General features: G+C 47.1%; 12 protein-coding genes across 32 annotated transcripts in view; 4 read left to right on the top strand and 8 right to left on the bottom strand.

The window, feature by feature from the left end:
- Window positions 1-9,745: 9,745 nt before the first annotated feature.
- Window positions 9,746-13,997, bottom strand: EEF1AKMT4 (EEF1A lysine methyltransferase 4). Its single transcript, XM_057427132.1, has 3 exons — window positions 13,693-13,997; window positions 12,569-12,852; window positions 9,746-10,095 (listed from the first exon to the last, which is right to left on the bottom strand). Exons 1-3 carry the CDS (start codon window positions 13,862-13,864, stop codon window positions 9,796-9,798), a joined length of 756 nt encoding a protein of 251 aa, XP_057283115.1. The 5' UTR covers window positions 13,865-13,997; the 3' UTR covers window positions 9,746-9,795.
- ALG3 (ALG3 alpha-1,3- mannosyltransferase) lies at window positions 13,916-16,955 on the top strand. Its single transcript, XM_057427130.1, has 9 exons — window positions 13,916-14,122; window positions 14,374-14,473; window positions 14,559-14,706; window positions 14,861-15,021; window positions 15,171-15,291; window positions 15,603-15,808; window positions 16,066-16,143; window positions 16,315-16,458; window positions 16,563-16,955. Exons 1-9 carry the CDS (start codon window positions 13,972-13,974, stop codon window positions 16,750-16,752), a joined length of 1,299 nt encoding a protein of 432 aa, XP_057283113.1. The 5' UTR covers window positions 13,916-13,971; the 3' UTR covers window positions 16,753-16,955.
- Window positions 16,956-17,337: 382 nt separating this feature from the next.
- Window positions 17,338-29,250, bottom strand: VWA5B2 (von Willebrand factor A domain containing 5B2). Of its 2 annotated transcripts, none has more exons than XM_057427128.1 (22): window positions 28,972-29,250; window positions 25,356-25,511; window positions 24,820-24,981; window positions 24,288-24,513; window positions 24,028-24,182; window positions 23,452-23,583; window positions 23,206-23,330; window positions 22,914-23,090; window positions 22,721-22,831; window positions 22,405-22,607; window positions 22,018-22,132; window positions 21,750-21,935; window positions 21,498-21,648; window positions 21,145-21,422; window positions 19,807-20,032; window positions 19,389-19,724; window positions 19,175-19,312; window positions 18,978-19,097; window positions 18,662-18,739; window positions 18,465-18,534; window positions 18,186-18,285; window positions 17,338-17,983 (listed from the first exon to the last, which is right to left on the bottom strand). In XM_057427128.1, the coding sequence occupies exons 2-22, from the start codon at window positions 25,492-25,494 to the stop codon at window positions 17,375-17,377; spliced, it is 3,837 nt and encodes a 1,278-aa protein (XP_057283111.1). In that variant the 5' UTR covers window positions 25,495-25,511; window positions 28,972-29,250; the 3' UTR covers window positions 17,338-17,374. The 2 variants fall into 2 exon arrangements, with proteins under 2 accessions (XP_057283111.1, XP_057283112.1); XM_057427129.1 differs by having other exon boundaries at window positions 24,300-24,513.
- Window positions 29,251-35,523: 6,273 nt separating this feature from the next.
- LOC130608830 (PHD finger protein 13-like) lies at window positions 35,524-40,707 on the bottom strand. Of its 2 annotated transcripts, none has more exons than XM_057427171.1 (5): window positions 40,517-40,707; window positions 38,728-38,820; window positions 37,932-38,544; window positions 37,616-37,651; window positions 35,524-37,519 (listed from the first exon to the last, which is right to left on the bottom strand). In XM_057427171.1, the coding sequence occupies exons 1-5, from the start codon at window positions 40,646-40,648 to the stop codon at window positions 37,293-37,295; spliced, it is 1,101 nt and encodes a 366-aa protein (XP_057283154.1). In that variant the 5' UTR covers window positions 40,649-40,707; the 3' UTR covers window positions 35,524-37,292. The 2 variants fall into 2 exon arrangements, with proteins under 2 accessions (XP_057283154.1, XP_057283153.1); XM_057427170.1 differs by having other exon boundaries at window positions 37,616-37,654; window positions 40,517-40,705.
- Window positions 40,708-41,186: 479 nt separating this feature from the next.
- Window positions 41,187-52,104, bottom strand: ABCF3 (ATP binding cassette subfamily F member 3). Of its 3 annotated transcripts, XM_057427136.1 has the most exons (21): window positions 51,973-52,104; window positions 51,614-51,761; window positions 51,444-51,523; window positions 51,015-51,070; window positions 49,191-49,288; window positions 48,962-49,084; window positions 48,429-48,695; window positions 48,142-48,222; window positions 47,519-47,578; window positions 47,153-47,209; window positions 46,919-46,941; window positions 46,282-46,337; window positions 45,958-46,158; window positions 45,712-45,788; window positions 45,434-45,478; window positions 44,974-45,106; window positions 44,325-44,413; window positions 44,042-44,133; window positions 43,333-43,465; window positions 42,880-42,967; window positions 41,187-42,100 (listed from the first exon to the last, which is right to left on the bottom strand). In XM_057427136.1, the coding sequence occupies exons 1-21, from the start codon at window positions 52,043-52,045 to the stop codon at window positions 41,942-41,944; spliced, it is 2,139 nt and encodes a 712-aa protein (XP_057283119.1). In that variant the 5' UTR covers window positions 52,046-52,104; the 3' UTR covers window positions 41,187-41,941. The 3 variants fall into 3 exon arrangements, 2 of the variants coding, with proteins under 2 accessions (XP_057283119.1, XP_057283120.1); XR_008974646.1 differs by lacking the exon at window positions 43,333-43,465 and having other exon boundaries at window positions 41,960-42,100; window positions 51,973-52,062; XM_057427137.1 differs by lacking the exons at window positions 51,015-51,070; window positions 51,614-51,761; window positions 51,973-52,104 and having other exon boundaries at window positions 51,444-51,465.
- A 1,132-nt stretch (window positions 52,105-53,236) lies between these two features.
- Window positions 53,237-213,535, bottom strand: AP2M1 (adaptor related protein complex 2 subunit mu 1). Of its 2 annotated transcripts, none has more exons than XM_057427008.1 (11): window positions 213,526-213,535; window positions 70,525-70,640; window positions 64,725-64,990; window positions 63,206-63,288; window positions 58,751-58,886; window positions 58,512-58,653; window positions 55,753-55,872; window positions 55,116-55,251; window positions 54,289-54,386; window positions 54,031-54,142; window positions 53,237-53,687 (listed from the first exon to the last, which is right to left on the bottom strand). In XM_057427008.1, the coding sequence occupies exons 2-11, from the start codon at window positions 70,596-70,598 to the stop codon at window positions 53,553-53,555; spliced, it is 1,302 nt and encodes a 433-aa protein (XP_057282991.1). In that variant the 5' UTR covers window positions 70,599-70,640; window positions 213,526-213,535; the 3' UTR covers window positions 53,237-53,552. The 2 variants fall into 2 exon arrangements, with proteins under 2 accessions (XP_057282991.1, XP_057282990.1); XM_057427007.1 differs by lacking the exon at window positions 213,526-213,535 and adding an exon at window positions 80,069-80,090 and having other exon boundaries at window positions 70,525-70,637.
- DVL3 (dishevelled segment polarity protein 3) lies at window positions 89,413-123,829 on the bottom strand. Of its 5 annotated transcripts, XM_057427000.1 has the most exons (17): window positions 123,573-123,829; window positions 101,116-101,185; window positions 97,512-97,633; window positions 97,016-97,122; window positions 96,297-96,432; window positions 95,933-96,026; window positions 95,451-95,520; window positions 95,015-95,154; window positions 94,745-94,821; window positions 94,244-94,311; window positions 93,832-93,882; window positions 93,560-93,709; window positions 92,601-92,732; window positions 92,189-92,356; window positions 91,369-91,581; window positions 90,686-91,084; window positions 89,413-90,240 (listed from the first exon to the last, which is right to left on the bottom strand). In XM_057427000.1, the coding sequence occupies exons 1-17, from the start codon at window positions 123,737-123,739 to the stop codon at window positions 90,209-90,211; spliced, it is 2,196 nt and encodes a 731-aa protein (XP_057282983.1). In that variant the 5' UTR covers window positions 123,740-123,829; the 3' UTR covers window positions 89,413-90,208. The 5 variants fall into 5 exon arrangements, with proteins under 5 accessions (XP_057282983.1, XP_057282986.1, XP_057282988.1 ...); XM_057427003.1 differs by lacking the exon at window positions 93,832-93,882; XM_057427005.1 differs by lacking the exons at window positions 101,116-101,185; window positions 123,573-123,829 and adding an exon at window positions 100,705-100,808.
- On the bottom strand, window positions 127,584-146,918 carry EIF2B5 (eukaryotic translation initiation factor 2B subunit epsilon). Its single transcript, XM_057427006.1, has 16 exons — window positions 146,713-146,918; window positions 145,216-145,340; window positions 144,324-144,509; window positions 144,050-144,227; window positions 142,948-143,028; window positions 142,136-142,213; window positions 141,743-142,055; window positions 140,985-141,130; window positions 140,544-140,682; window positions 139,788-139,889; window positions 139,056-139,163; window positions 138,081-138,171; window positions 137,197-137,320; window positions 131,970-132,095; window positions 130,445-130,555; window positions 127,584-129,369 (listed from the first exon to the last, which is right to left on the bottom strand). Exons 1-16 carry the CDS (start codon window positions 146,863-146,865, stop codon window positions 129,304-129,306), a joined length of 2,127 nt encoding a protein of 708 aa, XP_057282989.1. The 5' UTR covers window positions 146,866-146,918; the 3' UTR covers window positions 127,584-129,303.
- Window positions 162,460-231,069, top strand: ABCC5 (ATP binding cassette subfamily C member 5). Of its 6 annotated transcripts, XM_057426999.1 has the most exons (40): window positions 162,460-162,565; window positions 163,925-164,099; window positions 176,932-177,092; window positions 177,330-177,485; window positions 178,198-178,345; window positions 182,985-183,218; window positions 183,331-183,504; window positions 184,846-184,993; window positions 185,500-185,648; window positions 186,284-186,391; window positions 188,143-188,493; window positions 190,026-190,097; window positions 190,219-190,343; window positions 191,300-191,372; window positions 191,923-192,126; window positions 192,771-192,914; window positions 194,650-194,752; window positions 195,437-195,621; window positions 196,246-196,392; window positions 196,750-196,879; window positions 197,411-197,564; window positions 197,708-197,836; window positions 199,579-199,765; window positions 201,060-201,149; window positions 203,252-203,441; window positions 204,178-204,337; window positions 204,759-204,837; window positions 205,438-205,551; window positions 206,608-206,772; window positions 207,474-207,557; window positions 220,245-220,385; window positions 221,039-221,190; window positions 221,611-221,727; window positions 222,724-222,959; window positions 225,271-225,384; window positions 226,444-226,556; window positions 227,630-227,738; window positions 229,172-229,396; window positions 229,636-229,778; window positions 230,449-231,069. In XM_057426999.1, exons 2-40 carry the CDS (start codon window positions 163,971-163,973, stop codon window positions 230,719-230,721), a joined length of 5,916 nt encoding a protein of 1,971 aa, XP_057282982.1. In that variant the 5' UTR covers window positions 162,460-162,565; window positions 163,925-163,970; the 3' UTR covers window positions 230,722-231,069. The 6 variants fall into 6 exon arrangements, with proteins under 6 accessions (XP_057282982.1, XP_057282978.1, XP_057282977.1 ...); XM_057426995.1 differs by lacking the exons at window positions 220,245-220,385; window positions 221,039-221,190; window positions 221,611-221,727; ... (5 more) ...; window positions 229,636-229,778; window positions 230,449-231,069 and adding an exon at window positions 209,855-210,741 and having other exon boundaries at window positions 162,461-162,565; window positions 176,935-177,092; XM_057426994.1 differs by lacking the exons at window positions 220,245-220,385; window positions 221,039-221,190; window positions 221,611-221,727; ... (5 more) ...; window positions 229,636-229,778; window positions 230,449-231,069 and adding an exon at window positions 209,855-210,741 and having other exon boundaries at window positions 162,461-162,565.
- A 7,086-nt stretch (window positions 231,070-238,155) lies between these two features.
- Window positions 238,156-252,517, top strand: CAPN10 (calpain 10). Of its 7 annotated transcripts, none has more exons than XM_057427071.1 (14): window positions 238,156-238,174; window positions 238,531-238,610; window positions 238,694-238,899; window positions 240,209-240,340; window positions 240,686-240,918; window positions 242,159-242,376; window positions 242,924-243,065; window positions 244,476-244,642; window positions 245,176-245,459; window positions 245,950-246,152; window positions 247,795-248,050; window positions 249,108-249,307; window positions 249,885-249,930; window positions 252,136-252,517. In XM_057427071.1, exons 3-14 carry the CDS (start codon window positions 238,756-238,758, stop codon window positions 252,163-252,165), a joined length of 2,055 nt encoding a protein of 684 aa, XP_057283054.1. In that variant the 5' UTR covers window positions 238,156-238,174; window positions 238,531-238,610; window positions 238,694-238,755; the 3' UTR covers window positions 252,166-252,517. The 7 variants fall into 7 exon arrangements, with proteins under 7 accessions (XP_057283054.1, XP_057283055.1, XP_057283052.1 ...); XM_057427072.1 differs by having other exon boundaries at window positions 238,158-238,174; window positions 238,534-238,610; XM_057427069.1 differs by lacking the exon at window positions 238,156-238,174 and adding an exon at window positions 238,190-238,247.
- A 1,439-nt stretch (window positions 252,518-253,956) lies between these two features.
- LOC130608896 (cytochrome P450 2J2-like) lies at window positions 253,957-263,202 on the bottom strand. The gene is made up of 9 exons (XM_057427305.1): window positions 263,023-263,202; window positions 261,828-261,990; window positions 261,168-261,317; window positions 259,626-259,786; window positions 258,195-258,368; window positions 257,828-257,969; window positions 257,039-257,226; window positions 256,078-256,219; window positions 253,957-254,321 (listed from the first exon to the last, which is right to left on the bottom strand). Exons 1-9 carry the CDS (start codon window positions 263,191-263,193, stop codon window positions 254,143-254,145), a joined length of 1,470 nt encoding a protein of 489 aa, XP_057283288.1. The 5' UTR covers window positions 263,194-263,202; the 3' UTR covers window positions 253,957-254,142.
- Window positions 263,203-278,022: 14,820 nt separating this feature from the next.
- The window catches only part of LOC130608893 (cytochrome P450 2J4-like), a 14,997-nt gene continuing 14,323 nt past the window's right edge, over window positions 278,023-278,696 (top strand). Inside the window, exon 1 of the mRNA XM_057427301.1 lies at window positions 278,023-278,304. Within this exon, the coding sequence (XP_057283284.1) occupies window positions 278,134-278,304 (171 nt within the window). The 5' untranslated portion in view covers window positions 278,023-278,133. The remainder of the gene's footprint in view (window positions 278,305-278,696) is intronic.

Below are 278,696 nucleotides of genomic sequence, written 5' to 3'. Positions count from 1 at the left end.
ATGCTCCTCTGGTCTCCATGGCAACTGCTCCCTGGACTGCTCCCCATCACTGCCTGGCTGCAGTTGCCCAGGCAACCCACGGGCTCTCCTGGCTCCTGCGGCTTTGGGGCACCCAGGATTTATTTGGGGGGGGGGGTGGGGAGAGGGGAACAGGCCAGCACTGGCAGCCAGACAGCAGTGTTGGGGTAAGAGGGGATGATGCCCCTTCCCATGGCAGGGGCCCCCATTGCTGCCAGTTTGGGGCAGGGACCATGCTTGGTGCAGAGGTGCCCCTGTGGTGTTGCCCCTATAGCTTGCAGTCAGCAATGATGCCCCGGAAGACCCAGCAAAACCTCCTGGGACCCATGTGCATTTTTGGGGTAGGGGTGTCTGTGTGGCTCCCTTCCTCCACCCCACCCAGTGTCTCAGCTCAACTTCTTCCCCATGCCAGCATGGTGAGTGCCACACTGCAAAGTGAGCAGTGGGGCCTGGGTGTTCCCCCCGCTCCAGAACCGGGCACCCCCCCGCAGCAAGGAGAGATTTCGGGAAGGAGGTAAATACCAGATGGGCGAGGGCCGGGCTGCCAGGAACACACTCCTAGTGTGCCAAGAGCTGCTGGCGTGCGTGGGCCGGGGAGGGCGGCGGGTGCCCGTGCTCCAGAGACTGCTCACCTCGTTCCCCGCAACCACCCAGGGACAGGGACACCCAGAGAGGGACCCGCAGCCACTCGCTGCCCTCTGTCCACAGGGGGGCCACAGTTGACCAGGGAACACATCCCTGCGCACACGGAGGGTACCACCCCACGCTGGGCACAGCCCTACCCCACACCCCTCGGGGGGCCCTACCACCCCGGGGGAGCCACCAGCCCCGCGGTGGCCTGGACCTGGCTGAGGAGCCCTGCCTGGCGCGGAGCCGGGCGGCAGCGTGACTCAACCGCTCAGCTCAGCAACAGCCAAAGACTGGCCGTGCCAAACCGCCCGGTAGAGGGGCTGTCCGGCCTTGCCGCAGCCCGCACCGCCGCCGAGCCTGCTGTCCATCGTCCCTCAGGGTCTTCTGGTCTGGAGCAGGGAGCTCGCAGTCCTGCACTGAGCCCTGCCCAGCCTCCGTCCCCACCATGCAGGGCCCAAGAGGGACCCACGCACCCTGCAGGGTACCCGTGGGTGCCAGCCCATGGCCATGTCCCCATCCACACCCACAGGGCTGCCAGCCCACTCCGGCCTGTCTCTCTGTCTGTCGTCATGGTGACCGTGATGTGGTGACAGACGAGGATGGAGCCTCACGCCCCAGCAGGGCTGTTTGGGTCTGGGCAGGGAACCCTCTACAAAGTCCCTGCCTCAGGCAGAGTGCTGAGAGTGCTCCACCTGCTCAGGTGCAGCCCTGGCACCACCGGGACCGCAGCTGTGCCCGGGGCAGCTTGTGTGAGGGATGGGGACAGTGACATCCCCCTTCCATCTGCCCCGACTTAGCAATTGGATTCCCCTCGGGAGCCCCGCCTTCCCAAAGCCAGCCTGCGCACCAAGGCAGACAAACTCATCTCACTAGTGACAACCTGCTGGCTGGCTGCCCTGCAAAGGCTCTAGCCCTTCTCCCTGGGAAAGGATGGCACTGGCCTTCCAAGGGAGGGCTTTTTAGCCTCATCTTCCCACATCACCAGCTATGGGAAGGGACAGCCCGGGGCGAGGAGCACACCGCTCTTGCATGCTTGCCCTGGGCTGACCCACAGCTACTGAGCAGGATGCCTGTCCCTTGTGCCCCACCACCTCCTCACTATGTTGACTAGGGCCACCACAACCATCAGCAAGCTTGGCCATCCACACCACCTGCACCCATCTAGGCTTTGGCTACTGAGAGCCAGCAGCAGCAGCCAAGGATGGACACAGCCCTGCCCTTGCCGATGACCTTTGCTAGTGTCCCACACCAGGGTGGGGACGGGTGCTCTGGGAGCACAGCAGTGCTGGCAGTGGTGAGCTGGCACTTTGCAAGGCCCCTGGACCATGGCTGCCACTGCTGTGGAGCCGAAGTGCCATTTCACATTTCTTGGCAGGGCTGGAAGCAGCACAGATGGAGGCACCCGAGCCGGCCTCCAGGCACGCCTCTGCAGCCACCAGGCCGGAGGCATTAGAAGTGATGGCACTGGTGAGCTCCCAGACCTGTAGCAGAGAAAGCCCCAGGTCTGGTAGCCGATGCCTCCTACCTCATCTAAGCCCTCTGTGATCCAGCTGCTGCCTGGCAGGTCACTTGACTCCATTCCTGCCAGGCCTCAGGGACCACTCATCGCTCCCATTCAGTCCAGCTCCAGCTGCCTGGGGGTCCCTGCAGAGCCAGGGCAGAACATGCCCCACCACACATTTCTCCACTCTAAAACCACCTGAAGCACCAGTGACTGTAGGGAAACCCCTCACCTCCATCACAGCACCCAGAGCTGTCACCCAAATCCCCACCAATGGTGCAGGGCTCAGGAGCAGCATCCAGCCGTGGGGCTGTGTCACAGCAGGCACCAGTGGGCTCCCAGAGCATCACCTCAGGTCAGGCAATGTAGCACCATCTCTGTCACCAGCCCCACTGTGGCTGGGAGCCTGGCTGCTTGCCCACTGCCTGGCCCCGTACCCACCACACTGGTCATGGCCAGCCCCCAGCCCTTGCATCACCTCAAGGTGTTCCAGCTCCTGGGCTGTGGCCCAGTTTTAAGAAGCCAGGGCAGGAAGAACCACCAGCTTCCCACTCCCACAGCCGCTGGAACTGGCTTTGTGTTGGACAGAAGTCTGCAAAGGAAGCGAGAAAGGAGATTAAGTGGCTGCTAAAAGGCAGATAATGAAGGTGGGATGAGAGCCAGGGGAAGCAGAGCGCCCATGAGGGGCAAGGGTAGGGTCCCTCCTGCACTCCCACCACATTCAGGTCCCTGGTGCCTTTCCCCCTCCCAGGGGTGACCAGCAGCATCCATGGGGAGACAGCGACTGGAGATGTCCCCAGAAGATGCGGTGCCTGGAGGCATAATGCTGCCCAGTCCTACTACATCCCAGCTGTGCTGGCATGAATCCAACCCTCCTCCTGGGTGGAGGTCCCTCCCACCCCCCCACCCCCACCCCCCCAAGCCCCAGCAAGCCCCACAGAGCTCCCCTAGTCCCATAGCCAAGCCAAGGAGCTCCCAGGGGGCAAGGCACTATGCAGGCACAGGTGTGATGGAAGCGGGGCCGTTCCCAGGGTCACCTCTCTCAAGCCTTTCCCAGGAGCCTGCCAGGCTGGAAGCCCTCCCAGTGTGCAGCACCAGCCCTGCTCGCATCCCACACAGCCCATCTGCTCCCGTTCCCGCTCATCCCCAGCCCCGCGCGTGCCACGGCTTGCCTGTCCCTGCCCACAGCAGCAGCACGTGGGCCTGGCAGTGGGGAAAGCAGGGCACATCTCAGCGTGGGCCTCTTGCCTATTTTCCCAGGCGCTTTTTGCGGGAGCAGAAGCCGTTACATGAAAAAGTTCAAGCTGGTTCCCCAGCAAAGGCAGGAATAAAGGCGCTCACTGCCTTGCCAGGAGAACAGGCACTGCTGCCCCATCCCTCCCCATCTCTGCTTTGGGAGGGGATGGTGGGGAGCAGCATTCTGGGTACAAAGGGAAAGACATGGCTGAGCTTTCCCAAAATAGATGTACCTGCCCTTTTGCATGGACCAGCCCAGATGATGCTCTTCTGCAGCATGTTTCAACAGGATCTCAGGCCACGGAAGAGATGGACCACAGGGCTGTCTGTAAAAATCCCACTCTTGCCCCATTGAAACACCCAGAGGCGGATTCTCGTGGGGCTGGTACTTGCCATTCCCACACAAGGCTCTGGCTTTGCCACCACCCAACACACCCAAGTGAGTAGTGGGGCTGGGATGCGAGGGAGCATCAGGAACAGAGCTACCCCATGACAGAATGGCTCTCTCCAACCAGCCACTGCCACTACTCCAAGTACAGGGACCAGCCAGATCCAGACACCAGAGCTGCACCCACAGCTCAGACAGTAAGCAGCAGCCCCAGCCTAAGCTTAAATAGCCCCCTAGCCTCAGGTGACCCTGATGGGGGATACCAGGTGGGGCTGCTCAGGGGTACCAATAGCAATTAGTGTAAGCACTGTCCTGGCAGCAGAAAATGCAGGCAGAAAGGGCCAGTGTGGATCTGGGGTAGGGATGTGCAAAGGGGACACAAATAGGGCTTTGAGGGGACACTGAAGCTACTTGTGCGGCTCTCTCCTTGCTAACCCATGGCAAGTCCCCCATGGGGGATGACCCTTCCCCCTGTCCACAGAGAACCCCCAGGGAAGGGGCAACCCATGGAGCAAGGGGCATCCCAGGGCATGGTCCCCATTTGTGTCACAATCAACAGCACCTGCAGAATCACACCCGTGTGTGCCCTGCAGTCCTGCAAGCACATGCAAAGGGCACGTGTACAAACATGCACATGCATGTGCAGGGGCCTATATGTGGGGGCCAAGGGGACTGGAAAGGGCTGGAGCTGGTGCAGCTCCAAGGAAGGGTCCCAAAACTGGAAAGTCTGTGAGAGGGAATGCTGGCTGGGGCAACAGGCACCAGTGGGGACAACCTGGCTGGGGAGACCCGGGGTAGGAGCTGGCCCGGAGGTTCTGGGTGGCTTGAGCCTGCTGGGCTGCTGGAGGAGGGCTGGGGGTAAAAGGACCGGAGTATGGTGCTGAGGGGTCTGTTTGACATCACCTCGGTGTGCTCGGGTAGGGCCTGGCTGTGCTTGGTGGTCCCCAGCCTGTCTGACCTGGCTGCGCCAAGGGATCCCCGCTCCACAGGGGCACCCCGCGGTCAGGGGCACCCCCGGGTTGGGGCGACTGCCGCGGCAAGGCTGTGCCGGAGGGACCGTCCTGCGCTGGGCACGGGGCAGGGGCTGCGGACAGGGCGGGAAGGGGTGTCCCCATCCCGACCGCGCGGGCACCGGGCACCAGCCGAGGGGGTCCCCGTCCCTGTCCGGCCGGGCCGGACCGCGGCGCTCCGGAGCCGCCCCCCGCCGGGGGGGTCCCCGCTCCCCCCGGATGCATGACTTCATCCTTCCGCCCGGGTTTCCTCCCCGCCGCCGCTGCCGCCGCCGCAGACCGGCTCCCGGCTCGGCGCGGCGCGGCTCGGCCCGCTCGGCCCCGCCATGTCGCAGGTGCTGCCCTACGGCGAGGACAAGGTGGGCCGCTACGGCGCCGAGCCCGAGGCGGGGGAGCTGCCCTTCAGCTGCCGCCTGCAGGACACCAACGCCTTCTTCGCGGGCAACCAGGGCAAGCGGCCCCCCAAGCTGGGACAGATCGGCCGCGCCAAGAGAGGTACCGCCCGACCCCCCGCTTCTGCCCCCCACCGACCCCGCCTCAGCCCCCACGGAAGCCCAGAGCTGCCCCACGGCATCCCCGGGACCCCCCGCGTCTACCCTGCAGCATCTCTGGCACCTCTGACGCTGGCTCTTGCATCTCCAGCGCTGCCCCACAGCATCCCTGCTACTCCCGGATCTGTCCTTGCATCCTCGGCTCTGCCCCGGGACCCCCGGATCTGTACTGTAGCATCCCCGGCGCTGCTCCCCGGCATCCCTGGCACTGGCCTTTGCACCCCCAGCGCCGCCCCAGAGTAGCCCCGGGACCCCCGATTCTGCCCTCGCATCCCCGGCATCCCCAGCACTGTTCAGTGCATCCTTGTCACCCCCGGCATTGCCCCACAGCATCCCCGGGAGACCCGATTCTGCCCTTGTGTTCCCGGCTTTGCCCCACGGCATCCCCCGGATCTGCTCTGCAGCATCCTCGGCACTGCCCCACGGCATTTCCAGTACTAACGGTGCTGACTCTTACATCCCCGGCACTGGCTCTTACATCCCCGGCACTGGCTCTTACATCGCCAGCACTGCCCCACAGCATTCCTGGGACTCCCAGCTCTGCCTTGCATCCCCAGCACTGTCCCCTGGGTACCTCTGACACTGCCCCACAGGATTCCCGGCACTACCCCCCAGTATCTCCAGCACTGCTCCGGCATCCCAGAATCTCCAGCTCTGCCCCACATCATCCCTGGCATTGTCCCCCGGGAGCCCTGGGACCCCCAGCTCTGCAAATGGCACCCGGCATCACCCCAAAACCTCAGCAGCCCCTTTTCCCAGCTTAAGACGGTAGTGCTGTCCCCCCCGTTCTGTTTCACACCCCTGGCAGACTGGGGCTCCCCCCGGGACTACCCTGCAGCATCCCTGGGGCTGTCCCCAAGCATCCCTGGGGCTGCCCCCCCAGCACTTCTGCGAATGCCCCCGGGACCCCCTGGTACTGCTCCTCATCATCCCTGGGATTGTCCCTGCATCCCCCCGGACTGTTCCACCCCCCCCTTCCCTATAAACAAACACCCCCACATCACCAGAACTGCCCCTCCAGCTCCATCACCCTCTCTCCCTCCACATTTCCGCCTGCTGCAGAGACCCCCACCAGCAGCTGCCGGCGATGCTGATCAACAAACAAACCCCCCCTCCCCCCCCGGGTTTACTGTCGCCCCAGGACTCCATGAGCCTGTGTGTGTCCTGCTCTTCCCCCCTTCCACCCGCTTTACTCCCTGCCGCAGAGACCCCCTTCAGCAGCTCCTCTGCTCCTATTAGAACCCAAATAAATGGCCCCACTTCCCCTGCACCATGATCTGCCACCATTGATCCTCCCTGATGCCTTACAGACCCCAAGAATGGCCCCCACATTCCCTGCAGCCCCCACTCCACCTGCTTGGGGGGACATCTATAGGCAAACACCCCCCTCTGAGCTGCAGGGGCAAAAGGGGAGGGCACCAGAGCTCCCCCCCCAGCATAAATATACCTCAGCCCTGTGTGAGGGGAGCCACTGCCTGCTCCACCTGCCCCCCTTTGGGATGGTGGTTCTGGGTCTAGCAACCCCCCGGGGGTGATGGGGGGACAGATCTCCCTTCCTGGTGATGGAGGGCTATGGCTGTTCCCCAGTGATGCTGGTATTGGGGAGGGGGGGTGTCTGGCCAATTCACCCCCAGGGTGGTGATGGAGAGGGTTGCTGACCGCCCTGGTAATGATGGGGGAGGTTCTGTTCTCCACTCCCAAGGGTGATGGTGCTGTGGGAGATCTGCCCAACCAGTGATGTTGATCTGGGGGGAGAGGGGGTGTCTGTGTAGCCCCTTGACAGTGATGCTGATGGGGGTCTGTCCAGCCTCCCACTGGTGATGTTGGTGGAAGGGGGGGAGATGGCCCAGCGAGTGATACTGAGGGGGGTCTGTCTGGAGGGTGATTCTGACAGGGGGCTGTCCAGCCCCTCATGGTGATAGCAATGTTGGGGGTCTGTGCAGACTGCCATGCTGATGAGGGTTGGAGTCCTGTCTGGCTCCCCCAACAGTGATGCCGATGGGGGGGGGGGGTGTCCTGTGTAGTGGGTGATGCTGGCAGGGGTCTGGCTGCTCCCCTCGCCGATCTAGCGGTGCCCCCCCCCCGCTGGGTCATTACCCATTCCAGTCCTGTTGCTCTCATCAGCGCCTGCCGCAGAGAGAGGGGGGGGGGGTCCTTCCTGGTCTGTTCCTGCTCCCCCTTCCCAAACCGCTCATCCAGAGGCGGCCGCCTGGCTGCGGGGGGGGGGGGGAGGGAAGGGGGTGTGCTGCCCTATCCAAACGTGGCAGGAGAGGGGGGGCACTCCCCCCATCCCCACTGCACCCACCTGAACAAGCCGGGACCCGCCGCCAGGACCCGCCGGCCGTGCCCCGCTCCCAGCCCGCCCGGCCCCGCATGCTGGCTGCACCGCCGACGAGGAGGGGGAGGCCGAGCCAGTGCCCCCCCTCCCCCGGCCCGGGAGAGGGGCTCTGCGGCCGACACCACCCCCCCCGGCCATGCACTTTACCCCTCCCCCGGGAGAGGGACGACCCGCCGAGCCCCCCGCCCTGGGCAAAGACATCCCCCCCTCTCCCCGGGGGTGTGGGGGTTCCAGCCTCCCGCTCCGCGGCGCGGCCCCCCCACCCCGGGGCGGACCCGGCCCCACGAGCGGAGGGGGGAGCGCTGCTGTCCAGAGACATTTTTTGCTCCATCGTTTTTTGCATGAGCTTGGTGGCCCGGGCTCCCGGTGCAGGGGCCGAGGGTCAGCCCCACCACTCCGGCACGCTTCTTTTTAAACAGAAACTCCTCATATTTGTATTTTTATATCCGAATATTTGTTAAAAACGATCTGCTGACGTTGAGATGTCGAAGCAACCGCACCGAGAAAACAAACACGCAAACGAGAAAAAAAAAAAACACAAAAAAAAAAAAGGTTCATATTTTTTTCCATAAGAAAAAAAAAGACAAAAAAAGAAGAAAAAACCGAGGGGAGGGAGGAAATGAAGGGGGCGAGAGCGATGGAGGGAGCATGAGGAAAGCCAAAGGTGTGGGGAGGAGCGCGGGGACCCCCGGTCTGAGCCCCAGCAGTGGGACAGCACCACCGGCCGCCGCAGTGCCCTCCCGGAGCACCGGGCAGAGCCCACCGGGGCAGCGGCAGGCACCGGCCCCTTGTCGAGTGCGAGGGTAGCAGGGGGCAGGGACCGGCCCGAGTCGTTGTTTTTAATTTTGTACTTTAATTTAATTTTATTTTTCAAGAGGCTTCTCGGGGGTCTGATGTGCATGAGGAACTCGCCATCTTTTTCAATAACCTGCGAGTGGCATTTATGGAGACTACGACGCAAAAAAGAAAACCAACCCCACAACATGGCGAAAAAATCCCAAACAAAAACCAAAAACGAGAAAAAAACATGAAAAAAAAGAAAAGAAAAAAAAAAGATACTTGTGTCATGATGTTCTACGAATGATCCATTGTAAATTTAAATGCCATTTTTCACTGTACTGGTGAACAAAATGCGATGAATAAAATACATTCATGTACCGAGGCGAGGCCAGCAGCGCCTGCTCCTTCCCGTTGCTGCCATGTGCCAACATGTTTCCAGGGTGCTGGTGGGATGGGGTGGCATGGCGGGGTGGGGGCTGAGCCTGGAGTTCTTCCCCAGCTCCCGGTGCGGAGGGAGCCACCGCTTGACCCACTTATGCCATTTGCCAGGAATAGCAGCCCGGCAGCTTTGCATCTTTGGTGTCATCACTGTCCCCCCAAGGACGGGTCCCCTCTGCACCCCACCATCAGTGTCACCAACCTCGAGGGGGTTTGGTGCCCAAGTGGGGATACCCATGATGCCACTTGCCATGGCAGCACCCACGTGCAGCCAGCCCCACCAGCATGCGGTGGCATGGCTGTCACCAGCCCCAGCACACGCGTGTCACTGTGCTGCTAGCCCCAGGCACGGGCAGACACAGACCAGGCGTGTGGCACACCAGTGCTGTCACTGCATCCAGGAGTGGGAATTGAGGGGGTACACAGGCATATATGGCACAACCCATCCCAGACCCCCTGCCACCCGGCTGGGGGTGACAAGGACATGGTGTCCTTGCACAGCCCCATGGCCAGGGAGGCTGGTCCAGGGGTCCTGGTGCAGGACAGTGGGCACCCTGCAGCCCAGCTGCCCCCACTGGAGTGGGTGGGACACAGGGAGCTGCTCTTTGCAAGATGGATGGGTGGAATTAAACCCGATTTGGTTTCATTACTGTCCGCAAAGCCCAGAGCCCTGGCTGCTCTCCAGCTGGGCGAGGGAAGGGCTGGGAGGGGGCACAGCATCACCCCCTCCCTGGAGCATCCTGCTGCTCCCAGGAGGGGGCCAAGCTCCCCCCCTTCTCCCCATTGCTCACATCACTGGGCAGCTTGTGGGGTGGGGAGGGAGCACTGGTCCCCTGTCCCCCACCCATGAAGGCAGAGCAGCTTAAGGCTTTATTGTGTGTGGGGAGGCCAGGAAAACCCCTGGGTCACAGCTCGATGGCGAGGAGGTAGTCCTCATCATCTGGGGGGGCAGGGGGTGGCGGTGGGTCGGGAGGTGGGGGGGGCTGGTGCAGATAGCGCCCCAGGGCCAGGTCGGGGGGGGCCAGGGGCTGCCCCTTGCGCATGACGTAGAGGAAGAAGTGGAAGGTGCCGGCATCCCCGTCCCCGCAGGTGACATGGCGCAGGGACCAGCCGAAGGCCTCCTGGGCATAGTGGGGCTTGCGGAAGTGGGGCTGTGCGAAGGTGATGGAGATGAAGCAGCCCCCTGGGCGCAGCACCCGGCTCACCTGCAGTGGTAGAATCCCCAGGATGGGGTGGGGGACACAGTGAGGTTCACCCCCCTTGCACAGACAGCCCTGTCCCCAGGGACCCACATCACCATCTGCCAAAGATCCCCCCCCCAGCCTTTCCCATCACACCCCCAGATCTCCTGTCCTAACCTTCATCCCCCCCAGAGACACCCAGCCTGGTTCTGGCATGTCCCCAGACCCCCCGCAGCCCAGTGGTAATGAGGAATGAGGGTCCCCATGCACCATCTCTCACTGCATCCCGAAACTCTTCACCCCTATGCACAGCAGACTGCAGAGACCCAACCCTGGTGTGGAGAAAAGCTTCACCCTCCCAGGCACAGGACCCTCCCAGAGCAGCACGGGACCCCCATCCCATCCACCCCTCCTCAGGGTACCCAGTGCCACCCCCCACCAACACCCAGCATCCAAGGTGGGAGGGAGAAGGTTTGGACAGGAAAGGACTCGACCCTTTTAATCACCATTTTCTCCCTGCTGGAATTAAGCCCCTGCTAACAGGATGGAAAAGAACATCAATTTTCTTGCTTGGCTTTATCCAATGTCAAAAGGCTTTTACGGCCAGCGCTCGCGTGCTCGGCATGCAAAAGCAGTGCCTGGGGCAGGCCGGTGGCCAGCCCCACGTCCACCCCCCTCCCCACCACCCCCCCGGCATTCTCCCCCAGGCAGGGACAGCCCCAGGTTCCCCCCCACAAGGGCAAAGAGCCACTGCAGCAAGGGAGAGGGCTGGGGACCAAGCGGGGTTCCCGAGCTCTGGTTTAATCCTGCTGGGAAGCTCCACAGCTCAGTGGTGGCTGGGGCCAGGAACGGACACAGGGGACAGCCAGCCTCTGTGTGTGTCCCTCCCCCACTTGCTGCGGCAGTGGCTTTCAAACCAAACCTTACTGGTTTTGGTCAGGAAAAGGAAAGCATGTCCCTGCACTCCCACCCCCAGAACCCAGATCAGCATCCCTCCTGCAAAGCCCCGGATGCATGGGGGTCCCTAGGGCTGGGGGCAGGCAGGGATCTCCAGCTGGAGCTGAGCAAGGCATCTTGCATCCCATCCTCATTAATAGAGCACTAATGGCCGTTGCTTAGAGATGGGTGCAGGAAACCTTGCCACCCAACAGCCAGCGCAGGGGGGCTGCTTCCCCCTCTGACATCCCCCCACAGCTCCCTGATGGCTGGGACAGGGGTGTCCCTGAGGCACCCCGCCAGGCAGGGTGGATTTTTGCATCCGTATCACCCATGTATCCTGTGCATTTTGGGACCCTGCCCCTCCCCACCCTTCCCAGGGACAGCAAGACAGAGGCTATGAACCCCCTGCCATGAGAAGAGGGATGGGAGTGAAAATGGGGGTGCCAGCCACTGCTGGACCCCTGCACAGGGCCTGGCAAAGTGGTGAGCAGGTGGGGACAGCCAGTGAATTCCCCTGGGAACAGGGACAGCAGGGACCAGCTGCGGGTGGAGGCCAGTGCCCAGTGATGCTGGGGGAGCACAGGGATTGAGCAGGGGATTAAAGAGAGAAACGGGGAAAAAAAACAGAACTAAATCCTTGCCATTTGGCCAAGTGACAAGGACAGGCAGCACTGTGGGCAGGCCAGGCATGGGTGGTGAGGACAGCCCCACTGCCCACAGGACTGGGGCTCTGCTCCCACCTGGGCTCAGAGGAGCAAGAGAGGATGGGGGGCAAATAGCCCCAAGCACCCAAGCACCTCTTGCTGCTGCCAGGGGTGCCATGGGGCGCAGTGGTCGTTCCTCCCCACAGTTATCCCCGCAGGGCAATGCAGGCTGCCATGGCCCGCACCCTGCACCAGGGTAGGTTCAATCCCCTCCCTGCCTCCCACACCGCCAATTAATCAGGGCCCAGAGGCATCACCCATCCCCGTGGCAACGCCAAGGCCATGTCGATGCTGACGGGGGTTGCCATGGCAACCCCGGACCAGATGAGTGCTGAGGACCCCACTAACGAGATGGAAGCTGGGTTGCGGAGGGGTGAGTGCCTGTCACAGCCCTGCAGTCCTCACCTCACCCTGGGCGGGCATGGCCACATCGGTGTGTCCCCCACGTCCCCTCCAGGCACCCTTGGGTGCCCCTATACCCACCCATGCCAGGATGGAGTCTGTTTTTTCTGCCACCCCTTCATGTTCAGGGTGCAAATAAACAAAGGGGTCACCCAGGTCCCCCCCCAACCCAGCAGGACCCAGGGTCCCCAGGGACACACTTGGCTCTATCCACCTCCCAGGGGAGAAGGTGTGGGGGGGGGGGCTTTAACACCCCAAAGGGTGCTGGAAGCCCCCCAGGTGCCCCATTACAGGGCAGCAGAGGGGACAGCACCAGCTGGGGGGGGGGGGGCAAGGCACTGGCTGGAGCATCCACAGGGAAGCAGGGTGTTGACATATTCTGTACCTTCACCCACCCAAAATGGGAATAGGTCCACCCTTTGTCCCCTCCCTCAGCTCCCTCCACCTTGTACCTCTGCCAGGACCCGGTGCATTGTGGCGGTCGCCTGAGGTGAGACATTCCATGGGTCGGTCTCCTCCACCATAAGCACGTCGAGGGTGCCCTTCTCCAGCACCACGTCGAAGGTGGCGTCAGGGAAGGCAAGGGCACGGATGTCCATGACAGCCCAGTGCAGGCCAGGGCAGGAGGCGTAGCGGGCGCGCATGGCTGCGATGCAGGCAGGCGAGTAGTCGATGCTGGTGACGTCGGTGTAGCCCAGCTCGTACAGGTCATGGCTCAGGGCACTGTTGCCGCAGCCTGCGTGGGGCACTGCTCAGCCAGGGTGTGGGGTGCCCATGGAGGGGCTGCCAGCACCCCAACCCCATGCCCTTAGACCCAGAGAAGGGTGCGGGTGGGCTAGGGCAGCTAGAGAAGGAGCAGGTCATCACCTTGCCATTAATTAGCAAGTGCTAGGCTAGTTCCTAACTACCCTCTTCTTGCAAGGTGGGTGCACTGGGCTCCCAAGTGCTTCCCTCAGTGCCGTGGGGCAGGAGATGACTGTGCCCTCCCCCGAGCCTGCTGTGGGGCTGGCATCAGGGGCAAATTAGGGCAGCGTGCCACATATGGGGGGACTTAACTGGGATGGACAGACAGAAGGACGGAGGAACGGCTGTCCCAGGGAAACAGCATCCCACTCAGCTGGTACCAGCCCGGCTATAGCAGGACACGGGTCCCCAGTGTGACAGGCACGGGGAGAGTCCCTCTGCCCTCCCTTCGCCTCGTCGGAGGAGCCGCTCCGCCGCGGCTCAGCGGCTCCGAGAGGGATCCCGGGGTGGGGGGGAGGGGAGATTTGGGGCCATTAATCGCAGCTGGCTGCGGCTGATCCGCTAACAGGATCGGTGATGACACCGCCTAATCCCGCCCGCCTGGGGCGGCTGAACCTGCCGGGCGGGCGGCGGATCAACCCTGGATCATCCCGAAGGTGGGATTACGGGCTGGTCGTACCGGGCCCCGCAGCGCCGGGCGCTCCCCCAGTACCGGCCCGGCGCCGCAACGCCCCCTCGCGGTCGGCGCCAGCGCATGCGGCGGCAGAACCCTGAGCTCTTCCCGCCCGGCCGGCACCGGGCACCGGGCACAGGGCACGTACCGGGCACGTACCGAGCACGAGGATGCGGTCAGTGGGGCGCAGCTCAGGCCGCAGGTGCGGGAGGAAACGGGACAGCGCCCCCAGCCACTCGCGGGGCTCGGCGCCCTCCTGCCGGTACAGCTCGTCCCAGAAGCGGCGCTTCCGGTACCGGCGGTTGGCGGCGGGCGCGTGCCGCCGCTCCATGCCGGGCGGCGGAGCGCCCCACGTGCGCCTTCCGGCCTCAGCGATTGCACCGCCCTAAGAGCTCCGGCCGGAAACGCGGAACGGAGCGGAACGGAGCGGCATCGGCCATGGCGGCGGGGCGGGGGGCGGCGGTGCTGCGGCGGGCCTGGCGGCAGCGGCGAACGGCACTGCTGGAGCCCAGCTACACTCCGCTGGTGGCCGCCTGCCTCTGCTTGGCGGAGGGCGGTGTCAACCTATGGGTCATCCGCAGGGTCCCCTGTGAGTGCCGAAGCCAGGCCGGGCCCCGCGGGGGGGGGGGGGCGGTGTCGGAGCGGGCCCTGGGCACCGCGGGATGTCAGCGTGACAGCAGCGTCCGGGCAGGGCGGCGGCGGGGCCGGGGACGCACGGGGGGACACACGGAGCTTCGGCTGGGAAAGAGCAGCGGGGCAGGGCCGGGAGCCTGGCGGGGGGAGCCTCCCCGCCGTGTGCCCAGCGCCCCTCTCCTCGCCTGAGCCCCGCCGTGCCCGCAGACACCGAGATCGACTGGAAGGCCTACATGGAGGAGGTGGAGGGGTTTGCCAACGGGACCCTCGACTACACCCGACTGAAGGGCGACACCGGGCCGCTGGTGTAAGTGACGGGGGTGGCCGAGCTCCCCACACCGGGGTCCCAGGGGGGCAGCAGGGCCTGGCCCCTCACTCCCATCTCTCCACAGCTACCCCGCCGGCTTCGTCTACATCTTTCTGGGCCTGTACTATGCCACGGGCCGTGGCACTGACATCCGCCTGGCACAGTACCTCTTCGCCGGCCTCTACCTCCTCAATCTCCTCCTCGTCTTCCGTATCTACTGCCGCACCAACAAGGTAGCCTGGAGCTGGGGGGGCCTGTCCTGCTCTGCTGAGCCCTCACACAGGGCAGAAAGTCAGGGCTGGCTTTGGAGGTGTGGAGAGGCTTGGCAGCAGCCAGGGTTCTGGGACAGGCTGCTGATTGCCCTCGTAACTCTCTGTCCCCTGCAAGGTCCCCCCATATGTTTTCTTCTTCATGTGCTGCGCTTCCTACCGTATCCACTCCATCTTTGTCCTGCGGCTCTTTAACGACCCTGTGGCCGTGGCCATCCTCTTCCTCGCCATCAACCTTTTCCTGGAGGAGCGCTGGTCCTGGGGATGCTTCTTCTTCAGGTGAGGGTCTGGGCTCATGTGGTGGCTGCCCTCCTTGGCGTGCTGTGTGTGTGAACAAGCTCAGCACCAAGGAGGAGGATGCACTTGGTCCAGGGACTTCCTGGGCACCCATGGTGGGGACCACAGCAGTAATGCAGCTTCCCACTCAGCCTGGCTGTGTCCGTGAAGATGAACATCCTGCTTTTCGCACCAGGACTTCTCTTCCTCCTCCTCCAACAGTTTGGTCTCTGGGGCTGTATCCCCAAGCTCTGCATCTGTGCCCTACTCCAGGTGGGTCCCTGCTCGAGACATCACTGCAGGGGCAGGCTGGCAGCCCCATCAGCAAGGGGTAGAGGGCTCTCCTGCCTGCGTCACAACATCCTGTCTGCGTGTCCTGGGGGCTGGAGGCCTCTGGGTGGATGCACAGTGGCACCAGCATCTGAGTCTGCCCCATGCAGCAAGCTGGAGCTTCACAACTAATTTAAATCATGGGGCTTCCATCTTTGGCTGGCTGTCCCTGTTGCTGGGGTTCTCGGGAGGTGGAAAGGGTGATGGAGACCTGGCTTGCAGCTGCTGCGAGGTTGCTGGTGTATCTCTGTCAGGTGGTTCTGGGGCTGCCCTTCCTGGTGGTGAACCCTGTGGGGTACCTGACTCGCTCCTTCGACCTGGGCCGTCAGTTCCAGTTCAAATGGACAGTAAACTGGCGCTTCCTCCCAGAAGAGGTTTTCCAGAATCGGGCTTTCCATGCCATGCTACTCGTGGTTCACCTGGCTGGCCTGGGGCTCTTTGCACTGCACCGGTGGCACAGGTGAGACTCGGTATTCCACATGGGTGCTGGTTCCCCCATGGAACCCCATTTCAGTCAGCCCGCATGGTGCAGGATATGGGTCCATGACTTCCCTGCCCGCACATTGCTGCAGTTCTGGAGTTGCAGGCAGGAGTAGGGGCAAGTTACTGTTGTGTTTTGGGGAGCGCACTGCTCAGGCAGCGTGGCTTACAGGGGAAGGTTCGGGTGGGAAGGGATTTCAGCAGCTGTTGACATCAATGTTTATGCTTTCCCCTCAGGTCCAAAGAGAGCATCCTGGCTCTCCTGAAGGACCCTGCCGAACGGAAACACACATCCCCTCCCTTGACTGTCAACAATATCCTTTAGCAGGGTGGGCAGCAAGAAAGGGGGGGGAAGACAAGGTGAACAGGTCCTGGGGCTGTTAGGACCGTCCTGTCCTGGGGGGAGGAGCTGTGCTGTACAGCTGGGAGCTGTTGCTGCATTGCACCTCCAGCCCCCTGCCTTTGTCCCCTTAACGCCAGTGCACAGATCGTCTTCGTCCTCTTCTCCTCCAACTTTCTGGGTGTTTGCTGCAGCCGCTCCTTGCACTACCAGTTCTACGTCTGGTATTTCCACACACTGCCCTACTTACTGTGGTGCACCCCTACTGCCAAGCTTGCCCACATGCCCAAGTACGTGCTGCCCAGAAGGGGGACTACTCACCTGCTGGTGGGGTCTGGGAGCAAGCAGGCTGCTGTGTCCCCCTGATGATGACCCACAGTTTCCCCCCCTGCAGGGTGCTGCTGCTGGGTGTCATCGAGCTCTGCTGGAACACCTATCCCTCCACAGTCTGCAGCTCCCTCTCCCTCCACATCTGCCACGTACTCGTCCTACTCCAGCTGTGGTACGGCACAGCCCCCTCGCCGGTGACACACACACCCCCACCAAGCAGGAGGCCCACAGCCATCTCCAAGAAGGTCCAGTGAGAGCAGAGCCAGCCGGAGGATGGGAAATGGCCTCTGGGACTGCCTCTTCTCCCTGCTCTTTCCCCACCTGGCTCCCAGGCTGCCTCCAGCCATCCCAGGAGGGACTGCGAGCCCTGGAACTGTGCAAAGGGGGCAGCGTGGGGACCCCTGACAGGCAGGACTTCCCCAATAAAGGGGGCTTTGTGTGCCCTTCTCTGGCTGCAGCATCTTTGTGCCATGATGGTGTCTGGATGGCCATGCCTTGGTCTGCCCCACCTGTGGGAAGGCAGAGCAGCTGCTGAGCCTGTGGGAGATCTCTTCCCAACCCTGGGAGAGTGCTGCCCAGGGCAAGGGAGCAGCCTCTGGGGTAAGGTTGCAAGAGGATCTGCAGAACTGGTTTGCCTCAAGGTTTGATTCACCTTGATGCAGCCCAAAGCTATACTTGATCCCTCCAGTACAGCTTTTCCTAGTCTCCTGCATGCTTCCTTCCATAGGAGATGGCTGGGAAGGGGGTGACCTCTTCCCCAGGGCTGTGGTGAGCCCCAGTGTGACCTGAACAGGGCTGACGCCTCCCTGCCCGTAACAGAGACACTTGTGCATGCAGCGTGAAGCCGGTCACCTTTATTGGCCCCTCTGGCAGCTGTCAGACGTTGTTGGGGTTGTAGCACAGCATGTTCAGCTTGATGTTCTCATCCCAGTGACGCAGCAGCAGGAACAAGTGTCTGGCCGCCCCTTTGAGGCAGGCCACGTCCACCCCCTCAGGCAGCCGCTGCGCCTGCAGCCACGCATCTGCCTTGGCTGCCACCAGCTCCCACTCCTCAAAGAAGCCAGCGCAGCGATGCTCCAGCCATGCCAAGGCCACTGCCGTGGCCCAGCTGGCACTCTCCAGGTCCTCCGGCCCCACGTCCTGCCAGTTGATGCCAGCCTCGGAGGGGGCAGCTGAGTGGGGGCCGGTGTCAGACTCTGAGCCATGCCCGCTGTCTGCCTGTGCCCACACAGCTGCACTGGGCACCTCAGAGCAAGTGCTCTGGGATGGGGGTGAGCTGGGCTGAAGGGCTGCGGCGGGCTCCTCGCCTTCTTCACTGCCAGGCCTTGCCTGGAGGCTGCTCCTGGCCCCTGGGGACACAGGGCTGAGGCTGGCATGGTGGGAGGCATAGGGGGAGGCCCGGCGCAGGCGATCCAGTGGGATCTGCACCACATCAGAGAAGCTTTCGGTGAGCTGGAATGGGCCCCTGGCTTGCTGCAGCTGGACCTGCAATAGCGGGGCAGGTGACTGGGTGGGGGGTGCAGGCAGGGGCACAGACCCACTGCAGCCCCCAGCACCCACTGGTGGGTCTGTAGGGGCGTCCTTGGGGCACAGGCACTGCCCAGTGTACCGTGTGCTGGTGCTGCCAGGCATTGCCTAAGTGGTGCAGCTGCAACCCAGCAGGGTGGGATGGGGATTGGGTCCTTACCAGCGGGAGGTAGTCATGGTTGCTGGAGCGCTCAGTCTCAGGGCTGAGGCCCTGCAGGCGCAGCGCAAGGCTGGGCCCCCTGCGCCTGCTCAGGCTAAACCTGCAGGGATACAGGTGAGTTGGCGGAGAGGACACACAATTCCAGCCTGCTGCAGGGAAGGGGCTGGAGCATTAACCCCTCTTATTCTGCTGGACCTAGCAGGGGACATCAGACAAGCAGCACCGTCCCCCTCTCCCTGCAATGTTTGGGCCCTTGCATCCCTCCACCCAGAGCCTCACCTAGAGCCACTGATACTCTCTGTGGATTTCTGGGAGCCCATGGAGGTGGTGGAGGGGCTGGATGGAGGCCCTGCAATTGGGGAGAACTGAGCATGAGAGGTCATGGTGCACCCAGAGGTGCATCCTGCTCCCTGGAACCCAGGGTGAACCCCCGTTCCCCACCATCCAGCCCTTGGCCCCCTCCACCCTGGACTCACCGTTCAAGAAGTTCTGCTTTTCCCCACCATAGGTAGGGGAGGAGATGCTGGCTGGAGACGCAGGTGTCTCGCCTCGCTCTGAAAAAGAGTGAAGCCTTGATGGTCCCTAGGCTCACAAGACCTTCACAGCCCACAGCTGCTGCCAGGGGCTTCTATGCTGCTCCCCCCCATATCTCCCCAGCATGGGGCAGACCCCTCTTCCTGGGCATCCACAGTGTTCCAGCCAGGACAATGCCCCACTCAGCCATGAGCCAAATGTCCACAGGGGCTCCAGTGCTCAGGCAGCTCCCTGGGGAGCATAAGCTGATACAAGTACCTGCAGTGAGAGGAGCCTCATCCAGCTCTTCCACATCCCGCTGCTGCCCCAGACCTGCTGAAGAGCTCCTGTGGTGCCAGCTCCCTGCTGCAGTGGCTCGTGACTGCCTGATAGAACCGGCTGCAAGGGACGGTGCCACCTCAGCCCTCTGATCCATCGCCATCCCCTCCCCAGCATGTTAGCCCCCCTGGCTGTACCTGTGCCCCACACCTCGGGGGCTGCGGGCAGGGCTGCCTGTGTGGCACCATCCACGGGCACCAGGCGAGTGTAGAGAGAAGGCACATTGCAGGCTTTGCTGGTTTGCACAGCTTTCAGGCGGAACCGGCGGGCAAAACCTGCCCAGAACAAAGCGGATAGAGGTGGGGAGATGCCAGGCTGTGCTGGAGCTGGGGCACACACACCGGCACCCACCCTGCTCCAGCTCTGCTTCCCGCTGCGCCGCGTTCTCATTGTCCCGAATGACGGAGCGTGCTGCCAAGCGGTGCAGCGGCTTGTCCCAGGCCTTGCCCACCCGCTGCGGGCAGTCCTCCCTGCTTGGCCCCTGCATCACTGACTCCAGCGAGGCCGTCACTTCCCAGGACACCGGCTTGCCAGCTCGCAGCGCATGGATCACCACCTGGCAGCGCAAGGGCAGGCTGGCATCGCCCAGGCTGGACTCCCCTGGCTCGGGCACCGGTGAAGCACTGAAGAGGTAGGAGGGCTCCACCAGCATGTCCCAGTCCAGGTGGGTGGGTGAGAGGAGGTTATCTGTGAACAGGAAGACATGGGCTCAGCAAGGCAGGGCCACCAGGCTCCATCCCCTCCACTCTCCCCCAGAGCCAGCACACACTTGACTCCACTGCACTGGGCTGCAGCTGCCGTCCCTGGGGTCCCAGCTCATCCAGCTGCCCTTCCAGGGACTGGTTCCTTTTCTGTGACACCTTCTCCAGGGCCTGGTAGAGCCGGTGCGTGTCCAGCTGCCCATGCGGTGAGGAGAAGCTGCGGCTGGCCAGGGCAGCACGTGCCAGCGCCTTCTTCCGCCGTGCCAGCTCCTCCATGCTCAGGGCCATCATCACCTGTGGTGGGGGCAAGGCTGACGGCCAGCCCGGCAAAGGCACTGGCACAGAGCCCAGACTGCGCCAAGCCGGCTGCTGGCCGGAGCTGCTGGCTGTCGCCCAGCCCCACTGCTCCGCAGGATGGCACCCGGCAGCCTCCCAGGGCGGTGGGTGATGCTCGTCAAGCTCCTCATACATGTGGGAAGGCCCGATGGCACCCAGACAGGAGTTTGCAAACATCCCTGGGGCTGACTCAAGCTGACGCCCAGGCAGGAAGACTTGGCAGGGATTTTTCTGTGTCTGTGTGTGGGGCGTCTTGGCACTGTTGCTCAAGCTGGATGACGCTACAGGGGGATGCAGTCCCCAGCGCAGTGATGTCCCCGCAGTGAGGTGCTTCACCTAAAAGCTATGGCAGGGCAGCAGCACCCATGCCGCCTCTCACCCCATCAGCAGGGAGCTGGGAGAGGATCATTTATGCTGCAAGGAAATCATTTACGCTTGACATTTCAGCAGCAAAGGTGACCAGCTGTGCTGTTGTGCAGCAGGAGACCCGTGTCACCAGGAAGGAGCGTGTCCTGGAGCTGGGTGACAGCTGGCCTCACCTGGCCTCGGGGCCAGCATCACCCAGGGAACTATGTCTCCCCACCACAGCGACCTGGCTGGTTTTTAAACCCAAGTATGAAGCAGCAGGGATGTGACCAGTCACTAACGAAGCATCAGGTGGTGTTGGCAGAGAGCTGAAGGAGCCAGACAGGAGCTTAGCCAGCCCACCCCTCCTCTCCAGCTTGGCAGGCTTGTTACCTGGTGCTGGCCCAGCTATTTTCACTTGATTTCTGCAGCATCGCTGAGGAACTGAGCTGTTCAGGGGGTCTGATAGTCACCCAGCTGACTACTGGCTGGGGAAGCTGAGGGACCACCTCTTTGGTCCCCAGCTGTCCCATTCCAGTAGGGCAGAACCACCTGAGGAGCCTTTTTGTGGCTCTCATGGCTGACCCTTGCTTAAAACCCAGGCTGCAGCACTCTGGTTTCCAGCCTGGCAGCCACATGTCCAGCCACGGCCAGGCAGTGAGACCCTGGGTAAGCTGGCAGCAACCCCCAGTGCATGAGCGGTTGAACCCTGTTGTCATTCTTACCTTGGTGCCAGCCGGGGCAGAGGGCAGTGGGGCAGATTTGGTGGAGGACTCACAGATGGACAGGCTCTTCTGGCCCTGCTGGGAGGTGGCATCAGTGCCCGGGACCTCAGGGGCCACATCCCGGGAGCCGGTGGACTCACTGCTGGTGGAGCTGTGGGAGAGGAGCCCCCGACTGCGGTCGGTGCTGACGGAGCAGTGCGTCAGGACATACTGCTCCTGGATGTAGGACGGCTGGTAAATCCGCTTCCAGATATCTCCCCCTGACGCAGGATCCACACCTGCCCGGCAAACGCACACCCTGTCAGCCCACAGCCCCCATGCCTGACCCCTGCCCCGGCCTCAGCCCCACTCACTCCGGTCCGACGCCTCCATACTCCCAGCAAGGAGATCCAGGGAGATGTCCCCAGATACCAGAGTGCGCCGGGACAGCTGGCAGCTCTCCCTGGGGCTGGGCACATCCTCCTGGGAGGGAAAGGCTGAGCCCCGGCAAGGCCCTTCCCGGCCCTGGCAGAGAGAGGGCACCGCTGTCACCCCCCGGCACAGAGAGAAGCCGGCGGCCCCGGGAACGTACCATCCTCCCCGTGCCAGGGCAGTGCCGATCATACCTGCGAGCGCCTGCTGCGGAAGCGGGCGATGCTGTAGAGGACACAGTAGCTGACGAGGCGGTCGCCAGGGTAGAGGGCTGGGAACTCCGTGGGCGAGAGCAGAGCCTCCATGCTGTCGGGGACGTACCAGTCGATGGTGATGTCGCTGACAGCCGGCTCAATTGCCTTCTTCAGGGACTTGATCAGCTGGGGCAGGGAGAGGAGCCAGTGTCAGGCACCACAGCGTCCCCCATGACCCTCACAACCTCCATCCCTGCCTGAGCATTACCTTGGGCTGCAACCTCTCGGCCGGGCTCAGAAACTCAGCACGGCCCCGGCTCACCTTGGCCATGCCCTTCAGCAGCCGCCGGCACACCCTTGGGCCCATGCCGAAGCTGAAGCATCTGTGGGAGAGAGCCAGGTGATGGGAAGCCCAGGGGTTGGGCAGCCCAGTGGCAAGCCCTGCAGCATGGATGGGTACGGGTGTTTGATAGCCAGAGATGCCACCCCAGCTGCGTGCCAGGTTAGTGCAATCCTGGGGGAAGCTGAGCCTGTGCTGTTGGGAGATGTGATGGGTGAAGGGCTGGTGGAGGTGAGATTTGGGGCTGCAGGATGAGAAATCATTGGGAACAGCCCAGGGGACATGGAGAGGACTGTCATGGTGCCAGTGAGATACCTGACGGTGCTGGCCTGCCTGCGCACCAGCCGGAGGATCCTGCCTGTGTTGCCTGCTGCCGTGTCGGTGAAGAGGAAGAGCTGACGGGGGTAGCCATGGTGGAGGGGCTGTGCCAGCGCCCAGCGCAGGGCTGCCAGCAGGTTGGTGCTGCCCGCGTCTGCCCGCAGCCAGCTGAGGTGCTCACAGGTGCGCTGCAGCGTCTCCTGCCCACAGGGAGAGCCAGGCTCACAGCGGTCCCTGGCTCACCAGCCGTGACCCACACCAGGGAGCAGGGAGCCACAGCCAGGCTGGTGCGGGTTTGCCCGGCAGCACTCACGTTGCTGCAGAGGCGGCTGGACAGGAAGAGTGGCTTCACATCGGCACCAAAGCTGGCCACGTTGAGCAGTGTCCCCGATGGGAGGCTCTTCAGGGCCACCAGCAAAGCCTCCTGAGGTGACAGTGAGGACCAGGGGTGGCTGCTGAGAACTGGCCACCCAGGGAGCATCCCTGACCCCATGGCTGTGCCTCACCTTGACCTTGTCAAGGTCAGGGCTGCTCATGGTGCTGCTGCAGTCGATGAGGAAGAGGACCTCGCGGGTGATGCTCTGCAGGTTCCCAGGGACACCCTCCGCCGCTGGGCAGAAGTTCAGCATCAGCACAGGGTTGGGGAAGATGTCTTTGTGGAAACGCTTCTGCACAAAAGCCACCTGCAAGCCAGGCAGGCCAGGGGCTTTCTCATACCCCCTGGCCTATACCAAGGTCTTCCTCACCCACACCCCACCGTTTCCTGCTCTCCTCCTCCTCTCCACCATGCCATGTCACCTCTCTCTCGCCGCTGCTGTCCTTCCTGGCAATCCGCATGTAATCCCGGCGGCTCCGGATGAGGGCCTCATACTCAGGGTATGTCATGGTGCCATCCTCCATCACCAGGTGGGGGTGATGGGGCTCTGTTGGGCACAAGGGGGTTCAGCGCCACCCTGTGCTGCAGGGGGCTAGGGGATGCTCCAGATGCTTTCAGGGCAGTGCCCCATCTCCCCCAAACCCGCTGAGGGCACCGTCCCCCCTCACCGCAGGGGTAGAGGATGATCTCCACGTCCCTGTCATAGCGGTGGGGCTCAGCCAGGGTGACGCAGGTGGTGGCGGCAGAGCTGGCCCAGGGGTCGGCATCGGCTCGCAGGGCATGGGACGGGCTCTCCAGCCCTGCAGGGAGGAGGTGGCAGCAGGGCAGCCCCTTGGCCCCCCGCCCCCTGGGCTCTGTGCCTGTGCTGGGCCAGACACTGTGGCAGTGGCTGCTCACTGCCAGCTCTAATGGGATTAATTGGGCCAGCAGCCAGGATTGTGTCCCCACTGACCCACATCCCCTCCTTGCTCATCCTCTCCCCCATCCATCAAATCTCCCAGGGAAGGAGGCTGCTGACCCAGAGCTGCCCAAAGCCATCTGTGGGGTGACTCTGGAGGGTTCCAGCCCCATGGGTGGGATGGGAAAAGGGCTTCTTTGCATGTAGGGAATACAAGATGATGCTGATGATGCTGCGGGAAGGGGGCTCACATTCTCTTAGAAGCATGGAGGGACCAGCAGGACAGTGTCCATGTTTTGGAGAGGCTTTGCCCAACCAACTGCCACCACCTGAGCTACCCCCCTACCTGCCAGCAAACAGGGGCCCTTCACCAGCAGCTCGAAGGCAAACTCATAAGGAAAAGGGTTGCAGGTCCGGCCTCGAAAGACATCCACACTCTCCACAGGCACCATGGCGGGGGGCTGGCTCCGGGCACCCGGCCCCCCAAAACAGCTGGTGGGGCTGTGAGGGGAGAGGTGGTGATGGCTCCCGCTCCCCTCCCTACTCACTCAGCATCGGCATCCCCCCCCCCAGGGTGGCGGAGACTGAGGAAGCCATGAAAATCACCATAGGGCCAACCTGTCGTCACACAAGCTTGCCGGCTCGCTCTCGGGGTCGGCAGGGACACGGGGTGTGAGGACGGGTGGCAGGAGGAGGCGCAGGGCCCCATCCGGCAGCGTGGCCAGCTCCTGCGCTGTGCTCAGGGTGATGGACAGGCTCTCCGATGCGCACAGCGTGCCTGTGACGATGATGAAGGTGGAGCGCTCCACATCTTCATCCAGGACAAGGTGGCCTGGGCAGAGGAGGGATGGTTTGGGGTAAGTGGTGTGTGAAATGGGGGGACATTAACTGAAGTAGCTACTCTCAAAGGGGACAAGGGTGCAGGCGTAAGAAGGGCCATGCGAAGGGACAGGTAAAACCCCAGGAGAGGTGGAGGGAGCGGAAAGGCTGAAATCTCCACCCCAAAGACCCCCTCCAAGGCACCAGGGTGGCCTGGCAGGGACTGTCGGCCCCTCATATCCCCCCACACTTCATCCCTGCTCCTTTGAGCCTCCCAGCCAGGAGGGCCCGGCAGGACCACCTGTGCAGCAGCACTTACCGCCGGCACAGTGCCGCGGCTGGCTGGGGTTTGGGATGCACTGGAGGCAGCAGTCCTGCACCCGGTGCCGGTTCTGGACCTGGAATGTCACCCGCCGGCTGCCCGCTGCCGCCTCAAAGCTGGCCACCACCTCTGACTGCTCCAGTGGGTAGATGAAAATACCTGTGGGTAGGAGAGAGCCCCGAGGCAGGTCTGGGTATGGACCCTGCTGTGGCACAGTAGAGCCCATGGCAGCACCACTCTGACTGGCAGGGTGATTTCGGTGCATGGGCAACACACAGGGAGGACACAGAGCCTCACTAGCTGGGAGGGCAGGGAGGATGAAATCCCCCTCTTCCTCAGCAACAGGAACGGGTTTGCTCAGCCTCACTCTTTTCCTGCCCACAGGGCGATGCTGTGTGTTGGTGCCACCACGGCACTGCCTTTACTCTCCAAACTGAGCAAGGTGTGGGGCTGGCATGCTCTCCAGCAAGGGTGATTTTAGGGGGCTGTGCAGGCAGCCCAGGTCCCTGCCAGCCCCCATAGCTCCCCCTTACCTTGCACGGGCTCCTCGTGGGGGTTGGTGTATGTGAGGTGAGCAGTGATGCTCAGGGAGTACCCATTGGCACAAGCCTTCACCTTGGAGCTCTTCAGGGGCAGAGGCTCCCAGGAGGACAGGACGTACAGGCCTGGCATTGTCGCTCAGCGGGCAGCTGCAGGCAGAGGGGAGGCAGGCGCTGGGTATTCAGGAACAGGGTCTGCACAAAAAGGCTTCTGCATGCAAGTTGCTTCCATGTGCCCAGCCCACAAGGAGGGGAGCAGGTCCCCAGCCCTCCCCATTCCAGAGGCATTGCTCTGCAGCATCCACAAAACATATGGGCCTGGACCCAGGTCTCTGCTTGGACCCCGGCCCACCTACAAACCAGGTCTGGAGCCACAGGAGCCCGCAGAAAGCTCTTGCATTGACAGGTAAATAAACCTGGGCAGTGAAATGTCCTCTCCCATGGGTAGCAGCAGTTACATGCAAGCCCCAAGCCCCAGCAGACAAGCAGGGACTCCTAGACAGGATAGATAATGGACAGCCACAGGCAGCCCATCTCTCAGACACCCCACAGCAGCTCAGTGGCTCCAGAGCTTCCCCAGGCCATCTCCTGCACTGGCTGGGAGAGGAGCATCTGCTGCTCCCATCTCCATCCACCCACAGAGGTTACCAGGGTAATTGGTTAAAAAAAAACACAACAAAAACCGAAGGGCGAGGAGCCCACGGTGTATCTGGGACAAAGCCGTGAGCAGTGTTTGCTCGGGTTTAATAATTAACAACAAGGTCAGTGCTGCACAGAAGAGCAGCACAGAGGGGAAAGCACTGCAGGGGGGAGCTTGGCTCAGGGGATGATGCTGTCTGCATCCGTGCGAGTAATGCTTTACCCAGAGATGGATGCATCCAGCATCCCACCCTTCGGCACTGGCTGTCAGAAGAAAGGTGGCGGGGGATGCCTACCAGCCAGGGCACCAACCCACTCCACACCTCTCTTCCCTTTGGGAAAACCACCTGGAAGCAGCATCCCAAATGACTGCCTAGAGCCAAGGCATCTCCAACATTCCCCCAGCCCGTGCCATCAAATATTCACATACAGTGTTTGGGTCAGCCTGAGCCCTGCCTATCCATGGACCGTGTGTGTGGATCCTGCTCTAGGCATGGGTCTGCACTTCCATGCTGCATCCCCTGCCCACCCCAAGTGCCTGCAACCCAACAGCAGCAAGGTCCCACCATCATGCCATGTGCTGGTGCTCCAATGCGCAGCATGGCTGGAGCAAGGACAAGGCCAGGTACAAGTGAACCATCTGGTACCCCCGCTCTGGTGGCCTTCATCCTGGGAACAGCTTGTACTAGCACTGGAAACAGGAGGCTCAGGGCAGTCTCTGCCCACGGTCACAGGATGCACCTCCCAGAGCATCCTTGAAAGCGGAGCAGGGCTACATCCCTGGAGGCAGCATCAGGATGGAGCCCTTGGCTGGTGTGAGGCAGTGAGTCCCTGAGAAGCATGGAAGTACATTAGCAACATGGCTGCATCCCAGGAAAGTAAGTCCATTATGCTGGAGGGGAGCTGTTTACGTGCTCAGTTGGCATCGCAGAGTTAGGCTTGCAGGTCCTGCCCACCCAACCACTCTGTACTATCATCAATCCTCTACTGTGTGTGCAGGATGCTGAGCCCCCCAGTCTGCTCTCCCACCACACAAAGCAGCACAGGGTCCCTACACAGACTGTTTTTTCCCCACACCAGCTGTGCCACTGCTGGGAACATCATCAGTCGGGTTCTGGTCTGACCACAGCACCCAGCTAGGTCCTGGGGACCGTGGCTCCCCCATCTCAGCCACATTGAGCCATTAAAGATGGATTTCACCCCAAAGTCCTTCCATTTGTTCCCAAGGCACCAGCTTAATGCTCAGCAACATGCCTACTATTTGCCATGCTGCCCGTTGGCCGGGGCACTGCCAGCTTGTTTACCAGGGACTTACTGGAGAAGCCGTTCTGGCTGCTTTTTATCACTTCACTTTACATTAATACTCACAGAGTAAACAGGCCCCATCTGTCCCTGCTATGCCTTGTGCTGCCTGCTTTAAGCCCTGTGGTAATGAATAAAACCAGACCTGATGGTCCTCATCCCGGCCTCTTCGTCCTCTTCCTCCAGGGCATCAAATTGTCCCCAGCTGCCAGCATGGCATCACCAACACATCCCCAACCCCCTCCCTGTCCCCAGCATGGTTGCCAGTGCTTTTGCAGCTCCCTCCTCTTCCTCCCTTCCCACCTGCTGCCTACAGGAGCTGGTTTAACCAGCAGCATCCCTGATACAGAGGGGGATTCAGCAGGAGTGGAGCTGGGGGCAGCTTGCCATGCCAGCAGCAGCAAAAGTGAATGCCAGGAGGAGCTAACTCTTCAGTAGGTCAGAATAACTTCACATGTCTCCTCTCACCCGTGGGCAGGCTGGGGTTTGCAGTGAGGCTGCTGCAGCAAGCCAGGCGCCTCAGCCCAGCCAACCCTCCTGAGCTGCCCGAGAAGTTGTCAGATTTTCACCTGCTGCAGCAACAGCCGCCCACAGAACCCCGTGCCTGTGGGTGCCTTGTCCCTCCTCACCCTGGGGAAGGATGAGGCCAGCCCCTGCACAGACAAACCCAATGGAAATTTCCACTGGTGGCAGATGCACAGGCCGGTACAAAAGAAGGATAGAAGGAGAGGAACCCAAACGTCTGCAGTAGCTCCTGGAACAAGGAGACATTGCTGCCCCTCCTGCTGCTCTGAGTTACCTCTGTTTCCCTCGCTCCCTGTGGGACATCCCTGCATCACTCTGCTGGGATGGGTCACAAGGAGAAGAGAGCAGGATCCATCCCAACTCCCGGAGCAGGGGGGAGGCTACAGAAGTAGGAGGTGGCAGCGCTGCTGCCTAGTGCCCGTGGGCCGTGTTTTGCAGAGAGCCCAAAGAAGAGGAGGAGTGGAGGGGAAAAGGATTTCCCTGGCAGCTGCAGACGAAGGGGACAGGGTGAAGGGGGTGCTGTCCTCTGGCTGGCACTGGTGCTTCGTCTGCTGGGAAGTCGAAACAGAGAGTAGAGTCTGCTCCACGCGCACACGTGCATGCATGCACACATACCCTGGCACACACACTGCATGCAGGACCACCATGTCCAGGACCTGTGCTGCTGTTCTCGCCGCTCCCCCCCCCCCAACCCCCGAGCCGCTAAAACCCCCGGAAATCCCAGCCCCGTGCCAGGGAGCAGGAGTTACTCGCCCCCGATGCACCCTAACACAGGCACCCCCAAAACAAATGTCCCAGCCCCACGGATTTCCCCTGACAGAGGCACATCCCGGCAGGACAGCCAAAAAGAGGGGTCCCGTTGCTCCTCCAGCCGTGGGATGTTTGTGGCTTGGGCCAGGGACCAGCTCCTGATACCCTGGGGCACGTTCCCAGCAGTTATAAGACCCAGCCCAGCTGGGTCCGTGCCGGGTGGTGATTTCAGCACTTTTGTGGCCCTGCTGCCTCATCTCCCACCTCTCACCCGCCTGCGATCCGCGGCTGCCCCGACAGCGGGGGTGCGACCTTGGGGCACGCAGGAATTGCAGGACACCCGCAGGGTCCTGGCTCACCGCGGCCCCTGACTCCCTCCCGCCCCGGCCCTTACCTGGAGGAGGAGGAGGAGGATGACACAGGGGCTCCAGGCTCGGCTCAGCACCCCCTGGGTCGTGCCCTCCGCAAAGCTCTCTGCCCTGCCGTGGGTTTCTCTGCCCCTCGGTCTGGGGTCTGCGATACCCAGGGGGGATGAGCGGTCCTTCCCCGCCTCTCCCTGCTGCAGGCTCCCTCTCTGGCACTGGCTCCTTCACCGCCCTCGCTCCATCCCTCGCTCCCTGTGCCAGCAGCAGAGCTGCTCCAAGCCCAGCCTCATTAAAGAGACACACTCCCTGGTACCTCCACCCCCGGGAGGGCCGGGAGATGCTCTCACGGGTGTCGCTGACGGTCTCAGGGGATGGCCAGCATGCCCAGAGGGTGACAGGCACCGGCCAAAAGCAGAGCCCAACCCTGCGGGCTGCTCTGCATCCACAGCATGGCAATGTCCAGCCAAACTTGTGCGCTGGTGAGACCCCAGGGTGATGCTGTGCACCCACAAACACAGAGTTCAGCTGCTCAAGACATGTAGCCATTCCCTGTGTCCCCCCCCCAAACAAAACAGGGCAAAACTCCATCAGTCAGCTGAGCTCTCCAGTACAAATACCATGGGCCACAAATTTCACAACCAGCTTCCCTAGGGAAGGTCTCAGCTGCCCTGAGACTGCCACAATAGGACCAGTTACAGGAGGATGCTGAGCATCCACCCCAAACCCAGATGTCCTGGGGTCCCACCAGGGCTATCCTCATCAGCCATCTTGTGCTGTTGTGAAATCCCAGCCCCAAACAGCAGGAAAGAAGGGGGATCTGGGGCGTCCCTAGCCTTTGGGTGACAAGTGTGACAATAAGCCCCCTCGGGGAGGGTGCAGACAGTCAGGAAAACCCTGCAAAGCCAGGACATGCCGGCTGGCAGGGAGGATCTCACAGCTCGGGGCGTAGTGGGAATCCCTCAGCCGCCACCGCCGGCCCGGCATTCCCAAGCGGGACAGGAGAAAACCGTCAGATTTGGGTCTAATCCCTGCGCTGCCTCTCCAGGCAGCTCCCTCGCTTTGCTATAGATAGGGCTGTGCTGCCGCCGCTCTTTTTATAGAGCATGCAGAGGAGAGCCGCCCCCTCCGCGCACCGCAGGACCCCTGCCGGCGCCTCAGCCGCGCCGAACCTGGAGCCGGCCCAGCCACGCCGGCAGGAACCGGGGCACACAGAGCAGGCAGCCCCGGCAGGGGCTACCCGGTCATTGGCAGGGCATTTCGGAGTGGCACCAGAGCGAGAAGGCCTGGCACATCAGCGGCTCACCACCAGACCTCTCCCCTAAGCTGATCCACACGCTGCTACAGCTTCAGCTCCTCGGTACACGTTTCACTGATGGCAACAGGAGCAAAGGGGGAAAATTTCGGAGGAAGGCACCCCTTGCTGCGCATGGAAGCACAGGGCACACTCCCGACCCCTTACCCTGCGCTCCAGCCAACATAGTTGTCTGGCACAGAGGTACTCTGTGCCCCTGGGGTGCTTGCAAGAGCATGCTGAGCCATTCCCTCTCTCCATGCAAGATGCCCCATGGCACACTGCTTCCCCTCCTTGTGCTGCATGGGGATAGAGAAGCATGCAGCTGCTCTCCTTCCCCATCATTTATGGCTGCAGGAGAAGGATGCTAACCCATATATTATCCCCCCATGACAGATGAAAGCTCTGTGAGCTGCTACAGGTACAGCGTGCACCGCAGCGCATACACACAGCCTGCGGCGTGCACGGGGCTCCCACTCCCATCGTCATGGCAGGCGTCGCAGCTGCTCCAGTCCCAGAGAAAAACCCACGAGCTTTGATTTTTCTCTGAGATATTGTTTCTAGGCCAAGCTGAGGCAAAGAAAAGCATCCAAATGCGAGTGCTGCATTGGTGCCAGCAGCTGGAGTGATGGACTTGGCCAGCCCACGATATCAGACACTGTCTGCAGCCCCAGCATTACAGCAGGTGAATAACCATGGTGTGCACATCACCCGGGACACACCAAGCCTCCCCCACCCCACTGGTGATCCACAGCAGCCCTGGGGAGGTGCAAACAGACTCCATAGAGCTCTCACACCAGCGTCAGAAAACAGGCATGCGTGTCCCTGCTCTGCACCGTCACAGCTTCCCAATAGCAGCTTGTCACAGCCACAAATGGATTCCTGAGAGCTCGGCACTGCCTTTCGGCAGAGCACTGAGCTCAGGTATGCATTAAACACTGTAAAGCAGGCCTGGCTCAGCCCAATAGCTACATTCAGTACCCTCAAACCCCAGCGACCCCACAAGCCCTCACCAGCAGCAGTACCACACAAGGGACCAGTTGTGATCTGGGTATTTATCCCCCAGTCACCTGTACCCTGTTCTGGGTTTATTGAGCTGAATTATCACACAGAGATAGGGCTGGCTGGAGGGAAGCACGGACCACAACGCTCTTACAGATGCTCTCAGGTCCTGAGTCACTGATAGTTTAGTGCTATGGGAGGAAATAACCTGAAGCCCAAGGAGATAACAGCCGGTGTCAGGCTGGGAGCAACTGTGCTCCCAGGCAGAGTCTCTGCCTGCCGGGAGAGGGAGGGGCGGGGGTGTCCTGTTCAGCTCTCTGCTGCTCATTAATCAGAACAAATTAAAGGGGATCCTGAGGATGGATAGCCATAGAGGATGAGGAGAATGCTGGCGGTGTTTCTGGTTGAAATCAGGCACGCCTTGGTTTAACTTGTGTAATATTGGCCTGCCCAGCTGCAGGGATTTACAGGGGGGCTGCAGGGAGAAGGCAGCAGGAAATGAAACATAAGCAGAGAGAGATACGGAGACGTCAGGGACTCCTGGGGAAAAGAGCTGGGAAAGCTGCCAGTGCTCCTGCCCAGACATAATGGAAGCCCTCCCAGGATGCTGGAGCAGGCATAGCTCTGACACAGGCCCAGGACACGCACTGGTGGCTGCTGGATTTTCTTTCCACAGCCAAAAATAGCGGGGCTTGCAGCTGTGGGTTGGGCACAGGGATCTCACAGCATCCACCCCATGGGGCTGCTGTGCTCACTCTGCAACCTAACCTTGGCTCACCGCAGATCTTGCTGAGGCACCAGGCTCGCTGCTGAAAGTGAAACTCTTTGGGTTTTGGGAACCAGAAACACGACGTACTGCTGACGCTTGCCTCCGCTTCCTGTACAGAGGCTGAAGTGTTTGCCCAGGCTCTGAGGTGGGTTCCACGGAGAGCCTCCTTTCACAGCAGCAGCACTGGCGGCAGCAGCAGCACTGGCGGCGGCAGCAGCGGCGGCAGCAGCAGCAGCAGCGTGCCCAAGGGTGTGCATTATCGCTCCAGCTCCTCACTACTAACCATCTTCCGAGGGTCGGGTGGTAGTGGACTGTGGTGTTTCAGACCAGCTCAGGCCAACACAGTGTCAGCAGCAACTGGGGCTCAGCAACGCAGTGGGGCCCATCAGGTCAGCCTGCCCCTCTGCATGGGAGCCCGAGGGTAAATCTGGGGGGCTGCATGCCAGGCTCGGAGACAGAGATGGGGTGCAGGGGGCTGGGAACCCCTCCTACGAGCGGCGGCTGAGGAATTGGGCTGGAGAGGTTGGGTGGGGAGAAGGGAGAGGGGCAGGGGGAAGAGAACCGGGAAGAGAAACCACCCCAAAAGGCTCGCGGCTGGGGAGAAGGGGAGGAGGGAGCAGGGCGCGGGCGAAGCTGCAGGGGGTCGTCCCCAGTCCGGAGCACCCTGGTGTTCCCAGGGCTCGGGGCACCCACGGCGAGGAAAAGGAACCGGATACGGGCATGCCCGGGCAGATTCCCGCGGGCAGGGATGGCCGAACGCCTGCTTCCCTCTAGCGGGGAGCGACGGCGGAAGGAAAGGGGCGGTTCGGCCGGGCCGGCTGCACCCAGCCCCGGCTCCCCGCCCCATCCCGCTCCTACGGGCACGTGGTGCGGGCGGGGCAGGCTTCCGGAGCGGCGGCGGAGCGGTGAGGGCGGGCAGCGCTGGCAGCGGGGGGCAGCCGCCGGGGGTCTGCGGGCCCGGCCCAGGGCATGGGCTGGGGCTCCCGGGGCGGTGCTGGGTTCGCCTCCCCACGCGTGTCCCGCGATGGGCCCTCGGGGATTCCGCCAGGTCCCGGTGCAGCAGCGGTACCCAAGGGCACCGTTCCCTCGACGCTGCGGACGTGGCCTCGGGAACATGTCCCTGTACCCCCGCACTGGACAGGAGCACAGCCTGCGTGGGCTGCCCCAGTCCCTCGCAGGGGTGGGTTTTGGAGTGGTGGCAGCATACCCCTGGGCTGTGTCACCCGGGAGAAGGCGTGGGGACAGACAGTGCTGGCAGCCTGTGTAGACAGGTGATGTCGGCATCCAGGGGCAGGCGCAGGGAGGATCAGAGGAAGGGAAAGGGGGGGGTGTGTTCAACTTCATTCTGTACCCACAGCACCACATCCTCTGACACACAGCGATGGGGAGACCCCAGAAGAATGCCACCAGCGGGTCATCCCCTAGGCCGGCCACCACCGCCTCCAAAACTGCCCCCTCCACACCACCGCCTTCCGCCTCGGCTACCCAGGCCCGGACTGCAGCTGCCAGGGCTACTGGCCCCAGCCGGGGGCAGGGAGCAAAGCCAGACTCCTCTCAGCAGAGACCCACAGCATCCCGCGGAGCCCAAGGAGGTGCTGGGGACCAGCACAGAGCATCCACCGGAAGTTATTCTGCAACCCAGAAGGCACCAGATGCCAAAGCAGCTGCCAGTTCAGTCAGACCCAACACCAAAGCAGCTGCCAGTCCAGCCAGACCCAATACCAAAGCAGCTGCCAGTTCAGCCAGACCCAATACCAAAGCAGCTGCCAGTTCAGCCAGACCCAACACCAAAGCAGCTGCCAGTCCAGCCAGACCCAACACCAAAGCAGCTGCCAGTCCAGCCAGACCCAACACCAAAGCAGCTGCCAGTCCAGCCAGACCTAACCCATGTCCGCAGAAGCAGCAGCCTGGGGATGCCCTGAGCAGGGCCTATGGCTGGTTCCTGCCCCCGCTGGAGAGCCAGGACATTCCACGTGTGGAGAAGGAGACCCGTGGCCAGCGGAGCAACCCTAAGTGGTATGAGTGGCGGGCAAACCGCATCACTGCCTCCATGGCCCCCAGGATCGCCAACAGCAATTTTGCCAATGGCAAGACTGACAAGGTGCCACAGTCCTACCTCAAAGCAGTAGTGGACTCCAGCCCCAGTGTGCAGACACGAGCCATGGCCTGGGGGATCGACAATGAGAAGGTGGCTGTGCAGGCTTATGAGCAGCTGAAGTCGCAGGCAGTGGGCAAGCCAGTGCGGGTGGAGGACTGTGGCCTCTTCATTGACCCGGATAAGAAGTGGATTGCCGCCAGCCCAGATGGCATCATCAGGGAGGCGGCCACAGGGAAGGCCCTAGGGCTGTTGGAAGTGAAGTGTCCCTACAAGCACAGGAACAATACGGTACGTGATGCCTGCAGTGACAAGGATTTCTGCCTGAAGATGGATGGGGACTGCTATGCCCTGAAGAAGGATCATGCCTACTTCACCCAGGTCCAGTGCCAGCTGGCAGCCACCGGCTTCCAACAAGCCGACTTCGTGGTGCACACCAACAAGGAGACAGCCGTGGTCCCTGTGAAGTTCGACTCTGAGTTCTGGGGACAGACAGTGCCCAAGCTGGAGAAGTTTTACACTGAGGCAGTGATTCCCCACCTGCAGAAGGCAGGCAGCTCCGCCCTGGCCAAGGAGGAGTAGACCCCCCTGCCCCATCTTGCTCATCTGCCCCAGAAACCCACCTTTGGTCCCTAGCATAGAAAATGCACCTGGGTCTGCTGCTGTTCTTGGACTTCTCTGCCTCAGGACTGAAACACTGCCAGCAGGACCATGCTTTGGTAGGGATCTCCATGAACAGTAACCTCTAGTGCCTTCTTGTCCTGTCATCCTCACTGTATCCCCCATTTGACCAAATAACACTCCCTGATGGAAGCTGGTACACCTCTGGATCTGCAGGGGAAGCCAGTGATACTTCCATGCTGGAGTAACAGGCTTATTTTGTGGAGAAAACTGGATCCTTTGGCATCTCGACTGCTGTCAGAACTAAACTGTAGCTCTGATTCGGAGACAGGGAAGTTTTGTCAAAACCCAAGAGTGAAACAGCTTTTCAGCTAAATAGTGATGTACTGTAAGAATGACAGCAAGGGCATGTGGACGCACCTCTCCTTGAGCCATTGGACCGGCTTCTTCTTTGGAGTAACCCATGATGTTCACAATGAGTTGGCTGCAGCCTTGGGAAGATGGCATCCGTTGAAGAGGTTACCCCCCAGCCCATCTGCTTCCAGAGGACCTTCCTGTGAAGCATCACTGTGCACTGCAGTGGGGTGGGGAGGTGGTCATCGCTCTATTAAACACAAGATGCACTGGCCTGCTCGTTCCCTGTTGTTTATGCACCCTGGTGTTTACCTGGGGTGGGGGTGGGTTATCAGGGCTGAGTGGGATCCCCACACCAGGTCCCCTCCCAGCCACAGCAGAAGGGGAGCACTTGCGTCACAGAGGGACATGAGACCCAAGGCCACCAAACTATGCCAAAGCCACCACCGTTATGGCAAAAGTACTTTATTATATACATAAGACTCTAGCCACACTCCACAGGGCAAGGACCAGAATTCACTATTTTACATATCAATACAAAGAAACTATAAAAACATAAAGCACTTTTGGGGCCCAGGCTTTCCATAGGAGGAGAGGCACAAGGATGAGCCTGGGGGCTGAGTGACAGGGGCTGCCCCACACTCTCCCCCGAGCTGTGGTCCCACTGTAACCAGATGTGCAAGTAGAAAAGAACCCAGTTAAGAAATACAGTCATGGGGGCCGTCCCACTCCTGCTTCAGTCAGCAGCGCACAGGGGGCCAAGCTGAGCATCACCAGGCCAGGAGCAGAGGCTGTGTCCCCCAGGGAAAGTGCAGAAGGCACGTGGGCCAGGCTTTTTGGAGGGGCTGTGAGGAGGAGGTGGGATCCAAGTGCACATGGGGCCCCACTAGATCACACACAGACACCGTGCACAGGGAACACAGAGGGGGTAAAGCCTTCCACTGCTGAACTTCACCAGGGGGCTGGACAGGGCACTTCCCATGTCTCTGGAGCAGCAGTTGCATAGCAGAAGGGGCTCAGGGCCCACTCTTGACAAGTCATTAAGTTTAAATCTACATGTTCAGGACAAAAAAAAAAAACAAAAACCCAACAACCTTAGTGATGGAGTGAGTGCTGGGAAGCAAAGGCATCCCAGCTCCTGGCTCCATCCAAGCTCAGGTCTCAGCATCCAGCTGGTGTTGAAGCACATGCTCCACCAGGCAGCCCTGCAGGTAGGAGACGGCCTCAGGGTACGAGCTCCAGTTGTTTTAAACTGGGTGTGGAAAACATGGAAAGCTAACCAGAGCATTCTTCTGATCCCTTTCTGAAGGGCTGCCAGCCCTGCCACAGCCAGCTCTGAGGATAACTTCAATCTCCTACAACGAATCTCACCCCTCTTCACACAGGAGACCTCAGTGAAGCTGGAGAACATGAACCAAGGAGGGCTGCTCAGCAAGAACAGCCTTTGCAGTCATCTACTAGAGGATGCCTTTGCTAATCCTGACCCATCAGGGCTATCCTGGGGCTACTGGGACAGCAAACAAAACCAGGAGCGCCACAGGATGGACCTCCCCTGTGCAGCCTACAGCGCGGATGAGCCAGAGATAGATGGCTCCACCAATGCCCCTAAAATGCAAGAGCCCCAGTCTGCTTCAGGCATCAACAAGACCAATGTCCCTTCCCTGCCTAGCCTGGAGAGCAGCACACTACATCCCTTAATGCAGTGTAGCCCTTGATGTAGTGTAGCAAGAAGCTGTAGCCCTGCCTGGGCTGCACCTACTTGCTGGAGAACTTGGGTCACTGGGGCTTTGCCATTGCAGCCCACCTGAAGGTTCAAGGGAAACGGTGATGAAAAAGGAGGAAGGGGCGTCACATCTTAGGCTAAGTGTAAGCTTCCACCACACCACAGAAAAACTACTTGGACTAGGTTCTCCTTGGCTGTCCTGGGGTAAAGGCACTGGGACAGCCTCGTGCAAAGACAGAGATGTTTCTGAATGACCTAGTGCGTGGCTGGGCTACCCTGCTCTCCCCCCAACACCTCTGGGGTAATCGACCTCTGCGGCCAACACAATCCTCAGGGAGGACATGCATGGCAGCTTCCAGGAAGTGCAAGGGGGACAGTCCAGCCCCCGGCCCAGCCCCTCCACTGCCATTACTGTGCATTGATTGTCTAGCCAAACCAGGCTACAGTCTGCAGTTGAGAAAAGGGGACCCCCACCTTCCCTGCTGTGGAGGAGCTTCAGTCACAGAAGCGCTTGCGGGGCACTGTCCGAGCTCGGTTAGAGCGGCGAATCTCCTGCTTGGCATCGCGGCACCGCTGGCAGATGAAAACCTCAGGCACGTTGGACTTGCGGATCTTGGCACAGGAGAGGTGGATCCAGGTCGCACACTCATTACATTCAATCATGGGCCTCCCTGCGAAGGGCTTCAGGCAGAAGCAGGTGATCAGATCCCAGGCATCATCATCTGGTCAGGGAGAGAGACACTGGTCAGAAACCACCTTACCAGCTGCAGCCAGACTAGCCAGTTCTGCTGGTGATAAATGGGATAGCCCTCACTCACCTTCTGCTTTGGTGTTGGGTGCTGCTGTGAATTCAACTGCTGGAATCGCAAAGGGGAGAAAAGAAAAAAAGGAAGACCAGATGAGCAGAGAGCCCTGCACCCCACTTTGGACACTCCACAGAACAGAGCTGCCAAACAGAATTGCTCTGCTCTTCAGGCCCCTCCAGGTCCCAGTGGTATTCCCCTTGCTGGGAGAGGCTTGGGCCATCCACAAGGCCTCCCTGCAGCCAGCATAGGTAGCTCCAGCTAAGGGAGGGACCATCTTCATCACTGGCTGCAGCATAACAGAGCCCTCTGCACTGCCTCAGGTACTCACCACTAAGCTGGGAACTCCCTCTGCTTGCGTCTTCTCCTTCGCTTTGGTCCAAGGTACTACAAGAACTGGGGCTTTTCCTCCCTCTAGAGCAGGGGTTGTGCTCCTTTAGCTGAGGATCATCTCCTGCTAGCTTCTTGGTCCCCTGCTCTCTATGCATCCAGTCCTTCTCCTCCTTCATCAGTTCCTCCAGGAGGGAGTTGGGCTGGGGGTCCCCAGCTGGGTTGAGGGAAGGCTCCTGGAGCTGCTCTTTCACAGGAAGCACCTGTCCCTCTGGCGCAGCCAGCTCCTTCACCCCGTCCTGCTCTGACCCAAAGCCCTTCCCAGTGCTCAGCAGCACGCTCTTCACCTCTGGCTCCAAAATGAGTTTCTTTGCTGGTGGCTTCTTCCGTTTGGTTTGCTGGGGCCGGACGTCATAGAAGCTGGTGGGAAAGGCTGGGCAGCTCATGAGCAAGCTGCTCTCCACAGCCCCCCTGGCCATGCTGTTCCTGCTCCTCCCATCATCCGTCAGGACATGGCAGTCAGAGGAGTGGGATGAGGCCCAGCTATCACTGTCCTGAGTGCTCCCTGTGCTGTTCTGGGGACTCATGCTGCCTCCATGGGTCCAAGGTTCATTCTGCAAGAGGGGAAGATGCAGGACTAACATGGGAGACTGCAAAGCAGACACTCAAGGGTAAGGAGGAAGGAACTGGGGATGGAGAACAATTCTTGAGGAGAAATTAGAAGCTGGGTTTGCACAAAGTGGAGAGCCCAGAGAAACCAGTCTTTTCGTAGAGGAGCACCCTGTAAACCTGCTTACCTCTTCAGGGTAGGGGATGTAGCCTGCATAGGCCAAAACGAAGGTGCAGAACTGGTTGAAATCCTCCACGGTTCTCTGTCGTTTCTGCAATGGCTGCAACAAACACCACGTGTCAGCTAAACTGCTCCATACCCGTACCTGAGCTGAGCATCCCAGCCAATCCTGACAGGCAGCGCTGGACCACCAGGCAATTATACAAGCACGTAATTTTTAGGTAATCCATCCGTCCGTCCGTCCATCCATCCATCCATCCATCCATCCCCTGACCCATCTGCATCATCTGGCTCGACAGACGCAGCCTTTCCCTTCAGAGCCCGTACCGCGGGGGGACACATGGCGCACACGGTGAGGACACGGTGGGACACTTGGAGCGCCAGCAGCCGCCCGGCACAGCGGAGTCAGAGGCTCGGGAGCTCCGAGCCAGGGATGTCCGCCCACAGCGGCTGACTCAGGGCTAGAGGGAGAAGGTGCCGGGGGCCTGGGGCTTCCCCGGCTCAGCCGGAAGAGGCTGGCGCCGCTCAGGACCAAGTCCCGCACTCGGAGCTCCGGGATCCCGCGGCAGAGCCATCCCCGCGCCGAGGCCCCCAGAGCCATGGGCGGAGTAGCAGACGCCCCCCACCCGTCCCCGCCGGCACCGGGGGGAGCCCCTGAAGCCAGGCCGGGCCGGGCCGCGCCGCTCCCCCTCGGCCGGAACCGCCGGTGAGGGGCGGGAAGCGGGCGGCCACCGCCTGTCCCCGCGCCGGGCACCTGATGGCTCCCCCAAGATGGCGCCGCGTTCCCGGTCCTGCCCCGACCAACAGCGGGGAGGGGGGGTGGGGTGTGTGGAAGAGGAGAAAGGTGGGGGTGAGACCCCGCTCCCGCACACGGGCATCCCCCTCCCCCCACGAGGAACACCCGCCCCGGACCTCCGGAACCGGCACACAACAGCGCGCGCACACCGCTCACACACGCACCCCGGCAGCCCCCGCCCGCCCGCCCCGGTACAAGCACGCCGCGAAACACACACACACACACACACACACACACACACACACACACATACATGCACACACACGCATCCTGGCCACACAGGTCCCCGGCCGCACCGCCAGCATCCCCCAGACCCGGTGTGCCTCCTCCCGCCCGCCAGCCCGCTACCCCCGTCCCGTTCCCCCGGCACCATCGCCCGCCCCTGCCCACAGCCGCCCCTCGGGGCTCTTCACACAGGTACAGGCCCCCCCGCGGGCGCACACACACACAGAGCCGCTCCCTCCGTCCCGTTCTCACGGGGGACACACAGCGACACCCCTCAGCACACACACAGACCCGCTCCCCCCCCCCCGTTCATATAGGGAACACAGACACCCCTCCCGCGTGCACACACAGAGCCATTCCCCCCCCGTTCTCATAGGGAACACAGAGACCCCCCCCCCTCCGCGCACACACACAGAGCCGCTCGCTCCCCTCCTCCCCGTTCATATGGGGAACACAGAGGCCTCCAGCACACACACAGATCCCCCCCCGTTCACACGGGGCACACAAACACCCGCCTCCCCCTCCCCCCGCACACACACAGCGCTCCCCCGCTCGCACATACACCACGCACAGCCCCCCCCAACCAAGCCTCCCTCAGTCACAACCCCCCCCCAGAGCGCAGCTCCAAGCACCCCTCGGTATGAGGGCAACCCCCCCCCAGCACACACGGTCCCCCGTGCACACAGAGGATTTCCTCCCCCCCCCCCATCCCATGGCGGGCCCTCACCCCGGACACACAAACAGCGTCCCCAGGGTCCCCCCCAGCCCCGCTCACCTCCTCGGACACCGGGGATCCGGGGCTGGGCACGGGGCTGCTCCCCGCCGAGCGCGGCCCGCCGCTGGGGAACGGTGCTCCGGGAGCAGCGGCCCCGCGCCCCTCACCTGCCGCCTCCCCGCCAGCGCTCATGCCGCCCGCCGGGCCCTCCCTGCCCTGCCCTGCCGTGCCCGGTGCGGTGGGTGCCCACCGCCGGTCGTACCGAGGCTCGAGCACCGCCCCGGCCGCAGGGGCGGGACCACCTGGTGGCGGGGAAGGCGGGGGCGGAGCCTCGCGCCAGCCGCCCCGGGAGGACCGGCGCGGGGCGGGAGCCGCGGATCGGGCCCGCCCCACACAGCCCCGGGACGCCGGCACCCCCCGCTCCGGGTGCCCGCCCTGCCCCCTCCTCTCACCGCCCCCTAACAGCAACCGGATCCAGCACCCGACCGGGCTGACACCCAAAGCCCGCCTCCCCTACCGCCAGAGCGGGGCACCGGAGCGGCTCCGCTCACCCCGGCACGGGCACCCGCCTCCCGCACACCACGGAGGAGCCATTTAATTTGGCGAGACCCACCCAGAAAGCATTTCCCCCCCCACCCCTGCTGCCTTGTGGCCAGGGCAGCAGAAACACCCCTCCCACCTCCTCCCGCATTCAAGCCCCGCAGCCCCCCCAAGGACAGAGAGCACTGCACCCACTGCATCCTGGGTTTATTTACACGGCAACCTCTGTGCAGGGGGGCAGGAGGGACCCCGGGGCAGCTCACCCCAGGGCCGGTTTGCAAGCAGAGGCAGGCGCTGAGGCGCCGGTAGCAGCCCAGGGAAAGGAGCGGGGAGCGGGGCCCAGGAAGAGCCGGGCGCTTGCTCCCTCGGCACTATAAACACAAACCCCTGGGGAGGACGGACCAAGCAAGCCCCAGCTTCCAGGGACTGGGGGAAGAGGCCGGGGTCATATTTAGCAGCAGAAGCCTCATTTCCCTCCAGGGTGGCAGGAGGATGGTGGCATGAGATGGAGCCGGACAAAAAAAAAAAAAAACAACTAAAAAAGGCATAGGGAGAAGCCAAGAAACACGGAGAACAGCTCCTCTCCTGCCCTCCAGAGCACGCAGTGACACCGGGGTTGTCGGGATGTGACACCTCTTTCCCTCCTCTCAGCAGAGCAGCAGCTCCAGGCACAGCCTTTCCCGTGTGCCCAGCACCAGGCACAGCCCAGACCAGCAGCAGTCTCCAGTGTGCCCACAGCCACGCACAGCACCAGGCTCCTGCTCCCTCGCTGTCCTTCCAGCTGGCCCCTGGAGGGGAGAGCAGTTCAGGTGGCAGTTCGACGGCATGGCTGACGGTCCATGTGGGCAGCAGCGTCCTTGGCGCTCTGCCAGGCACAGTTGGGATGGATGCCAAGGCAGTTGAGCTTTGCCCTCCAGCCCCAGCACAGTCCGGCTCCTGCCTCCCTTATAGGAAACCCTCCTTCCGGAACTGCTCCTTCAGGATGTCTCTGTACTGCTCGAAGCCACCCTCGATGCGGGTCACGGTGGTGTTCTCACAGACCCATAGCTCCTTGCACACCAGGTGGATGAAGCGCTCGTTGTGGGACACCAGAATTACACCACCCTGCCGACACACAAGGTGGGGAAAAAGGGAACTTAGTGGAGCACAACCCAGGGCCCAGCACTGGTGGCAGGGAGATCCTGAGCCCCTGCCCAGGACTTCGGGTTTCCTTTTGCATCAGAGAAAATAGAATGGTATTTCACTGGCAGGGACCTAATCCCAGCCTTTCCTTCCTTCAGGGGGAGAGACAGATCACACATGGAGGAGGCAAGTGGAGCAGAAACATATTTAGCCTCCACTCTTGGAAGGTGACCACAGGGTTTGTTACTGGCTCTCCAGGTCTCTGACAACTTTAGGGATGGAGATTCCAGACGGAGCCAATGACAGCTGAAATGTGGCTGAGCAAGGCCCCCGCAATCTCAGTTAAGCTTTTACTTTGCAAGAAAACTGCCCCAACCTGAGCAACTATTGAACAGTGAGAACCAGAGTGATCACAGAGGTACCTGGAGATCATTGAAGATCAGCCATAAAACATGCCTAAGGAAGATCCAAGTGGCCCCAAGGCAGGGCTGAGTGCCACATACAGCACGCAAGAAGTCACAGCAAAATGGGGGCAAGGTGCTCTCTGGTCTGCTGCTGCCTGCCTCAGCAACTCCCAGCCAAAGCAGGCAGGTGAAACAAACCACCAGGGTGGATGATTAAGGCTGAAACGTGACCAACTTCCCAAATTCTGTCCTGGGCTTGAAGCCACTACTGGTATTTGACCACCACCTCTAGGCTGAGATACCCAGGAACTTGAGCTGGAGGCTGCAGGAAGCTTTACAGAAATGCGAGATCCTTACCCGGAATTTATTCAGTGCCTTTGCCAATGCTTCGATAGTCTCCATGTCCAGGTGATTTGTCGGCTCATCTAGGATGTAGAAGTTTGGACTGGAAAAGAAGACAGCTCTGAGCACACATGGGAACAGGCCCCCGCTGGGTCTGCACCCATTGCACTGCTGCGACCTGCACCAGGCTGCTGCTTTAGCTGCTTGGAGCCACAGCCACCAGCACAAGCCTGGCTCAAGATCCACACTGCCCAGCTCCAGGGATACCTCTTATCCCAAGAGAGGAGAAAACCACCTGCCTCCTTCTACACAGTTCTCCCAAGGTGACAACCTCCCTCCCCCACAAAGTGCCAAGGAGAAGGCTTCCACAAGGTGTTGGAAAGTCCCTGGATGTCTGCCTTCCTCCTGGAGAAGCAGGCTCCAGGGATGAAGCCATGCCAAAATTAACAGCATCCGGGAGAAAATTACCAGGACATAGTCATCTGGGCAAAGGCCACGCGACTCTTCTGACCTCCAGACAGGCTGGCCACAGGGCGCACGGCCAGCTCCCCTGAGATGCCGTAACTCCCCAGCTGATGCCGGTACTCCTCCTCCGTCTTCCCTGCAGGAATGTGTCATAACACAGCTATGGCACACCCGATGTGACACAGGGTGTCCAGTGCCATGTGCTTGGGCAGCGTGTGCCAAACCAGCATGGCGGTGGAGGAATTCAGTATCTGCTTCCAGGCAATTCCCTCCCAAGCAGGGGGTTTGCAGGGAAAACCTGACTGGCACAATCAGAACAGGGGCTGCAGGGCTGGTGACCAACTCCGAGTGATGGTGCACCCAGTCCCCTTGTCACCATGTTATAACAGAGGAGGGAGCCAGAGGTTTTGGGAGCTGGGGAAGGGGGAGCCAGTGCTCACTTTGCGCCCAGGAGGAAAGCGGGTCATCTGTCCCCAAAACCTGGCCACGGTGGAGCACCAGCCTGAGGTCTGCAGGCTGCCAGCTACCCACTTCTCATGGCTGGTGTCCTGAACTTGGCTAGACGTGGGGAGATAACCCAGAGCAGGTGGTGTCCCTCAGGCACTGATGTGACACAGCCTTCTGCCCAGGGCCATGGAACAAATCGATGCCACTCCATATACAGCAGAGGAGACCTCAATGTCCCAGATCTTTTGGGATCTCGCAGACTCACCTGGGAACTTTCTTGCCAGTAACTCTACAGCACTGATGTTTAAATCCAGTTGATCCACATGGTGCTGGCTAAAATAACCGATCTTTAGGTTTCTGCAGAGTAAGAGAGATTGGGAGCTGGTACTAGGCCCTGCAAAGCCAGCACTCGTAGCTGCAGCTACAGTAAAGGGAGCACACGCATGGGTGTGCAGGACCAACCCCCATCACCCCAAAGCATAGCCCAGAAGCCCTCCAGCTGCACCATTCTTCCCAGTCCCAGTCCCCCAGCCCTTCCTACCAGGTACCTGTGAGCATGTCGTATCCCTCTGACTGGTGCCAGCTCCCCCATTAAGATCTTTAGCATGGTCGACTTGCCAGCTCCGTTTTCCCCAACCTAGAGAAGCAGCAGCAGCAGCATTGGAGACCATGAAACCCATCAAGGTACTTTGAAGAGGGAGGCAGTGATCAGGGAATCTCAGCTCTCTTGGATGATCACGCAGCAGAGGGGGGCAGGTTGAGACTCTAACCAGTGACTCCAGCTACCCGGCAGCTGCATTTCTATCACTGATGAACAGCACAGGCAGCAGTGCTAGATGATGTTCCTTCCCCAACCCTTGAGCCTAAGGACTACCTGGTCCCAGTCTCACTTCCAAACCATAGTGTCTCTCTGCTGCCCCATCCAAGGTAGCAGGAGCCCCCACTGTTGTCAGCTAACACGGAGTTACAGAGAAGATGGAGCCAGTCTCGTCTTAGATGCACCCGGTAACAGAATCAAGGGCGATCAAATGCTGCAATGGGACCCAGAGGAATGGGAGAAACAGTCCTCCCTAGAAACATCCAGAAGTCAACTGAACAAGGACCTGAGCAACCTGACCTAACATCAAAGCTGGCCCTGCTTTGGGCAGGGACCTCCAAGGTCCCTTGCAGCCACCATTACTCTGCAACCCCACATACCACACAGATGCGGGACTCCAGGTCAGCAGAGACGGAGAGGGAATGAAAGATGTAGCGACTTGGGTCGTAACAGAAGTCTACTTCATCCAGCTGCAGGATTGGCGGGGAGAACTTCTCAAAGCCATCAGGGAACCTGGGAAGACAGGAAGAGAGATGGTGAGGAACTTCAGCGATCCTGCTCCCAGCCCCCTGGGACAACCTCTACTACCCCCCATGTGGCAAGAGATGCTCCTTGACATGCAGGGCCTCTGGGAAGGATGGTCACAAGAAAAGGACACAGATCTGAGGCCTTGGTCCCAAGAAGGAACCCAGCCTGAATGCAGGGGTCTGTCTGGGCTCCCTGTCACAGTAAGTAAGGCTGGCCCGCAGGAAGGGGTGGTTACTCCAGCCAGGACAGGACTCAGGAGGAGCTCACATCAGAAACAGGCATTCTCCAAGAAAGGGGTCAGGAGACACTTACTTCATGATCACCTCAGACTCCTTGTCCACAGGTTTCAGCTCTGGTCTGCAAGAAGAGGAGACAGATAACTGAGGTGCCTTGCACTGGGGGTCTGTTCCCACATCAGAAGCCCAGATAAGAGCGTTGCAACACCTCAGCCTAGCCAAAGCCTCTGTAGCAGAGACAGAGCATCCAAAAGCCCAAACCACCGCTGTATCCCCCAGGCACCCTGGGAACCTCTGTTTCTTCCCATGAGCACTGCCCCTTCCCCACTTCCTGAAAGTAGAAGATGCACTCACAGCTTCTCCAACAGCTTGAGCTTGCTCTGCACTTGGGATGCCCGGTTGGCATTGTAGCGAAAGCGGTCAATGAACACCTACAAGAGAGAAAATCATCAGAGAACTCTATGTCCCCTTCAGCCTCAACCACCCTGCTCTGCTGCCAGACCTCCTGCAGCAATACAGGCACATCACGGGTCTAGAAGCATGGAGGAAGGGACAAGGCTAGGAGAAAAGCACCCCAGCACTACTGGCTTCTCCCGGTACCTGGATGTGCTCACGGTACTGCTGCTGGGCTTCGTACTCTCGCTGCTGGTTCTTCAGCCGCTCCTCCTTGATCTTCATGAAGTTCTCAAAGTCCCCACGGTACATGTCCAGCCGCTGCGAGTGCAGGTGAATGATGTCTGTGGCTACTGCGTTCAGGAAGTTCCTGTCATGGGACACCACGAGGATGGTCGACTGCCAGGTCTGGAGGAGACAGTGAGAGGGAGGCCTGAGCACCACAAAGCACATGGCTTAGTCCCACCACCCAGTGAGGCGAGACACCAGCCTGACCCTTGCTCTGTCTTAGGGCCTCCCACCACTCCCTACCTGCAGGTAGGTCTCCAGCCACAAAATGGCCCTCACGTCCAGCATGTTTGTTGGCTCTGAGGGAAGGGAGAGAGTCACTGAGATCAGATGGGATGAGGATGGCTGGATTATGTTTTTTTACACAGGAAAGACTAACACTTGGCATTACGGAGGAAGAGACCCTGCGTAGGGACCTTTCCCCCCAAGCTCAAGGGGACTCACACATGTAGGATTTAATGGAGTGTAGGCACACGGGAAGGGATGCTCTCCCCACACCATACCTGCACCCAGACCCTGATGCCCAGCAGCTGCAGCAGCATCTTGCCCAGAACCTCCTCCCAAGGTGGGCGCCTGCTGGCCCCAGGGTCACCCACTGCAGTGAAGGGACACTCCCCAGTGTGGGCTGGCTGCCAGGGCACATCACAGGGACCACTTGGGGCAGGGTGACAGGCAGCTCTGCTGGGCGCAGTGAAAGCAGCTGCCCAAGCAGAACTCCCTGCACCGCTGCCATGCCAGGGGAGCACCAGCAGCCCTGCCAGTCAGCCCTGTCACACAGGACTATTTTGAGCAGGCAGCTAAAGGCCACAGTGTGTTCCTAACCCCAGCAAGGGCATAGGCCCAGCAGCAGTGTCGGAGGGGACTCGCAGTATCGACTTACCATCCAGGAGAAGGAGATCTGGCCTACAAGAAACAAGACACGGGTATCAGAAACAAAAAGAGCACAGGGTCAGTAATGAAAAGCACATTTCATCACACACACAGAGCTGCGATGCCTCCAGTGTTCCCCACTCCAAGAGCCTGAACCGAGGGGAACCCCAGGCAGCATCCCTGCAACTCACAGCACAGATAGCAAGGAGCATTAACCCCAGAGCACAAAGGCCTGGACACCAACCTGGCAAACAGGGCTCTGGCTAAGGCCAGTCTCATTCTCCAGCCTCCGGAAAACTCTCTGAGGAGAGAAGAGGTTGCAGAGGGGTTACTGTTTAATGCAGGACCCTTCTAAGTTTACCTGCCTGCCAGGATCCCCGCTCCCCAGCAGCCCTTTGGCTCTGCTGCCACCCAGAGGCACGTTGTCTCTGCAGAGATCTTGGGCCCAGCAGGAACCCAGGGCAGGAGGCCACATCGGATGGGCAGGAATAGACCCTTGCTCTCCACAGGAGGCTTCCCTCCCCTACAGCCACAGCAGTGCCTGGGAACTCACCAGGAGCATCTCCCCAGACCCATTTCTGTCTCAATGCCCGGGGCTTTGGAGACTTACTTGGTTGTCTGTTGTTGCATCTTTGCATTAAAACCCAGCCCAGCAAGAATGACGGATGCCCTGGGGAAAAGGGGAGAGAACAGGAATCCAGCTACAGCATCAGACAGCAGAGCACAGTCCAAGGTCTCAGACCTATGGCCACCACTCTACTGCCTGGTTTAAAGCCATTCTGGTGCAGGAAAACTTCCCTGCACACCCAAGAGCAGCGTTCGGCTGGCATATGCAGCCCAGCAGGGAACAGCATCGACATGAAGTCCCAGATGATTTGCAAGGAGTTCTCAGCTCTTTGACCAGGAAGAGAGTCACTACCACCAACATCCCAGAAATGTTCCCCAGACAGCAGGAACCTGGGGAAGTTGCGAGGAGCAGCAGCAACAATGCAAGCCATTTGGGGCAAAAAAAAATATCCCTGCAGCATAGGGAGGAAGCTCGACTACTCCTAACCCAGCAGAGCTGTGATAGAAGCTGACAAGATAGAAGAGACAAGAAGAGCAAGAAGTCTGGAGAGCCCCCTGTCCCCACGTGCCAGATCCCAGGGCCACAGCATCACCCTTCCATGCCCTGTACCACTCCCCAGCTCTGCCCATGCCAACAGACAGCGGTGCCCTCAGAGCCCGTCTTACCTTGCTGGGGCCTTGTCCGCCTCAATCTCCTCTAGCTTTGCATAGATCTCCGATAGCCTGGCACCTTCTGTTCCTTCTCCCCTGTGGCAGGACAAAGAGGAGTGTGTGGAACTGACCAGGATCAGAGTCTGAGTGCTGGGGGAGCCTGATCTCCACAGGCAGGACCAAGGTGGGCAAGACATAGCCCAGCTCTACCGAAGCCCTTCATTTGAAGGAAGAGACCTCAGAATGAGACCTCATGGTCAAGAGGCCACAGACAGGCTGGAAACGCTGCAGCAACATCTCACCTGCCAGCATTAACTTTAGCTGTCAGGTCTTTCTCCTCCCGCAGTAGGCTCTCACGAGTGGTGTCGCACTCCAGCACGCTCTGTAGCGCCGGTGTGTCATCCCCTGCCACCTCCTGCTCCACGTGGAGGATGCTGATGTGTGAGGGGATGTGCAGGCTCCGGCTGGCAATCATCTTCAGCAGTGTGGTCTTCCCCAGCCCATTCCTGCCCACCAGCCCATAGCGCCGTCCGAATGCCAGGTTCAGATCTGCCCCTGCCAGCAGGACACTATAGCAAGAGAGGAGGCATGCAGGGATCAGAATGCCCCACAGAGAAGGAGATAACCAGCAGCCACCTGTACCCAGCATATTTCAGGCTGTGCTGGAGGCAAGCAACTGTCACAGAGTTCTCCTGACCAAAGGCAAGAGGGTAGGTGCCCTCTCTGATCTTTTCCATACCCTCTGCTATTTCTCAACCACTCTTCAATCCATTTTCAATCCCCCACAGTCTGAAGCCCCAGCCAGGATCTTTCCCACCTCCCCACCTGCACTCACCGCTCACCGAAGGACACATCGAAGTTCTCAATGCGCACATCATATGACTTGTTCTTGCCTGATGACTCCATGCGAGTCTCCTTCTTGCTGGCAGCTTGGCTGGCAGACGCCTCCTCAAGGACCCTGTGAGCAGGCAGAAGACAGAGAAAGGGGCTCAACTGGAAAGCTCTGGTACAGTCAGATCCCAGCAGAATGGAATGGGAATGTTCGAGGCATCCTCCATACTCACAGAGGGCCGGATGACTTCAAGGAATCCCGTTCCATCCTTTTGTCTTGCTTGGCTTTCAGCCTGGCTTCTGCCTTCTCCAGTTTCTTGGCATTCACCATCTGGGGCACAAAACAGAGTTTAAAGATGAGAGAGTGTCTTCAGCAAAAGCCCAACTCCAGGAGAAGAGATCAGTCAACCCCTCAAGCCTGAAAGGAAAGGGAGAGCAGGAGACAGGTAGGACAGGCGAACTGTGACATATTCAACTGCATTTTGAGGAAGCTAATCAGGCCAGGAAGTCACTTCAGGAATGAAGTCCTAAATCAATGGCTCACAGACAACAGTTCTGCCATAGCAAGGCAAAGGGCTTGGCTGACCCTAAGGTACAGCCACTTTCTGTAGTTCCAGGGAGATGGGTCAGCCAAGTCACTTCAATAGCAGCAACCTGCGATCCCTACACCCAGCCTTTCCCTAGATCCTGAGGTGTTCCCCTTCCTGACACATTAAACTTTAGCCAGCTTAGAAAAAACTCTGTTTATGCAACAGATCGATCACAACGGAGACAAAAAGCATTTAATTAAACCTGGAGACAAGAAGGAGCCAAGTGTTTTAACCTGCCTTGGGTCTTGGCCAGGCTCTCAGCCCACTCCAGCTTGTTCCTGTGTCAAGTCAAATACTTGTGGCTGACCAAGAATACTCCTAGATATTTCTAGGCAACTCTTCAGCTACCAGAGCACATTACAGACCTACACGCTAGACTGAAGAGCGTCTTGTTACTGGAGCTGTGACCCCATACCTACAGACAGATTGAGTCACTCTGTAAACTGTACCGACCTCCCTGGATCTCCCAGTAAGACGTCCTCCACAGCCTGAGAGGCCTCCCGAGACCTCCAATTTTTCTGAAGATCCTTTCGAGCTGTGGACACAAGAGCCAGCAAGCGAACCAGCAGCAACAGCTCCAGTGCCAAACCCAGCAACAGCTGCCAGCTTTCACCTAGGGCTCTGTTCAGACACGTGGGGATCACGTTCAGCCTCAGTCTCCAAGCAAGGAGTTCTCATCCTCAGCCCATTACCCCAGGAAGGGAGAGCTCCAGGAGAGACCGGCCTGGTGGAGGGACTGCCCACCCTGTACAGCTATAGCTGCCCTTGCTTTTCAGATACACCACCACATCTCACCTGTACTCAAACTTTGGCACATCCAGTGCAGAGGGGAAGCCAGGGCACTCCTGAGTGAGCAGCTACACATTTTGTAAGTAAAGACATTACTATTTCCTCCAGGTCGTGGAGCATAACTGCCTCTAAACTTTTCTGCTCTTACTCTGATTTCTCAAACCATGACAACCCACAGCCATTGGTAAAGTTGGGCGTACAACCTAACCACAGGAGCTCTCTGGAAATCAGCTGCTCCCTGCTAACTCCCCACCAGTAACATCCCAACATCTGGGATTTTATCTCATTGACTATGGCAAAACGTCATCCCAGTACATCCTGTTTTCTCAACCAAAGGCCCTGCTGTAAAAGCCAAATGTCTTCATGAGAGAGAAGCTGCACTCTGAGCATCACCACTGCATCAACCACCTTTTGAAATTCATTAAGAAAGCACAGCAAAATAGGTTCTGTCAAATTAATATACCAGTATCTCCTGTTGAGGCTCTTTATCAGACCAAGGTCAAGAGTTTCCCAGCTCACAGCAAACCTGACAAGGAGGAGCAGTACTGCCTGCAGCTGTGTCCCGAACCAGGGTGGCTGCCTTTCCAAGCTGACTGGAGCAGGGCACCTGTAGCCTCACATGTCAGTTGCTACTACCAGCTCTGCTGCCCTACAGACAAGGGTATGGTCCCCACTTACCGAGGTCTGGCCTCTCTTCAGCAGCAGCCCCGGCAGCATGTCCGCACTGGCATCAGCTGCAACAAGATGGTTGGGCTGGTGAGCGTGTGCTCCAGAGAGGCTCCACAAAGTGCTGCCTGAACGTCTGCCTGTGAGCAGACATGCCTGTTCCTTCTCCCCATGGGACGGGGATATCAAAGGGTGGCTTCTCCCCCAGCACCCAGCAGGCAGCTGGGTGCCACTGGCCACAGCTCAGCAGTGGGAAGAGCAAAAGGGCCAGCACCTCTGAGGGGCGGCCCAAGGCATACAGTGGTGCGGCGAGCTGCTCCCTGAGGTCCAGCACATGTACACTCAGTGCCCCAAGCCCATCCCTGCTGCTGGCACCTTGGATGGGCATGGGAGCTGGGGGAGTGATATGCATGACCAGGGGTCCTTGGAGGCAGCACTCACCACATCCATCAGTGATCTGGGAGAGCTGGATAGGGGAGTCCAGCAGCACCTGGCTGCAGCGCTGAGCTTGGGCCTCATCCCTGCGAGAGAGGAGGAGGAGGAGGAGGAGGAAGAGGCGGCGGGGTTCAGGACGGTGTGAGGGCGCTGGGGGCCGGGGCGGTGACCCTTACAGCTGCAGGGTGTTGAAGAGGCGCTGGCAGATCTCCCGGATGGCGCCGTCGTCCTTGGTGTCCTGCGACACCTCCCGCAGGAGCTCGCCCACCGCCTCCACCAGGTCGTCCACCGACTCGAAGTCGGCCCCGCCGCCGTGCAGGATCCCTGCGGGCACACCGCGCCGCCGATGCACACCCCTCCGCTCGCTCGAGCGCTGTCGCGACGGACGGCCGCGTGTCGCGATGCGGCCGGCAGGTGTCACCCACCCGCTCCCACCACCCCTTTTCCTCCCCGGCAGCCTGTCGCGACAGCGGGGAGGTGTCGCGACACGCGGCGGGGCGGGAGGCCGAGCCGCGAGAAGGCGGCCGCCGCTCACCCGTCACGTAAGCGAAGACCTCGCCGTCCAGGTCTGGGAACTCGCTGCGGAGGATGTCGGCGCAGGACGCCATGGCGGAGCCGGAGCGGGCCCCCCAACCGGTGCCGCCGCCGCCGCACGGAGCCCGGCGCCGCGGCCGAGGCGGAAGGGACGGCGCGCCCGGGGGCTGCCGGGAAGTGGAGTCTGGGGCGTGGCGCGCGTGCGCGGGGCTCCGCTCGGGCCAGGGTCGTTCCGCACCGTTTGGAACGGGAAAGAAGAGGTCCGGCGCTCGGGGCGCGGCGGAGGCGCCTCCAGGCGCGCGAGGCAGCAGCCAGGGCCGAGGCCCTGTGACAGGGACAGTGTCTGTGCTCGGCCGCCCCCCATCTACTCGCACCTGTGCCGGAACGGGGCAGCAAGGACCAGTTCATCCCAGCCAGCGGTTTCGGTGAGCCCGCCCTGGAGGGAAAGCCCAGAGCACCCTCCTTGCCCTGGCGGGTTGCGGCAGCAGCTGGAAGCCAAAGCATCACTTGCTCGTTTCACGCACTAACCCAGAGGCAGCCCAGGGCTGGGGAAGCCACAGGCACAAGTCAGGCTCTCACACCACAAATCCCAGACAGCAGCACATGTAGCCTTCTCCATTCTACATACTTTATTAGAGTCAGAGCTGGACAAATCACAAATTGTACAAAATGGAGACCACACTACCAGAAGCAGGACTGTGGGTAGCAGCAGCATTCCTATGGCCCAGAAGCATTTGGTAGAAGTGTGGAGAGGGTGGGCTGGGGCACCTAACTATATGTTAGATTCCCCGAGGCCAGACCATGTTCACATCATAACAGAGCTCAGCTGGCTCACCATCCCTGGGACAGAGGGGCCACATTTCTGATTGGCTTGGAAAGGACAGACTGGCTCCAGCCAGCAGCAGGTGGGGTAAGTGCTCCAAGGGCCTGAAATGCCATGCAACCCACATACACATCAGCAAGAGCCTAAACCCTCATCCTTTTTGTTCACAAACCTTCCCACGGCAGGACTCTATACTGACGACTTTGCAAGAACTAGAAGGTGGTGAAAAGATCTGGCGAGCCCCACCATCTCCTCTGGTCGAGGCCCGACAAACTCACCACCCCAGGCATCTTGGACTGGCCAGCAACATCTACCACAACAGCAATAGCTAGTACAGAAGCCAGGGTAACTTCAACTCAGATTTGTCCAGTCTATGTTTAGGTCTATTCTACGGGTACATATGCACAAGAACTTCAAAAATACTAGGATATGATGCAAGTAGTGAGACACCAACAGAAGAGGAGTTTAATGGTGGATGTTCCCTAGAAAGATCACGAGGATGGGAGTTAGACTAGCCCTTCCTCACCCTGGGATGGGGAGCATGAGGCTGGCTCCACCCCTGCACATGACTAGGTTCTGAACTTCAGCTGCAGCAAGGGTGGTAACAGCACAGGCAGGCGAGTCCACACCCAAGGTGAGCCACAGGGTCTTTCAATCTGCGTAGAGGGGCCAGGCAGATGCTTTCTCTGAATCTAGTTGATGACCGAGGAGAGGCGGAGGATGGCTTGGAGAAGAGGGAGCCCGCCAGCCCGCTGGGGCTAGCATCTGGTCTCATAGATCCCACTCCTGCCGATGTACCTCACCCATTTTATCACATCATGGTCACTGTAGTTCAGCTTTGGCTCAAAGACTTTCAGGTAGCGCACCTTCAGCCCAGAGGGTGCAAATGGGACCTGTTGAGAAAGGAAAAGGCAACAGAGCATTGGAACTGAGGGGTAATATGTTCTCCATACACGAATGCCCTAGAACCTCTGGGTTATGCATCTAGAAATGGACACCAAGAGCCACAGTTCCTTTCCCTGTCCCCTGCATGAATGCTGACAGACTCCAGTGGCTTCAAGGGCCATTTTTATCCATTAGCTTTGCCACCACGCTGGCCTCATGTTAAGAGGAGTCACATGCCAGCCTGGGGCAGGGAGCACTCAAGTGCATGCAATTCCCATGAGGGCAGAAGGGACTGGACTGACAAAGCTTCTCCAAAGTTAGTTGCTCCCTGGAAGGCAGACAGGGACTCACCTCAAAGTTCATAGAAATTGGGGGCCGAGCCCATTTCTTCTTGTCATTAGTGGGCAGCAGTTCAATCTCCGCACTGATCTGGGATTCCTTCATTCCAGCCATTCTTTTTATCCTACCAGGGAAAGCCCAGAAGTGAGAAGGTGCCAGAATTTATTCTCCCCTCCACTACATGTGCTCAGGGCAGACAGAACCACTAAACAGACTCTGCCTCCCCATGCCCTTCCCCTGCAGCACGCCAGATCCAACACAATCACTTACTTCCAGACAATGGCATTCTCACTGGCCTTGTACTTTGCCTTCCCTTTCATACAGATGACTTGCACTCCACTGGTATTGAGGGGTGTTGGGATCCGGACCTGGAAGGCAGAGCCTGGTGAGCAGGGGCATGAAGACTGCAGCCTGGGCACTCTGTGCAGTCTCAGCAGCAGACCGCCTGTCCTGGACCCCTCTGCTTTCTCTCTCCCATCTCAAGAGAACATCAGCTACCACTGATGTTCCAGGGCATCCTAGGCTAGCTCTCTGGTTTCTTGCTTTGAAGTTCAACCATGTTTTCAGAATCCAAACAGTCAATGAGGAACCCACCAGGTTTTCCAGCAGCCTGAACTACCTAGCGTCAGGCAGATGAGCTCAGAAGGCTGGCCTAGCTGCACCAGGCTCTAGACAGCCTAGCTTTGCAGCAGCAAGCCTCTCCCAGGAGCGGCTAAGCTGCAAAGCCACCATTAGCTTGTCTTAACCAACTTATAGCCTGCTGCCTATCTGACACACCATCAGATCACACAGAAGTAAGAACATGAACTTTTCACAGTGCCCAAGACATTACGTGAATTGGGGGGGAAATCAGGCTGCAGGGAATAAGGCCTCTGCCAGTGTGGCTGTGCAATTGAAAACAACTTCTGCCTTCCTGCTTCACAGCAGTTCCCTTCCACAGCACAGCAGCACCACACATCTGTGGGGCTTCCAGTTCATTTTTTTAGATCTGTACAAGCTTGAGGACTCACTGAATCACCTATAAGGACTCTGCAGCAGGGGACAAAGCAGAGGTACAATTCTCAAGTACAAGAGACCATTGTATTTTATTCTCTTACCTCTATCTTCTGGGCCAGCAAGGAAGGTTTGAAATTTGATTTGATCACCACCTTCACTTCCAGCTTGGTCCGACCCACCTCCCGCACCAATGGGATCACACGGAAGGGAAGGATAATGTCCTTAGTGGTTCGGTATCTGCAGGGATGGAAGCAACAGTGAACTCTAAGGAGGAGTTAACTCCATTACAAACTGTAGTACAGCCTCTGCATATGGGAAAGGGCTTAGAAACATCAGCCAGAAAGGGAACCATCCCAGGAAGAAGCAGCAGCGAGATCTAATGCTGCTGTAGGGCATTGATGGTTTCTTGAGTCCCAAGTTTTATATCTGGTTCCTGCCAATGGCTCTGTTCAAGGACACCAGTTTTAAGCACTAAAAAAAAACAACACAGCAAGCTAAAGTGTAAGGAAACCCATGTCAAACACTATGGCTGTGGCAAAGAAGACCACGCAGCTGGGCTGCTACTACACTTTTAACAGAAGGATTTGTGGGACACCCTACAGATTCCAATCTGAAAACAAGAAGGCAAGGACATGCTTGTTAGGTGCTCAAGGGCTGCAAGCCTGCTTGAGAGCAGCAACATTACCATAGCAGCAAGTAAATGCCAACGCCGAACTGTTCATCCCCCCACCACAGTACCTCATGAGCTCAAACTCTCCATCTGGTGGAATGAAACTGATGCTCCTCTCAGAATCAAACTTGCTGAGCCTCACGCACTGGTGGAAAGTGCAGTCATCGATGGCGATTGACTGTTTGCCACTAAAAAACATAAGACACAGTTAAACAAGTGCAAGCTGCAGCCCTGGTATCTTGATGCAAAGTCTGCCCAGGCAGTAGCTACTCTACAGAGCATATTGCCATCACAGGTATCCAGGAAATGGGGAGGCAGGGAGATTTAGGGGACAGCAGCCTCTTGGCTCAGACTTCTATTGTTTCACCACCATAAAAATCATATTCCAGGAAGCTTGTTTGAATGAATTCTCCTCCTTCTCTCTGAGGAGAGGATGGAGATTAAAGGAGCACCTTCTGTCACAGCCAGCAACACAATGCTTAGGTCTACCTGTCAGCAGCACCTCAGAACTGCAGAGGCAACTCTGCTAGCCCAAGTCTTCTCACAGCACAGTTCAAAGGAGAGAAAAAAAAACAAAACAAACACAACACTTTCCTGTCCACAAAGCTATCCCACTGCCACACAGCCAGGACACGCCATGTTCAGTGTCTTCTGCTCAGAAACATCTTCACAGCTGTTGGGTTCATAATCAAACCACCTGCTAGCAGTGTGGAACTCATTTGCCAAAGATAATATTATGCCATAAAACTTTGCATCTCTCATTTCTAAAAATCTACAGAGCAACTATCTGTCCCCCCAGGTGCACTAGCCTAACCTGCCAGCAAAGAACTTGTGCTAGGTTCTGGTCTCTGAGAACACATTTCTTGCTACAGTTCCTGAGATCAGCTGAGAACTCTCAGATATGAGAGTGACCAGAAAACAAGGCAGCAGTAGTGGTGTAGTACTGTGACATAGAATCATAGAATATTTAGGGTTGGAAAGGACCTTAAGATCATTTAGTTCCAACCCCCCTGCCATGGGCAGGGACACCACACACTAAACCATATCACCCAAGGCCTCGTCCAACCTGGTCTTGAACACTGCCAGGCATGGAGCATTCACAACCTCCCTGGGCAACCTATTCCACTGCCTCACCACCCTAACAGGAAAGAATTTCCTCCTTATATCCAATCTAAACTTCCCCTGTTTAAGTTTTAACCCATTACCCCTTGTCCTATCACTACATATCTAGGCTGCCTGAACTGCTGGGAGGAACAGGACAACCATGCAAGTGTGCTGAGATAGTATAAGCACCACAGGCAGGTTCAGCTGCCCTAGGGGCCACCATTACCCACACAAACAGGAAGCAGAGTGACCCCAGGCTGACTGGCTGTTTAGTTACACAACCCAGTGGTATAGTCTGTGCTTTGTAAGCAGGAGTTATTTTTCCCTAATCTGTTATCCAGATGACAGTCAGTGTTAGCTCAGAAGCTCCTGTTTCTTCTAAAAACTGCTGGGAAATCCCTGCAGCCTAGCACTGCTCCAGGTCTCAGGCAGCACTGTTCAGGGCTTGGGGCTGTCACATGCTAGATGCCAAACACACAAAAAAAAAAAACAAACAAAAAAAGAGCAGCAGCTGTCCCTTTTGGTCACCTCATGACTAAATACTTCTGGAGAGTAACATCTCCAAGCTCTTGCCAACTAGAGAACCACAGCTAGGGAGAACCACCTAGCAAGAGTCTGTGTCCATCTTGCTTCTGTAACTCAATAGCACATTTAAAGGCAAAGGCAGTCATAGCACAGAAGCTCTGGAACAGTGTTACTGACTCTTCAGAGGCCTATGCAGGTGACATTTTCACTAGAGTATATATCTCCCCTAGGCAGCGACCTGAGGCTCATCCATTTTACTATGCAGATTCAGGTGTAAGAAAGATGGCTTAAAGGTGACAGTGAAGTGATAGCTCTTGGCTTGGTTCTGAGAGAAAAGGCAAATAGCAGCTCAGCTCCATTTATGGGAACCATCATGGAAAGTGTCTAAGATCCAAGTCACATGCACAAGTCAACATGAAGCAAGAGACAGGGGGAGAGCAGAGTGCACACACAGCTCAAGCAGATTATCTACCTTCCCAATTCACTGGGGGTCAGCAAAAAAAACCAAACAAAAAAAACAAACCAACAAAACACAACCAAGAGAAACACAGTTGAGTTGAAAATGGTTAGTGAGAGAACAGTGGCTGTCCCTTTGCTTTTATCTCTTCACCCCAAGCAGGAAGGCTGGAAAAAGCACAAGACCCAGTTTTCAGCTTCAGTGTGGGCACTGACTGAGGTACAAGTGGGAAGGAAGGCACCTGAGCTCCCAGAAGGGATAAGCCTCCCTCCAATCCACACAGCCACTGACTGCCTGTGTGTCAGCAGGAGGGGCTTACCCAGAGTTTGTCAGCTGTTCTAGTTTGGGCACAGTCCAGGTAGAGTAGGCTATGGTCAGAGGGGTTCCCTTACAGCTCCTTATGCGCACTACTACTGCATCCTATGAATAAGAGTCTCTGTGCTGATTAGAACTGCTAGGGACACAAATTCCAGGGAAAAATACATCTTGTGGAAGTGTTTCCAGCTGCAAGAACTCCACACTACATTTGAATCTTAATACTTGGAGTGCTGGACAGAAGCCCTCTGTACTGAGGCCTTCAGGCTGGTAGCTTGCAGACAACTGCTCTACCCAGAGAAAAAGTAGCAGTAACATCTGAAGGAAGAAGATACCAGCTTTGTCTATGAGATCAGATAAGCTATTAACTGCTGCCCTTCCCTGAGAGTCCCTAGTGGCAGTGGCTTTTAGCCCAGTGTCTCTTACCTTTTCCCTGTTTCATCTGCAGTCCCTTTGCCCTGTTTTTCAATTACAATCTTGTCATTCATGCCAAACTTGCACTCTGGCATTCCACTCAGATAACTCTTCATCACCACTCTGCCAGAGACGTGAGCACTCAAAACCTGACCTGGCGTAGAGAAAAGTACAGTTAAGAACACTTCCACAAGTGCTCACTTACAAAGCCTGAAGGGGAGAAGGATGCCAGCCCAACACCTCCTACTTACCCTGGGGGGACATCAAAAGATTCACACTCTCCAGCACATCAAGAAAGAGCTCATTGCGACGATATTTGATCCCTTCACGTCTCCATCCAATCTGCCCAGTCACCTGGCTGGTGATCTGGGACTGCTCTTCCTTAGTCTGAAGGGAAAAAAAAAAGCCACCTTAAACCTCTACATAAATTCAAAGGTGAAGAAACCTTGCACTAAATCCAAGAACAACTGTTTGTCATTTATTACACAGAGCTGCTTTTGACAGGTAGATATGGGTGCTGTCACATCCCCCCCAGTTTGATCATTCTCTCCTCAATACAGCAAATTCTACGCCTAACTAAAAACTGGTCATAATGACACCAAGAAAGGTTCTTCCATTTTGTTAGCTAGTCCATTAAGCTACATCCAGGTGCAGGGAGGCACGGACTGCACCAGTAACACCCAAATTATGTCTCAGACTGTTGCATCAATCCATGTTAAGCAGAGAAGCAGCTGACAGACCAGTTCGCACCCTTATCCAACATGAAACCATAGGGCCACAAGACAGCTAGTCTCCAAGGACTGCTTCTTAATGACTGCAGTCAGAGTTACATATCAACACTAACCTAGCAAGCATCTAACAGTATCCAGGCTCCAAGCCTCCTAAAAGCACTAAGAGGCTTGAGAGGCACAGGGAGGTTTCCTACCTGATGCTACAGGCAGGGTCCAGTCACACGCAGAAAGTCAAGAAGATGTATAGCAGCAAGTGTGGTGCACACAGGGTTAACAGGCAAGCAGGTCAGTTGCAAGAAAAGGGAGGAAGAGGAGAAAGAGGCAGGTTAGGCTTAAGGCTTCCTCAGGACAAGAACAAAGCAGGTCAGCTTATCAGTAATTAAGTAGCTAATTACCACAAACAAGATGAGGGGCTTTGTCCTTCAGCTCCCCTCAGGAAAGCCAGCACTACTAACAATGAAATGGCTTTTCAGACTTTCATCATAGGTTGGAAGGACCTCAAGGATCATCACATCCAACCTTTGCTGGCAAAGCATGACCTAGACTAGATGGCCCAGCACCCTGTCCAGCCAAATCTTTAGTGTCCAACCTTGGGGAATTTATCACTTGCCTGGGAAGATTATTCTAATGGCTGACAGTTCCCATTGTGAAAACTTTCCCTCTAGTGTCCAACTGGAATCTCCCTGGGAGTAACTTGTACCCAAGTTACCTGACCCATTATGCACCACCCAAATATAAGACAGAGCAGAGGGAGTGATACACAAGCCAATACCACTCCCAGTAATATTCCCACACAGATCGAACTCCTGATGTTGCCATTCCTAAAGCAAGCCTTGACTATTTACTATGGCAGAGACGCCCAGACTACGGGAAACACCAGGCCCCCAGGACTGCCAGCATCTTAAGCCTGGGTCCTGTATGAAGTTATATCCTGGTTAACTCTACCTCTTCCACCACGACTGCACAACACAGACTGTTCAAAGTGGGTCCTGCTGCAGCAGCCTTGCACTGCGTCCACAGGGTGGCAGTACAGGATCTCAGCTTTAAATCAGTGGCTTGGTTTCACACATGTTCTTGCCACAGATGTGGTAAATCCTTGAGCAAGCAGAGCCTTCATTGTAACACCTAAGAGACAGAGCTTTATACTCCCTTGGGAACTGCCTAGGTGAGTGTTCAATGGAGCACAAAGCACCTCCCTTGTCTGACCCACAAAAAAAAGCACCTCCTTATCTGCCTTGTTCAGGCTCAAGGGGAACAAAAGACACACAGATATAACACCCAGTTCTCTGGTTTCCAAAAGGACACTGCTCATGCACTGACTTTCCCATCTCCTGCAATAGCATCAGTGCCATGAACCTCTGCTGGCTGCTACAGAAAGTGACTTGATAGATCTGGAAGCAGATTCCTGGAGCATACTGAGGCTAAGAGCACCCAGCTGCATGAATGTTCCCCAAAGGAGCAAAGGACTGAAGGCAGCTGGGTCCAAAATTCCTCAGAACTGGGAGCTTCTCTTAACTGGACAAATAAGGCAGCTTTAACTTAGGATGAGAAATATCCAGTTGTACATAGTTGCCAGCATGTTGATGAGACAGCTACCAGCAGGTTACCAGTCTCCTGCAGCTGGTGGCAGCCTGCTCCTCACTTTCAAAAAGTAACAACAGCATTTTAGCACTAAAGTATACCTAAGGTTTGGGGAAATGCTGTAACTAAAGAGTTGACCAACTCACACTCCTAAAAAGCATTTAAGAGGGGAAGAAAGTTACAGCATTCATCTAGTTCATGACGTTCGGACAGATGCAGACTGGATCCAAAGAGTGATGAGTACACAGAGCACACCTTGAACTGTAAGAGCAGGTTTAGCCTCTACTGGAGGAACATCAGTTCTGATACATGACATTGGTATGGCCTACAGTTCTGCTATTGAAGTAGGGAGGAACCTCATGGGTAAAGATAAGAAGTGAAACCACATTGCACACCAGCACATTTTAAAACCTGCATGCCACATCACCCCATTCCCAGAGCACAGGCGCACTTCCCTTGGCAAGCAATGCAGCAATATCAGACACTCTAAAAAAAGGGCAGATCTTTCATTCCACAATCACCAGGCCTGAAAAGGCCACTGCAGCCATATAGGGAGGGCATTCAGAGAACAGCAGCTCAGTATGCCTAAAATCTTTCATTAGGAACAAAGTTAAAAAGTTGAGTTTGGAAATTCTGCCACAACTGTGGATTTTGCCCCTTAAATTCATAAGGGCACAAGCCCAAGAAAGCATCATCAGGAACTAAGCAGGCATGAAGGAGCATGGAAGACAGGCCACTCAGATGTACCAGAGTAGAGAACAGAAGATTGCAAGTACTGTTTCAGTTGTTGCTGTTTGCCATACTGTGCCTGGAAAGGATTACTTCTGCTTTTTAAACTGGGCTGCCCAAAATTCCAACAAGTAAGCAGTCATTCTGCTCTGTATGTCAAGCTGAAGTCCAAACTCCTCTTTGTAAGGAAAGGATTAAACCTGCCGTTGCATAAAGCAAGATGCTGTGACAGTGGTTTGCAGGCAAACAGCATAACAGATTGTTAAAACAGACAAAAGCAAAAAAAAAGAGCTAGGGAAGGAAATGAGGGTGGTGGTTAGTTTACAGCTTTTCTAGGAACAGGAGCTGACTCAGCTAGCTTGAATGCTGACTGCCCAAAATGTCACACTGCAGAAGGCAAGAGTGATTTACACGAGGGCTTGGGATGGAGCACTGAGACTGGATGCACTCACATCTGGCCACTGATACGTGTGCCCTCTTGCAAAACACTGTTTGCTGTTCTGGCAGGAAATACACTGCTTAGGGGCAGCTTCTCTCTTACCTCCTTCTCAAGATGCAGCTAGCCTTCCTATTAGTAGGTTAAAAATTTACAAAGAAGCTCTTCAGAAGTCAGTGCTCATGAACAGAGTTGAAACAGAACCTTCAGAGACTTTGACCTCTGCTTATCCTAAACACAGTTGTCAGGTAGGCAGGCTCTCGCTTGGCACTTTGCTTCTGTTTGTACCCTGAAGCTTCACCCAGGTCTCTGCTGTACAGCTCCGGTACAAACTGACTCCCAGCTTTTTTCTTGACTCACCTGCTACACTGGGGAGAGGACCAGGTTTTAGGCTAAGTCCTCATTATGAGTTCCACAGTTGTGTGAAATGGACAAGCTGAGTAACACTCCTTGGGGAAATGAGAAACAGTGACTGTAACAGTCTTTTGGTTTCTGAGGTTGAGAATGAGCTGTTTAAAATGGGAAGCCTAGTTTTGAGGGCTGTTGCCCAAAGCAGGATTAGAGCTAGTTTAATACACATTTTCAAGAACAGACCAATTTAAATCTCTTTTCCCCAAGCGCACTTCCATGTGAAATTTGTTGCAAGAGTTAATACTCTGCCAAATGCACAGCAGAGGTTCTAATCCCTAAACATGAGAAAGCTCAGACTGTACTGATGCTGATCTGCAGTGTTGTTACAGGCAGTGACAGAATAACATCAGCTTCCTGACTGACAGGAAGATTTACAAGTCTGAACAATACTTCATTACAAGGCCTGACAGCTAAAAACACTGAAGGCTGGTGAAGAACAGACCTACTTGGTGAGATACACACACACAGGAGCTATTTCTGGTTCAGCAGGTAGATTTGTTTACCCTCTGTCAGAAGCTGACACAGAACAGGGCCTGAAGCCAGCCATCATCTACATGCAAGGGACTGTCATTCTAACTCAGGGCCCTTCCTCACACATTGCACCATATGCCAGGGAACATGAGGTCACGCAAGCACAGAGACACCTAGAACAAGATGCTACTGAGCTACATCCCTGCTGGGGTGTTCTTAATCTACTCAGGCACCTCCAAGCAGCATAGGTCAAATGGTTAGCTGGTAATTAAGACTGTACTTTCTTGAAGAGGCTTACAGATAATTTACCAGCAGAGAAGTGCTGTACCCCAAATTCCTCTGGTTACCTGACTCTTGATGCCTTGTTGGGTGATGAAGGTCTTCAGAGCCCCCGTTTCAGAGTTCTGAGGATAGCCAAAGTCGAGGATTTCTAAAGAAAAGTAAAAGAAAGTTAGTCCAGAGCTGCAAGGTATAAAAGTGCCAGCCATGCTAACCATTCCTATAAGGACAGGGCCAACAGTGCACAGACACTGCTTACACACTAGATCTCTGGATAAATTGATGGAGCACTCCTTACCAGAAAAAAAGGAACAGCCTTGCTAAATTGACTGCCCAATGCAGTATTTTGAAGAGGAGGGGCAATGAAAAGCTGTCCAACTGACAAATTTGCTGGGTTTTGAATATAACTGCTCTTTAGAACTAAGTAGCAACTAGCCTAGCTATGTGCACAGAGGACACCAAGTAGTTTTTCCAAAAAAATCCAAGGGACAATAGTAAGGGTTTATCCAACAGCAGAACAATCTATCTTCACTGCATGTTCATTAGATTCGTATTTTCTTATGAAGCTGCAATAAGAAACGAACCCTAAAAAAAAAATAATAGCAGAGTAGTGGCACTCCAGGATGATCACTGTGGGAAAGAACAGATGTTTCTTACAGATGGTGCACTTAGTACCCAGTCCCCTCAAAGAGAAAGGGAACAACCCACAAGAGAGACAACCCACAGGGGAGAAAAGAGCCCTTCATATTACACATGAATACTGTGTAATACCACACTGGCAGGGTTTGATCTCACTTCACCTACTAGGAGACAGCTGTAACTGACCAAAGCAGAGAAACATTAGCCTCTTGATCTGCCTAGAAGGAACAGATTAAACATCAGTCACTGTGACCCTTGGCTAAGAATCCCAGGATACATGCACATGATGCCTTGTCTGGAAAAGAAACTGAACCATAGCTAAAACAAAATACTCATGTTATGCTGAACAGGGACAGCTCAAGGGCAATCTCCACAAGCAGGCTGATACCACAGGCAACTGAAGGGACACTTATATTTCTTTGGCAAAATTTGGACCTGCATCACTGGGAGAGGTACGGCTTAGACAAATCAAGTTGGGTTTTATTGATCTTCTTCTGTCTCAGAACTGCCCCCAGGAGGCAACCTAAGAGTGGCAACCAACTGCAGCCTGGGTGACTGCTGCCATATGGTGCTAGAGCCACCTGGGCGCTAGCTGGGATGCCTGGCCTTAGAGGTGCTAATGATAACCCTTTTTATATACCTTGGTATAACAACAGCCCTACAACTACACAGGATGTACTCAGAAGCTGGGGTCCAGTACCAGCTGCCTCATTTATGCACATGCACAGCTCCCTGCCCTTCAGCAAAGCGAGTGACAACCAACACAAGGCTATAGGCTTAGGATGTTATACACATGTACAGCACAGGTGGCATCAGAAAGCAGAGCAAGTAATTCTGAACTTGCCACACATTAAAAATAGTTCAAGGATTATTATGACATCAAACTAAGCTAAGACTTTTAGAATGACCAAGCGCAATATCACATAGCAGATAAAGGACACATCTCACCATCCAGTAGCTCATAGATCAGCACAAAGTTGTTCTTTATGTTCTCCTCACTGATCTTCCCAAAGTAGGCAGTCATCACGTCGCACATCTTGTAGAGAAACTCAAATACCATAGCAGCATTGACATTCTGCTTGGTGACAGCAGCCAGCCAGATGTTGGAACGCTTGACATGGAAGAAACTGGTGCGGGCGATGTTGGTGACAGGCGAGCGCACCTGCTGCCGTGCATGGATGACATTGACGCGGAAGGCGTCGACAGCATTCCGCCTACAAGATCAGCACCAAAGAGGAGTTAGCACTGGGGATGTGACAACAAGCTGCTGCATAGTTCTGCTTATGCATTTACAGTCAGACACTGAACTGCATACACCCAGCTTGCTTAGGAAGGGTGCCTGGGGATGTCTCCAAGAGGGACGACTGAAAGCTCTGATAAGACTTAGACATTAAATTCTGCATGAACTAAAGGAGACAGAGTGCTACTTGTCTCCAAGGAGCTTTGGACCACAGTGTAACTGTAGTCAGAAGGAGAAGCTAACCTCCATCTGGAGTCAGACAGCAAAGGAATCATCCCTTCAATTAATTTTGCTAGAACTCTTGACTGATTGCCATAGCCGGAAGCAGAGTAGCAGCTTATGGCTCCAAGAGCAGATCAGTTCTGACTAAACACCTAGTTATTGTCTGTTCTTCATGCTCAGGACTTCTTACTCTCTTCCCAAGGCAAGCTATAGTCTCTCAAGATAGTATCAATGGCAGTTCCTCCCAGGTGTACCTCTGAGGAAAAAAAAAACAGCAAAACTTGACACACTGTCAGTGCCTGGGTACACCACAAAAGGAAGCCTTAGCTCTCAGATGCACCTCAGCTCCATACCCCCACACACCATGGAGGGTGGGCTCAAAGCAGCAAGCAGGATGAGGAACACTGACTTTCCAGTTACACAGCCTCTCAAGCCTACCAGGCTTCAGAAAAGGTCTCCTGCACACAGACTTAGGGTTCCCACAGTGCAATGTTCTAGTAGCACTGCATTACATGCACTGGATGGTGCAGTACCATTTACAGTAAGGAGGCTCTGCACAGTGCTGAAAAGGTGCTGTGCAAGGTTCCCAGCTGCTGTCATCTTCAGTCCACACTGTCTATACATTAGTGACAGAGAATAAATCCCTCCTGGGTAAATTGGGATGTCCAAGGGGTATTCTGGATGCCAGCTCTTTCACATGAGTTTATCCCACAGGAAAGGACCCTTATCCAGGCCAGGTTAAACACCCCAGATTAAAGTCTGCCAAATCCTAAGAACACAGGAAGGAAGCCTAAGTGCTTTACATGACAAGACAAAGACTTAAAGCTATAGTCTACACACTGAGCCAAGACTCATTCAGTTGTGCTTTACTGCCCATACTCTCACACACTGACTAGAATACGGGGGCTCCTGACTGCAGCATCAAGGCCACAGTACTTACTATGCAGAACCATGTTTGAGAGCAGACAGTAATATCACCCTTGCAAGCAAGGATACAGGCATACAAATGCTTGTAAGCATTGAGAGCTGTCAACAATCCAGCATAAAGTTCCAAGTTTGAAAATAAAGAATATTCAAGGAACATACGCTATCACAGCAGGTGCTTGCTTGTTGAAGGTCTGGATATGTATGTAGAAGCTTCACCAGTAAACATGCTCTCCCATATGCAAAAATCTGACCTTCAAATAAGTCAAGTTTTACTGCTCTAGAAGGTTTGCAAGTTTGAGTTACATTAATATTTGTTATGGAAAAACGAAGGTAGAAAGGAGTGTATTTTAATCTATTATAAAATAACAGTATCTAAAAGCCCCATTCCTCCCCTCCAGAAAGCTTTGCAAGGAAAGTTCAGCTTGTTCTGGAGCATTAGCCCTCCCAGCCTCAAGTTCTAACCCACTAGAACTAGTATCAGAACCAGCAATCACACTAGTGCACACTAGAGGAGAAGCCTCAGGTTGATGAAGCTTTTCTAGCACACCAGTTGCCCACTATGAAGTGCCAGTCATGGCCTAACCACGCGTCTCTTACCTATTGCTACAGCAGCCAATGAGATGGGATGGACAGAAATGGCGCCAGCGGAGAAAGGAGGAGTGACAGCAACAAGAGAAAGGGTTAGAAACACACACACAAGGCACAATGAATCTAAAGAGATAAGAGACTAAACAGCACCCCCTCCCCCTGCTCCTGGGCACAAAAGGCCAAGGTGGTATTGGATGGACAGTAAATAAGCTGTGGCAGCAATGAAGCCCTCACAAGGCACAACGCTGACATGCCATGGTCAGGTTGCCATGTGGACAGACTTGTGTTTGGCTGAATTTTAGGGCTATGTGGGAGTTGAAACCAGATGAGCTGCATCCTTATCACATCAGTGATACCCAGTCTGCTCTGCTAACATATGTAGCAGGGCTCGAAGGGGAAAAGCTCCGAGGCCTCAGTCTGAGGCATCACCTGGGGACCATGGAGTATCAGGTGTCTTCTTCCCAGTCTGCCTCAGAACAGGGCTGCAAGTCTGAGTGGGCATTTCTATGACCATACTTCTCATTTGAAGCTGTTTGGGTTGATGCCTTCTGGCTTGGTGCAGCCAACAGGAAATACAGCAAGTTTGATAGAGCTGGAGCACATCTGGAGAGACAGGGCACATCCTGCAGATTCAGACACTGCTCTATCCACCTTGCACTTTTTCCTTAAGGATCAAGAGCCACAAAGCCGAAGTGATGTAGTAGAAGCTCAGAAAACAAATGCCTATTACACTTAAAATGCATGCAGTTTGTCATGTAAGCTGCTCAATTTCAAATAGCTTTTTTTTTGTTAGATAGCTACATCCTTAAATGCACGTAGGTTCTCCCAATGATCGTATCACTGAAGAACAAGCCACTTGTCAATCTCAGTAGAGCCCTGCACAGTATCCTAAATTAAATGCATAGTGATTTGCATTTTTTTTTTTTAAGAGGCTGCTTTACATGCAGCTAGCTGCTGTATGGACAGATGCACTACATGCACTGAAGCCATTCTAAGTTGCAAGCAAAGAAAGGTCAAGTTTTGCGGTACCCCTGCGTTTAACAATGTCAATGGAAGGGCTTCTTCACTGATTATCACTTTGCTCATTAACATTTGAGGTAGTATGTGTTTATTTAGATCCTTACACTATGCAAGGCGAGGGGTTCTCATAACCACAGTTAACCTTTAATCTCTCCCATTGCATCAGCTGAGGTTTCAGGATGCCAAAAAATGCCAAGGCCAAGGAAGGAGTCTTAAGAGTCAATTACTCAAAGACAGACACCTATGCTCATTTCCAATTCAACCTACCACGCAGTTAAGATGGATGGGCTCAGGCCTCAGCACTTCAGATCTGTCACATGTAGAATACTATACAGTTCTTGATTCCTAAGTCTATTACCTGGTTGTTTGGTTGGAAACAGACTCCTACAGACTACAAGCTACAGTATCATAGCTGTTCCTTTCCCTACTTCCTTATGAAGGTCAGGATACTAAAAGTTTTTGTTAAGTAGACCTGGTATTGACGCTAATGTTCACACTAGGAAATAACAAGATCCTCACTTACTTGCGGTATAGATTACACCACAAGATGAGACATAGCCATTTTAAGACAGCTTGTTTTACAAGGTTACATGTCTAAAAAGATTCCAAACAAAGTGTGAAGGCCTGTTTCAGAAGGAATCCAACACTGGGGAAGAAGCTTAGTTAGGTGGAGCTGGTGCTGGCTATTAAGTCACAAGACTGACACTTTCACAGGAACTGAATGGAGGGTTTCACTCAAGGGAACACTGACTTCTGAAGTCCTAGAGAAAACACTTGACTCTTTCTGGCACCTTTTGCCAAATGAAAAAGGAACAGGCAGGAAATCCTTTTTTCTAGTTTCATTTTTCCAGCCAGCGGGAAGTACTTTATCAGGTATGGAACACAAGTCACTCACTTTGCAAGAGCAGTGAGCCAAGATAAAAAGCAATAGAAAAATCAGTGCATTAAAAATAACTACATTAAAAATAGCTATCTCACTCACCAATTTACATCTCCACAGCTAGAATGCCCTTTAAATTAAAAGGGCTTTTTGAATAAATATCAGTTTGAGCCCAATCCTATCTTTAAGTGCTTTAAGTTTGCAAGCCACTAAAAAACAACACACCACCCAAAAAAACACAAAGCAAACATACCCCCAACCAAAAAAGCCACCCAACTAAGCAAACAAAAAACACCTCAAATTTTTGCCAGTAATGGCAGTAACAGTATCCCTAATCCCATCCCTGTCCTCCCCCAACATATTCTCAAAATTCAAAAATTATCTATAATTCAGACTGGCTTGGCTTGATCACTGTGATAACTGTTCATTAGGTGAACTTTACAAAGTCAGATCTAGCACACAAATCACTTTGAAGATCTTCAGCTAACAAGTAACCAAAAATGAAATGAATTAGTACATCAGAGGATGAGGCAAAACTTTGTAGCCAGTAGTTTTCTGCTTCAGAAATACAATGGTTTCTTGGTTCAGATCTGTGTGGAAGTACTGGAATAATTTAGGCAACCTTAGAGCAGCTACTTTACCTTAGTGGACTTGGAACAAGCAGAGAGATTTAAAGCTTATTAGGTGAAGCCTTATTACAAGTATTGTGTTGACTGCTACTCCATCAATGATCAGTGCAAGTCCTGAGTAACTACTAGTTCTACCTCAACTTCGAATCTCCACTAGACAATTAGTAACAAGAAGGGACACACTCTTCAGACTAGAGCAGTCTGAAGGCAGACCAGCTTGACAGTTTGTTATCATTCATGGCAACAAGCTATTTCACAGCACATCATACTATTCATTCTGGAGACCTGATACAAACTATTTTTAACTAAACTGTCGAGAAGGATCTCTCTCACAGGCCTTTGAATTAGCACCTACCACAGCCTTGCTTCCATTACCTATGTTTTAACTCCATTAACTAATTACTAACTTCCACCTAATGTCTAACACTACTGAAAAGCCACTAGGAAGAGCAGCATTCTGCAAGAAGTCCACTTCATGGCTTTAGTCCAAGAAGCAGCATCACTTAATTCTGGGTTCCTTATAACACTATCCACTCCCTTAAGACACCGAATTTTTAGTCAGGTGCCTTCTGGGAACTAACAGCCTAAGGACTGCACAGATCCACTCTAAGTACGCATTGTAACACTTTTGGGAAATGCAATGACACCCCTACAATCTACTAAAGGCTTTCAGTGCTTCTCACAACTTTAACTACCCAGGAATGTAAGCTTTTCACATACAAGGCTGCCATACAAAGTTGGGGGACAGAATGCCAGCTTTAAGTGTACAGCCATGGTTACGATACAACTGCTTGCAGACAACTTCCCCAGGCCATAGGCAGTCTTCTGCATGCCTGTACTTGATGCCAGACATCAGTGTCTGAAACTAATTCAGAGCCCTGGTTACAGTGTGTGGCAGACAGACCCCACATTACTGCTTCCATAAAGCTTTAACAACTACAGTGGAGCTGGTAGACTCCCACAGTGGCAGTCCATGTTGCTGAAGCCTTTGGAGTAACAGCCAGATCTCTAATATCTAAAAGAAAGCCCCATGTTTGCCTGCAGGCCATCCTTTACTACCTACCATCTGTAGGTAACCAGAGCTTAAACTGGTTTTTGCCTCTGCACTAAGCCTAGAGCAGCAAGTTGAGTTGCAGTCTTACATGCATGCACAGCTAATGCATAATAAAGCAGCTCCAGGTTGCTGTCCACACCAAAATGAGACAGAAATGCAAAGACCAGGGATGCAACAGAAGCACTTACCCAATGTCATCCCGGTAGACTCGAGAGATTAAAACCTCTCCTTTGTGATTATAGATGAATAAGCCGCCGATCATGATGGAACTTCAGTCTTCTCTTCCCATGTTGCTTAAGACCTGAAGCAAGAGACAGCATATATAAGAAGCTGCACGGCAAACAAACAGTGCAGCAGGCACAGACTCTGACACCTGCTGGCTACCAGCCAGGGCACAGACACCTTTTGTCACACACGTGCTCAACCAGATGATTCTTACAGTACCTGTGGTACTGACCTCATAGCACACACCCTATAGGTAAGGCCCAGTAGAGCAGCCAGAGACTCAGGAGCAGCTCAGATGCTGGAAATGCCTGCCTGCCTCGTGCTTACATCCTGGAGAGAAGAATACAGGGCTCCTTATAGAGGACTATTAGAAACAGTGTTTTACTCTGGAGAGGAGAAAAGCAGCCTTATCACTGCAGTTACAGATTATACTTTTTGATCTGCTGGGGTCTGATATGGAAAAGTGTGTGTTCCCAGTCCCAGTACAGACTGTAAATACGACAACAGATCTAACTGCAAGCCAGGCTCTCTGATCAGCATTCTCTCATGTTTGCTGCAGAACTGCTTTTCAGGGGCACACCAAAGGACTCAATGAAGAAACCTACTGGGAACCAACTGCCTTGTTCAAGACCTAAGGAGCCACGACAGGAATCCCGACAGAGACCCACCTGAGTGACTTCCCGAGCATATTTGAAGCAACCCAAGAGCTGAGGTCTAGGCAAGGACCTACTTCTACTGTACATCCTGTAACACATGAGACTCTGAATGTGACAGCAATTTGTATCCAGGACTGAAACTTAAAATTAGCACCCAAATATATGCAGGCTTACATATCATTCCACTCCTCAGCACAGATGAATCAAGCCTCAAGTATTAGTAGTACCTGGTCTATTCCCCTGAATGCAAGGAAAAAAGCAAGCCTGGAATGACAAGCAAATCAAAGACCCTTTATTTCTGTGATAGAGCCTCTATCTCCCCAGTGACTGAGACACAGATCAGATGCAATTCATAGTAAATCTTCTCATAGAGAGTTCACACAAGTGTTTGACGTGTCACTAAACCTACCACTGTAGGGCAGGGCAGGGTGTCCTTTGCAGCAAATACACCTTGGTTTATTATTGCTTTTACATAGTTTTTAGAGAGCAACATTGCAGCCTTTGCTGATCCCTAGCACCAGAACTGAGAAACACTTCAGAGTCCAAACTGAGTGCAGTTTGGCCACAAGGAGCCATTGGAGAGGAAGATCTCAACCATGACCCGCTTCAACTGGGGGCTAATGCTTCAGAGGTTACCTTCTTAGACTGCTAATCTTCTTTTTCTTCAAAAGAAGATTGTTTTGAAGACAGCTATAAAGCTGGTAGGCATTATTGATGCAGAAGATTATTTTAATACACAGCTACTTCAGATCCTATTCCTGTAGTCATATGCAATCCTATTCACTTAAGGTCCAAGTTGTAATACCCACTCTAGCAACCACTTGGTTGGCTCAGTCCAGAGAACAGCACTACAGATGTGACAGGGCAAGCCTCCTGACTAGGTCTTGTGTGAGTGATCACATAGGTATTTCTCAGCTTTGGCACTGCAGAGCATTAGATAACCAACCATCTCTTCACTGCTGTTAGGGTGGGTTAGCCTACACCCACTTGTCCGGGGTGGGTGGAAAGGATAGGGAGAGGCCAGCCTACAAACACATGCTGACAGCGACCTGATATGTGTTTGCTCAGGAACACTGCAAAATGAAGTCAAAGTGACCCAGCCCCAGACCATCTCAAAGGTCAGGGGGGATAAAAAAAGGAGGAGAAAAAACAAAACAGCAAAAGCAATACACATCAAGGGACAAAAGAACTTCCAGGGTGGAAGCCTGGCACATTAAGAGTGATATACTCTCTAGAAGTTATGGTCAAGAAACTAAATTAGCTGCCCTTTTGAAAGAACTACTGCAGACATGAGCTCTGCACTAAAACAAGATTTACAGTGCAGCCTCTACTTTGAATTGCAGAACAACAAAGGAACTTTAAATTTCATAAGCCTTTACACCAACAATTTTAGCTACACATAGCGAGTCCTCAAACTAACATTACACATACTTCTCTGCTACAGGCCCTCAGCTACCAGAGGTCTGCTTCTGCTCATTAAAAGGGAAAAAAAAAAAGGTATCAAAAAGTCAGTTGTTATGTCCAAATAGCAAGAAACAGACAAACAGGCAGTTTTCCCAGAGCTCAGTAGTGAGCTTCCTGGCTTTTCCTCCCACACTCTGTTGACCAAGTGTCTGTGGCTATCAACAGGCTGCCTCCTGCCACTGTCAGCAGCTTCATGTGGCACTGTCATTAACATTTTTTGATGTCTGAGACTCTATCTAGCACAGAAGAGGCTTTCAAATGTGTTTTTCCTCCATTCCCATTAGTGACACTTTATAACTTCAGGATACAAGCATTTCATTTCCTTCCAGAATAAGACTGTGTAGCCAAACCTATTAAGACAAAGGCATCACACAATTTGAGGTTCCCATGTAGTTACAGACTGGGAAAAGCTTCCTGTAGCTGCCCACTGCCCCACACAGAGGGACTGAGGTTACACAGTGTAGCTGGCAGCAAAGCCAGCATCCCCATGCCAGAAGATGGAGACAATCCAGCTCGTCAACAGAACAAGCCAGGTTCTCAAATGTAAGGAAGTGGCTGGTACCACACACTCATGACTATGGATATGAAATATACAGAGCGCTAACAGGCATGCAGGAGACAACTGAAAGGTTAACATGGAGGGCTAAAACCCAAAACACAGGGAATATCTGTTCAAATGTAGCTGCCCAACAAGTCTGGCAGATGCAGAAGCTGTAATTCAGCAAATGTTTGTTAGGTCATTCACACAGGCCAAACGATAAAAAGAATTAGAACCATTATGATGACAAAAGCGACTTGTTGCCCGCTCTAGGAAATACTTCCCTAATTAGTATTTTTTCATTCCACATAAGAGATGTCTTTTCAGACTGCTACACTGCTGGCTTCCACGTTCAGATAGGGCCTGTTGTAACCAAGTTAAGACTTACATTGTATTGAATAGTTCCATGGAAGCTTACGTGACTGGTCAAAGCTGGATCATAAATTCAACAAACCTGTTCCAGAAGATTCCTAGAAAGCATATCCTAGTCTTAAAAGGAAAAAAAAAAAAAAAAGAAAAGAAAATTATCCCTCTTGGGTTTTAATACTGCTTATTTGTTTCACTATTTTTTGCATAAAGGAAATGTCTGCTTTGATGAGCAACACGATCAGACACACAGCATATACAAGACAAAGCCTCTTGCTGGCATGACAAGTCAATTGCTTGTTGAAAAAGTGTTGAATATTTGCTACATTACTACAAAACATGTAGAAGACTGCTGATCAAGCTTAGCGTTAAACATTGAAAAACTTCTCTGGGGAAGATGTACAAACTTTAAAGGCTGATTGAGATAATGAGGCTACACTTTCTCATTGTTAGGTTAGAACGTACTCTAACAACTTAAGTTACAGGTGAAAACACCAGCATTTTTAACTGCATCACACTACTAGGCAGCAGAGTCAACTGCTTGCTTATCTTGTACATTAATAAAAATGTATTAGATGGAGAGTGATTCAAGCACTTTCAGTCTTTAAAAAATTATTTGTCAATGTAAATAAGATGCTAGGCTGCTTCCTTATACAAACACACTGAGAGCTAAGTTCAGGCTTCAAACTTTCCACACAGAGTTAGCCCCTAACCTAGCCAGCTTAATTTGCACATTTAAGAGCCACATGGGCTCATACTGCAGATCTGTTAGCTCAGTGTCTTGTCTTCAACATCAGCAATGAAAGGACAGTCAGATTAACAATAAGAAAAGGTCAAAAAACCCCAAACAACAAACCACTCTCCAGGAGATCCCCCTCTACCGACTTGTTTATTTTAGAACTCTCAGCAGATCTCTACAAGTATTTGCTCAGTTTCCTCTCAAATCTATGCATCAGCAGCATCTCATGGAAAAAAGAAAACCAAAATCCACAGTCTAAAGTTTTATAACCACTGTATAAAACATCTTATTTGTTTTAAGCCTGATTTTTCTTTCTTCCTCCAGCTTTGTTTATGTCTTCCAGTTCAGTGCAGAAAGAAGCAATTACAAATGAGCCCCCACCCTATATCTCCAGGCCACTGAGGATTTTGTAGATCTTCTCCAATGCCTCGACTACCCTCCTTCCCAGAATGGAATGTTCCCAACTTAGTTGTTCTTCACAGGGAAATTGCTTTATGCTTTGGTTTTTCTCAGTGCCTTCCTCTAAAATTTTTCCTTCTGAAAGTGAGGATACAGCTGCACAAGTTATTCAAGATGCCAGCAAGCCACGATACAGACAATATGACAATCATACACAACTTGCTTTGATCCTTTCCTAGCGATTTTTTGTACTTGACTTACATTTTTAAAATACCACTCAGCAAGAAGCTGACCATTTCATCACCTATCATAACTCTAAGATCACACTGAATTCTGTCTTCAAGGTGATTAACCACATTACAGGTAAAGCAAGAATTTGCTCCCTAATCCATCCACCTGCTATATGCACCACTGTTCATTTACACACCTTGAATTTAGTGTCCCAAGTTACAGTCCCATCACTGCACCTCAGTGTTAACTTTGACCTATTTTGCCCTTACTACTGTGAATACCCTCTTATCTACACATACACCCCATGCCACACCTACTGACCAGGTAGGACTGCTCTTAATGCATACCATTCTCTACAAAACAGGAGCACAGAGAGACACTTGCCACCAGCCAGTTGATGCATAGTACCTGTGCTACACCAGTAATGCAACCCTGTATTGAGCAACTTGCTCCAAGTCAGAAAGGGACTCTCTCCATGCTGTGCAACTCCCTGGCTAACACCTGAGGTAGCAGTTTCACATAGTTCAGATTTAGCCACAGGATCAGGACCATTCTGCCAGTTTGTTTTAGAATAGCAGCCTACCAGCTTAAATATGCCTGAGAGAGACGCACTAGCATTGTTCCACATGTAGTAGGAGATTGCCTCCATACCAGTTATGATTCTCCTCAAGCCTGGGAAAACTGCAGAGTTCTACAACTCTGCAGATTAAACCTGAATTCATATTTAAGTGCAAGTTACCTAACTTGATTTGCATCAGACAACTGATAAAAGTGCTTCCTCAGGTACCAAGCAAAGTCACATGGGCTAGGGACAGTAGAGACAAGGAAATGGTTTTAGATGACTAAACCAACTCCACCAGTGACTTGTCAGGTCTCTGCAGCAATTGAAGGACACATGCAGTATAAACCTCTTGCTGCATTCCCACTAATGACATTGGGGGCCAAAGCAGCCTCAAGTGCACAAAATATTGAACTGAATTATAAACACATTTGCCTTGCTCTGCCCAGTGTCTGCAGTCCAGCATCCTGAGAGTTCCAAGCTTTGCAAGCACAGCCAGCACAACAGCAGCCAGTGAGTGGTATTCTCTCAGCCAGCCTTCACCAAGTTTGCCCACAATGGAAGTTCAGGGAACACTGACAACAGCCCAGTCTTCTGCTCTAGCCTTGCATTACACACCTCCCAGATACAAGATCCACAAGATGAAAGTGACCACGCTCCCTCCCCACTACAGAGTTACTTCCATCAGCCAACATGTCCACACAGATGGACACTCAAGAGGTGGAATGACTAGCCCAGAGATATATGAACAGATGAGAGAAAATCTATACAAAGGGCAGCATGCAAAAGAAAGTTGCTTAAAGCTTAGCAAGAAGAATGGCTCTTTAAGATGACAATGGCTTTCCTTGAAGTGACTGCAGTGAAAACAAGCCTGCTTTGTTTTGATCCTCATTTGTGTTTCTGTACAAGTTTCAGACTCATTTCAAATATTTCAAGCTTACATTACAACTAGAATGAGGTTTTTAGTGGTAGAGTTGGTATGATCTTTCACAGATTTTAAACAATGCATAATTCTGCTTTCAGATGTTTAAATCTCCTCTAATTTTCTTTTTGCAAAAGAAAGACCCTAGTGTTTGCAATGGTTAAGAACTGCAGAGAACAGGGCTCAAATTAATTTGAGGCTGACATTCAGTGACTCATGGCTGCTGGAATCAGAAGGCCCCGGAATATGAAATCCACCACAGGAGATGGGTTCATCTGCTTTCTGTGCATAAGCAACATGACTCACAAAGCTCGCAGCATTGCTCAGTTTTCAATGACTCATTCTGCTCCTCTCCACAGTCAGCCTTTTCTGAGGAGCCTGCCCTACACTGGTTTTGAGTTTCCTCAAGCTAACAGCTGACTGCCAGACATAGTTTAAGAGCAAAGCCCATTGCTTCTTCAACTGTTGATCACTAAGTGTCTGGAAAACAAGATGACTCTAGTTGAAGCCTTTGAGTTAATGGTCCATCAACTGCATTACTAGAGCTTTCCAGTTCTCCTCCTTCTGTTTCACTAGCTTGAACATATGGCAACCCACCCCACACTGCTACCTACAGCCCTGTTTCTTAGTTATAGTATGGGCGAATTTATTCCAATTAAGGTACAGAGAAGACCCCCCCATGTATATTGAATTCACACAATGTTGTGACTAATCACCTTAACTTAGGAACAGGCCTCTCCCCCAACACACTCAGCATTCTCCAAGCAGCTAGCTACTGGGATAGGGATAAGCTCTAACATCTGAATGCTGCTCATACAAATACCTAAGGCTTCCTACTCTGCTGCCATAATGCATTCCCATAGCTTCTACTGCAACCCATAAATAGAAAGAATCATGAAGAGCATCACATACAGACCACATACTTAGGCATTCTTATAAACCCACTAAGAGTTAAGGCTAGATTGAAATGCCTTCCCAGCCAAGTGAAAGTCAGAGCATTAAGATATACCTTTATAGCAACTGTGACAAAGTAACATTAAAATACCCAGCTACAAAAAAGAACATGGATAAAATGCAAATACTGGGATGTGGATTTGAATGCATTCCAGTAGTTACACCACTTAAAAGCAGCAGGATTAGCTAGACTTACAATGATGGACATGGCACCATGTATCCTCTTAAAAGAATCAAGCATACTCAAATCATGTCCTTGCTCATGCTGTGCAGGTGATGTGTATTACGGAGTATCCCTCTCTCAAACCATAACACGTTAGACAAAGCCCCAGAAGCCAGTCTGCAGCAGGTTAGCTGAGACCATAACCAAGAGAGTCCAGGGAAAGATAAAGATGCCTCCAAATCAGCCACTGACAGAGCAACCCACTGAGACTTGATCAGCAGAGCTGAGGGGATTAATCCTCACCTGTGAAGCCATTCTGGCTATAGCCCCACTGTGAGACAAGCTGTTAGCATCATCAAATTCCCTGTGTCATCAAGTACAGAATACAAATAAACACAAGATGATCAGTAGTGAGTCCAAGACCCAGCTATTTGGGCTTTGTCACTCCCGTTAGGAGCAGGGGCCAGGAGCTTTCCACAGTACAGACATCACTTTGATTAAAACCAGGAATGCTTATTTCTCCATTCTACACAGCACACCTAGGAAACAGCAATCACAAGTCAGCTAATAAGCTAGTGTAAAGCAACCAACCCATTTAGTAGTCTATTAAAAGAAAGTTTGAGTTCTGACTTAACAGTAAGACTTCTGTGCATTAATGAGCTTAGTTAACTAAGCAGTTCAGGGTACATTAGCTGCTAGAGCTCTCTCCAGGAAGAAGAGAGTGGTACTGCAGCTCTTGCACAGAGCTGAGGGTAAGCTACCAATTATAACAGTTTCTGCATTCCAGAAATCAGTATGATCTTGGACAAGTGACAAAAACTGAAACAGGAGGGGGATTAGTCAGGCTGCTCTGGCAAACTGGAGTTATTCAGAAAACCAGTCCTTTCAGGCTAGCCATTATCAAACCAGAAGGCTTAGAGCTTACAACAATGTCATCACCCCACCAGCTAATCCAAGCATCTAAGCTTTGCTTAGAGGGCTGCATTAGCCACCTTCCATGAGGCCATGGGCTGCACTTGCTTTTCAACAAGAGTAGCTGCAATCACTTCATCCTGTGAAAGACAGGCTGCATAATTTAATTAAGAGGCATACCGTGAGCTAAAGAACTACCGAGATAAACCCATCAGTTGCAAAGAAACTGTTCCTATTTTAAACCCAGTCCCATAAATCTCCACAGCCAGTGGGCAGGAAGAGAAGCATGTTCAGCTCTTACCAGGCTCTCCTCCTACAGTCTACTTCTGAATGCCATACTGCATACAGCCAGTCTGTAGAGTAGCAAGAGACAAATACTGACACAGGAAAACATGAAAAGCTCCCTTATTCTGGTAAAGCATCACAGGAACAACACTTGACACACCTTCCCACCTTGAGTCAAACCTTTTCTGAACAGCCCCAATGCCTTCTTTCATTTCTACCAGTTCTTCCAAAGCACTTTTAAAGTCAGTCTGAAGCATCTTCAACTTGCTTTTCACTCTTGAGCTAGAAACCTGAACACTAACTTGCATTCCATTCGTTTTCTAACAGAGATTGAGCACTGAGTAAGAGCTTATATTCTAAGGATCAGTAGTGGTCTAGGTGCCCTAATGTTTCTCTCTCCTGCTACTGTAGAGCAGATAACTACATTTCACATCCTGTGCCTCAACCTGCAAGCTTCTAGCTAAGCTGCCAACCTCCTGCTGAGATCAAAATAATATATATGGCTTGCTGACAACTTTTGACTCTGTAGGTCATGTAAAGGAGAGAAGCTGATTCTGCCATACAGACCAACTATATTCTGGCACTCCAGGCTATACTTCTGTGCATCTTCCAGGTGACCCTAAGAAGAGCCTTTAAATACTCTAATAGCCTTCAGTAGTATAAGCTTAAAAAATCAGTACAAGACACTGTGCTGCAAACAAGAGTCTTGGGTTTATTTCTTCTTGATGCAGGGATAGGACAGGAAGATTTTAACTAGGGTCACAGGAAGTTTCTTTACAAAGCCCATTTTGTTTAGTGATTGTTCCCATTCCATGAAAAGAGATACCATGAAACTGGAGTTCCAGTCATCTGTGTTCCAAAGAACTCAAGATATAACCCTTCACAGCCTCAGGACTCAACTCTTCAAAGGCCATAGTTGTGCTGTCACAGGAGGAGGAAGCAGCAGCTAGCCATAATGCCCTTCAAGAAATATCTCAAATGCTCTCCCTGAAACAAAGCCAGTTTGCAGCCCAAAGAAGGCCAGGTATCTTTGCCACTAGATGTCAATAGCATGGCACTTCCTACAGAAGAGTGATGCCTCCCTTCTGACAGGGAAAATATGTAAGCAGACAGTTTGGCAGCATTTCTTCAGATTAGATTGCCCCTCCAAGCAAAACTCACAGGGACAAGTACAGCTTCTACAACAGCAAAAAAAACAGTAGCTACAGCTCTGGCAGCATTCAAGCAAACGCTGCCCAACAAGACACCACATGAGCATGAATGCAGTCAGAAACCTGTAATACCTAGGCTTCCAAGCCCTAGAAGCCACCCAGACTCACCTATCTGGGAAAGTTCCAGACCCAGATTTTGGCAGCCTGGGGCTAAAGCTTGATAGCAGCTTTGTCATACTAAAGCAAGCTGAAAACAGATCATGGAATCACACAGCTTATGGGTAGAATGCTAGATCATAAGCAAGTCATTTCCCAGTGGGGAAATAAGTCAACTGCACCGGATTGATAAACACAGGCTTGTGTTTCCTGCAGCTTTACTGAATCCACAAACCTAGCCCAGGGAAAAATGGAAGTGGAAATGCATCTAGAAGAGCCATTGGACAAGAACCCGTTTTAAGCCTCAGAACAAACAGTTTACCATCAGCAGCACCACATTCTGCCTCAGCAGGTTTTCCAGGGAGGAAGCTAGAGGGTGCAAGCCATGACCTAGCTAATTCACGTTTATATCCGTAGCACAGGCAAATCATTTTCGGGGAAGATCCTGCCCGACGCAATGACAAGACCTTTGCTCGGGCTGACCTAGCACATCAGTGCAGGCCTTCCCTCGGCGTTCTGTGCCACACAGAGCCTGACTCCGTCCCCACCAGCACCCGGTTCAGCACCGCAGGGCTGCCATCCCAGGTATTCTAGACAGCTAGCTGATCAACTGCATGCTGGGAGCTGTGGTTCGGGGCGGTGGGAGGACGCGGCCTGGCTGCCGTGTGCAGGGAGCGAGTGCCGGTAACGAACTGCTGGGCGTCGAGCTTCCATTCTCGCCGGCCTGGGGGGGCACCGCCCGTAGGGTGCAGCGGGGCGCCGGGGCAGGGACTGCTGTTCCCCCTTCAGTGAACGACTGAAGCCGCTGTGCGCTCCCACGGCGCTGCTGGCTCCCGCGACCTGCACCGCCGCCGGGGCGGCTGCACCAGGCGCTGCCGTGCTTGCCCCTGGTTCTCTCCGCAGTGCGGAGCGGGAGACGGGAGAGCCGAAAGCCCGCAACGCCCGCAACGCCCGCAACGCCCGCGGCCGGGCCCTCACCGGCCGCAGGAGGTAGAGCCCGGCCCACGTTCAAGCTGCAGCTGCCCACGGCACCTCAGGAAGAGGAAACTGGAAAACAGACACAGGGTGCCCTTCCCTTGTGCTGGGATCTCGCTGCAGAGTGAAGGGTTGGAGGACAGGAAAGAGGCTGGGGGAAACGGCAAACAAAACAGCACCACAACGCTGGAGTCCAGTAAACGTGTGTTTATAAATAAAAACAAGGAGATTGGGTTTGTCTATAAAACTCAGCCGGTAGGGGAGGGCAAGGGCCACCAGGCAGCAGGCTGCTGGGATCGGGAGATGGGGGGGCAGGCGGGAGCTCTCAAGTGCTGAGATCAGGGGATGGGTGGGTAGGTAGTAGGCAGAGCTCTGCTCCAGGCAGCATGATGGGAAGGAGAGGCTTTAGGAGTCACGGAAAGATCAACTGATGGCACGCGAGAGTTGGCAGACGTGTTACAGGCGTAACAGAGACCCCCGAGGAGTAAAATACATTTAATCTCCAGCATCTAAAAACTGCAAACACAGGAAGGACAAACGGAGGCAACACTTGCAGAGAAAGCCACAGCATGGCAGCAGGAGAGGGTGGAGGGTGTCTGTACTGTACCATGCTTGACCCTGGGAACATATGCAAGCCCTGAGCTTAGAGGCCTCAGTCCAGGATGCGGCCCCCCTCCTTGAAGAGGTTCTGTTGCCACCAGGTTCAGTTCAGAGCCCTGAGGGAGTGGGGTCATCTTCTACATCCATGCTGGCCCCTAAAGATGTCACACTGCTCAACAGCAGGAAGGAGAAGGCCATAGCTGTAACTGCCAGCCCCAGGCATTGGACAGCCCCTACAAATGGGACAGGCAGCAACATGTCACAGTCAGGAGGGCAAAGAGCGGCTGGAGGGAGCAGAACTCTGCCCCAAACCACTCAAAGTAGCCAAGGGCAAGTGTAGGGCCCTGAGCTGTGCAGGACTGTACACAGGCACCAACCACAGCGCCAGGATGAATGCAGAGCTACAGCCTCAAGACAGGGGCAAGGTGAAAGAGGGTCCTGCGATGAGGCTGGGCCAGGCTTGGACCTGCCTCAATGTGTGGGCAAGAGAAAGAAGGCAAGAGGGAAGCGGCAGCATCTCTCCACTGCCCGGAGGCACTGAAGCCCTGCAACATTCATGCATTAGCCGAAAGGCAACTACAAGGGGATCTGACACGCATATGGAAAGCTGGTCCCTGCTCCCCTCACAGGGCTGCAGGAAGGGCAGGGTGTCTTCGCAAGGGGGAGGAAAGAAGCCATCTTCAGCGCCACGCGTGCCCAGCGCCCCTGGAGCTCTGTGTCCTCCTGTCGGGCCACGCCACGCTCCAGCTCTCCCCCCCACGGGCGGCAGGCTCAGAGAAAGTCAAACACCCCGTAATTCTTTGCTGCTTGACAGAAGAAACACAAGAGGGTGAAAAGAAAGGAGAGATGTTTAGGGTGGGAAGACTGAGGCAGCAGTGACACACGGGCAAGCAGCACAGGGCGCTGGGATGGATGCAGATTAATGGCGTTAGAGAGGACAGCAGGAGGGAATTACCATCGGCAATACACAAGTCTGGTGGCAGGAGGGGCTGTGGCACCCAGCAGGCCTGTCAGGCCCATCCACCCCGCTCAAGGTGGGATTAGAATCAAGGTTTAGTTCGTTTATTTCTTTTCTTGTCTTGGTAACGAAATGGAATAAAGGGAAAAACAAAACAAAACCAAACCAAAAAACCAAGGGGTGAAGCCAGGGCTGGTCCTAGGAGACAAACAACGGGGATGGAGGGAGGAAAGGAGAGCAGCAGACAGACAAGGGACGGGTGCTTCACATTACATCCACAAAGAACTCACTGGGGTTGCCCATAGCCATTCGGAAGGACTGTCTACTGGCTGTCAGTTCAGGGGGCACAGAGGCCAGGCCCCATGGCTGAAGGTGGTGGAGGCATCAGCAACATGGGGGGGCTGAAGAGAGGGGGGAGGCCGGGCAGCCCATACAACAGATGTGATACTGAATTAGACAAGTATTCCACTGTGTATAGAGACATAATCATGGACAAGGCTACAGGGACTCTCAAGATAAGGAAGCAACAAGAGGACCAGATGTCTTCCTTTAAATGGATGTGGGCCTTTCTCCTTTCAATAAGGCCTAGAAATAGGTAAACAGCTGCAAGAGAAAACAGCTAAAGAAACCTCTCAAGGTCATGAATTTGCCCAAACAAGAACTTACAGTTAACTGGTGAGACTAAACAAGTAATTCCAATGTCCTTCACTAAGGGATTTCCACAAAAGTGTAAAATGAGTGAGAGTATTTCTCTCAAAATCACCACCACGACCCCCAAAGACCATTCCTTGAATTCACAGTGCCTGTGCTGCAGCCTTCTCTGCCCAGATTACCACATGCAATGAGTAATGGTATTTGGATGGGCACTTTGTGGAATGACAGTGATTATGTATATAATAGATTTGTATAACCTGTAAACTGTCCATTCTTGGTGTGAACAATAGATAGAGCAATCCCCCGCACCTGATACCATAATAAAGCAATGTTAGTTTTCTAACCTATCCTTCTGGATAGAGAGATTATTCCCCAGATTTTGGTGACAGTTTTTGGTGATGCAGATGGGAACCTGTGTCAGTATTCCAGCAGATCAGAGGAACTGCCAGAGCTCCAGCACACACCAAAGTTTTTTTTTGGAGATTTTCCTGTTCTGTTGTCTGGGGAATACTCTGCACATTTCCTTCTGGGAGACAGGTAAAGACGGTACTTTAAGGTTTTACCTGTGCATAAGTTGCTCTTGGTGATAATACACATTGATGGGCTAGAAGGGTTTTTTACAGGTTTGCTGCCAGCATTGGGTAAAGCCATACGCTCCTACAGGGGTGCCCAAAGTATAGATCTGTTTCTAGAATTTTGGGCATCATAATAGTTGCATGACAATCTTCACAATCCTTGGGAGAAGGGGTCCGGAATTGCTCATTGAATATTGTAATCCCTGGTGGCCACTGTCTATGTTAGAAGGTCAGGAGAAATGGCCTGTTAATGGGACTGTTGATTGTGATAGGATTTTGCAATTGCTGTTTTGCCGAAGGAAGGGAAAATGGGATGAATTTATTCTTTGATTTGCAGAACAGTTCAGATTTGTGAAAGGAATGTATGCGTATATGTAAAGACACAACGTTATTAGCATTGGGAAAGGATAAGAAGAAACCACTCGAGATGTTCTGCATGTAGTATTGGTCGGCGGTGTGTTAAATATAAGCAGGAAGAAGAGGATGTGAAATTATTGGTTGGGCAAGGAGGCAGAACAGGGCAAAGGGAACAAGGGTCGGGGGCAGATTCAGGCTCAGAGGGGGAAGGAAGCCACTATGCTGGAAATGAAAGCTTTAGCCCCATCGCGAGGCAAACAAGGAGAGGTGCTCCCTAAACATTCAAGCTCCCTTACACCAGGGAGTAGGAGTGAAGGGACTGCTGACTATCAAGGTGCCGTTTTCTATGTCAGATTTAAGAGCCTGGAAAACGTTAACCAGGACCTACAGGGAAGATCCTGAGAAAGTCTCTAAAGTAATGGAGAGGATTATTAGAACAAAAGATCCAGATTGGAATAATTTACAGGTAATACTGGATACTTTAGTGACGTACGATGACGGAAGTGCGGTGCTGGCAAAAGCAAGAGGCAGAAAGATTCCTTGTGCAGGCGGCCCAGCAGGGGTCAGTGGACGACCACTTTCCTTGCCTGACCCTAAGCGGAATCCAGATATTCAGACCCAGAGGTATTTATTAACCTGGTACCAACAGCTGAGTTTGTCTGGAATGAAACGTGATTCCTAACGCAAAGAATTGGTCAACATTGTATCAAATAGTACAGGGGAAAGGGGATAGACTGAGTTTCAGTCTGCTTTTTACTAAAGACATATGGCAACAGCTAGGAAGTATACTGCTTTGGGGCCTGAAAAAGAAGATGATGCAGCACAGGTATCTTGTATTTTTATTGGATGATCAGATCCAGACATTAAATGCCAGCTGCAAAAGCTGGAAGGTCTGTCAATGAACTGTTGGAGGCCACCTGGAAAGCGTACAATAACAGAGAGGTTGTTGAAAGGAAGAGGGAAAGGAAGGAAACCTGTTGGGAAGGAAAATTGTTGGCTGTAGCTATCACACAGGAAACCAGGAAAGGGGGGAGCAGCCCAGGAGGGAAGGGCTGGAGGGAAAGATTACACGAAATGTTTGTGAACAGACTGCATGGGTTCACTTAGAGGAGGATCAGTGTGCCATTTGTAAACAGCGGGAATGCCCTCACAGTAAAAATAGACACCGAGGATTCAGTGAAATGTCCACACAGGTGGCAAACCGATGATTTTAGATGAAGACTAAAGAGGAGTGGGGGAAGATTCAAAACCCTTCCCAACAGAGCCCTCAGTTAATTAGGCTGGGAAATGATAAGGTAAAATTCCTTGTAGATACAGGAGCTACCTATTCCATTATGAATACTTGGCAAAGGACAATGAAGCAAACAAACAGCTTCAGTCATTGGCGCCATAGGGCAGAAAGAAAACCGGCCTTTCTTTCAACCTCTGAAATAGGCAAACGGATGTTGACCTATTAATTTCCTTACATGAGTGAATGCCCTCTGCCATTATTGGATAGGGATATACTGAGTAAATTACACTCACAAATTATGTTTAAGGAAATTAAAATCCAGATACATATCCCTGAGGAAGAGGTTGTGGAGGCCTAAGTTTGTACATTACAGAAACCAGCCACTGAGCTGGATATACCAGAAGCAGCAGAGAACGCAGTCACTCCATGGGTATTGGCTACTGGAATCCTGGGCTGATCACAAAATGTGGAACCAGTAACTGTTCATCTGAAACCAAACGCCAGGCTGGTAAGACAGAAACAATATCCTATAAAACTGAAAGCAAGGAAAGGACTAGAGCCTTTAATAGAAAATTTTATTGAATACTTTGGGACAAAAATTGACTGTATTTGTACCTCACATGGTAACAACCGTCCTGGAACAGAAAAGCAGACATTGGCTTTCCCCAAGCAGGTCGTGCTTTTGGAACAGAAGGATGCAGAATTGAAAGTAACTAACCTTTTGAACCCAGCAGTGTTTTTGACAACCGATCCAGAAGCAGGAGAGCTCACAACGGTTTACAGACTATTGAGTGCAGGTATATTCCACTAATACCAACCTACAAGATCCCCCCCCCCCGAGGACATGGACTGGGAGCTGTTTACGGGTAGTAGCAGCTTCATGAAAAATGGAAATCAGAAAGCAGGATAAGCTTGGTAACCCAACATGAGGTAATAGAGGGCAAAGCCCTGGCCCCAATGCATCAGTGCAGAAAGCCAAGCTGATCACGCTACTGAGAGCTCTGGCACTGTCAGAAGGTAAAACCATTCACATGTAGACAGAGTCAAAATCTGCTCTTTATTCATGCCCATTGGGCCATATGGAAGGAAAGGGGATTGTTAATTTCTCAGTGGTTCCCTATAATATGGACAAATAATACAGGAATTGCTAAAAGGAGTCCAGCTACCCCAGAAAGGAGCAATCATGCATTGCAAGGCGTATCAATTAGGTAATACTCCAGTGAATAATGGCAACTGCCTTGCTGACAAAACAGGCAAAGAAGCTGCTGGCAGGGACCATTCATTAATATTGCCTCATAAGTGCTTGCATAATGAAGTTCCAAGATATCAGAGAATGAGAAACCGGCAAGTCTATTAGGAGCCAAGAAGAACAATGAAGGATGGTGGGTTATACCAAACAGGCTACTAATAATTCCTCAGCCTCATACAAGAAAAATAGCTGAGGAAAAAAAACAGGCAACTCACTGGGGAACAGAATCAATGACTGAGGCTTTAAACTCCAAGTTGTGTGTGAATGGTGAGAATTAGAAAAAGTCTTGTAAAGAAGTGTGAACTTTTGTTTGCGAAACAATTCTTACCTTGCTAAAAGACAGCCACCTGGAATAACAAAGAAAGGCAATTGTCCAGGACACTACAGGCAAGCAGATTTTACAGAGTTGCTGTGGCAAAACAGGCTCAGGTATATACTGGAACTAGTAGATGTGTTTTCTGGTTGCCTGGAGGCTTTCCCTTGTCACACCAATAAGGCCAGAGAAGTAATAAAAATGTTATTAAAATAAATAATTCCAAGGTTTGGGGTACCTATAGCAATGTCATCTGACTGGGGTTCACATTTCATTGCCGAAGTTGTAAAAAATCTGTGCAAGGTAACAGGGATAAAGTGAGATTTGCATACCCCTTGGAAAGCCCAGTCTAGTGGGAAAGTAGAAAGAATCAACTGGAGTTTAAAGAAACAAATTAGTAAGATTTGTCAGGAATCATATCTGAAATGGCCAGATATGTTACCTCTGGCCTTGTTAAAGAGTTAGACTGGTGTCAAAAGAAAAATTAAGCCCATATGAAATATTATATAGGCAACCACATCAAATCACAGAAAGTAAAGGAACAGATTATTGGAGATCAGTATCTAACGGAATATGTTATGTCCCCATAGAAGGTGTTAGTCCTCTCTCCACAGGTACATTGTATTGGTGGCACTCATGATTCTGGACATTACTGCTCATAAATAGCAGCCCGGAGACTGCATTTACGTCAAAACTTGGACCGAAGAACCCCTTCAAGAAATTAGAAGGGACCATACCTGGTATTGCTCACAACAAACACTGCCATCAAAGTGCAGTAGACACGTGAGTTCATTACAGTTGGGTCAAACCCTCACTGACACCAGAATGGGCCGCCAAAGCCACAGGACCAACACGCCTAAAGCAGACTGGGATCACTTAACTTCTATTTGCAGAAGACTGTTCAGTGAGCCAACCAAGAGAGAACTTGATCCTGAAATTGGTACAGGGGGGTGGAAAAATGCATTATTTAACTAGAGAGACTGTTTACCTATCCTTCATGCTACAGGAGAACCTATCCCATGGGTTATCATTCCCTTAAATCTCTCATAGATTTAAGTCATAGATCTCAAGTCTTAGAGCATTTTGAATATTTGACTAAAGCAACAAATGCATCCTACTTCTGGACAAAGAACAAGGCTGTAGACAAACAGGCAGTGACACATTCTACCGAAAATACCGGTTAAAAAAATTTTGCAATCCTTTGGAGCGTGGTCCCTAAAGGAATGGTTTGCTATCCTACTATGATAATAGTCACAATTTTAATAGTCAGTGTTTGTACAGGATGTGCAAAGAGAGGAACAGAAAAACAGTTGTGGAAGTAATTTGAGACATAGCTAATACTTCCAAATGGGGGAATTCATACCTAATTAAACAAGTGTTCCATTGTGTATAGAGACATAATCATGGACAAGGCTGCAGGGACTCTCAAGATAAGGAAGCAAGAAGAGGACCAGATGTCTTCCTTTAAATGGATGTTAGCCCTCCTCCTCTCAATAAGGTCTGAGAAATAGGTAAACAGCTGCAAGAGAAAAGAGCTAAAGAAACCTCTCAAGGTCACGAATTTGCTCAAACAAGAACACACAGTTAATTGGCAAGACTAAACAGTAATTCCAATGTCCTTCACTAATGGATTTCCACAAAGGAGTAAAATGAGTGAGAGTATTTCTCTTGAAACAGCACCCAAAGACCACTCCTAGAATTCACAGCGCCTGTGCCACAGCCTTATCTAACCAGATTATCATATGCAATGAGTAATGGGAATTGGGTGGGCACTCTGAAGAATGATGATGAATAAATATACATATAATAATTTATGTAAGCTGTAAACTGTCCCTTCTCAGTGTGAACGATAGGCGGAGGGATCCTCTCTGTACCATAATGTCAGCTTTCTAACCTGCCCTCCTAGATGGAGAGGTTATTTTCGCGGATTTCAGCAACAGATGGATGGCAGAGCACAGCTATGGGCAGGATTACAGGAAGGAGAGGCTTTAGGGGTCATGGAAAGATCAACTGATGGGACGCGAAAGTTGGCAGACGTGTTACAGGCATAACAGAGACCCCCGAGGAGTAAAATACATTTAATCTCCAGCATCTAAAAACTGCAAACACAGGAAGGACAAACGGAGGCAACACCTGCAGAGAAAGCCACGGCGCGGCAGCAGGAGAGGGTGATGGGCACCAGCACCAGCAGGGTGGAGTGGGTCTGTACTGTACCGTGCTTGGCCCTGGACATGGGAAGGGGGCTACCCCCAACCCAAGGCATATCTCTTGAGTACCCAGAAGAGGAAGAAAAGGGTAGGGAGTACTGGAGCAAATTGGTTCAAGTGTCCCAGCATATCTGAAGGGCCTGAGGTCAGAGGTACAGCCCAAGCTGCTGCCTCCCTCCCTGGAGAGCTCGTACTGCCACCAGGAACAGTTCGCACTCTGGAACGACCTGGGCCATCCCAGCTCAGTCCCAGAGCCTTGTCCCTCCCGACAGCCAGGCCAACAGCACACGTGGTATGGAGAAACAGGGGAGGCAGACTCATATACTTCATAGGGTACATACAGGAAACATCCACTTTTCCCCAAAGCATGACAGCAAAACAGCTGTGCCCCTCTCATCTTCTATATCCATGCTGGCCCCTGAAGATGTCACACTGCTCAACAGCAGGAAGGAGAAGGCCATAGCTGTAACTGCCAGCCCCAGGCATTGGACAGCCCCTACAAATGGGACAGGCAGCAACATGTCACAGTCAGGAGGGCAAAGAGCGGCTGGAGGGAGCAGAACTCTGCCCCGAACCACTTAAAGTAGCCAAGGGCAAGTGTAGGGCCCTGAGCTGTGCAGGACTGTGCACAGGCACCAACCACAGCGCCAGGATGAATGCAGAGCTTCAGCCTCAAGACAGGGGCAAGGTGAAAGAGGGTCCTGCGATGAGGCTGGGCCAGGCTTGGACCTGCCTCAATGTGTGGGCAAGAGAAAGAAGGCAAGAGGGAAGCGGCAGCATCTCTCCACTGCCCGGAGGCACTGAAGCCCTGCAACATTCATGCATTAGCCGAAAGGCAACTACAAGGGGATCTGACACGCATATGGAAAGCTGGTCCCTGCTCCCCTCACAGGGCTGCAGGAAGGGCAGGGTGTCTTCGCAAGGGGGAGGAAAGAAGCCATCTTCAGCGCCACGCGTGCCCAGCGCCCCTGGAGCTCTGTGTCCTCCTGTCGGGCCACGCCACGCTCCAGCTCTCCCCCCACGGGCGGCAGGCTCAGAGAAAGTCAAACACCCCGTAATTCTTTGCTGCTTGACAGAAGAAACACAAGAGGGTGAAAAGAAAGGAGAGATGTTTAGGGTGGGAAGACTGAGGCAGCAGTGACACACGGGCAAGCAGCACAGGGCGCTGGGATGGATGCAGATTAATGGCGTTAGAGAGGACAGCAGGAGGGAATTACCATCGGCAATACACAAGTCTGGTGGCAGGAGGGGCTGTGGCACCCAGCAGGCCTGTCAGGCCCATCCACCCCGCTCAAGGTGGGATTAGAATCAAGGTTTAGTTCGTTTATTTCTTTTCTTGTCTTGGTAACGAAAAGGAATAAAGGGAAAAACAAAACAAAACCAAACCAAAAAACCAAGGGGTGAAGCCAGGGCTGGTCCTAGGAGACAAACAACGGGGATGGAGGGAGGAAAGGAGAGCAGCAGACAGACAAGGGACGGGTGCTTCACATTACATCCACAAAGAACTCACTGGGGTTGCCCATAGCCATTCGGAAGGACTGTCTACTGGCTGTCAGTTCAGGGGGCACAGAGGCCAGGTCACGGCCTGGCGGTGCCCCAGGGGGCCCCATGGCTGAAGGTGGTGGAGGCATCAGCAACATGGGGGGGCTGAAGAGAGGGGGGAGGCCGGGCGGCCCATACGACTGCTGGCTGTGGTGGCTGCGGATGCTGTGCGCCAGCGAGTGCTGGCTGCGCTGGCTGTGCTGGCTGGCTGGCACCGAGCGCTCGCTCGCCGCGCGCTCACGCCGCATGCTGCTCCTTGTGGTGTGGTCTGACTCACTCCCGCTGCCGCCTGACTTGGATTCCCCAGTCTTCTCTCTCTCCTTCCTTCTCTCACTGCCACTGCGATTGGAACCGCTGCTCCGGCTCCCTGCAATGAGCACAAGGCAAGGTTAGGTGACAGCTCAGATAAGTCAGGAAAAAAGGATGCTCCTCTAGCCAAGAGAGGACTAGAGCATGCTGCAGCACAGCTATCCACCAGCACAGTCCATGCTCTCAGTTTCTTTTCAGCTCCAAGTTCTATGACCATTTTTGCCCTGGCTCCCCACACATCTATGGCCTTGCCTAAGCAAGTTCTTGCCTTTTCCTGCTGCTTCCCTGTACTGAATAGGGCATCTGCCCACCTGCAGGCATATTTTAGCTCTTTTCACTCACCTTCACTGTGCTGGCTGCCTGCGCTGCCCCCTCCGTAGCTGTATCCTGGATCAGGGAAGCCAGGGTGGGGGTTGTATGGATGAGGAGGTGGATACTGATATGGGAAAGCCATAGGCCAGGGTGCAGCTCCTGGGTGGGGGAGTGGAGCCAAAGTGTCCTGATCAGAGGCACCGCTGGAACCATCATGATTGTGAAGAGACAGATTAGCCATATCTGCAAGAAAGCAGAGAAAAGTGGTTAATCCAAGCAGAAAGACAACCACATGTAATCAAGAAATTCCCTGTCCATTCTTGCTGGTGGACATGGAGGGGGTCCACAAGGAGACACTAAAAGCTGGCACTCTCCCTGCTTGTCAGTGTATCCATTTGTGCTTCCTGGTTGAACAACAACCAGGCTGTGCAAGTCCAAGCTGCCAGTCTAACACAGAGACCAGCTTGGTGGTAAAGGACCACATAACAGCTACAGCTCACCCTGTCAGTTACTTCCTCCATCCCTCTTATTTAAGCAGAACTCAGTTGTCTGAACACCACCCCCTTGCCACCACTGGAAGTTCAGAGCCTGAAGACAGTCGGTACAGACTAAGACTCCACTAGGGCTGCCTGGGAGAAAAGATCACACTGTCAAAGCTGCATCCAACTTCACCACCGCAGCAGCATGACAAAGAAGCTGGAATATTCTTTATCACTCTCTAACAGTGTCTGTAGAACAAGGGGCCCAGCCTGATGGCAACAGCTGTAGCTATGTCCTCATTGTTTCAGCAGGGCTCTGTAGGACCTCTACCCCCCCATCCTCTCCCTCCCACCCATGCCAAGTGTCATACTTCCACAGAGGTCCCCGAAGATGTAATAGCATTGCTCTGAGAAGGTGATCTTGTTGACGGTATGTCGGATATAGCCAGCCTTCAGCAGATAGCTGGCATATTTGCGGGATTCACGACGGTCTGTAAAGCCCTCCACATGGTGATAGAGCCAATCCACCACATCCGAACCTGCCACCAAACACTGAGTTAAATACAGCAAGAGAAAGACAGCGGCCCTTGAGGCAGCAGGCCCCACTGGAACCAAGGCAAAGCGGGCCAGAAGTTGAAAAGGGACTGCACAGCCGAAGGTTCAATTTGTGACTGGCTGGGCCAACAGTTTATAGTGACAGAGATGCTCCCTTGGCATCTACTTGGAAAACAGGCCACCCATTTCTCAGTCCCAGCCTTGGCTGTAGGCAGCACAGTCTCTTACCAATGAAGGCATTGGGGATGGTGATCTTCAGCCACATGCGGTCACGCACCTCCAGGCCTGACTCTGGTGAGGCCATGGCTTTGACAATGGTGGCCATGTCACTGTGGATGGACAGGTGAAAGTCATCGAGGCCTGTGGTGTGGATGAAGGAAGGGAGGCAGAGATGAGAGAGGACAGAAAAGACAACAGGGCTGCATGGAAGCATCACACAAAGGAGGAATGACTAGGGAACAATACATTGCAAACAGCCTTGAGGCACATGCTGTGTAACTCCCCTTCCAGTCTTCCACTGTTATCCTTCACATTAACCATTTCCTTTTGTGCAAAACCCAGGCCAGAGTCTCCTTCCTTCCAGACAGTCCCAAGCAGCTGAGATCCAAAGACTGACAGCTGAGCCCATGCCACACAGCAAGAGAATTCTCTGCTCCTCACAAACAAACAATGAACTCCTGGCTTTTTGCCCCATTTGAGCTTCCCAGACCCTTACTTCAGGGCTCTCTATACCAGAATTGCCAGAGATCTTCAGAAAAGAACCAGAAGAGACCTGTGTTCAGGAGGACCCTGCCACACTGCAAATCTCTGCCCCTCCATCTTGCCCTATCTGCAGTCTGGAAGGGCAACTGCTCCAGCAACAAGCTGAATCCCTCTGGGCTCACAATCATAGCTGCTAACCCCTGACTGCTTTGAGCCTTTCTTCTGCACCTGCCACAGCTCCCGGACTATACCCAAGCTCTTCTACTCTCCTTACATAGAAGGCTGAAAAATGTGGTATTAATTCACCCAGGCAGAATCCACTGATCCAGGCGCCTGCCTGGTGAGAGCTGCCTCCCTCCTAGTCCCTTGGCAGGGCGTATCTTGCCCGACCCAGCTGTGCCCAAGCAGATGTATTGCTCCCTTTACAGCACAGTGGAGGCGAGGAAGCTGTGCAGTGGGTGGAGCACGGAGGCACAAGGACTTACGTTCAGTCTCTGGTATGGAGCTGGTGATGGAGGAGCTGGTGGAAGTGATTGTGCTCATGGATGGACTCATACCGTACGCTGGGTAGGTGCCGGTCATCGCTGCTGTGTGAGACACCCAGGCTGCCGGGTCAATGGGCCGAATGGGCTCACCTGCATTGAAGAAAGAGTCAGTCAGCAGCTATAAGAAATTATCCCTTTATCAAACCAGCCTCTGGGGAGGGACAGGGACTCAAGCACAGCCCATTCTATTCCCAGCATCTGCCGGGACTCACCCGGATCGGAGCATGGAGAGTCTGGCCCAGCCCAGATCCGCTGGGGAGCAACTGGGAGAGAAAGAAGAGAGGGAGGGTCAGCAGGACAGGTGCAGAGGGAGAGATCCCCCTATGGCTCAAGGCAGGGGTTTCTCTTTCCTCTGACGCCCCGAGCAAGTGACCCCCCTGCCCCAGTGAAACGCGTCCCCAGCGTGATGTGGGAAGGAGGGCTGGGCTTATGGGCATTTTGGCCTGAGAACAGGACATAGCAGTCTCCTAATAGGAGAGCTGAAAACCCACCAAACCCCAATTCAGTGCCACATGGCGTCACACACACAGGGGAGGAACAAGACAACAACCAATCAAGTGCTTAAGGCAGGGCTCTCACATGAGCTGGGCACCAGCATTAAGGGTGAGTCAGCTATCCACTTACTCCTGGGTAACGAGAAGCAGCCACGGGGGCTGGGGTCCCAGCACTTGGCCACCGTCAAGGTGATGGGCCTGCAACACAAAGGTGAGAATTAGAACAAGAGCCCAGTGGCACAAACCTCTGTGTGATGGGTGGATGCTGTGTGCTGGCTCTCTCCTGCAAGACAGGGAGAAGCTGCCAGAAAAGTGCCCTTGTCCCCCCCTCCAGCTCTGGATCTCTTAGCAGTATGGACAAAATGATGCAACACTGCTGAGGGCTGCTGATGCCCCTAGTGACACGGTATCCCCACAAAAAAGAGGGGCACAGACCACAATTCACCACCATTCTGTTGGCTGCAATTCTCGCTCTGGGCATGAAAACCCAGAAATCAAAGCAACACCAAGAATGTTAAGTTCTGAGCTTCTGCAGAGCTGCTGGCAGAGGTGACTGGAAGACATAACTTGCACACCCCATGCACACACTATATAGCTGCCCATGGAAGTAAGAAACACCCCATATACTTACCCTGGCTTGTGCACAATCTCCCTCAGCACCCGCACAGCATCATCGTTGCTCATGTTCTCAAAGTTGATGTCATTTACCTGCAAACAATGAAAAGAGGTGAGTCCCTGAGATGTGATCAGAGGTTGAGCTCCCCACTCAACTCAGCAGTGACTCAGCTTCCCCTTCCAAGAACAGCTTCCTGGGTTTAGCCTGCCGAAGTGCGCAGGGAGACTTCTGGGTCTTTTCTTATCGTTTTCCCAGGCCCAAAGATGGTATTGTGGGTGTGAGTACCTGCAAGAGCATGTCTCCTGGCTCAATCCTGCCATCAGCTGCCACAGCACCGCCCTTCATGATAGAGCCAATATAAATGCCTCCATCTCCATGCACATTGCTCTGTCCCACAATAGAAATGCCCAGGAAGTTGTATTTCTCTGCAGGGATGGAAAGAGAAAGAAGTAAGACACCATCAAGCAGAAGGCGCAAGCAGCCCCAACCTCAGACAACCCACATGCTAATGACGGTCATTTGCACCCCTGTCCCAGAGAAATGTCCCGGGACACAGAGAAACTCTTGAGAGAACAGTGCTTCAAGACAAGCCACTTTCCTACAGAATCCATCTCCTCACCCCTCCCTGCATGCGCTCTCTTTTGAGTCCTCCCGACTTCCCTCTTCACCACCCAGCCTTGCTCTGTAAGGATCGCAGGGTCCACGCACACCCCCCACTCACCCATGTTCAGTGTGACTGTGATGATGTTCAGGGACATGGTGGAGTCTGTGATGCTGCTGAAGGACGATGACTGCAAAACATAGGTGAAACACGAGATGACCTCCTGTGCCTCAGTAACATTCCCAGTGCCCCAGCTCCCTCCACTTTGTGCTCTAACACTCCCTGTGGCACCACAGCCACCACCCACAATTCCAGCCTTATGCTGGGAGCTTTACAGAGCCACAGGGCATCACCACTGTCCTTATGACCTCTGCAAAGCCAGGACAAGATTTGCAGTCCCAGATTTCAAGGCTACATTGCCCTGGGAAAGGTTTACAGCACTTCATCAGGTCTCAGCACTTGGGCACCACCTGTCCCCATCTGTGCCTACAGCAAACACAATGGAATCCCTGACCATCCCTGAAGCACTGAGTGGAGAGATCCACCAGCTAGCCCACCTTGCCCTGCACTGCCCTTCCCCAGGATACCCAGCCCCTCAGTACCCGCTCAATGCGTGGAGCCTTCTGTTTCCGCCGGCGTCGCTTGTGTCTCCTCATTAGACGAGAAGCACTGCTTTGCTCTGTCGAACTGCTAAACCTAGAGGCAAAAGCAAGAGTCAGATCTGCTGCTGCCAGGGTGGTGGCTCTGGCAGCAAGAGAGCCACAAAAATGGCACAGGGAACAGAGGACTGCAGGGGGAGAACATGTCTGTAGAGGACAGACAATAGCAGAGGGGGCTGCTGGGTGAGACTTTAGCAAGGACTCTGGAGCCCAGGATTACTGTGCTCTACAAGGACACGTCTCTCTGCGCTTCTGTGCTGGGAGGCAGGGGGAAGATAGTGTTCCTCTAGGACTCAAGCTCTCCTACCTGCTGGTGGAGTCATCTTCATCTGAATCGAAGAAGCTGGTGGTCTCCAGCTCACTGCTCATGAGCGTGGAGGAGCTCTCGTACCCGCCCAGGTCTCGGCGCCGCTCTCCCTTTACAGTCCCATTTACCCTGGGTGCTATGAAAAGACAAGACAGTGTGTGTTTGAGACAGGCCACAGGGAAACCACTTCTCCTACACAAGACTCACAGCAACCTTCTCAACGTGAATATGTCCATCAGAAAATTCCATCTAGTGTCAGCCAGATCTGAGCCTTCTGAGTCCACCCTGGGATCAGATCCATCTTCTGTGGAATACCTCTTCTATCACTACAGAATGGGCAAGGGGCTGATGGGCCACTTAGGAACAATGCTGCTAAACTCATGGAAGACTTGCATCTGGTTCCTTGCAGAGCAAGTTGTAGCATGGAGTGGCAAAGCTACAGCACATTCCGCTTTTCAGCCAAGAAGTACTGAGGCACTGCTGCCTGCTGCTCTTGAGGTTTGTACAGGACACATCTCCTTTGCCCCCAGAGGTGTCAATATGAAGCTCTGACACAAGATATGTGTTAGTTTCTGCCTCCAGTGTGAGGCTATGGCCTCAGATCACTGAACAGTCCTTCTAAGCCGGGATGGTTCTGCAGAGCAGAGAGCACTGTCCCATGGCTGGAGCCATGACCTAGCCATGCCCTGCAGAGCTCTTGCTGTGTTACCAACACTCACCGTGCTCAGGCCCATCTGTCCGACGGGGTCGTTCCCTTTGGGATGACACCACTGAGTCCGTCTCTGTCTCATTGTCCAAATTTTCTCGACTCCCCCCAGTGTTAGGGCTGTAACGAGATAAAAGGAACAAATATGTCCATCAGGAACAACTTAAAAAGACTCTCTACCTTTGTGCTGGCCAGCACTATCCTCCAGCCATCAGCCAACTGCTTCTTGAGGGACAGGAGCGGAAGTGGGGGGAAACAACCACAGCACATCTATGAGTGCAGGGCAAGGGACGGGAGGAAGCTGTGCCAGCTCTTTGCCAACTTCCCTGCACTACTTTCAGCATGTCCTTACTCGTTGAATAACAAAGCTCTACTTCAAATCTGCTCCCAGCCCCATCCTCCTCCCCTCTAGCTGCCAATTTGGGTAGGAGTGTCCCAGACTCTGGTCTGGATTTACAGCAGTCACTTTGAGTCCCTCAGAAACCAGGATAGGTGTCCAGGTAACTTACTGGAAAGAGGGAGGCCTGGAGTCTCCAATTCCTCCTGTGCGCTCCATAGAAGGTGGCAGCTCTGTCTGGTTATCAGCACAGACTGAGCCAGCATCTGAATGGGAACCCTCTGCAGACACCAGCTGGAAGAATGAGAGACAGACAATGAAATGGCTGAAGCACTGGGAAAACGTTTATAAGAGTGGCCAAACGAGCTGGCCAAAAGCCTGCCTGGCTCAAGATCTCCTCTCTGACAGCAGACAACAGCAGATGCCCAGGAGCAGGTACGGAACAGGCCAAGCATGTAGCAACATTCCCCCTCAACGCCTTCCCAGACACCGGCTATTTGTGGCTCAGGAATTCCTGACCCAGCAGTGAATCTGGGTGGCTGACAACCCTGCTTGGAGACTCTGACATCATCTGCACACTTATACCACACAAATTTTCCCACTCAGGTAACCTTTAGCACACGTCCTGTATGAAGGAATGGATTTCCCTAGTTGTTCTTACACCAAAAGAGGCAGCTACCAGTCATTCCTTTTCTCAATTTTACTAGCTCAGGACTGAGACCAGCTTTGAAATAGACTCCCAACATTTTCAGGCTTCCACATATACTTCACAAACATTCAGGTTGTGCCCAGTTAATCGTCTTGGGCACAACCTCCAGCCAATCTCTGGGAGACTCAACAGCTTCCCCAGTGCAGAAATTCAAGGGTCAAAACCCAGGAACTCTTTATATCAGCCATGTATTGGTACAGCCCAGGCACACCTACATCTGTGCCTCTGGATCCAAGATAAGCCACCAACTTCAGGGCTCAAGGAATGAGGTGGAGCCTCTTCTGGGAAGAATGGGCTCACCAGTGGTATGAAACAGAGGACAGCTCAAAGGAGCCCAATGGAAAGTGGTTTCACCAACATCGCTCCCTATCCAGGTCTGCTTTCTCCCCACTTCCAACATGTTTCCACATCTGCCCCACGCCTGTCCCCTGCATAGCATGGACAAGTAGGATGGTTGATTCTCTCCCAGTGTCAGGGAGGGACCACAGGGCCCAGTGCCGCACACAAAAGAGGCCGTGGGTCAGCCTGCGGGTCAGCCTGCAGCCAGTCCAGGGAGGGGGGGACACCAGGACAGAGGTGAAGTTTCAGCCTGTGCACCCGAACAAACTGCCAAGCCATTAGCCATCACAGGAGAGGTGGGGGTTGCCCCACTGTGGATCAGGACAGAAGAATCATGAAACACAGGCTGGAAAGCAGCTGAATGCTGCACAAACCATAACACCCAGTACAAATGCAGAGGCAGCTCTACTGCTTGCTAGTGAGGTGACCACATCTGCATGGGGACAGAAGCAGATGCCAAGCCAGGTGCTGGAGACACAGCCCACTTACACAGGTCTTGAGTGCTTCCCAGGATCATTGGGATGAACCCACCTTCAAGAACTGAGGAAACCATGATAAAGGGAGGGGTGTGTGTGTACCTCACAGGCCATCATTAGGGCAGGGGGAGAGAGGTCTGCTGCCAGGGGGTACTGGGAACAGAGATGTAGCTGGGGCAAGGAAGACAGAGCAGTCCTGAAAACCCACAGCCAATGCAGCAGACAGGGCAGAGGGCACCCTAGGGTGTCAAAAGCTGCAGAGCCCGTCCCACAAGCCCCAGGACAAGCCCAACAGCTCCTGCTCTCACAACTGTCTAAGCAGCTCCTGTTTCACACTTGCTGGGCTTCTCTCTCTCCAGAAAGCCCCAGGCACATGCCCAGCTCTGCTTTCAGCACCTTCCTGGTGAGTTATCTTCCCAAGACACATCCCACTCCCTGAGGGCGACATCCTGCTCTGGCAGCCACTGCCTGGGAGAACAGGGGAGAAGAGATGCTGGCCAGCACTGTCCAGGGAAAAGACATATAATGCTCTATGCTCTAAGAATTCAACGCAAAACCATGAAAATAGATCTGGACAGAGCAAACTAGCCATAGGCAGCTGTCAAATAGCAGTGAGGAGGAAAGGAGAGGGGGATTCTTGAGCAGGGGGACTAATGTTGCCTTCCTCTAAGACTCCTGAGGCTGAGATTTCCTCCAGGGAAGGTTTTGATAAGCACCCTGCTCTTTTCCTGCTTCTTGCACTATCAGGAAATAGTCATTTGCATCCAAGCTCCTGTCTTTCCCTGTAGCTAAAATTAGTACCAAGTCCCTAAAATAGCCTCATCCCAGCCTGTCTGGCAGAAGCAGCAAAGCAAGTGTCCCCCTTTACCCCTCAGCCCCCAAACCACCCATGGACAAGGAGACTATCAGCAAAGATAGAAAAAGGGATCATTTGCTGTACGTAAAGGTCCCTGAGACTGCTGTCACCCTTCATGCATAAGAGCCAGTACCGATCAGTGCTCAAGGCATAAGCTCCCCACAAGGAGCTGGCACACCAGAGCAGCAGCATGGTACCTTGGTCACACCAGACAGCTGAAATGGAACAACCAGAGAGCCACTACAAGGAAAGCCAGCAGCTACATGGACGCATGGACCACAAGGAAAAGCATGCCAGGTGAAAAAAGAGCAATGGAAAGGGCTCAGAGACTTTGGGACTCCCCATAAGGCAGGTGGGGAAAAAAAGGCAAAGGAAAGGGAAAGGTGGGGAGATGCATCAGGGCAGATGGAGCAGCAGTGGGGATGGAGGCTGTTTTCAGAAGGACCTGATAACCACTAGAAGGAGGGTAGCAGGCATCCACTTGCCAGGGCTATGGCTCTTTGTGCAGAGATACGGCACCCTCTCCTGCCGGGCACCCAGGCATGACACCACCCTGCGTGCTGCCAGCACCCCATCAGGAGCCTGAGCAGCAGCAGGGCGCCCAGACACTTGGTCCCACCAACCCTGCCCTCCCTCCTGAAACACAGTCGCTTCATGGCCTCCAATCTGGGGCCTAGCTTTTTGATGCAGTGCTAGAAGAAGCATTAGGTCTGACTCAGTCTGATTTGCTGAGGATTTTCACCGTTCAGGGGATTATTTGGCAGCCTCTTGTTTCTTCTGGTGTAGATACACGCTTCCCCATCAGCACAAACTGCAGCTCCGCAGAAGGGGAAAAGGGATAATGGACTATGGAGACTGAATACCCTCTCCCCCCGCAAACAGAGGATCCCCTTGGGGGCAGAGGGAGGCATGCAGGCAGGGGACAGAGCATGTGCATAGCATGGCACAGAGGGAGAAGCTTGTCCTGCAGCTGCCCAGGCAGTACCTTTAGTCTTCAGGTCAGTCAAATCCAGTCCGCTTCACCAGCACTAAAGTCACTTAAGCCCTTTGCGCCAGTCACCGGAGCAGAACTTTTCTTGGAAAGCTGACCCTGCCATAGGGGCACATGGGTTATGCTGCAGACAGGCTGGGACCACCACCTCTGCCAACCATCGGTTACCACGAGCTCTCCAAAGAGGCATCCTGCATCTCCCCTGGCACGGGGGACCCAGCACCATGCAGCCCCTCTCCAGATGAGGGACTGGAGCGTGGTAATCCAGCTCATCAGCTTCATTAGCACTCAGCACACCGACAGTATGTAGCAGTCCCCGTGCCTCACTTGGCACTGTGCAACCAAACAGTGGTTTTCAGAGAGGAGAAACAGGCAGTGAGATACTGAAGCAATGGGCTTGCTTACCCAAGACACCACCCGGCCGTTGAAGCAGGGAAGCTTGGCATTGTCATCAGAGATCTCTTCTTTCACCACCCTGTAGAGGGGAGAGGAAGCAGTCAGAGCTGGGTCCAGGACTTAAGAAAAGGAGACTTTCCCAGGCAGGTGTTTGCACCCAACAACAGGCAGCCCAGGCTTGGAGACTGGGTAGGGGAAGAAATAGCAGCTCCCTCCTGCTGCTGGGCTACAGCTTTCTATGCCCACAGCTATGACTGGCAGGCTGGAGAGAAGATGAGGGAGAAACGGGCTTTCCTGTTTGCATCCAGCCGTTTAATCCCCCAATTCACATTTTAATCAATAAAGAAAAAAAAAATCAGAGCATATCACAGAATCATAGCATCATTTAGGTTGGAAAATATCTTTAAGACCACCACCAAGTCCAACCATTAACCCAGCACTGCCAAGTCCACCACTAAACCATGTCCCTTGGTGCCATACCTATATGTCTTTTAAATACCTCCAGGGGTGGTGACTCCACCACACCCCTGCACAGCCTGTTCCAGTGCTAGACAACCATTTCAACAAAGGAATTTTTCCTAATATCCAATCTAAACCTTCCCTGGTGTAACTTGTGTTCATTTCTCTTGTCCTATTGCTTGGGAGAAGAGAGTGACACCCACTTTGTTACAACCTCCTGTCAGGTAGCTGTAGAGAGCAATAAGGTTCCCCCTGAGCCTCCCTTTTCTCCAGGCTGAACACCCCCAGTTCCCTCAGCTGCTCTTCATCACACTTGTTCTCCAGACCCTTCACCAGCTTTGTTGCCCTTTCTGTGGGCCCGCCTCCAACACTTCAATGTCCCTCTTGTAGTGAGGGGCCCAGAACTGAGTACAGGATTTGAGGTGCAACCTCACCAATGCCAAGTACAAGGGATGATCACTGTCCTGGCCCTGCTGCTGGCCACACTGTTTCTGATACAGGCCAGGGTGACATTGGCCTTCTTGGCTGCCTGGGCACAAGCTGGCTCATGTTCAGTTGTCAGGCAGCACCCCCAGGTCCTTTTCCACTCAGCAGCTTTCCAGCCACTCTTACCCAAGCCTGCAGTGTTACATGGGGTTGAGCCCCCGTTGTTATGACCCAGGGGCAGGACCCAGCACTTTGCCTTGTTGAACCTCATACCACTGGCCACAGCCCACTGATCCAGCCTGCCCAGATCCCTCTGCAGAGCCTTCCTACCCTCCAGCAAATCAACACTCCCACCCAGCTTGGTGTCATCTGCAGATTTACTGAGGGTGCACTCAATTCCCTCATCCAAATCAATACAGATATTAAACAGAACTGGCCCAAGTGCTGAGTGGTGAGAACACCACTTGTGACTGGCCACCAAGTGGATTTAACTCCATTCACCACCACTCTTTGGGCTCTACCCAGCTGGTTTTACCCAGAGAACAGTACACCCACCCAAGCCATCAGCAGCCAGTTTCTTCAGGAGAGTGCTAAAGGAAATTATGTCAAAGGCTTTACTAAAGTGCAGGTAGACAACATCCACAGCCTTTCCCTCACCTACTAAGCAGGTCAACGTGTCATAGAAGGAGATCAGGTTAGTCAAGCAGGACCTTTCATAAACCTATGCTGACTGGGCCTCATCATCTGGCTGTCCTGCACATACCCCATGAAGGCTATCAAGATGATCTGTGCCATAACCCTCCCCAGCACTGAGGTCAGATTGACAGGCCTGCAGTTCCCTGGATCCTCCTTCCAGCCCTTCTTGTAGCCAGGCATCACATCTGCTAACTTCCAGTCAGCTGTGACCTCCCCACGGTGCCAGGACTGCTGATAAATGATGGGAAGTGCTTGGTGAGCACTTCTGCCAACCTCCTTAGTACCCTTGGCTGGATCCCATCTAGCCCCATAGACTTGTGTGTATCTAAGTGGTATAGCAGTTCACTCACTGCATTTCCCCTTGGATTACAGGGGCTTCATTCTGTTCCTGTCCCTGTCCCCATCTCCCAGCTCAGGAGAATCTAAAACTCTCATTTTGTCATTGCTGTGCCCAAGATGGCCTCCAACCACCACATCACTCACAACTCCTTCTCTGCTCAAAAACCGGTCCAGTTGGCATCTTCCCTAGTTGATGCCCTTGCCAGCTGTATCAGGAAGTTATCTTCCACAAGCTCCAGGCACCTCCTAGACTGTTTTCTCTCTGCTGTATTGCATTTCCAGTAGACATATTTCCACCACTTTGCTTCTCTCTAAATAAATACATAATTTAAACCTCTCTATAACGATCTGAAAGAATCACAATCTATGCCAGAGATTTCTAATAGATGAAAGTGCAATACATTAAACATACTGCTTCCCAAATGTTACTGTTGCTTTTTAATCACCTACATAATATTTCAACATCACTTCAAGCTTTACAGTTGTACCAGAATGTCATGTTCCTTCATTACACAAACAGCTACATTATTATCAGTCTTCATAATGGAGGGACTACTGATAATTTTCCCTCCCAACAGTAAAAACATAATTTTTCTTTAGAGAGAAGTTTTATTCTATTTTACATATCACTGGCACCATATCACTTCCACACTGAGTATGCAATCAAAACAAGTTGTTAATTCACTGGATTCATTTAATACAACCTTTGATAAATCAAATTTAATGGTAAAATGGCTTTAAGAAGCTCATTTTCTTTTCTACTCAATGACATTTTAAGTACTCTTCTTTAACGCAAAAATATCTTACAAGTAATTTGTGATATTAATTTCCCCTTCCAAGCTATACCTAAGACAGCTTGACATCTACTGCACTTTAAAAAAACAATGTAGTAATGAAAAAGTGAATAATTTTTTTTTTTTTTTTTTTTTTTTGGGGGGGGGGGGGGGGGGAGAGAATCCAACAGACAAAGAACAAATGTGAAACCAAGGGAGGTAATATATTAAGAAGTAGCAGCTTATAAGTAATTAACAGAGTACACAGAGGTGGGATCCCATCAACAGCTCTGAAGGGTCCCCAGGCCAGTCCCCAACTCACGAAGAATCAGAGGATGCAAGCGTGGGATGCGGAGCTGTGACCCATTGCCCCAGACTGCTGGGCTGTCCAGGCACTGCCATCGAGTCCCAGCACACTGGGGCTTGGAGAAACAGGTACTCTGTACTACCTGCTGCGCCAATAGCTGCCCAAACTGCCACCAAGAACCGGGTAGCAAGGCTTGCCAACACTTGCAAGGCATCAGCAAAAGGCAAATGAACAGGGCCCAGAGACCAAAGCCCAGGAAGCAGGCTCCATCCACCCTGCCAGCCACACTGGTTGCTCCAGTGTCACACACGCTCAGCAAAGGGCTGTCCCATGGGGTGAAAGGCAGCATGTTGCCATGTCTTTGCTGGCAGCTGGCATTCACAATCCCTGCCCAGACTAGAGAGCCAGTAAAGAGACTGGACAAATGCTGTCCTTCCCTGGCAGGCACAGATGAGGAGGTCACAGTCCAAGCAGTCTAATCCACTCCCAAGATGTGCGTTAATTCCTCCTGCACAGATGGAGAAGCAGGAAAAAGCAGGAAAAGAGCAGTGAGGATGGATCAAAACCATGCTGGCTTAATGCTTCTTCAGCATGCCTTATGCCAGCCTCTGCCCAAAGCCCCTGCAGCCTGGGCTGAGTGTCAAACACAGGCAGTCCCCCCAGGACCTGTCCTCTTTGATGCCCATCTCAACCCTTTCCAATGCAGGCAAGTTGCCGTCTCCTCACTTCCAAGTGCTTGCACACCCCCTGGCCTGGCTGCACTAGCATCCATTCATGCTGTCGCCAGCAGCCTGGACTTCATCCAATTCCTAGAGAGAACTTCAGGCAGAGCCAATTTTCAGTGCTGCACACTGCCTGCTCAGGGTCACAGAGACCTGCCTGTGGGTGAGGGGACAGGGCGATATATTTGCAGGGTCAGGGGGGCCAACCACTAAGCACAAATGAACTATTCCACTCTCAGTGGGGATAGAGGAAACCAACCCCCAAGACCCCCCACCCACCCTCAACTGCAATACCTGGTGCAGAACAAGCTCTCTCTGTGCTGAGAGCAGGTCCCTCGTCACTCCTATCACCCCATTGCTGTCCCAGACATCCCAGGGGTCAGCTCCACCCCAGAGCAGTTCACTCCCTCCTTCCCCAGCCACTACACTATTTACCAGTATTTATCACCCAGATGCCAAAGCACAATGGGTTATATATTTAGACTCTACAGTCTGATAGTGCTGGAGTCAGGCACATGCTGAGCAGGAATACCTGCAGTCCTGCTCATGTCCGCCACCCCTCACCCTATTCATGCCCTGCATTCCGCTCCAGTCTCAGCCTCAACCCTGAGCTGCAGCCTCACTCCCCCACCTCTCACCACTCTCTTCAAGTCACACTTCTGACACGAACGAGACTGCAGGTTCACGTCAGAAGCTGCCAACCGAGCAGCCTCTGGGGGAGCTGTGAGCAGTGCCACGTTTCTCCTCCGCGGATGCATGGGGAGGCAGCCATGAGAGGGAACTGCCCCATGGATGTACTGGCAGGAAAAACCATCCTGCGAATGTGCTGGGAAGAGCCCCAGCTGATGGGGTTTGAACCCAGGAATCCCAAAAGAGCAGACGCAGAAGGAGCTCGCGCTCTCTCGATTCTCTAAACGCCATTCCTTTCGGTAGGAGCCACCACAGCCCAGGGAAAACATCTGCCCAGTGCTGATTTCAAAAGGGACTGCTTTTAGTTTACCCTTCACCAGGGCAGCCCAGTTTCAGATTTCCCCATGTCCTGCTGGGGGCTGGGCACAACACGACCAAGAACGGGGCCAAGAAAAACCCTTCTATGGAGAGGCAGCCCATACCTTGCCCAGGCGAGCCTGGGTCCAGCTCTCTCGGCACTGCCACCCTTACATGCAGAATCTCTCAGCAGACCAGGTGCTGGCAGACCCCTGTCCCATCCCCGGGGCAGGCAGACATGCTGAGACCAAGCTGCAGGCTCAGCGCCTGGCCCGCAGGCCCAGCACTCCCCAGCATTCATCTGCCTTGAATTTTCCAACAAAGAGACCTGCGGGAGGGAGGAAGCAGGGAGGAGGAAGGAGGGAGGGTTACAGGGGAGGCAGGCCGAGAGGCTGGATGATTCAACCACTATCCCCAGCGACTGGCCGAGCTGGGGGGAGGAGGAGGGTGGGGGCGAGGCTTTGGCTGCCGCAGGAGCCCAGCTGGGGTGTGCAGAGGGGGCTGCCAGGGCTGACACAAGCAGCACATCTACTCCCATGCAACTGGGGGAGGGGAAGGGGCAGCAGGGAGGAAAGCGGGAGGAAACCCAGCTCACACCCTGGCTCAATCCCTACCCTCCCACCAGCTTCTCTGGAAGAGCCAGCAGACCCTCTCCGCACGGCCTGGGAAGATGCCATGCTCCCAGCTTCCCTTCCCTCCTGCTCCGTCCCAGCTGGAGCAGCTGGCAGCCTGGAACAAGGATGCAGAGGCAGCCGAGAGACAGGCAGGCAGACGCTGCCTTCTCCAGGGAGCTCCAACCCTGCTTCAGGAAATTAGAGGGTATTTTATATCACAGAGTCATGTCCTAGGAATGAGGGAAGGTGGGGAAACAAGACAGTGTGCAGAGGACAGAAAAGAGGCCATAAACCCCAAGTCTTGGAGACGGCTGCGCTGTGTCAGAGACCTCAGGCTGCACAGACGCTACCAGCGCAGCTGCTGTGCTCCCAACCTCCCCGTTTCCCCTCGGTGGCCTCCAGCCGGGTGAGGCTGCAGATACAAGGGAGTTTCTAGCTTCAGACAGCTCTGGTCTCTCCCGAGTGGGACCTGCTCACTAGTGAGGTCTCAGCAAAGAACATGGATGGAGTAACAAGCCCAGTGAAAGAAGAAATGCAAGAGGCACAGACAAACGCCCCGGCGGGAGGATTTGAACCTCAGCTCTGGATGCAGGCTGGAGCTCCGCAGCGATTGCTGCCCATCTCCGTCGGTCCCGCCCCCAACTTTATCTATCTAAGGGCTTACAATGGGGAGGATACTCGGAGAGAAGCATTCGTGTGATGTGGCAGGAATGAGAAAAGCTGGATCTGACACTGGGAGATCAGTACCCAGCAAGAAGGTGAGGGAAGGGGACCCATCAAGGATATTAATTAGCTCGATAGCCAGGATGAAAAGTAGTCTGTTACTAGAGGAGATGCAAAGACTGAGAAGACAACTAAGCAGTGACAATTTCATGCTAAGAAGATATAAAGCTAGTAGAGAGCAGATGAATAAATGGTCTTTTCCTTCATTTAGTTCAATTATTAAGAAGAAATCTTTACAGAACAACAACAACTTTTTCCAACACTGCAAAACCCAGAAATTCAATATTAAACTTAATCTTCTATTATAACCTCTCAAAAGTGCACAGATTAGGTAGGTCATTCTTCTGACCTTAACAGCCTCTTATCTCTTACAGCCCGCAAAAGAAGAAAACAAGCAAACAAAAACCATCAGGAGACTTTTTACCCAATGACACAAGCTTCAGGGATTTTTCACACCAGAAATGTGATCTCATTTTCATGACCTGTAGTACACACCCCTTAGGGCAGGGATGTTTTGTCTCCAAATTATCGTATAGATTAATAATGCTGCATAGCAAAAGGAAGCACCTTCATGTGTTACTATCCCAACGTGAGCATCTCTTAGTTCTAGAGCAAAATCTTCCTCCCTTCTGCAAAATAAAATGCTGAGGCCACAGGGATGAACTCTGCAGCCATTTCACCAGAAGAGAAAATTGGACAAGACAATTCCCTGACATAGCCGGGATTTCAGATGGGAATTACTTGCCTGTTAAGCCCAGATATGACACGTGTGCATAATCCCCCAAAGGGCTACAGGCCCAACCAAAGAACACACACACCAGCAATCATACATGTATCGGTGAGACCATGGCCTTTGCACGTGAACAGCATGCATCAAGCAGGATTAGAGGATTTGAGCTGTCTTGTCTCAGTAAGCCAAGGCATTCTTTGGGTCTTCTTCACTGTATTTTTACCTTCTGTGCGAGGAGAAGAAATACATAGGGTACAAATAGCACGGTGCTCTAGGGTGAGAAGGGCTGTTGGAGTGTCAACAGAGACCATCACTCTCCCATTTAATTTCACTTCCAAGTTCCCAGGTGGGGTATTCTCCACTGCTCCTCTATGCTACAGCACAGCATACAAAGGGAAACACAGATTTGTAGGCGGTTTAGCTCTGTCAGACCCTGCTCCCAGAGGAGCTGTTGTCCTCCCATCTGTCCCTGCACCCCATGTGAACATGAGCTCCCTCGCAGCACTGTCTTCACCTGCAGTGTAAGTACAAACCAGCTGTTCTGATAACACAGTAACACAGCTCTGCATTTGAGTGAAAGAGGCCACCTATGTTCTCCTAACAGATCAAGGGAGCTTTACAAGGTCTGCTTGGTGAGCAGGTCACCCCATTTCAAGCTACTAACAGCTCTCCTCAGGAGTAGGGAAATAGTGCCCATGAATGAAAGCACAGGAACATCTTTCATTTTCAGGCTGCAATCTCTACAGCCTCCCTCAACAGTGCTCGCCACTGCTGCCCCACAGCCTCCCCATGCACCCCACAGTGTGCTGTGCTTTCCTCTCCAGGATCGCTCAACCAGCAGCTAACATCTAAAATGGCTGCTGTTTTCCTCAAGAACCCCTCATCAGCACATCTGCAATCACTTCACTGGATATACACCAGGACAACCACAGCCCCCCCTGCCCAGATGCTTGGCTCTGTGGACCTGTGCTCAATCCTACAGGTATCCCTGGGTGGGAAATACCAAAGGACAAACTTCCAACCCTTCTAGTTCAAAAGAATGGCATTTAGAAATGAGCCATTCGACATCACAGGCCTGCCCGGGAGCAGCACTTATCAAAGCAAGGCTGCAGATTTTGATTTCAAAGCCAACCCAAGAGCTGTGGCAGCCCCTCCCATCTTGATCACTGAGTGACCATCTGGCTGAAGCACTGCTCTGCAAACAAGCCCAACAGGCCTGTCCTCCGACCCATGGGAGGAAGAAGCTGCACCTGGACTGCAGGCACCTCCACACTAATTAATCCTGCCCTGCTCAAGCGATGCTTCCAACCACCAGAGGACATTTAGAGACATCATCAAAGGAAGCATTCTCTAGGCCCCCAAAGGTTCAATGACACTTTAAGTCTCTTTGAATTGAAAATCAGGACAAACAGGAACTCCCAGTAGAAGCCCAGCCAGGCTCTTCACCCTGGTAGCTAACTCTAAGAGCTTGCACAGCCCAACCCAAGGACACAAGACAAGTGCAAGGACTCATTGTGAGAAAGACAGATCTGAGGTTAAACATCTGCAGAAATGACCTTCAGGGAACAAAGTAAAATCCACAGATGTGACCAAAACTTGGGCTTGTATTTAAGGTGGAATAGGAAACAGGCCCAAATTTCTCCCTAGCCAGAGACACACATACGAAAGGGTAAATCAGTGTTGAGAGAAGGCAAGCAAACTGGAACAGGCTTAGGTCTGCTCTGATACTCAGCTCCGACTGGACATGGACAACAGGAAGAGCCCGCAACACAGAGCTGCAACATAGCAGCTACCAGAGGGAAAGGGACTGTGCAGAGGTGGAAAATGGGTTTACCCCACTACTGCTGGTAGCAAAACACAAAGGCCAAAACACTACCTTACTAAGAAGCTTATGGATGAAGAGTCTGTGACCCACAGGGCATTCCCTGCAACTCTCCACAGAAGTCAATTGCCCCTTTCTAGGCTGGCTAGAAAAGGAACAGCCCTTGCAATGCCCAGGGACCTCATACAAGTAGTTGCAGTAGTTCAGACAACAGCATGAAGCTGTAAAGGGCTCCAAGGTCTGCTGGGGGTACAGCGTGATGTTGATGCATACACAACAGCCAAGGGAGAGAGAGGGCCATGATGTCCATGGAGGCTCTGTATTTACCATGAGGAGGGTAGGACCAGGCCTTCCTTTTCTGGCCCTCAGCTGAGGGACGCCAAGTCTGTCCTGCTTTTCCTTAACAGCGAGACTCCTGCCAAAAAAGCGCTGCTGCTGTGGAATGTGCTGGGCCAGCAGTACTGCTCATTCCTGGAAAAGCATCAACTCAGCAGGAGAGCAAGGAGAGGAGAAGAGGGGGAAAATGGGAAGAGGGGGAGGGTGGGAAACAAAGTCGGAAAGCCTGAACTTCCACACCTGGGGAAGCAGGGAGCTGCCGCAGAGCAGTCTGCTCGCCAGCACCCCCTTGTCCCCAGCTGCCAGCACAGCAGCGCTGCCCTGCACCAGCCCTCTGCTTTCGGTGCACCTTTCTGCTGGGCAGCCTCCTCCAGAGGTCTGGGAAGGCACCTACCAAGGTGATGTCTGCGGGGAGGAGGAACAAGGTTTGTTTCCTCAACCATGTTAACAGTTAATTTGTATTTAATGACATATCTCCATCAGGAAATGACAATGCAGCCTCCACACGTGTCCTACCCTCAAGACACTGACCAGCTCATATTACTCTCTCATAGCACACACAACATTGCTAGAGTCTCCCAAGGAAACCATTCCAACCTCCTAACTGGTGGGAAGGGGCCTTGAAGAATAACATTGCTAGAGTCTCCCAAGGAAACCATTCCAACCTCCTAGCTGGTGGGAATGGGCCTTGAAGAATAACACGCTCTAGATGACTGCACCTACTCTTCACATCCAGCTGGGCTACCATCAGCAACATCTCTGCTAACTCAGTCTGTAAACATACAGAGAACCTATAAAGCCAACAGGGAGTTAACATAGCTCAAAACTAAGTTCCACCACAAAACATTTGCCAAAGACAATGAAAAGGACTCACGCAAAGAAGAGCATTTCAGAGTCACAACAGTTGCATGGTGGCGAAGAAAGAACTTTGCCCCTAATCCCAGCCTATAGCAGCACTCTGAAAAAGGGGCAAACAGTGATACTATGTCCCTCTGGTCCTAAAACTCAGGATGCAGCAGACAGCCCAAGGGGCCTGAACACTGACAAGAACAATTTCTGACCACTGCAAGGACAGCACTTTGGGCTCTGGATAAATTTTGGCGCAAACAGAAATATTCACTCTCAGAAAACAGGTGGCAAGCCAGGAAGAACTTAACAGCTCCTACACAGGTCTACTAGTAGACAAAACCAAACAAAGGCAGAGGAAAGACCATTTCACCTGGTCTCCTGCTTTGGATGGTGTCAGGGAATGGCACAAGACAGCTCTGTACAGAGAGCAAATAGAGTACATTTTAGTAGCCTTTTATATACTTCATTTATTTCAACTAATACCAGCCATCTTTAACAAACTCCTTTCAAAAGGCAGGGCTAAGCCATTAAACAATACAAGGAGCAACCTCCTGCCAAGCACCCTTTGCCAGGCCAGCTAAGCCGCCTGCCAGCCAGCAGCACCCAGCAAACAAATACTGTTGAACTGCTGGAAGAAGGAGACAAAAAGATGCTCCAGTCCTAACCAAACCAAACATGTGCTGGCACACAACTTACTCAACTAGAGGTCCAGAAAGCAGATGAGAGTCATAAAGCAGGAGCCAATCAATTACTGTAAATTAAGAGGAATCAGATTAGCCAAGAAACAGGGAAAATGTGAGCTGTCTCCACCCCACTGCTGGTTTACTCTCAGCAATGAAAAGTCACTGCTTTTTCCTTCCCTTATGAAAGCCCTGATCCATGAGACTCCTGACATCTGATGGATGTTCCACTGGACAAAACAATATCTAGGCAGTCAGGAGACCATCACCTGCCTAGGACTCCTCCAAAGGAATGTCAGAAATTTACCAAAATGGGGCACAGGCCATGGTCTCAATCTGAAAGGAAGGCATCTTCTGCAAGCACACAGACTTTTCTGTTTCACCAGCCCAGCTATAAGTGATAGCTAGAATTAGTCCAGAGTCTACAGGAGGTGCCATGTACAGAACTCAGTTCAGATACTACCAGAACTCACCTCTGCACCAGTGATCAGCAGCCTTGCCAACAAGAGGGTGTTTTCCCACATTTCAGAAGAGGTTCTCCTCTGCAGGATCAAGTCCAACTCAGAGCTGCAATTTTTCCTTGGCACTGTGAACTCCCAGGCCTAACTCTATCACATGTTATTCAAAACTTTCCCACCTGCTATCTCTGACAACTGCTCCAAAGACTGGATAACGGCCAGTGACCTGCAGAAGTCACCATCACACGTAACATGAAGCGTTCCTCTTGTGGAGGGACCCAAAAGCCACAGCTGCCAAGGACGGAGAAGTGCAGTGGAAGGAAGCACAACCTGTCTGCAGTCAGTGAATATCCCATGAGCTCAGTAACTGTGTTGTACTGGTCACTCTACACATAAACTATTCCCAACAGCAGCCCAGAAAGACTTGTCACATATTATTACTGCAACAGGGCTATTTCTTGTGCCTGTGGATCTGCTGGTAAGTTACAAGACCCTGACTTTGATACTGACATCAAATTCCTATTAAGCAACTCTCCTTTAGTCACATGTAAAGTCACCACAAACAGTGCTAGCACCATGTGCTGACTGCCCAGGAGCTCACCTGGTCCCTACAGATATCATGGCCAGACACAGCCTCCACCTCAAGTCTACACACCTCACTACAGGGGAAAGCACGCGTGCCATGCAGCCTCCTACCACAGCGCAGACACCAACTGCACCAAAAGTCATGTAATATGAAGGCACTGAAAAAAGCCACATTGGCAATAACAGCACATCAAGAAAGACTGCTGCAGTAGGCTCCCGTGTTTGTGTGGGGGTTTCAGAAGCACAGACACATGCTGCGTGAGTCTTACCCAGCTCAAACACATCAGACTCAACATGCACACTCTGTGTAGATGTTTCTACCTCTGCATCAAGTCAGAGCTGCCCAAAGGAAACCCAAAGAGAGGGTACCCTAAGCAGAAGCAGATGTTGCCACCCTGAAAGTCCCGTGCTTCCTCCAGGATGACAGGGCAAGGAATAATCTTAAGAGTTTTCCCAAACTAACCCAGCTTTTGGCCCCAGCTGAAACAAAACATTTTCATTCTGGAAGGAAAATGCATCTCACAGAAGCCCCTTCAGGGCCTAAAGGTGCATTTATCAGCTCCAGGTCTAAGGCAGCTGGGAGGTCTGCCACAAGGGACTCAGCTATACAGCTAGATCCAAAAAAAGTCCCCCATTCTCAGAACTACAAAAGCCAGTAAGAAAAAATTCAAATGAACACAGTGCAATGCCAAGACTTTCTGCATTAAGGCCCTATACAGGCTTCCAGTATAGCACAGCATCTGCTGGGCCCACAGGCAAGTCTCTCTGAGAATGGCACTAAAATACTGGTTGGGCTAGGCAGGGCTGAGCGAATTGGGACAGCTCATTAGCCACATGCAAACAGTGGTACAGAGTTTGCATATCCATCACAGCTTCTGAAAAAAGCTGCAGTTTGAGAAGCTGCTATGCCACGGGCTGACCAGCTAACAGCCATCAGCACAGCAGCAGCCTTCTCTCTGCCCTGCTGATCCCGTCAGGCCACAAAGCCAGGTTTGTCCCCACACTCCCTACACTGCTCTGGCTGTCAACAGTGGTGGCACGGCACAGTGTACAGAGCACAACCTATTTGCTCGCAGATGGTGAGACACAAAAGGACCATGGATCCCAAGCAGGGCAGAGCAATGCTGAGGGAAAAAGTTGAAACCCAGCGAGTGGACAGGCTAACGTGCCAGCACCAGCTTCCCCACTATGATAATCAGTAGAGCCACAGCTCCCAAAACACAGACCGCTTTGGCAAACCCTCAATGTCCTCAGAACCGGCCTGTACACGGCAGGAACTGCCAGCCCTCAGAAAACAAGGAAAAGCCCACAGTCTCTGTTATCCAGATCCGGAATTCCAAGCCTATCACAGAGACAGCTCCCAGCTACGGCAGGGGGCACAAAGCAAATAAATTCCCCTCCAAACCCTAAGGGCAGGTCAAAAAACAGCAGAGGAAAGACCTTCCCACACAATGGCTGGTGCCAGCTCTCCCAGAAACAGATCTCTGCTCCTAGTCACGCAAGGAAGCCTTCTCCCCTTCAGCATGTCTTCAACCAGGACCAGAGGACGGACTCCCTCTACACTGCTTCAGTCCCCACTCCCTGTATCTTCTTGTCCTCCAGCTCTTGCAAGATAGCAAATTTTACCCAACAGATGCCCCAGTGAGGGGACAACCAACACAGAGGACTTGGTGGAGCAGGCTACTCAAATGCTGCTTCTGCTACCTCCAACAGCTAGTTGTGACTGGAAAAACAATGCCTCTGGCGCATCTCCTTTAACAAGTAACTGATACAACCACCACAATGGTCCCAACCCTCCACTGCAACACAGAATCCCACAGCACAGGAAGGTCAGCAGCAGGCATTTCTCCCTGACAAGGCCTCCAGAGAATTGCAGCCCATTCCTGGACAGGATCAATATTAGTGCTATAACAGTAACAACACATTGATGGAAAGAAGTGAAACCAAGAGCTACAGCGCAGTGACTCAGGAAGATACTAATACTTCTACAGTCCTAATACAGCTAATACAGTCCTTGGAGACAGTGATATTCACAGCCCAAGAGCTCACATACTCTTTTAAGGCCACCATGGCATTACACAGATAAGCACATGGACAAAGCAGACAAAGTCACAGAGATTAGACTAATTCCCAGATTTGTACCTTACTTCAACGCCTTCCAAAAAGGCTTAACAAAAGGATTTTGTCCAAAAATTTCCAACAGGAGCCACTGGCAAGATTAAGTTTTACTTAACTTGCCAACTGCTGCCTAACAAGCCAGCACCACCAGTACAAACAGTAACACAGCCAGGTGGTGCCACATCCCCCTTCTGGAAGACCATCGTCCATCTAGCACAGGTCAGAAGGGCAGACTCTGAATAACAAACAGGGAATGGAGAGAAGAGGAAATCAATAGGAAACACCAAAAAACAGACAGCCCTGACTGCTGCCTCATCAGATGTGCAGTGTGTTGCAAAGCTGGTGTGACAACACGAAGGCAGCTTCCTGTAGGCACAGTCGCTGCTGTGTTCTGCAAGCCCAGCGCTCCTTTATGGGCCTTTAAACAGATCAAGTATCCTAAACCACAACATTGTTATATCTATTTTGATGCAGACAATGGTGGAGGAGTAGCATTCATTACAGCAGATGCCCTCAGCTTAGAACAGTTCAGCAACTGCAAGAGGCTTCCCACAACTTTAAGTATCATGAGCTCAAAAACAACTTGAGGAATTTTAACTATGCTCCCCACACCTCTAAGATATACAGCCTTCAAGTCTAAATGGAGAGCCTGATGCCCACCCTGAGAGAGGACCAAAGCCAAACACATCTGTGCAGCAGAAAAGCTGTAGGGAAAACCAGACTTGTTTATGACCTGGGGAATTACAGACCAGTCAGTCTCACCTCTGTGCCTAGCAAAATCTTGGAGCAGATTCTCCTGGAAGGCATGCTAAGGCACATGAAAAACAACAAGGTGCCAGGTGACAGCCAGCATGGCTTCACTAAGGGGAAATCCTGCCTGACCAATTTGGTGGCCTTCTATGATGGGGCTACAGAACTGATGGACAGGGGTAGAGCAGTTGATGTCATCTACCTGGACTTGTGTAAAGTGTTCGACACTGTCCCACACGACACCCTTGTCTCTAAATTGGAGAGACATCAATTTGATGGATGGACCACTTGGTGGATAAAGAACTGGCTGGAAGGATGCACACAAAGAGTTGTGGTCAATGGCTCAATGTCCAGCTGGAGACCAGTAACGAGTGGTGTCCCTCAGGGATCGGTGTTGGGACCGGTCTTGTTCAACATCTTCATCGCTGACATGGACAGTGGGATTGAGTGCACCCTCAGCAAGTTTGCTGATGACACCAAGCTGCGTAGTTTGGTTGATACTCTGGAGGGAAGGAATGCCATCCAGAGGGACCTCTACACGCTTGTGAGGTGGGCTGATGCCAACCTCATGAAGTTTAACCATGACAAGTGCAAGGTCCTACACCTGGGTCGGAGCAATCCCAGGTGCAGCTACAGGTTGGGCAAACAAGAGATTCAGAGCAGCCCTGTGGAGAAGGACTTGGGGGTGCTGGTCATGAGAAAATTAACATGAGCTGGCAGTGTGCGCTCACAGCCCAGAAAGCCAACTGTATCCTGGGCTGCATCAAAAGGAGCGTGACCAGCAGGTTGAAGGAGGTGATCCTGCCCCTCTACTCTGCTCTTGTGAGACCTCACCTGGAGTATTGTGTGCAGTTCTGGTGTCCTCAACATAAAAAGGACATGAAACTGTTGGAACAAGTCCAGAGGAGGGCCACAAGGATAATCTGGGGACTGGAGCACCTCCCATATGAAGACAGGCAGAGAAAGTTGGGGCTGTTCAGCCTGGAGAAGAGAAGGCTGCGTGGAGACCTCATAGCAGCCTTCCAGTATCTGAAGGGGGCCTATAGGGATGCTGGGGAGGGACTCTTCATTAGGGACTGTAGTGATAGGACAAGGGGTAACGGGTTAAAACTTAAACAGGGGAAGTTTAGATTGGATATAAGGAGGAAATTCTTTCCTGTTAGGGTGGTGAGGCAGTGGAATAGGTTGCCCAGGGAGGTTGTGAATGCTCCATCCCTGGTAGCGTTCAAGACCAGGCTGGACGAGGCCTCGGGTGATATGGTTTAGTGTGTGGTGTCCCTGCCCATGGCAGGGGGGTTGGAACTTGATGATCTTAAGGTCCTTTCCAACCCTAACTATTCTATGATTCTATGATGCTATATGCACAGCAGTCTTCTTTCCTGAGCATCCACAAGTGCATGGTGGTGAATAACAACCTCCACCTTCAAGAGTTCAGGCCACAAGGCTGCAGACCTGTACATCCCTGACTGCTGGGAGACCAGGTGGGGAAATTACAGGTGAAGGAGACCAGGAGCATGCTGGAGAAGAGGGAGTTACTGAAGGCTCAGTGCTCCAAGCACATGGGCCTTGGGCCTCGGGCCTCCATCCCTACAAGCCAGAACATTCCTTCTCAGAGTCCATTACGAAACACTGCCTGCCCAGCTGCCCATCTTGCTTTCACCATAGCTACATAAGGAATGTCACTCCTTATGGCACTACCCAGAAGATCCAATACTCACTCTGCAGGTGAGCCTATGTCTGGGATTTGGGAAGGGCGAAGTTCTAGATGAAACTCTCATAAGTTGTATTTCAGCAAGGATCAGAAGACTGAGCAGTGGGGCCACCACTATCATCCCATAACAATGAACAATGTTCAGGTCATGACCCAGATTATGGTGGTTTATGAGCTACTTTTAACAGTGTTTGGCCTTGACCTCAGAGACTGAGCCATGTTGAGCACAGCTGTACCACAGTCAGGGTACACACATTTACTTCATGGCAATTCCCGAGATATTGAGGTAGGTTTTTGCTCTGCGCAGGAATTTGGAAGACCAGAGTACTCCAAATGATTTAAAAACACAGAATTGCATCAAAACAGCTGCATTCTCATGGATGAGAGAAGGTTTCTTGACCTTTCTTTCTCTTTATTAAGAAACATTCCCATCAAAAGCACAACTGAAAACAATACCTCTCCAGAAAAAATGCTGGCTTCAACATAACACCATATTTTGGGAGAAAATGCATTCAATAAAAAAAAGAAATTCGGACCAGCTATAGCTGCAAACAAGTTCAATAGCTGCTGTAAAGCTTCATTGTTTGCATAGTACAGACAAGGCCTTAGGGAAATTGGTCTGCAGCCCGATTTGGCTAACTTAGCTTTCCGAACGCCACCCCTGGGCAAAGAAGCTAGGCTACGACTGCCATCCAATGTGGCCTTCAGAGCACAGCTCCAACCACAACAGAGAAAGCCAGACACCTACAGAGTGAGTTATAGCTGGGTCTGAACAGCAGGACACACACTGCCAGGCGCAGACAATACAACCCAGTAAAGAAGCAAATAACATCAACTAACCCTCTCCATCTGCACCCCAGCCATGGCACTGGTGCAGCCTCTCACCACCACAACACTTGGAAACAGCCTCCAGCAGCAGCTACAAGCCGGGATCATCAGCTCCAGTGTCGATGGACCACCCCCCAGCACAGGCAGCATCACAGGAACTTCCCACCAGCGCAGACAGTGGTTATCAGCTCTCTGCCAAATCCTCTGCAGCCCAGGAGACAGACGCGCAAGCTGCAGTAACCTACATGCAAAATGTCAAAAAAATAACCTCTGGTGGACCCTAGCTAGCAAGGGCAGCACATCTCACATGAGCAGGTGGGGAACCTGCATCCTCCAGAGCGGGTAGCACAACAGATTGGGTGCTGTGGTCTCTCACATGGCAAAGTGCTACCCTCTGCACAGAAAAGACAGGGACTGGCCAGAAACTGGAGAAAAGTGATGGGCACCTTACAGCAGGACCAGGGCTGTCACTGGGACAGAAGCACCACAGAGGCGAGCACGCAATAGAGTTTTGAAGGCCCTTTCCATCACAGACCTCTTGCTATCCTCTCCCTACATGAAATACATGCTGACATGGAAGCTCTCTCCACGAGGGGCAAGGGGTAAGCAGAGGTCTTCTGCAGACAGCGAAGTTTCAAATTAAAAATGAAATAAATATAAAAAGCTCCAAAAATCAAAACAAAACAACTCCCCCAACTCACGCTACAAAGAGCTGGCAGGAAAGGCTGTGGCACCATGCCAGGGGCTCACCACTGCTTAGGGACTAACACTGCTTATTAAGTTTAGGATCCCTTCCCCAGCTCCAAACTTCCAGCCAGAATGACAGTCACTGCTGGCATCAATTTCAAAAAGACCCTGCAATAAAAATAAATCACTCAGACTTTCAGTGAACATCAACGCATTTCCCCATGCACATGTGCAGGAGATGAGGTCGCCAAATACCAATGGCATCTGACCCCTGCAGTGGGAATTTCACCAGGGCCCGCTTTGTTCTGCCTCCAGAGCATTGCCCTAATCACTGCCTCATATCCAGCTTTGGAGAGCAGGTGATAATTAAGCAGGTCTGGATTAGATACTGGACTAGTGATTAGCTGGATACCAATTTTCACTTAACAGCTGAGACCTACGAATCACCACAACTCTGAAGTTAAAATTGGAATAGAGATCTGCAAGAGGGAGAAACCAGCAGCGGTGTGAGGAGCAATGCCATCCCACCAGTGTACTTCAAATCACTGGTGTCTTCCCGGCAACGCTGAACAAGTAGGTGACATGCGGAGGAAGAGATAGTCCCCTTGCAGGAAAAGTAGGTCTTTCTGCTCTCCAGCCTAGAAGATGAGAGGTGGCCCAGTGGAGAAGGACAGAAATTAAAGTCTGTTAAAAAAACCCATGAAAAACCTTGATGAAGAACATAGATCTCATGAGCGGTCATAGCACTACACTGATCTAAAGTACTCTCCTGCTGAGCAGCACACAGATCTTGCCTGTAAAATGTTGAATAAAAAGAGGAAAAAAACCCAAACCTCCTTCTCTAATGAGGGCAAGGTTAGCAGGCTAAGGATAGTTCCACGCTTCACAGAAAGGCATATCCACACAAAGTATCTGAAGTCCAAGAAGAGTATAGTACATCTACGCACTGCCATACTTCCACCATCAGATTCCTTAGCACCTCCACGTCTCCAGCTCTGGAATCAGCGATACAAGAAGCCAACAAAGGCACAAAATCTCTGCACCTTGTGTCACTGCTCTGTAGCACTGGGCACAAGCTGGATTCTCTGTGGCTGTAGCCCACTACATGGTGGGTACATGAGGCAATGAAATTTGCAGCCTTCCTGCTGCTCAAAGCTCCTCTCCCAAAGACTGAGTGCATGAAATCTCATTTCTCCTCCTTCCCATCTAGAGGTGACACCATTCTGGGGTCTTCTTAATTTGGGGTTGAGTGCTTTCACTAGGATTAGCTCCTGGCATAGCCCAACAACTCCACAGCCACCCAGGGGAGCCTCAGTTCACATTTCCAAGGAGATGTAAACACTGAAGCTGCTCCACCACTGCCCTGATTCTCAGAGCAAGCAAATATTAACAAGATAAACAAAAGAATGAAAAATCCCACACACCAAGACTGCAGCTGTAATACTGCCTTGGGGATAGGAATGCCAGGCTGGAGATTTACAGCCTGGAAAGAGGGAGAAACAGATTCTGTCTATGCAACAGAGGTGAGAGGAAACATTGGATCACATCTTACTCCAGCTGACCCTGGAAGGTGAGATGCCTCTCTTCCCAACAAGACGTAAGAACTTAGTCTTATGCCACAGGGATCCTGCAAAAGGCCCAATCACTGATGAAAACAACAAGCCATCAGATCTGCAGGTTGTCTCCTGGTTGATCAGCTGCCATAAGGCCATCCACCGTTAAACAGCTCACGTCTTTCACAAAGGGGCTTTACCCTGGCTGCTACTTCTGGGCACTGCCCAACTGACAAAATGCAGTCCAGCTCAGAAACTGTCAGCACAAGCCAGACCCATCCCCCATGCTGGGCAGAGAGCATCGTGAGGAAAGGAATGAAGATACTTGTGTGAGAATGCAATGCCCTTCTTTAGCATACAGCTTTTGAATACAGCCATCATTAATCTCCTCCTGATTTTCACTAATTACCCGGGCATTTACAGTCAAGCAGCTTAGGTGCCTCCTGCCCATCCATTCCTGTCTCTCCATGTATTGGTCCCTGCAGACCAATGGCTTGCTGTCTTGGACACCAGTTACCGGGGATCACAAAACATTTCAGTTTTACTCGATGTTCTTAAAGGTCTTTTACAACCTAAATGATTCTATGATTCTATTTCAAGTGGTGCCTGGGGCTCCAGGGCTTCTCAGAGACAAGGCTGCAGATGGACTGTTCTAGTCCAGCTTCCCCATGCTCCAGCCAACCACCAGCATGCTCTTCAGCTCTGGAAAGGAGCAAAGTCAGCTCTCCTGAAGGGGCATCCATGGTGGCACCATGAGAGGCTTTCTCTCCTCTATCCCACACAATGCTCTGCTACTTGCTGCTCCAACTGCACAATTCATCACAGAGAACTTCCCTGAGGAACAGACTGCCCACATGCAGCCTCCAACCCCTCTCAGCTGTGCCTTCCCTTTCAGAGAGGTTCACACTTCCCATAAGAATTATCTGAATGAGTCCCAACAAAAACCTCATCCCATGCATTTCTGACGCAACTAAAGCTTCTTCCTGAGTGATTTTCCCATCTCCCTGCTAGCATCCACAATAACTCCCTATGCTGCTTTATCACTGAGTTTCATTAATCTACCATCTGCCTCCTCTTGTGGAGCCTTAAAGAAACAGAGGAGGATTAAAAGGCACAGCACAGAACTTTGCTGCCACCAGACCCCTATTCCCAATGTGAGACACTTCTATTTATTACTAAACTTTGTTTATAGTTACGCAGACACTCTCCCACCCACATGGCAATGTTTCATTCAAGACAAGTTTGAATTCACTTCAAGAACAACATTTCAAAGGATTCCAAAGCATTTGTTTACAAACAGCATGCACAGAGAAGTCGCTTCTCCCACCAATGAACACAGTCCCCTTCAAGATGGGGAGAGGCAGCTGTTTCATAGCACCCAACAGTACTCAACAGCTGAGGGACAGGAAATGATCCACAGACAACTGATATTGCTGAGGAAATGTATGGAAAATGAGGGCTGGAGGCTTCTATTTGCCTGGAGAGAACAGGGAAGCTTCTAAGGACTAAAGCTCTCCATTGGCTCATGAGGAATTCAGGGAGGCAAATCATCCCAGACTGTGGTCAAAGGAGTGACTCCAAATTTCAAGCCTCATGTGAAAGCTGGCACCTCCCAAGCTAACGGGAACCTGGGCACTGGGATAATTTGGCTGCAGAGGGGAGAGCACCCCCTGCAAAGGCAGCCACATCGATCTCCATCCCAAGCCCTGAACAGGCCCAGCCCTGTTCAACATAGGGTATGAGCCAAAATCACAGCCTAGGGAGGCATCTGGCGCAATAAGACGACACTAGGAAGACTATAAAACTGAAAGCTTTTTGTAATCCCAGCCTCCATACACAAGACCTACTGTAAACACTGAATCTTCAGGGGGGTGTAATCCAGAGGAAGGAGGATCATGCAACTCTTTGAAATAGCAAAGCCAGGGATGGAAAAGGGTCACATGCTGTAAAAGCCAAGAGAGGCTATGTTCACAGGATAGAAACAGAGGTCCCCAAAACGCTAGAAGAGAGTCAGATGTAGGAAGATTCCAGTCAAAACAGTGGGGACAAAGTCTAACAGAGTTGGCCGCACACGGTACTTGCTCCCCAGCACAGTCACTGACTTTAGGAAGGCAGCAGACAGTAGGGGCTCCGCAGAAGATAAGTCAGTATAGCCGTCCAAACAAGAGACAGAACACACCTCTTCACCTCCAACCAGCCATATGTGACAGAAGGAATCAAAGGGTATCAAAAAAGAAGTGATGAAAACATCAATGCTGGAAGAAGCCTGCCGTGCAGCAGATGGGATGTGAGGCTGTACCCCTCTTCTATAAAGACCCATCCCAGAGATGAAGCCCAGGACATCTTACTTTGAGGATGGGACACATACATGGGTACAGTAGGTCTTGTAATACACCTCTTACTCAGAGATGAGCAGCATGTGGAGACCTCTTGCTCCTTCTCCATGAAGGGAGGGGAGGAGAAAGTTAGTCCCCTTTCCCCATTGCTCCTAAAGATGAGATGCAGAGCACAAAGCTGCCAAAATGGATGGCCCTCCCCAGAATGGATGGTAGGAGAACAAAACTGTCCCCAGACCCACTCCCTGGGAAGGGCTGATGGAGCATTGCCCCTGCATGCTCTTGGCGGAGGGAATACGGGGCACCCTCTCCAGGCAGGCACAGCAAGAGATACCCAGGTCCTTTATATGGAAAATGACAATCCCAGTGGGGATATGCAGGGGGATGCCTTTCCTATACACCCCACAGTGGAGAAACCCTTTCAGGCAATGTGCTGCTCAAGCATCATAAGCAGGGGTGATCCTCTGGTAGGGCAATGGTCTCCAAGGTGCCTCTGGCAGACCTGGGGTGCAGCCCAAGAGAAAGTGCATGGAGGCCACCACCAGTTCCCCCACAGAGCAGCTCACAAGGGGCAGCTTCCCCCAGAGCCATCAGGGAAGGGCAGGATGGGGAGGCTGTCCCCAGAGGCAGCACACAGGAACCACCAGCCCCAGAGAAGGTGCGGGGGGGGGGGGCAGCTAAGGTAACAGAGGGTGCACACACCGCTGGATAGGGTGCATACACCGCTGGATAGGGTGCACACAAGGGTCGGGTATCCCGAGACAGAGCCCCAGGCCAGGCTCGAGAGGGGCCGCCAGTCCCGAAGGGCATCCCCCACCCCGGGGGTCCGAGCCCCTCTGCACCGGGGGGGCTCCCCCAGCCAGGCACACGCAGCCCGCTACGCCACGGAGGACCCCCCACAGGCCCCGCGGTAGCCCGCCCTGCAGGCGCGGACACGGGGGACTCCCCCCGCGGGCCGGGCCCAGGTCCGCGCTCACCCGAAGTCGTCGTCCATGGACTTGAAGTAGAACTTGTAGTTGGGGCGGTTGAGGAGGCCCTTGAAGTCGCCGAGGGTGACGCGTTCGGCCGGGATCGGCAGCTTCACCAGGTACGGCGTCTCCTGCTCGTCCAGGTGGTAGATGATCTTCGTCTCGGCCGCCGCCATGGCGCCCCTGCCCGGCTACCAGGCCTCCGCCTCTGCGCCTCCGCCCCCGGCCCGCCGCGGCCCGCGACCCCCGGCCGCCGCCTCGGCCCTCACGCGGCTCGCACCGACCCCCGCCCGCGTCCCGTCCCGGCTGCGGCCTCCGTGCACCCGGTCCTCCCGCGCCCCTTGTTCTCCAAGTCCCAGCGCCGCCCGGCTCCAGAGCGCAAGCTCGGGCTTCGGCGGCTCCTCCCCCGCCCAGCAGCCCGCCCGCCGCCCCGGCTCAGGCTCCACCGGAACCGGAACCGGCGCCCCACGGGGCCGTGCCGCGCACGGAGCACCGAGGGATGTCCCAACACGGACCGGGGATTAGCGGGCACGCTGCGCGCTGCACGGACCCGCACATCCGCAACTTAGAGCCATGCGGGGCTACAGGCCCGCACCTTGCCCCCAATCTGGATCCCGCACTGATACGAGATCCCCCCGGCCTAGAACTGACCTCCATCAGTCCCTGGCCCCCACCCGCACCCCTCCTCCCCTCTCCTCAGGGCTATACAGCCACTGCTGCTCCTTCCGCACCACATCTCTTCTGGGAGCATTCTCCCTGGGACTGCACCCCACAGCACCTTCCCAGCCATGCACAGCCCCACTTGCTGTGGATAGGTTTATATTTTTACTTTATACCCATATCCCTTTACATACTGCCTTATATAGCTCACACACCTGCATTCCCAGCCCTAGCCGGCAAGCACCCATATACCCCTCCCAGGCTTCCCATCCCCACTCAGCTTTCAACCCCTTGCATCCACTGACGCTGCTTCACACACATGATCCTTCCTGTGCCCCATGTGCTTCTTCTTCCTGCAACCTTCACTGCGTCTCATGGAGACACCCCAGCCTCCCCGTCCAACTTGGCAGCCCTGGTCCTTTTCCACATACCTCCCAGCCTTCTCTACTCTCCTCATACAACTACATGCCCCTCAAGTACAGATGACAGAACATGAGGTGTATCCTGTCCTCCCATGTCCAGGCCCCTTTGAACTCCCCATAATCTCCAATGGCCACCCCACACAGGGACTCTGCTGCACAAGAGAGTGCAGTACTTCTCCCCCATCTTCTGCTGTGGCTTCCCTCCAGCCCTTTGTCACCATCCCACATCCATCTCTGATACTCTGGTACTGAGCACTGCAATGACCCTTCAAGTTCCCCAGCCTCATTTCCTCACCAAGCAGACTCCATCCTCCGCTCTTCACAAGCATCCTCCTTTCTACATACTATACCTCTTCAACTGCACACGTCTGCTCCAACAGCCCCTTGGCTCTGTGGTTTATCCCCTATCCTCTCTCTCCCTGGACCCCATCGCTCTTCCCTACAGTCATCAACACTGTGACCCCAGCCCCTAGGACTTGCCTTTGTGTTGCAGCAGTCTTCCCCTCTGGAAACCCCAGCAGCGCCCAAGGGGTGGCAAGGAACTGATTCCATTGGCAGTTTCCTGGAGCTGTGGCTGAGAGCAAAGCTGGGGTGGACAGAGCTTGGGGAACACCCACCACCAGGAAGGTCAATAACCGCTTTGCAACATCCTGGATTAGAAGGAACAAATGCAAAGGAAGAATCACACCATGGGCCTGCACGGGGTATGAGACTAGATCACCAGCCCTCAGCGACAGACTCACCTGCTTCAGGAAGAGGAGCCAGAGAGATCTTATAGGGCACAGAGTCAAGCTCCTCAGGCTGGCAGGGTGGTGTGAGCCAAATAGCCTTCTCATGCATGAAAGAGTCCTGTAGGCGTTGCTAGCAATTACTTGGGCAGCACTGCCTGGCTGGGTGAAGACTCTGACATGAAATTAAAGAAAAAAGGTAATCAAGGGAAGACCTCAGGTAAGCACAAGTTGTAAGAGGCATGAGGCTCTCCCATGTTTCTGCATCAGCTCTTGGAAGATTGTCACTTCCTCATGCTCAGAACTCTGAGGCAAAAGCTGGCGTACCTGGAAAGAAGAATCCAGGTCAGGAATGGAAAAGTTTAATTTAAGCTGCTTCTTATTGTGTCAGCCCTGACAGAGATAACCTGGAAGTCTTTTTGTAACACCTCCCTGCCCAAAAAGCTGGGCCTCTGTGGAAGAATTATAGTTTTTCCTTGTCAGGCCACTTTCTTGCCAGTCTCCCAACACAGCTGTGGATGCACCTTGGAGCCTGTACATACTTGTTAAGACACCTTTGTTACCAAAAGGGCAATTTTCTGAAGTGCTGAGCTCCTGAGGCAGCACATGTAGCCTGGAGGAGGGGTGCCACACACCCTCAGTGTGGTAGTGGGAGAAATCTCATTGCTACAGCTGCCTTTTCTTTCAGAACAGGCCAAGTGATTGAATAGACTCAATCGACAGATTGGTTTAACTGCTCACAGAGGTCTTGTGAAGTATGACTCACTCCTAATGAACGGAGGTTAAAAACACAGCCAAAGAAATTAGTAGTAGGGGATCGTGCTGAGCACTACAGGTCCACAAGAGTTTCTGAACAGCCTGCTGGCCTATGCCTATGTTTAAATATTGCAGCACTGGTAGCATTACTTCTCCTGACAAAATAAACAGGCTCCAGGCATTTTAGTGCATCTCAGAACAGCACAAAGCAGAGGTGGACGTACTCATGTTCCATCATTTACACCTTTAAGCAACACAAAATTATTATCTTTTTCTAAAAAGGACATTCCTTAACTGAAGTTATGGGCTTGATACGGGAACACAAAGTGACATCCATCCATCCATCCATCCATCCATCCATCCATCCATCCATCCATCCATCCATCCATCCATCCATCCTCTTCAGATGGGAAGTCAAGACACTTGACTACTATCGCCTCAGAAAAAATAAGAATACTTTATGCTTACCTTGCTCAAAAAAGTGGGTTGCACAATCAAGGTTGCTCTCAAAGGCATTTCAAGCCAAACATAAATCTTGATTGAAAGCAACAGAAAGCATCAAGTCCACCCTATACTTAAGCAGTACAATTTATGCTCCTTTAAAAAGTCTACACTTACCTGCCCATAAGGATGCTGCACCACACCAGAATTCCATCTTGGAGAATATTAAGAGTCCTACTTTGTCTCCTTTTTGTTACTCTATCCCAGAAAAGTAGCAAAACCGCACCCCATCCCACCAAGGCCTGAAGGGTAAGGATATCTGCCTGCAGAACATTATCCCCTCGATAAAAAAGCAGCTCACACCATGAAGAAGCTGGCTACTATGGAGCAAAGGAGGAGGGAATGTGGAAAAACCAAAAGTGGAATTGTTATTTGGCACAAAGAATCAAGAGCCTCTGGCAAAATCCAGACATTTACAGAACTACACATTAAATGCATTTTTAAGCCATCTGTACACTGTAGAAGGAAAAAAAAAAAAATTGTCCAAGGGGATTTTAAAATTACCACGTCTTGCAGCTGGTTTGTAGATGGTTTTACAAAGCGCCCTGTAGCTGTCCTTTCCCTGTCTGCCAGTTCTTACTCCCCAACATGAGGAGAGCACAACACAGTACTTAACAGCCAACATTCCCACTGATGCTAATCATGGTGAAGGATAACAGGTTTCACAGGATTTTAAGTTCATCTTTGCAACATAATCCTGCACAAAACCAAACCTCACTCTTTCTAGGATTCTATGTTTAGAAGTTTTAACAAAGTGTTCTCTGCTTGTAAACTGAGCTCAGGAGTGATCACTGAATACTTACACCAGTGCAGTGGTGTGCTGATTCCCCACCTGCCTGTTTTGTGCTTAAAATCTCCTGAGGTAGTGATGAGTTATTTTGCTTACCCCTTAAGCCCTGGTCAGGCACATGCCACAGCTGGAAACAAACAATTCAAAGTCAAACAAAGCAAACAAGCTGGTAACACCAGGATAGTTTTTATTTGCTCCCTGAATTAAATATTGGCAGATACAGAAAATTCAGATACCAACTATTTCCCCAACATTTACAAGACTGAGTTTGCAATGTCAGAAAACAAGCACATTTATGCACAATCCTGGTGACTGATAGTGTGAGTGCACAAGATCGTCCTGCCTGACCATTAGTTTTTAAGAGGCAGTATCCCTGGTCTCCAGCATTCAATGCTGTCCCCTCACTGACAATTGTGGCACCACAGAACAGCCAAGTAGAATATCCTGAGTGGGCAGCTCCAGTGCATTTCCCCCTGCAAAGGATTTATTCCATGCTCCTCCTGAAGGGGCAGAGGCAAGGCCAGCACATCCAACAAATAACCCACCTGTGAGCACAAGCCAATTCTCACTGTGCCTTTTTACCCCCACTCTGTTCTTGGAGAGCAGGGAAGAACACAGCATAGTGACACTTCCAAGAAGCTGTTCTTAAAGGCCTCATTGCTGCCACACATTGTCTGTGCTGGCAACAAAGTGCCAGAGGCACACTTGTTCCCTGCTGTATGCTGAGCTGCTCTGGGGCTGCAGAACTTTGCAGTGGGTTTGCAGCACTTTCCCTGCTGTCTGAGGGAAGTTTTCAAATAAATAGAAGGACATGAAGTAAGCAACTGAATAAACATGATTGTATAACTGAAATCACATGGAAACACGAAGCACATGCTGTTGAAGGAAATACCATTTGCTCCTTTTCACATAGGAGCAGAATTTAGCAACTTGCGTCCTCCTCAAAGCAGCTGGTGCAGTCAGTGCCCCAGAGCAGAACACAAGTGTAGCTGGTACAGCAGGAGGAGCCAGACATCTCTGCTTCCTTTTCACTAAAGAAAAACAAACACTTTCCTAAAACATGTCTGCTAAGCTGGGGATGCACAGAAGACAGATCATGTCTAAGATCTGGTGATCCACACAGCATTTCACTGACCAGTGCACAGCAACTATTAGCAAACCCCTGCAGGGGAACTGAGCACATACTATCCCATTCTGCAGAAGGGGGAAACACAGTTTTATCAGCTCTACTGTGCAACCCTGTGTTAAATTCTAGCATGGCAGATGGCAAGATTTTCCCTTCTGGAAAGATCACAGAAGTGCCTTCCAGGCTGCAAAATGCCTTGGGCATCCTCAGACAACTGCATCTTCTCCTGGCACAGGAACTCCTGAATCCCAGTCCTGCACTCCAGATCCAAATCCACATGCTCCTACTCACCAACCTTGCCAGTGTCTCTTCAGCAGGAGTTCTCCTAGCTCCAGAAGCAACAATGACTCCAAACAGCTTAGCTGTATGACCATTCTTCCACAACCCCAAAGGTTATAGATTTATAAGGGCATTGTATGCATTTGCATCTATTTGCTCCCTTTGTATTAGTAACAAGGACCTCCCAAAGGATAGTTTATAGTGTACCATATCCAGACTCCAAAGGGATTCTAGGTATTACCACCTTCTGCTTTTCCCTATGGTTTTTATTCTGGGTTGCAACCACCCAACGTAAGGTGCCACTGGGCAAGTGAGGGAGGGAAGTGGCAAAGTTGGGAAAACACAATTAACAATGGGATTGTCAGTCTCTTCAATGTCAGTCCCCACATCTACACACCGTGCACTGGCATTGATCTTGCCCTGCCCACTTGGCCCAGAAAGGCAGTGAGAGTGCCTCTTCTCATGCTAAGTCACCATGTCAGTCTTGGTCGCCATCAGACGACTCTTCTTCTGCCTCCTCCAGCCACTGGATAAACTTCTGGAGCTGCAGAGACAATGAAATGGAATTGGGTGACAAGTGACACCAAACAGATGCTGGGGAGCACTCAACAACTACACCATGTCAGTGAGCACCGGTATCACACACAAAAAAAGAGAATGTTTCTAGAAGACACGGAAACAGAGGCAGATTGAGGGAGAGACAAAAGTTTAGACGAAAACCAACTGAGATGCCATGGACAAACCCAAACTGGTTAGATTCCTGAGGGAGATTTCTCCAGTTAGACAATCCCACAACAAAAAGGCAAAAGTTTAAGAGTTTTCAGAACTTGAGGGAGAAGAGATGACAGCTGCAACTTAAATGAGACATGCTTGGAAAACTCTGCTGGGAAAAACCTACTCCTTGAAAAATGGCTATAAAGAAGGCAGCTCATTTTACCTTTTAGCTGAGCTCAAATAAGCAGCTGAAAGCACTGCTGACCTATACTAAGAGCTGACTATGCAAAGGTTTTAAACAAAGTTGGAGTTCTTCAGAGATGGCTTTTTTCCTCTGCTCCTCTTCCAAATCCAGGGAGGAGGACTGGGACAAGGCTTAGCCAAACTGCAGCACAAAGTTCTGCCTGATGGAGTGGGGAAGTTTATATGCTCCTTGCAACACAATCCAAATGAAAACACTCAGTACAGCAAACGCTTAGAAATATATGCGAAGGGACTGGTGAGCCAGGAATGAAAGCTTCAAAAGAATTGTATGGGGCCAGCACACAGGGCACTGGCCTAATGCCCAATTCCAATGGGTGTTGGCTTCCACAAGCAATGCTGCTGCTCCAGAAAGTGCTGGCCTCGTGCTACAGAGACCTCACTAAAAACAATCTCCTCCTCCTCCTAACTCCATTCCTCATCCAAACAGGATGATTATGGCAGAAGGCACAGAAGCGTCTGTTCTGGAAAACAAAGTTGTGTTGCTTAGTGTTTAATGCACTGGTGCATTAGTGTCCTACCATGCACTGGCAGCTGCTCCACAGAAGGTGACAGTGGCACCAAACTCCACTCAAAGTTTCTTTTAGCAGCTGTTATCTCCCCCTCCTCCCCATCCTGCCTCTTTAAACACCTTTGGGACTTACCCGCTGATTTTTACGAAGCTGCTTTCCCTTGTCAGATGTATCCCGCATGGAGAACCAATTGAGAATTACATCTTCTTCCAGAATTTCCAGCTGGTAAAATGTCATCAACACCTGCATCGATGAGGGAAGAAAAACAGGGCTCTCTATAAACTCTTTTGGGGCTAGATCATGTCCAAGTACGATGTTTGCACATAACCTGTGTCTCCCACCTCTATCTTCAACAGAAAGCACTCAGTCTGCTTAATTTTGCTTTCATTGTTAAACATAACTGTGCTTCTCCTACCAAGCCTTATGTTCCTGACAGATGCTGTGACACATTATGAGTCAAAGTTCAAGCCTCATCAGCTTCAGCTCTATGGATACAGGGTATGATTGAGAGCTGTGGGCAATAAACGACCACAGAGGACTTCAGTTCAAGATGTAACTTAAGTTCTCTTTTAAACCATCCAAAACCCATTCCCAAAGCAGACCTAACAAGCAACTCTTAAGCAGGCCTACATATGCATAACGGTGACATGTGCAGAGAAGAGCATCAAGCTCTCCAGCCCTGCCCCAAGCTCGCTCCTTCTGCCAGCTCCCTTAGAAGTGCCTTATGGCAGGTGTCAAAGCAATTGGTCATTCATCAGATCAAACTCCTGCCCAGCACAGCAAGGCTAAGATACAATCATGCTTTCTCAGGGTGCCTTTATGCTGAGGCAGAGCAGGCACCTTGCAGTTGGTCTCCTTGTGGCACAGCACTGACAAAGCTGGCTGCCAATGCCAAATATAAAGTGTCACTTCAATTCCCAGCCTCTAGGGAAACCCAGGCCCCTAGAACAATGGACACATGCCAAACAATTGCCATAATTCAAGGACATTCTGGCTCACCAAACTGAAGACTTTTGGCTCCAGTCCTAAGTGCTTTGCCATAAACCAGAAGCACTGCAGAAGTTAGGATTACTCTTTCTTAAGGAACCAAGAGTTAAGCAGGCTCTAGGAGAGCTCTTCCAAAAGCGATAGGAGCTTACTGAGACACTGCTGGTGCAGTCAGTGCCCCAGAGCAGCCTTCCAGTACCCGAAGGGGGCCTATAGGGATGCTGGGGAGGGACTCTTCATTAGGGACTGTAGTGATAGGACAAGGGGTAACGGGTTAAAACTTAAACAGGGGAAGTTTAGATTGGATATAAGAAGGAAATTCTTTCCTGTTAGGGCGGTGAGGCACTGGAATAGGTTGCCCAGGGAGGTTGTGAATGCTCCATCCCTGGCAGTGTTCAAGACCAGGCTGGACGAGGCCTTGGGTGATATGGTTTAGTGTGTGGTGTCCCTGCCCATGGCAGGGGGGTTGGAACTAGTTGATCTTAAGGTCCTTTCCAACTCTAACTATTCTATGATTCTATAATTGTTATAGATAGATTTTCTATATACCCTCTTCGCTGAGACCCCAAAATTCTCTCCTCTAAAGCAGACAGGCTAACTACGCAGCCACCACGAATTTCACTGCAAATCTAGCAAAACCAGATCCTTGGAGCTGGGAGCAGGTACTCACTTTAGCTATTGATGTGCAGAGACTGTCATGTTCCAGGAAGAATTCCTCAATGGCAAATAAGGCAGTCAAGTGATCCGATGCCCGCTTTATGTAGTTCTTAAACAATGGGGTCCAGTTCTTCAACAGCTGCAGGGGAAAAATACGGAAAAGTTCCTGAGCTACGAGATGGATGTGTGCACTCAGCGCTGTTTCTCAGCTGTGTTGCACTAAGAAACTGACCCAGGGAAGCATTTTAAGAAACCATTCAGCTCACCACTTCATATATTTGCCCCACTCAGTCCATAAAACAGATGCTGTCTCACATGTGCAGACAGGACCTAGTTTTGTTAAGAAGCTCTGAGGATAGCAGCCTTCCAGTATCAGAAGGGGGCCTATAAGGATGCTGGAGAGGGACTCTTCATTAGGGACTGTAGTGATAGGACAAGGAGTAATGGGTTAAAACGTAAACAGGGAAGTTTAGATTGGATATAAGGACGAAATTCTTTCCTGTTAGGGTGGTGAGACACTGGAATAGGTTGCCCAAAGAAGTTGTGAATGCTTCATCCCTGGTGGTGTTCAAGGCCAGGTTGGATGGAGTCTTCGGTGACACAGAATCATAAAATAGTTAGGGTTAGAAAGGACCTTAAGATCATCTAGTTCCAATGCTCCTGCCATGGTTTAGTGTGTGGTGTCACTGCCCATGGCAGGGGGGTTGGAACTAGATGATCTTAAGGTGCTTTCCAACCCTAACTATTCTATGATTCTATATCCATTAGCTTTCTTGGTTCTGCTTCTCTGGATGGAATACCTGATTATCACAATAAATGTGTTAATGGAGCCTGGTACTCAAACAAAATCACTTTATAGCAGACCAGTAAGGAGAGGTACATCGATGCTACTCAAACCTTCCCCCTCCACCGAGCAGCTGACATTTCAGTGGAACTTTCCTTCAAAGCAGATGAGCAAATAAGAAAAAAGACAGTGCCAGGATAATTACCAGCTGAGTAGAAATGGACAGTGCAAAATAGCCACTTCTAAAACAGGAATACAGTGGAGCAGCCCCTAAGTGCAAGTCACACACTCATTGTATGCCTACAGCCTTGTTTGGATCCTGGAGTCTGCTGCAGGGAACGGGTGGGAAGGATGAAGGGCAAGAAGTTGTTATACTACTAGCTGATTGTAGTTCTCTCCTCCGAGGCTTGTATTTTATCAAGTCTTTAGTTCAATGATTTTTGGTGCTGCCTCATCAAACTGTATTTATGTCTGAATCCTCCCCCAGCTCTTTCACTTGTTATACATATCTGGAAAGCAAGCAGCAGGGAAAGCTCTGCAAATCATCACAGACTTGCCTGAATCTGGGATAGGAGGCAGTAAAGATAGTTAGACCCCTGCCCGTAACAACTTTAAAAGGCATCAGAAGTAGGATACAAAAATTCCTCATTGGCCACATCATGACCAGACCATCCTACATAAACAATGTAGGAAATTAAATCAGAGTTCCCTATCTTTTTTAATTGATTAATTCAACAGCAAGCATTCCTGCAACTACATCCCTGCAACTACATCCCATACACATACACCGTTTTGCTGTGCCTTCAACAGTGGCTCCTTACAGAACACATCTGGTCTGTTTTGAAGGGAAACAGGTAATTGAAAAAGCTCAGAGTCACCTACATCCAGGTTAATCAGCATTATTCTGCTCAGGACAACAGTTAACAGGCAAGTAGCCCTATCAGAGGGATTGCTCCAGAACACATAGCGGAGCTAGAACCCAGGCTAGTGTGGACTACCAAAGGCAGCCTGTATTAGGAAACAGTACTCAACTATTCCATAGTACTACACTCCGTCACCTCTTCAGACACATTTGCTATGCAACCATGCTGGAATTTGCATACCTTAAGCAGAAACAAAGAACGGGATTAATACAAACAAACTGATCTGTATAGTAGTGCATCAACTGGCTCAAGGAACAACAGAAAGAGCACAGAATGATCCTAATGGTGTCACAACAAAAGACTGAGGGTTGCATGGTGTATTTCCAGAAAGTATTTTAGCCTTCAGCAAAATGCTTAATCCTAAACACTCATCCCTTCTCTGCAACCACCTCCTGCATTTTTCATTATCCTTTGGAATTCTTCACCTCAAATGTAGTAAAGCTACTGGCAAGTTAGCTCTAAGCTAAGAAATACTTTGTAACACCTTTCTGTTAAAGCCTTTAAATCATGAAGGGACACAATTCTAACAAGAAGCTATTGAGTTTGCATGACATTACAAAGGAGTAAGGCTCCCTAACAAAAACCTGAAGAGGTGCACAACACATGCTAGCTGCCAGGCAGCAGTGCAGACAGTGGCCAGCTCCGCAAACTGAACTGCTACATTGCTTCCCCCAGGTCCCTTTAGACATCCTCACCTACGTAAGTAGTTTGACGCTACTTCAGTGACAACAGAAGCAGAGCTTTCAATTTATCAGCAGATTCAGCCATATTTGCTTAAACTACGTCTACAGTTCTAGGAGAGGTCTGTTTTTCTGTACCATCTCTGCTTTATAACTTGTACAAGAGCTGAACAAGATGCCTGACATAACTATTTCTAAAGCCTCCATGTTTCATCTGAAAAATACCCATGGGCATATTCTTTACCGGATACTTCTTTTCTAAAATTGCTGCAACACTTAAGAGCTTCATGCTCAGGGGCCAGCACCTCAGAGCACATACTGTGGTTTCAAGTCAAACTATACATCATAACTATGGCATTTCCACAATTTTCCCTCCTGTGCTTCCTGGGACCACTCTACCATCACTCTTACACAAGCAACCCATCTTCCTTCAGCATCTCTTAGAATTGAGCTACAGACAGTGAGAAACATAGAACAGTTCTGTAAAATTCAGTGGGCTTCTGGTGTTCATGACTCTCAGAATGCAAATATTCCCATCTTGTCCAAAATAACACTTTGCCATACATAAACAGTCATAAGCCGATCTGCACCTAATACCAGTGCTGACTGAGGCATTTTTACCTTCATAGCTACCCACTTCAGCTGCATGCCTTCATGATATACCAACATATACCAAGTTAGTATTTGGGATTCTCAGGGTGTAAGTAAGTAAATGCTTGTAAATTAATGGAGTGTACTTTCTACTAACTACAGAATGACAAGTTGCAGAAAAGCCACTGTTTCAGGTGCTGTACAAACATGCACATTCTGCCTGAAGAACTGGTCTCTTTAGAGCACTCTTGGGAAACACACGAAGTTGCTGCCCAGGAAGACCATCGATACCTGTTTTATAAGCCTTTGAGGGCTGATTCACTACCTCTATTAGAGGCACATCAACTCAGATGTATTGGGTTATTGTAACGGTGACTAAAGTCATGGGTGCAGTTGAACATTACCAGTATATTCCACCATAATACTGCCTTCCTGCTAGTTTTAGTACAGAAAGCTAGCACAGTTCTGCACACAGTAAAAACACGACGGCACAAAACTGTCCCAGGGACGGATTCTCAAACTTTTTGATTGTTCTTTACAAAGGAGAATCTGAAGAAACTGGCTGCCACAATGGTCAACAGGTTTAACAAACAATAAATCTAAGGATAAGTTGTGTTTCATAAATGCACATGGCACACAATTCTCTGCTTAGAGAAATTCCATTTGATCATGACATGGGGCCTGGTCACCCTCAATATTACAGATTATTAACATTATTCATATTATTGAATTTTAGATTATTGCTTTGCACTAAAGGCGAGTTGATTTGCTGTCTCTGCTGTTAAATATGAGCATCAACTTTTCTTTGGTGAAATATATATGGGCAAAGTTACCCTGGGGTAAGCCCTTGTTCAGTACTTCCATTGTCTTCAGCTTCTAATGGGCTTTGGGCAATTATGCAAGTCATTATGCATTTATGCAGTATCCTTTATCCCAGACTAGAACCTCTTCTGACTGGGTGCTGAAGTGAAGTTCTCCTGTCCTATTCATGCTGGATTAGAAGCCCTACCTAGGAGACAGAGATGCCATATCCTAGCTGGTAAACAACCAACCAACAATAACAACAAAACCCAAAGAAAAAACACCACAACACCATCCTATACAGCTACCAACTCCGTACAACCTGTTGTACTGCTTTCCACTTCAGACTCTAACACCTGCTCTACACATTCGCTTAAGTCCTCCTCCTTCAATCCTCTTCCCAGGACAGGACATGCTATTCAAGAAAACAGACTGAAAAATGAACAAAACCGAGCAGAATTTCGACAGAGCAAACAGCAAAATCTCACTAAACCATCTGATTAACAGATTAGTTCACATGGATGTTTTCTACAGAAGGCATTTCTACATGTCCAGGAGATGAATTAAGTGCCATACTTACACCTACATAATGAAGAATTCGTTTTCCACCACTCCCCATCAATAGAAAGCACATACTTCCTCAGAGGAAGTATTATGAGGATGTCTAATGTTCCTCTTTAGCTCATCTCCTAACAAAATTAACTTAGTCCTGCTCAAACAAGTGTCAGATCCACTCATTCTGAAAAGGCACCTCTGCAATCTTTAGTTTGAAAATCCAAATATATAAATGGGCTACAGCAAAGAGACAAAAATACTACGATGGCTTCAGCTTGGATGAACAAAACCATTACGATAAGACTGCCTGCTTTTTAAAGCAGACCCTACCCTATTTTGTCTCCCTTAAGTCAGGAAATAGAAATTGCTCTCACCCAATTATACAACCCCTTTAGAGACACAACAGAATTGTGTATCTTCAAAGGCGACAATATCATGCCTTTGCATTTGGCTGGGAAAAAACTGGCACCAGTTTCAGTGTGCAGATTAGCAAGACCTTGGAAAGGATCCCATTGGGAGAGGAGCACTCCCTGCTGCCCCAGGGACAGGGCTTATGATGGATTTGAGCCAGGTTCCTGGAATGCAAGCCTGTAAAGGCATCTCTGACAATCCCCCTTCTTTTATTTCTGCAAGTTATGTGCTTGTACTATCACACACAGGAAATAAACAACCATGGGTAGTGAAGAAGAGCTCCCCACACCTACAGTCTCAGGTGAGTTCTGAGCAAGTACAATAGTTTCAGTTCACTTTTACTTCTATAGATGACAAAGAGACTCATGAACTCAAAGAGTTCGAGTGGCTTCAGGCTTAACCAAAAAGAATTCTCAGCCAGGAAACACCTGAAGCATCCAGACAGACTCCTACATACTGGAAGTCAAGAGAAAAGTCAGATGGAGCGGAACTCACAGGAAGTAATGCTGAGAAATAGTTCTGGGAGTCCAGGTTTGCATCCAGCTGCTGTAGTGGGAACTCCAGGATCACTTTACTGAGCACCTGCATCATCTCCTTCAGGCCAATGTTATATGCATACCTGCAATGAAAAAGGCAAACCCCCCCCAACACTTCACACTATCTGATCTCTGCAGACCATGTCTCTTCACAGAGATACAGGTTTAATTTTCATCTTCCAGACTTGTTTTTTGTTTGTGTTTCCAACTATTCAGGCAATAAAACCACGCTGGACTGCATCAGGCCCTGCAGAAGGCAAAAAAATCCTGAAAATCTGCTATCACAGTGGAACAAGCTGCTGCAGGGAAAGCACCCTCACATTTACGAGAGTGCTGTATGAATATTGTTGCACAAGAGAGGAGAAACAGGTTTGTATTTGAGAAATAGTAGGTAAAACGCACTCTGATTACGTGTTCTACACTTGCTGCTGTAAAAACAGTGGACAAGCCACACCACAGCAGAGCCCCAGCTGCAGGCAGCTGGTTGAATGTTGCAATGCACAAAGCAGGAGCCCCTGCATGAACTTACAGGCAGCCTGTGCCAAGAACTGGCTTGCTCTTTTCAGTCCACAGTTACTTAATAGCAATTCAATCTCTCATTACAGAATTCAGGCAGGAAAAGCCTAACCACTAAGGATGCTATAGATGCAGCTGGCACTTTCCGTCAGCTCCTGCTGCCATTCAGTCATGATCTCTAATCTGCATTTCCCATGCTCTATACTGATGAAACTTACGTTTAACAATCATATATGTGTATTCGCATGGTTTCTCCTCTTTCTTCTAGATCCACTGTCAAACCCAACTGTTCAGCATAAGGGACAGCATCCCTAAGGAAATACTCACTTGAGGGAGTTGATTTCCAGGACCAGGTTGTCACAGGAAATGTTTTCTTCTTCACCCCTCTGTAATGTACCCAGAACCTCATTCTGGAAAACTAATGAAAGAATGAACAGGCAGTTAGACATGAGAGGGAAAAGAACAGATTCTTCAAACTGTTCATCACTGAAGAAACTATGCTGTTAAAGGAAGCATTCTGACACAAATGTCTATTTGTTCTCTGTAACCTGGCACAAACCCACATCAACTATAAATAGTCGAATATAATTCACATAGAGAAAACCTACTATATATCATTGATCTATCCACACTAACCATTGCAAAGCCATCTACCTCTGCAACTTTTTAGAGCATACTTTCTATTGCACTTTCACAATCTAGCCTTACCTATTCAGAAAAACTTCATCTTCCCCTAAAGATGTGAATTCAAACCTAACATTTATTTGTTTAATTTCCTTTGGGGAGATACTTTAACGTGAAGAGGTCTTTTATTCCCAGTTTGGCTTGAGCCCCTCTCAAATCCAGAGTAACCTTAACAAAACAGAAAACCAAAACATATCTGCCAAAAGAGGCAGCTCCTACAAGGACATTTAACTCTCCAGCATGATTACAGCACTGAGCTGTCCACACAGGGCAACTCTGCTGGACCTTCACACAATTTCTGAGTTTAGGCAATGATGGTGCTATTTAAACAGATAACTCAGGGAGGTCGCTTTTGTGAAGGCCCAGTGATGAGGAGTGAGAAAGATGAAGGCTCTTTGTCTAGCTTCTCATCTATGCCTACCTTGGGTTAACACACAGCAATACAGGGAAAATTAAAAAAAAAAAAAAAAAAATTATGTAGAAAATGCAGGAAGTGAGATCAGAAAAACTATTATAGATATCCACAAGTTTTCCCATATACCTAAGAAAGCATCACAAATCTCACTGTCACTGCATTATCTGCAAGCTCACCATACTTCTTAAGAGGCCATCTCTCACCTTTGATGTCATCTAGTTGAGGGGACGCTGCCCGACTATCCAGCTCCTCAGAGCCCATGCTCAGGTCACTGTCTGATTCGCTCTCTTCCTCTGAATGCAGAGCTGGGCCTGATGAAGGAGAGAAGATGCAGCATTCAACACTCAAAAGCTGCAGCTGTCATATGCATAACAAACTAGGTGTTTTAGGGACATCCCAACCAAGTCAGCAACTATCTGTCCTTGCAAGGAAGCTTCTACTTACAGGTCCACGTGATTAGATTTGCTGCAGAGGGAATACTACGGCTGCCACCAAGATAATGGGACTTTTAAGAGCATGCAGGCACACAACAAAGCACAGGGACAGGAGCAAACGCATTCTGAGCAGGCTGCTGACTCACGATGGAGCAATGTCAGCAGATGCTGTCACTAGCAAGAAGAAAGCCAGCAGTACCCAGAATAGCCAAAGCATATTCCCCTCTAAGGGAGGGTATCACGTAGTGCACCACTCACTGCACAGACAGCTCTGCATGTTAGCATATAATAAAAACATCCACAGCACAGGAAGAGAGAGAATCTGGTCCACCATCTGCTTTCACCTCTCAACTTGCCTCCATGCACATATATCTGAAGCCAGACCACTTCACAAAGCCCAGGTCTTACTCTAGACAAAGTTATCAGCATCCCACTCAGCCAGTTTCCCTGACACAGGTTTGTCTGTCCATCCTCAGGTGACCATACTACACTTTTCCTCACCCCACAGGCTTTGCCTCTGCTCTTCTTCATCGTCTTCATTCTTGTCATCCGCTTTCCAGAGATAGCCTCTGCCCTCTGAGCCTACATCCTTTTTATTGTAACCTGAAAAAGAAACAGATTAGGAGGTAGATGTATCAGATCTGCTTACAAGCAAACCTGAAATAGACTGGTATAACTTGCACATTACTGCCCCTTACATATCCTTCATCAGGAAGGAGCTGGGATCCCTGCAGATGCATATGGATTTCAGCTTCTATATTCTCACTTGCCTTGACAAGTGACTGACTTACTCCTCCCTACAGCAGCAACATTGAGCTGACCATGTTTAGATCCCTTGACAAATCCAGACTGGTAGAAACAATATTTCACAAGGACAAAGTCCTTGGACACAGTCCAGGTACAACGACATACATCTTGCAACCTGCCTTGAACTGAACATCCCTTCCAGCTTCAGCTTTTATTTCCTACAAAGCTTCTCCTCTTGGGGTAAAAAGAAAAAAAAAAAAAAAAAAGGAGAACAGTTGAGTCTCCAAAGATTTTAATACTGCTGCGGTATTGAGGTACATCTCATTGTCCAACTTCAGCTGAACATCTTTGCTTGCCCTACTGAAAACACACATTGTCCAAGCTGTATGCAGCACAAATCTCCAGCCTGGCACTGCAGAATCCAGAATGGGGGAGGGAAAGACCACAAATGATCATTGAAGGCAAAGCCCTCTGCATAGCCTGACTGCATGGAACTAGAGTTTCTCATACCTTTCAGTTTCACCTTGCTTTCCTCCTTGTTAACACCAGAATCATCACTGAACTGGTCATCATCCTCTTCCTCCTCATCTGGTGGGTGCAGAGAGATCACTGTGCCCTCAGAAAGAGTGATGCCAGGACCTACTACTACCTGCAAATACACGTAACATATTTTACTGAAATATGCTGATTGCCCCCTCATAGCTCCACCAGCAGGGACAACAGCTGCTCCAGACAAGCTGTATACAAACAAGTATAACTGAAGACATCAGTAATGCTAAATCACATACCATACTACCCTAGCCAAACAAAAGGAAGAAAAAGGTGGGAGCAGTATCTATCCTCCACCTCTGCAAAAAGGCCTGTAGCAGCCCTGTATTCTAGTATGGACTAGTGTAAGTCTAGTAACTGCCAAGAAAGGCAGAAAGCAGAACAAACATAATTAGAGCTCACCTGAGAAGAGAGGACACAGTGAGGCTTTAGCTTTACTTTCTCCTTCACTTCAGCTTCATCACAGATAACAGAATGGCAGATCTCCACGTTATCTGCTATGTGTACTTTGTCCCAGAGAAAAGCTCCATCCAAAGTGACTTTATCACCTGTTATACATCACCAAGCACAAATATAGTGAGGAAGGAGGTTGCTGCTCTCCCAACTGCTGAGTCCACTAGAAAGTATCTTACTGAAAACCTATGCCCTTGATGCACAACAGATGTCAGATGAAAAGTGAAAATTTGTCTTAGGGGCTTATGGCCACTATGTATTCAAAGCTAAGATTTGTTAGTTCTCTACAAAGACCGCAGTTTACAATAACAACTCACATGTTGGTTTTGCCCAAATACATCTAAATCACAAAAAAAGTCCAGCCAAAACTAGGAAGGAGTACCAGGCAGCTCACAAAACCAGGGAAAGGTATCACTCATTTGTAGGATATTGGTGGGCAATAACCTCAGATCAGTAAAGGCTGCCCATTCTCTTCTACTGAAACAACTTGTCTGCATGAAGTGCCTTCCACTTTTCAGCATTGTTATGGTACCTGAGAACTTTAACCTATTTTCTCCGCTGCAAAACCAAGCTCTCCTTTCTCACCATAAGAACTTGATCGGTACCCACCTATCACCCTCTCTGAGACAAATGCACTTTAAAAAACAAATCCCAACAAACCGTGCCCTTTCCTGGCAAGGCTTCATGTTCCCCATTGTTGTACTCACCTATTCTACAGTTTTGTCCAATAACACTGTTTGTTATGGAGCAGTTGCTGCCAATGACTGTTCCCTGCCCAATGAGTACATTCTCTTTCAACACGCTGCCTTGGCCCAGGCTAACATCGACTCCTCGGTAAATGTTGTGTTTAGAATGGGTATAACTCTGATTCTTGTCATCAGTGAAGTTCATCTCTGGAGTCAAAGGATAAACCCAGCGCCGGATGATGTCAGAGCATACAGCTTCGTACATTAGTAAGTTGCATATATGGGCACCATACTGTTCTGTTGTTACATGCATATGGATCTGGTTCCCCAGGACCTGGGAGACAGGCAGGAGCACATCAGAAGATTCTCTAACATGAGGTAATGGGATCTGCCTGGTAACAACCCTCTCCTTACCTCTTCATTCACCAACAGACCACGCACAAAGTCATCCCGTGTCTGGTAGTCAAAATTGTCTGTGAACAGCTCAGCTACCTGCCAGGAATGAAATATAAGGAAATAATATACTTAGCAGAAAACATTGCCGGGAAAGCCAGATAATTAATGGCTATCCAGTGGTTCTCAGAGAGACGAGTTATACGGTATAGGAAAGTGATGCTCTTGCCTTGAATAAAGCTTTGATTCCTTCTGCTAGGAGTGTTGACCTTCCCATCTCCTCCTCCTAATGGAGACTACGGACAGACTCTGGTTTACAGAAGGGGCAAAACACTGCATTTTCAAGCAATCTGCCCAGCCTCACTTTGCAGTTTCACTCCCAAAGGAAGCCTGCAGATCAACTTTTTCAGACGTGCAAGAGACATTAGCAAGCCTAGGCTGGAATACCCCTGAACGTTACCAGCTTGCAAGTAGTGACACTCTTCCACCGTGCAGCCATCACCTCTGCTCCACAGATATTACTATACTCAAAGTGAATTCATGTATTTTCCAGAATAGCTTCATCCTATGCCAGATCAGCCAGTGTACTGATGCGTTTACTGCCTAGTTCTGCTTGAGCTCGAGCTGTGGATGCCAGATACAGACTGAGCATCCAGACAACCTGCAGAGCAGTGCTACATGATCACTCAGGCTCTCTGTTCAGTCACTGAGCACAGCTAGGAGTTCTGATTTCCAAACCTATTACCCTCATACCACATGCACCCCCTGCACACCAGTTGGACAAAGAGAACAATTCAGACTGAATTTTGGACCCCCAGATAGGTAGAGCTCACCTGTGGAGAGCAGATGCTGATATGACAATCTAGCAAGTCATGGCGCACCTCAACATTCTCAATAGAGTTCTGGAACAGACTCTGAAAGAGGAAAAAATTCAGATGATCTGAGTGCCTCATGCAGTACTGAACCCCAAAAGCCTTCTATAAGCCAGGGCAGTACTGACTGAATTTGGAACTAGCTGGAGTTCTGAAGATCACAAAAATCTGTACTGAGACCTTAGCTTAGCAGGCACAGCATGGTCATACACAGAGCTGTGTGTCAGCCAGCAGAGACTGCCCTTGTCCTTACATAGCGCAGCATTCCAATAAACAGCTTGTACTTCAAACAATCATTTTCCTCCAGGAGGCTCCTGGCAATATTCACAGCTTCCATACCCACTGTGGATTTTTACAGCTGTGGGTTGCTTTTCTGTTGTGGATGGTTTTTATTTGTCTTGGGTTTCTTTCCTTTTTGGTTTCCTACAGTGATTCCTGCTTTCATATAAAGGTAAGAAATAACCTACTGATTACTGATTTGGGAATGAAAATCCCATATAATCACCGTCTTAGTTTTGAGCTGAGAAAAAGGTCCACCCATCTCACTGGAGAAAAGTGCCTCCACAGACACCTACAGAGCATTTACTATATGATTAGGGGAACAGTAGAGGCAGAAGTAAGAGGAGGTACTACCCCTTGCACATGCTGCTATTCAACTGCCTGTATCAGGTTCAGTGTTGCTTCAGAATGCTTTGTGTATGATAATGGTATAAGCATCCCAATTTCGGAACCCCTGCAAAAGCACAAATCATTCACCTCCCTTGTTTCACATAGAGAAAAGGAATGAAATAAATGCAAGAACTGAACTGTAAGAAATATATCTGCCCCATCTTCAAACTCTGAAATGAGCCCCAAATATGTCCCCCGCACAATTTCATCAAGCCTCAAATAATGGTTAAAAGAAAAAAAAAAGCCAGTTTACCAAGAGTTACTTCCTATCACCTGCTCCTCCAAAAGAAGCAGCAAGCACAGTTCCCCAGCCCTCACTCAAGTAGCACCTCCTCCCTGGAGCAGGCCTCTTCACTGAAACAGCCCTTTTCCACCCATCCGGTTCCAGACATACCATAGGAAAGCGGAATCGTTTAAGCCCCTGGGTCCTCTGGTAGTGAAGGACACGGTTTGTTGCACTGTCCATAGCAATAATAATGTCATCCTCTTTGCACCTGGCATGGTGACCAGGTGAAGACTCCTTGAATATCATTGTCATCACAGAAATGTTCTTTTCCATCTTACGACGCAACCTGAAACAGAAGGGCAGAACTTTAAAATCACCCTTCAGAATGTTATAGCCCAGAGCCTCAGTAGACCAGACACGCATACATGCTTTCTACACCTACTTGTGCTCTTCCAGGGCTTTGGATATATTGAAATTGGACACCACATCTCCAGTGACGAGAATGAAGTCAGAACGAACAAGGGATTTGGCATCAACATCTCGCAGCACATCACCAAGGGAGCGGTACAGGTCAGAAGTGACAAAGCGCACCGTGTTGGGAGAGGTGTGGCGGCACCACTTGGATTTTCTGGAAGAGGAAAACACATTAAGGAAGTGTAAAAAGGATATTCCTGTAGAGAACACACTAGGATACAGTGCCCCAGTGTACACGACACCTGTAAGTGAATGCCAGGAGAATCCTATTACAATGACCCCCCTATTGACAGGTTTGGGTATGCTCGTTTGCACACAGCAGGTAACTGAAGGGGGTTAGACCTCAAGACTGTAGCTTATGAAAACTCAGGAAACCCAACTCCACTTTGAGCTACATTTTGACAACGGATAAGGAAAAGGTACACACAACCCAAACTCTTTTTCTTGGAAAGCAGTACCTCAGGCAGGGAAAAGATCACATGCTGCAGGTTTCTCTTTAGCCTGCAAACCTGCAGCATACAGACACAAAGGTGCTGAGAGAGCTGTCTGCATATGCTGCATAGCATACCAAGACAGGGCATAACACAAAGGGTGATACTCTGATTTAAACGGCTTCTCACAGCAAACTCCTGCTTTTAGAAGAGTTAAATGCAGTCCCAAATCACTCAACCCTTTTAATACACTGCACAACCACACTCCTTCACAAGATGAATGGTCTTTTTTGAGGTATGCTAGGAGACAGCTGGTGAAAGGGAATCTTTTACACACAGTTTTCATCAGAAGAACCAGCAAGACCTTCGAGTCTTTTGGAGGACAGAAGAATCCTTTCTATAATGAAGCTAAAAAGAAGAGATTCTTACTGTAAATGCTCTTTTATCTCAGCTGATTTCCAACAGCAGAAAACAAAGGTTTCTTCCACTCCAGTTGCTGTTAGGAACTCCAAGGTATAGTCAATCATGGCCACATTTGCCATAGGTAAAAGTGCCTAAAATAAACCAAACCAAAACCAAAGATATAGAAAACTGAACAAACACTCTTATACCTCAACATCAGCACTGCTGTGGGGGAGAAGAAATAAATCCCAGAGTGCTGATTCCCTGACTCAGGCTTTAACTGCTTCAAGAAAAACCTGTCAGACATGAAAGAAGAAACCACAGGAACGCGAGTGTCCAAAATTAAACAAGAGGAAAAAAAAAAATCCAACCTACAGTGAAGTGAGTTTTCTCTTGACTCAAGATTCAAGCCACGCTTTTAAACTGAGTTACTGATTCACAGCTGAGTGATCTCATATTATTCTTTAATTCATATTTGGTGCTGTTGTGTTTCAAGCCTGAGCACGCATGTATAATTATGACTACCACAAACACTAAATCAGCAAACAAGGTAAGATGATTGTTCAGACCGAAGTGCTGTTTCTTTTAACATATGGCCTTCTGATCTGGACAATTAAAGTGCTTTCTCCCTCATTTTTCCCAGCCATGTTCTTTTACCCATTACTGCTTGCAAGGGCAGGGATTTTGTTTATTTCCCCTGTCCAAATAAGCCTGTCCAAAACCACTGCCACTCCTGCATCTGCAACAGATGAAAAGCAAACAGTAGTTTGCCCTGCTATATGGAAAAGCAAACAGCACCAATGCAGCGATTAGATCCTCTAATGCCTCTCCAGCAGGGAATATAAACTCTCACAAGTGAGAAGAACTGGCCAAAGGCTTTCACAGCATAGGGAAAGGCAGGAAAAGCTGTGGCAATGGGGACAGCCTGAGCCTCGGGCAGATGCTGGCACCCAGGAGCACTCCAAAACCTACCAAGAGCGGTTGGAGGTACCTCACCTTCTCCCAACCCAGCCCAGGTCTCTCACAGCAGGGAACACCACAGCCGTGGGCCTGACCATGACCACCAGCCAGCACTCTGCATTTTATTGGATCACAGAATGGTTTAGGTTGGAAAGGACCTTAAAGCTCACCGAGTTTCAACCTCCTGCCATGTGCAGGGACACCTTCCACTAGAACAGACTGCTCAAAGCCCTGTCCAATCTGGCCTTGAACACTGAGAGGGACAGGGCAGCCATAGCTTGTAGGGGCAACCTGTGCCAATGTCTCATCGCCCTCAAAGGGAAGAATTTCTTCCTAATATCTAATCTAAATCTCCCCTCTTTCAGTTTAAAGCCATTCCCCCTTCTCCTATCCCCGAATGCCCTGATAAAAAGCCCCATCCCAGATTTCCTGTAGGCCCCCTTGAGGTACTGGAAGCTGCTCCAAGGTCTCCCGGAGCTTTCTGTTCTGCCGGGTAGACCAGGACAAGCGGCCCCAGGGTACCCGGACCAGAGGAGGCAGCGGCAGGCAGGGGAGATTTCTCACCCGCGGCCGGTCTTTGGAGATGGGGAAGAAGCGGCGGTTGAAGCTGTCGGCGACCAGCACTGCCTGAAGCGGCGGCGGCGGTTCCTCCTGCGGGTCGGGCCCGCGGGATCCCCCGGCGCCAGCCACACGCCTCGCCGTGCCGCGAGCCGCCATCTCCTCACGCTGCCTCAGCTCCCACCTTCCGCTTCCGGTGCTGCGCCGGAAGCCCCGACGGGAGCTCGGCTGGGACAGAAGAGGGTGGTGCAGCGGCGTGTGTTCGCCTTGCCCGGCCCCGCGGAGGAGGGCAGGATCTGCCGGGGCTCCGCTGCGTTGCATGGGGCAGCCTAGGAGAGCGCGGGGCCCGGGGACAGCTCCAGCAGCTCCTCGGTGCTTCCCCGGCATCTCAGCCCATCCGTCAGTACTGGCGTGAAGATCCGCCATTGCCAAGTGGAGCCAGCAGCTGACCGCCCTGCCTGCACCTCAGGAGCGGCGGTTTCATCCCCATGCCCCGAGGAGGTGAGGGTGGAGGGCAGAGCAGCTCTCCCTGCCATTACAGGGCACGGCCGGTCCCAGCTGAGGCGAGGGCCTGAATTTCCCCCACACAGGCATTTCCCAGAGGAGCTCTGGGTGTGTGTAGTACTTTGGTGCAGTCCCGGCCATTTCCAGTTTTGGAAACAGTAACATTTTTTTTATACGTTTCCTAGCCCTGATGTGACTTGGTGCTGCATTTCCAGATGTCTAGCTGCTGTTCCTGCAAAGGGCAGCCTTGCTGTGAACCAGCCCTTCAGTACTCACACCTTCTGTCAAGGAGTGATCCCTTAAACCCACAGTCCCTGAAGGACCTCTCAGAGACCCTTCCAGTGAGGAGGGGAGGAAAGAAGATGGGTTTTCCGGGTTAGGATGGCATTTGTCTTCCCCCCAGCTTAGTGAAGTGGCTCCTGCTTGGGTGCTGCAGGTGGTGGTGTCTCTACTCAGCTGCTGTCAGCTTAGTGGATCCTGGGCCCCTCAGCCACCCCTGCCTCAGCCCAGGCTCTGCCCTCAAGCGGGTCTGGGTGTCCGTCCTGACGCGCTTCAGTATTGGCCTGGCCCTCAGAAGCGGACTGACACAAAAAGCTTGCCCTCGGCTGAATCCCTCCTCTTCCTGCTGCCAGTCACGGTGCTGTGGTCCCTCTTACCTGGCACAGCTCACACAGCACTGCTGCCTGCTCATTTTTCATCAAGAGAAAACTGTGACAGCCCCTGCATTCAAATCTGGAAAACAGGCTGAGAGACTTCCCCAGGGAGCTCCTAAGGGGCTGGCAGTGGGAGGGGTATGGAGAGCCCCAGGCCAGGTGGCTGGAGGGCCCTTACCAGCACTGGGGGCTGCAGGACCTGGTGCTCACTGCCATGCTCCATCTTTATGCTTCTGCCCCTCTCCACGTGGACAGGGATTCAGAGCCCCTGCTTTGTCACCGCACCACCCTCTTTTGGATTCTTGTCCCTTACTCCCTATAAACTGCCCCCCTGTGTCACCCTGCCCTGGTCCTTGCTGCTCTCATCTGTAGCAACTCTGCACCAACCCACTGGCTGACCAAGTAACTGCTGGCTGATTCAAGTAACTCATACACAGTTCAACTGCAGTCCAAGAAAGAAACACAGGGCACTTGTACCCCTGCCTCTGAGGCAGGGCCCTTCCCCAGGATGAAAAGTGGTATGCATTTATCAACCCAAGGCACGTATTATGGCATTTCCATCCTGGTGAGGGGGGAAGTTAAGGGAGGCACTATTCAATCACAGACCTACAGTACTGTCCCAGTGTCATGGGCAGCCTGTACAGCCTCTGTGGAAGTGCTGAGGGGTCTTTGGTGAGGGGGAGAAGGGTATAATTTGCAACATGCAGCATTCCTTTCCACTGTTTGAATTGCAGGTTCAGGACTGACACAGTAGAGAACAAAGTCTCCTCTGTCTCCTGAAGGACTCTGCAGCATCGGGTATTCCCTGAAATTTCCCTTGCCAGTTAAAATGTTCAGGCATTACTTATGTGGTGCCATCTGCACCAATAGCTTGTGACTGAGCCCTTGCTGTGCTGTACCTTACAGCTGAGTTGCTTGACCTTAGCTAGTGGTTTGGAATAAGGCAGCAAGGATGGACACAGTGAGAAAATAGAAATGAGCTGCCCTAGGGGAATAAATCATCCTCATCCTTTTCAAAAATAGGTATCCGCATACCCTTGGGAATCTTCTTGCCTTGTCAAAGAAGCTAACCCCAGAACAAAAGCTCCCAGATGGATTCAGCCCAGGGGTTACAGATTGAGGAATGATCCAAGAAGTGGATTCGTCATTGCCTGAGGGCAGGACAGCATCTTCCTTCCTGCCTACATAGCACTAAGTGCATAAACAGCATCAGAAATCAGGTCTGATCCAGCCTGCACAGCCACTGCCCATGTCAGGACCAGCAGTGGCACACAGAGCTCAACAGGAGAATCAGCAGATTATCTGGCTAATTACATCCTGTTCTCGCCAAATGAAGCGAGTTTCCAAGATGTTGCCCTGGTAAATTGGCAAGAGCAGGAGAAGACAAATAAAGGTAACTGATAATGAACTGAACTCAAAATCAGTCTGATAAATATTCCTTGGGCTTCAGACACACACTTGTCTTTGGTTGCACAGGGGACTTGCCGGCGAGTAGCATCCAGCCCAAAAATTTTTTGAAAGCAATGTAATTCCAGGGGAGCTTTTAAAATTTGTATCAGCTCAAGAAAATTGAAATTAGGCTGGACTGGGTTAGACTGGAGGTACATTAATCCCACTATCCCACAGTGGCTGAGCAAGGGGGTGGGAAGACCAATACACTGTGGCTTTTCCTTACTTCTTCATCCTTGGATATCCCTGAACAGAGAATCATGTAGCAGCATCCACCAGCTCTGGGAACAATGAGTGTGGTGGGGATGCTCTGCTTTCTAGGGCATCCTCCTGGTCCCTGTTCCTACATTTTTAACACTTCTCTCCTGTTTGTTGTCCTCTGTGAGCATTTGGTTGCTCCCTGACTTTCCTACCTGTGTAGACAATGGCTCATGAGGGATTACTAAGCCTTGGCAGGCATCTCCAGATTTGGTCCAATTTTAGACAGCTTTGGGGCATCCCATTCATCAGGGCTGAATGGGCCTTGTGTCAGGGGGCTCCCAGGGTGGTGAGACTTGCCATGAGGAGGTCTGCATGGAGGAACCATGTATCTATCACAGGGTTGATTTCCCCTCACATGTTCTGCCTGGCGACCAGCAGATCTGATTGCCCTTGGAGCACCCTTGGTGCCTCGGCAGAACTATGGGATGTATATCATCTGAACTCCAGGTCAGGGGTGTGATTCGTGCCTAAATTAACTCAGCTCTTCCTGGCCCATACTGTGCTGGCAGGATTTGGTTGAGGGTATCCCTACACAGTGTCAGAGGTGACAGGGGTAGGCCATGAACCCCAGTGCAGGGTGTCTGGGCTCAGGGGGCTGTCCTGAACTACCCAGCACAGCTGATGTGCACTTGTCAGGGGCAGAGAAGGGTCTGCCCGCCCCTGGTAGAAAAGGTAGGCAACAGCCAGGATGTGCTTACCTTGTCCAGCCCTACTACATGCCTGAATGGCTCTGTGCCTGACACAAGATTTACCTGAGCACTGAACTCCCTTTATCCTGCAGATAAAAAGAAAACTGCAGACCACACGTCAGCAAACGTGAAAGCCAGACAGGCTCTTCATCCTGACCATTCCATATCACTCCCTCCCACACCCTGGGCTTTGGTCAAGCTGAAAGCAGGGACACTGACTCATAGGCTACTCCTCCACTCTGCTCATTTGAACCTCTCCTGTCCTCCTCAGGAGAGGGTTTCTGCCAGATGAACTGCTGGGCTTCCTTTGCTTTGGCATCCTGCTGCTTCTGGGTTGGCAGCCTTGAGAAGGGGACCCAAAAACAATAAGCCACCCTGTCTGCATACCCCTGGGTTTCCACTTGCCCTGGGGTGCCACTTGCAGGACCCTCTGGTGGCCTTTTCCACCAGTGTGATGCTGGGCACAGCATCATTCACCTGCTGTCAGGGAGGATGCACTGCTGCTGCCTGAGCTCTGGGCTGCCCTGTAGCACAGCTGCCCTGGGTTTCATGTTGCCCCTGTGTTAGATGGGAATTGCAGTGAGACAGGTGGCTGCTCCCCCATCACTTCCTCAGATATCAAAATAGGGAGACGGGGCAGGAAGGGAGTGTGTGTGTCCCAGTACAAGGAGCAGAGCATTCATAGAATAGAGTGCAGCAGCAGGCTGTGCTGGAGGATGCTTATTCCATGCTGCTGGGTACCACGTAGGTATGCCAAGTTGAGCAGGTTCTTGTGGGTGGTCTTCTGGAGCGACAGCCCCACTGCTTAGAGAAAGGTCATCTATGTGACTGCCACTGACCACCCCTGCCTGGAGCTTAGGCACCTGAAATGAGAGGAGAGGCAGGGAAAGCACAGCTAAGCCTACAGTAAACCTCTCTCTAATTTACTTCTTCCTCAGGGCTTTTCCTGACCCAAGCTCTCTCCTCACAGACACAGACTGGACTGTAGGCTATATTGCCCTGGATATTTTAGCTGAGTTTGTGGTCCTTGGTAAGCCTTGCTCCAGTTTCTCCCCCTTGTGATGGTTTTATTCTCTTCCTATGACCTCAGCAAGCAACAGCTACTTCCAGACTCCTCAAGTAGCTCTTGGATAAAGTCTGTGTGATGGGATGCACCTTTCAGGACACTGCTTTCATCATCCCTCACCAGCTGCTTTCCCAAGGAGAAACACCAGGCCTAGAGCAATGGTGATCACGTCCAGGTAACAGACATGGTCTTGCCCAGGTAACCACCATTCAGATTCAAGGGCATGATTGTGCTGCTCTTCTGCTATTGCTGCTAATGCTCTGGCTCCATCCTTTGCTGATTCATCTCTCTGGTCACTTTCAGAGACTGATGAGGCTTTTGGCATGGCAGGTGCAGGCTCCTCAGTCAGCTCAGTTAGCTCTGTGCTGAGAGGTGGAAATGAGTCAGTGGTCATCTGGGCTTGACATGTGCTCCAGCCCCTGGGGAGGGCAGCCCCTGGAGGCAGCCACCCTGCGTGACCCCAGAAGCTGCTCAAGGCTGAAGAGCAAAACACATTTCTCATCAGGGACAGTGCTGGAGCAGGGATCCAGCACTCGAGTCATGTGGTGACTGCGTGAGCATAAGCATGCAGGAGAGAATTTTCTCCCTGAGTAAGGCTCATGAGTCTGATACTTCCCTTGCCCTTTCTATGTTCCTTATTCACATACAACTTTTTGCAACACTGCTACACTGGTAACACCTCCCTCTCTGGGACTCCTCACCTTCAAAGCTGACAGTCCAGGATCTAACCTCAGTTTTGCACTCCCATTTGGCCCAGCACTGAGCCATAAGATGGCAACCTACAAGCAGATTTTTTTCCCAGGTGTCCAAGGGAGGAGGTAGCTCCTGTTTTCCCAGCTGTTTCAGCTTTGATCCATGTAGATTCCTGTAGCAGAAGATGCTGGGAATGACCCTTCTCAAGCAGGTATAAGGGTTGCCCAGAGCAGTTTACATTTCAGTAAAAATGTTTTCTGCAGGAAGGGATGAGTGGACTGAGACAGAGACAAAAAGACATCTCCTTTGGCAAGAAAACGGGCTGAGCAAGACATGGGGCTGCATAACCGCAGCCTTGGGACTGTGTGGATGGGCAGGAAAATGCCATGATGCAGAGGGTTACAGGGACAGCACCTGGTGTCACTTGCATCGTGAGAAGTGAACTCAGGGCTGCCAGGGGCAAGGAGGGAATTCCCAGGCCCTGGACAGCCAGCAAAAATACCCAGGAGAAGAATGGCTGGCCACTCTAACCCAGAGCCTCATTTCCAGCTCCCTGGCTGTCTCCGGCCTATCCCTCCACTCCCTCCCACCTAGGGATCTTATGCCACCAACACAGAGCAGCCGCCAGCAGGTATTGTTGCTCTGTTCCTGCTCCCTTGCTCCAAGATGGGGCTGCTCCTCTCTCCTGTGTGAGGGCAGAGGGCAGGATTATTCCTCATCCCTCATTTTGGCCACGGGAGGTAAAAGGGCTCTTGCAGCATCCCCTCCCGGAGCAGTCCCAACTCTGCCTGGAGGAGAGGCTGAAGGAGGAGTTGTCCATCTGCTGCAGGAACCAGGTGCATCATTTCAGGAAGGAGGCAGCCCTGCTTCCCACTGCCTGATCTGCCAGAAGCAAGAGGGAGCTTTGATCAAGACACAGCTATCTGTGCTCTGATCACTGCCTTTCCTGCAAGGGCCCTGTTCAGAGAAGAGGGCACATTTCCTTTAACCGTTCATTTCCTGTGAGCCTGGAGATCCACAAGAAAGGCACATTTATCAGAGCTCTCAGCCCAAAGTGCCCCACATTCCAGGGATGGCTGGGAACTGAGTGATACTCAGTAGCTGTGCCATTTCAAGGATCCTTTCAGTTGCTCATGCATCCAGAGTTTCATTTTAGAAAAGCTTTGTCTTGGGGCTGCCTTCAGATCTAATTAATAAAGAGAGAAGGGGAACTTTCTCAGGGGAACATCAAAGCTGGTGGGATATCACATTATCTTGACAGATGTTGTACACTACAGATCTGATTGCTGAACTTATGTTTCCCATGGACTCATTCCAACACTTCAATTTGTCAGGGATATATTTCAAACTTTATATGCACATGGTTGCAGAAAAGTAGAAGGAAGTAATTGATCAATGACCTTTTTCCTGATAGTGAGATATGCTGGTTCCAGCTGTAATAAATACAAAACAAAAGCTAGTATACTGGAAACCAGAAAAAAATGAAGTCTCTTGGATTACAGGCTCATTTTCCTGTTTCTTCCAAGTCACAGTAAGTCATAATGTTATAATGCAATGTGCTAAGTCATGTGATGAGGGTCTATACCTAAGATATGCTGAGGAATTCATCATAGTGCTCCCACCACTTTACTGTCACATCAGTGGGAGTCTTAGGTGCAGGCAGTTGAGATACCTTGTCCCTGGGAACAGCTTCCCACACTCCACTTGTTTGCATCACTCTTCTTGGGGTGCTGGCTTGGGTCCCCGATGTATTATTTCTACTTCTTTTCATCTTCTTGCAATCAACCACACTCTGAAGCACTGGTGACACCACCACTGGTGACACCACCAAGCCACCTTCTAGTTATCAAGCTTGTTCCTTGCTTGATGCAGCCACCTGAACTGGAATGAAATTACTAGCTCCACGAGGCTAATATTGGCCTCCTCAGCACTCAGGCAGCTCCTGACCTAACCAAGAGATGCATGCTGCCAGAGACCCACTGGAGTTCTCTGGAGCTCTGTCCCCATCACAGGTCCACTACTTCCAAAGAGGCACTCCAGGCATGGCTGCAGTGCCAATACTATATATGGGAATAAACACTCTTAGCAGGATTGTAATACTCAGCTTGGATCCTTGACCTTAGAGGTAACTTGACCACTCTGATCCCTGCAGTGCAGATAATCAAACAACCTCTTGGGCAGAGGCATGTGTCATAGACCTGGACTGGACATCGAAGGGCTGTCCACAGTGATGTGAAGCACAAAATAGGACAAAGGTAAGCCCAAAGATACCGTGACAGGAGTAACTCAGCACTGATGCAAGAAGAGAGTTCAGAGCACACAGCTCTAAACGCACAGGCAGGGCTCAACTCTCCTCCCAGCAGCTGGACGGCAGAGGGATAATACCTGCACAGACATCACCAGACCTACTCTTACCTGTAGGTGATGCAGGTGTTCAGCTAGAAACTTGACCTAAATTGTATCTCTGCCTGCAGTCACAGGACATCAGTGTGAGCTGATAAATGCCTGCAGTAAAATGTATTTTAAACCATCTCTGTGCAAAACACTGTAAACGCACACGGGAAATAGAAAAGCAACAAACTAACACCACAAGTTGGACTTAATTCATATCATACTGTAGCCATATTAAGTGCACTGCAGAGGGCAGGCCCCAGTTTCTTTAAAGACAGAGGGGGCAGCAACAGGATTCACAAAGACTGTGCAATGCTTGAGCTCATTTTTCCCACCCACATGAAGAGCTGCTGTACTTTCAAAGCAGGAGCAGCTATTGATTGATACACGTGCCTCATTCCAACAGTGGGCTGGGTCTGAACGGGGCATTTTCCATTAGTTCAAACTGGTGTAATCTTCGGGCTTTAAGAGGAAGGCAGATGCTGCTCAGTGATAGGGAGGAACTTTTGTATAGTAATGGATTGAGAGCTTGCTCTGGTTTTTATACAATGTCTCTCCTTTGCCTCTGTCGCATGGTTTCCAGCAGTCACACATTTTTAAGGAGGAGGAACTGAGCCACAAATTGGAGATGGGATACAGTTGTGGTTACAGAACAAGTTGGAACCACCTCAGGAACTAAGAACCATCACCCTGCCCCCATCCTGTTCCCATAGTCGCACCAGTTGCAATGAGAAGATGTGAGTGTGCTGTGGCCACCTGGACTGAGATCCATCCTCCTAACACTGTGGCTCTAGTCCATCACTCAGGGGCCAAGAATTCCTGAGGGCACATGTGTTCACCCACCATTCACTGTGCCAGTTTCACACAGAGCCCTGGGAGGGCTGGGGTTAGCAGTATTAATGGAGGGGAGAGTGGGGCTCCCAAGGACACGGGGACCTGGGTATTGTGGTGGCATTGAAGCATAGCTGCTGGTGCTCAGGCAGAGCTTCCCAAGGAACCAAAAGCAATTAGCTCAGCAAAACAAGATGCACACAGAGGGGCTGTCTCAGGAGCACCCGGGAAACCAGTCCTGCTCTTCCTGAGGGGAGAAAACAGGAGACAATTGTATCTGCTGCTTTCTCCCCCAGCAACAGAGCAAAGCAAGTCTCCCAAGCCCTGATAATTACTCACCACGGCCTGGAGTTTCCATCCCCTCACTGTCTGGACCCAAAGCTGCTTGCCTTCCCCTGCAAGCCCAAGCAGGAGTCTCCAGAAAACATCTGCTTGCCCCCATCACCCCTGTGTGCAGCAGAGCCAGCCCTGTCACCTGGCCACCCTGGGAGAGCCCCAGCACCAGCTGCAGCAGCAAAGGCTCCCCCTTTTTCCCAGTTTTCAGCTGCACAGCGACAGCCCCAGAGTCCCAAAGCTCTCTGACCTTGGTTGTCCTCATTTGCTTCTAAAACTGGCTGTACACACTGGTGAACTCCAAAATCGGAATCCCGGTTGGCCTTTTTTTCTGTCACATGGGATTCCAGCCACCTCCAGGGGCTCCCAGAAGTTTTAATTATTTTTCTCCCTTTTTTTTGAAGCCCTTTTTGTTCATGCTGCATGTGGTGTTTCCAATGGGACAGAAAGCTCCTCTTTCTGCAGGCTGCTCGCTGAGGCTGGCTCATCCTTCCCATGCACCTTGGAGGGACACCTGGGAGCACAGGGTCAAATGCAGGCTGGTGGTTCCCTGGTAGCATGTGATGAGGGCAGAGGATGCACTATGGAGGAGCCCAAGAGCTTGAAAACACACAAGGAAACAAAGACCTTGACTCCAACGGTAGTAGCAGTCCCTGCAGTGCTGCCTTCCTTATGGACTGATTGCCAGGCATCAGGGAAACATCCTGTGTTCCCAGGAGCATGGCTGGTGCAGATGTGAGGTATGTAATGACCAGCTGAGCTACATCAACAAGCATCTCAGCAGAGGATGGGAGCAGGTGGTGAGAGAGCTAATGGCACCCACAAACCATGTCCTGGGGGAGTACAGAGCAGCAGGAGAAGGTTGGATGTCATCATAGCATCACCAAGACCTTGGATGGATGCTGACGTGGTCACTTCGCAATGGAAATGGGGAGGGTTTGGGGGATGGGAGGGAAGACACTGTTACTGGCAAGCTCATCATCTGCCAGAAGATCAAAGACGTGGTTCTTGTCCATGCCTGATGTGCACCTCATGAACCAGTAGCTTCTCAGAGGAGCTGCAGCATTATGGGTGCTGGCAGGGAGAGCAGCAGGAGGGAGCACATTGCATATGTATATGGGGCTGTCACAGCTGCATCCACACATCGTTTTTCCACTGTACATCCTGATGGTGACTATCAAGCTGGTCCTGCACAGCCACATAAGCAGCCAGCTGTAAGAAAACCACATCCCAATACAGGCAACCAAGTGACCTTGCTGCCCCTCTGCTCTTTCCACATGGCTGGACACAGTGACACCTTCACCTGCATAAGCCCACAGCTCTGTTTTCACAGAGGCAGGACAGAACAGAGTGGGCCCTGACCTCAGTGGGCTGTGACCATGTCCCTGGGAGCTGATAGGAAGGTCATCCCGCCTCATGCCCAGCCTCCACCTCTGGGTTTTGTAAGGTTTAAACCAGTTCCCCTGCCACAGCCTGCAGCCGGCATGGGTCCAGCCATGCCTGCTTTGCCAACCCAAAGCCAGCTCCAGAGCCTGAACTGAACACACTACTCTGACGTAGCTGTTGTCCTCTCCTTTTGATGTGGCTTGGGGACAGTCCTGAGCTGTTCTCAGGAAGGGGTTAGAGGAGTTTCTCCCCACGTGCTTAGTGCTGCAGACTAACCAAAGCCACTGCTAAGCATCTGAAGACCATAGGTAATGGACAGCTGAAAGGAAGTAACTACCACAGCCAGAGTGGTATAGCTAGGATGAATCCCAGTCTGTTCATGCTCATCCAGACACATCTCCAGCCTTTTTATTGTAACATTGTTTGGCCTTTTCACTAACGTCATTTAATAACCAGCTGTACAACACAGCCAAGGCTTGAGTTTGCTGTGCCTGTGAGAGCAGGCATGTTCCAGGACCTGTGCTGCCAATTTCTATCTATTACTCATTAACTGCGGGCGTGGTGCAAGCTGTAGGATCCACACAACTTGTTACCATGCATAGGTCTGCACTGGCTTCTGGTCTCTGGGCAGTGCTTTGCCCTTGAATCAGATGATCTTGTTCCCTGAATCATTAGGTTTATAGAAAAAGATTGATCAATCACTCTAGAAATGAGCTGCTTTGAACTGGTTTTCTGTGCTGGATTACACTTTAAAAGTTGCAACAGCTTTGAGAGCTGCTGATTTCACCCTGTAAAAACTAGTTTTGAATTAGTTGCTGCTAATTGTGTTGGGAGGGTGTTATTTGTACCCCACCCTCCCAAAGCACAGAGAAAGTAGCATATCAGGTAAGATGGTACACTTTTTCCATGCTGTCTTCTCCCAGCCTGAATGATGAATTACAAACCAAATTTAACCTGTGTGATACAGCACAGTATCGCACCTTTTCCTTCTGCACTCCGACAAGCATAGATGCTGCAGACATAGAGCAGGATGTTAAAAAAAAACAACCCAGAACAACCCAAAACAACACTGAAAGGCATTTATTTCAAAAGCACAGCTATTTGTAGGAGCTTTTGAGAACAAAACACCATTAGCTTTGTTAGGAAGGTTCACCCTCCCACATGAGCTGAAGGGAAGGCAGTAGGCTGGTACCACTGTAGCCCAGAGTGGTATCTCTGCCTGGATCAGCCTAGAAGCCTTATCCTCTGAAACACAGTCACAGTGTGAACGCCCACACTGCTAACAGTTTTGCACAAACATCAAGCAAGTACATCTCGTTTCCAGGAAAGCTGAATGCACAGGTGTGTTAAGATATTAATGAACTCCTCCCTAAAACAGGTCAGGAGGAAACAGAAAGATTCATCTTTTCTCTAGGTTCAAAGCATCATATCCCTCTTCTGTATTATTTTGGGGGAAGGGTGGTGAATTCACATCTCCCTGCTGCAGAGGGTGATCTGGCCTCCACTCTCTCCAGTTGTTGATCAGCAACACAGCTTGTTCAACACTGAAGCAATATAAAGCACGAAGACATGAATGTCTGATGAGTCATTTGTGGAACTGCAAGCATAATGAGACTGGAAATTAGACTTTTCATTACCGGAGTAATGAAAAGGTGGAAGCTTTGAGATTGTCTGCGCTACAAAGAGAGGGGCCCCTGGGGTGTTGATTAGGTCTTGAGTATCCCACAAGGTCCTGTGTCCCACATGCCCTGAAAATCAGCGCAGCCACATGGAAAATGCTGAGTTCCAGGAAACTGCTTGTTCATGGCAATGGTCTTCCATGCTACAACCCTGCTAACCTATTTGTGTGCAGCTATGACTGAGATAGGGGAGAGGTGTTTGGTACCAGGTTTATAAGGGGATGTTATTAGCTCCATGCTCTGGGTTTGGATGGAGCCAGGTAGGCATGGACCACCTATGGTGGTGTGTGCATTGTCTTGTGGACAAGCATCTGTGGTCCAGCTGGCAGGGAGATGCCCAGCACAGCATAAGCAGGCATGTCTAACCAGATGTTGCTGCAGGCAGCCCTGAGGGCAGCAGTCACAAGCCTCCCTTGACCCTGTGCACAGCAGCAGTTTTTAGAACAGCTCAGGTGCTAGCAGCACTAAATATGTGCAGGGTATATTTGTGACTCTTCTTTCATTGCAAGCCATGACCAAATCCATTAGATACCATAACTTCTCATGAATTAAGCTATTTATTCCTAACATCTCATTGCAATTTTTTGCCAGCAGCACAACAGTGACTACACCATCCCCTTGCTTCTCCACCCGGGCTGTAGAGCCAGTCTTCTGGGCTTGCTGGGCATTTGGATTCCATCAGCACACAAGTAAATCTGTGCTTCACAGTCATGTGTGTAATGGGGTTTTGTGTGGCTAAGATTTTGGTCTTAACTGCAGTACTGCAAATCCAGGTGCTGCAATGCTCCTCAAGCTTGGAAGATTTCCTGAATGGATATCTGTTTTTTTCCATGCAAGGTTCAGCTCAGTTAAGTTGCCTGGGCAGCACTTGCTCCACATTCCCTGTAAAGGCAGAAGCCAGTCCTCAGATCCTATAGGGAAAGAGGTAGTAGGAGAGTTGGATAAATAAAGACAATCACTCACACAAACTAAGCTTTGGTTTTCCTGGTCAACTCCGTTATAGGCTCAAATAACTCAAGTCATTTTTTTTTCCAAGCACTGCTTTAAATTTGTTGCTGATGTTTGTTTTAGGGTGAAGGAGAACATATTCTGGACACCTCTAAGAAAACTTGTTGTCAGGTGTTGCTTCTTGCACACACGGTCTGCAGACCTTGACTTTGAAGCTGCCGCTAGCTCCTTGGTTTGGCTGTGCTTTTCTTGCTGCAGTCCAGGCTGATTATAGCAAATCCCAGTTCTTGAATAAAGATTTAATACTGTACAGGCCTTGTTTATGTAACAGCTGCCATCCCGCAGGGATGAATCCAGGACTTGCAGCACTAAAAGCATTAACTGCTGCCACTGGAGCTAAAGATGTAACTCCTCTTCTTGGTAGCACCAGTATTTATACCCTCTAGAACAAATGCTGCAGGAGACTCATGACACACTTAAAAGTGGGTTATGCCTACATAAGCATTTTCCTCCCATCATCCTACTCAGAGAGTATGTACACTCACAAGACTACAGGTGTGAAAATATTGCTGATGCTCATGCCAGCCCATCACCCAGAGCTAGTCTGAGTGGAGTGTACACATCATTATTTACCAGGACAGTTTTCTGCTAGCACTCATGCCTTTCCTTTTACTCTCAGATCTGCTCTCTTGGAGAAATTGAGGACAGAACAAGTGCAGGCAGGGCTCTGGCTCCCTCAGATTAAACAATAGTCTGCTCGTCTTTCCCCTAACACATTTTGCAGCCATTTTGGCATAATGGAGGTTCATGTTCTTCTTTCCCTCTAGGTACGTGATGCAGAGCCTTTGGGCTTTGGCATGTCATCAAGAATAGTCAGTCACCTCTGAAGAGCAGCTTCCACAGCCCAGGGGCCAAAGGCACGCTCATGCTCAGTTTCAGGTCAACACCCTAAAATACAGTGCAAATGATTCATTCACCTTGAAGCTTTAACACAGTTTAATTCTCTCTGTCACGCATAGTTCGTCCTTTCTGTTTATGCTGTTAAATGACATTGCTAAGTAACTGAACATGTGTTTACCCCTACATTCCAGTGTGTTTGGTGCAAACATAGGTCTATTTAGTGACTGTTTAGAGACTTGACTCCTGGCTTTTGTCTCAAAATCCACCCTTTGCTGGGACATAATATTCATAAAGCATGAAGTGCACCTTGCAACTTCCTCCCCAATAAAATCTCAGCCAAACCAATCTGAAATTGCATGAATGTGAGTCTTGGGGAACAGACTGCAGGAAAATGCTTTGCTTCTGTGCATCTGCCTGTCAGTTCTCTTGTTCCAAAATTTCAGAGCACCTGCAATGGAGCTGATTCTCACTTTTGCCAAAACTGGAGGTGGATAACTGCAGGATGTGTCTGGGAGCTCTGAAGGGAGTCTCTGGTACCTTAAAAGTGTCCTTGAGTCATTTCTTGTATGGTGACACCTGTACTGCTGGCTGTGGGCTTGGAAGGAATATTCTGGATCCAGCTTTGCTTCCAGATTCCCATCTCCCATCTTCACCTATTTCAGCTTTTCTGTCAAACTGACTCTCACAGGCATTCCTGACAGGACAGCAAGGACTGCGGTGCAAACAGGCACTTGTTATGTAAACCACTTAAAAGAGACATCAGCCAAATTTGGCTCGTGGAAGGAAGATGTCAGATGAGGACAGGGTATTTAAACACAGCAGGGAAGAAGCTACAGCTCAGGATTTGTTAAGGATATTTACAGCCCTTTGTGAGAGGAAATGCAGCTGCGTCCATCTCCACCGACTTCCCCCTCCCTGGATGCCGTATCAGGCTCTACTGGGGGAGCGGCGGCCCTTGCTGCACCCCAGCCACCGCCACACAGGGGTGTGCAGGCGCAGCTTCCGTCCCCTGCTCCATCCCTTTCAGTGGGCTGAGCCTGACTGGGAAAGCGCTGGGACAAGTTCCCGGTCCCCTTATCTGGGTCTGAATCCCTTCAGGGGGGCACCGCGGGGGAGTCCTTTGCCTCTTGCATGTCCTGCCCCAAGGCCAGCTTGCTGCAGAACGTTGCAGGCCTGCGGCCACGGCTAACAGGAGGCACAACGGCTGTGCAGAGAAAGCAGCACTCCATTCCCAGCTGCGGTGAAGGTTGAGGCCCAGGTAAGGACACAGTAGCACTTTCCGCAACCGAAAGGCTGTAAATAAGCGGCAGCAAGGGACAGGCTGGTGCAAACCACGGGCCGGCAGAGAGACGGGTGGAAGCCGGGCCGAAGAGGGAGGCGCCCCTCCTGCTCTTGTGGCCACCGGCCCCACTGCTGCCGCTCCGCCTTTGCAACCCGGGCAGCGCCCTGTGGCAGGGCCTTGAGCAGGGAGCCGCCTGCGGCGGCACGGGCATACAGAGAACCAAGATCACTCTCGTCTTCCCCACAGCTCGCCGCCGGGTCCCCCCGCTTCGCATGCGGCGTTCTGACCAGCGCTGGGCCCTTCTCCCGCCCCACCTTCGCTCGGGGCGGGTGGCTCACCCCGTCCTTCCCGCGCTGCGCGGTGTGCACGGTACTGAACTGAGCTGGGCTGGGCTGCAAGTGCCTTGTGTTGCACTGCGCTGTACTGCTGCCATGCCGTGCTGCGCCGGGGCGCTCGCGCCGGCCGGCGGCGAACGTTCCAGACCCCCCATGCTGCGGCAGGAGCAGCGAAAAGCAGCTAGGCGGGGTCCGGCGGGAAGGGAGGTGGTGGCTGCACGGAGGTGGCCCGCGCGGTCCCTTCTGGGAAACGTAGTTCTGACGGGGAAACCGGTGGGCGGAGGATACCGAGGCACGGACTACATTTCCCGTGGGGCGCCAGGAGGGAACGGCCGCTGCAGCCCTGGCTCTCCTATCCGCGCAGGCGCAGTGGGGACGCCGGAGCCGCTATAAGGGATGTTGTTTGGCTCTGTGACCGCTGAGTGGAGAAGCCGCAGCGGGGGTAGTCGCCGGGCGGAGGTGAGCGGGGCCTCCCCGCCAGTTACCCGGGGCGGGTGCTTAGGTGGGGTTGGGCAGCGACCCTTTGTGTGGGTTGAGGGGGCCGCCGGGGAGGCAGCTCGCCTCGTCTGTGGGGAGGCCGGTCGGGCAGCTCCCCCCTATCCAGACTCCCCAGTGTAGGGATGCGCTGTGCCTCCTCCCGCCAGGAGCTCGGGGCCATCGCTGTCCGTCCCACCCGGCTGCAGCGGGGAGGGCCTCTCTTGTTTACGCCGGTGAGGCGGGGAGGGAGACAGCTCTCCTCCTTCTTATTTCCCTCTCTGAGTTTCTTGAGGTGTCAGGTCGGGGGAGGCTGGCTCGCACCCCTTCTGCAAGAGGAGGGGGGATGGAGGGCCAGGAGGCTGCAGCAGCCCCGGGACCTGCAACTCTGCAGCATCCTCCCTGGCGCTGACACGCAGGGCGCTGGGGGTGGGGGAACCGTGCGGCGCGGGGGACGGCGGGGGGCTGGGGCTGCGAGGACTGCCCTATAGGTAACTTGTGTCAGCAGTGGGGGAAGGAGGCTCGCTCTTCCTCTTCTGCAGAGAGGTGGCAGCCCAGTGCGCCCAGCCAAGCCTGCTGATGCAGGTTCTGACTAACGTAACTGCATCAGGCTTCTTCCGTCCTTTTAGTTTAAGGCAAGTGGTGGAATGCAAGAACGCAGAGTTAGGAAACAAAGTTGCAGTGTGAAGTGTTTTTCTTTTCGGGACTCCGATTCTCCTTCTGACCTTACAGTGTAACTTGATAGGTTGAGGGAAAACCTGCAGCACTGAGGATGTGACTCCTTCTTGTGTATGTTAGTACTCAGTGATGGCTAAAGCCTATGTAGTAAGTGAATAATGCTAAAAAGAAGGCATATATTTCTCTTTAATGCCCAATTTTATCATGTGATATCTCTAGAAAAATCAGTTTTACTGAACTTTCTACTTGTAAGTTGTTGCGTATGTGCAACTTTAGACACTAACAAAAGATTTCAGTGATTTCATCTTCCAAGTCAAGTTTCGCAAGGTTTCAAGTAAATACTGTAGTTGCTGCTTTAAATACATCAGATTGCATAATTGTGTTTCAGAGTTCTGAAGGAGGAAGTACGACAGTACTCTAGTGCACTGAGAATCATTGTACTTATTTGGTTGCCTCAGGGTATGTTTAAACTATTTCAGGAGAAGTTAGTCTTCTGTGGGTTTCCAAAGTGACATTATTACAGTCCTGTTGTAATGACACTCTTTTACAATTGCTTTCTGATTTTTATAAAAAAAAAAAATTAAAAATTACTAAGAGTAATTGATGTGTCTGACATAGCATATAATAAGTGGAATTCAATTTCTTGGATTTTTTTTTTTCCCCCAGATATTTGAGGTGAAAATACACGTGTAAAGCCTGGCGTTTACAGAAGATGAAAGACATCGACATAGGAAAAGAGTACATTATACCCAGTCCTGGGTACAGAAGTGTGAGGGAGAGAGCCAACTCAGTGCAGCATGAAGAGCAGGAAGGGTCAAAATTTCAGCATGCTAAACATCAGGTCAGTTTTTTTTTCCGTTGTTTGTTTTGCAGTCTCATTATTAAATTACATGCAGCAGCAGCCTTTTTGCTGTGCCAGCTCTATACAGATTCACTGCATTGAAGGTCAATAATGAATATTCCCTTTTCTGTGAAAGAGGTCATTCCAAAGGATATTGTAGCTATCTTAGTAACAAGTCTCAGCACTTATTAAACATTTTTCACTTTTAAATGTGACTTTGTAATAAAATTTAAACAGAATGAACTTTTATAGTAATCAGATCTTCGTTTGCATCCAGGCATTATTTTAAGCTTTTATACTTAATAAAATCATTTCAACCAAGTAAGAACAGTGAAGAGCTCAGCACAAATCATGTACCATTCAGTGTTGGCAGCTGAAAAAGTCTTAATCATGCCATGGTTTTCTCAAGGATTAATTTTCTAAAGCAGATGTCTGCCTTGCTCTGGTGGCAATACTTTACTTTTTCCCTCAGATGGAAGTAATTTGTATTGAATCCTGTTTTGTGTGCAGTTGTGAGTTTAATGTGGTGAGGTGCTGTCATAATTAATTCTAGCTTAATTTGAGAGCTGGGTCTTGAAATAACCACTGGCTTAAAGCTTGCATGTCCTTGTTCTGAGCTTCTAATTTTTAGGGCTTGTTCTCACTGAAGGTGGTGCATATGCAAATGCTCTAGGGCAGAAAAAAGATAAATGCTCAGGTAAATGGAAACACCCACACTGGTGAAAGATCTGGTCTGAAACCAATAACCTGTGCCAGATGAATATAAAATAATATTAGCAGTTCTGAATGCTAGCACAGGAAGATTTTCTTACATGTCCTGTTCTTAACCTTTCCTAAAATACTAATACAGAAGTTTCTGAAGTTAATACTGCCTATGTCTGATTTTTTGCAATGACCAGGTGCTTGCGGATGTGTTGCCGAGCGTTCCGTGTAGATTGCCTATGACAGCTCTGGTGTGAGAGGGTTGGAAATGGGTGAACTTGCTGTATTTGTATGGAAGTATTGTGAAGACTTTTTAAAAGGATTAACTTTTAATGCGTTATGTTAGACTCTGAGATAGGATGTACTTCAGATAAGGTTTACCATGTTTCGCTGGGGCTTAAATGGTGTTGCCAGGTGTTTTTATGTGGGCTAACAGTGCTGCACTGCTGGTTTTTGAGATTGGAGCGGTGTGTGTTGCAGCAGGCTGAGTGCAGTTTGCAGTTGCAGGCCCTGCAGCTTCTTGTGTCCCCACAGGCTCTATGACTCAGCAGACTATTGCTGATGGTATTCAGAGGAAGGTAGAGTGATTGCATTAGACCAGGCACTGATGCAGAACTAAGAGCCCTCTGGAGTCACAGTGCAGCTTCTTAATGGCATTTATTATGTTGATGTCATAGGCTTGCTGTTCACTGTGTCATCATTGTACACTGCCCAGTAGCTAATCTGATCTGTCAGATTACTGGTGACAACAGTGATGCTATTGGTGGACAGCTTTATTTCCTGACCAGTGGCAGTGGAGTTAAGCAGTAATCAAAGCATGTTATCTCTGCTTGTAGGTCTGCATCTTCTAATCATGTTGATGCCTGGCTTAACTTATGAGTCAGAAATCCTTATTTTGCCTCTAGGACTTTTAAATGAGTGAAATCAGTCAAACCAGTGTATTTTTATTTTCCTGAAGGCTGAAAGTAAGCCAAGTCCTACATGCCTCTACAGCATGACATTAAAGTCTAACTTTGAGGTAGCTTCAGGTTAGCTTGACTCTTGCTGTAGTCTTGTTTACCTTTCTACCTCTACTGTTTGGTTTGCTGCCTATGACTACAGGGTAGTAGACCCAGGTGTCTGTTTGCGAAACAGGGGTTCTGTAAAACTTGTGATTACTGATGCAAGAAAATGGCTCACCCTAGTTCTTACCTAGAACTTTATCTGATTTGATTTCTTTCCTTAAAGGAATGAACTTAATTTGTCTTACTAATGGAATTGGCTAGTTCTGACAGGTTACCCATTTTACTTCCTAGGTCTGTTCAATATGCCAGGGTTAATTTCTTGCTGTAACATTGGTTGGTACCTTCTTTGTTCTGCTAGCATTATAGCTTGGATGAATCCATAAATACAAGTAGTTCTGAATTCATTGCTGCATGTCAGTAAGACTATATCCTGCTTACTTGCAAAATACTGAGGTCAAGTAAAAGGAGCTGTGTTCATAATCTTACCTAAGTTACATGTTCATGTTTGTGTGTACCAGGATTCTTTCTAGTTGAAATAAGCTCTAGTTTTGGCAGCATTCTTGGCCTTATCACTTGTTGGTGCTTTCTGTGTACCAAACTTCTTTCTAGTTGAAACAAGCTCTGGTTTCAGCAGCATTCTTGGCCTTATCACTTGTTGGTGCTTTCTTTTTTGTAACAGGGATAAGGAGAGACTTTGCTTTCATAAGGCAGAGATTTACCTGTCTGGTCAAGCATTTCCCCTCTGCCTGTAAGAGAAGTGTAGAAGCTGTAGCTCAGCTGTTGGGGGAAAATGGGTTTCAAGGAAACACAAGGGACTGTGGCCTTCACTACTTCATCCTTTATGAAACCTGATATTAGGTCAGATGCCTTAGCTGGATTATTTGGCACATGTTGGCATGGCTGGTGGCAGAACACAGCGGTTCCAGTAAAGGGGTTAAGCTGTAGTAGACCTGTCATTTGGACAAAGGAGCCCAGTGTGCCATCAGTAGAGATTCTGGGACTCTCAAATTTCTTGTAGAAAACCTAGCTCAGGAGTTGAACTAGCTTGACCAGAGAATAAAGCTGCAAGCATGATCTATTTAGCAAATAAGATGCAAGCAGATTAAGGCTGTTATTCCGCTACAGTCTTAAGATCTCTGTAGAAGAGCTTGTGCAGTTTTGTGACTGTTTTGCAACAGACACTGCATGAGGTAGACTCTTTGCTAACATGTTACATAGATGTCTCATACCTTGTAGTGTGAGGTAGAACTGCATAGTTCGTGGAGGCGGATACGGAAGCATGCTGCCTCTGGTAGTCACGGGCTTCTGGTTAATGGCCTGTGGCAGTGATGTACCTGTAGCCCTGCCAGAACTGGTGAGTGATCAGTAAAATGACTCACTGGTTTTTCTGTTGCCTGTATTGCTGCATCTTTATACACCCTTCTTAACTTGAAGTGGACAAGACTAATTGGTTGCCTGATAAAGATCTTTATAGGTGAAAGACCTATTTTACTACTAAGCCAGGGTCCCTGAGCCTTTTTATATGTCTGTGTTGCATAAAGGTTGTATTCAAATTTGCTCTTTCTGTTCTGAAACTTTCATATTGGTGTTCAGGTTTCCTGCTGAAAGAATGCTGTAATCAGTGTTCATGAAAATAATGAAAAAATCTTGTAATTCTTTCCTTAGAAGCTTAAATGGTGTTTGGTCACAGTCTGGTAGATCACTTATTTGAGAGACAGGAGCTTTTTAAATAGGCTTCCTGGAATCATGATTGAAATCATGCTGCAATCTAAGTGGGTCTAATCCAGCATTTCCTGGTGCTTAATGGGAATGTTGCTATAGAAATTTGGACCTGTGAAATAGGCACTCAAGGACTGAAAAATCAAGAAACATTTTTTGTTCAGCTTGTGAATACATACAGTCAACTCATGAATAAGTTTCTGCAGTGTGCTCTTGTAACAATTGATTTTTAAGGCTTTGGAGACCTTAATGTCACTTACAAAATAGGGTGCTAACTACATGTTCCCAAGGTATAATACCATGCTAATTGGGCTTATTGTATGTGGGGGCATGGCTCTTCTGAATAAAGATAACTTCTAGGTGCCCTTGCTGCCAGCACTGTAGTCGGCAGCCTTCAACTGTAAGAAGTTGCTACATTACCAGTGAATAAAAATTAAGGGATGTTTTGAAATATTGATTCATACCTTTAGAACTTTTTGTTCTCAGAATGCTTGTATGCCCTTTGTGTTGTATCTGAAGTAACTGTATTTAGTTTTTCTCATGGAAGCAGTGTGCCCTATGGAGGAAGGCAGATCCCAGCAGTGTGTCCTGAGGAGGAGGGCAGATCCCATTGTGTCCATGAAATGCACTATAAAATGACAAATGAGTAAGAAATAATTTGTTCTCAAAGTGGCTTTGGAATAGGTTCTTAAATGTAGACTTAATGTTTATTTAATGGAACAGTGGGCGAGTGAGCGTTTTGCTCCCCTACCCCATTATGCTCACGACAACAGAAGAGGATGTAGAAGCAGCTTGTTCTCATGGTACACAATGCTTATGAGAACTCAATTCTTGAAGTTAGAGTCCCTAAGTTAACAGTGCCAGGGCACTAATTTACAACTTGTACTCCAAGCTGTAATTGGTTCTGACTGCAATGTCTGCAGCATCAGTGATGAGCCTCAAGTGTGGATTGTTGCATTTCAAGACACTGGACAGTGTGGAACTGTAGAGAGTACTTTAAATATGCAGAGAGAATGTGTTGCTGACTTTAGCTATCAGAACCCTTTCTAACACTCCTGTCCTCATGTTGATCTCTTATCTTTCAGGTTTGTCTCTCACAGCTTTTGGCAAAGACAGCAGAGAATGTGATCAGAACTTGTTGGAGTTGATGTAAATCCTTCAAGCACTGGTAGCTTTGAAGTAATTTATCACAATCTTACTGTTCAATACTCAGGTCAGCTCTGCCTCTCAACTTCTCTGGAGCATCTGAAGTGTCTGAACCAACTGTGCTGAACAGCATGTTCAAAAATAGGAATGTGAATGTAGCCTGTGTACTGATGCCTTGGTACTCTGCTTGGATCAGGCCTTCTAGATGGTTTAACTATAAGCTTTTAATTGTAGCTGAAGCTGCTGGATATCTGCATTTTTCCAGAAGATTTCGTACTTTCATAATCAGGTAACCACATAACTTTAGGAATTACAGCCCAAGCAGGCTCTTAAAGCCTGTAGGTGTTCTGAATATTACTCTAAGCAGAAAGATATTGCTATATGGCTGGCTCTGATTACAGCTAGAAGCTGTAGCAGTTTGAGCTGATGACAGTGCTTACTGCACATGAGAGTGAAACTGCAATTGACTACTTGTTCAAGGTAATGGGTGAAGTGCTTGCTTCTGAGGAAAAAGCAGCAACCATAATCTCATATTGAGAGGAGGGAGATGACGGGAAGAAGTCAAGGCCTTAAATATAAAAGAAGTTTTGAAATTGGAACACATAAGCTCCCATGATGGAGACTAAGGTGAATAATGCATGAAATTGAGGGATAGCATCCCTCAAACCCAGTTTCAGTCACTGAACTGCTCTGATAGTGTCTAGAATATCTGTGACTGTATCCTTTGTCAGTAGTTCTGTTATCTTTAAGAACTTTGAACACAGTTAATGTGCAGAAGCAAATACTCATGTTAATTTCTAAAAATGCATCAATTCCATGATATCCCAAAGGACCGAATGTATCTTGGTCACAATAACTTCTGCCACGTTGTTGTGCCATTGAACTTCTGTTACTAAAGTACTTGCCAACTTGACATGAAATTATTGACTTAATTGTTGATGAATGTTTTAAGATGGTTCGCCAACCACTCTGAAGAAGTGTTATCTCTACCTTGCCTTCTGTGTATATAAGCACATACTACCAGCTGAGAAAGGCCTTATCCATCAGCCAGTTATGTATTACCTGAAACTTGGAGTGGGGGTTAACTGTGTCTGAGAAACCTTATACTTAGTAATAGGAGGAGGAACAAAAAGGCAAAATCCTTCTCCGTGCAGAGACGTTCTATAGAGGAACACTGGTGTTCTGGCAAATTAATGTCTTGCATTAAAAGTCAGCTACCTTCTTTAGTACATTAAGCATCTTTTTGTCCAAGTTTTAGCTACATGATAACACCTCAGATCTTGTCACTTGCCATCATTCCTTGACTACTGCTAGTTGCATTCCTTTTGTCCAAAGGAGATGTGTAAACTGGCCTGCTCATGACTGAAAGTGTGTAAGCAGCAGACTGACCTTCAGTGAAGTAAAGCTTGGGGTATTTTTTTAATTGTAGTCAGTGTTAGTGCTGGGGCCATTCTTCCCTATGGCTGTCTCAGAAACTCTGTGTACAGTTGCAAGGGTTGACAGAAGATTGATGGATATATACCAAACTACTGGAGAACTTAACTTGAAATAAAACTAAACTCAAAACTAAATTTGCCGCTTGAGTGGGGTGTCCTTTGCTTTTGGAAGTATGTGTTGGTACAGGAAGGAGAGTTGAATAAAAGGCTCTTGTATTAGGCTTGGCAAATGCTGTGGTGTTAAGTCTTCTGACATCATTCACTGGTGGTTGCACTCCATAGAAGCTTGAGTTTAAAGACTCCCTGGATACTCCTGGTGTTGTACGAACTTGATCTGTGTAGCTTCTATTGTGACCTAGCTTAGGCATGGCCCAAAGGTATTACTGGAAAAACACTTGCTGCATGTGGCAGGCTGTCTGCATGTGGTTCAGGATAGTAGAGCCTATCTGAGCAAGTCAGGATTCAAATCCTCAGCCTTTCCTGTACTAGTTTTAACTGCTTAGTGGGGAGTTAGCTTCCCAGCCTTGTGGTCCAAACTCGTATAAGATGCTAATTCTGTAGAGAAACTTGTAGTTAAGGGTGATCATTTTTTCCAATTCAGTCAGTCTGTGGTTACTGTACTGTTAGTGTGCATGTACTATGTAGCTTCAGTGCTGGATGATCAGTGTACAACCTCAGCTCTGAATAAATCCTATATCCTTTGATTTATATTATCAGTAATATTTGTGAATACTAGTTTTCATGCAAAACAGTGCATGGATTCATGTATACCAGAAGCCTAAGTGTGTGCATGGCTGTTATCGGATGTATAGATAGCAGCTGCTGTTACAAAATCCCCAAATGAATGCTACATGCCAAACTATGCATTTCCTGGATTACAAGAAAAAGTGGATTTGCCAGGAAAATTTAGAACATCTCACCTCAGTGCTAATGTTTGCCGCAGTTCAAGGGCAAGGTCAAATAAGCAATGTTTGTGGAAGAAACTGGTACATCTGTCCTCAGCAAGAACTCTGTACATCAGTACAGTAAAAGTGCTTAAAGTATGTGACTAAAATATTCAGGCTCATCACAAACATGCATACCCTGATCTTGTTTGGCTGCAAAGCCCTCATATTAGTTGCTGGCACTACTGCGAGACTTCCGTTTCACCTTTAGGATGCCTACACTCTGCTAGCTTTGAAACAATGATTTAACTACTAATTCAACTTCTGCTAATCATAGCCCAGAAGAGTAACTGCAGAGGTCTTGTGTAAGAAGGACACATACAGAAGTGTGTTAGAACAAATGACTGGACTTCAAGCTGTTGAGTCTCTGAACTGTTGTGGCAAGTCAGAGCACACTCTGAACAGCTAGTTTTCTCTTCACATTTGAGAGATATGGCAGAGCTGCACTTATTTGTTCATTTAGATACATAGTTGGTGCTCTGATGAGCTATTCTTCCCTGTGGGAAGGCAGCAGAGACATAAGCTTTCATTTATACTCCGCTTATCAGGAGGTGGAAGAAAAGGGAGGTCTGAACTCCTTTACTTGGTTCATTGCAACAGTCCTGGAAGCTGTAACAGTAATTTCTAGGCTTCTAAAGCTATCTGGTGGTCTCATCCCTGCGCTGTGTGAATTCAGCTGTGCTGCCTGTACTTTGTAGTCTGTATATGCAGATGTCTAAACGATTGGTGCCTCCTTCCTCTCACCCATTGTCTGTGATTTAGCCCAGTGCTTGTTTCTTGCTGCCTTTCCTTCAGGGAGACAGCTGGTATGGGTGGATGATACACCAAGCTAGTCCTAAATAGGCTCATGTTCTAATTGGGCACAGTATTATAAAGCATTCTCGCTATAGAGTAGGCTGGGAATCTAATGCTGCAAATCATGCTATTAATACTTTTGTAGATTGTGTACTGCATCAAATCCAGTGAAAGGAGAAGAAAATTGCCTTGGTGGAATATAAAGTTCATTGAGTTCAGTGTTACTTCATCAAGCAACCGCAGATTGGACAGTGTTTGAACCTGCAAACCTACCTAGTTCTTAGATGCTCCTGGATTTCATGGCTTATGAAAGTCTGGACAACAGGGCTTTAGGGGTTGCCTGTGCTACCTGCAAAAGCCTAATTATGATTACTACCCCCTAACTGCTTTCAAGTGGGGTTATTCTTGGAAAGACTTGAAGGAATTTTTGGGAAGGATGTAATAACAACTTTCAAGTAATCTTTACCTAGACTCTTGTTTTATTTTGGCTTAATTATGCTTAAGCTAACTGGAACAGTTGATCCTATTCTTCCCCAGCCCATACCAGCTAGCTAATAACTAATCTTGTTTTGAAACACCAGTCCTTTAATGAAGACTCTTAAATACTTTACAATTGCTGTTCATCCCAGAGTTGTAATATGAGAATGCTTTAAGCACTGATCAGAACTGGTGATCGTGTAATTCTTCTCCCATGCGCTTGTGTAGTCCTAAGCTCTGTCGTGCTGGTTTGTTTCCCATTTGCCTCTTCTTACTGGGGACTTGAACAAAAGAGTGAGGAAGCCTGCTGAGCTCTGCCTTCTAACTGCAAGAGGTGGGAGTTCCTCTTCAGCAATGGTGCTAAGTCAGAGTTCTTTACTACTCAAATAGAGCAATCTTGTTGTTACATAATAATAGATCAACCACAGTAGCTTTTGTATTCTGTATCAGCTGCAAGAATTAGTGAAAGATGACTTCATGTCTGCTCTGGTCTAGTTTCCTGTCAGGTAGCAGTAGGACTAGAAGAGATGCACTTTCTTCCTTGTGGTGATCTGAGCCCTGGAAGATATTCTGTTTTATGGAAGAGGAAGACAGTACTTGTTTGATGGGTGGAGTTTGGGTTATATGTTGGCAGCATATACATTCTTTTTCTTTAAGATAAGAGATGTAAAAAAAAGTCTGTTTTGCTTTGCCTCCAGGCTTGTCTGGTTTTGCTGTTATTATCTGATGTTAACAATTGTCAAGCCAATATGTTGGTACCTTCTCTGTGAATATGAGATTGCCTAGGATCTCACTTTTTAATATATTTTTAATTTCTTCCTATGTACAACACAGCTGCCTCCTTTCCCTTCACCTGTTCCTCATCCTCAGAGATAAATGCCTATATTGGCTGCTTAGCAGGTTTTCAGAAGCGCCCTTTTATTTCACATATGTGAGTTTGCTTGACTTTCTGCAGAATGTTCCTGATGCTTGCTTCCTACTTTTGTCTTGCTAATTTCTGACACTGTGTGTATTTGGTAACGTTGTGACTTGGCTTCTAAATTTTCAGTATTTTCATGGCCTTGTCACCTGACCTTGGTATGCAGATTGTGAATTTGGTATTGCTGTCTCAAATTTAATGAGCAAGTCTTTTTCCTTGCCCTTAAATTACTTATTTTCCTTACCTCCCCAGACCTTCCATCATGAGCCAATCATGTTGTCTTTCTGGCTCTTGCATGATCTTATGCGCTCACTATTGCTATGAACAGTTTGTTAGACAAAACATCATAACGGGTGCTGGTAGGGTTTTGTTGCTCTCTGAAGCTGCACAAAGTCAGAGGGGGCAGGCATGCTCTACGATAGCACCAGCCATGCTTCTCTTTCTCTGCCTGCCTGTGAATTAGCTGTGGAGGTAAAAGAAGACAGTATCATCTGTAGTGGTACTTCCTCAGTACTCTTCATACTCTCAGGGACTGCCCTCAGGATTAAGAGTTCTTTTTCATCTGTTAATTTTCCCAGTGATCTCTTGAATCACATCATCTGTACCCAGGTGTGTCATAGTATCATGAAATGGGGTGCAAAACCATTACCCTCTGTTAGGCTGCCCAGGGCTTCAGATTTTTTTTTCTTTTTTTTTAAAAAAAAAATCCATTAGCTATTAGTAAGATGCTGTGTAAGTGGTTGCTGTTGCCCTCTCTCATGCATTTAATAATAAGCTATGATATACTTACCCTATGTGAGCTTAATCCTGCTGTTTTTAGTCCATTTATATATTTGCACTTTACAGCATCCTGTGATGGAGAATTTTAGATTTCAAGTGTGCTTTATAGAAAAAACATTAATTTCACCGACTGTCACCGGTTCTTTTGTTGTAAGAACAGTTGGTGATCATTCCCTAATTCTCCTCTTCATGTCTTTCATGACTTTATGGACATATGAAATACCTGTACCTGATTGTTATTCTTCTCTTCTGTTCAGCTGAAAAGTCTTAAATTTATGTTTGTGTGGAAGCTGTTCCAATTCCAACTGTTCTCATTGCTTGCAGAAAGTAATTTTAAGTATAATGCCCTTATTGAACTGAAGTAACAGGGGACTGATTGGTGTTCAAAAAGGAGGCAACCCTGAAATTTTAAGTGGTATGTTAATATGTCCTGCTTTATTTTTTGTGCCATTTGTAACAATTCTTTGTCATCTCTTGGCCTTTTTGATGATATTGAGTAGTGAGCTGCTGTTTTCCAAGGAATACCTGTATCCCCCCTGTGCCATTAGTGATCTCTGATTTAGACTTGCTTTTTTTTGTGGGCATGTCTTTAGAGTTACCAGCGCTGTGTTGTATCACTTGGTTCGTTGCTTGTGTTGGTGTATAAATACATTGCTAAATTATAAAAAGTGCTGTCTGATTTGTTTGGTAGTGCTTGCTCTTTTAGACATTTATTCCAAGAGCAGTGCTGGAGGCAGTTATACCGGATTGCTAATGACTTCTTCAAGGTTTTAGTTTCCAAGAAAACTGTACATGCATGCAGGCAGTCAGGCTGTTGCCAGTTGATGAGCACGTGAAAAAAGCAACAGGGATTCAGAAACCTAAATGAACAATGGTGGGGTTGTTGCTGAATTTTGTACTTCAGTCTTTTGCTCTAGAAGTGCATTGTGAAACTGCTTAGGAGTCTCATTCCTGCCTAATACAACTGTGCTTTGAAGGTTTTCTAACATGACACACAACTGTATGGTCTTTCTTAGAATCTTAATTGCCCAGTAGTGTGATGCACTTGTTTCTTGATAGTTGTACATGTGGGATTTTGACAACCTTTCCGAGCTGGAGATGAGCAATGTTCTTAACCATGGGTTTGTGCTAATACTTACCTATATAGCAAGACTTCAAAGGCAGTGCCCTAGCCTTTTATCAGTGCATCTTTTCCACCTTCTCTGAGAGAATTCTATTGCCTGGAGAGTTTAATTATTTTTCACAATGAGTGCTTAAGAATTTTATCTTTGGACTGCCTAAAAATCCAGGATCTTGCAATTGTGCTTTCCTATTAGAAAGCTATTCTTGTTTGTAAGTGGTGAAAAACTTTTTTTATGCTGACAAATACAGTGGGTTTGGAAGACTTTAAAAATTAATTTACAGGCACTTTTTGTGAACGCTGGAAAACAGTGATTTCTGCAAATAACCTGTGGCATCACTTACAAACAAGCATCTTAGCAGCAGCAGGGTGTTTGATTGGATTTGCCTGGGGGTCTTGCAGAGGGTAACATAGCAAACTGGCTATGAATTCGTCTGTAAGCAGAAAATCAGTGGTGCAGAACTTTTCCCCACTACTGAGTCCTTTGAGACATCTTTGGCAGGTCACTTATTAATGCTGATTTGGGTAGATTTAGTAAGGCAGTATTGCCCTTAGTGAGTCACTAATTTAAAAAAATTAAGTGAGAAGTCTCTGAATTCAGATTTCAAGTGTGGCATATTTTTGAGTCACTTCATGTATCATAATGTTGTAATATTCTTTTGCTTTCTTAGTACTTCTCTCATTTTGTAATCATAGCTTTAGGTTTAGTGAGTATGTTTAGTCATAGTGGTCAGGACCAGTTGCTGTTTTCAAAGAAACAAAATAACTTGTTCTGGTAAGAACTAAGAAGGGTAAAACCCATCTCTGATTGTGAGACTGCCAGGAAGCTTTTTCCTTCAGAACTCGGGATTTGTTTTTTTTTCCCCACGAAGTAGCTCCATTTCAAAAAAACTAGACTACAAACAGTTAACATGGGACTGCAGTAAATGGTCTAAGTTAGCAGAGCCAATAGTGAGCCCTCTGTGAGTATAGATAACAAGCTTATTTCTTCAAGTAGTTTTGCCACATCTAGCTTCTGATCAACAGGTTTATTTTAACTTTGCAACATTTTAACTAATCCATATAATTGCTGTTTCCTCCATCCTCTTAGATAAGCATTTAGGTCTGCCTTTCACCAGGACCATGGAAAAACGACCCTGATGTAAGAACTCCCTTTTGAATGGTTTTTAATAAAGTTGCTGAGTTGTTTAAAAATGTGGCAGGGAGCAGAGAAAATTGTCATCTCTGTCCCCTTTAGGAAAAAAGGGAAAAGTAGGAACATGATAAAAGAAAGTACAGCTCTGCTTCACGTGTATTTTTGATCTAATCCAAGATATTTTTGGAGAAGGAACTTTAGAAGTATTTTGAAAACAATTTGAAATTTCTGTGAATAAGAATTTCTAAATTACACTATGAGCATGTAAAAAATATGTCTTAATGCTATGTCATAAGCCAGTCATTGATTTCCTGAACTGATGTTATAGGTAGCTGATTTTGTAATTTTTCTCTACTGTATTTTTTGTGGCAGAATGCAAGGTTAGTCTGGTCTATCCATTTATCCTTTCAATGCACAGGCACAGTACTAGTGTTAATGAATGTTTTACAAATGCAGCAATCTAATGCAGATCTAGAATGTGTGCCTTCTATCTCTTTACTGCCAGGCTGAAGCCTGTCTTCTAGGACATTTAAATGATACTGATTGCTGTTGTGCAGTACTTTACAGAATAAAGAGGAGCAGATTTGCTGGAGTTGGGAGTCATGGACTTTAAACATAGTTTTGAAGTCTGACTCCTCTGTCTGTCTTGTAAAAGCAGGTTGAATGCCAGGATGCCTTGGAAGCAGCTGCTCGGGCAGAGGGCCTGCCACTGGACACCTCTGTGCATTCCCAGCTGAGAATGCTGGATGAAGAGCATCACAAGAGCAAATACCACCATGGCTTGAATGTGCTGAAACCCATACGGACTACTTCCAAGTAAGTCTTCAGGCTACAAAAGAACTGATACACAGAATTTGCTTTTCAAACCAGTCACAAAGCAGGATTGCAGCTGTAGGTCTGCTGACTGATATGGGGAACATCAGATTTGTTTAGCAAGTATGACTGGTATGGGCTATTTGGTACTCTGAGTACTTTCAATGAGAGGAGGCTTTGTAAGGGATTTACAGTTCTGTTTTTTCATTTGTGATTTTTCTTTTTTTTTTTCTCTTTTAGACACGAGCACCCTGTTGATAATGCTGGGCTGTTCTCCTGCATGACCTTCTCCTGGCTCACTCCTTTGGCCCACAGAGCATACAAGAAAGGGGAATTGTTTATGAATGATGTATGGTCTTTATCAAGTCATGAGTCTTCAGATGTCAATTGTAGAAGGTAGAGACATCCTTATTTCCTTGGTTTTGTGGTTGTTTTTTTTTTTCCCATGTGTTAGTGCACAGGCAATGATAATGATAGAAAAGCACCAGTGATATTTTGTTCTGTCTTTCTCAGGATAGTGGAATTTAGTTTTATCATTCAAATACCACTTCTTCCTGCTGTACTGTTGCTTATATCAGTGAACTTGGAGGATTCTGTCTCCAGGAATGTTTAGCAGTTGTTTTTCTGATTTTGCATGTCTATTTTTTATCAAAACAAAGTTCTTAAGGCTGCACTGAAAAAATCTTGTGCTAAAATAATGAAAATTAATACTGACAATAGCAAGGTGATTTGAATATGGTCAGATCTTGCGATCAAGCTAACCTTTCATGACCAGTGAAAATTTTTGTCAGGTTTTGACTCTGCAACTCTTCTGTCAAGCAAGGAAAGCAGCAAGGAAAGGCTGTGACAAGTCAGTATATTGAGATTGTCAAAGATACTTTAGGGAAAGCACCTTTTTTCTGTAGAAGTAACACAACATAGATATTTCAAGATGCAGATATTTCTCTTTACCTTACAGAATGTACCATGTATGTATTTCACTTGATGTCTAGTAATTTTTGTTGCTCTGAGCTAGAAAGTGATTGGAATTTTCACAAAAAAGTACTTAGGAGATTGTACCTTCTCTCATGATGAAAAATTTATAACATGAGGCTTCTGTTTTTATTAGGCTGGAGAGATTGTGGCAGGAAGAACTGAAAGAAAGTGGGCCTGATGATGCTTCTCTCCGGAGGGTTGTGTGGATTTTCTGCCGTACCAGGCTCATCATTTCCATAGTGTGTCTGATGATCACTCAACTCGCGGGTTTTAGTGGACCAGTAAGTAATATCCATCCTTTTTTTAACAACCCCAGAGGGCTCCATCTCATGGCCAACTGTAAAATCTTAAAGTTTCGTTGCAGTTACTTAAAAGTTTTGACTAGCTAGAAATTTTGGGGCAAAATTCCAGAGTGATTCAATAATCCAAGATAGGTTTCCTACAGCTGGTGGATCAGTTGCTGAATACCGAGGCAAGTTCTTGGAGAAGGGTGGGGGAATTTAGATATCTTGGAGGAAATGCACACTTGTTTTTCTCTTTGCTTTTGAGTATAGTTTAAAGTTGTTCCTTGACTGTGGTCTTTTTTTGCATAGAATTTTTATGTGCAGGTCTTCTAATTGTTTTCTTATTCTTTTTGCTATTCTGTAAATGTATCTTGGAATAAAATTCAGTCTGATAAAATACTAATTTTAGATTATTGGCTTTAATAACACAGTCTTTGAGGAGTGGAATGAAACTGTTTTATATTAGAGCACTATTTAAAACTAATATGAGCAGTTCTTAAGAAGTCTAAGGGTATAGTCTTTACTGATCCTGCAGAGAATGGTCAGACAGAAGAAGTGTTAGAGCATGTTACTGCCTCTAGGAACTGCTGCTGTTTGCTGTGAGTCGTACTGAAGATAACAACATACGGGATTTGACATTCACACCATTTTTTGTCACCTGTTTGTTGCACGTGCTGTGCAGATTTACAGTTGAAATCTTAACTAAATTTATTCTCTACACATTTCCCTTGAGGAGTAGGAGCAGTATTACTGCTAGTAGTACATGTTTCAGTGTGCTGGTAAGCTGAAGGTTCATTTCTTAGGTAAGTACACTTGGGTGCACTGTTAGGTGAAATGTATTTTTAAAATGTTTCTCTGCCTTTAAATGTCTTATCAGAATGTTCTGCTTTTTAAGACTTTTTAAAGTTTGTCTTGTTTCATGTAACGTGAATAACAATAAATGTTTCTGTGGTACCGTTTCATTGGTAATAACTTGTAGTACCTTGGATTATGAGATATATATATGAATGTACTTTGATAATTAACACAAATTGCGATTAAGGTTTTAACAGCACTAGATTTCCCCAAGAAGAGCTTCTGTCATTGTTTCACTACAGGGCTTTAGTAGCTGCTTTTATCTTTAGAGAAGAACTTGCAGCAGGGTTGCCCCTAATTTCTGTAGTGTAATTTTCTCAATTTGTCTCAGCCGATTGCTGAATGAGAGAGAGCAGGAGGGGAAGGAGCAAAACAACCTGCTTGGTTAGGCTGGGGGCTGCTGCTGCAATTGATGCTTGATTTTGGGTAGTTTAAAATTATCTATAGACATTTGCCCATTTACAGGGAACCTTATTAATTTCTCTGAATGAAGAACAATTCCCTTTTTGGTTCCATCATTTGGCATGAAAATAAAGTCTTTACCATCCCTCCTCCCTGTTTTTAAAAATGACATGCCTCATAGGTATGCCTATGCTGTCTCCTCAGAAGTATCAGTGCTTCTTATATTGTTGCACCCTTTCAGTCACCTGAAAAGGGAGATCAGGGAAAAGCACTTGACTTGCTTCCGTATTGGTGAAAACTATAAAAATGGAGTTAAACACTATTGAACTTCAAAAATTTTAATTGAAAGTCTGTGACCTTGAAGTACCAGCCAACAGCTGTGGCTTTGCTGCTTTGCTAATGAGCATTGTGATGGTTATAAGTGGAAAGGAGTTGTGACAGACTTCCTGTGTGTTTGGGGTTTTTTGGTGTTTCTTTTTGTAATGGATAGATCCTTCAAGGGTCCTTTTTTTATTTTTATTTTTTATTTATTTTGGTAGATTCTGCATCTGGCACAATATCCAAACCTGTAACCTGGTGAGACAGTTGCATGTGTCAGAATGCCTTGTAATAACCATCAGAATGTGCTGGAATAGGTGAGATACTATTTATCTCCAGTGAATATTTGCTGTCATTTGATCAGCTACCTAAACTTTTGAGTTTGGGTTGAGGAGTAAAGAAGTTTTTTGATTACTAAACATAATCAGTTTAACTTCAGGTCTGAACAATGTCCCCGTTCAGAGCTATTCTTCCTGTTTGGGAGATGGGGAAACTTGCTATCTTAGTGGAGTACAGCTTGACCGTTTGGTCAGTTATTGGAGGGGGGAGTGGTAAGCTATTGGAGGTAAGTTTCCCAATTTCCCAGTTGGCTCCAGTTGCAGCCTGCCCCATGCTGTCGCATGCTGGCTGCAGCAGGGATGCCGGCACTGCAGTGGGACCAGTGACAGAAGCTGTTCTTCAGAATTTTCAGGATGGCTGTTTTCTGCGTCAGAATGAGACAGTCCTGCTGGGCAGAGCCAACGCCAAGAGCAAAGGTAAGGTAATGTTTATTCAATGGGAATGCTTAAGACAGCCAAGCAGCTAGTACCAACTACAGTAATAGTCACAGGAGTTCCTTTTTTCCCATTAGCTTGAGTTTTAGTTTTGTACTGTAACTTTGTTTTGTAAAGAACTTTATGCTGGATTCTTGTCGTTAAATGAGTTTGATTTCAAATAATATGTGTTCGGATGCAAATGTTAATTATGTGTGACTTTTTCCCCCTCCCTTTTCGAGATTCTTTAATCTGCTGTTTCCTCTTTTCTTCTAAAAAAAAAAAAATGGGGGTATAATGTAAACTGGTCTCTATTTCATCACGGGAGATGCTGAATCTATAATATAGTGCTGAAAGATTGCACTAAAAAGTTTTGGGAGGAATGAGACCCCAGGAAACATCTGCTATCTGTATACGTCCTCTCTTGGAGACTTTCAGCAATGCTGTGGTGTGCGAGAAAATGCTCTGTGACCATGCTGGGTTACAGCTCGTGACGAAAAAGGGGGATTTTTACCCCAGTTGCTCAGTGACTCGGTTGCATATGTTGGATTGAATACTGGAAAAAGAAGTCAGTAATCTCCTTAGTAACTACAAACCAACTGTATGCAGTTGTGGTCCAAACACATGATGTAAAACTAAATCCAATTAAGGAGAAAGTTGAAATGCAATAGATCTGTGAATGTGAGCTCCTCACATTTGTTCAGGGATTGGTATGTAAATTTTCTCTGGCCATTCTAGAACCTGGTGGACATCTGGCTTTAATTCACAGCTGTGAAAAAGAAAGAGCAAAATTATTTACAGCATGTTTCCTTGGTTCTGATGTGCAGAATTACTTTCCTCAGAACAGATGAATTTGATCTCCATTTTTTTTCTGTTATTTGGTGCTGGGCTATAGCTAATCAATAACTTTGCTTGAAATAGTGGGGTTTTGTTTTTTTTCCTCTCTCTTCAACCTATACAGAACTCTTCTTTGCAAAACCTGGTTTAGCCAAGAGGACTCCATATGGACTATTATGTGAAAGGCTTCTCAAATATTTTCTTTGGTTTCAGATTTTTTTTGTTACTTTTTATTGAAGGCAAAGGTAACTCTCTGCTTTGTACTCGCTTATCAAAAGCACCAGTATTTTAAAGCATCATTTGTTGAAAAGCTCTCTAGGAAATATTTTGCTGTCTGTGGAGCCTTATTGTAGGATACTTTTTAAACCAGATTTCAGAATTTGTGCAGCCTCAGAAGCCTCCTCTGGCACCTGCAAGTTTGACTTCTTTTGGACTTCATGAACAAATACTGTTCTGTTTTTGTATCTTTACAATTTGTGTGTAGTTTTAAATCTAGCTTATGTTAGAGGCTAAGACTGTTAGATGTTAGTCCTTTATAATTATCCTGTATGTGCAGATTGTATGTTTATACAATGCTCTACCTGTTGTACAGTGTTTTTGAGATGTTGCCATTTAAGATGACACTTTATTTCAAATAAAAGCCTATTGTTTCGCAGTCAATAGTATTTAATTAGTATTGCTGGTGATTGAGTTGTATGATGTTTTGTTGTGCTGTTGGACCACAAAGAGCTGGAGGTGGGAATCGGTGATTCTGGGGGCTGTCTTCTTTCTGCAGGTGATGTTTGAAATGTGATTCCTGAGGTAAAGTGTTTGTTTTCGGGGGGAGAGGGTATGGGGAGGGATCAAATGGTTAAGTTTTCTTCCTTTTTTTTTTTTCCTCCCCATCCCTAATGATTTGTGGCATTGCGTACCTTGTGCTTTCTGCTTGTTTTTTTCTTTACTATTAAACTGCTGATGTTTATTTCCAGGAATGTTTTGCAAATGTCCTTCTCACTCTTCCCCTCTACAACTGTAGGTACATTGTTCCTTTTTATCAAATAAGCACGTTTGAAGCAAGCCAAAGATAAAATAAGAAAGGTCTTAATGTCACGTAAAGGAATGTTTCTTAATGTGCGCAGATGTATAAGTAGTGACTATATTTTAAAATTCTTCTATATGATAATGCATTGCTTTCAGCTGACAGACAGATTTATGTTAAGTTAGAAGACGCGGAGGATTAGAAGCGTGCTGCGAGGAATATGATTTCAAATTAAACTCTACTTACTAAATTTGACTCAGTGCTTGGCTCTCAGCAGGGCTTTGTATTACAGTACTTGTATTGACACCATTTACTTCTAGAAAGAAGAAGCCTTCTATTTCAAACGGCTCTTTTAAAAGCAAAGTAGCCTACTTATTTCTAACTTAACATAAAGTTGTTGCATGGTCATCTGGGATGATGGGGTGTTCATGCAAGCTTGCATTTCTTCCTGTAGGCGTTCGTTGTGAAACATCTTCTGGAGTATACCCAAGAGAATGAGTCCAACCTGCAGTACAGCTTGTTCTTAGTTTTTGGCATCTTTATGACGGAAGTGGTGCGATCTTGGTCCCTTGCACTAACCTGGGCTTTGAATTACCGCACGGGGGTTAGGCTGCGTGGAGCTGTCTTGACAATGGCATTTAAGAAAATTCTTAAGCTGAAGAACATCAAGGAGAAGTCTCTTGGAGAGGTAAGCTGTAGTGTCATTTTGGAAACTGCAGTGTGAAAAGGGATATGTGATACATTCTTTTGAGAATGAGCTGTGCCTTAAATCTAAATGGTCTGTTATGTGTATTTTTCAGCTCATAAATGTGTGTTCCAATGATGGTCAAAGGATGTTTGAAGCTGCAGCAGTTGGCAGTTTGTTGGCTGGGGGCCCTATTGTGGCCATCTTAGGAATGGTTTATAATGTGATTATTCTGGGTCCAACAGGCTTCTTGGGCTCTGCTGTCTTCATCCTTTTCTACCCAGCAATGGTGAGTTGTAAAGAATTAAGACTTACTTCGTTTTTATTAGGTCAGACATATCTATAGTTCTGAATAGGAGGTGTTGAAATGTACTAGATTTAGCCCATTTATGGTGCTGCATGTCAACAAAGGTATTATTGAAGGTGTTTCTAAAGATGATACGTGAAGCAGAAATTTGGGAACAGGAAGCCCAAAATTAATTAAAAAATGGAGATAGGAAACCTCATAGATCTGACTGAGATGTATAGATGCACAGCTAGACCAAATTGCAAAATGCTGAGGTGCTTGTGGTAAAGGTTGGAAAGACACAAGGCCTCCAGCTTGTGTACAGGAGCTTAGTGTTGCGTGAGCTCATCGCTCTTCAACAAATGGCATTGAAAAGCACTGTATCTAGAGGAGTACGTTCTGGATTAATCCTGCCTCTACTTCTGATGAGCACTGGAATAGTCTAGTTCAAGCCAAAATCTTCTTGCCTCTAAGATGTTGTGTAAGGCTGCTCAAGATGTATCAATGTATTAATTATTAACATTATACAGTTTTATAAAGTGTGGAGGCTGAATGTTGTGAGGTCTACTTTGGTCCATTTTATCTGGCCAGCAGTGAGAATTAAAATAATGGGAATAATATTTTATAAGAGGGGAATGAAGAGCAGAGTTTGGTCGTCTTTCCCAGTTCTTTTCAGCAGTCCTTCTGTATTGATGGGGACTCAAAGAGATTACAGGGGTATGAAGAAGGGCAGGGAGCTGAAAACTTCCAAAATTAGTTTGTTGGCTTTGAATTTCAGACCAGGAATGTAAGAGTAGCAAAACCTTAGAAACATGTGAATGGCTGCTTATTTTTAGATTGGTTTAGTAAAAATGCTAAAAGTGTTTTACCACCTTCATAGCATTGGCATATGGTAGAAGTTGATCTGACTGGCAAAGTCCGGCTTGCTCTTTTGCCTTAAGGGACCAGATTAAAAGGTTGGGTAAATTAGGTTCTACTGTTCATTTGCTGTGAGGGTCAACATGGTGTGTCTTTAGGTTAATGTTTTTATAGTCTTTGTGCTTCAGAAACTTTAACATATCTGGTAGTATTCAATGTTGGTAAAAGCACACACTCTTTATTTTCACAAATTTTGTTTTTGTTTAAACTTGTTATCATGAATCCAGTGCTCAGTGCAGATGGGGTGGGAGAATATGAATAGTATTTCCAGCCTGACTTCTATGTTAGAGCAACAGTTCCTTTGCCCCATCCCTGAATCCCTTTTTCACATTCAGAATTGGCCTTCTCTGGTAATTAGGATGAGTTGAGCATACTTGCTCTTTCTGAGTTGCCATTAATGTTGCATGGTGTTGCTTTTTGTTTCAGATGTTTGTTTCACGCCTCACAGCTTATTTCAGACGAAAATGTGTATCAACAACAGATGAGCGTGTGCAGAAGATGAATGAAGTCCTTAATTACATTAAGTTCATTAAAATGTATGCCTGGGTCAAACCGTTTTCTCAGAATGTTCAAAGTGAGTTCATACAATCTGTAAATATTTCTTTTTGGGCAGGCACCCCATTGCTTAATAGCCTGGTGTCTCCTTGCTTAGTACCATAGATGTTGATGTATATACAATGTAATAACAACACTTTCATCCTTGAGGCTTCCTATTTTTTATGTATGATGGTTTGGACAAACAGACGTGCTTCTAAAGTTTCACTTTCTAGCATAAATATGATTGCTGCTTGGCACTAATCTTAATTTTTCAATTTTAGTTTGGTTTTTTAATAATTTCATTAATGTGCTGGCTGCTTCATTTTTAAATTTAAAATGAGGTATCTATCCTCATGGAGATTTACAGACTGTTATAGTTTGCTCCTTTGTAACTGTGGGCTTTAGATGAGATGGTATATAATGTGATATGTAAGTGCTAAAGCATAGATTTAGGCCTCTTACTCAGTGTTTATAGTGCTATGGTAGAGTCTGTTGTGTATGTACCCCCCAAATCGTACTTCAAATGTAAATATATATTTCTAGAAATTCGTGAGGAAGAACGTAAAATCTTGGAGCGTGCGGGCTACTTCCAGAGCATCACTGTGGGTGTGGCTCCTATAGTTGTAGTCATTGCCAGTGTGGTGACTTTTTCTGTCCACATGATCCTTGGCTACGATCTTACAGCAGCTCAGGTAACTTGCTGCAGTGTTGAAAATGTTCTTTACAATATTGCTACAAACCATTTCTCTTCATCATGTTCTTTGCTTTGTGGCTGTGCTTGTGTGGCCAGACTGTAGCCTTTCTCACAAAAATGAACAGCTGATGGGTGTGACAGCAGCAAATGCAGTCTGATACTTTGCACAAAAATTTCTCAGTGCTGTTTCAGTCCTGGCTTCCTGGAACAGGTTTGGAACTGAAGGCAAATGAGCACTCATGTTTGCTATTCATGGCATATGGGTTACTGGATGTTTCTGATTTACAGTGTGCTTGGATGCAAACAGCACAAATTTCTTGCAACAAGATTTGAACTTGGGTCTTCTCAAATAATATGCTAATGCAGAATTTGCTAGCTGCTGCTCTCAAAAGACTTCCAAACCCAAATATGGAAGATGTCTCTCTTGGTCTGTTACAAAGCACAGGAGAAAGAGTTGGGTAGATCTGCTGTTCTCTGCCATTTGAGAATATGTTGGAAATTTAAATGGTTATTCTTGGACTGTGGTCCTTTTCCATGGGTTTGGATTGCTGCTGTGACACTTCACCTTTTAGAAGGTTAGAGTTGTTAGTATATTGCATCCAAATGTGATTCTCTTTCTTGTTTCATTTTTAGGCATTCACAGTGGTCACTGTCTTCAATTCAATGACTTTTGCACTAAAAGTAACACCTTTCTCAGTGAAGTCTCTGTCTGAGGCATCTGTTTCTGTTGACAGATTTAAGGTAAGCAGTCATTTTGGCTTGCGGTTTTAACTGTAAGTGTGGAGTGTTCTATGTGTATAATAGAAGTTAAGGGGAGACTTGGAAGGCTATGTTCATTTTCTCTACACTTGGTACTCCACATTATTGGATTCTGCAAAACAGATACAAATCTAGTGAAGAAATATTAGAAATTTAAGATGATGCCAGTGAGAGAAGGAAAATATTTAATGATTTTAGGATTTTTGTGTTAGCCCCTGTAGGAGATAGAATACAAGACCAAATGGCTCTCAGTATAATAATTCTTAAACTCCCTTTTGAGACCATCTGCACGAAAAGACAGTGCAACATGTCTCCAGTGAAATTTTGTGTTATGCTAATGAAATTCCTTTTGGAAATGCCAAGTATTATGTAGGGAGCTTTGCACAAACTAGTAAAGTTTTATTTGTTGTCATGAAAAACTGAGGTTTTATGTTTCCAGGCCAGATCAAAGTGACTGAAACTCCATTCTTTGAATAGAATGCAGTTGCTATCTGACAAAACAGAATCTACGGCAGAAAATTAAAACCCGTATATAAGCAGTCTTATCCTTCAGTCCCTGTGGAGTGAATATGTTGTGTATACTTCAATATGAATTCAAAGGACAGGCCTTTATTTTGGCTTCTCCCTTGAAGACATTGCAGAAATTTCCGAACAGGATTCCACAAGCATTGACAGATAGGTGGATCCTCTAATGCATTCATGAAACATGTATGGGTGTGAGGAGATTGGGATCTGCATAAAGGTTTTGAAATACCATTGCTTTTGAACATTTTTGTTTCATCATCTGAGTTATGCCAAATCGGGCTTTTTAAAATCCTATGCATTGAAGGGAGTTCGGGGGGAGGAGAAGAGAAGAAAGGAAATTGTAATATTTCCCAGTTTGACTGTAAAAAGTGTAATCTTTGCAGGGTGTATAACAAAGGGTGGGGGTACTCTTAACATCACAGTAAGAATGTAATTAACTTCTTGGCTCTGTACATGAGTATAAGCTTTTTTGCGAATGTATGATTTAGGCATAACAATTGCAAGAATAAGGCTGAGAATTGAGAAGTCTTCACAAAAGGCTTCTTAGTTCAAAACATAAATTATGTAAGTGGGAAACACTTTTTTTATCTTGTTCTTAAACTGTGTAAAAATATCTTCCTAATCTGTGTTGATTGTAAATACTGATGGATGTGGTGGAAAATGTGATACAATGAACTTAATGGCTTACTACTTACTGTCAAGCAGCCTACAATAGATAGGTCAGCTAAATTTGTGTGGGATGACTTTTTCCCAGCAGAAAAGTTGAAGGGTAAAGGCTGAAGTGAAAAGTCATTCTATCTCCATCATTCTGTCTCTTTCTGTAATGAGTTGGTGTGTAGGACGAGTCAGTCACTTTCCCCCAAAGTGACCTCTCCTTACCAACTGATGTATTCTACTCATGGCTTTAATCTGGAAGTTACAGAGCTGCAGTTGCAAACAGTGTTAAAAGAATAAGCTCCTCTCGTACCACATCAAGAGTATTGCAGTTCTGTAAAAAATCTGTGCTTCAAAGTGTTTCCACCACATCCAGGAATGCCCCGGCCACTTAGCAGGCCTGGAGTTAGTTTACACTAATGAGCTACCTTTTGCTCTTCAGCTTCCTCCTACTGTATAGCCTGATGTGTTTTGCTGCGTGAGTGTGCCATAGGCTTGTCTCCCAGTCTTGATCAGGTGTCTCATCTTTACACCTCTCTCACAACTCCTATCAGAGTTTATTTCTAATGGAAGAGGTTCATATGATAAAGAAAAAACCAGCCAATCCTCACACCGCGATAGAGGTGAAAAATGCTACCTTGGCTTGGGAATTCTCCCACGCCAGCGTCCAGAGCTCACCAAAGTTGACCCCCAAAGTGAAAAAAGACAAGAAAGTCACCAAGGGCAAGAAAGAGAAAATGAAGCTACAGAATGAGGGACAGCAAGCTGTGCTGGCAGAGCAGAAGGGCCATCTTCTAGTGGACAGTGATGACCATCGTAGCCCCGAAGAGGAGAACAAAATTATCCACCTAACTAACTTTCGGCTTCAGAGGACTCTGTACAACATTGACTTAGAGATAGAAAAGGTAAGAGAAGAAAGGAGGAAATCTGAGCTTTCAAAAGGCCTCATTTTTAGCAGTCCCTTGGAATAGAGAGCTGTGTATTTTTGCATGAAATGGAGCACATTACTTTTGTGCACTCCTGTAATATCCATGGCAACTGCAGTATCCAGGATGCAGGGTCTGATCTTGCTGTAAACAGCTGTGCCATTTTAGCAAATTAGATCTTTACCAGCAGCCTACAAAACAAGTGCAGGTTGTATAGCTTTCAGATCTGATGGGTTTGTTCTTTGTAATTCTTTTTACAGTACATGAGCCATTTAGTTTAAAGAATCAGCAGGGCAACAGGCTTATCAGTGAGGTTTTGGTAGGTGGTGTGTTCCTGCAGCCATTCGATAATTTGGCAGGGTTTCAGCTATGTTCTGGGTGAACATTTTAGGTGATTAGGTGTTCTAATGGAGCCTAAGAGCGCTTTTCATTGAAGAGCATACAGTTTTTTTTCCTAGAGAATGTTTGTATGGTAGAAGTACACAGATTTTTAAGAATTTAAAAGTGGTTGCAGTCCTTATTCGAAGATGGGTAAAAGCATGTAAAATGTCAAAGAAAAAGCCTTGAATATACTACATGACATCTACAAATACAAAAGTTTTGCAGTTTGGCAGTTGGATGTTGTAGTAATAGGTTCCATGCATTTATCAGGGTATTTATGGTTAAATTGTGTTCCGTAGTCATATGAATAGAGAGATTAAACTATTTTAAGCTATTAAAACCCCTATATTTTAAATTTTGAGGAGGATGCTATAGTTTAAAAAATAGCCATGAAAAAGGAGTATGCAGTTACATGAAAATGTAAAGGCTATATTTTTCTGTCAGAAGCTTGTAAATGAGAGGAGGCAAAGAGAGAATACAGCAATGTATTCTGTGGCTACATACCTTTTTTTTATATACAAGTGACTATATACCCTTTTTGTCTGCTTTATATTTTTTACACAAAAGGAACAAAAATAGTTCTGATTAATTCATTGTTTAATGTGGGTATCAACCCATCCATTTTATTTCAGAGAAATGCTTCAACGTGACTTGTCTCTAGCCTTTTCTTGACATGTGTTCCTTGGTAAACTGTATCTCATAGGCAAGGAGCTTTAATGGACCCAAATATCCTAAGTTCTGCTTTTCTTTCGGTCTTTCTCCTCTTTATATTTTCCCTTACCACTCTCAAAAGCATCTTGGTGTGTTCTGTTCAGGCAGGCCTTAGTGCTTTTGACTGAGTGCAGCATTTTCTGGGCCTGTATCAGGCTCAGTCAAAGGGAAGCTGATCTTAAAATACATTAATTTTTACCTGTAGCATTGATGTGATTTTAGTCCATTGTGGGATCTTATTTACCCTTTATTGTTTGAGAGTTAAAATACTGTCTTGTTTTTTTTTTTGTCTGTTATGTCCCTTTTTAGCTGTCGTTAATGTCCAGCTGACACTTCGGAGGTACAAAAGGTAGTCCAAATTCTGAAAGGGGTGGAGTATGTAAGGAATGGATACCATAAATTATTTTTTCTCTGTCTAGGGAAAACTTGTTGGAATTTGTGGCAGTGTGGGGAGTGGAAAAACTTCACTTATCTCGGCCATTTTAGGACAGGTGAGAATTCCTGTTTTGACTACTTCTGTTCTTCTCTCTCCTCTTGTTTCACTTGTCTGTAGAAGAGAGCCTATTCTAAACATGGAATAGTGTAATTTCACAGTTTTATCTTTAATTTCAGATGACCCTGTTGGAGGGTAGCATTGCAGTAAGTGGAATGTTTGCATATGTGGCCCAGCAGGCCTGGATTCTCAATGCTACACTTCGAGACAACATTCTTTTTGGCAAGGAATATGATGAAGAAAGGTTTGTCAGAACTGTTTGCTGATTTTCATGAAAGCTTAGTAATTCTTGGCTCGAATGTGAGAAAATTTAATGCAGACTATACTGCAGTTAAAGCCTATGTATCCTTTTAGAGTCTGTCTTTAAGTCTCATTTAAGAACCTGTCTCTCTTGCATGTGGTCTCTATGGTTGTCAGCATGTCTGTCATTGCTCATTTGCAATGAAGGCTGTACCTCATGCTGGAGTATTGTCTGACCCCTGTTTTTAGCAGCTGCTGTGGAGCAGCACTGCAGTGTCTTTTCTGTCCTGGTCTTTCTTTAAACACAGCTGCTGCTTGCAGTGTATTAGCATCTTCCATGGTTCTTCCCCTGCCAGGCCTTTCCTGTAGCCTGTGCTAGCTATCCCTGTAAAGAAATTGCATCCTTACCTTCACAATACTTCATAGAATCATTTAGGTTGGAAAAGATCTTTAACATCAAGTCCAACCATTAACGAAGCACTGCCAAGTCTACCACTAAACTGTGTCCCTCAGTGCCACATCCGCATGTCTTTTAAATACTTTCAGGGATGGTGACTTAACCACTTCCCTGGGCAGCCTGTACCAATGCTTGACAATCCTTTTGATGAAGAAATTTTTCCTAATGCCCAATCTAAACCTTCCCTGGGGCAACTTTGGGTTAATTCCTCTTGCCCTGTTGCTTGTATCTGGGAGAATAGACTGACACCTATGTTGCCACAACCTCCTTTCAGGTAGTTGGAGAGTGAGAAGGTACCCCCTGAGCCTCCTTTTCTCCAGGCTGAAAGCCCTCAGCTCCTACTGGGTAGTTGATTAATTATTATCTGCAATTCCCCCCAGGAATCCAAGGCAGATCATTTGTTTTAAGCTGCTGGTGTGTTTGCTGTCAGTATAGAAAGTGAGATAGTGCTGTACTAGCTAGTGAAAACTAGTGTTCTTACTATTTATCTCTTTGTTCTTTAGATACAATACTGTGTTGAATGGTTGCTGTCTAAGGCCTGACCTAGCCATACTTCCAAATGGGGACCTGACAGAGGTAAAAATTTTGCTTATAGTCAAGTAATTAGTAGATGGAGAAAGCAGTTTTGGTTTTGCAGACTAGACTGGAGTGAGAGGAACATCGGTCTGGTATGCATGTAAGCTGAATGTACTTTTTTGAGCTCAATTTATCAGTGCAGGCCATTGGTTATTGAGAGTTGTGCCATATTTTTGCCTTGGATGTTGATGTTTGAGAGTTTTTGTGTTGTAGATTTACATGCCTTAACAGGGACCTATTTAAACTTGATTTAAAATAGCTAAGGAAAAAAAGCATGGATTTTTTAATACAAAAAAAAGTTAAATAAGCAAAATACTGCCACATCTCAAGCAAACTAACTGAGTTTAAATGTATAACACATTTCACAAAGAAGTGGACACCTAAAGTGGAATATATATAGTATTAAACCAATATATAGTATTATGGGTGTGTGTGCATGTATACATAAATAACAATCTTATGGACTACTTTATCTCTGTCACCTCTTGAACTCTGAGTATCTGTGTTGCATGGTGCTGTAGAAATAAATAACAGGTGTGTGTCTGTACAGATTGGTGAACGAGGGGCTAACCTGAGTGGAGGACAGCGTCAGAGGATCAGTCTGGCTCGAGCCCTGTACAGTGACAGGGACATTTACATCCTTGATGACCCCCTTAGTGCCTTAGATGCTCATGTTGGAAATCACATTTTCAACAGTGCAATAAAGAAGCACCTGAAGTCAAAGACTGTCCTTTTCATCACTCATCAGCTTCAGGTATTTTATCTCTCACTTTTTTTCTGACTTTCTTAATGTTGTTTAGTCAGTTGTCTTCATACTAGAAATTTCTATGCCTTGAACTGTTACAGCACAATCCTGTCTGCCTATAGAATGCATTGTTTACAAACTAGGTTTGCAAATATGCCTGGAGCACAATCTAATTCTTTGATACCAGTGCTGCTTGGTGTCTGACTGGGACTGTTAGCATTTGGCTAAAGAAAACCCCACTTTTACTAACTTGCTTCAAAGCTTCGTTACATCAGAAAACACTTAGATTTGGTGTCAGTAAATTGGAATTGATGTAATCTGAGTGTCGTGTCCCCCATCTCCCCCGTCCCCCCCCCCATCTTCTGTGCATAGAAATATTGATACTTGGTTATATCAGTATTTGCAATGTTTAAGTATCCTGAATTGTGTCATCCATAACAGATTGGCTTTGATAGAACATAAAAACTTTATTTGTGTAGGGCGAGAGTAATCTCGGTGCTCTAGTTGACGTAGGACCTTTGAATATTAGAATTCTGTTACAGAAGAAGAGCTGTGTTGTATGCAGATGACTGTAAATTACTGAAAAGTATTGTGTGGGAGTGTGATGGTCACACGTAGTGATAGAGGCTTGTTCTTACTGCCATTTTCTCCAGTATCTTGTTGACTGTGATGAAGTGATCTTCATGAAAGAAGGCTGCATTACTGAGCGAGGAAGCCATGAAGAACTGATGAATTTAAATGGGGACTATGCAACTATTTTTAATAACCTACAGCTGGGAGAAACACCCCATATTGAGGTACTTCTTTATTTTGAGGTGCTCTGAATGTTGACTTATGAGATGAACCAAATGATGTAGTTGGAAGATGGGAAAATGGCTTCACACATTCATGTGTTGATCTGACCAATAGATTTCCTGTAGAACAATCTGTGCTTCATTAGCACTTTGTATTTGCAGTCATGGTTCATGTTTAGGGAATTCATAGTAGAAGGACTCTGCTGATGAACTCATGAGTTGAACATGAAAGTAATGTATTATCTCCGCTGGTGATGTTCAAAGCAGGAAGCCTGTCTCTTTTATCTTACACCTCACTTCTTAATTTATCTCCAAATTAGCACAGACCTGAAAAAACCTTTGTGTGAAAAAATTCTTTTGTTACTTCTTTTTCACATGGGTGTGTCTGAGGCACAGCAAAAGTGACGCAGTTTGTCAAAAGTTAGGTGTGATGGCATTTTGGAAATGTAATGAAAAATGCTTTGCTGGGAGCGAGGGGGAGTTGACTGTTGCTTGACATTGTGTTATGAAACTGACTGTAAATTCAGACTTGTGCTCCAGTATTATAGTTCGTGGAAAAAATGTAAATCTAGACAATAACAAGAGCCATTCAGTAGGACATGCATTGAAATTACCAGATATCTATTTTTTCCACCTTTCTCCTGCTTATTTCCTGAAGTTATTCTTTGGAGTAAGCAACTTTGCTGCTTTATATTTGATGATGATTTACTTCTTTAAGTCTTGTGTGCATTTTCTCTTAGTAAGGAGAGATTAAGAAGCACATCAGTAGTTTATTTCTGAAGAGATGAGAGGCTCCTTATTTATAAGTTGCAGACATTTAAAAAAATAAAATTACTGAAAAGGTGGCATTGTGATAAATACACAGATATAGAAGGTGCTTGGTGAAATTTTTTCCTGGGAGATGCCAGTAAAAGAAGTAATAGAATATAATGCATTACTCTGCATATCTTGAGGCATGAAGATGATACTTCTGCCATTTTAAGATTAATGTAGTGGTAGTTAACATGAGCTTCTCCAGTCTGCATCCTTGTCTGACCTTTGCTGTCTCTCTGTAAAGACTAGCTCATGGAAAGAGCATTCATTTGCCTTCCCTATGAGATAAGAAGAAATGGATGATAAAGTTAGATTCTCTGTGGTTTGACGTATGTAAGATGTTTCTTCTCACGTCAAGTGTGGGAAGATGATGCTGAGGATGGTATGTAGGTGTTTTCAATTAATGTAGACTGTTCTGAACACGTCATAACTTTCATTTGTGGGGAAAATGGCTGGGTTTAGAACAGTAAGTGCAGTTTAGTGTTTGGACGTTTGACTTCTGAAAGACCAAGTTGACCTGACTTCATCCTTACAGATGTTTCATGAGAGCTTTCCTGAATGAAGCACTAGAGTGTTTGGGGCAAAAAAGCCTTTTAATAAAATTGAGTTATTTTTAAAAGGGACAGGGAATTGTATCTTTCATTCTTCTCTGTTGTATGCTCATAGTGTCACTGATTCTGGAAATTAACCTTGCATGTTACTAATACAGACTGGTAGCAGTTCAGATTAAGAGAGGAGGAGAATTTAATACACTAGAATTGGCAATCATCTGTAATAACAGCAAAGTTAATATCCTCTGTGATATGAATGCTAAACTATTGAAAGCTTTTGTCTTTAGCCAGCAGCATGTAAGAAGTTTGGGTTCAGATATGAAAATGTCAAAGCAAAGTACTTTGGTGTGTTTAATGTCATTGTTTTTCTGCAGATTAATATAAAGAAGAATGCAAACAGTTCACTGAAAAGACCCCAGGATAAAAGTACCAAAACAGGGTCTGTGAAGAAGGAGAAAGTTGTAAAGAAGGAAGAGGGTAACTGTGTAATCAGATTTCTCGGTGTAATTATTTTATACACCCAATATGCTTAAAATACTTGCTTTCAAAGTATTTTATGAAAATACCTCTGGTTTTGAAAGCTTTCTCAAGTCATGGTCACTCAACATGGATGATAGGGTATGGGCAGCAGCCAAAGAACATTCATTAAATATGTGTCAGTGTTTAAGTTGAGTCAGGCTGCTGCTGGTCAGAACATCAGCACAAAGGAGCTGTAATACCCTGTCTCTTGGACCACCTCTCCCTTTTGTCCTAGAGGGCAATGCGTATAGCCTGGAACTCACGGAGTCTTAGCCAGGACATGGCATTTATGTATGAAGAATTAGAAGGTCTGACGTTTATTCTGTGGCTCCCTGTTAATTTTGAACTTTAAGCAGTGCTTAAAAAGCATTAGAGAGTCTGATACTAGCCTAGTGCTTAAGTCTGTGCTGAGGAAGCTTTTTCAAACATACCATGATGTGAATAATTCTGCAGGTGAAATGTGATTTTTTTTTTTAATAACAGTTTGAATTATTGAGTTCTATGTATTATGTCTGTGTTTCTGAAAGTACTCTGCAGTCTGAAAATTACTGTAGTTTTGCACATGTTCACAAACTTACAGAAGTTTCACGGAACAGCTTGCTTTTTCTCACTCCCTTTTCTTCCTCCTCTTTTGTTTCACAGGCCAGTTGGTCCAGTTGGAAGAGAAAGGCAAAGGCTCTGTCCCCTGGTCTGTTTATGGCGTCTACATTCAGGCAGCTGGAGGTCCTTTTGCTTTCCTTGTCATCATGGCGCTGTTTGTGCTGAATGTGGGCAGTACAGCTTTTAGCAATTGGTGGCTGAGTTTCTGGATCAAGCAAGGCAGTGGAGTAAGATAAATCGCTTTTCTACTCTCTTTGTGTATTTGGGGCTTTTCCCACTCTAGGGGCTTTGATTGCAAGTCTTGTTGCTTTTAAAGATTCAAAGATAACTGCAAGATTTTTCTGGGGGAGGAGAAGGGGAAACAAGCTACTAATCTCAGAAAAAATAATGAATTGCAGATGGCCAGCAATATTAAAATAAGCAATGAGGTCCTTAAACATAAATAATAATAAAAAAAAGGTGTGTGACAGTAAAGAAGTTACTGCATACTGGCAGAAAATAACAACTGTGTTGGATAAGACTATGCAACGTATTCAAGGAGTGGTGGTATGAAAGTATCCAACATTGTTCAGAAGAACACAAGAAAGAAGCGTGAAATGAGGGATTAGGAATCGGGTGAAGTAGGTATAGTGGTAGCTTTTTCAAATATGTTGCAGGAAAAAGGCCAAGGGCTACAAAGCTGCAAGTCAGCAATCTCTAAGGGAATCTTTCTGAAGTGTTCAAAGTACTTCATTTAAAGAAATATCAAATATAGTGTGAGGGGACACAAGACTCTAAAGTTCTAGCATGTGTAATGTGTACATGCTTGATCCTTATCTTAGCTGTTCACTGAAACCTTGAATTTTCTGCAGAACACTACTGTGACTTTGGGAAATGATACTGTTGTAAGCAACAGTATGAAAGATAACCCTCATATGCATTACTATGCTGGCATCTATGCACTGTCTATGGCAGTTATGTTGATCCTGAAGGCTGTTCGTGGTGTTGTCTTTGTAAAGGTATGTGCCAATGCTCTTATTTTTCTTATCTTTGCCACATCCCTTCCCCCTCCTTCCACATATTGCTGTCACCGTGATTCTTTTGGTCACCTCCCAAGATTGACTTTTGAATCGGAGGAAGTCAGATCAGATTGTGAGGGTTCCGTAAGCCAACTCTTGGGACTGCACCATGATTTCTGTTAATCTTCTGCCCAAATTAATAGCTTCCTCCCACTATTTGGAAGCACAGAATGTAAGGGAAAAAAAACCCTTAGGGTTGAAGAAAGAAAATGAGCAGAGTGTTTTGGTGCCTGGGGAGGTCCAGTGATGGAAAGGCAAATGTCTTTCGTAATGCTGCAATGTTTTCTGCATTGTCAGGGAACTCTCAGAGCATCCTCAAGGCTCCATGATGAGCTCTTCCGACGGATTCTGCGTAGCCCCATGAAATTCTTTGACACTACACCCACTGGACGTATTCTCAACAGGTTTTCCAAAGACATGGATGAAGGTATCTCCCACTGTATGCACTGTAAATCCCACATTCAGACCTCAGTTAACGCCTTTATATTCTCTGGTCTCTTTTTATTGGGGGGATCATATCCTGTATCTGTTGCCAAATGTGCACTTGGAATAGATGAAGCCAGAATTGGGACATACTTAGGTTATGATTCTAGAAGGCAGCTGATCTCAAGTCTGTCTGTTAACTTATAAAGAAGAAAATGTGCAGCTGCTTTTGTACCTATAGACTGCACATGGGCTCTTAGCAGTTAATGGTATCAGGGTGAAGCTGATGTTCAGCAAAGTAGTAATTACATCAGAATTGTATCCATGGTATTTCTGCAAATGGGAATACTTGGAAAGACTACTAGTGCCTCAGAAGACAAAAGCACCCTTGATGAAAATGTACCTTTTTAATCTCAGTAAACCATGAGAAATCACCATCCTTAATGATGATGATCAGCTGTACTGAATTGCTTTAAATAGGTTGTTTGAGCTTTCTGTACTCAAGATCTTCCTCTTTTCCCTCCATTTTTTTCAGTTGATGTTCGTTTGCCATTTCAAGCAGAAATGTTCATTCAGAATGTCATCCTTGTGTTCTTCTGTGTGGGGATGATTTCTGGGGTTTTCCCCTGGTTCCTGGTGGCTGTGGGACCCCTCATTGTCCTGTTCACAGTCCTACATGTTGTGTCTAGGTAAGTGCAGCTTCTTTGACTAAAAGTAAAGATGCTTTAACCTATTAGTAAGAGCATAGGTTTCTTCGAGCATATATGCATTTATGTAGTGGTTGGCATATGGTGCTTGTATTTGTCACTTAAAAATGGTTGTGTCCTTTCAGAGTTTTTATTCGAGAGCTCAAGCGTCTGGACAACATCACACAGTCTCCATTCCTGTCTCATATTACATCTAGCATCCAGGGTCTATCCACAATCCATGCCTACCACAAAGGACAGGAATTTCTGCACAGGTCAGTCTGGATATTCATCTGAAAGTCGTGGAGCACAAAGCAGGGTGCAACAGGTTACATTCAGAATGATTAATTAATGGGTTCTGTAGCTGATGGCATGCAGATTTGCCCTAGAAGGTGAAAGTTACTTTTCTGGGCCAAAAATAAAAGAGAACAATTAGAAAGGGTGAGGGAAAACTCCCCAGTAGCCAAGTAGAACAGTGGTGGAGTCCTGTGTGAATGCCCTTCTATGGAGTTCTCCGCAGCAGAGCAGGCGGCAGTGATGATGGTGAGGACAACTTTTTGGCCATACTTTTTCTCTGGTAGTGTATACTTCCCATCAGGTCCTGCTCATACTTCCTACTGGTTGTTTCTCCTTTGGTATTAGCATTAGCTTAGAGCATGCTAACAAAAACTCAGTGTGCATGTTGATGATCTGTTAGTTTCTGTGTGCATATATGTAGTTGGATAGTACTTATCAAGTATTTAAGTGATTGTTAGCTGCCTTGTGCACTATGCTTGTTTTCTCCTAGCATAAACTAAAATCTGCAAAACAGATGTTAGTGAGGGAAAGTGAAACATTTCTCAAGTGAGTGGTAGCTGCTCATGAGAACCCGCCATAACAATTACCAGGGTTTTGCAGGTGCAAGGTCATGAGACCAACAGTGTTGGGGTACAGGGATAATTGCCACAGAAGCTCTGGAAAAACACTGCTACACCAGTTTAGATAAGAAGCTGTGAAGGTGCAAATAGTCTCTTAGCATTGCTGGTGCTAGAGTGCTAGGCACTGCACACACTGTGCAACAGCGATTAGTGTAAAACTGAGTTGAATGATCAGAAAATCTAGTTATTGGCTTTGTGAATGTCTCAAGTGTCTCCCCTTAAATACACTTTCTCAGCTCTGCAGTGTCAGGATTGTAAATAAAGTGGTTATTTATGAGTTTTAATTAGTGTCACTAATCCTGTCAAAACTTGCTGTAACTTTTATATGCTTATGTATAAAATAACATGTTCTATGCATATTCTGAAGCTCTGCTGCTGTTGCCTGTGGAGTAATTTGTAGCCATTGAACATCCTCTGGAAGGTCTTGCATAGGTGAAGTTGTGAAAATATGTGTACTATCCCTGAGTTTTGGTTCATCCCAGTGTAGTTAGTTCATTGTTGTACACAGCGTTGGGGAGAAGCTGCTGCCTGAGTGTTCATACACCACTCAAGGAATCGCAGACACATAACCCAAGAGTTTAATTGCTATGACTGAAGTCTCCTCACAGAGGGTGGCTCCAGTGAGCCAATGGATATCCCTTTTGACTTCCTTGCATGTGTGCGCACCTGTGCCTTTCTAGTCCAATGATGATTTTTTGGTCTGGGGTCTTCTAATACCTTATTGGATTCACAGCCCAAGGCTTCAGCAAGTCTAGCTACTCATGCTAAGCAAGTAAAGCTAAGCCAATAGCATGCTAAACCACACAATATTATAACTCTCACTTAAACTATTTAAAACTTACTTATTTAAGCTAAATAACTCGTATCTCTGAACACACAGAAACTTGGTAATTTGACTTCCAAAAGTTTGAGCTAAATATCTAATGTGATTTGTGAAAGTTTGTAAACCCTGCTCTCATGGCCTAGTTAGAGATTTTGTCAGAGATGGGCTAGTCTTCTCACCCTAAATTCTGGTGCTGGAACAGGGGTTTAAGCGGCTCTGCTATTTGTAGAACATCAGGCTTGTGAAAGTTGACTAACCTTTCCTGTATTTGTTTCAGGTATCAGGAGCTCCTAGATGACAATCAGGCACCATTTTACCTGTTCAGCTGTGCAATGCGCTGGCTAGCTGTACGGCTGGACATTATCAGCATTGCTCTCATCACAACCACTGGCCTTATGATTGTCTTAATGCATGGCCAGATTCCTCCTGCCTATGCTGGGCTGGCAATCTCATATGCTGTCCAGGTGAGTATGTCCACATATGTAGTTACTGCTAATAATTAAAGGTAATACACCATTGAAAGCTTTCCTTAATGCGCTAGAATAGAAGACAATACTGCTCCCATTTTGGTAATGGAAGGAAAAGTAATTCAGAGTTGGGACCTTCTGCTAGTAGCCAAATTACAAATTATGAGGAGCTGTATGGTTAAGACTATTTTTTGGGAGTTGCCTTTCTTTAAATGGTGAAGTGGAAACCATTTGAGGCTCTTTATATGCTGCAAATTGCAATTTTTCTGGATATTTCCAGAAATTGGATTGGTAGTATGAAAGACATGTGCCATACTGATGTCTGAATATATTTTCTGCTGTATGTTTTCACAGCAAACAGTATCCAGAATTGCAGCTGTGCGGGTTTGTTAGACTTCAGGGCCCAGAATACTTGCAAAGCTGTTGTTTGGTCTTTTCTGCCTCCTGGTGGTTTTAAAGTGAAACTACAAAGCAGATGACTGATACCCAAAACTGTTGCTTGCAGGATATTTTTCTAAACTTTTGACTTTACAAGTGATTAATAAATTACAGTTATTCTTAAATTAACTATGAAGTAAAATTAACTTGCCTTGGGCACCTTAGCTGTGTGGTGCCCAATGCCAAGAGTACTTTTGTCAGATATCATAAAATCATAGAATCATTTAGGTTGGAAAAGACCTTCAAGACCATTGAGTCCAACCATTAACCCAGCGCTGCCATGTCCACCACTAAACCATGTCCCTTAGTGCCACGTCCACATGCCTTTTTAATACCTTCAGGGATGATTACTCCATCATCTCCCTGGGCAGCCTGTTCCAGTGCTTGACAACTATTTTGGTGAAGAAATTTTCCTCATACCCAATCTAAACTTCCCTGGTGCAGCTCGAGGCCATTTCCTCTTGTCCTATTGCTTGTTACTTGGGCGAAGACACCAACCCCCACCTCACTGCCCCCTTCTTTCAGGTAGTTGTAGAGATCAATAAGTTCCCCCCTGAGCCTTCTCCACACTGAACAGCCTCAGTTTCCTCAGCCACTCCTTGTAAGACTTGTACTCAGACTCTTCACCAGCTCTGTTGCCCTTCTTTGGACATGCTCCAGCACCTAAATGTTTGTCTTGTAGTGAGGGACTCAGAGCTGAATACAGGATTTGAGGTGCAGCCTCAGCAGTGCTGAGTATGGGGGGGATGATCACTTCCCTAGTCCTGCTTCAGCACCATCCATTAGGTTAATCTCTTAATTCAATAATAAATCACAGCTCTCTAAATTTCTTTGTTTTCTCCCATCACTACAGTTAACAGGGTTATTCCAGTTTACAGTCAGACTTGCTTCAGAGACAGAAGCTCGCTTTACCTCAGTTGAGAGAATTGATCACTATATCAAGGTAGGATAATAATACGTTTCAGTTGCCTGTTGTAAAATTTCTTGTTGCTGGCGTAAGAGGAAAGAAAGTTGGCCATAGTCTGCCTCAGTGCAGAATGTATGTTTCTGATCTTGTATACACATTAACACACATGTTGTAATACTGCAGAGTGCATTTTTCTTGTGAGGCATGTATATAAGCATTGGCAAGATGAATGGCACAAGAGCTAGTAGGTAATAAGCTTAAAGGTGTTACTTGGCTGACATTGTCATCACTGAAGTTACATAAGGATGTTGAAAGTTTGCCTTCAGTAAGGCATGGAGTATGTGGAAGGGGTAGCTAGGAATTCAGTATGATGTTTTACAGTAAAATGATGGTCTTCTGGCATCCTTCATTCCAAACATAATGGAGCTCCTTCATTTAAGCATAGTAACTGTTTGTTACTTTATCTATATGTAATTCTGCTTCATCCTCATAAGTCTGCTGCTTTTTCCACAACTGTCTTATGTAACATTTCTATATGCTTAAAAAGTCAAGGAATTGCTCTCATTGCAGAACTGAGTATAGGTCAATGGGGAGAGTGTAGCCAGGAGAAAGCCTACTGGGTCTGGTCTCTGAGGTGAAAGGTTTTTTACTTCACATATTACACATTCCCTCTAAACTCTGGAGGGAGATACATATCTATTTCATTAATCTGGACTATGTAGTAGTTGATATTCTTAGAACACTTTTTTAATCTGTGGATTTAATACTGAAGAGAAAATAATTAAGCTGCCCAGTTCCCCAGCTGAAGAAATAAATCCTCTAAGTAGAAAATTTCTATGTGGAAGGCTTGGTGACTGCACAAGCTCACAACTGTGTGCCAAATACTGCCTGGTATCTTTCACTGGGCTGAGATGGGTTTATCGCTGTCAGTGGCAAGGCCTGTAGTTGTAGGCTGTTGGTTTGGTTGATTAAGTTATTGTCTATCATTATATATTGCTGTTAAGCAACATTTTCTCTGGTGTTTATTATTTGGATCTCTAGACGGCCATTTTATTATGAAACTATAAAACAAGCTTGAATCTAAAGTGAAGGGGTGGATGAGCAGTGAAACACTGTACAGGTTCTGTGTCTTACAAGTCCCAGTCTTGGCTTCTTTCAGTGAAGGCTCAGAGGCTGCTCTTCTGAGCATCAAGCTCAAAGAATTGTAGTACTATTGTTGCAGGTAGCTGTTTTCTCAAACTTTTGGAGTCCAGTTAATGTCTTAGAGTAGGTATTGCAGATGGTCCACAACTGACTTTTCAATAGTCAGTGTAGGAAATTAGCATCTCCAGAGGGCAGTTTGTTACCTGTTCTAAGTGCTTATATTAGAATGAGAAAAATCAGTAACGCTGGCTGCTTTGCAGTGACTATGAAGGAGTTGATGCACCTGGTTTATTTGGAGATAGATTGTTACTTTGTATGTGTTTAAAGTTACATGAGGTGAATCTGACAGTGGGATTTCTGCGTTCTGTGGGGCTGCTTGAAGCAAATACGGGAAGTGACCTTGGCTTCATCCTGAACATATATAACATGTGCTATAAAGGAAGTGGCAGAGTAAAATTGCAGAAGTGAGCAAGCTGGAAGGGCCCCAGCTGACTCAGTGATTTAATAGAACAGGGGCAAATGAGGAAAAAAAAGAAGAGCATTCGTCCAATGTGTTATTTGAGTGTTCTTTCCTGTGTCAGGATCCACAGAGGTGACCCTAGCATGACATAGCAAATGAGACATAGAAATACAGTAGATCTTTTGTCCAGAAGCATTCAGGCTTTGGAGTGCCACAGAACTCAATAGGGTTTTACCCATAAATAATAGGCCTAAAATACATTTTTGAATTCCATTGATCAAAACCATTGGTGCATTAGAAGGACCAGTGTCATTATTAAGGCAAGGAAAGGGTAATAATAGTGTAGTCAGTAACACAGTAGACTTCTGAACCACTGGGCCCACATCCAGTTATACAACTCATCATAAAACTGGTGTGGGCCAAGTCTGCAGGGAAGAACTCCTGCTGAAAGCTGCAACTGATAATTTTCCTTTCTGTTGTTTTGTTTACTGGAAGCTGAACTTCTGGGTTTTGGGTTTTGTTTTTATTTTTAAAGACACTTTCCCTGGAAGCTCCTGCTCGAATTAAAAACAAGACTCCTCCTCTGGACTGGCCACAGGAAGGTGAAGTTGTTTTTGAAAACGCAGAGATGCGGTACCGAGAGAACCTTCCTCTAGTACTTAAAAAAGTGTCCTTTACCATCAAACCGAAGGAAAAGATTGGCATTGTGGGAAGGACAGGCTCAGGTAAGGAAACACCAAGCAGTTACATTACTGCTTTTGCAGAATGGGAATGTAATAGAGTGGGACAGTCCTATTGGTTCTCCTCTGGTCTTCTCTGTGGTTGAGTAAATTGTTAATTGTACAGGAATTATCTGTCACTCTGGTGGTTATTTCATGGGCATACATAAACAGGATCCTGTAAACAATAATGAAGGCAAGCTTCAATTTAATGTAGAGGGATATCTTATTATACCTAAGCCGGTGTGCTCATAATGTTTAACACCCAAGCTGCTTATTGGCACAGAATGCTCATTGCAGCTTATTTGACTCTGTTGAAAGTTTTATTTACTGATGCTGCAGCCAGGTTTGACTCTAAGCTATCTGAGAAGTCTGTACCATGAATAATCAAAAGCCCAATCAAAATCTCAATGTCTGTGAAATGACTTAAATCAACTCCAAAATGTCATTTTTAGATAAGCAATTAATATTGCTGTATTGGGCTTATGTGGCATGGTTTTGGTACTGGGGTGGGGCAGCATAGCATGGGTGGTTTCTGGGAGAAGAGATTAGGAGCTGCCCCTACAACTGCTTAGAAGTTTAAATGCTGAACCCCAGCATTTACCAGCATTGTTTGCCAGGACTTTATGGTATTTAAAACACTTTTTGTACACGTGGACAGCTTTTAAAATGCTTTCTCATCTCAAAGCTGCTATGACTCTACAGAGTCACACTAATACTGGCTTTCCTGGCTCATTTTTAGGGAAGTCTTCTCTTGGAATGGCACTCTTTCGTCTTGTTGAACTATCTGGAGGCTGTATTAAAATTGATGGAGTGAAAATAAATGATATTGGTTTGGCAGATCTTCGCAGCAAACTCTCAATAATTCCTCAGGAACCTGTGCTATTCAGTGGCACTGTGAGGTTAGTGAGACCATAAAAAGTCAGAAGGACTAAGCAGGCTACCAGTTCATACTCGAACTCAGGTGCTTGGTGAGATGTTAGCTCTCAGGCATCCTACCTTCTGTTCTCTGTTTTTGAAACAAACAAAAAAGCACGGCTAAATTATTTCAGCTGACGCAGTGCAGAACTGGATGTGATCATCCTCTATGGAAGCTTTGCTTTTGCTTTAGATTTAATTGAAACTTTTGTATCTTTGTCTTCCATCTCTTTTGTTCTTTGGCTACTCTAACCCTAGAGTGCAGGGAGCATCTGATTTCCTTGGCAAGGAAATTCTGTCAGTGGAAGGCTGGATGGAATCATTTGTCTGGATAGATTAGCACACTGCTGTTTTGTCATTCATTGCTGAATAAATTCTGGTTATGTTTTCTATTTCCCCCTTCAGATCAAATTTGGATCCTTTCAATCAGTACAGTGAGGAACAAATCTGGGATGCTTTGGAAAGGACTCACATGAAGGAGTGTGTAAGTATTATGTGCCCTATGAGTTAACTGTGTTTTGGCTTCCAAACCAACAAATTCTATTAGTAGCTACTTCAGAGACCTTTAGGTAATGCTTTTTCTTTGCAACTTTTCCCCCTTGTTTATGCTTATTTTACACCGCCACACCCTGACTTTCAGACTGGTTTTGGTTTTTTTTAGTGTGCTGTATTTTGGATGTGTATTTTTTGTAGTATATACTATAGCAGAGTGGTGCTTTATCACATGGACTCCTAGGATGTCGTAATGTTTCAAGTGATATTTTTCTGTACGTGCCTTATGTGCACATTCTGCATTTACATTTGTGAATGTTAATGTCACCATTGCACATTTATACAGAACTTAACATCTGCTGCTTGTGAGGTGCCCTGCAGCAAGTCTCACTGCCATGATTTTTCCAATCAAATTCTTTTCTTGTAAGTCAGGTGGCATGTATGGCTATGGTACATAAGTTGCAGTAACTCCTGCAGGGACTAGATCGACTCTTTTCTTTCGGTGAGAAAGATTGTCAGGAGATCTCTATTCATGTTGATGTGATTTTGTGCAATGCTCTTAAGTTTTTTTTGCCTCTTCTTTGTGACATAGGTTGCCCAGCTGCCTATGAAACTTGATTCAGAAGTGATGGAAAATGGAGAAAACTTCTCAGTTGGAGAGAGACAGTTACTGTGCATAGCTAGAGCTCTACTGCGTCGTTGCAAAGTGAGCATAGCAGTGAAAGAAATAGATGGAAATAGAGAACTGATAAGATTGAGTAAACCTTTTCTTTTGTGCCCAATTCCATCTATCTGTCAGAGAAATCACACCAGCAATATTGCAACCTAGAGAGGCATAGGGTTAGAACAACTAGGAAGGCATCTGTAGCCAGCTGCTAACTCCTGTAATGTCAGACTGTAACTCCTGCCATCAGAAAGGTATTGCTCATTAGCGTTATTAATAGAGTGTCAGACTGGCCTAATAATTTATTCAGTGTGTCCTGTTACTGGTGAGCATCAGATTCTTTCCTTCTTTTCACCTTTTTGTGAATGTTGGCCAAGTTTTCTCTTCTAGATGATGCTCCACTAAAATGTAGACTCTAAGTGGAGTTTGGGACCATGCTATGCCAGCAAAGTTAAAGGTTTTGCAGGAATGGAAGACAGACAATTATAGTGAGAAAGTGCTTTTGGATTGAGTTTGATGAGGATTTTAACATCCTTTTTTGTTAAATATGACACACCAAAAAAAAAAAAAAGGTGTGATGGGTAATAACTCTGCTTCTGTTTTAAAGCCAGACTACTCAGCAGAAGTTACTGCTCTCTCTGCAGTACCTGCACAAAACAAGTCTAGTTTAGTTTTGACAGGACACCTCCCCAAATCAGTTTGTGTCTGAGAGGAAGGGTAATTCTTTCCAGCATAAGAAAGCTAGTAAGCCTACTTAGTATTGACTCACTCCAGAAGGAATGTCACTACCAAGGATGTGTCAGTATTTGTATTTGAGATTTAGCTGCTGAATGTAAAACTGAAAGTGGTGGAAACTTGAGGGCCAGGTCAGAACCCAACCATCTTGTGGCTCTAGGATGTGACCATAAAATGCAAGTGTGATTCATAGGGCAACTTTATTGAAGGTAATTACATAAAACTGAAAGGGTGCTTGTAAAAACTACCTTCGTGACCGCAGCTCTGTAAGAAACTTACAGAGTTGGTCATGATAATATTTTTTATGTTCAGGAAAGAAAAGCATTATTATGGGTAACAGCTAGGATTATGTGCTGCTTTCAGATTTTGATACTGGATGAAGCAACAGCTGCTATGGACACTGAGACAGACTTACTGATTCAGGAGACTATCAGAGAGGCATTTGCAGACTGCACTATGTTAACAATTGCTCATCGCCTGCACACGGTACTGGGCTCTGATCGGATCATGGTGCTAACACAAGGACAGGTAAGGAGAAAGACTTGTGGCTGCAGTTCCTGTTGTAGTCTGGTGATGCCATATGTGTAGGCTGAACTGAAAGAGCACCTAGCATTTCACTGTAGAGAGAAAATCCTTTGTGTTCATTCACATCCTTAGTAATAATACTCCAGTAGAATCAGCTGTTGCAAAATTTCTTTTACACTTCAAGAAAGTACCATAGAGCAACAGTCTCTTTTAAAAGTGTTTTTAATTTTCCCTTTGTAGATTAATTCTGAGATGGGTAATAAGGTAAGCATCTCTGCTGAGGCTCAGTTGCAGTTTCCCATTACTTTCATGAAGGCCTGTGCTATCAAACAGGCATATGACGGGTCCTTTACCCACTTCTCAGGCTTCTATGTGGAAGCCATAAACAGTTAAATTGAATGTAAGAGCATTTGACAAAGCTTTTAAAGGCAGAGAGGACAAAACCACATAGCACCTGCCTCTGTTTGCCAGAGCCACCAGATATTGTTTCCTGCTGGGTAGTTCTAGTGTTTGAGCAAGTTTGAAGCATCCCAGGTTATAGTATGTATGCATAAATGTGTGCACTTCCACCCCCTGTTGTCTCATCTAAAGACAAATGCCATGTTTTTTGGCTTCTTCAGTACAGTTGTGAGTCCAAGGCAGGGTGGGAATCCATTTTCCACTGTGTTTTACTGACATACTTTTCCTGCCTTGTTTGCTTTTAGGTAGTGGAGTTTGACATGCCGTCTGCCCTTCTGGCCAACGAGAACTCGCGCTTCTATGCTATGTTTGCTGCTGCGGAGAACAAGGTTGCTGTCAAGGGCTAAAATTCAGGGCAAAGTCACTTTAATTTTGGAGAGCTACACTCTCTGCCTGTGGCAGGCTAGCTCTTCTTCCTCCTCCTCCTTCAAGCAGATTATTGCCTTTTCATCTTTTAATTTTTAGCAGAATATGTCAAGCCAGAGAGTTTTTAAAACCATGTCAGAAGACTTCTTCATGTTTTTATTATTGTATTTATTCCATAATCATATTACTAATTTTTTGTTATTAAATGCACTCTACAAATGGCTCAGGGAGCCATAGTCACAAATGTATCAGAGGCCTATAATGAAGCTTTATACATGTAGCTATATCTATACATAATTCTGTATATAGCCTATATTTACAGTGGAAATGTAAGCTGTTTATTTTATATTAAAATAAGCACTGTATTAATAACAGTGCATATTCTTTTCTATCATTTTTGTACAGTTTACGGTACAAGAGATCTGGCTTTGTAATTGGACTGTATCAGACACCATTGTCTTTTACAGTTGGTCTTTTCCTAGTGCCAGATTTTCTGCGTGTCTGAGTGGAAGTGAAGCTTTGCAATAGTGTCCTTTATTGTCACATCTTTGTTGTCTAGCACAGGGGAGAAGAGCTCTGTGGTGTAACTATTGCATTGTAATTTATCAAAGCTATTTGGAGCATCACTAATGTTCACCATGGCAGCGGCTGCTGCTTCCCATAATGCTTTGTCAAAGCAGGGTTTTTAGTGACCTCCTGAGTGGAGAACCACTTCTGGGTCACATTAAGGCCTCATATTTTCTCAGTGTCCTGATACAGTATTTCTTACTGTGTCAGCAGGGTTTATTTTAATGCAGGCAAGCCCAAGCTCTTCCTGCTTCGCTGATCTAACAAAACCTAAATCTAACTGTTCATGGAATGATCTGTAACAAATTAATCATAAGGTTCAAGTTACACCCTGTATGCTAGCAGGAAAGCCTTTTCAGAGTTGCTTCAGCTGACTGACTCCTTTATCTTGAAGCTGCGAACACTCCTCAGAGGTGTAGGTGGGCTTTCACTGGCATGGGTAGCACTCTTTATTCTGCTCACTTATACTAAGGTTAAACAGTATCAATATTTCCTGTTTCTTTATTGCACACTTGTTAAGGAAACAGTCCCCCACCCCATGTCTTCTGGAACTTGGAACAGGTTCCTGTTGATCAGGATGTAACACTGGTGTAGGACATTGTTTTCTTACTGTAAAGAGACCTACCTCAGGTTACTAGGTCCTGCATAGTATGTTGCCATGATCACTGTACACCATCCCTGTTTTGTGGGACCTGTGGCCCAGAGGGGCACGGTTGCTCCAATGATAGCCGTGACTTACTGAATGGTCAGCGTTGCATGTCTTTGTCAACTTGGACATTTTGTAGCCTTAGCATGTTTGCAAAATGTTTCACCAAGGCAGAAATCTGAAAAGTAAATAAAACTATTTTGGGTTTTGTAAATTTGATTGACTTAAGTGGTTTGTTTTGGGCAATAAATCACTTTGCAGCTTTTTGAGCCCTGGAAGACAGTTTTTGCAGGCACGTGTTTTTTTTTTTTTGTCTCCTGTCTATGTACCACAGCCTGGTCTTTCTTCCTTCAGAGTGGAAGTGTTTCTTTAAAAATGTAGTGGGTAATTTTTATTTTATGCCCTCCAACATGGGGGTGGCTTACAATATATGTATGTTTGTGTTGAGTACTACAGGGAATAATAATTTATTGTGCAAGTATTCGATCCAAGCAGCAAGGGGGGAGTTCAGATGGAATACAGAAGATCTTTCTTAAGCTCAGATTTTTCCACTTTCTTTACCTGCAAGCATTACTGTTTATAATGTGGCATGACTGCAAAGTCATAGCAACAAGCCTTTCTACCTACGAATACCACAAGCAAAAATGGCATTAACGGCTTAGACTGTAGCTTGATGTTTGTTTTTAATCAGAAGCTTGAGGACAAAAAAGAAACTGGGAAGAGGCATGAGGCAGCAGAGGTGATAGGGCAAAGATAATGCATGTCCTGCTTCTTCCTTAGAATTAGAGCTGGGTAGAATGTGAAGGTGAAGGCTGAAAACAGGAGAGGAAGAGCATGAAATGCATCTGCCTAAGGCTGTGGTTAAAACAGATCAGTTAGTTGGCATGTGCAACTCTGTTAAGGACAGGATTGTTTTGGACCCTGCAGAACTGAGTTCTCAAGTCTTGCTGGGGTCAGAGCATGGCTTCATTTTGCAGCTAAAGCTGAGCTAATGGCAGTCTGTGGAAAAGGGAAGCCATCCTGATCTTGTCCTCCTTCTTCTTCCAGGCTGGGAGTTCCTTCCACTTTCCTGAGGTCAGCACTGGCTCTTGCCTGGTCCAGCAGTGACCCAGTTCAGAAAGCTAACTTGCAGAAAGTTCACCCTCCAAAAGCTGTACAAAGAAGGAGACAGGAAGGCACACCTGGAAGGGAGGTGAAGTGGGGCTGCTATTTTCAGTAGGTGCTAACTGCAACACTGGTATAGGTATGAGGAGAAACTGTGCTCAGGATTCATTGCACCAAACTGCTGCTTCCCAGTTATGCTGCTAAAAAGGTCAATATTTTACTCCTGCTTTGGGGAGCTGAAATAGCTGAAGGTGTTAGACAAGGGCATATGAGAGAGCAGGTGAACAGTCACCTGCAGATAGCAGGGATTATCTCAACAGTTTTGTTAAACCTTAGCTCCAGCATTGTTACTTTGGAATTAAGGAGAGAGACTGCCAGAGGGAGATGTTCTTTCTGCTGTAATCACTTATCTGCTTCATTTGGCACTTGTCTCACAGACCAATACACAAGTATTGCTTCTCGCATGGGTAGCAGTAATTTTTTTATTGGCTTTTGTCCTGAACCACAGGAGCAAGCGGAGGCCTGGCCCAGGGCCCTGTCAGTGAAGTGAAAGGAAGAAACATCAACATTTATAAACGAGACTGAAATACCTGTATCTTTGAAGGATTCTACAAGAGGTTGAGGATGATGGGAATTTTCAAGAGTTGGATCCTGCTTTAGAATTTATAGTGTGGTATCCCAGAGAACAGTTCATCCTGCAAGGATTAGAATAAGGTTGTGGGCTTGGGACAGAGGTTTTCCTTAAAGAGATCCTACCCAAAATAGCATGGAGATCGCACATCATTATGGCATGGTTAAACCCCAGCTGACAACTAAGCACCACACAGCTTGTTCCCCCCCCCCCCCGTGGGATGACGAAGAGAACTGAAACGATAAAAGTAAGAAAGCTGAGATAAGGACAGTTATAGGCATAATAGGTAAAGCGAAACCCACACATGCAAGCAAAACAGCCCATGGAATTCATTCACCACTTCCCAGCTGCAGGCAGGTGTTCAGCCACCTGCAGGAAAGCAGGGCTCCATTGTGTGATATGAAATATCCCTTGAATCAGTTGGGGTCAACTGTCCTGGCTATGTCCCCTCCCAGCTTCAGCCTACTCACAGGTGGAGAAGCAGAAAAGGCCTTGACTCTGCGTAAGCACTGCTCAGCAGTAACTGATACTACATCCCTGTGTAATCAGCAGTATTTCAGCACATATCCAAAACATAGCCCCATACCAGCTACTTTGAAGAAAGTGAACTGTAATGCGGCCAAAACCAGCACACTTTCCTAGTATGTAGCAAAGGCTGAAACCCAAGACCAACAGGTGTGCAACTTGAGAGAGATTTGTCTGGGATATTATCCTCCAGAATTTCGATTGCATCAGTTTTGCTTATTCTGTCCAAATTCAGCCAGTGCAGCTGATCTTTAAGTGCAACTTCTTATCATAAGCTTAGAGGCCCCGAGAAAATGTTTTCCAGTTCATCTCATCTATCTGATGAGTGGAAATGTTGCGCTTGCCCAGGACTTCAATCAAAATGCAGGTAGGATTCTTCTAAAATGGCCCAGTGGGGTCGGTGTGCTGTTAAATTGGTGCAATTAAGTCCCAGGTCCTGAACCTGGGCTAGCTTGAACACATGAAGAGACTTCATTACCTGTGGTGAAGATCATACCGGGTCATATTCCGGTATGTTATCCCTACATGAAAGCTAGAGGGAGATCGAGCAGTCTCAGTACATTGCTTGGAACAAAGTTTGAGAAAGCACTATTGTTGTTTCAAAAGGCAAATGGGGCGAGTGAGAAAAAGTGTCAGAAGGGAAGGCTAAATGCAGAATATGCCATTTATGAATGGAGGATGTGGAGAGAAAAGGTGGCAGGAAAAAAAGTTTCTCTTAATTAGGAGGGGATTGGGCAAAGACAAAAGTGCTTCTTGAAGGTGCTTCAAAGGAATGTACTGAGAAGGTGCAGGGAGGCTGTAATGCCCTCATCAACCAAAGAGCTTTCCTGAAGGCTGCCTTGTTCCTTTTTGTTGCAACTGTAGTGTGTGTTTTACTATATATAAGCAATCACACAAGATTTCTTTGTAGACCCAGCTTCAGGTCAGTCTAGGATAATACGTGATTTGGTTTACACTTGGTTCAGCTGTTAACTGCAGCTATGTTGTGCTGGGGCCACAGTTTCTGCCTCAAATATGATGATACGGTGGAAACTCCACTGGAACTTGGTGCATATGCTGCTGTTAGTAGTGTAAGGCATGGGAGGCTTTTACAATGTGCCACTATGGGTTTGTTAAACCCACAATCATGTAATAACTGTTCCTGTGTCATCCACAAGATGTGCCTTGCAGGCTCAGTAGGTGGCTGAGGTAGACTGAAAATAGTTCACACAAGTGTCACTACATGGGGCAGAGATTTCCTTGGACAGCATGGAGTTCACATCACAGTGCTTTCAGCACACCTTCCTTCCTTCCTTCCTTCCAGTCTACTGTCTCCTACCCTTGTCATACAGAGAAACAAGTGGTTGCGTAAAGACGATAATTTTGTGGTTTCTGTCCTTCGCGATTTAGGAAGGCAGTAGTGGATGGTGTGCGATTGATTGCCTCGAGGGGTGGGGAAAAGTTACGTACACTGTGTCTGAGCTGGGATCGTTTAGGGTGGCAGTTTAGGGTGAGTGTAGGAGGAAGGCAGCCAAAGTAGGAGGGAGGAGATTAAAACAGGGGGTCTCTGGAGTGTTCTGGTAAAGGGGGGGCTGTTAGGGATAAATCGTGAGCTGGGTGTGAGGAGCATAACCAGGAGCAGGTTGGAGGAAGCCAAAGAGGTAGCAGTGGGATTAGGGTAAATTAGGGTATATGCGTCGGCCCCGCTGGGAGCCGTGGGGTGGGGAGTTACGGGGTTTGTTTGTCTTGGAGCTGGGTAAGGGGGTGAAAATGAAGCGTTCCGGCTGTGCGGAGGAGGCAGAGCTGAGGGGGGAGGCTGCACCCCCGAGGGCAGGAGGGAACGGAGCGGGGCCGGCCGCAAAGCGGGGGCTTTGTGGGCCCGGGGTCAGGCAGCACGGCTGAGGGGCGCAGCCGCCGCTCCATGGCGGCTCCGGCTCCGGCTCCGCGGCCACCCGGCCTGTGTTGCTGCCGCAAGGGGTCCGCGGCCGGGCCGGAGGCGCCCCCGGCCCCGCCGCCGCCTCCCGAGCCGCCGCCGGACGTGGCGTCGGCCTCCAGCTCTCAGCTCTTCAGCCTCCGCCACCTGCACCTGGGGCTGGAGCTGCGGCCCGAGGCGCGGGCGCTGGCGGGCTGCCTGGTGCTGGAGCTCTGCGCCCTGCGGCCGCAGCCCCGCACCCTGGTGCTGGACGTCCACCCGGCCCTGCGCGTCCTCTCGACTGCCTACCGCCGCGCCACGGTGGGGGAAGCGCCCTGCTCCTTCGCCTTCTCGCCCGCCGAGGCCGCCACCGCCGCCACCCCGCTGCCCCCACCGCCCTGCCCGCCGCCGCCACCGCCGCCCTGCGCGCCGCCCTGCGCCGCCAGCCCGCCCTCCACCGCCACCTTTCTCTCGGCGCCCTGCATCGCCGCCAGCCCGCTGCCTGCCGCCACCGGCCCCCAGGTGGAGCCGCCCGCCAGCCCCTCGTCTGCCGCCGAGCCTCCGCCGCCGCTGCCCGTCTTCGCCCAGCCGCCCTGCGCCGCCTGCCCGCTCGGCTTCAGGGTGGACCCCTTCACCGACTACGGCTCGTCCCTCACCATCTCCCTGCCCGCCGCCCTGCAGCCGCACCAGCCCTTCCAGATCATCGTCCGCTACACCACGGCCGATGGCCCCGCCGTGAGTACTGGGCTGCGGGGGGCGGGGGGGCCCAGATGGGAGGGTGGGGGAGTGGGAAGCCGAGTCCCTGGACGGCTGGTGGGCTCTCCCGTGTCATCCGCGCCTTCCACACATCTTCCTTCTGACCGTAGGGGAAGTGCCCTGTCCCCGCAGCAAAGGCGGTGGAAGATACTTCACTCTCAGCTCCTCCTTTTATGTCCCCGTCTCTCCGCTGCCCCTTTACTCCTCGCTTGGCAGCCGCCTGCCTGCCTGGCAGCAGCATTTGTTCCGTGTCCGGTGCCCGCAGGAGCACCCGGCGGTGCCAGTCGCTGTCTGCTGCCACTGTCGGTGCCGTGCTCAGCAGTGATGCTCGCACCTTTCCAGGCCACTCAGCTTCCCTCGCTTCCCTCGCTTCCCTCGCTTCCCTCGCTTCCCTCGCTTCCCTCGCTTCCCTCGCTTCCCTCGCTTCCCTCGCTTCCCTCGCTTCCCTCGCTTCCCTCGCTTCCCTCGCTTCCCTCGCTTCCCTCGCTCGCTCCCTCGCTTCCCTCGCTTCCCTCGCTTCCCTCGCTCGCTCCCTCGCTTCCCTCGCTTCCCTCGCTTCCCTCGCTTCCCTCGCTTCCCTCCCCCTCGCTTCCCTCGCTCGCTCCCTCGCTTCCCTCGCTTCCCTCGCTTCCCTCGCTTCCCTCGCTTCCCTCGCTTCCCTCGCTTCCCTCGCTTCCCTCGCTTCCCTCGCTTCCCTCGCTTCCCTCGCTTCCCTCGCTTCCCTCGCTTCCCTCGCTTCCCTCGCTTCCCTCGCTTCCGCTATTCATCTCCCATCACGATAGTAATTTCAAAGTTTTTCATCCTTTAAGGGTATTGCAGTTGCTGGGGAGGAGTGTGAAAAACTGAGAACTCCTGCCTGCCTGAATTCTTCAGGACAATTTACATAATCCCCAAATATGGGAGTTTCCCCATGGATTTTGCCAGGTGCTTACAAAACCAGGCCTTGCACACCTTGGGGGCAGTTCATGAGTCTTGAGAGGAGCAGAGGGAGATTCTATGTATTCCTAAAAGTTACCTGCTTGAAAAAAGAAAGAGAAATGACCCCGAAGCACCCATTTTGACATGGCCACGAGAGGTGCTTCTCTGTCTGCATGGCTTAATCTTCTTCAGTAGTGAGATGCTTTGTAAATTCTGTCACTTCTTTTAACCCCCTGGTATTTAGAAGCACTTTCTTTTTGCTGCCCTCTTAGGTGCTTTCTAGCAGATCTTGTGCTTTAAAGAAGTTCTGATAGTAAAAATATAAATTGATCACTTGAGCATCAGTTCTTTTTGTTACTGTACAGCTTGCTCAGGCTGGGAATTAAACTAACGTGATTTTCATCACGTGGTTCATGAGTCTTTTTGCCAAAGATGTTTTTTGAGAGTCTTGCAACTTTGATGACTCTGTCTTGCCTAATGGAATTGATTCTCGGCCTGCTGGTCTGGCATTGCTGTTGCATCGGTCAGAAATGTGTGGATCTATTTGATTATTACAGTGTGTTTAGCAAGAATTGAATATTAACAGTTTCAAATAACCCAATAGCATGTGCATACCAGGCCTTTCCTTACGAGACTGTTGCTGAATAGAATGGGTTTGCTGGATATTTTTCTGTCTGATTTTAATGGTACAGTGAAGCTCACAAAAGTGACTTCATTCTCAGAATGATCTGGATAGTCTTACTACATTGGCTCACTTGGAATAGTGAGTTCTATAAAGAATTTTATTGACAGAAGTTTCCTTTTCATATATGGTTATCTTTTAACATGCTGGTCTTTCCCTAAAAGCACAAAAATGAGATGAAATTCTGGCACTTTTAAATTCACAGCCACTTGTGAGGATACTGTTCCTTTTCAGCTCTGACACTCCTGGATTAAATATTTCTTTGTACAATACTCTGCTGTGGTTTTCTGCCCAGAAAATAGGTATGTGAGAGATGTCTTTCAGGGCCTGCAGTGTGTTCAGAAGATTCTGTTCTTTTTTTCCTTCAAGATTCAATGAAGAAATCTGTTTCCTTTGCCCACTCTCTGCCTTTTTTATGGTGAGAAGGCTTTACAGCCAATTTGGTGGTGTTGCGTGCTTCATAATCATTCTCAGTATGGCTGAGCCATACCTCCCGAAGTACATGATAACATACTTTCCTTCTCTTGAGCGAATTGTTTTATTTTAGGCTAGCCTGTGCTTTCTCCTGGGTTTTGCCAGCCCTTTTGCCAGAGGGGCAGACTGTCCCGCTGTGTCTGTGGAGATTATCTCAGACGTAACAAAATAACTGCTGTGACACTCAACTTTAGAAATGATCTGACAACCGCTGGAAGGTGCAGGGCGCTGACTGATGTGATGTTCATTTAGTTTCTCCTTGGCCCTACACACAGTACAGCATGAATGCTACACATTTGAGGATGCAGAGAGTAGTGCATTTTTTTCATTCCCTCTGTTGTTTGTCTTGCGTCCCCTGGGTCAGATGTGAACCAGCTATTTTTCTTCCTGTCTTTTGAAGCCTATTGTACCTTTAATGGTGTGTATTGCTTCAGTTGAAATGAAGCTGCAAGGACTCATGTCAAAAGATTATTGATGGTTACACTGTCAGGGGCATGCATTGCCCTTTTCAGGTGATACTGAAAAGTAGAAGCAGGCATGCTCACTCCCATAAATTGTACCCGGTTTCCTTGCTCACTGTTGTAGGTTTTGGCTGGCAGAATATTTGTCCTTGAGTAGCACCTTTGCGTTCAAGCATGCTGAACTATTTGGTTTTGGATCTCAAGTCAGTCTGTGCCATTGTAGTGCTCTCTGTCATGGTTGTTGTTCAGCCCAGTGTTGCATTTTAGTAGGGATGAGTAACACGTATGTGCATGAGGGTGACCTGATTTATACTCATGTCTAGTATAATTTCTCCCAGTCCTTTTTTCTCTGTGTTATTGAAGTGACTTCACAGTGTTAGATGTCTCTCTCCTAAAAGTTCTGTTTTCTTTGGCCTTCCTGTGATCATAATCTGTTTGGGTCAGGGTTTATTTTCTGTGGGACCCTTAGCATACTTGTGGGACCTATAAAACAGTGAATTCATGTTACATTACACTGCAGCATGGGTGTGTTGGCAGTAAGATCAGCAGCGGAGACAGTAGTCTGTTTAAAATTAGAAACCTGTTGCCTTGATATACTTGGTTTGAGCCATCTGGATATGTTATTTGACTGTCCCATTATTTCTTGTGTGGAGGAAGGAGCCAAGATCTTTGGTTGTTTGATGGACATTGAGAGACAGCTGAGAGATTAATTCTGCCTTTCACAGAGCATTCCAGCTCCCTGTGCTGTTAGGAAACCATATGCTTGGTACATCACCAGTTTACATCTGAAGTGAGGCCGTCATAAACATTTTGTATCTCACATAGTGTGGGCTGAAGGCACACATTAATCAGGTGTGTCAGTGACAGTAGCCTGGCTCTTTCTCCTTTTCTTTTCCCTCGCCCCCTTACTTCTTGGTTCTATACTCTTTTAGAAGCTTTTTTTTTTTATTTTTCCTTCCCTAGGGAGAAAAATCTACATCCAGCTCTTGCCCACTGTGTCACACCTGATTTGGCAGTGTATGTGTTAACACCAGTGCTATTTTCTTTCCATGACAACCTTCAGTGCAAACCCTGTTCTGTGTTCTGGTTTAAAAAATTGGTAACATTTCCTCATCTTCAGGATTTAGCACTAAGGACAGCCCTTTTTGCAGTGTGTAAGCTTCCCTGTTGTTCCATTAGATTCGTCCTGATTCTTCACAGTGGCTTGCTGTCCAGGTGTGTGCATTGTTGCTCCTGTCACTTCCTCCGTATCTCGGAAGTGTATTTTACTTTGTTGTCAGGTGAAGAGGCTTGTTGTTGGTCTAGAACAGAAGCTGTGGCATTACAACTCTGAAACGGTCCCGAGTACTGCTCTGCCCCTGAGTAGTGCTCCGCCCCCAGCAGCACCCTGCTTCATGCACTCCTTTCTGGGATGCTGTTTGTGCTCATTTTCCCAAGTCCAGAGCCCTGCCTCTGTCTGGCAGCATAGCCTGATCTATTTATATTACAGATCTATTTATATTGTTTCAGGATAACTTTCATCATTGTTCCAAGTGCATCTGGAAGGAGAGACGGAGGCTTGCCATGTAGCTGCAGACATTAGGAAACGGGGAAAAAGTGCTTCATCCTCTGCAAATGTTTTCCCTCTTGGCCTGTGGGGCTGGTGCTTCATTTAACTTCAACCAAATGTCAAATAAAGGGGGACGAGTTGAAAAGAAATAGTCCTTAATTTTTGTAAACGAGAATTGGCTTCTCCATTCCCCTTTGCTTCCTGCTTAAGTTTTTTTCCTGTGCTGGTCATGGAGAACTTCCGCTTATCTCTCTGCTCTAAACACACTGTCTGTCAGCCCCTTTTTCCTTCCTACTCTAGTGTTGCAACTTAGGTCCAGTGGTGTCTTATCTCTCTGTTTTCTTTGTTAGCCTTTTCTGTCTCAAAAAAGCAAGGGAAGCAGGACCTTTTGAAGGTGAGTCTCTTTAGCAGGGCCAATGATACAGTTTGTAAGTCAGACTTGTTGTAATATGAGCACAAAGCCAGTGGTAAAGGAGTGTTTTTAAAAGTTGGCATTGGGGCAGATATTTAAAAACTTAATTTCTGAGGCTCCTTCCTAGATCATTAGAAAGCCACTACCATGCATTAAAACATAGCACTTGAATTTTTATGTGAATATGTGTTCTGGGTGGAAGCTATTAGTTTCAAACTGAAGGTTTTAATGAGATGTGTGTTCTCAAATGTTTTCTGGAATAGTTGTCTCCAGTTCCATAACATCACATCACAGAGATTATATTCATTGCTATGAAATGCAGGTATCCACGGTGTGGAAATCCATAGTGATGCAGTGCACCTCAACTGTAACCTACGGATTTGGCCATTGAGAGGCTGAAATGCAGCATGTGGAATTTGAATAGTCACATAGCCTTAGCCCCTGCAGTGTACATGAGACAGGGTTCATCAGAAGTCATGCTTTTAAGCATGTTTCTGGCACAACAGGCTTGAAGCGGAAGAAGGCAATCTTAAAAACAAATTTCAAGGAAAGAATGCTGCTCTGAGATTAATTTTACTTCTAGGTAAAAGTTTTTAATTTTGTAACACCTTCCACCTAAAAACCCCCAAAATAACCCACATTTGCCAGTGGAAGCGTGAACCTCTATGAATAACTGAAAGCTGCTGACAGTGCTCCCCGTATCCTTCACTGATCCCTGGGAGTGCTACTGAAGTGGATGATTTGGGAGAGGGGCATGCAGGCATCTGAGGAGAAGGGTCTAAAAGCAAGGGAGGAGGTTAACAAAGAGTAACTTTATAGGACAGAGGAAAAGAGAGAAAGCTTTTGACTTCCAGAACCCAGAGAGGTTAACTATGAGACAGAATTGTAATACGTTGTTAAAACGAGCACAGACATAGTACCCAGGCTTTTCTTCTATAAGTACTTCATTGCTTTCTTTTGAGGCCCAGAACTGAACTAGTGTGTGTGCTAACTGCTGTTCCCTGAATTCAGATTTATTGGTTGCTTTGATCTAGGAATTCAGCAGACTCAGAGGTTTTATTCCTGGTGCTTGACTGTTCCCAAGACTTCCAGTGGTTACAACTTTATTGCAAGTTTCACAATATTTGATATTTTCTGTAGAATTATAGCTCCAGGGTTCTAGGATTACAAGAAAATCCTTGTTTAAAATTGTTCCTACACTTCAAAGTTTGAGGCAGGGAGCATGTGAAAGCATAAACATTACATTTGAAACAGAAAAACCAAAAAGGCAAATAACTGCACTTTTTCACATTTTTCTTAGTCTAATTGTTTGCCAGGGGTCTGACTCTTGATTTATTTGCTGTTTGATACTGCAAATTGACATGCTCAGGGGTGGGTTTTTTTGCTTTGCTTTTAGTGACCACCCAGAATCTCCTTATCCATTCTGTAAAAAAAGGCCTCCAGTGTCATTGACCAGATGTTTCTTACCTATACTGACTTTTTTTACATAGTGTCAAAATGTTGGATGCTTCAGCCGGCCGGGCAGTGTCAGGGTCACAGATAATGTTGTGTACACTGCTCAGCCTCACGTTTTTGGTTGGTGGGTTTGTGTTACTCTTTTTTTCTTTTTTTTCCAGCTTGCATTACCTGACCCCTACTGCTCCTGTTCATGTCAAATTAAAAACATGAAGATATTCAGAGTTCTCCCTCTGAGAAGAAAGTCATGTGGATGTTTGATTAGGGGCCTGTTATAACCAAGAAAATCGATATAACAGAAGTAGCGAGGGGCTGGAAGACATTGTGTTGTGTGGCACCACTCAGTGTTGAGACAGCAGGAAATCACTCTGAGTAGTCACAGCAAATAAACAGGAGTAGAAAGACGTATTGTTGGAAATGGAAATGTGCCCTGTGCCAAGTATTCGTATGGGGAGCCAAACAACTGAGGTGTTTCTTTTCCGCCCACAATCCTCTTGATTTCAGGTTTTGGTTTTTGGCAGTTTGTCCTTGTGATTTTGTCATTTTCCCTCACCTCTTCTTTACATCATGTTTCAACAGATCTGGTGGCTGGATCCAGAACTGACGTATGGCAATGCCAAGCCATTTGTCTTCACACAGGGCCACTCAGTGTGTAACCGGTCTTTCTTCCCCTGCTTTGATACACCAGCAGTGAAATGCACCTACTCAGCTACTGTCAAGGTAAGAGACCAGAGGGGTGTAAATGGTTCATGGAGTGCTAAGCTGCTGTTAATTTGTGACAGTATAGTTACATGGTATATGTACATATATAAAATATTAATCATGACAGTGTTAGGAGTTTTTTTAGATCCCGTTCTGGTTGTTGGGCCAGAAACAGGTTACTGCCACAAAGGTAACTCTGTTGCCTGTCATGCTTGGGTCTTGCCTTCCCTGTACTCAGTGCTGAAAGAGTAACCATGAAATGGATAATATGATAGAGGGAATTTGGCTAGTCATTTTCAGTAGTGGTTATTGGTGGTAATATTCAGCTGTATTTTATCAGTTCTTGAAAGGAAAAACCTCAAAGTTTTATGAAAGCAGCATCAAATAATTTTGCATTTTGTGTAGATGAAATAATTTGGTATCTGGGCACTTCTGGGGCAGCTGGCATAAGACCTATGCAATATGTGAGGAGTAATATTTTTAGTTGGTATGTTTTCCTGGGCTGGGCTGATGTGGTCTAAAAAACTTGCAGAAATCTTGCATTTTGTGTTATTTAAATGATTGATTTTAATATACATCCTCAGACATAGATGAAAAACCCCAGAGATATCTGTGGTGTAGTCATTCAGCTGTGATCAAGTGAGTTGATGTGTATGATGTTGGTGTTCCAGGCTCCAGCAGGCATACAGGTGTTGATGAGTACCACCCAAAGTACCTACTTAGAAGAGGAAGGTGTATACCAGTTTTACATGGAATATCCAGTTCCTGCCTACCTTGTGGCCCTGGTAGCAGGAGACCTAATACATGCAGACATAGGTCCTAGGTAAGATTTGCATTGAGTTGGTTCTGCTTTTTATGTCTCTCTACAGTGCTTCATGTTATAAGTAGTAAATATATTGAGTCATATGTTGATAAGGGAACAGTTGGGACTGTGAGGTGTTAGTGTTCAGAGAGTTCGTGGGTTTTTTGGATGTAAATAAATTCATGGCACTGCACTGGCAAGATATTGTCCTCTTGACCGCGTAGTTATTACAGCTATTTATCTCATTGCCTTATTTAAGAGATCTTTGGTTCTCTCCTGCCATGTATGCATAGAGTGTTAGCCTAAAGAAAGCCCAAGTCTGATGTGGGACTTCTCAGCACTATTACCATACATAGAAATGTGGTGAGAAGTCAGGCTATTTTTTCTGAGAGATAATTCAGTTTGCTGAAGCATCACCTGATGTTTTCTGTTTTGTGACAGGAGCAGAGTGTGGGCTGAGCCTTGCCTGCTGCCAACAGCCATCAGCAAGCTTTCTGGCATTGTTGAGCGCTGGTTGACGGCTGCAGAGAGTCTGTATGGCCCATATATATGGGGACGGTGAGTTTAATAAGTTTCTCAGGAATGTGTAATGGGAAAAAAATAGAAAGAAATGATCATGTTTTCTTCCTGTGCTAGCAATAGTAGGACAAACAAGCTTCTCAACTGGAAGCACTGTAGTAGGTGGAAACAAACTGGAGTTCTGTCTCTGCACATGGCAGAGAGGATTATGGAAGCATGTGGTGCTTTTGGACTGGTGGGCAGAATTGGAGGTCTCTAAACAGTGGAACTTGCCTGAGGAATGAAGGTTTTTTCATACTGTAGTGTTTTGTGATGCAAGTCCAGTGTTGGGCTGGACACCATTTAAAATACATGGCAGTTTTATTTATCTTATTTACTTTTACATATGGTACTTGACATATATTTGTTGTGCTATGCCTGAGCATGTTGAAAACCTGACTCAGGACAGACTTGCTGAGAGTCCTAGTCCCTAAACCCAACATTAATAGTATCTGACTCTGTATTAAAAGAGAATATTTTTGAGAGAATGCTTGCTTTCTTTGGATAGGAGAAAATGTTTACAAAGGCTTCCTATATTTCTTTGCTAAAGGTAAGCAGGAAGAACGTAGTGATGTTATCTTACAAAATGTTGCTTGAAATAATCTGAGAACATGGCTGAGTGTGCCAGTGCTGATCATAGGTAATAGGGAAATGTGGAAAGCAAAACAAATAGTATTGTTACATTCTGAAGCAGAGAAACCAGAGTTGTTTTGCTGACACTGCAGGTATACCACATCAATTAATTCTATAGCTTCCTGACCTCTTTCTTTCCTGGGAGCCTGTGGGGGCTCAACACTGTGTGTGTAGTAGTTTATGTAGTGTAAGCAGAAGAATTAGGCATTGCTGCCCTAGAAATCTTGCTCCTGAAGTCACAAAAGAGTCTCAGAAGTGCCTTCCCTAAAGGAAGAAAATAAAAAAAGTTACTGTGAGTGTGTTTTGAAATAGCTGCAATTTACCTCTCTCCTTTCTCCCCTCTTCCTCTCTCCCTACTTTTAGATATGACATTGTTTTTCTTCCACCATCCTTCCCTATTGTTGCCATGGAAAACCCATGCCTGACCTTCATCATCTCTTCTATTTTGGAGAGTGATGAGTTTTTGATCATTGATGTCATTCATGAAGTTGCCCACAGCTGGTTTGGAAATGCAGTCACCAACGCTACATGGGAGGAGATGTGGCTGAGCGAGGGGCTGGCCACATATGCACAACGCCGGATCACCACAGAGACCTATGGTACAGATGCAGAAATGTTTCTCCTTATGCTATATCTAACCAGTTGTTAAGAGTTGGCTGCATAGAATATTTGTCTTGGGGGCTCAAAAGTCCGTAGGGAGCTGTTTTTTTTGTTTGGTTGTTTTTTCCTATTTCTGGAACACACGTGGCCCCAGACTTTGCATTTAGCATCTTAGATGCTTAGAGTCTGATGTTATCTTGGCTTTGAGTGGAATCAATAGCTGATAAGGTAATAGGGGCTTGGGCGAGGTTTGTTAGCACAGCATTGTAAAGATGCTTGTGGGAACTTTGGAATTATGGTACCAGGCAGACATTTGTATGTCAGAGCAAGGTAAGCAGAAGATGCTTCAGAGAGATATAAGATGTTTACATTGTGGACTAACTATCCTCAAGTGTCTGTCTAATCCTGCTCAGCTGGTAGCTACCCACTATAGGAAAGAATGATAGCAATAGCACTTAAAAAGAAAAAAAGGACACATCTGTGTAGCTGTCCGTTTATCTGTTTGAGGCTTCCTCTAGAATTGTACGGCCCTGCCTTTGCTTGTATCAGTGAATTTCACAGGTCAGACATGGTACTGTCTTTAGAATATCTTAGTAGTAAATAATTCCTACTGGTTTTCAGTTTATTGGGATTTTTTGTTGAAGTGAATAATGGGAACATACACTTCTCTAGTTTGTGGCATTATGTTCTTAAAAGCCTATATCATGTGTAGTCTCACATGTCTGCTGTAAACAATCTTGGAAAAAATCCTGGAAACCTTGGCAGAGAGTGTTTAGAAAGATGCCTTTGTTTTTATTAATTTATATTGCGTCTGGAGATGAGCTGATGATAATGAAGTTTAGGGAAGGAAGTGCTCTGAGCATATATGGAGAGGTTACAATGTATATTATATATTTTTGAAAGGTCTTTTATGTTAAGCAATTCTCAGTGGTTAGGTCTGTTCTTATAATGTTATATTATTCATGGCAGTGATGTGAGCAAGTCAGAAGATGCTGGCTGTTCTCTATCACTTTGTAGTTTGTCTCTCTGACATAGGACAAGATCCTTGCTGATTTTGGTCTATTCTCTTGAAATTTAGAACTGCTTGTTTCAAGCAACAGTTTTTCGGGAAACTAAGAAATGCTTTTCCCTGTGCCATTCTTTTGTAAGCCCTTTTTGCATTCTGTTTTGTTTCCAAGACAAACCTCTGATCTAAATCCTGCCATTTCTGACATAATGTCTGGAGTATCTTCTGTTGTCAATAAAAAAGGCATCTTTGTAATGACATTGTTTACAGAAATTGGAGTCCACTAACTATTACCACACCTCTTAGATCTTGCTTAATCCTCCTTCCTGTAGCTTAAAGTAATTGCTGTTAATGGTAGCTATCCTAGTTCTTGATTTCCCCTATTAAGCACATCCACTCCTTTCTCTGCCAGTACAGATTCTTCTATCTTCCACATATATCCTGGTTCTTAATTCTTATTTTGCTTATATCAGTTTCCTGTGTATGTACATTGAGACCCTGAGACTTGCATCTCTGTAGTAAGTCCTGTTTTTGAAGTTGAAGACTTCACAAAGAAACCTAAAGTGTTAATAGTGATGGATGTTAAGTATCTTCTGAACCTGAGAATCCATTTTCCACATCTTTTTACATCTCCAGTGGCATAGGAAAGATCTCTTGACTTGCCAGTGTAATACAGCTAGTTTGGCTTGAAAGCTTGGAATGCTTTACAATGCAGTAAGAGCGAAGAGCAGCCTACCCAGTCACAGCTGTAAAAAAAAAAAGAAGTCCTAATCAGTGTCAGGTGTATGATACAGTATGGGTAGGATTCTAGATAAAGCTTTAAAAATAGATCCACAGGATCTGTAATATACCAACTAAATGTAACCCTTTTCTGTTTTCACCCAAGAGGTGACATTTGCTTAGTACTGTCCTTGGCACCGAATATGGAATCGTGTGTCTACTACCAGTGACATTACTTTTTTGTAGCACTTGATTGCTCCTTGAAAGTTACCTGTGTAGTACTCATTCCAATGATTGCAAGAACTGATAAGGTGATGTCAAGGATATAACTTTAGCATAGCTTTCATGCTGCTTCAGTTCAGCCTGCTGTATAATCAGAACAAGTAAATGCACTGGTTTAGGTTCTGACTTTCATTACAGACTGCGAGTATTTTTTGCGCTCAAGTTTCTCTGCTGTTACATACTGTGATTCTGTTCTGTTGTCTTTGACGTCTTCATTAGCTTTTATTTTGTACATGTGCTACCTCTGCACAGATTAGGTTTTGCTAGTCATTTTTCCCACTAATAAGTTTCTTTCTCTGTAGGAGCTGCCTTCACATGTTTGGAGACTGCATTCCGCCTTGATGCTCTCCACAGACAGATGAAACTCCTTGGAGAAGACAACCCAGTCAGCAAGCTTCAGGTTAAACTAGAGCCAGGTATTACTTTTGGCTGAAGCTGCTGTACACAAAATTTCTGTGTATTGATGCTGGAATATAGACCAAAAAAGACTATTTTTTCCGTATCCCTTATAAAAGAAAGAAAAAAGAAATACTTGTTTGTAAACCAGTCTAAAAGTAAATAAGGAAACGTGCCTTCAAGTTTTCTTCAAAGTTGGGTAACTCATTTTTATAAATATTGTTCTGCTTAAGAACAGAACAGACTCACTGAGTAGAGGCAGCATGAAAAACTGCCTTGAAAGCTGTGTGGTTTGAGCTTCTGAATATGTAAAATAAAGTAGTTTGAAAATGAAAATGTTTGGAAACACCATATAAAATCCTGTGCTATTAAATGTTCCTTTTTTATGTGTTCATGTAAGAACTATGTATGTATGCATAAGCATATAGATAAGCATATGTACTTGCTTTCCTGTTGAGTGAGCTGTGCAGAGGTGCAGAGGCTCTTTGGTTATCCCCTGAGCTACCTGCACATCTGCACTCCAGCATCATGTATCTTCTTCACTGATAGTTCTCTACTTCTGTGGTCACTATTGAAACTGTAAAGCAGTCTTCAATCTAGGTGGTATTTAAAATGACCTAAAATGCAGCTGGAGGTGATACTGGAACTAAGTGGAATGGAAAAGCATGTGTTAGAAGTCTCAAAAAAGGAACAAGTAGTGATTAATTTATACGAGTATCTTTAAAAACTTGTGGTATGGTGGCTCTCTGAATTTGGCACTTAGGGGGAAAAAAAGGGATTTGTCTTTATATGCCAGTTTTCAGTGATTTCTAATTTGAAGTGACTTATTCCTTTGGGAATTAATACTGAGCTTACAATGGTTGATTTTTTTTCTTTATTTTTATTATTTTTATTATTTTAATTTTTAACTCAGCCTATGGGTTTACTGCAGTAAATTAAATGTACTGGCACAGGCTTGTTTCATTCTTAAGTCACTACATCTTGACTTGGTGATCTCTAAGGGGTCTGTATACTTGGAAGGGTTGGAAATTATTGGCCTCATTAGAGTTTCTTATAAAGTGGTTGTCATCTCTTTTCAGGTGTAAATCCTAGTAATTTAATGAACCTCTTCACCTATGAGAAAGGCTACTGCTTTGTTTACTACCTGTCCCAGCTCTGTGGTGACCCAAGACACTTTGACTCCTTCCTAAGAGTGAGTGTAAATAAGCATGAGTTTCTCTTAAGATTCAGAACTATTCTCCCCCTCCCCTCACCTAGTTTTGTCCCTGTGGCTAATTGATAGGGCTAAAGTCAAATACCAGTGTGTCTGAGAAGGGAGAGTGGTTTTTGCCTGGCTGCCAACTGAGATGATTGTTTCTACAAGATTTCTCTTCAGTGAATGTACTCATGCTCCTGTCATCTCAGATTCTGAATTTAAGGGGTACTAAATACAGAGTAGTAGTATATTTTTGTTGCCTCTTGTTCTGTGTTTAAATAATAGAAAGCTGTTCCAGCATAGATTGTCTGTAACTGGAACGATGTGACTTTATTCACTACTAAAAAGTAGTAGCTTGTGGGTTTTAAGCCAGGGTGACAAAGAACATGATTTCCTGTATTGAGGCAGGTTTCGTGCCTTGAAGTACATTTGCAAAACATATAGAAAATTATGTCAGCTATTGACTTGTTTTTTGAAGTGAAACAATTCATGCAGCTTTTTCTTTTTGCTGCATGCATGCTTTTCATCTCCTCTTCCCATCCATCTTTCTCTTATCTTTAATTTTGTAAGGGTGTCTTTAGTCCGTAATTTATTAGTGAATAATACAGTGGCCAGCTGTGTTCTGACTTTCCACTAGTGTCAAGTATGAGGAGACCTTCCTGCCCTTGATATGTTGATGTATCTGTGATCTGTATCAGAAGAAAAGCTGTACTGAGCTGTCAGTGTATTTGCAGCTACCCAGTTTTTTTCTTATTATGGTGCTTTCCTCAGCTGGGGGAAGGAGGGAGAATATTTTTCTTGATTTTTTTTTTTTATTTTATTTTATTTTATTTTTTAAACCTTCCAAATGCTTGCTTTATGTTTCCATCTCTATTTTGTTTGTTGTTGTTTTTTAACTATTTTTTTTAATTTTTATTTTATTTTTATTCTATATAGAAAATATATTTTATTTTATATAGGTTTATTTTTATTTTATTATTATTATTATTATTGTTGTTGCATGTAGTGGCTCTACATTGAAAGGAAGCTGTCTTTCTCCTATCCATAATTTATCCCTTTTACTGTTTCAGGCCTACATTGAGAAGTACAAATTTACCAGTGTTGTTGCTCAAGATCTTCTGGATTCCTTCCTGAATTTTTTTCCAGAGCTGAAAGAGCAATGTGTTGAGAGCAAAGCAGGTAGGAAGTTTACTTAGTTAACTGTAAACACTGTAGAAAATCTGGATGGTAAATTTTGTGCTTGGTTTTGAGGATGTATAAGAAAATTCTAAGGTAAACAGACCCCTTTGGCAACAGCCACATGTTTGTGACAGAAATGGTTGTAATTTATTGTTACTCCCTTCAGTTGGGGAATGAGAACATCTTAAATTGCTGACAATTTTGGCATTGATTAGCTGAGTGGCCCTCAGTTAACTTTCTCAGGAACTCATCTTTCATGCTGCAGACATCGTGATTACTGCATGTGAGATTTACACATGCTCAAATGCAGGGAAAAGGTGAATGCACTTTGAAATTTCATCTACTTGAATTACAGACAACTTGCTTTGAGAACTGTAACTTTTCCCAAGGTCCCACCCATGCAGATAAAATCTCTTCCATAATGTTTCACACTCTCTTACATCCCCTATTTATAGCTGTGTGTGGATTTATGGAAGGTCAGGAAACTACTAGGTGCTTATTAGCCCACTTGTTTAAAGAAATGAGACTAATGTTATCCTGCCATGTGTCCATCCTGGTAAGTAATCACTGAACCTGTTGGTTAGTTTAAACCAGACTGGCAGTGGAGTACAGCTATTAAGAACACTAGGTTCCTACAAGCTTTGTGGAGAGATGCAGATAAGCAGGCCTACTGAAGGAAAAGCTGCAGTGTGAGCTCAGCAGTTTTATTTGGCCCACTGATTGGCTAATGAATTAACCACAGCCCATGCTAACTTTTGCCTGGCTAATATTCAGGGGATGCAGGAGAGAGGAGTTTTAGGGTGGATGGTGTGGAACAGGAAGTATTGCCAAGGGTTAGGAAAGTGCTGAGGTGGTAAAGGGTTAAGGGGAGGAGCTCTGTTGGAAACCAGGCTCTGCTAGTTCTGCTGCTTTTGGAGAAACTTTTGTTTTTTTTTTTTTTTTAGTTATTGATTTTAAAAATACATTTACAATTGCTTGGTTTTGCTTCTGGGCAGGAGTTCAGTCAGCACCCTCATTTTTTTTTTTTTTTTTTTAATGAAGCAGGTTTTCCCCTTATTCTTCAATCTTCCTAAAAAAGTCAGAGGAAGAGAAACGCATGCACAAAAAAATCTTATATTAGAAGATTGTTTGATCACAGACACTTGTTGGCCTGGCTGTCTTAAAAGCGTGTGCATTTCTTGTACTTACCCACTGTAAGGGTGAACTCTAGAGAACTCATGGTTAAATTCGGAGAGTGTTGCTGGCATTTTTCCTGGTGTAGCATAAGCTAGCCTGCTGGGGCTGCTAAGACATTAATGTTGCTGTAACTATGGGTCAGTCTGATTTGCTATTGTTAGAACCTCTCTTAACTGTACTGACCGATACTGAGCCTTGAGGCAGCCAAGCCACCTGCAGAGCTTCCTGCTCCACATTTTTGGTGCTCCTTGTTCCAGGACTGGAGTTTGAACGTTGGCTCAATGCTACAGGACCTCCATTAGCTGAGCCAGACTTATCTCAGGGATCCAGTCTGACCAGACCGGTGGAGACGCTCTTCAAACTCTGGACCACAGAGCCTCTGGACTCTGCTGCTGCCAGCAGGGTTGACCTCACTAAATGGAGAACGTTCCAAACCGTACTTTTCTTGGACAGATTGCTGGATGGGTCACCACTGCCACGTGGTGAGTACTCTATCAGGATAGCAGAAAAGTGTTCCTGTAATAATTAATTCTAAAAAGCCCTATCCCTCATTGACCTTATCATTAACATGAAGCCAGGTTGGATGCAGCTTTGAGCAAAAAAGTCCTTTCTAACCCAAACCATTCTATGATTCTGAGATTTAATGATTCGTTATTCTCTGACACCCTCAAACTCAACAAAATAGGTCATAGTTCTTTCTCTGTGTATGTACTCTCTTCAGAGGTGATAAAAAAGCTTTCGGAATGTTACTCCTCTCAGCTGGACTCCATGAATGCAGAAATCCGTATCCGCTGGTTGCAGATTGTAGTCCGAAATGACTATTATCCAGACCTTTACAAAGTCCGTCGCTTCTTGGAAAACCAGGTACTAACTGCTGGATTAAAATCACTGCACCTCTCAGTGCATGAGACATGTGCATGAGAAATGCGACGTGAAAGACCTTGGAACTTCTGCTTCCTGGCCAAGTGTAGACCAGGTGTGTTGCTAAGGGGCTGAGCGTGGCTCACCTGCTAGCGGGCGGGGAGGAATGGGCAGATGTCATTTGAAATGCCTACAGATAATCTCTGCTTTTCTAGCCTAACTCGATACCTTTGTCCCAGCTCTGCCCAGTGCATTTTTTGTGTTGCTTTGTAGCAGCTCTGCCTTTTCGAGACCGGATATTTTCGCACTACTAAATAATGTGATTGAATATTTATACTTCAGGCAAGACTAGGGCTCATCAAATTCCTTACACTAGTTTTTATTGTGCAGGAGCAAAAGGTTAATGCATGTGTTCTCTGTGGCCTCTTCTCAATCTTTTAAAAATAGTTCTGTTATTTGTGGAAGTAGCTTAGTCTTAGAGAACAAATGTTTTTTTTATTATCGTTCATAAAAATCTTTACATTAAACTTCTCTAGAATAGACTTGGCTGTCTTTTGAAGGAATGTATTGTTTCCAGTCTGAAGTCATTCAGGGCTGTTGGAGTGTAGCTGTAGGAGAGCTGAACCTCTTGACTTTGATTGAAGTGACATTATCTAGTTTTCCTTTTTTGCAGATGTCTCGGATGTATACAATTCCACTTTACGAGGACCTTTGCACTGGCACCCTCAAGTCTTTTGCCTTAGAAATTTTTTACCAGACCCAAAACCAGCTGCACCCCAATCTTCGGAAAACCATCCAACAGATCTTATCACAGGGCTTGAATCCATTTCCTGCCATTGACACTACAGCAGTCACTACAGACACACCAGCAATGGTGCTTGAGGACAAAGCCTCAGAGGCCACAAATGGTGCCATTTCACTCAGGGATGTTAATGTGTCTGCCTAGAACACCAGTTTATGCCAGCCATGAAGCTTGAAAGTGGGGACAGAAACAGGAAAGATACCAAGCATCACCTCCTTTCCTTCAGCCCTGCAGCTGCAGTGTGTTGTTGTAACTGGATTTGTCTCCCAAAACACAAAGCAAATGTGCCTTCAAGTATCCAGCGTGTGACACTGCCAGATTTCAGAGACCTCCTTCAGCTGTGGGGTGGATATTTTTATTCAGTTTATACTGGGCAGAGATTCCTGGGCAGTTGCTTCTCAATGGAAAGTGGATAGTTCCCTTTCCTGAGGCTCTTCTGGATGGTTTCTCCAAGTCTGTGGGTTGGTGGTTATGGGGTTTTCAGTTGATTGCTTGCTTTCCCTTTTTTTTTTTTTTTTGTTTGTTTGTTTGTTTTGGTTTTTTTGTGTTTTTTTTTTTTTGTGTCTGAGGCCACTGAGGCATGTCCTGCTTGCCATGTGTATGGTGCTGGAGAGTGTGTATGTGTCAAGCTGTCATTACCCTGATATTTGGACTGAAGTTCTGCAAAGGAGAGACTGAGGAATTGTTGGTGGGAGCAAACAAGTTTTCATGTTATGCTCCTTACTGTGATGGAGGTGTTGTGATTGGGAGGTAGGGGACTAATGCTTAAGTAATTAAGAAACTAATTTTAAATAGCTCCTGTTCCCCCTTGCCCCTAGGTGGCTAAATAATAATAATGGGAAACCTTATGATGTATTTGAAATCCTTCTGTAGTTAACCCTTCCTTCAGTTTTCCCTTTACACTCAATGAGAAGGGCAGTAAAGAAATGTGTAGGCTTGAATTTTCAAAAAAGTTAAAATCAGGTCAAAGCCATCAATTCTGGTACTAGCTGGATGCCTAAATCTTTTTAACTTTTGACAAGTCTAGCTGCAACCTTTGTGTGTTAGGATGTGTAGCACATGTGTTTGTCCCATGCACTCTATCTTCTATTCTGTCCTTTTGGAAGAATTAACAGGACCTTTAATTTAAATTTGGGTTTTGTTTGTTTTGAAGATCCCTAGTATAAATTAGGCCTGTAAGTCAACCATGGAGATTGTGCTAAATTTTACTGCCTTGAATAATATTTGTCCGAATAACAGTTGCCCTGTCATATGATAGCCTGAGGGAAGCACCCTCCTTTTTGATAGAAGACTTTTAAGCCCTGCTTTACTCAAGTCTGTTTTCTGACTTGTGATTGTGGTGGTAAGATGCCATTTCATTTACACAGCATGCTATTTCTCTTGCTCACTGGCCAGGCATGCACGATGGGAAGATACTCTCTTCCATCTGCACCATTCAGTCTCAGGAAGGGGAGGGCAAAGCATTGTTGGGTATTAGAGAGTACACCTAGTGGTTCTTAAGACTGCACCACATCGTTTCTAATGTGTGGGTACCTGTGTGCCACTCAGTGAGCACCCACAAAGCATCTCTGAGCTGATGTATCACCAGGATAGAGAACTAGTTGGAATGAAAAGTGAAACATTTGGAAGAGGCTCAGCTAAAGGAGATGTGAGAAAAAATATATATAATTTGGGGCAAATTTTATTTTAGCCCTGCTATGGGGATCTACATAGCACAGGAAGAGGGGAAATTAGGGAGTTGTTTTTTTTTTTTGTGGGGTTTGTTTTTGGGTTTTTTTCTTTTTTGTTTTGTTTTGCCTTTGTTTCTTTTGTTGGTTTTCTGTTGTTTTTTTTTTCACAGAAACTATCTGTTTACACCCATGTGTGGATGGGGACTTAGGTGCTGTTACTGGATCTGCATTTTCTGGCTTTAAATTAATTTGGACTTCACCATAGCCTTAGCCTGGGCTGAACTGGGATAAAGCAATAATGAACTCAGGCCTCTCTAGTGCTTCATAGTTTTTAAAATGGGTCATCAGCATTGTTAGGCTTCAGAACTCCAAGCTCTGCTCTTTGTTTCTTGAATCGGGATTATCCTTTTAATTCCCTTTTTTTTTTCCAGAAAGGACGGAGAATGATGCTTTCTGCACAAATCTCTTTCTGTTTGTTGTTCTATTGAATGAGATCTGTGCAAGCTGATTTTCCACTTCCCAAGTTGCCACTGTTGGTGTTGCGTCTCCTGGTCCCCACTGCTAGCAGCAGCAGCCCAGCCAAGACCAGTAACCACTAGCAGCTTTTGGAATCCCAGGGCTCCACTGTAACATGTCATGGAGAATATATGTGACACATTGGTGGGGAATTTTAAATTTACATGGATGCCTTATGATGATTGTCAAATTAAACTGAGCTTTGTGACAAGTTTAGTCTTTTGGGCAGTTTTTCAGCATCCCTGCTATGGATATGTGGAAGAGCTAACTTGGTACATTGTCTTTGTTTTGTCTTTTTCTGGAGTGCAACATAGAGGGAGTTTCGAAGCTATTTAAAAGCTGAACAGCAAGAAGTTGGAGAAGTTGCAAAAGCAAATAATCAAAAGTAAATATATTACTACAACTGACTGAAATACATCAGATCAACTGTGTTTGCATATACATGCATCAATGCAGGGAAATGTTGGCTGAACCTAATAGACTGTGTTTCTTGATTAAAGAACATGAAATCTAAGTTAGTGTTTCTGCTTTCATCTCTGAGAACCCAACAGGTGGCTATTTTCATAAGGCTTGTTCTCTGAAACACAGCAAGATTTGTTGTAAGCATTCTATGCATCCTTCTTCAGGTACTCTTGCTCCTCCTGTGAACAAGGAGTGCATTTTTATTTTGAAGAGTTGAAAAATTGGCAGCAAGTTTGTGGAGATAAGCCTTCCTTTTGTTGACACAAATTAAATTAATGCTTCAGGCTACTTTCTGGCCTGATTTGTAGTAGATTTCACATTGATAGGCAAATTAGACTGAGATTAAATAGAAACTATCTATTTGCCTTTGGTATGTTCATTTCTGATCTGTTAAAGTAAGATTAGTACAGCAAATTGGTTTTATTTAAGCAGATGCCAAGAAATAGGGTTATCTTTATTATATTGAAAATGAAAGCTGTTACTTTATTTCATTGCAGCTTTGAGCAAGGCAACACGGGACCTAAAAATACTACTTGTGGAAAAGCTCTGAAGGGCCAAACCCTTCAATAAAATGGAATATGACTTTTTTTTTTTAGCATTTTGTAGCCATGTTGGTTAATACATTAAGTATAATTGTTATTAACTACACATATTACTCTGTCAAGCTTATATCAGTAATCTTGCTGTCATGATATGTTGCAACATCCTAACCATGCACTTCATTAACCAAGCACAATTTTAAGTAAGCATTCCAAGCGTTCTCATTTAACCCAAATTTTCTCATGTTCTTGCACTGCAATGACCTTGGACATTGCCTTTTCCAGATAACACAGGATCTTCTGTACATCCATACTAAGCACGTATATTGCACAGTTCACTTAAGTTCACTTCAGTGTGTTTTCCCTGTTTGTGTGTGCTCAAAGATAAAACACCACAATACAGTCAGCTCTTACAAATCACGTAACACTTGTTTTCACACTTTTTACTATAGATTGATAAAAGCTTAAGGTCATTATGATGACAGTATCAGACTTTGTGTACAAAAGAAACCACAGTAGAAATCAAGCCACTATCCTCTGAGACACAGAATTCCTTTTTCTGTTGGGAGGACCGAACTTAAATGACACTGAGTTTGCTGAAGCCTCAGGTAAGTTGTTTTAGCTTTTCATTACCTGCATTCCTAAAGCTACATGCCTAATTTCTAGTTTGGATTTGTCTAGTTTCAGCTTCTGGCTCTCAAAGCTGCTGCTTTGTTTGAGAAACATAAACTGCTTACTGTTACTAAACTCTTTCCCATGTAAGTACCTCTTAATTCGTAAAGAAAACAGATGGAGTTGTTTGGTCTCTTGCTGCAAGGTATGTCTTCCACATTTTATGTATTGCTTTAGCTCTGGGGTGAAGCATAATGTTTCAGCATCCTTTGAAAGTGGAAATTGCACACTTTCTCAAAAATTACCTTATGCTGCTGTGTATTTTGCACCACTTAAAAAATCTTTTATTAATATTGTGCACTTACCCTATTTTCCATTAATTACATTAGTAATCTGGGCAACAGTTAAAGTATGTCTTACATGAACACGGCGGCCTTTTGTTTTATAGATAAAGAAGTGTAGAGAAAAAGCTAATCTGTACTCTGGAGATGACTGTTCACTCTATACAGAGGGGGACTAGCTGGTTGCATTACGTGGCTGAACCTGTATGAACGCTTCCCCTGACTCTATGTGCACCTTCTGCACTGGAAAAAATCAAGTCTTATACCTCTGATTTCTTGTCAAGAGAATTAGGGTTATGTTGAACATAGTGTGCTTTCTGCCATAAAGGGAAGGTGTTATACTAGTGACAAGTCTCTCTGAAACTTAAGAAATGGCATTAATGGGTTTTGCAGAGTATTTGACCCTTTTCTAAACACATACTTGGGTTTTGAGGAAGAGTGGGAAGTGATAGGAAAGGAATGGGATATTCTTCATGCTGTTATGATTTGGTGTAAAGTGTCATGGTTTAAGTCATACCCAGCTGACAATCCAGGTGTGTGACCTTAAATGTATGACTAAGCTTTGTGCATTGTTTTAATTTAGGTGTCTTGTACCACCTTGTTCTTGTGTGCTGCGGTAGCCAGCATGGAAGTTTGGAGCTCTGCTCTACCTCCTAGAGGTCTGCCTGAGGTAATGAGGGAGATGTTTGCCTAGCAGTGGTAATCTTCCTCAGGCCAAGCTGCTCTGGAAGAAGATGAGCCTGTCTTCGCAGTAGCTGCAGAGAGCACTGTGATACCAGGCTGCTTCTGGCTGACTGATGAAAACCATCAGAGACTTCCAAACCATGCTCTTCTGAGCAAAAACCCCAAATGCCCCCCCAAAACCTCCCTTAAGCAAAATACCATTCTGTGCAGTTCCTCTGACACTGCTCCGACCACTGTCAGCCTAGCGGTATTGCAGGAGCTAAGCTGTGTATGAGGATCCAAAGAATGTGAAGAGCTCCCCAGTGCATTTGAACAGCTTCTGTGGTGTGTCAGTTTGCAGAAACAAACACACGTGTTGTGCCCAAGCACCATTGCTCGATCACTTTTAACCTTCTCCCTGTCCTTGGACCATCTGGAATTGGAGACAAAAGCAGACACGAGGTGGTGAAACCCCCAAACGGGAAAATGATCATGAAAGTCTCAAAAACTACTCTGTCAAAGAATAGCTTTCATTCATGTGGAAACAAGCTATTTAACTGGCTGCAAATCCTTTTTAAATGTTTAAATTCTCATAGTAAATGGACACAACTTCTTGGAAGTCTGCTTTCTTCTTTCACAAGGAATAGGAGGAACCTAAGTAAAGTGCACTGAGAAACATCAACAAAAAGGCAAGTGTCATTTTGTCTTAAAATATGCTCTTCAAGATTTACTGTATAAATAGACCTGTGTTTTTGTCTTCAGTAGTAGTTTAATCCAGCAGGATTGCCAAGAGGCCACAGAGAAAATTCTCTGCTGCTTTTGCTCCCAGAAGTTTGGGGTCAATAGACAAAAAACCCACCCATTGCCAGCTGCATAATGTATGAATTTGCCAGTTTTGAACTTTGCAGCGAGGCAAGGAAAGCATGTCAGATAGAGACCAAGATAATGTCCATCTCTTTACTTCTAATAACATCATAAATAAATACTGTTACATGTGTAACTAGTTTACTATTCCAGATTGGATCTACTGTATTTACAGTTAGAGCTCAATATTCATATTGCTTTCTAGAATCTTGCGTTTAATGGAATTTATGCAGTTGTGACCTGTGACTGCTGTTGCCTAAAGAGCACAGCAAGGGTGAAATCATGCAGATGAGAGCCTCACTGTTCCTGACACAGAGGCCTTGTTTGTCTTTTCCCTCCCTGAACAGAGCCCTCCTGTGTCAGCTCAGTTGCAGCCTGCGCAGCTGCAGCTTTCTTGCATGAGCTGTAGACAAGAGAGGTCCTTATTCTTACTGATGGCAATGTTTCCTTTGCTCCTGAAAGGGTGGAAACATCCAATGTGAAATGTCTTTGTTGATTAAATTTGCTGTATGCCTTAGGTCTGTGCAACAAGCATAAGTAAGGGGCCGAGAATGCCAGTCCATGGTTAGACAGCTACTAGAGTTACCTGTGTTTGTTTCTCCAAGGCAGAGGTTCGAGAGGAGGATTTCTGCATTCATTTCTGGAAGAAATGAGTCAGACCGGTGTGTTCTGTGGATCTCTTTCATTAAAACAACCTCCCTGCCCAATGACCAGGTAACATAACCCTTAGATTTGAACCCATCATTATAGGTGAGTGTGAAAACCAGCTTTTTTTGTAAGCATCATGTCCTTTCACGTTGGATCAGCACCTGCTTATTTGACCATACTTGTGTAAAAGGCCCAAATGCAAAAAAAAAACCAACCACCCTAAACCCCCCCCAAACCACAAACAAACAAAAAGGCAGCCTTGTTTTTTTTTTTGTTTTTTTTTAATTTATTTCCTTTGGCATTGTTTGTTTCTAGCAAGTCAGTATTTTTTAATGTATTTTTTCTTTATTTGATGAGGCAGTAATAGCTATCAAAGTATGAAAAGCAATGTTATTTCCTTTGTCAGTTCAGCCCTTGGACAATTATTAATGATCACAGAATGGTTTGGGTTGGAACAGACCGTAAGGATCACCCAGTTCCAACGCCCCTGCCATGGGCAGGAACACCTCCCTCTAGACCATGTTGCTCAAACCCCCATCTAGCCTGGCCTTGAACACTGCCAGGGATGGGGCAGCCATGGCTTCTCTGGGCAACCTGTTAGTCTCACCACTCTCACAGTGAAGAGCTTCTTTCCAATATCTAATCTAAAGCTACCCACTTTCAGTTTAAAGCCATTCCCCCTTGTCCTATTCCTACATGCCCTTGTAAAAAGGCCCTCTCCACCTTTCTTGTAGGCCTCCTTTAGGCACTGAAAGCTGCTCTAAGGTCTCTCTGGATTCTTCTCTAGGCTGACCAACTCCAACTGTTTCATACCGTCTCCCACAGAAGGAGGGCGCCAGCCCTCATCCAGGTAGTGACAAACTACATGAATATGTGATCTTCGCTGTTGTGTCGGAAAATGACTTTGTGAGGGTTCACAATTTCTCAGGCAGTTTTTGTCACAATCTTGGCTTCGTTTTCCTCACCCTCCTAAGGTTCAGCTAAGCTAGGTGACCGTTAAGCTTTCCTCCTCCTGCTCTGAGGAGGAGAACGTTCAGTTTCTTCCAGCTATTCCTGAGTGCATAACACCGCCCAAAATCGCCGGCCCCGCACTGCCGAACACCCCTGCCACCTCCTTCTAGCGGCCACCACCGCCGGCCGCGGGGCACGCTGGGACCTGCCCTCCCCTGCTCCGCAGGCCGCGTCGGATTGGTGGTGTATGCACCACGTGCTCGCCTGCCGCCTTCTCATTGGTTAGCGGTACGATCCGTTAACTGCGGGCTGGGCGAGAGGCTGAGCGGCGGTGAGTGTGTCCGGCGTTGCCGCGGTAACGGCAGCCCCGGGCATGGCGGCGGGGCGCGCCCCGTGGTGGGGAGGTTGCTGCGCTGGACGAGGGGGATACGTGTGCAGCGGTGGCCGGGTTGAGGCCCGTTGTGGTGAAGGGGGTCGTCGTGTGTGTGTGTGTGTGTGTGTGTGTGTGTGTGGCGAGGGTATGTCTCGAGAGGAAGAGGAGGTGTGTGTGGAGAGCCCCTTAATAGGGGTGGTGTGAGGGAAAGGGGGGGGGGTGGAGGGGGGACTTGTGGGGAGGGTGTGCGGGGCCTGGACTAAGAAGGCTTCTGGTGTAGGTCACCTCAGAGATTCCCCCTTTCTCTTTTCCAGCAGAGCGGGGGACCTCTAGGGTGGTATCAGGTGCTGAAAGAGACCGGCAATGGCGTGGTGCAGGGTGCTCCGCGGAAGGAGTAAGAGACTTTTTGTTCCTAAATAAGTCTTTGCTTTTTGTTTCTCAGTTACAATTCCCGAGTAACGCTCACTTGTGTTGTAGGTTGGTGCTTGGCAATATAGTCTTGGAAATAGCCGGCAAAGCTACCTAAGACTGTGTTGAAAATGCTGGGAGAGAAAAGGCAATTAATTGTGAAAAGAGACCTTTATACAGACCCCACGTTTCCAGCCAGTGATACCTCTTTATTTTTTGATTATTCTACCCCACTTGCACAGTTCAGAGGCAAGATCTCTTGGTTGAGACCTAAGGTGAGTTTTATGGTATAAAAGACTGTGATTTTAGCAGAACTGAACTGTAAGGTAGTAAATGCTGGTTAGCAGTGAGTGAATGGTTTTGGGTATTTTAATTGTTTAGAAATACAGAAGTGATAAAACTGATGAATGTCAGTGTCGGCGATACGGGAGTTTCACTGTTTAATTCTGGGTGCTTGTTTGTAGGTTTGATTTAAATCCTGTTGAACTTTTGGATTTCATGGCACTAGTAGAAATTCAGATATTTTATGTTTCATTATGCAAATAATGTGCATACCGAGTTAAAAAAACAGCGTAAATGTCATTCCCAAATTTTTCAATTATTGCATAGCGGTCTTGAAAACAAATAACTGGATTTTTGAGTTTTCGGAAAGATACTGGTTTTTGTTTTTTTTTGTGATTGTTGATTTCTTTGAAAACATGAAAGAAAACTTTTTTAAGGTTATAATGTCATATGACTTGTATTGCTTTTAAACTTGCAGCTGGGTTTCAGAGCAGGTCATGTGAGAGCTAAAAAGTTTAGAATGCGTTTTTGCAGTACATTCCTTTAAAGTGTTTATGATACCTCCTTTGTGAGGAGGGAAAACAAAAAGGATATAAAAATGTAACGGAGAAGAGACATATGTTGGTTTTAGTGGTATTGTTTTTCCTTGCCTCCATCTGGGGATAGCAGTAGAACTGTGGTAGAGCTGACAGAAATGGCCAACAAACTACTTTGTGGAGCCCCGTGTGCAACTTTCTGCTTTTGTACCTTGCACCTTGATTAGTCCTGAGGGCTGATCAGTTGATTTCCATCTCCTGCTGTTCTCTCACTCTTAACACATGGGAAAACTCATTTTCAGGTCGAATTAAGTGTTCAGGACTTTGCATTTGGAGTTAACCTCTTTTGCTATCAAGTAATCTATTTGCCCTAGGAAAGGTTTTTCTCTTATGCTAATTTGGAGATTTTTGACACTTGGAATGTGCAGTTCAATCTGAATGGCATCAGTTTTATCACAGTTGTTTGTATGTCCATTAAGGAACTGATGAATTATCTTGTCTTTCACTTCTTGTTGCCTCTGCTAAGGCTGCACATGTTGGTGACATTTGTGTACTAAAATTCATGTGGGAACTAGATTTGCCTCACACAAAGTGCCAGTAAATTAGCCACAAGGCAGTAATTTGTTACTGCTTGCTTAGGCTGTGTCTGAAAAGACAATTCCCTTATTTTTTGAGATGTCTCTGGAGCCCTCCCATTCCCTGAAGCACAGACTTCCTTAGAACATCATGCAGGATTTGACTTTCATTCCCCATCTTCTGATTTTAGGACATTTGTTCTGCTCCTCGGTTATTTTCAAGCAATCTGCAGGATGTGCAAGTGAAACAAGGGATATTGGGAGACTGTTGGTTCCTGTGTGCCTGTATAGTTTTGCAGAAGAGTAAATACCTACTGAACAAGGTATAGAGAAGATGCTTATTTCATGTTTTGTAAGGTGTTTTTTTTTCACCTAACTTATATTTGCATATTGTTCTCAAATCCCAGGCCTCCGTGAGTATCACTTTTGTCATGCTCAGTTTTACTGTTTTTGATGTGGTATTTTTCCTGTGATTATTTACAAATGGTTGATATTCAGTATATTTAAACTGGCTTTGCTTATAAAAGCCCCACCAACAAACAACAAACAAAACCTGAACAACAAAAACAAAAAACAAAACCCCAAACAAACAAAACACCTCCACCACCACCACCAAAAAACAACCTGGATCACAATTATTAGTCTTCATTTTGGGTTTTGCCGTCTAGGTAATCCCTCCAGGTCAGCCCAGCTGGACAGATGAGTCATATCAAGGCTGCTTCACTTGTCGAGTTTGGCAGTTTGGACACTGGGTGGAAGTGACCATCGATGACCGTTTGCCTTGCCTTGGTGGTAAACTCTGCTTTTCCCAGTGTCAGACCGAGGATTTGTTTTGGCTTCCACTCTTGGAAAAAGCTTATGCAAAGTATGTGAATACTGTTATTTGGGCAAGTAAAGGGAGGTACAATACAATACCTTCTGCTTACTTATTTTATCTGACTCTTTTGGGCATAGACATATGTATTATTCAATAGAAAGTACAATGGCTGCTAGCTTTCCCATACTGGGCTGTGCAGAAGTTGTTCTTTAAGCTGTAGATCTGTAAGGTACAATTCTGGTTGCATATGAGGTAAGATAGTGTTAGGGAGAGAATTATGATGAAAAGTAAGAACTGCAATGAATTATTGGGATTCAAATGACGTTCATTAAGCTGCTATCCATTGGTAATATAATTTATTAAAGGGAAGTATTTTGCTAGTGAGGACAGCAGTTGAGGACAGTTGAGGGATCAATGGAAAGCAGAAAGTGTGCAAATGTATTAATGGAAAGCAGCAACATTTAAAAGTTTATGCTAGTTAAGGCTCTGGTTGTGTGAGTTTCATTGCTCACTTAATATGATAGTTTATTATTTTGAGAAGAAAAGTTTGTCTTATTAATGTGTTTGAAAATGTAGCTATTTCATGTTATATGACACATCCGTCAAAATGCTGTTCAGGTGAGCAAAACAATTTGGACACTAAGTGTGCTGGTAAGATAGACATCGATGTCCAAGAGAACGAGGACAAAAGGTAGTGGTTGCCAGCAGAGGGCAGAAAAAGACCTTAGGTATGAAGTAGTTCAACTGTAGAAGCATTGAGCAGTTGTGAAGAGGCAATGGCAAGTTAAAGCTTCTCTATAGGTTTGAAAAGTAGTATTCTTTGTTTTCTGTAGAGATCTTATAATTCTATTATGGTCTTGATTTCTTTTGCTGTCTTTTGCATCTGCTACATCAGGTAGGGTAGTCGCTCGATTTACTTAAGCTGTTGTATGAAGTGCTACTGTGGTGGCTTATGCAGAGTGAACAAAGAATAATTGAAGAGAAAAAAATGTTATACAGAATGCAGTTAGTGTATCACACCAGGTGATACAGACCATGGTTAATAAGGTACAAGTAACTGCTACTTCTAAATTATAGCAGTTTCTGTGTAGGATAGAATGAATTATAATAAACTTCCCATCAAACAGTGGGATTTTTGATGGCTTTCACATTCTTTAGGTGATGTATAAATAAAATAGTATGTGCTTTCTCTTGTCTGCTTGGGGATATGAGGCAGGGTACAGTCGTGATTGTGATACAGAGTTGGGTTGTATGTATGTAAGAGCTACGTTTCTTTAGTTCTGTTTGTAGATTTTTTTTTTTATTTTATTTTTAATTTTTTTAGAGTGCATGGATCTTATGAACAGTTGTGGGCAGGACAGGTGGCAGACGCTTTGGTGGATCTGACTGGCGGAATTGCTGAAAGATGGACCCTAAAAAGCCCTGGAAGAAATATGGAGAAAGAGAAGTCTGGCATGGTTTTGGAGAAAGATGTGTTTAGAAGATTAATGAATCTGAAGGAACAGTGTGTAATAAGCTGCTCAGTCCTCGATTCCAGACAAGGTAATAGACATTTTTTAAGTAAATGTCTCTATTGAACAGGGTTCAGAGCACAAGGCAGCCAGCAAATGCATGGTGCTGATTCTAGTACCATATGAGTTTTATGGTGCGTTTTTATGTAAGTCTTGGATAAATAAACATTTGAGGATGTTACTGAGCTCAGGATAGAGGGTGCTTTTGTGAAGTGCTTTTTATATTAGATACTAATATGGTCACTTCTCAAAGACAAACACGCCCCATACCTCCCCGAAATGCTATCTAAAAAACAACCTTAGAAATCCCAATAAATTTCAGCACTGAGAATTTTGTAAATGTTGGAGATCAAGTAGTAAGTTAATATGCTTTAAAATTTCAATTTATTTTATTTCTACATAGTCACAACTATAGTGAACTGTTCAGGGTTTTTTTATGCTTTTTTTATACAACTTCCTTTTGTCTCAAAATTGCCTTCTTTCACAGGATAGTTTAATGTCATTCATTGTAAAATGTGGAGCAGGTTCTTTTGTTTGCTTTCAAATACCTTTTTTTTTTTTTTTTTTTCCTGTTTTAGGTGCAAGCGAACTAGGAGAATTTCATGCCTTTATTGTGATAGACATGTTGAATGTGTCTGAAGTGTCAGGCAAGGAAATCTTTCTACTTCGAATACGAAACCCTTGGGGGAGGCGGTGCTGGAGAGGACCCTGGTGTGAGGGGTGAGTAGGTTTATTTTCATTTGGAAATTCATTTGTGAAAGTAGTGAAGCATGAAGTGCATCTGTGTATTGCGTAGGCAAATACTGCTAATAGGCAGCCCATTGCTTCCAAGGCTGGGCATTTTAATTAGTTCTGGTAATCTAGATTTCTTAATAAGTTTTGATGTTTTGGTAAATAACAAAAAAAAAACTTTTTGCAGAGATAAACTTAAGATGTTGGTGGGTTTTGGTTTTTTTTGTTTGTTTTTGGTTTTTTTGTCTCCTAATTTTGTGGTGCTTTTTGGTTGTTCTGCAATTGATCTAAGTATCTTTGCTTGTGACTGTGACTTAAAAGTAGCCACTCGGCTTTACTTGGCTCTTTGCATTTGATCTTGTTTCAGTTGCAGAAAACAAGCAAAGGAGTATGTATAAAGCAAAATATAGCAGAAGAGAGGATGCATATGTTTGTTTTTCTTGTGTGCTCTCATTTCTGGACATTAATATGGGTGGGTGAAGCTGGAATGGAGTGGATACAAAGAGCAGATAAAAGGTAGAAATGCAGAAATATGTTTAGCGGTTCACATAGCAAAGTAACAAGAATGAAAGGGCAGACCCTACTAACTTATTTTGAAAAGTTAACATATTTTGACTGTGCAAAAGAACATGCAATTCTTGACCCAAGGAGCTGGCTTTCAGCATTAAAATGTGGTAACATTACCTGAGGCTTAAGTTGATGTATTTTGGTTTTGGCAGAGTTTTATATATACACTTGGTCTCTTGTAGTTTCTTTGCAAAACAGTAAGCTGCCATGTGGTTTCATAGGATAGGTTTCATTGTGTGGCTTTAAAGCCCTGTTTTGTTCAAGTACAGAACTGTTCTTTGTTGTTAGTGCAACAGTAAAAATGTTGAAAGTACTTTTCATGAGCCCTAAAAATTGGAATGTTTAAATTCTTGGTTTATCATGACTTAGCCAGCAGAGGCGTGGAGATAACCAACTGCTTCACACAGATGGTGTTTTTTTGATGTTCACTGCACAGCATTAACATTTTTTTTTCAGAGGAGTCCCTGTGCAGCTTGCTTTAGTTTTTTGTCACTATTTTGAGCAACTGTTAAAATCTTTATTTTGCTCTCTCACTTTGGACTGTACTGTCTGTTGTTAGCAAAGTAGCTGTTTCACCTAGAAGTGTGCTCTGTATCCAATCTGGCATAAGGTTCTTTCTAACTTTTCTTTGATACTTTGTGATTCATACTTTCCGTTATCCCTCTTGCTGACTAGCAAGGTGTATACAGAAATATTCAGTGCAAGAATTTGACTATGAAATGAAGAAACCTCTTCTTATTGTCATACTCCATAGGATAGTTGATATATATAACATTGTTCTAGAACTTTATTGGGCAAAGAACTAGATGTTAACTTTTGTCTTATGTGTAGTGGTCAAGGATGGAGTCAGCTCGATCCAGTCGTTGCCTCAAAACTGCTCTCACAGATCCAAGAGGGAGAATTCTGGGTTGATGAAGAGGAATTTTTCAGGGAATTTGATGAGATTACCATGGGCTTTCCAGTAAATGAGGAAGGACAACTTCAGAGCCTCTCTACAGGTATGGTATGAGAAATATCTTTCTTGTGCAAATAATGTTATGTATTGGGAAAGACTGATTTGAATTGCAAATGGGTGCAACTATACCACAATTTCTCAGTCTTTCCCATTTGTTTAGACCTGTAGGCCTTCCCTTTCCTACTGGGAAGAATAGTGGGAAAAGAGGAGTTTGAAGATTTTTAGGTATTTCTCTGAAATCTGGTTACTTCTAGTTTTGTGAGAGATTAGTGTTCTCAATCTAGAAGGCTGTTGTTCTGGATAGCCTTGTAATTTTTATTTTTTGAAATGGGAGATAAATTTCATATTTCTAGAATCAGTTTCTTCTTGTAAATATGTCATCAATCTGCTAGTATCAGCTGTGACCTTAATCTCATGCCTCTCAGTATTTCCATTATAAATATCTGCTTGGAGAAAGTGTAAGGGCTACAACAGCATGTTTTCTTGGGCTTGGGGACCTTTGCTATGTATCTGTTGTAAAAAATTAAGTAGCCTCTGGTGTCTGAAGTCTGCCCCATGTTTTTCTTATTTTGCTAGGGAAAGTGCTGTATCACTCTCAGAATCTCTTTGGATCCTGGGTGAGAGGCCAGTCTGCTGGTGGCTGCCGTAACAACAGCAGCTTCCCTACCAACCCTAAGTTCTGGCTGAGAGTCTGTGAAAAGAGCGAGGTGTGCATTGCTCTGCTGCAGAAACATAGGAAATACCATGCTGACTGGGCTGGAAGAATTAAAAATCTGACTCACTTAGCAGAGGAAAATCTATCTTTGACTGAAGGCATACAGGGGAAGAATTACCAGGCTGTGGGATTGCATGTCTGGAAGGTAATATGGCAGCAACATTTTTCTTTTTGCAAATAGAAGTTTTAAAGCATTACTGAAACAGCTGAATAAAATAATTCATTTCCGGTGGCAGTGATATGATTCAGCTGTTCACATCTTTTACATCTCTGATTTATGTTAGAATGATGTCTCAATGCAGTTACTGTCTGTAAAAACTATTTATGGACTAGTACTTTCTTCTCATCACTAAGTGCCAAGTAGCAGAAGTTTTTGGACTGTGCCACACTAGTGCCGAAACTTAACCTGACATTTCAGGCTGATTATGTGATGACACTTTGTAAATTTAGCCCTCCTGAATAGTGACTCTTCCTACTGCTCTTTGATGTCCAGCTTATCTGCTGATACTCTGTTCCTTACTTGTTTTCTTTTGTAAATGTATGCATGTTTTAAACAATACTTGATTGTCTTTAGTTTTAGTAAAAACCTCCTAATTTTTCCTAAACCACTACACATCATTATGCATCTATTCTAGGTGGAGAAGAAACGATTTAATCTTCCAAAGACCCTCTCTGCTCCCCCAGTTGTAGGTACTGTCTGCCATTCCTATGACAGAGAAGTACATGTATGCTGTGACCTCTCGCCTGGGTTTTATCTTGTTGTTCCCAGCACTTTTCTGAAAGATGCAGTAGGGAATTTCTTGCTTCGAGTATTTTCAACAGGAAGGATCTCTCTCAGGTAGGTTTAAACCAGAAAACTTCTTACAGCTGTTGACATAAATATATGAAGTATAGCACTAAGCTTAAATGTTCAAAATGTGTAGAAGGGTTGTGCGCAGTACCAAATCACAGTGTTTTATCTTTGAATTCATGCAAGTAGTGTTCTATCTCCTTGGATTTTACATTAAGCTGCTAGAACCTCTTGTTAAAATATCAGTCAGCAGGAGTCAGATGAGTAGCAGCCTGACTGTAAATTGCCACCTCATGTTTTGAGGAAGTGTGTATTTGGTAAAAGAACTGAAGAAGTTTCTGTAGGACGTGTTTCTCAATATGTGGAAGTTCTTTCTTAATGTATGGAAAAAATGAAGATGTCCCATGGAAGTAAAAAGCAGCTGTTATTATTGCAGTCAGCGACAGAAAAGAGGAGTAGTATGTTATCATGTATGTCGGAAAACATTAACAGATTGCCTGACATGTGACAATGTTATTGGTGAGCAGTACAGCTTCAAATGCAAATGGAGTGTCAGCAGGGTACTTGGATGGCATAATGACCACAGCTCGTAAATTGTGACACAAAATAGACTTTTATAAAAGGCTTGGAAAATCTTTTCTTTCTGTTTAACGCTGCTTGCTTACCCAACAGAAAATATCAGCAATGGCAGTAAGCTACATGCAGAGGCAAATCATACTGTTGGCAACATGTTTAAAAGCTCCTCAAATTTTTAAATATTCTGGTAGCAGACTATCAGCTCACATCTCCTTGGAAAGAAGGTGGCAAATCACACTGCAAAGCCAGAACATGCATTAATCATTTACTCTTGAATTTGGAAGCAAGGTGGCATCAAGTTCTAGACCAAATAAAGGTCTGCAAAATTGAGGCTAATTTTGCTGTATGGGTGCAAGCTGTGTATTACTTACTGGCAATATATTTAGTTTCTGGACATATGAAATCTGTAGAACATATTGCTCTTTCGGTGATGGTATAAAATTCCTCATACTGCTGTTATGTGTAACGCTTGCTCAATGTGAGTCTAGAATGAACAGCCTATTGTAACATCTGTTACATGGTCTCAACTTGAAACTTGGAAACAAGAGCAGATAATATGTTTCAAGTTATGCTGAAACATGGTTTCAAATGTTGCACAACTGGTAATGATACTGCTTTGTTCATATGGCTGTATGAAGTGTTGCTGGGCTGGATTGAAATAGGATTAACAATACAGAGATCAAGTCAGGTAGAATGGTAGTTTCCTTTGATTAAAGAAGGTATAAAAAAGAATGCAGTGTAATCTTTGGACTTACTGAGCTGCTCAGATATACTCCAGAAGACATTGTCAGTTGTGTCACTTTTGAATAGGACAAAATAGCACAGGGGTATTGAGTTAAAATATGTAAGATACGTTACTTCATGAATGTACAAAAACCTTACCTTGTTTTGGTGCATGGTTTGTATTCACTGTGTTGTTCTTGTGGAGTTCTCTGAATCATCTAAGAATTTAGAGTTGTGCAGTTCTCTTTTTCTCCCTACTGAAAGTTTGGAGGAATTGTATTCCTGTAAGTTTATGTAATACTAGTTAGTTTTTGTGAACTGGTGTACTAGATTTTGTGAAACCATGCAGGTTTTATACATCTTAGTTTCTTTTCTCTCTTGTATTTGATAGTGAGCTAAAGCCACCTCCCACAGATGGTACCCTCTGTGAAGAGCTCCCAGCAGGTGAATGGGAGACAGTGCAGCTGCATGGATGCTGGAAAAATGGGCAAAGTGCCGGAGGCAGCAGGAACTTCCCCTCCTTCCATACCAATCCCTGCTTTCCACTCTCAATTCCTGCAGGACCAGGAAAAAGCAGTGTGAAAGTTACCCTCCGTCAGCACTGCCAAGATAGCAAGTGTTGTCCAATAGGTTTCCATATTTTCCAGGTAAGATTTCTGGTCAGTTTGATTGCTCATTTGCCAAGTTTGGGGGTAAGCCTGTTGGGCAGTTCACTGCCCTTTGCACTTTGCAAGGGACCTGCCACTTCTTTGAGAAACACAGGCTGATCCTGTGAAGTATTGCCTATGAAGGATATGGAGTAACTCCAGTTACATAGTGTAGTAAACCAGACAATTGGCTTCACTGAATCCTTCCAATGTTCTAAATTAGTTTTAGAAATTATGAACTCTTTTGAGGATTTGCAAAAATTTCTGTCTTGGTGATTGAGGAGCAGACTTTCTGGTGATTCATCATAAAGACTTACTTTCTTCATCTCTAATAACTATTTATTTGTCCATTGGCAAGTTGATGTGGGATCTGCAGACAAGATTAGAATTCAGAAGGGCTGTCATATGTTGAACGGATGATCTGAATGAAAACAAGCTATCATTTGGTGTAGACAAATACACATTCTACATGCATGTGCCAGTACTCAACTGCGTAAACGTAGGATGGGAAGCTTCTGGTTGGGTAGCTATATTGTGGGGAAAGCTAGCTTTATTTTTTGGAAACATGCTCAAAAAAAGGTGTTGCTTAACTGGAGAGTCTGGAACTGAGCACTGTGAATGATCATCTAGCTTCAAATATACAATATGTGAAGAAAGACTGGCATTTTCCATGCTTCTAGGAGCATGGAAAGTCTACTATGAAACTTTAGGATAGGAAAGAACACTAGAAAGAGGTGGGGCAGTCTGCTCACCATATCCATGAGGTGAAAATCAAGTGCATTAGGCTGCAGCAAGGGAGAGTGAGGTTAGACAGCAGCTTTTGAACTGTGTGGGTAGTGGGTTGTATAAATTGTCTACAAACATACTAGGAATGATTTATATGTACTCAGTATTGCCATCTGGATTATCTGACTGCCTTCCCATCCTTCTCTTCTGTAGTTCTTACAGAAGAGTGGAGTAGATAAGGAACATAGGATACCATGGCATACTAGGAATTTAACAGTGTGAGACCTGAAATAGATGCCAAGATAGCCATGTTTTCATTCCTCTTTTGCAGGTGCCTAACAGCAGCTGGAAACCACATACTTCCTCTTTTCTACACTTGGAGCCACTAGTTAGCTGTGTACCTCATTGCTATTCACAGGAAGTAAGCCAGCTTTGCAGACTTCCTGCAGGAAGCTATTTAATTATACCTTCTACCTACTTGCCTGATACAGAAGGCGATTTTACAGTGGTCATAGCAACCAAAATAGACAGGTAAAAATCTCTTGCCTTCTATTTGCGTTTCTAGTCTTTTTAATGTATGTATTACAGGATATCTGGAAACTAGCTGTAGTAACATGTTCTTTGACCGAAGATATATGTATTTTTTTAGTCTTTATTGCTGTTGTGTTTCAAGCACTGTTTACCACTTTGATCATTGGAAGAATGACTAAAAAAAAGAAGCTTTTGTTAATCTTCTTGCATCAGTTGCTGAGTAACAGATGTCTACTGCTGGAGAAAATGGCACTAAAGCAAAGAATTACCAGCTATATCTGGATGTTAGAATTTATGCTGAAGTTTCACTAAGCTTTTTAATAAACAGGGTTGTTTTAGAGAAAATGCAAGGAGTAGCAGGCCTTATTTCAGATAGTTCCTCCCAGTGCAAATAACAACAGGTCTGAATCGGAAGCTGTAGATTCCATAAGAATTGTAGTAAGATTCCATGAGGGAAAGGATGTGGAGCAAATCCTAGCATAACAGTCCTCTCTTTTTTGAAGTGGGGTTAGGATTGATGTTTACAAGATCCCCCAATGCTTTGTGCAGAAATAAGTGTGGTTTTGGTTTCCAACAGGAAGCGCATTCACAGCCGGGAGACACTTGGACAAGTATTGCAAGAAGTAAGTGATATATTTTTAATTTCAATTGTTCTAAAGGTGTTGCTGAGGCATCCTTGAGGCTTATGTATTAACTAATATTGAGAGTCAAATACTAGTGGACTGGACTTTGAATGTTCTTGCTTACTTGCTGCAAACTGATAATCAGTAAAGTAGTTAATATTTGGGTTTTTGTTTTTCAGCCAGAAAGCTAGCATTTATTAGCAGCTAACAAAGTTTTGTCTTTTCATACCATTTAGATATCTGGAAGCTTCTGTATAACTATTTGCCGCAGAAAAATTATGGACTCAGTCAGAGATCAATGTGATCAGACAAAAGCCATTTATTTATAGTGTATCAATCTTTTCTATACTGTTTCTCTGCCTTGGCTTACAATAGCTTGCTGTATTATAATCGGATAGATTTTCTTGTAATACACCACAACTACGGTTGCATTTACAATAGCTCGCTGTGTAATATTTGGATACATCATCAATAGTTTGCTGTAGTATAAGTAGGTGCATGTTCAATAGCTTGTTTTATGATGATTGAATACATATACAATAGCTCAGTATACTATGCTTTGATACATATTCCTGCAGCACACAGCAACTAGTAACAGTAAGTGTATGAGAACTTAACCTTTAAAATTTGCTAACGGTCCACTATTTTGTATCTTAGCACAGTCCAGTTTCTTCTTATCTTGCTTGCAGTGCTACTTTTGCTTCCTTACCCATGTCTTCCTTCATCCTCTGTTCACGTTGAGCTCCATGTAGGCACTTGCTGACTTGGGAATGTGGCCATTCTTTGCTAAAAGTCCATCCACAACTATTTTATAAAGTCATTATTTATCCCTCAAATCGTTCCTCAGTACCTACCTCTGCTGTGACCTCTGTGAGAAATGGGACTGTTAGTCCTGAGTAGTGGTGGAGTAGTCATACTTGACTTGCTTTCAAGAGTGTAAACACTATCTGTGTATTTGGATATATTTTGATGTATTCATTCTTCATGTCACCACAGACCTGCTAGCTTTAATTATATATTGTATTCTTCATCTGATTTGCTTTGATATTAATTTGGGATTCTATGTATTGTGATCTAGAAATTCTAATGATATTATAATGTTATAAAGACTTGAGAAAACACAGCAAAAAGAGAAGAAAAGCAAGCAGGCAATCCAGAAATTGGGTTTCACCACACTAGAGTTTAGGGATTTTTTTTTTGTTTGTTTCTTTACCGCCAGCCCATACATTATCCTCTCATTGCAGTCCTTCTTTGAGTGCAAGCTGTTTGGATCAAGTTAATGCCACCTATTTAGTATTTTGGTATTTCATTTTGTTTGATTAGATATACATGCAGTATTGAAGGGTTAGATGTGAGTGCTGAGTACCTAATACTTAAGGTGTTTTTACTGGGTGGAGAGGAGAATTCAATTATTTCAACAGTTGTTTAGAGATACTTGATTTGGTTGGTGGATCAAAGCAAGCCCTTGATAATATTTTGCTTATTAAGTGAGAACAAGAACATCTAGATACTTGGCCCTTTCCTTTGAAAAGGGAAACTCTTAGCAAAAAACATCTTCACCCAAGATTAGAACTGGTTTACTAATTTTCTTAATCTAGGTCATGTTAACCAATGATTACATTTTGTCCTTAAACCCTAACAAACAATATGGAATTTGGGTGCTTCACAAAAATGGACAAAGACCTGTATGTACTTTCCTCATGGTGCTTGTCATTTTAATATTTAGAAGCTGAAGTATATAATGAAGTCCTTTATTGCTGCTGTTTTGGGAGCAAAACATTGCAGGACCATTATTACAGAAGGAATATATTCAAAGATACGTTTCTTATATTAGTCTATGGAAACGGTTGGACTTGGGCAAAGGGTTCTTCCCGACACCAAGAAACAAACCATTTACAGTCTTCAGGACTTGAAAACTGGAGGAATTAAGAAATGGAAGTTACAGGTTTCTTATCAGTGGCAGAAATTAATGTCTGAATCTAATCTTCAGTAGCATTGGCTCTTCTAAAGAAGATAGGAATTATGAGTTTTAATTTTTTAAGATATTTCATGGGAGAAGCTTTCATTGTGTCTTTAACTTCTAAATCTTTATTTTCTCTGATCTACTTTAATTCTTTATTAATGTCTTTTCTTTCTTGACAAGAAAGGCTAACTCATGAAATACTTTTTTTTTTTTTTCCCCCTGCACTATTTATTTTCTTACAGATTTCATTTACAACTGTGATGAAAAGGTAATGTGTAATTATCCCACTGTTATTCTGAGAAACACCAGAAGGCGCAGGAATTCCTCAGCTCTTGCTGTTTTCAGTTTTCAGTGGATTAGCAAGAAGAGACTCTTACCCCAGCTGTTTTCACTGGTACCAACTGTCAGGCCTAAAGCGACTTCTTTGTAGAAATACTTCCTTAATCTTGTACACTCTGAATATTTGTTCCTCCCATGTTTTTTAGAACCAGCATTGTACAGCAAATGATAATGTACCTCAGTTTTTGAAAAACACAAGTGAAGAATATGTGCATTGATCCAAGCTACAAGTTTTGGAAGAAAACCAGGAAATGTATGTGCATAATGAAATAATAATTTTTTTTGGGGGGGGGAAATAATAAAAATCAAGCTTACAGAGTAACTTCAAGAGACCAAAGGGGTGAACACAGAGGAAAGAAACTGGAGTGTTTTTCAGGTAGGACATACCTCAAGAACCCCAAAATACACTGGAATAGAGAAAGTCCAAGCTTGTATCCTACACTGCCAGTCACGTTGCTGAGCACTTTGTCATGGGTCCTTTATCGAACTGTGCAAATGGTGGGTTGAAAAGGAAGATTTCCTTGGCGAGTTTTCCTTTAATGAACACCACAAAGGAAAAAGATAAGACTTGAAAACTTTTGTTTATGGGCTGTCACATCAGACTGCTTTTGTAAATCTGTACAAATGTGTTTTATGCAAGATCTTCCCCTCCCCGCTGCCCCCTGTAAGAAATACAATGTTTAAAAGATTTTTCTTAATTTATGGTTGAAAGTATTTCTTATTCAGGAGAATATTTTTAAATGTTATATTTTCTTCAATAAAAATTAAGTAACATTGGAAGTTTTAAAATGTCTTTTATGAAAAAGCAAAAACTCTCAATGATTTCAAGTCTGCATTTGTTCTGCAGTAGCAAACTTTACAGTGTGATGGAGGCCTGGGGTTTTCACCAAGTGGAAGGGAATGATTGGAAATACCTGAGAGGAGAATCAAGTCTCCATTAATTTTGTGCCTGAGAAATATGTAAAATTCTACTTCTGCAGCCTACCATCATTTATGCTTGCTCCTCTTGAACATTGAAGATTAAAAGCATCTAAGATGCTTGCAGCTGAATTCTAAGTAGTCAGAACTTTCCACATCTATTGTGGAATGATGAGACAACAAAAGAAAACACTGTAATAAATCCCTCTTGTGCCGGCTTTAACAAATGTTGACACCTTTGTTTATTTTCTTAGTTTCTTGAAAGGCTGTTTCTTTCCTTTCAGATAGGAAATTATTGGAAGAAGGCAAAGCTCATGAAAGAGCCTGTATCTGAGAGTTGTCATAAAGTAGGAATCAGATGCTGAGAAAATTAAGAAAAAAAAAAAAGTGCAAGGATTTCTAAACGGCTACGATTAAAAGAGGCCCTATTGTGCAATCATTTATGCATGTATGAAGTTTATACCTTAATATATGGTATAAACTCCTTTATGGGAGTGTGAAGGAAAAAAGAGTCAACATAAGTGTGAGAGGTAAATGCAAAAGGATGTAAGGAAAGACCTTCTGAGAACACAGAGGAGTAACAGCATAATGTAGAAATGTTTATTTACTTTTTTTAAAATTTTTATTCAGGTATTATTGCAGCATCAGAACAGTTGTGCCATTTTAACAGTGTGATACCTGACCAAGCACATATGCAAGAGACTCTCAAATCCTACATCTAATTCATTGCTACCATGAGTGTGAAAATCCATTTGTTTGATAACATATTATTGTGGTCATGGATATGCCTATGATTATATGAGCTTTGGCAAGTACACTTATTTTAATTTCAAGAAGCTCAGCTACATATCAGTCCTAAGTAAAACTACGCCATAATAATTTGCTATGCTGAGCCACCTGCATTTGAATGCAATTGAGATAGTGATAGTGTTTTTAAAGTATCTGCGATTACTGACTGGTTGAAGTCTCTCTGCATTGTAGCGTGTTGCAGATTAGCGTGGAATAGCACAGAGTTTATATGGATGTGGCTGCAGTATTGCACCTAAAATGTACTTCAAATTGATTTCCTTTACTCCCTCGGGGAGCTGAAATTTGAATGCCCGAAGGAGGTTGGTAAAGAAGATGAACAATTCAACTCGTGCCATCTGTTCCCCCAAACATACGCGGTGCCCTGCAGAAGAAAGGGAAACAGAGTTAGTTGTATACAGTTAAATTCTGGAAAAAAAACTTAGAACAAAATTCGACTGAGTTCCATGAATAGTGTTAATGTATGATAGTTATTTCCCATTTACTTCTGTAAGGACAGCAAATGCTTTTGGAGGTGTGGGGAGACACGTATTTAACTGAGAAACTGTACATCTCTAATTATATCAGTCTTTTGGTTTGGGTATTTTTTGCTCCTACTACACTTTACCCCCTCCAGAGCATAAATGAGGTTTTCCCTTTCAGTTTGTGCTTCTTATTCTGTGAGCGCCATGAATTACTGCTCAGTTAAGCCAGGTTTTAAAAGGCTTCATGTATTTCAGTGTCTTGTCTTTGGTCCTTGAAGAAGGAGGACTGGAGCATTGTTGGGTACAATTCTGAAGCTAAGAAGAGGGGTGTGATCAGGTTTTCTTCAGCAGAAATTAAGGTGACTACACTGGATCCTTGTAGCCAAGTATCTCTAACGCTGTCCAGGGCAGATACGTAAGCTAAGGGAATGAAATGTAGGTGTGTGCAGTGATGTACAGACTCAGTGACTCATTTTGGCATATTGTTTTCACAGTGTATTTCAGTATGTGCGTGTAAATATATATATATATATATTCCAGACTAAAAAATAAAATATAGATATTTGGGGTAGATAAATATTCAGATTAGATAAACAGAAAACTACCAAAACAAGTTAAAAAAGAAAACTTCCTATGCTGGGTTGAAATGGTAGCCTAAGTCAGTTGTCTTGATTCACGTAAACTGGTGGACATTTGGTGAGTAAAGGAGGTAAGATGCCAAGTACATGTTTTGTAAATAGATTTTAGGATTTGCAGCCAATTTGCGCAGATGGTTTTAAAATCTGGGTTTACTATGTTTAATTTGACTCCTTACATTAGTATACTATTTACTTTTTATCTACAACAAATGTATAATAATATAATCTGTCACAGTAACAAAAAAATCTCAGCTGTTTCCCAGTGGTTTTATTGTTAGATTTTTTTATACTTTATTTTCCAGTAAATAATGCCAGCTTCCTGCATTGTGCTGCTTTTCTTCATAATCTGTTTATTGGAGAAACTGGTTGTCTAGAGAAGCCCTCTGAGTTATGTTTTATACTGCTTTTCATTCTTCCTACTGCCCCATGTCTTTGAATCACTACCTTTTGTGTTGTAAATAAGGTAAGTTTTACATCATAATGTGCTTTTTTAAAGTTAGAATTATTTTTTTGTAATTGCCTTATATTCTTGTGATAAGATTGGATTTAGCTAGTTTTCTGGAGTTACAAGAGAACGTGGTGCCAAACTATTACTGTTGGATTTGGGAGACTGAGTTTTGGTTTCCTGCTTTATCACACATTTTATTCGTCTACTTTGACAAGTCAACTTACTTTTGTCTTTGGGTTTCCTGTTTGTAAGGTGACAATAAATCAATTTTATGATTCGAGAACTTAATGCATTAGGAATTAAGGACCTCAAATACCTTTAGGGTAGAAACCATACATACACCTAGGAAAAAGCATGATGTCCTGTAGCCATACTAATACTCTGAATGTATGAAAAAAATAAAATGCAAGATAACATTTGTGGCTCTTACAGTACAACTACTGACTTTAAATCTTTGTGTCAAATATTTTTTCATAAAAGTATGTTTTTAAGGTTTTAGAATTCAGAAATAGTGTGTTGGTCTTGCTGCACAACACAGCAAACAGAAATACACAAGCATCAGGGCATTACCTGCTGAGAAAGGTAAGAATGCCTCTTTGTTCACAAAGTTGCCGTCCAAATCAAGGAAGTGGTTTGGGTTGAACTTCCAAGGGGTCGCCCAGTGCTCGGAGTCATACACAACAGAGTGCAGGTTTGGCAGTACTAGTGTGCCCTGCAAGAAGCAGCAGAGATTATATTTTTCATGTACAATTGATCTTTTTTTTTTTGACTTTTCTCTGATAGATAATACACCATCCTGTGCCTGCAGCCCAGTGTTTGCAGGAAGCTCATTCTTTTCTTGTGCACATCGAGGCACGACAAACTCTTGTATCTTCTGTTTGTCATAATGTATTAGGTGTTTGTCTAAGTTATTTTCTGTTGGGATTCCTGAAAGTGTCTTCATGTCTAATCTAGAGGGAGCTTGGATCATTTTGCATACTTGTCAGACTAATCATAGCACCTTCCTTTTTGGAAGGATCTTTCAATCCCATCACATGAATTTTGTGCTTAATATATTTGGGACATTCATATCATGCCAATGTGACTGTCAGATGTCTTGCTGCCATGTTAAGCATGTGGGGCTTTTGTGTATGTGTTTTTATTTTGTTAGGGATGACAGTGGGTTGCTCCAAGCTGCTCCCTTATGTGTGAAAGTTAGCTGGCTTGATTTGCATTAGTCCTCATTTCTTCATCATTCCTTAAAATGCATGTTCAGCTTTAGTACTCGGACATCATCCATATTGGACTACTGAGAAGAAAGACTTCAGTTCTCCCTATGTTTGCTACTTGTGCTGTTAGCCTTTCCCCAAGATTTCTTTTGCATCTGCTAATGTAGACTTAGCCTCGGTTCAAAGCATTCAGCTTTGTTTTGTGTCTGTGACATGCTACCACTGCGCTCTATGCAAAGTTAGGATTTACAGAAGCTAATGTCATATAAATAGTAAATATTAATAGCCTAAAGCTTAAAGAAGCGTGGAGGTATGCTCTGTACCTTCTTAATGTGAAAACCCAGCAAAGTTGTATTCCTCATGCATTGTCGAGGGACCCCAACAGAAGTAACATTGCTGTACCGCAAAGCCTCGTGAATCACAGCATTTGTATAAGGCAATTTCTTGCGGTCTTCATAACTGATGGGATGGGAGGGCTCCAGAACAGCCTCTATCTCTCTTTGAACCTTTTCTGCAGAGAAATGAAAATATTTTAACTTCCTCCCTGCCACCTTTTCCAGCAGATTTCTGTATGAGTATGCCTAGGAAAAAAAAAATAATCATGTTGCTCTGTTGGGTTTAGTTAATCAAGAAAGTGCATATCCCCAAAGCACAAGATGATTTCTCATTCAAGACATATCCCACTTGGTGATGACAATAATACAGTCCTATGTTAAAAAAAAAAAGATTAAAATTTGAAATTACAGCTCTAATTTATAATATGTTTATAAATATGCATCAGAGCTGCTTTTTTTAAAGCTTTTCCACTTTGAATGTTAGGAAGAGACTATGAAATGTCTTTAGCTTGTTATTCTGTCTTTTCCATCCCCTTCTACTGTGATAAAACAGTGGCTGCTACCAATACTAATTTGTGCTAGTGTTGCCTCAGTGAACTGATGGGGAAAGCACATTTGTTTCATTTTCTATATTTTAATTCTTGATGTACCACCATTCATATTAATTATTAAGGGTGATTTTGATTTACTGCATGTGGCTGAGCTAGTACTTAAATCATAATGAACATCATTCATTAATGGTGAATGCAGTGTTTTCTGATAATGCCTTTTGCTCACCTTGTATTTCTGGGTATTGTATCATATAGAGCAGTGCCCAGAGAAGGGTAGTACTTGTTGTTTCTGTCCCTCCAAGCAAAAGATCAACTACAGTCTGCACCATATTATCTGTATTAAATGTAGAAGTAGGGTCGTCTTTAGTCTGTAGAGTATATTCATAAGAAGATTATGAAGTGGGTAATTTCAGACATTTTATCATTCACATAGAAATTGTCAGTATTTGATGAAAACAATGAACAGCCTATAACAAAAAAAAAGTGAATTGCTAAACACATGAAGCATGCATATAAAAATTCTGTAGCAGTTACTTGAACAACAGGTATGTGTAGGCCAAGGAGAGGGGAGAGTGCAATAAACAGATACTTACTTTTGTTATTTGAGCTAGGTAGAAGTCGATGAGATCCTGTGAAACACCTGTTTTCTGTCTTTCATGAGCTTGGACCTCCTTCATAACTAAATGGTGCATGAAGTCATTGTATGCAAACACTTTCTGATGAGGTCCTGGGAGGTGGTGCATAAGCCATGGGAAAGCATCATACATCTGTGATTTTAAACAAAAGGGAAGAAACAAGAGCTCTTATAAACTGACAACCCAATTCTGGTTTCCTGATAAGTCTGTGAAGTCATCGCCACACATGGGCTCCTAATTAGGATGAAAGGCAATAGATGCTAGTCAAAAAGATCTTAAATGTTGGCAACAGGTTTCTGGGAGTCTGTGTGAAATCTTTCTTTGGAGACTTGTGAGTTGACCAGAGAAGTCCCTAAAAACAATCTGATCCGATTAGGCCTGCTTTGAACATGACATTGGATTAGCTGACGTGCAGAGGTCCTTTAAGTTGTAAATTGTTCTACATTTGTAAGAGGAATTATGAAACCTTTACATTGCCCTCTACTTGAACTTGGAAAACTTGTCTGGTATTTGTTGATGAGCTATTAAGAATATGCAGTGGTCAAAATTGTTGTGATCAAGTTTTCAATATTCAATAATCAGAATTTCTTTCTTTAATATATAAATTGAAGATTGAAGGTCACAGGGAAGCAGGCGAATGATTTTATTTTACTTTTTGGATGCATATCTAATAATGGAACACAAGCTTCTGAAAATGGGTGAATTGGAGTAATTGAAGTGAATCTGGCTCACAAGCAGATTTTATCAACCTTTATTTTTACTCTGGCATATTTTATTTTTCCTAAGACATCTCTCTATGGAAGTGTTAGAGATCCTGGTAGTGTTATGGAATGCTGATGTGTCAAAATCTGCACAACATAATAGCTAGGCTTTCAAGAACTTAAAAATAATCTTCTTCATGTGATGAAATTGTCACCTTTATCTTACAGGAAACTCACATCTTCGTGGTAGTATGAATTACATGAGAAGCAAGATATCTTCTGAAAAGAATAGAACTGTAAAGTCTTAGTTCTTTTTAGCTGCACTTCTGTATTCTTCAGACTAAGTGAAAATAAATTTTAAAAGTTGTTTTCATATTAAGGTTTAAGAATCTTACATACATACTACTCTGCAAATGGTTACTTGTTTGAAATACGTTATATATTTTGGAAATCAGTGAAAACCAGCAGTGATCTAAAATTTGAATTTAAGGACACAAGATTGACTCAGGTAAAGGAGGAATATAAGGCAGTAATGACATATACAAGGTATTTGTTAATTTATTACAGCACAGTGGCTCACAGAACAAGGGTATGAAAATGTCTGGTAATCATCTTTTAGTTTGTTTGTTTCAACTTGTTAAGTGCAAATGCACTTTAAGGAGTAAGAATGAGAAAATGAAAATCTTACCCTGCCCCAGATAGTAGCTTGGAAGTAGATCACAGAATAAACAGCTTTGATAAGTTTGCTGAAAGATTCATCCTCAGTGGAGAAGCGGTGACCAAAGACAACAGCACAAATTATATTTGCAATAGCCTGGACAATGACAGTGTGGGGGTCGAAAGGTTTGCCTGTGAATACAGGAGCTACCATGAATATTGATGCACAGTGAGAAAAAGTAGCTCAGACTCTTTTAGATAAATTTCACACAAGTAAACTTTAATAGAATTGGTTTAATACAAATTAACTGTATGGATTGTAAGAGGAGGGAATCTTTGCTTTCAATCTGCTTTTTGCTGTTGTAGAATACAGTTTTGAGAAGACAAACAGTGGGTCTCTTCTCTTTGACTTGTGGTCTGGGTTGTGTGGAAACACAAGCAATTAATTAGAGCATATGTCTTCAGATCTAGAGGTAGGTATTTTAAGTTTGGCCATTAAAAAAAGAAATCAAACATTTGCCCCCAATCACAAACAAAAAAACAAACAAAAAAACAATTTGAAAGTTTTAATTTCTTAGACATGTTGTAATGACTTCTGTCATTCTGGTTTTCAAGTACAGCTTAACAGTTCAACTACATGTATTTCCACGCACACAGCCCCTTCCCCCTCGACTGAAAAGGCAAAATCAAAAAGGGTTAAATCCAGAAAAAATGAAATTAAGTACACATTAAAATGGCAAGGACAACCTTTGAATTATACTGCTATGTAAAATTTTGGATTATGGATTTCTGACTTCAGTCTAATGCTTGTAGTCCTCTGGGAAAGAGTAAATACAATTACTGAGTCTAAAATTGAGGAAGGGTTGCATGGAAGGTAAAGATTTGGGCTGTGTAGGGACTGGAGTTGATGGCTTGTTCATCTTGTACATTTTAAAGGTCTGGGAATATGTTGCTCTCAGAATAGAAATGGGCCATTTTGCTGTGTCTAGTGAAAGGAGAGCTGGAGAGAGACCTTAGGCAACTTCTCTGTGTTTTCACATGTGTGGAACGCAATGTCCTGAAGGATTTGGCTGTTTGGAATATTTACATTTAATTGCCTTATTTTGACATCATGCTAAAATTCTATTGGTTTCTATTTCAGTCAAACCTTAAAAAAAAATTTTGTTGGAGAACTGAATGATACATTCCTTGCATTGGGGTTTTTCCTCTGCCAAATCCTAAAGTCCTGCTGTCCTAGAATGATTCGCAGCAGGTCACAAGTTGTGTATTTTATGGAGAGCAACATAGGGTTTTTCTGTACTCCTGAAACGTAGGAATTTTCACCAGCTGTCACCAAGACTGTGTTGATAATAAACATTTTTTCACTATCCTTTTTTCAAAAAATAATTTGATGCTGCCTGCTGTGCAGACAAAACATTTTTTTGTTTGTTTTTTGAAAGAATGCAATTAAGAAGCTGGTGAAAGTTCCACTAATATGAAAAATATCTATTACTTGTAAAAATGTATTGTGAAACTTCCCTAATCTACTATATTTCAGAAAAAGGATGAAGTGTTAGTTTTCTAGTGAATTTACCTTTCATGTTTGCAAAGATGTCCACAAGGTGACAGGCCTCTGCTTGAATTTGGTGCTCCAAATTGTTCTTACCGAGTGCCAGAGTTCTTATAACGGTCATGCCAAAGCGTCTTTGTTGCTTCCAGGTGTGCCCACTTGTCAAAAAAATACCTGAAGAACACAGAAGCTTTAATTTCATTGCTGGGAAGGGAAATCCTTTCATGCAGGAAGCAAAATTTGATTTGGGTTATATCTCGCTAACGAAGAAGACACCGTGATTTCAGATACTGACTTTTGGTTTCTACATTAGGTTTTTATGACTGCCAGGTTGCTCATGAATGTGACCCTGGAAGATGAGTGGTAGTCAGTTTTGGTAAGGACAGATCAGCTTTGTCTGTAGATGAGTTCTGGTTTAGAAGTGATACAACGGAAAGGCAATTTCTCTAGTTAAATATTCCTTTGAATCTATTGGAGAGAAAAAAAGTCAGTAGTGTGCTTTATAAGAGGAGAGATTCTTGTTTTTTCCTTTTCTTACTATGCTAGCTCTGCATAGAGCTTTTTTACTTTGTAAGCCCTGTGATGTACTTGTATAGCAGTAACTCATGAACATGTTCATGTGTAGGAAAGCTTCTTTATTCTTTACATCTTGTTTGTATTTCAGTATTTTGGAACATCTTGTACCTTTCTCACCCATCATATCCCTGTAGAACGGGGTGAGAGGTCTTCCAGAAACTTCCTCGGAATGGGTGATGATGCCATCTTTTACTGCTTTGTACCCGTTTAGTACAACCATAGGTGTCTGTCCCATCCACAATGTGTAGATGCTTCCATAGATGTTGGTTAACTGAAGAGTTAATAACAGTAAATTAATAAATATAAACAAGGAGCGCATACATTTAAGTACTTATTTTAAGAGTTTTCTGTAATTGTAACTAGGCCCATTTGCCCTTATTGAGTTGAATTACAGGTTTCAGAAAAAGATTTATTGTTCTGTTGTGATGTGCTTTGGGAATAGAAGATAATTGTACTTTATGGAATAAAGACGAAGGACATCTCTCGGGAGACAACCTCTGAAATTTCATAGAAAGAGAAACAGAGGTCTTCTCTGACAGCTCAGAATCAAAGAACAAATTAATACAGAGCTTTTCTGTTTATTTTATTAACCTAATTATAGATTTTTCTTGCCTCTAACTTCTGAAGAAAGCAAAGACATTGTTTTGCATTCTTTCCTGTAGCTTCCATGTGGTTTTTCACATTTTTCTCTATTGTCTTTCTTCAGATCATATTTGTATTTTTCCTTAAAATAGCTCCTTAAAAGTTCCTTACTTTTAAAAATAATTTAAATTGGCTCATAAAGCAATAGTGCTGTGAACATAACAGCAACAAAATTTTCCTGCTTTTTTTTGGTGATAATCTTTTTGCTGTACAAATAAAAAAAAAGAAGAGTCAGTTTTGAGTATATGTTTGGTTTTCTAATGGAGATGGAACCACATGTGGCCTGGAGATGTTTCAGTGACACTGGTATCAGGCAAAGGAGTTTCTTCTAGAGATGATTCACAGGGCTAGATATCAACACAGAAACAGAGAATGAAACAGCCCATGAAATATCATGCTATTGACAGTGCTTGTGATAATATTATGCATGGGTGTTACTGTATCCAAAAGAGAAAGACAATAACAAGGAGTAAAGCAATTATGGTATTTATTACTCAGAAATATTTTTAATAGTGCAAGGTCCTTGTATTCTCTGAAAGTGGCTGATAATCAAGCTTGAGGTTAAAAAGAAAAAAATTCCAAGTTTAGACTGTTCCTCTACAAAGTACAAGTCAAGTTAAAATAGATTCAGACTGATTTTTTTGACGCCGGTGATAAATACCTTAGCGAGAGTTTCTCGACGAAGTCTGAAGTCCAGCAGCCACAAGTTTCCGATGATGGGGAGGGGAGCTGGTCCTGGAGGAAGCTGGGTGCGCATCCACTGCAGCTTTAGGAACTGCAAAATCAGAAGACACACTACTAGAGCTATAAAAACCTCTGCAATCCCCAACATCTTATTAAAAATTTTGTCACTTTTTAATAACTCTTCCTGTGAAAATTTGGAGTTGCACAGGTGAGTTTGCTGCTTCTGAAGTCAAACTCTGTTTTTGTAAAGAGCCTGTCTGCGTTAGCCCTCTCTCTCTTTTTCTGACAATTACAGTTTTCCCAAGCTGAAGTCCTTAGAAAACTGAAATATGTGGTCCTTTGCAGTTAGCCAAAGTCACGCCTACTCTTTTGTATGATCCGTCATTGTGAGCTGTTTCTTTTTTCACTTAGATCCAGTATCGATACTAAGAAGGAAACAAAATTCTAAGTGCTAATTATTGAACAGTTATCCAAGGATACAAAGGATATAATGGTAATACCTCATGCAGTTTCCTCTAGTTAAACATTAAAATACCAATGATATGTGACTTAGTACTTTTCTTAAATACTGCAATTCTTATGTCGTTTCTTTTGTAGAAGAAGAAACCTCTACACAATGCCTGTTGGTTAGGCTATGGTCTCTGAGGTGAAAAAGAATTGAATTAGTTCAGCTTAAAGCTAAATTAATGTGGGTTTTTTTGTTTTTCTTTTTTTAAAAAAGTGTAAATTCAAGTGTTAGAGTATCTACTTTCCCATTTTATAGTATTCCAGGTATTATGTGGAACACAAATGAGACATTGTTCAGTGCATTGTATGGTGTTTTCTGAATTCATTTTATTTCTCATGGTAAGGATTCAAATTTGCTGTTGCAAATTTTGGTGGCGAAAAAGTGCACAGATTCTATTTTCTCTGTGGAAAAGAACCAATAAACTGAAGAAAGAGGTGAAACTTTTTATTGATTTGTGGACCCCTCAAGCTTTCCTGGAGGTGTTTCTACCAATATGTAGCAAATTTTAACTTAAGAGACTTACTTCTCTGTTAGTTGCTAACCTTGGTGTAATCTATGGACTACAGTATGTTGCTTTGAAAGTTTGGGTAATCTCCACCATTGGAAGGCAAATAGAAATGGCATTATTCTGGTGGTTTGGGGCAAGATGGGATTTAGGTAATCTCTTCAGCTTCCTTTCAGATTTTTTTTTTATTTGTTTTAATTGTTATTCATTTGGGACAGGATTTCAAACCTCATCTTTCATTTTACCTACTCCTGTTTGGATGGCCAAGTCTGTTTTTTCCTTGCTTTCAATGTACAAATTGGACATCTTGCGGATTCAGAAGCAAAACAAGTTGCAGGAGTGAAACTGGAGTTGACTTGGAGTGCCTCTGTCTGCTAAGTGAACTGTTAGGAACCATCTCATTTGGAATTTAGGAGGCAAAGGAAAGAAGATATATGATTCTGAAATATGTGGGATTTCCCAGGTTGAGTCATATTAGTGTGATGGTGCTTCAGAATTTAGCCCTAAAAATCATCTTAAAGGTGCCCTGTTCGATTATTTATTGCCCTGTGGTTTTCTATGAATTCTGACTTTGTATGGAATTTTGTGTTTTTTTTTGCTGTTGTTGTTATTATTATTGACTGATACATTAAATTGGAGTTTTCAACACTTTGATCAAGATCTCAGCTAATGTTCTGTGTTCAAGTATATATAGGAGATTAAGGGATTCCATGCAATTGTATAAGTTGCCTGTTTTAAAATTTTATCATCATTTCCCTGAGCAGGCTTGCTTGAATTTTCCAGTCTGCAGTTTCCACCTCAAAACTTTTCAGCAAAATCAAGGATATTGATTGGAATTAATGTACGCTATGATCATGAAATACGAAGATTAAGTGCTGTGCATGGGTTTCTTGAGAATTCCTTTAAATTCCTTGAAATTCCTTGAAGCTACAGGTATGGACGCTTCTTTCAGTTAGTTTTCGAATGAGATTGATTTTGGTTTTTTTTTTGGTGAATTAATAAAGGAAAATTTGTAAAGTACAATCCTGCATTTTTCAGTCTTGAAAAACGTGTAGATGAGCATTTGTCTTTTTTGTGTTAGTGGATTTTAATAATTTCAGATTCAAGCATGAAATATAGGGCAGCTTCAGGGGGCTGCAGAGCAACAGTGGCATTACCGCATTTGCTTGCTTTACCTTTCTGAGCAGCCACCACTTGACTTCTCTGTGCAGTACCATGCAGCTCTTCTACTTTAGTGGCCTGCATGTGCTGATGCTTTCCAGAAAGTGCAGAACTATCAGAGGGCAAGGAGAGTGCCTGTGTGCCTTTTTTATCTGTCCATTTCGGTTTTGGGGCAAGAAGTGGAAAGAGAAAAGGTTAAGTACTCTCATTTTCAGTAGCATGGTTCTATGAATCTTATGCTTGACAAGTTAAATAGGGAAAAAAAACTGAGATTAATTAATTTAAAATTAAATACCTCCCATGGTTTTATCAGCCAATTCTGACAGTTCCAGGATAACTCTTATGCTATTGAGCAGTCATTTATCCACTCAATTTTCCAGGTTTTGGTGCTATTTGAAACTTTAAAATGAGTTATCTACTGAAATTGTCTAAATGACTTGCAGCTTGTGTGCGCCAGAACTTAATTTTTTTGTGTCATTGCTCACAATGTTGCAGCCTAGATCTGTGTGAGTGGTCTTGCTGCTTTCACTGACCCTATCTGTCTGCCTGTGGTCTGCTGTCTTACACCTTTCTGCAGGGTCAGTCTGGTCCTGCTGCGTACAGCTGGGCCTGACAAGAGGCTTAGTCTGAGCCTAGGCTTTTGGACACTTGGTAGTGTGTTTTCTTACTGCTAGCTGAGAGCTGTGGTCATGCTGAAGTAGGGTGAGGGAAAGTTATTTCAGAAAAGCTTAGGCTAAAGTTTACAAGGAAAGGAAAAACAAGAAAGCTGGTTTAGGTTAATGCAGTATTCCTTATTTCAGTATTTTCAGTGTATGTGAGCAGTAGCTCTTCACATAAATGTTGCTTGGTCTCCTCTGACACAAATACTATTGCAGGAGCTCATCAGTCAAGATGACAGATGTTAAGTTTGGTTGTTTTGAACAGATAAGGGAATACACTTTTGTAATGAAGATTTCAGGACGTAGGAGTGGAGCAAATGCAACAACTGCATAGGACAGGGAAAGAACATCTTCAGAAGGGTGTGAAGCAAACAAATGATGAGTGTGATGTGCTGGAGGTGGCAAAGGTTCCTGGTACACCTCTGCCCAGGCTGTGTGCCACCTGCTAGGCCATAAATACCAGGGTTCATTTTTTTACCATTGTAGAGACAGGCTCAGTGTGTATTGGAAAACACTGACTGGTTCCATGCTGTGCACGTATTAGTTGGCATGGTAGGGTGTGTGTGCTGCCTGGCCTGATGTCAAGCTAAACAGAGCAGACAATTGCAGAGCAGGGTTTTTCCTTTTTCTTTAATTTTCTTTTTTTTTTTTAATTTTTTTTTTGTTTCCTTCCAGTGGAGACATTAATTAGGAATTAGGATTTCTCAAATTAGCTCTTCCTTCCTTCCCTGCACCCCCCCCCAGTCTTTCAAGAGGTTCGTAATAGGAGCTGTCAATTGATTGGCGGTCTCTCGCTTCCCACTTGATTTCTCAGTGGGAAGAGAGCTACACGGACTTAGTATATCTAGGCAAGAACTGATAAAGGGAGAGTGCTGCTTAGAGCTCAGAACTAGAGTGAACAGGAGGCTGGGAAATGTGAGCAAATGAAGGCCCTGTTTTATATGTTGAGTTCAGGGAAAGAGAACTTTGTTTACATGCATTATAAAAATGCAAGATATGTTATTGCCTGCTTCTGTCATCAGTATTGTTGGGACCTGAAGGCTTGTGAACTGTTTAGGTTTCAAGACAAGAGTATTGGAAGGGGACTTGGGAACTTCAAATTCTGTTCCTAGATCATAGGAACATTCTGTTCATAGCTTGTCTGTGACTCTCAGCAGCTTGCTTTATCTCTCTGGGTATAATCAACCCTGATACTCTCTTTTCAAAGGAGCTTTGAGACTGACTAGTGAAAGCCAAGATGTAGATGGCAGCTATGACTGGTTTTGTTCTGTTCTTTCCCTGTACCCTGCATCTTCTTCCTACCATTATGGCCTGATAGGACTGCAAGTGGGTGAGGCAGGTGAGCTTCAGGGGTCATGAAGACATTCATATCCCTTCTCCCTGCTTAAAAATAGAACCAAAGAGAAGTTTCATTGAAGTATTGATTGTATTGATTCATTAATTTATAAAGCATTAACAGCACTAATTCATTATGTTCCTAGGTGTTTTGTCCTCTCATGGTTGTCTCTGGAAGCAAAAGAGTCATTTTGGACTTGCAACAATGAGGATGATAAGAATAGGGGAAAAAGACCAGGAGTATCAACTACGAGAGGAGGCCTGTCACCTTGTGGAATACTTACAGAAAACTAACTGTGTGACTCAGTATGCAGGTCAAGGGGTGATTCTGCTGAAGAATGGGTCACCTGTAGCTTTTGAAAGTACTTGATAACAAAAATTATTTTTTTTTGAGTATCAAAGGTCCTTATCATATGGTCTGTATGCGACCTTTCCTTGCGGAAGTGCTACATGTGAGACCCTAGATTATGAACTTAGAACTGAGACTCTGTGGTCCCTGTCTGTTAGTATTATTACTTCTTTAGTCAGTTTTACATTATTCATGGTCACAGAATCGGGGTAAGAGCAAACTAACAAAATAAGTGTCACAATACCCCATGCCCCTCTGCGGAAAAGAAATACAAGACCGAAAATATTAAAAGCTTTGATCAGGACTGCACAACCTCTAGCTCTGCACTGGGAAGCACAGTGGAAAAAGCTCCCCTTACATGATTTGTTGTAGCCTTCTCAGTAAAAGGGGAAGTTTGTTCAGGTGATGCTGCTGAATAACAGGATGAATCTACAGGTATGCTCAACTATTATTCAGTTGTAAGGGATATGAGCAAAGAATAGAAGGTGGTTCTCTTTTCAGTTCAGCTGCTTATTCAATCAGTGTCTCTGCTGACCTTTTTTCTACCCAGGTTATTGCTAAACATGAGATCCACTGATGCTAAGTGAAACCTGGGTTTTTTTAGAACTACTATTACTACTACAAATTCTGTTCCTACCAGTAGCCTTGCCTCTTTTTTTTTTACAGTGTTTTTTTACACATCTGAAGTTACTTTTTACTCATGCCTGTTAGCAGTAAATTGCAGTTTGCCAACCAGCAATATAATTAATGTCAGAAGTATTTACAAATTGTTATCAGCTCTCCCTTCAGTGGGAAAAGCAGGAACAGTAAGTGTTAATGGTGAATGCTGTTCACTATGTTTACAGGAAAACCTCTGGACCCCACTGTGCGTGTTCATGCTGTCTCAAATGTGATTTGTTCTGTGATTTCTGGGACATCACTTCTCTAAAGATGGTGAAAATTTTGACCACTTGATTGAATCCATTGAAACTATAACAGTATTTGGGAAGAGATCTCTTTTTTTGTGAGGAAAATTAATTTTTGTTTGTTTTTACTTTATATAGATAGACAATGAAAAAGGCAACTTGCTTGTTACTTTTATAACAAAAATAAATACTAGCGCACCTGGAATTGCTGGAGTGTGCATCAGAACAGTACTTCTAGATGCCTCGTTCAAAACTTGTTTCAATTGCTTATGCTTCATCATACCACAGAAATTTCCATGTCTGGTGAACAGGGATGGAAACATATATTGCTACATGCCTGGGAGATGCACAAAGGACTTTCTTTGATGATACTGTTTGGATGAGATAGTATCTCTGAGTTCTTCTTACATTCCACTAACAAGGAATTTTAAACGCTCCTTTGATTATAATGATGTCTACATAAATTTGGAGGTACCAGAGAATATTAGAAAATATTTTTGTTTTATTCAGGAATTTTTATTTTCTAGCCCTTTGATGTTACTTTAATTTTGGATAGGACCAGTAAATATTCCTGTGATGAAAGGTGGTTCTTTTCTTATGTGCCATAACTTGAACTGTTCAGTTCATATCTGCTGACTAATGGAGATGCTGATGCTACTTATGATGAAGAAAACTTGATCCAGACTATATTTGACCTCTTTCTGGTAGGCACAGAAACTACAACCACCACTTTATGTTGGACATTGCTTTATATGGTGATTTATCCCTATATTCAAGGTGAGCACACCCGAACGTTTCTGCAACTTTTTAGAGATTATACATCTTCAAATGGTAGTAGAGCTTGTTCAAAGAATAGTAGAGTAACTAATTATTAGGGTATGAATCTGGTGAACGGTATGTATCTGTTTCTTGCTGTATCTTTTCTAGCATACAGGCCAGTCATTTTAGGTTTTGTTTTTAACGGATCTATATAGAATGCAGGGTGTGATTCATCTGATGAGCCTAGTCTTGAATGAGATAGGTTGTTATTGGAGGGGTAATGATGCAATACTGATTAGACTTCCACTGCGGACAAGGTGGAGTCTTAAGGTCGGCCTTTTCAGCCCATGACTGCTACTCTTTGGTGTGCTTCTGGCTTCTTTGCAACAGAAATAATTTCCATACAGTAAGAGATTGCTAATATGTGGGGTTATTTCATGAAGCTTAAAATTTCAATCATAGGTATCTATATTTAACTAGATATTAAAAGAGAGATTGGGGTGAGTAGCTTGAAACTACACTATATATTCATACAGAAGAAAGATACAGGTTGGCAGACTAAAATAAGTGAGAAAAAAAAGTCAAAGTGTTCAGGATAGAAAGGATTAAAAGGTATACAAATCACTTCAAAGGCTTCATATTTGACTATTTAATCAGTCTACCAGACACAGCAGGAGGCTGGCAAGAAGAAAATCATGGAAGCAATAAGAAGAAGGGATTTCCCATTATTGTTACCTAATATCTCCTCAAAAGACCTAAAATTTGAGACTGGATTGCACATACTGAATTTTCATAACCTTATCTTTCACTCCCTCAGGATACATTAAAATAGTCTTAACTTTCCTGATGCACAAGGTTAAATCTAATTGCAAGGATAAAGGCTGTAGATTAATCAGATCATTTAACTTCAGGAATTAATTGCAATTTACCATTTCAGCTCAGAATGGAAATTAAGAAAAAAAAGTCATTTAGAAAAATTAATTTCTGTAGGTGCTTCCCAAGGCAGGTAATTACAGAACAGCAATTATGCCATCTATAGATGACAAGCAAAATTTGTGTGGTTCTGAGTGAAGAGCAGTCCTTGATCAGTTACTAAATTGGTCTTACAGTGATTAACATTTTGGTTTTGAGTTGATTTCCTGCCTGTAAAAATAAATTTTAATAAAAATCTTTTTATAAATTACCTCTGAGTAGTAAAAATAAGAGAAGCCTAAGTATTCTTACAGAATGACTTTGTCTGCTACTATTATTTTTAAAGTATTACTTGGGTATGCTATGTATAAACAACTTCAATGTCCATTTTTACTCAAGTCATCCTCATGGGAATTTGAAGGCATTCTTATTTTATAAAATACCTTTTTTTATCTTGTTGAATTTATTCTTGCTGTAAAAAAGCAATCGGAAAAATTATGAGTATGGTGTTTATAGATTGTTGTGTATTTAAAGTTGAATATTCCTCCTTAGAGAAAGTCCAGAAGGAGCTGGAAGCTGTTCTCTGTTCCCATTTAATTGGGCATAAGAATGGAAAAAAGCTGCCGTATACAAATGTTGTAATTCAAAAGATCCAGCAATAAAGTAATGTAATCTTAATTGCACTTCCCAGAGAGAACATGAAGAACACATTGCTGCTAGGATTTCCTGTTTCAGAGGTACAGATATGCTGCATATCTGAATATCTGAGGTCTTGTACACTTGTAAGAGGTTTTAAAACTGATTTAACATAACTTTTTAACAACTGAAGCCACTTTAGCTAGTGATTCCCAGAACACTGTCCTTATTTAGTTTCTTTTGGTGTTTGCTCCAAATCCTGCAATAATTTATTCAGCTTCATTTCTTCTTTCAATTCTTTAATAGATTCTTTATCCGTTATCTGACTTCACATCTGTCAGCATGAATTAGCATATCGTGACTGACAGAAGATTTGGCACTACTGAAGAATTCTTGAATCCCTTTATGAGTATGGTGCTTAAGGACTTGTCAAAAGTTGATATTTAATATTTTGCTGGTTTGGTTATTGACAGTTGACAAGGTTTGGGGGCTGCATTTTTGGTTTTTTTGTTGTTTTTTTTTTTTTTTAATTTTTTGACACACTGGGAGTATGTTCTTCCTATAGGATGTACCAAGTGAATACGGTATGCCAACATAGAAGGATTATTTTTATACACTGATTAGCTGACAGTGCCATCTGTGGGACTGAAGTAATTATAAGCTGTATTCATTTCAGGTACCTCTGCCTATCTTATATTTTAAAGCACCCCAGTCTAATAGGCAAAGAAGTGTGAAATCAGTAATGACTTAATTCAACATGTGTTGCAAGTTTCTTTCCCTCCAGGATTACCTTTGTGGGGACGGTTCAACCCTTTTCACGGCTATGAGCTGGATGGCAGCATGTCCTGATAGGTAGGTGATTGGTGTGAAGTCCCCTCCATACTGGAACTGCAAACATCCCATGGCAGTAGCTGGTAAGGGGGTGCTTCATTTGTATGCACGTGGGTAGCAGGAGGAGAGGTAATGACAGCAGCAGTTCCTTGCCTTTAGCACCAAAGTTAAAAATGACTAATCCTAAACCACAGCTGGTAGTTAGTATCAAAGAAATACTGCTGCTGGCCGCATTTAGTAATTACGAAGAAAATGGAGCCTCGACAATCTCATAAATACATTTTCCATCAAATAAATGAAGATGAATCCCATGCCTGAGATCTAAAAGAACCCACCAGTTATCTTCCTTTTCTGCTAGAGAGATCCATATTGCAGGCTAGCTCCAACTGCACCCCTGGCTAAAGCATCTACTGAGTTCAAAACCGAGAAAGTTTTAAAGCTATTGGGTGTCAACAAATAAAACCTTCCTACCTGTGCAATACTCTGATTCCCTCCAGAACCTCTGCTCCTGTTCTTCCCTGTGTTTGTCTCACATCTCCAAAATGTTCTGTTACCTTTTCAGTCTATACCATCTTCCTAACTTACCTAATTTTCTTATTTATCCCAATTTTTTTTTGCTCTTCATTTTTGTCCTTGAGTCAAGTCTGTCCCTTGACTATTCTTCCACCAGAAGATGTCATTCAGTTTCACAAAGGAGTAGAGAGCATAAAGTCCTAGAGGGACTGTTCCACATGGCTAAATGTACAGTTTTGAGCACAGACTCTAGGCAAGTTATTAGGGGTCATTTAAGAATTAATGAGCTTTTCTTTTCAGATTCTTTTAATAGGCTTGGACGTTTGAGCCTTAAGGATTTGAGCAGATTACAAAATATTCCTAGATAAACTGGAATGTAATCCTTCAGTGTCACTAATATGAAATTAAAACTTATCTGTATACTCTTATGCTGTAGTAATCAGTGGTGTCTGTTCATACTTTCTAGGGAAAACTGCATGTTCCAGATTAAATGCAAACATTTCAGAGCACGAAATTCAGCTTTGAATGTGCATGCTGTACAAGCCATGTGTATCGGCCCCAAAGGAAGATCTGCTCCCCTTTAGGAAGGAGAGGATGAAGTGCCTCCTTAGGGACAAGAGTGTGCAATATCACTATTCCATCTCTCTTCATCCCTTTTCTAAGGCTAAGAGACAAATCCAGGAAAGAAATAATCTAATCTTGGTTTTCCTGTGGAGTCTGTTTCAGTGTGCTTCTCTCACTATGTTTTCTGGTGCCTGCTGGAGGAGAGAGCAGCCAAATGAACTTACCACAAAAACCACAGTGGCTTCATCTTTCTGCCTTCAGGAACTGATGTTATTTGTAGAACAGCACAGAGCACAGAGGGACTAACAGCTTGAGGTGACTATACACTCAGCTTTTCCTGTAAGTAATGTGAGTTTCCTGGCTACCCTGACTGGGAAGGGATGGAGCCATCACGGAGGTGCAAGACTGGTGTGGAGCAGACATATAAAAAGGTACTGGCCATTCTATTCCCTTTCTTTGCTTCCATCTCATTTCCAAAATCCACTATAAATGTTCACTTACTTGGTCTACCTTCCTGCTTTCACTTTTTCTCCCAGTTTGGCTGTACTTGGCTTCACTCTTTGCCACAAAGGCTAGCATGAAATAAGCCTTCAGAGGACCACTCACATATATATACTGTAGTGAACCCAGGTAGGGAGGAAGTACCTTGTGATAATTCTCAAAATACATAATAAATTGCACTCATAATAATAATAGTATATAAGATCTTGTTACTGTTTGCCTTCAGAGGGAGCTCTAGCCAATTTGTTTGAACTTGGTAGAAAGCTCAACTCCAAACTTATGTACAAGACGACTGTTAAGAAAGGGGGAATGCATCTTTACCTTGTCACAGAATCATAAAATAATTTGTATTGTAAGAGACCTTCAAAGGTCATCTAGTCCAAACCCTCCTGCAATGAGCAGGGAGATCTTCAACTAGATCAGTTTGCCCAGAACCACATCTAGCCTGGCCTTGAATGTCTTCAGGCACATCTACCACTTCTCTGGGCAAGCTGTGACAGTATTTTACCACCCTCATTGTAAAAAATTTCTTTCTTATGTTCAGCTGGAATCTCCCCTGTTTTGGTTTAAAACCATCACCCCTTGTCCTGTTGTAACAGGCCCTGCTAGAAAGCCTCTCACATCTTTCTTATAGACCCCTTTTAAGTACTGAAAGGGTAATAAGGTTTCCCCAGAATCTTCTCCAGGCTGAGCAACCCCAGCTCTCTCAGCGTTTCCTCATAGGAGAGGTGCTCCATCTCTCTGATCATTTTTGTGGCCCTCCTCTGTTCCCTCTCCAACAGGTCTGTCCATGTGTTTCCTGTGCTGAGGGCTGCAGTACTCCAGGTAGGGTCTCACCAGAGCAGAGTAGAGGAGTCGTCATCTTCCTTGACTGCTAGTCATGCTCCTTTGAATGCAGCTCAAGATATGATTGGCTGTTTGGGCTGCAAGCGCATATTGCTGGCTCATGTCCAGTCTTGCATGCACCAGTACCCCCAGGTCCTTCTCCTTAGGGGTACTCTCAATCACTTCATTCCCCAGCCTGTATTGATGCCAGGGGTTGCCCCAACCCCAGGTGCAGGACCCTGCACTTGGCCCTGTTGAAACTTAACAGGTTTGCATGGGCCCACCTCTCCAGTCTGTCCACACCCCTCGGGATGGCATCCTGCTCCTCAAGCATGTCAGCTACACCACTCATCTTGGTGACACCTGCAAACTTGCTGACGGCACACTCAATCCTCACTGAACTCCCTTCACTTGTTCTTCTCATCTCACTTCCATCTGTTGTAACATACATTGGGCAGATGTTCTTGTGTCTTCAATCTTTGTTCTGATTCTCTCTGTTATCCCCTTTTTGTTTTACTCCCGTTCTTACACTATGCAGTTTTTTGTCTTCCCTATTCTATACAGTGTTGACATTTATGACATGCAGAGTAGCCATAGTTATGTTCCCTAACAGAATTGCTCTATATGCATTAAAATAAAAAGCTGATAGTTACAGTATTGATTGCAGCCACTTCACCTACACAAGCAGAAGATACAGGGAAATAATGTCATTGTTGAGGAAGATGGCCTGAGACTTTATTGTCACTAACAGCAGTAAGAAAATACTATTTTGGAGAAGGAGCAGTTGTCAGAAATCTTAAGAAAGAAAACAGCTAATGGATAAGTGCCAGCTTCTCCCTTCCTCCCCCTGGCAGGTCATTGCTAACAGTATTGCCAACTGCGGTTTGTTGTGAAAATGTGTTAAGTTCTGGAGAACCTAATCAGCATCAGAGTATCACTGCTTCTGCACATGGAACAAAAATCACTCAGTCCTTGTTTCCTGGTTTGCTGAATCTTAACCCGTGTTCCCAGGAGCTTCCACATCCCTGGTGGGGATTGAATCCCTGCAGCTGTTGCTTCATCATTTAGGAAACACATCATGCAGGGAGATAGGAGATGTTGTGTTGGCTACATGCTACAGTGTCTGAATCCTGCTAAAAGGCTTGAAAAAGGTTACTACTCCAAAATCATTGCTAGGGATGAGTTATTGTGTTTAATACACTTTGGCCAAGGAGCTGTGCCATCTTAGTGGCGTATCTGGGAAAAAATTAAGTGGACCCTGATGTTTCAGAGCTTTACACTTAGAAATCTGGCAGGAGCAAAGATAGACTTGGAGGAACTGGAGATCTAAGAAGGATTTTGGAATTCTGTTGCCTGCTATAGAAATGTAATGTTAAAGCATATATATCCTGTTTAGTCCTAGGTTGTTACCTGGTGGAGAGAAAGATGGGAATTTAATGTAGTTCCTCAGGAAGAGGGAGATGATGCTGGGTAAAGAGGAGATACAGATAAAGACCAGCTGAGTAGAGAGAAACATGGTCTTTGGCCAGTGCAAAGGGGCGGCATGATGCAATGCTGTTGGCCACCTCATGCTGTGGTAGGGAAGCCATTTTAGGAGCTGGCCAGCACATATTGAATGCTGTGGCTGCCATTTTGAGTGGGGCGGCGACCAAGCTGTCGTAGGCAAATGTTGCAGAAAGATCTGGGAAAAAGCACCTGGACTGGTGCCTGGAGACAACCTGAGGGGAAGGCAGGCTGCTGGCTGGCAGGGAATGGTTTACATGACTGTGTCATGCAGCTCTTCAGAGAGGAGGTGGGGGAGGGCTCGGGCTTCCTCATGCCCGCTCCTTTCTCCAGCACAGTGGTGACTGCAAGTCCTGATCTTCTTTCTGTTCAGCTCCATTTTATCTTTTCAGATGCCCTATTTTTTCCTGGCTGTTCCTGCCCTGTGATGTTGCCCCCATTTCAGGCAGGGAAAGAGGACATGACTGCTGCCAGGACAAGGAGTTGACTTCATGGGAGGAAACAAAGGGCCAAAGTCTGGGAAAGACGAGAAATCAACTTCCTCCTCAGGAAAAACACCACCAGAAAAAGATTTTAAAACCTCCTGAAGTGGTCAGAGCATGAGAGGAGACATGGATCCCCATACCAGAGGAACTTGTTGAAGAAATGATGGCAAAGGAGTGAGGAAGGAAGAGCTTTAAGCTGATGTTAAGACTGTGATGAAAGGCGTGGGTGAATCTGACAAGGGATTTGTGAGAAATAACTGATACGTGAAAACTCAAGGCTGCAAGGCTAAAGAAAGAGGTCCTTTTGTGAGGCTCCTGCTGTGGAGGTGGTGAAGGCCATGGGCCTTAACTTCTTCACTTCCCTATAGAAAAGATCACTCAACAAAAATGGCACTTCCTGCTGAGAAGATGGAAAATCTTTGAATATCTAAAAGGCCGGGGAGTGTACTACATTGATTCCATTTGAAAAATTCTGATAAATTGATTAACCTTAACTAAATCTTGTAAAATTACATTGGATACAGAGCAGATAAAACTTACCAGAGTGTCTGTCTTATAAGATTTTTTTTTTTCCCCTATAGAAGAAGAGAGTTAGATTAGAAATGAGGGCCTTGAAAAATAAGCTTTTTATTGTAAAGCACCAAAGCTTTTGTAAAAACATATAAACATCCCTTTCATCATTAAAACATATTAATCAGTTATGCTTTAGTGGTAATGAAGTGCAGTGGTTGGAGCATAATTGACTTGGAGGTCTGGAAGCTGCAGGCTAGCAAACTCCAGGCAGCCCTTCCTGGATAAGGGTGTTTCATGTCCCAGAACCACAAATCCTGTGAAACAGTTTCTGTCTCAAAGACAGGGCACTTGAAAAAAGCAAGCTGATGCACAAGTTGTCTTGGCCAGTTTTCAGGAAATTAGTGATTTTTTTTTTAAATTATTTTTTTAAATCTTTTTTTGGGGTGGTTTGCTTTCAGGGGATGGGTGTTCTTCACAGGGAAGCATTTATGCATTAGCATTTCAATCTACAGCTGCAAAACAGGGCTGTAACTGTCACTGTTATGTGGCGCCTAGAATCCCTCTCATGTGCTTTTCATGGTCTGATTGCAGGCATGTAAACTTCCCTGATGCTAGGTTTATAGCTCCTGCATATGTTGAGGCTTGGCAAGGAGGTTTGGCTGCAGACTGTGTTTATTCTCAAGCTGCCAACTACAGGACGCGTGTCATGACTAGTTCTTGCTGGGCCCTTAGTTCTTGTTGTAGCTCAAGATTCCCAATAGGACTTTAAGGTTTTTCTTTATTTTTTTTTCTCCCCTGTGTTTCAGATGGATGTACTTGGTACTTTCTGTATGCAGCAGTGCTTGATTTATCTGGCAAGCTTTTTGATGATTGCTGAAAGTATCCCCTAGGCTATCCACCTTTATGTGAAGATTGCAAATGGAAATTGAGAAGCAGGCAAAACCCTCAGTGAACTATTGCAAAGAGGTTAGAAAAAAAGAAAAAAGGTTATATATTAAATCAGTTATGTTTTCAATTACATTTGAAAACCGAACAGATTTTGCTTTTAGTATTAAGCACTAGGTACTTGGATATGCATCTTAAGATAAATGTGGGCTTTTAAGTTTTATCAGCCTTGCCATTACTGGGTATATATGTATATGGAATATATACAAAACATTTCAAAAACTTCAAGATTTAATATCCACTTACACTTTCGTGCTTAATTTAAATGTATGGCTATTGCTTTTCTAAAAGCATTCATGAAGTATTTGTACCATCCACAATTGTTTCATAAAATTAGATGGAGAATTTACGTGAGGGTATATATGCATACATTGCCTAGAAAATCTTGGCTGTAGTCTTTTAAGACACTGTTCTTACAAGTCCTGTGATCCATATTCGATAAATATATTCTGAATGAGAAGAGGGAGAGAGGTATGCACTTATTAAATATGCCTGAGCATGATAATGCAATGAGTGGGACAAAAAAGGAGTGGTAGATAATAAAGAGGGAGGGTTAGGGGCGGGGAATATTTATTATATGAAATTTAAACTCTTATGAAAAAACTGGTTGAACAACCAGCCTTAATAGCTTCAATAGACTATTTCCAATGAGGACGAGCTGGTAAAAACAGCCATTAAAATGTTGACAATAAGTCAGTTTCTTATAGCCGTGGCTTTATTTCTTCTAATAATGCAGTTTTTAAAGTTGCAGCGAGTACGGAGACAGCTTCCTCCTGGACCAGTCCCTCTCCCAGTTTTTGGGACCTTGATACAGCTGAACTTTCAGTTTAACCGTGATCTCCTCATGAAGGTATTTGTTTTCAGATCCTCCTACTTGTTCAAAAGTCTTTGTAATTTCCCACTTCTCATGTTGTTTGCTATATGAAAACATCTTCTCCAAAAGTACATTGGTAACATACTGTAATTGCTAACTAGCTAATGTGATATTTGCTCTTGGTCTGGTTCAGAGCTGCTTGTTTGGCTGGCAAAATAAGAAAAAGTTATTGCAGCATAAAGTAGTTTACCAGGCTAAGAAAAGTGGCATTAGAAGTTCTGTATGTGTGAAAATAACTCTGCTCTTAAACCCATCACCTTTTAACACTGAAGTTGTTAAACTAATATTAAACTTGATACCCTTCCATCACCACTTACCACAAATTCACATGAAAATTGGTATCGTTTAGGATTAAATACCTTTAGGGA

The sequence above is a fragment of the Pezoporus wallicus genome, unplaced genomic scaffold (genome assembly GCF_028554395.1).
Source record: "Pezoporus wallicus isolate ANWC-B61680 ecotype Strahan unplaced genomic scaffold, APGP_CSIRO_Pwel_v1 scaffold_7107, whole genome shotgun sequence".
Classification (NCBI taxonomy): Eukaryota; Metazoa; Chordata; class Aves; order Psittaciformes; family Psittacidae; genus Pezoporus; species Pezoporus wallicus.
This window is presented reverse-complemented; position numbering and strand designations above follow the sequence as displayed.

What these genes read in the sequence shown, in the direction of transcription:
- EEF1AKMT4 (XM_057427132.1), bottom strand. Translation starts at nt 13,864, where the DNA reads ATGGAGCGGCGGCACGCGCCCGCCGCCAACCGCCGGTACCGGAAGCGC. An exon ending in TGACCGCATCCTCGTGCTCG is followed by an intron (nt 12,853 to 13,692) that starts GTACGTGCCCGG and finishes TGCCCCACGCAG; the next exon opens with GCTGCGGCAACAGTGCCCTG. An exon ending in TGCACCGGGTCCTGGCAGAG is followed by an intron (nt 10,096 to 12,568) that starts GTACAAGGTGGA and finishes CTACCACTGCAG; the next exon opens with GTGAGCCGGGTGCTGCGCCC.
- ALG3 (XM_057427130.1), top strand. Translation starts at nt 13,972, where the DNA reads ATGGCGGCGGGGCGGGGGGCGGCGGTGCTGCGGCGGGCCTGGCGGCAG. An exon ending in TGGGGATGCTTCTTCTTCAG is followed by an intron (nt 15,022 to 15,170) that starts GTGAGGGTCTGG and finishes CTTCCCACTCAG; the next exon opens with CCTGGCTGTGTCCGTGAAGA. An exon ending in GCATCTGTGCCCTACTCCAG is followed by an intron (nt 15,292 to 15,602) that starts GTGGGTCCCTGC and finishes TATCTCTGTCAG; the next exon opens with GTGGTTCTGGGGCTGCCCTT.
- VWA5B2 (XM_057427128.1), bottom strand. Translation starts at nt 25,494, where the DNA reads ATGCCAGGCCTGTACGTCCTGTCCTCCTGGGAGCCTCTGCCCCTGAAG. An exon ending in GACGACAGGTTGGCCCTATG is followed by an intron (nt 24,183 to 24,287) that starts GTGATTTTCATG and finishes CTCCCCTCACAG; the next exon opens with CCCCACCAGCTGTTTTGGGG. An exon ending in CCCCGAGGTGTGGGGCACAG is followed by an intron (nt 19,098 to 19,174) that starts GTACAGCCAGGG and finishes CGTCCCTTGCAG; the next exon opens with CCGGTTCTATCAGGCAGTCA.
- LOC130608830 (XM_057427170.1), bottom strand. Translation starts at nt 40,648, where the DNA reads ATGAGCGCTGGCGGGGAGGCGGCAGGTGAGGGGCGCGGGGCCGCTGCT. An exon ending in GATCCCCGGTGTCCGAGGAG is followed by an intron (nt 38,821 to 40,516) that starts GTGAGCGGGGCT and finishes TGTTTGTTGCAG; the next exon opens with CCATTGCAGAAACGACAGAG. An exon ending in AGGGAGTTCCCAGCTTAGTG is followed by an intron (nt 37,655 to 37,931) that starts GTGAGTACCTGA and finishes TTGCGATTCCAG; the next exon opens with CAGTTGAATTCACAGCAGCA.
- ABCF3 (XM_057427136.1), bottom strand. Translation starts at nt 52,045, where the DNA reads ATGGCGTCCTGCGCCGACATCCTCCGCAGCGAGTTCCCAGACCTGGAC. An exon ending in CCAGATCACTGATGGATGTG is followed by an intron (nt 51,071 to 51,443) that starts GTGAGTGCTGCC and finishes ATCTTGTTGCAG; the next exon opens with CTGATGCCAGTGCGGACATG. An exon ending in GCCCAGATGACTATGTCCTG is followed by an intron (nt 42,968 to 43,332) that starts GTAATTTTCTCC and finishes CTTCTTTTCCAG; the next exon opens with TCCAAACTTCTACATCCTAG.
- AP2M1 (XM_057427008.1), bottom strand. Translation starts at nt 70,598, where the DNA reads ATGATCGGCGGCTTATTCATCTATAATCACAAAGGAGAGGTTTTAATC. An exon ending in GAGAATGCCATTGTCTGGAA is followed by an intron (nt 54,143 to 54,288) that starts GTAAGTGATTGT and finishes TTTCCCTGGTAG; the next exon opens with GATAAAAAGAATGGCTGGAA. An exon ending in CAATTTCTATGAACTTTGAG is followed by an intron (nt 53,688 to 54,030) that starts GTGAGTCCCTGT and finishes CTTTCTCAACAG; the next exon opens with GTCCCATTTGCACCCTCTGG.
- DVL3 (XM_057427000.1), bottom strand. Translation starts at nt 123,739, where the DNA reads ATGGCGGCGGCCGAGACGAAGATCATCTACCACCTGGACGAGCAGGAG. An exon ending in CTCCATACCAGAGACTGAAC is followed by an intron (nt 92,733 to 93,559) that starts GTAAGTCCTTGT and finishes TCCACACCACAG; the next exon opens with GCCTCGATGACTTTCACCTG. An exon ending in AGGCAGCCAGCACAGTGAAG is followed by an intron (nt 91,085 to 91,368) that starts GTGAGTGAAAAG and finishes TGCTCATTGCAG; the next exon opens with GGAGCCGGAGCAGCGGTTCC.
- EIF2B5 (XM_057427006.1), bottom strand. Translation starts at nt 146,865, where the DNA reads ATGGCGGCTCGCGGCACGGCGAGGCGTGTGGCTGGCGCCGGGGGATCC. An exon ending in TCTCCAAAGACCGGCCGCGG is followed by an intron (nt 145,341 to 146,712) that starts GTGAGAAATCTC and finishes GGTTTATTTTAG; the next exon opens with GCACTTTTACCTATGGCAAA. An exon ending in CTGGAAATCAACTCCCTCAA is followed by an intron (nt 137,321 to 138,080) that starts GTGAGTATTTCC and finishes TTTTCATTGCAG; the next exon opens with GTATGCATATAACATTGGCC.
- ABCC5 (XM_057426999.1), top strand. Translation starts at nt 163,971, where the DNA reads ATGAAAGACATCGACATAGGAAAAGAGTACATTATACCCAGTCCTGGG. An exon ending in AGGAGAAGTCTCTTGGAGAG is followed by an intron (nt 183,219 to 183,330) that starts GTAAGCTGTAGT and finishes TGTATTTTTCAG; the next exon opens with CTCATAAATGTGTGTTCCAA. An exon ending in ACTTTGACTCCTTCCTAAGA is followed by an intron (nt 226,557 to 227,629) that starts GTGAGTGTAAAT and finishes TTACTGTTTCAG; the next exon opens with GCCTACATTGAGAAGTACAA.
- CAPN10 (XM_057427071.1), top strand. Translation starts at nt 238,756, where the DNA reads ATGCTGGGAGAGAAAAGGCAATTAATTGTGAAAAGAGACCTTTATACA. An exon ending in AGAGGACCCTGGTGTGAGGG is followed by an intron (nt 243,066 to 244,475) that starts GTGAGTAGGTTT and finishes TCTTATGTGTAG; the next exon opens with TGGTCAAGGATGGAGTCAGC. An exon ending in TGGGATTGCATGTCTGGAAG is followed by an intron (nt 245,460 to 245,949) that starts GTAATATGGCAG and finishes CATCTATTCTAG; the next exon opens with GTGGAGAAGAAACGATTTAA.
- LOC130608896 (XM_057427305.1), bottom strand. Translation starts at nt 263,193, where the DNA reads ATGTTGGGGATTGCAGAGGTTTTTATAGCTCTAGTAGTGTGTCTTCTG. An exon ending in AAGCTACTATCTGGGGCAGG is followed by an intron (nt 258,369 to 259,625) that starts GTAAGATTTTCA and finishes TTAAAATCACAG; the next exon opens with ATGTATGATGCTTTCCCATG. An exon ending in TGGGTTTTCACATTAAGAAG is followed by an intron (nt 256,220 to 257,038) that starts GTACAGAGCATA and finishes TGCTTCTTGCAG; the next exon opens with GGCACACTAGTACTGCCAAA.